Source organism: Cyprinus carpio, chromosome B25 (genome assembly GCF_018340385.1).
Source record: "Cyprinus carpio isolate SPL01 chromosome B25, ASM1834038v1, whole genome shotgun sequence".
In the NCBI taxonomy this organism is placed as follows: Eukaryota; Metazoa; Chordata; class Actinopteri; order Cypriniformes; family Cyprinidae; genus Cyprinus; species Cyprinus carpio.
This window is the reverse complement of record NC_056621.1, coordinates 3,443,990-3,718,989: the sequence shown is the minus strand read 5'-3', so window position 1 is coordinate 3,718,989 and position 275,000 is coordinate 3,443,990. Positions and strand designations below refer to the sequence as shown.

Genomic DNA, 275,000 nt, shown 5'->3' with positions numbered 1-275,000 from the left:
TCTGAAATAAACTGATGCAATAGTGTTAGTATTTGCTGACTGTGTTCTCGTTTATTTTATAAACTGCTGCATTGCCATCCACGCATCCAAAATCCATATCAGGCAAATGAGTTTGTGTCTCTGGGGTTCACAGTAAAATATATACATTTGGAAGCTGAAAAAAAAAAACTGTCATGCTCTACTTGTAATTACATATTGACAAAATAGTTGTTTAAAGTGTATCCTAACATAAAAATAAAAATAAATAAAAAATAAAAACACTTGATCACCAACAACAATATACATACCTCCCGCCAAATAAAGATATCACCACCCTTCATCACAACATCCACTCAAGGTGACGTTCCGATTACGTCAGTGATGCTCGGTGAGCCTCTGATTGGTTCCTTTGGTTCGCTTTAGCTGATTCCCTAAAGCCAACAAACACTGTTTTAAGCGTTAAACAGTGACAAAAGCATGCATTTGGGAGCTCAGTTAAATCAATTTTTGTATTTAGTAACATAAATGATCTCTTTGTTTAATTTTATCTCCGAGATTTGATTTGAATACTTACTATCGGTTGGCGTCAGGACAGAGTGGAGCGGCTAACTGAGAGACTTCCCCTCAGCCAACATCCCAGAAGGGTGACACAACTCAACTTCACCACATACACACTCTCTGTCGTGTCGTCTGCGATTATCATCTGTCAGGTTAGTGATCATCGTCGAAGAGTGTCTCCATTATATTATCTTGAAGATAAAGTGATTGTCCTGTTTATTGCTGTGTAAACTGGTGGTTTATTGGCTGTGTGGCTAGCTCGTGTTAGCTCATTGATTTCACTCAAACGTGTTACTTACTAACCAGAAATTTCATTTAAGCTACAATACCATTTTGCACGAGGGTAATCACGGTCAGATGTGTGATTTTATTCGTCGCGTTGATTTAAAGCCCCAATCATGAGCAGAAATGGGCTGTTAGCACTAGCCTGCTACTGATGTTATTGTGTTATGAATTTAAGTTGCATAATAATCAGCTTTCAGTGTAATGAACCTGTCAAACAGAGATGATATATATGGAGAGAGAGATCTGTGATTATGCACTGCTTACTCTAGTGTTATAAATAGATAAGCATTGATTTCAGTGGTAAATATAAAGTCTACTTCCTGTGACATGTTCACAGAGCCCAAAACAACATCGTTTTTTTAATTTAAAAAAAGCTTTGTTATACCATGATACAAATCCAGAAACGTAGTCTTACCAAGATACATGTTCAAAAGCATGGTATTACTATTGTATAATGGAAATTTCATGTTTTATGGTCATGTAACATGGTAAAATCATGTTTTTTCAACATGTATCATGGTAATGTGTCTTTGGACATGCACCATGGTAATACCATGTTTTTCGACACCTAACATATGCATGTCCAAAAACATATTACCATGATACATGTTGAAAAAACATGATTTTAGCATGTAACATGTCCATAAAACATGGTTTTACCATGATGCATGTTTAAAAATTTGATTTAACATGATTCATGTTCAAAAACATGGGTTTACAATGTTAAATGTCCAAAAAACATGATTTTAGGATGTTACTTGTCCACAAAAACATGGTTTTACCATGATGCATGTTATAAAACGTGTTTACCATGTTACATGTCCAAAAACATGGTTTTAGGATGTTACATGTCCAAAAAACATGGTTTTAGGATGTTACATGTCCACAAAAACATGGTTTTGGGATGTTACATGTCCACAAAAACATGGTTTTGTCATGTAACATGTACATAAAACATGGTTTTACCATGATGCATGTTTAAAAAATTTTTTTACCATGATGCATGTTAAAAACATGGGTTTACCATGTTACATGTCCGAAAAAGCATGGATTTACCATGATACATATTCAAAAAACATATGTTCATCATGGTACATGTCCAAAAAACATTGTATTGCAATGTTACATGCAAAAAAAATGGAATAACCGTGTAACATGTCCAAAAAACATGGTTTTGCCAAGATACATGGTACATTACCAAAAAAGCCATTAAATAAAGGCCCCAGTCAGAGCCCACGATGAAAGAGTGTGTGTGTGTTCACAGGGCGCGTGTGTGTCGAGGTCATGTGGAGGAAGGCCGTGCTGGTGGCGCTGTTGGCGTTGGGGATGGGGTATCTGTACCACACTGACCCGGAGCTGCCGGCCCGCGTGCTGAACTACGTCAGCGAATCCCTGCCGCAGATGGAGCAGAGCGGCAGCTCCGAGCCCCGCCCCCCGGTGCTGGAGGAGGCCATCGCACGCGCCTGGGAGACCCTCATCACGGCTCCGGCCCGACGCTGGGCGAGAGTGGCAGTGGGGTGAGTTTCTCTGACAGAGCACACATTGTTCAGTTGATCAGTCCTTTCCCTTCCTTTTGAATATTTGTTCATTATTATTTTTAATCATCGATTTTTTTTCTTTTCCCCCCCATTCATTCTTTAGTTCCACTGTTGTTTGCGTCCTTTTGTTCAAGTGTTTACAGATTTCAAGATTTAAGATTTTTTTGTGTCATGCGCAGTTATATATAACAGTATTGCAGTAAAATCTCACTCCTGGTCACGTACTTAGATTGTACATAATCAAAATAAATAAAAAGTAAGAATGTAGTTATACCATTTTTATATATAAAATGAGTATTATAGTACTGTATGTTAGAATATTATGTAATATTTACATATATGTACATATTTATATGTACTTTATTTTGGGCATTTTATTTTACTTTTCTTCTTTTCCTTTTTTATTCAAACCTTTTTGTTAATTGTTATTTAAATATTATATATATACTATTATAGCACTTATTAGTATTTTGAATAAGCTTTTATATATTTCTATATTTTAAGTTGTCATGTTTAATCTTAAAGTTTTCATGATTTTGTATGTAGGTATGTATCCTTTTAGGTTTTTTTTTCACTTTGAGTAATTTCATGTCAAGGCAACATTTAATAGTTTTTGTTTACTATTATTTACTGTTTTTAATATTCTTATATTATTTTCTGTTTTATTTCATATTCAGTAGTTTTAGCGCCCTGGATAAGCGGAAGAAGATGGATGGATGGATAGTTTTACTTAATGATAACTTGTGGCTGATTCATTACGATTTGTGGCAAAGTTACTTTTATTTTCAATTCCTCTTTAATCAGTTAAACAAACAAATAAACCATGTTTCTGCTTGTTTATTCATTCATTAATTTATTTCCTCATTAATAAATTTTTTGATGCTTTCGTTAATTCATTCATCTAATCAGTGTTTTGTTCACATTTGGGGCCACATTAGCTCTCACATGCAGCAGGTCTGAACACGTGCAGGTGTGTTTGTTCTAGAGCCCTTCCCATCATGCCTTTGTTTGCTCTTTCAGGGTGAACGCCTGTGTAGATGTGGTGGTGTCCGGGGTGGGGCTGCTGCAGGCGCTCGCTCTCGAACCCGGATCTGGCAGAGACCACGGGGTGCTACACAGCAAAGAGGACCTGAAAGAGGCCTTCATCCACTACATGGGGAAGGGAGCTGCCGCAGAGCGCTTCTTCTCTGATAAGGAGGTTTTTCAAAGGATCGCACGGGCGGCTGCAGAATATCCCGGCGCTCAGGTGCGAGATAAAGCCTTTTATGACAGTAGGAGGGGGTTCTGTGGTCTGTCCCAGATTGTTTTCCCTCAGGGCACGAATAGAAAGTGATTGGACAGAGATTAGCTGGTCTCTGACCACACTAAAACCTGTCCAACAGGTTAGACTGCTCTGAGTCAGGCCTTAGTGTGGTGGAATCCAGTTTTAATTTAATCTCTCCATTCAGACATCCATAGAGCACTGATTCTGCATATGTCCTATAATATCTAGTTTAATTTTGGCATGTGGTGTAAATGGATCTGGCTCTTGAGATCCAACAGTTTAATTTATAATGCACGAGAGGGTCCGGAGGGGAATTGAGTTTCTGTGTCAAATTTAATTTGGCATAATCGACAGTAATTAAAAGGCACAGTGGCTGGACCACGAGTCTTATGACAGGCTATTTTCACGACACATTATATGCATTATATTACATGCAAATTTTCATGAAAATTATATGCAATAATGTAAAACTATTTTTTCTAATAACATTTTAGAAAATCTGGCAATTTTATAAGTTCTTTCAGTCGTAATTCGATAGAAAATCAGAAATTGACTTTTTTAAAAAGATCATGAGTCACATAACAGAAACATTTGCTCCAAAATACACTTGTAATCGATCCTGCACATTTTAATTTGAATAAAAAATGCTTTTTTCTTGTCTCTTGCAGCTTTATGTGGGTGGAAACGCTGCTCTTATTGGCCAGAAACTAGCGTCTAACCCAGAGCTTGTAGTAAGTATCTGTTACAAGCTTACACCTTGTCTTCACTAGACGCTTAAAGGAACAGTTCAGCCCAGTGAAAATTAAAGTGTGCTGAACATGTACTCACCCTAAGGCCGTCCCAAGTTGTAGGCGAGTTTGTTTCTTCTTCAAATTTGTAGAAATGTAGTATTCCATCACTTGCTCAGTAATGGATCCTCTGCAGTGAATGGGTGCCGTCAGAATGAGAGTCTGAAACAGCTGATAAAAACACCACAAGTAATCCATACGACTCCAGACCATCAATTAATGGAGTGTGTGTGTGTGTTTGTAAGAAACAAATCCATCATTAAGGTGTTTTAACCTTAAACATCACCAAACCGTTGGCCATTTGGCCAAAATATGAGTCAACAATCCATAATAACGCTTCCTCCAGTGAGAAATTCCATCCCCTGTTGTCTTCTCACATCAAAATCCACTCGCAGATTTGTTTAGAGCTGTTTTGACATGCAAACAGTGTTTGATCAGTGCATATTTCACTCCGACCAGACGACTTTTTCAGTGAAGAAAGCAATATTATGGATAGAGGACTCATATTTTAGCAGGAAGCAATGGTTTGAAGTAAAAAAAATTCTTAAAGATGGATTTGTTTCTTACAAACTTTTCTCTTCTTAAGTCATTAACTGATGGACTGGAGTGTTGTGGATTATTGTGGTGTTTTTATCAGCTGTTTAGACTCTCATTCTGATGGCACCCATTCACTTCCATTGGTGAGCGAGTGATGGAATTTCTCCAAATCTGATGAAGAAACAAACTCATCTACATCCTAGATCAGGGATGGGCAATTTCGGTCCTGGAGGGCCACTGTCCTGCAGAGTTTAGCTAAAAACTCACCTGCCTGTAGCTTTCTGGTGATCTTAAAGACATTGATTAGCTTGTTCAGGTGTGTTTGATTAGGGTTGGATGGCCAAGTTCTTTAATGATGAAAGTGAGTTATAGTTTTATGTCAAAATGTCCTAAAATTCCTTCATATAAATAACTATGATCATTCTTAAGAGTGGAAAAGCAGCACATTCATACCTGATTATAGTTTTCTAAAGTGTGCTGTTTTCTCTCAGGTCCTCTTATGTGGTCCGGTGGGGCCAAAGCTTCATGATATGCTGGATGAACAGATCATAGTCCCACCAGAATCTCTGCAGGAGATGGATGAGTTCCACCTGATCCTGGAGTACAAGTCAGGTGAGAGCGACCCACTCAAAAACCACATTCACATATCATTACATTTCTGACACATTTGAAACTTTGAATATTATTAGATGTACTCCAGTTGTGTTCTGACACATTGGTACCATTGGGTTTTTGTGCCTGAGCGTTTCCTCACTGATGCCCCCTGCAGGTGAACAGTGGGGTTCCTCGAGAGCTCCTCAGGCTAACCGCTTTATCCTGTCCCATGACGTGTCCAACGGTGAAATGAGCACGCTGGAGACATTTGTGGCCAGTCTGGAGGAGTTCCAGCCGGATCTGGTGGTTCTGTCCGGACTGCATATGATGGAAGGAATGGGCCGGGATCTTTGGGAGGAACGACTGAAAGAGGTCTGAGACCAGAAAACCCTTAATCCAGAGTTGCTCAATGCCCATCTGAGTCAGTGTAATTACATATTAATAAAATGGATGGTTCTGAAACATTTGACAGGTAGTATTATGCTGTTCTCACAGAGTAAAGGAGATATTTTGAGGTTTGTTGGACACTTCACTGCTGCCGCTGTCAAGCACTGTGTTCTGACTTCCTGCAGGCGGTGGTTGCCATCTCAGACGTGAGGAACGAGGTGCCCATCCACCTTGAGCTGGCCAGTATGACAGACAGAGACTACATGAACCGGATCCTGCAGGAGGTAAATGTGTAGGTTTAATGAAGGAAGGATTGTTGTTGGCAAATGTTACTTATAAAAGTAGCACCATATAGTTTTCCATTGCTACAATGTTATTTTATTTAAATGCTACTTTTGCGTACCAATGTTCTTCTTTTGTGACACTCTTATCAAAGTAGTATTTTTTTTTAAACAATTACAATTTTCCTTTAGCGATTTGCAGACCTGGAAATATTATAGAAATTATTACATTCTTAAATAAATAAATAGTATTTATTTAATATAATCATTCTAGTTATTATATGTTAGTCCAGTCAGAAGTTTGGGGTCAGTAAGATTTTTTTTTTTTTTTTTTAATCAATACTTTTATTCATAAAACATTAATAAATAAAATCAAAACTGACATCAAATCATCAAATAATCCTACAAAAGATTTCTATTTCAAATAAATGCTGTTCTTTCAAACTTATTATTCATCAAAGAATCCTTAAAAATAAAATGTATTGCGGTTCCCACAAAAATATGAAACCGTTTTCAACACTGATAATAATCAGAAATGTTTCTTGAGCAGTGAATCAGTATCTCAGAATGATTTCTGAAGATCATGTGACACTGAAGACTGGAGTAATGATGCTGGAAATACAGCTTTGCATCACAGGAATAAATTACATTTTACAATGTATTGAAATAGAAAACAGTTATTTTAAATCGTAATATTATTTCACAATATTGCTGTTTTTACTATATTTCTTAATAATAAATGCAGCTTTTGTGAGCAGAATAGACTTATTTCAAAAACATTTTAAAAATCTTACAGACTCCAAATCCTTATCACAAACTCCTGGAAAATTGCTCAAATCCTATGAGGAAGCCTTTGTATATATCAGTCATTTAAAGAAAGGAAGCTCCAGTATTCTAGTGCAAATCAAAGCAGAACGACAAGGTTTTCCTCTACAGCATTCAGGTTTCTCTGCGCTCCTCTGTTAGCAGGTCTTGCCCATCGTGAACTCCATCGGTCTGAATGAACAGGAGCTGCTGTTTTTAACTCAGTCCGGAGGTGGACCTCACGCTGACCTCGCTTCCTGGGACGGGATACCCGACGTGGGCCGCGTCAGCGACATCCTGCTCTGGGTCCTGGAGCAGCACGGCCGGGCGGACCCAGAATCCGAAGCTGACCTGACCCGGATCCACTTCCACACGCTAGCGTACCACATCCTAGCTACGGTGGACGGCCACTGGGGAAACCAGGAGGCGGCGGTGGCCGCGGGCGCCCGTGTGGCCAGCAGTCAAGCCTGCGGTCTGCAAGCGGTGGATGTTACGAAGGTGGTCCTCAGGGCACCGCTGAACTTCTACAGCTCCTTCTCAGAGCCGAGGAAGAGCCTAACGGTGGACCCGACCCGACCGGTCACCGTGTGGCGCAGAGGAAACGTCTCGTTCCATCTCACACCCGTCCTGGTGTGCAAACAGCCTCTGAGGACTGTGGGATTGGGCGACGCCATTTCCGCCGAAGGACTTCTGTTTACAGAGGTCACGCCTCAGCCTGAGCTCTAAGAGACGCCTCTCGTCCATCCTTTTGAAGATACGTCCTCGTCATTAGATGCTAAAGCTGGGGAAACAGACTCACAGGGCATCAAACGACAGGATGTTTTTCAGCGCAAAACCATTTCGAGATGCAGAGCACTGTCCTTTTGTTGTTGCTACTTTTGTCTAAAATCACATTGTGAAAGACGGCACTGAACGTAACGACGTGAGCCAGCCTCCACCATTTTTTTTAGAGGTTAATTTAACCAAAAATGAACGTTCGGTCATCATTCGCGCACCTTTAAACCTAAACGACTTTCTTTATTACATAAGAAATTGTCCAGAAGTCAAAGTCAGATAGTTTTTGGTGAGTAAATGATGACACAATTTTTATTTTTGGAAGAACTACTAACTTTTTTTTTTTTTTTTAACTATAATAAGAGGAGATCATACTCTGGTTAACAGGTGTACAAGACCTGCGGCTGCTACTGGGACGAATGAAAGTGAACAAGAGAATGATTTTATAGTCTTAAATGTCCCAAATCTCCATTGTATTCCCAAACGCTCCTTTATTTGGTTTATGAACGTTTATAAGTAGCAGAACCAGAAGGCCGTCAGGTTTACCAGGTTTATCCAGTGATGTGCTTTTTTTCCTTAATCTGAGTAACGTTAAGTTCTTATGGAAGCATGTTTCTACCACTGAATAAAAAATCTCTGTATTCTCTCTGAATTGCAATATATAAAGTCAGAATTGTGTGATATAAACTCGCAGTTGCGAGATAAAATGTCGCAATTACCTTTTTCTATTTTTATTCAGTGGCAGAAACAGGCTTCCATAAGTTCTCTTAACATAATGAAGCATAAGTGATTAAAACAATGATCCTAGGGTCAATCTGAAGTCTTAATAATTCCTAAATATTAGTTTATAGTTAATAGTTTAGATCACCAGCTTACCTGCCGGGATTGTGGCCATCATTTAGTGCACACATTATTAAACACCATTCATTATTCTTGTCTTAATCTTAATGTTCTTTAAGGTGGGAACCTAGCTGTAGGTTTTTGTAAATTGGAGCCAGCATCAGTTGTATATAATAAGAGAAATCGTAAATATTTTCCTTTCATTCTGGTTTGGCCAGCCGGTTATCTGTATGTACTGTAGGTGGCGTTAATGACGACTGTTGTGATTTATGATGCTTCCTGTTTTTAAAGGTTACACATAATGAATCTGTCATTTATTCTTTTAAGTCATGAAGTTACCATGTACCTTCCAAACACCTCTGATGTATGATTTTTAATTTGGGACGTACTAATTAATATCGATGTGTGAAATTTCATCTGTCTTAAACCAGCCTTAAACCCATTTTGAGGCTTTTTAACGAATGCAGTTTTAGAAACATTGAGTAGTGTTTGTGTTTCATGAATGAGGCAAGACGTTCGAGAAATGCCTCGGATCATGAACCTCATGGATTCCATCTTTTGTACTGTATTTCTGTAACACTCCATACTGCTGCTGTTAGTTTCTCAAACCAACAAAAGAGGTGACTTTTAACATCAAAACCTTGAATTTTACAACATCTTTCAGGCAAAATATGTTTCCATCACTGTATTTAGAATTGAAATCAGAGTTAGCATGATTTAAATTGGCAATATCACAACTAGAGTCAAAGGTTTTAGTCTTGTCACATGAACTGGTTACTAATGGAGTGAATGGAACTTCATCAATTCATGCAGCAATACTTAAAGATGATTTTGTTGTTCAGATGCTGCAAATGTTGAGTGTTGGTGTGAGAAACTAACAGAAAGTTCACATTCATGAAACTTATCTTGACTATATCAAATGTTTTAGGGTTCTAGTTTGCACACGTGATTATGCAACAAAGTCTTTAAGAGTTACTGGGCAAAACGTCCTTCAATCATAAACGTTGAGACTAGAAATATTAGCTCTGTTAACTTGAGTATGGAATATTTTTATATGAATAAAACACTTCTGTACCGGGTATAAAATGACTCTGTTTCTTTGATTTATTCAGCCCTGCATCTTAAAAATAAATCCTAATATTACCTATTTTAATTATGCTAAATAAATAAAAAACTGTATATATATGAATATATATATATATATATATTATTGTTTTAATTTACTTATTAAAAAGAATCAAGCCAAATTTTTTAAATTCTATATTTAATTTACTTATTAAAAAGAATCAAGCCAAAAGTTTTAATATATATATATATGTATAGATATAGATATGTGATCTGGCTCATACAAACACATAAAAATCAGGAAGAATTGTAAAATAATGAGTTCAGAATCATTCATACATGTAAAAAAAAAAGGGCTGAGAATTGAACAAACAGTTGTGATCTGGCTCAGATGAAGACAGGAATCATGTATTTGTGGCAGTTTTTCTGCTGATTATGATATGATACAAGAATTCTTCACCTTACAAATGGTTGTCAAAAGCCAGAATGCTATTAAATGCATCATATTTTGTGAGAAAATGTGACATGCTTGGCACTATTTCTGGAATCAGCAACTCAAAATGAGCAAAAAATGAGTATTGGATTTCATTCAGCAAATACGATGCAGGTGGTGTAATCATGCGCTTGTGTTACAAAACCAAAATAATGACATGCTTTTTATGCAACACTTCCTTATGCAATTACAATTTTTCTAAAGGTGGAAAGACACAAATGAACCACCTACATTAATATAATGCACCATTCAAACAGACATCTAAAGATCTGCGATTGTAACTCTGCACTTTAATTCAACTATATATAAACGCTGTACACTGGTAAGTTCTAATAAACCTCTTCAGCTTTGGATATAGATATAGTTTGAGCTCTATTCAGCCGCTGCTTTGGGTTTACTCTTCTTCTCTTTGAGTTTGGCCAGTTCGGCCGTCTCCTCTACCTCATCCTCGTCCTCAGGCTCTCCGGGATCGACTGTAGGGGGAGACGGGGCGCTGCTCACATCCGCCTCGGGCTCTGGAGGGATAGACGGAGCGTTAGGGTGCACTGATCTGTGTAAATGACATGAAGTTGATGGGCTGAGCGGTTCAGCACCTGCAGTGATCTGCATGCTCTTGCTGTAGCCTGCGGCTGAAGACATGGCCTGACCGAGGGCCTGGTTGGTGCCCAGGGGCTGCTGGGAGCTGCTGGGTTTGCTGGAGGACGACCGCTGGCTGCTCTTGCTGTCTTTGCCCGGTTTGCTCCAGTACAGGTTCTCACCCGCCTGCACAACTTCTACCAACTTCTTAACAAATACAACCACCTTTATTAGAAAGAGACGAAATCTCATAATAAACTTGGAAATGTGTGTGTGAATCATCATTAGTAAAAATCAGTTTTAATAATTACCAGACTGATATAATGAGGAAGAACAGATGAATGAATGAATTAAAAAATATAAATAAAAAGAATATATATATACAGGTCCTTCTCAAAAAATTAGCATATTGTGAAAAAGTTCGTTATTTTCCATAATGTAATGATAAAAATTAAACTTTCATATATTTTAGATTCATTGCACACCAACTGAAATATTTCCAGGTCTTTTATTGTTTTAATACTGATGATTTTGGCATACAGCTCATGAAAACCCAAATTCCTATCTCAAAAAATTTAGCATATCATGAAAAGGTTCTCTAAACGAGCTATTAACCTAATCATCTGAATCAACTAATTAACTCTAAACACCTGCAAAAGATTCCTGAGGCTTTTAAAAACTCCCAGCCTGGTTCATTACTCAAAACCGCAATCATGGGTAAGACTGCCGACCTGACTGCTGTCCAGAAGGCCATCATTGACACCCTCAAGCGAGAGGGTAAGACACAGAAAGAAATTTCTGAACGAATAGGCTGTTCCCAGAGTGCTGTATCAAGGCACCTCAGTGGGAAGTCTGTGGGAAGGAAAAAGTGTGGCAAAAAATACAGCACAACGAGAAGAGGTGACCGGACCCTGAGGAAGATTGTGGAGAAGGACCGATTCCAGACCTTGGGGGACCTGCGGAAGCAGTGGACTGAGATCCAGAGCCACCGTGCACAGGCATGTGCAGGAAAATGGCTACAGAGAAGCAGCACTAAAGTATGAAAGCAAATTTTGCATGTCATTCGGGAATCAAGGTGCCAGAGTCTGGAGGAAGACTGGGGAGAAGGAAATGCCAAAATGCCTGAAGTCCAGTGTCAAGTACCCACAGTCAGTGATGGTCTGGGGTGCCATGTCATGCTGGTGTTGGTCCACTGTGTTTTATCAAGGGCAGGGTCAATGCAGCTAGCTATCAGGAGATTTTGGAGACACTTCATGCTTCCATCTGCTGAAAAGCTTTATGGAGATGAAGATTTCGTTTTTCAGCACGACCTGGCACCTGCTCACAGTGCCAAAACCACTGGTAAATGGTTTACTGACCATGGTATTACTGTGCTCAATTGGCCTGCCAACTCTCCTGACCTGAACCCCATAGAGAATCTGTGGGATATTGTGAAGAGAAAGTTGAGAGACGCAAGACCCAACACTCTGGATGAGCTTAAGGCCGCTATCGAAGCATCCTGGGCCTCCATAACACCTCAGCAGTGCCACAGGCTGATTGTCTCCATGCCACGCCGCATTGAAGCAGTCATTTCTGCAAAAGGATTCCCGACCAAGTATTGAGTGCATAACTGAACATAATTATTTGAAGGTTGACTTTTTTTGTATTAAAAACACATTTCTTTTATTGGTCGGATGAAATATGCTAATTTTTTGAGATAGGAATTTTGGGTTTTCATGAGCTGTATGCCAAAATCATCAGTATTAAAACAATAAAAGACCTGAAATATTTCAGTTGGTGTGCAATGAATCTAAAATATATGAAAGTTTAATTTTTATCATTACCTTATGGAAAATAATGAACTTTTTCATAATATGCTAATTTTTTGAGAAGGACCTGTATATATATTTTTTTAATTGTTGGATTTAATAAAGTTTGTGGGGATTATCAGCCTTAAAAATCTTATCAAAATAACAAAACCAGTTAAGTCAAAAGTTTCATTTAAAAGTTTTCATTTAGTTGTAATACGCCTGTTTTCTCACAAAGTATAGGATTATTGCAAAAATAATTGTATATATATATATATATATATATATATCATTTTTTTTAATTATAATTTTTTTAATCATGGCACTATACTGTTTTTAATTAAAAAACAATAATAAATACAAAAAAATAAGTTTTTTCCAGTCATTGTTTCCATTTTATTTGTCACTGTAATGAGCAGAACAATTGTTTTGTAATATTAGGTGTTAGTTGATGGGCTCTTAATGTCTAAATGTCAGAATAAGACTAGGGTTCAGTACCTCTGGGTCAAACTCAGTGTTAATGTTACTGTCGACCTGAGTGTTGACTTTTCTCTCCATCTCTTGAAACTGCAGCAGGGCGGCCTTCTTATCGCCCTGATTATACAGGAACACTGCAAAGTTCAGGTTCACCAGCAGGTTTGATTCCAGACGAAATACAGTCACTTTAACTCAACTAGTCCTGAACATTATAGCTCTACCAGCACAGATCAGGGTGTGAAGTACATACTCATCCAGCTGAACCGCCTGCTCGTAAGACCTGCGGGCGTTATCTGCGTCGTCCAGATTGGTCAGAGCAACTGATGAGGGTCACAGCACAAATAATCAAATTCAATTCAACTGGACAAAGATTCTCACATTTACACTGTTCTTTAAAGGAACTGTTCTTTTAAAAATGTTTTATTTATTAAAAATCAAAGTGCATTATTGCATTATCATTTTTTATGTAAAGTAAATAGCAAAAGTACAACACGTTACCTGTTTAAAAAAATAATTCAAACAGCAGCAATTGTTATTAGATTATTATTTTTAAAGTAACATCATTTATTTTTAATATTAATTTTAAAATAGATTTAATATCATATTGTTTTTTTATTTTTTATGTGAAGTAACAAAATATTTATTTTTAAATTAAGCATGCAAATTTGCTCATACGTGGATGATTTTCATATTTAATATCTTGTGTAAAATATATTATCAATATAATATAGCTTTATTGTCTTTCTTAATACGCATTTCTTTAATTAAAAAAAAAAACAATTAAAATATCATAATACATTATTATTTTTATGTAAAGTCACACATTTATTATTTTTTAAATTAGTTAAAAAGCTACTATTGTATTTAAATATGAGCTTTTTTATTAAGTGTAAAAAAAAAAAACATTTATAAATGTAATAATGTATTTTTAAGATAAAGTAAGAAGTCATTTATTTTATATTTAGTTAAATAAAAAGCAAAAGTAACACATACTACCTTATTACTTTATTACTGTCTTTTTTTAGTAAGGGTTTTTTTAATTGTTTTTATTTTTAAAATGTATTTTTTATGTAAAGTGACATTCATTTTTTATTTTTTTATGTAATAAAAAGAAAAGCAGCACGTTGCATGTTGATAAAACTATGTCAGACTCCTTCAGCAGTAGTGTTTGATATATTTACCGGCCAGTAGCATGTAGAGTTCACTCATGCGCGGCCGCAGGTTGATGGCGGCGCTCAGGAAGTGAAAAGCTGATGCGTACTGCTGCATGGTGAGATGAACCAAACCCAGATTATACAGGATCTTCCAATCAAACGGAGACAGATAGTTTGCCCTCTTCAGACAGCTGATGGCCTGCAGGAGAGAGGCAGGGGGAGAAAGGTAAAACAGGTCAAAGGAAAGCACTAAATGTTCTCGTGACAGTCTGTAACTCACAGCCACGTATTTCTTTTTGCCGAAGAAGCACATCCCGATGTTATTCCAGAGCGGAGGGCTCTCAGGGACGGAGTACGCCGCCACACGGTACTTATTCATGGCCACGTCATAATCTCCATGAGTCTGCATCATACTGCCGGCCGCAAGGATGGCCTGAACACACACACACACACACACACACACACACACACACACACACACACACACAAACACACACACACACACACACACACACACACACACACACACACACACTCAATGTTAATGGCACTTTAATGACAGTTAGTAAAAGTTCAAAAGAACGAAACTTCTTGAAACTATCCCACCTTGAAGTTATTGGGGTCGTATGTCAGAGCATTTCCGAGGTGCTCAAAGGCTTTCTGGTATTTCCCAAGCTAATGAGAAGACAACACAAGACAGAAGTAAACAAACACACTAACAACAGATCAGTTTGTTTAAAATGAATTAATTGCTAACTTTTCATCAGTTTACAAACTCAAGTATAGGAAACCCTGCTATAACACATAAATAATAATAATAATAAAAAACTTTCAAAAATAGTTAATAAAAATTGTATATCTCATTTTCATTAACACAATGCTATATATATATATATATATATGTACAGCAATAGAACATTATTATTATTGTTTTTTTGTTTTGTTTTTTAATATGTACGGTTATGGGTTTGTTCAAAACTGAATTTGATTGTAAGGAGTACTTGTGAAAATCCCACAAATCTGCATTTTGCATTCTAAAACTGCATGTATGAGCGTATAGATGGATATTGTGACGGACACGTCCCTCACCTGCATGTACAGCAGTCCCAGTGTAGTCAACAGCTCTGTGTTCTCTGGAGAGAATCTGAGACGGACACAGATAGAGATAACAGTGAATATTTCAACCCAAAATCAAAAGGATAAAGGACATGTTAAGCATGTTTTTAAGACCATTAGGATTTTTTCACACTATGACATTATTCTCCTGACAGGTAAGCACATTTGGCTCCAGCTGTCATTACTGTAACACAAGGATTCCCAAACATCAGATTTGAAACTTTAGTACTTTAAAAGGATGACAGAATGTTGATTGTTGGATGAACTATTCCTTTAAGTTTCCATTCAAAGTATCACACTTCAATCGACCAATCAGATTTTAGGGGCTTTAGATTTTTCAGATCTCAGCTTACTATAAGCTGATTTTAGGGGTAGTTAAATGCACGATTATAAAGCATATTGACTCAGATTCAGACTGTGGCAGGAGACATGAGAATGATGAAAGCAGAGAAAGCTCTTCCATCACGTGTGTGTTTGAGGAGCTCATGCCAGCAGCGGGCTGTTATTAATTCATGCTGACTGTGAGGCACATCTTCCCGCTATCGCGAGGTGAAGCGGGTGGAAAAGTGTGAGCTCTGAAAGCTCCTCTCATTACGGCGCGTCCCACTGCTGCACGTTACTAATTCATCAGCTCGATGGGAGGGCTGCGATAATGAGGAGATCTTAAACACACACACACACGCCGGCTTAAAGCTCCCCGCGGTTCTCTGATATCTGCGCTAGACTCACAGACAGTGTGTGTGTGTGTGTGTGTGTGTGTGTGTGTGTGTGTGTGTGTGTGTGTGTGTGGACAAGGGGAGGAGAGTCATCTCCATTTCTGCTCTCCGGGAAGAGAGGAGAGTCAACAACAGTAATCAAGAGTCATCAAATTGTTGGATTCACGCTGAGAAAAGCAGATTAGTGATTCCTTTTGCACTTTCATTTGTTGAACGTAAAAAAAGGTGTTTTTACAGAAGTAGCTGACCCCAAAAAAACGAAAAAGAAAAAAAAAGCTCCAGAAAATAAAGACCTAAGAAATATGCTTTTAGACATTGAAGAGCTTTATTGATTGCTTTTGCATTCAGACAGTATTCTTACTCATAGAATTAAGCATTCTTATTATTTTCACCAAACTCTTATTAACAAAATGTAAAAAATCTAATTTTCTCATTATCATAATAAATATAATAATAATAATTATTATTATTAATATAATTTAAATATATATTGTCATAAACTTATTGAAACTGTAAACTATTTATAGATAATCTACACAGATTTTTGACAATATATTTGAACAATAATGATTATATATTGACAAAACATTATCATCAAACTGTAATCTATTTCCACATAATGTACAGATTTAAAAAAATATTATTCATAATATATATATTCAACTTAATAATAAATGTGTACTTATATATATATATATATATAATATATATATATATATATGATATATATATATATATATATAATATATATAAATAACTGTTAATAATTGTAAAGATACAATATTTAATTATAAGAAATTATTGTTATTGTAATTATTATTATAAGTATACACTGCCAAATATACATTGCATTTATTGTTCTGAATTTATAGTTAATTTACAAATAAATTCTATTTATAACTCACTTTTGAATAAAATACATTAATTCATGAGTTGATTTATAAATAAATATAATCTATTTAAAGATTAATTCAAAATGAAATTAATTAATAAAAATAAAAAAATAATTTAAATAATTTGTCATCAACTACCCAGCATTGACCTACTTCAGTTTTTATCCATTACACACACAGGCTATGATTTGACAGAGATTGAAAGTTATCTCGACTACTGTTATGATCTTTTGTGGAGCTGTTGACAGCACTATTTGCTGTATGTAAAAGAGCAGCGAGAAGATTCAGCCTACTTTTGTTTCGCACTGAAGAAAGAAAGTCTTATGGGTTTGCATCAACATGAGGGTGAGTAAATAATGACAGTTTTTGGGTGAACTGTCCCTTTAAGGAGAAATACAGACTCCTTCAGCAAGTCCTCAGGGGTTTTTTCTGAGAGCCTTTAAAAGACAAATAGAAAAGAAAAAACAGACAAGGTAGAAAGAGAGAAAAAGAAAAGAGAGAGGTTCGAGCGGTCACAGTGAGACGGTAAATGTGATTAATTACAGCTACGAGTGCCTCACTGATCCCAGCATGCTTTGCTGCCTTGGGCGTCTTATCTGCGCTGCGGCAGAGCGACACGCTGAGAGCATCTCCAGGCGTCTGAAGTTGCTTTCTGGCAACAAAACTGTCTCGTACATCTTTACTCACGTTGTGCGAAACATGACCGAAAATAAAAAGAGGCGCTCCCTCTGTTGAAATGCATTCTGGGTAAGTCAGCACAAACACAACACTTCAGACACTTCAAGAGAAAGTGTGCTTGACTCTTTAAGTCAAATGTGACTGATGACAAAACATACAATAAAACATGTCTGGAGGTCCCAGCAGTTTCAGATCCGAACGCTCACATGACTCGCAATAAAGAGATTTTACCAAGACGCTCGGTAGCAAGAAAACATAAAGTCTGCGTATTAAACATAAAACACACTTTTGAGCGAAAACAAATGCAGTTTCACCAAACTTTACTGTCTCTGGATGCTCTAAATGAATGTAAAGTACCCTGTTGAAAAAACAGCATATGCTGGTGAGGTATGTTTTGAAGCATGGCTGCTGCTTTTAACTGGTTCTAACCTGGTCATGTGCTGGTCCCGAGCAGGAGCTAGTTACTTAGGACCAGCTTAAACCAGCTCAAACCAGCAGTCATGCTTCAAAACATACCAAACCAGCATAGTATACAGTATAAAACATGTGTGCTTAAAAGTGAGGTTGTGTATTGAGACGTACTCCACAGCGCTCTTGTAGACGTCAATGGCTTTCTCTGTGTCGCCCTGCAGTAAGTGGATTTTTCCCAGCATCATGTAGGTCAGATCATGTTTATTCAGCTGCAATGCCAAGTTTAACTGTTCTTCTGCCTGAAGACAGAGAGAGAACATGTTTAGCACAACATCAGATGAGGACATGTGAAATAAGATTATCTCAAATAAATGAAGAATATCCTCTGCCAAATCTGGAATCTTTCATACAGCCAATAAAAGAAAAGGAAGTGTGTTAAAAAAATGTACAGTATATACTGCAGTAACATGGCAAATATAAAAAAAAAACATGACTAGCTGCACTTACACTCCTGAAGTCTTTGGTGTAGATGTAACAAACGCCCAGATTATGGCTGATTTCCTGCAGGTAAAAATAATCACACTTTTATGTAATATTTCACAGGCATCCCATTTGTTTATTGTCAAACTAAAGTACAGGTGATTACAGGTAAAGTTCTCTCTCTCTCTCTCACACACACACACACACACACACACACACACACACATATCCATATCACACCAGATCTGTGGAATTAAAAACCTGCAATCTAAAGAATATACTAATTTCCGTATAATAAAAGTGAATGGAAACCAGCTGTTTAAATTTAAATATATATAATAAAAATAGTAAATCAAAACAACTAAATAAAACACACACAAAAATATATAAAAAATAAACCCTAACCCCTAACCTAACAATTTAAATAAATAAATACTAAATACACAAAAATATAAAATCTAAGCCCTAACTCAGAATTTAACTATAAATAAATTATAACTATTAAATAAATAATAATTAAATACTAAATAAATAAACAAACCAATAAATCAATACAATAAAAAAGACACATTCATAAACACAACTCATATAATATTAAATAAAGTAAATAAGTAATAATAGAATAGAATAACTAATAATAAATAACTAAACAAGTACGTAAAAAAAGATTTAAAAAAATAAAAAAAATTCAACCCTAACTGCTAACTTGACAAATTTAAATAAATAAACAAAATATAAACTATAAGCCCTAACCCCTACTATTAAAATAAATAAATAAATAAATAAATAAATAAAAACACTAACTTAACCAATAATTAAATAAATAAATAAAAACCCTGATCCTAACTTAACCATTTAAATTTAAAAAAAAAAAAAAAATACCTAGTGATGTCATTGCGATTAATCGCATCCAAAATAAAAGTTTTTGTTTATGTAATATAAGTGTGTACTGTGTATATTTATTCTGTATACCTGAATATAAATACACACACATACAGTATATTCTTTGAAAATATTTACATGTATTTACATGTATATATTTATATTATATAAAAATATTTAATAATAAATAATATTATTCATATTAAATTAAATATATGCATGCATGTGTGTGTGTTTATATATACATAATAAATATACACAATACAAACAAATATGTTACATAAACAAAAACTTTTATTTTGGATGCGATTAATCATTTGACAGCACTGAAAAAAAAAAAAAAAACCTCTGATCCTAACTTAACCATTTAAACAAATATCTAAAAAAACATATATATATACTGTGATTGTATGTAAAAGAGCTGTGTGAAGACATTTGCACATACGGGTCTGGAAGTGTGTAAATAATTCAAGTTAAATCATTCTTTTAAAATACACACTCATCAGACAGCACTCAGGACAGAGGAAGTGTACTTACCCAGTCTTTCTGATTGAGACGTGCTGCTTCATTATAAACCTCGATAGCGGCTTTGTGCTTCCCTAACAGGAAACTAAACACAGAGTAAACAGTTCATAAAATAACACATATCTTAATTCTCTATTCAGTTTACACAGATCCAGAACATGTCAAATAGACACACCACAAAAATACAGAGAGAGGTGTTTTTGTGATTTTAAACAATGGTCGTGTGTGTTTGGGCTACTGCTTACAGGGATCGTGCCACTTGCTTGAGGTTGTCTGAGCTTTTGGGGTTGAGGATGGCACAACTCTGGAACAACTCCAGAGACTGCTGGATCTTCCCCTCTAAGCGCACAAGTGAGTAGAATAAACTTTTTATTCGATAAGAAAAAAATGTGCATAAACTATGATGGTGGAAAAGAGCACTAGTGTACTGCTCACTGCCCAGTATACTGTGTCCCACATGCTACTGTTTAAATCTACAGTAGTATGTGAAACAGTAGCTATGTTTCCATCCACCTATTTTTCTGCGCATTGTGGATGATCGCAAAAAAATAAAACACTGGATGGAAACGTCAAGATGCCACTGAAAAAGAAACATCACAACTCATGAGTAGAATAAACTTTTTATTCGATAAGAAAAAAATGTGCATAAACTGCGATGGAAACACATTTACCGAATAAATTCCACCATGCGCACTGAAAAAGTCATGTGACTTTGCACAATGAAACAGCATAACTTGACTAACCAGCGGACCGATCTCGTTCACAGCATCTATATGTGACCCTGGAGCACAGAAGCAGTCTGAAGTCTCTGGGGTATATTTGTAGCAATAGCCAGCAATACACTGTATGGGTCAGAATTATTGATTTTTTTTATGGCAAAAATCATTAGGATATTAAAGTAAAGATCATGTTCCATGAAGATATTTTGTAAATTTCCTACTGTAAATATATCAAAACGTAATTTTTGATTTATTAATTTAATTTAATTTAATTTAATTTAATTTAATTTAATTTTTATATTTTTTATTTTTTAGATTTTTTTTGCACCCTCAGATTCCAGATTTTTAAATAGTTGTATCTCAGATAAATATTGTCCTCCTAACAAACCACACATCAATGGAAAGATTATTTATTCAGCTTTCAGATGATGTATAAATCTCAATTTTGAAAAATTGACACTTTGTAGTCCAGGGTCACATATGTTGTTTTGGTGGTTCTGAAATGCCTAGGGAAATCTTTCATCAAAGTATTTCTGTATAATTACTGTCTTACATGACTGTGTTCCCAAACAGCAGCATCGTCCGAAAGCAATGACCGCATTTATTATGTTACATCTGCTCTCTCTGAAGCGCAAGTCATTTATTACTTATGAAAATTATAATATTCAGTGGCTTCTCCTAGTTTTCTTAGTGATATTTAGTGCCAGTTAATCAGGAAGTGATGATTTTATTGTCTTTGACTCGTTGGATGGAAACGGTGCTTTATTCGCAAATGTTTTATGTTATATTCCAGTTTTGCGCACAAGTTAAATTTGCATCTTTGGATGGAAACATAGCTAGTGCTGAGTATCATTGACAAACTATTACAGTTTTTTTAAAGAATTATTTTTGGTACTTTATGCCTTTATTTAGATAGGACAGTAAGGAAGCAAAGTGGGGGAAAGAGAGGGGGGACGTGATCGGAAAAGATCCACGAGTCGGGACTCGAACTCAGGACGCCCGAAAAGCAAAAAAAAAAAAAAAAAAAAAAAAGAAATTAACCTTAATATTAAAGTTGTAGTTTTTTTTTTTTAATTGTTACTTTTTTATCATTTTATTCTGCTTTTTATTAATTTTTTAATATTTATATTTTTTACGAAGTCTTTAATTTTTATTTATTAGTTTCAGTTCATTCACTTTTAGTTTTTTTAGTACTTCATTTTAAACTAAATGAAAATGAGAAATGGTGCCTTGGCAACTCGCTGAAAATTAACGATAATTCTATTTCAAGCAATATATATATATATATATATATATATATATAATGTTTTAGTTGCAGTTAACTTTAATACCCCTGATGTAAAACAGTGACTTCTATACTAGAATGTCACATGACTTCATTAAGTTGCATGTTCAGTGACTGGTGTCCAATTATCACACATATTATAATATGTTTAGTATCTTGGCCATTTTTGCAATTGTACTAAGTAATTTTGGGTAATTCAAAAACTATGTAGATGCAGCATTGGATTATGCCCTTTGCACATCTGAGACTGACTCAGTCTGACCACTTTAGAGTAATTTAATACATGAACACTTTTAAGAGTCTGTTTACTGTGTAGTCTACACTGACCTTGCACATACACAGCATATTCACACATGCCTTGAGTTTCATGCAGCTGTTCTTTAATAATGGCCTGAAACAGAAGAAACACAAATCAATTAACATTATTAAGAGTATTCTACAGCAGTTAAACTCTCTCTGTAGGTCTTCTGGTTTTACCTTGCAGGTCTCATAATCTTTGCGGATATAATGCAGATGTATAAGCCAGTTCCTCCTCTCCAGGATCGGAAGCTCAGGAGCTGCAGACAGAAGAAAAACATAAAGAGATGAATGTATACACGTATGGAACAATAATTAGTGGTGCACATAAGAGCCTTGACATGCCTGAATGTCATTGCAAACGCTGCAAGATGTTATAATGTTCATAAATCTAATAAATGTGTTTGAATCAGCTGGTTTTAACATTTCAAACCTGACAAACATCTTTCTGTCAAATGTTTTGCTTGTACAGTTTGATTGTGCAACATTCTTTACAATAAAAGACACTTGCTTTGATATTTCGTATGTAACGCAAGGTCATTCAAACATTTTAAAGTTTGACTCAACTGTTCAGAAACTTTTTTAGGCCAGAGATTAAAGAGATGAGATTTATTCCGGCTGTTTCATCTTGTGTAGGACACTAACTGGTCTAATCACGAAAATGCAAATATCAAAGGCGGCATAGAAAATCTGCAGAAAACTGCTTCTATTTTGGATATAGAGGGCAGACAGGCTTGCTGTGAGCCGCAGCGGACTCTTCTCGCAGTGGGGGGCCGCACAAGACTCCTCGTCCCGAATCCAGTGGGCCCCAGAACAAAAGGAGCCAAACATCTTTCTCCTCTTGCTCACAAGCCCTCCGGCAAAATCTGATCTCAATCCGTTCTATTCCTGGAAAGACTTTTCGCTCTGAGCCATAATCCTCTTCACTGAAAAACTGGGCCGAAGGGGAAAATAAAGGCAAACAGCGCCACCCACGGGATGAGCGGATAAAGCGACGTGTACTGTGACAATGCTTGTTTGGTTTTGCAGTACTTTATAATTCAAAACTGAATTTTTCGATTATTTATATCATTAATACACATAGACTCCGGAGATTCTGACCTTTCTTTGGACGAGGTTTCTTCAGGTCTGTGGCCGCAGGCAGCTGCACATCCTACACAAAGAAAAACTGTAATATATTAATCAAATTCTGTGTGCTACAATGAACATTAGCCCATTTTTATATTTATATTTACATATTCATATACTTTTCTCTCTTTAATTCATCCTTTTACATCAATTCTCTTTCTGTTTATTTTATTTATTTATTTAGGAGCAGAAATAACCTTACTGTTGTGCATTTGATAAATAAATGCTGACTGCTGACTAATATTATGCATTTTAATATTTAATATTATGCAATAAGAAATCATAAGAAACTAATTATCTTAAGAAACTATCATAAGAAACTAATTATAAACTAATATAAGTTTTTTTTATTAAAAGCAGAATTAACACATTTTTGCGACCATGATTAATAAATAATTTACATTACATCAATTTACTTTTATTACAGTGATGACGATATATGTGACGTAATATATGGTTAACTGTCATGAAACAAAAATATGCCAGAACGCAAAGTATCTTAATGGTCCTAATATAAACTTGATTTTCTTTATGTAAAGCTCATTTTAAATCTTTATTTGACAGGCTCTGCTGTTCAAGATTAAACGAAATACGAATAAAATATACCCGTGTTATTTAAACCGTCGATCTGTCAGATTGTTTACTCTTTGCAGATATATTTAATCTGACGAGCAACTAAATAACACGATAACGAAGAACAGCGGTTCCAGACTATCATAAGCCATCATGAAGAAGATCTCTGTTCATATCAGAGGTATTAAATATCACGAGTTTTTGTGTTTTAATGAAAATAGACATAATTTCTCACCGTTTTCATCGCGTCGTCCGCCATCGCGCTCCGTTCCTCCTCACTTCCGGCGGACGCTTCTGTCACTATGGCAACACCCGCGACGTTCGTCACCGCGGCGCGTACAGCATAGAAATTATTTCCAGTGCTAAAGGCTCACGTGACAAAATATAAAAATACCGTTATAAAGTACATTATGGCCACTATACAGTAGATAAACTGAGAATTCTGGTCGATTACTTTATTAGAATCATCAATGGTGAAGAACTGTAGGTAAATCTGCATGCACATAAAAAACATACATTACATAATAATATATGTGTGTGTACTGTGTATATTATGTATATATATAAATACAAACACATGCATGTATATATTTAAGAAAAAATATGTTGTTTATATATTAAATATATTCATTTATAATATAAATTATATGAATATAAACACAGACATGTAAATATTTTCAAAATATATACCGTATTTGTGTGTATTTATATATATATATACATATATACATAATAAATAGACACAGAACACACACATATATTATGCAAATGAAAACTTTTATTTTGTATGTGATTAATCGTTTGCCAGCACTAATTTAAACACAAAAACACAAGAAAGGTGCCTGGTTAAAGTCTTGCTTGGTTCCTTTATAAATGTTGATGGATTGTAATCACGAACTCTAATGACAATATATGTAACTTTTCAAGGATTTTAAAAGCATTTTTTGGATTAATGCACTTGTATAATGGATAAACACACTCTGAAAGTGAAAGCGTGAAAGCAGACTATATAGTAATTTGACACTGAATTTATAAACCAGGATGTAGGATTTAGTTGATGTATCGTACATAATACACACAAACTATCACAGGATATGTTATTGACCCAGGAACACCTTATATAACCATGTGTGTGTAAATTGATCCCAGACATGTAGTTTTTCCTCTGAGTGACGGTAGGTTCCCCGATCAGCACTCTTTATTTGAGCAGCGTCTGGAACAGTGAGGTAAATGTTGACAGTGTCACTGAAGAGCGAATCAGAGCAGGTTTTTCAGCAGGAGGGGTTTGGCCATCTCCAGGATGTCCAGGTTGGGATCCAGGGATCTTCCCAAACCCTCCAGGACCATGATGGCAAACACCATAGACGCAAAATTACTCTCCAACTTCACCTGCAACAGAAAGAGCAACACATCTCTCACTTAAACACACAATAGCATTAAAATACAGCGTAAAATCACTGCATCACAATGCATTTTCATGCATTATGTCACATGAACTATTTGTGCATGCAAGATTTTTAACATTAAAATTTCTGCTTTGTATGTTAGCATTTATTTTGCATGCAGTTCCCGTCTATGCATTATTTAAATATGTTTACAAAATTTTATTTCAGTTATGTTATGCTGCCTCACATTAAAACAGAAATGCTTCGCTTTTCAGTACTACTTCCAGTTTATACATTTAAAGGCTGCTTTTTGAGTTATTGAAAGGTAGATGTTTCATTAAGACATTACGCATTATTTTACAGACATTCTATGACGTACAAACTTGTGCTAAGACCAGCTGCTCTCACCTTGTGATGAATCAGTAAACCAAAGACTCGAGACAACAGCTCGGACACCTGAATCTAGAAAACATCACAAGTCAGTTCATGCTGCTTAATATTTTTTTATGGAAACTATAACAAGTTTTTGCAGGATCTCCTAGAACAGAAAGTTCAATGAACAGCATTTAGTTGAAACAGAAATCTTTTGTAACATTCTAAATGTCTTAACGGTCACTTTTGATCAATTTAACACATTCTTGATGAATAGAAGTATTAATTTCTTTCTTTTTTCTAGTGTATCACTGTTTCCAGAAGAATACAAAGCAACTGTTTTTAACATTAAGAAATGTTTCTTGAGCAGCATATCAGAATGATTTCTGAAGATCACATGACACTGAAGACTGGAGTAATGATGCTGAAAATTCAGCTTTCCGTCACAAAAAATAAATTACATTTCACAGTATATTACAATATAAAATAGTTATTTTAAATTGTAATAACATTTAGAAATATAACCATTTTTATTGTATTCCTAAACAAATAAATGCAGCCTTGGTGAAAAACTTGACTTGAAGTTAATAATGAGTAAATCAATAACAATCCCAGACATTAACTAATTATGGAAGTGATGAAGGTAGTGATGCGTAACTCCGTACCTTTCCCAGAGAAAGTGTGTCACTGAGTGCATGATCCACAAGTTCAGCCATTTCCTTCTTGAAACGCGTCACATCCTGGCAATCATTGGCGCGGGCGTGATGAAGGATTAGCTCTGCAACTCGCTCACCCTGGCAACACAAGCACATGTTTGAACTCTCATTCTGACGGCACCCATTCACATCCACTGGTGAGCAAGTGATGTAATGCTACATTTCTGCAGATCTGATGAAGAAACAAACTCATCTACATCTTGGATGACCTGAAGGTAAATAATACTAAAATAACACTGATGCGGATTTCAACAAACAAGTCTCAAACATTTCTATTCACTTGAAATTTGCATTCATAAATGTGAATAAAATCCCCATAGAGTATGTTTTTCACCTGTTTGAGAACGACAGCGGTGAACACGGCTCTGAAGTTGCGCTGATCCGCCTCGCTGAGCTGTGCCACGATCCCTGCGTCCAGCAGCACCAGCTGTAGCGGCGGAGGAGTCTGCCTCATGCTGACCACCACAGTGTCGCACATGTCCGTCAGAGTCGCCCTGTCCTGGGGTCCCTCTCCTCGCCCACCCTGCACCAGGATGTTCCCGGGATGGAGGTCACCGTGGACGAAATTATCCACAAACACCTGCCAGAGATAACCAGAGGTTAGATTAATGAAACACATACAATTAATCTTACCATTGTTTAAAGGAATAGTTTACACAAAATGAATATTTGCTGGAAATGTACTCAGCCTCAGGCCATCCAAGATGTGGATGAGTTTGTTTCTTCATCAGATTTGGAGAAATGTAGCACTGCATCACTTGCTCACTAATGGAAGTCAACAGAATCAGACACAAAAAAACTCAAAAAAACATAAAAATAATCCACAAACCAAAACCACCACTCCAGTCCATCAGTTAACATCTTGAGAAGAGAAAAGATGTGTGTTTGTAAGAAACAGATCCTTCATTAAGATGTTTTTAACTTTAAACCATTGTTACGGCTAAATTATATGTGTCCTCTATCCATAATATTGTTTTCTCCAGTTAAAAAGTAATCTCGTCTGAACCAGAAGAGAAAAATGTACAGATAAAGCACAATGTACAAATTTCCTAAACAGATATGTGAGTGGATTTTGACGAGAGAAGATAACAAGGGACGGATGTTTTCACTGGAGGAAGCGTTATTATGGATTATGGTTATTATGGTATTTTGGCCAGAAGCAACAGTTTGAAGTTAAAAATGTCTTGATGGATTTGGTTCTTACAAACAGTTTTTCACTTCAAAGGATGTTAACTGATAGACTGGAGTGGTGTGGATTACTGTGATGTTTTTATCAGCTGTTTGGACTCTCATTCTGACGGCACCCATTCACTTCCATTGGTGATCAAGTGATGTACTGCTACATTTCTCCAAATCTGTTCTTATGAAGTAACAAACTCCTCTACATCTTGGCTGGCCTGAGGTTGAGTACATTTTCAGCCACATTTCCTCCTAGGTGAACGATTCCTGTAACTAACCATTTTCAAAAGAAGATCGACACCCATCCGTGCGATTCTCTGCTTGATTCCTTCTGGAACGTCGGAGCTCAGGTACGTTGAGATGGGTTCACTTTCCTACAAGAGCATAAATAAATGTTAGTTCTTCTCAGTGGAATGAAGTCGGATAAACAATATTAAAATGATCGAGAGCACAGCCGTTTTGACCTCGTATGTTTCCACCATCACAGTCCTTGTGACAAACGGTCTGAGGGGCGTCGGAAACTTCACATACTGCAGATCTTTAAAGTTCTTTTGGAACTTTTCGATGTTCTGCGCTTCAAACCGAAGATCGATCTGCATCAAAGAGATATTAAAACAAATATATCAACTCAGCATGAAGTAGTGTTATTCATTGACATACTATTTTAGTTTTTAGTTTCCTTATTTTAGATATTATTTTATTTTATATATATATATATATATATATATATATATATATATATATATTATATATATATATATATATATATATATATATATTTTTCAAATATTATATTTGTTTTTATTTTTACATTTTAATGTTTATTAGCTATTGTTTTTTTTAAATATGTCTATATAGATGTCTATATATGTATTTTTAAACGTTTACATTTATTGTTTTTTATTATTATTGTTTCAGTTAGTTTTTTATTTTTATTTCAAGTAGCAAAGACCTTTTTATGGTTTTAGTTGACTATAATGACCCTGCATGAAGGAAGGTGTCTGCACCTGTCTGGTCATGAGCTTCTCAAACTCATCTACAATCTCAGGCAGGCTGAGCCACTTGATGCCGGGCAAACAGTTGAGGAATAAACTCCCAGCTTTCATCAGGATCAGATCGATCTGCACCTGCTGCCTGATTCCTGGATGAAGAACCTGGTTGAAGGAAAAAGATTCTCGAGAATAACGATGATAATAAACACCTAATAACAACAACAACAACAGAGAAACCCAATTTTAGTCCAGCACCTTGATGGTTAAGATGGTTTTTGGAACATTATAGCATTTATTTTTTACATCCCAAACCAGTTACCCAGCTAAACAAGAGTGACCACCTTTACATTCCTCCACTATTCAGGTAATTTGTGACCTGAAACAATTTGAGTTCAAGTCTGTTTTTGTAGAGTCTATGGTTCAAGCCCTAAAACTGCATCTTGCATCATTTGACTAGTTTAAGTTGGTTTGATCTGGTCTTTTCAATCCAGGGTAAAAACAGGCAAAAAAACTGAGAAGAGTAGAAATAAATATCTTGAAAAACATGACGTCTCATTTAAATTGCAATTCTACCATAATGTTATGTATTTCTGTGAGAAAATAAAGTGTTTTTAATTAACGAAAAACAACAAAGATTAAATAAAAACGATCAAGATAAAATCAAATAGAATTTTCTTGTTATTTATGAAAATTAATGGTGTAATTTAGTGATTATAAAATACTAAAAGAAATTCATGAATGTAATATTTTATTTCAAAGAAAGTGATATTTATATTTTCGGGAAAAAAGTTGGTGAAATCTTCATCTTCCAGGATATTTCTACTTAATAGAGTATACTATATATATATATATATATATATATATATATATATATATATATATATATATATATATATATATATATATATAGTATAGCATTTAATATACATAAGATAAAATAAGCTAATTTGATTTCATATGAAAATATATGAGGTAACTGAGTACTTTACTAGTAAATGAATACAAAATGAAATGCATACTCATAATGTTTTTATTTTATTAAAGAAAAAATAATTAAAAAAAATAAATTTTTCAGGAGGGAAAAAAGAAGAGGTGCAATCAGTTAGACCCAGAACACAACATAGTTTTTTTGGGATGAAGCTGCTTTGATCTGGATTTTTTTTAACAGGGTTGGACAAAAATGTTGACTTAAACTTCAAGAACAGACTCAAAGGAACTAATAAACAGAAAAATACATGAAAACGTCATTTAAAAAATGATTTTACCTTGATAATCCGACATGTGATAAGCATATGATAAGAGAAAAACATGATAGGATCATTTAAAAAAAAAAAATTAACAAAAATATGCACATTACTCAAGATGGTTGGAAGGGATGGGTTTAAAAAGTAAGAAGAAAGTAAATAGTATCTTTACCTTAATTGCCACAGGAATCAGACGCTCTTCCTCCAGGTGCTGGTCTGGACCAGGTCTCTCTCGGAAACCCCTCGTCCTGGTGTCCGCCGTCTCTTCCTCGTCTTCATACGTCTCCCAGAAGTCACTCAGAGCTCCTCCCAGACCAGGGATCTCCCAGGCCTCCAGGAGATTGTTCTTCTCGAGCTCCTCCACCAGCTTCTGGAAGGCCAGATCTTCGACGCTCTTCACCCTGGCTTTGGCGCGGTACACCTGTGCCACACATCCCGAGCCCACAGGCTCCTTCCCGTCAAACACAAACATCTGCCTCCATCCTTCCCCAAACGCCCTCCTCAGACAGAGCTTGGTGTGGGACCAGGGATGGGGCTTCACCCGCACATGAAGCCTTGAGAAGCGATCGCAGAAGTCCCGGGAGAAGATGTCCCGTCTAGTGCTGGCCCACTGGCCAAGCTTGATAAAAGTAGGTCCAGATGTTTCCGTGACCCAAAGGAGGGCATCCAACCAATGGGACGCCCAACGTTGTGATAGTAAAGTCAGGGGGTACAGAATCAGAAGTGGGCTGAATTTGAGAAGAAGCACCAAGGCGCGGATTCCCAAACGCAAGACGAATATGAACCTGTGGATCTGCACTCGGGCGACTGACTTCCTCTCTGTGGTCCTCTGCTGATGGATGGCTTCCTGTCCAGCGCGTAAGTGATGCCACATGCAGTCCAGCAGAAAAGTCCCACTTTAGGGGCCTGAGATATAACATGAGTACCTTTAAAAAGAAACACTCTACGTGATGGGATTCTTATCGAGACCCTGTGCACCATGTACCTGAAGCTCCGGAGCAGGGGTTTTGCACAGAAAGCAGACATTTTTGATACGGTTTTTAATTATTTAGACATTAAAAAAGTTGTTTAAGGACAAATGTAGTGCAGTTGCAATTTATAATATGAGTTTTGAAATCAGATGCATGAAAACAATAAGATCATGCATGCAGTAACGTTATGTAGTAGAATGATTCATACACATTCACATGCTAATGGGAAATTATGGAGCGTTTTGCTGCAAAAATCTACGTGCAAGTTGTGCGTGTGTTATGCATACATCCGCAGCAATGTTAAATCATTACGTCTATGATGTTTAATTTAATATCATCCGCAGAAAGATTCAAAAGACAGCCGCTCCTGCTACAACGCGTAATCATATACATCCTTATTCTTTTTATCTAGCACTTTTTCGCTGCCAGATGTCCACAGTCGTGCTGTTTAGCGTCATCTCACATTGTATCTCCACATCTTGACGCGAACCCTCCTCCATTCATTCAAATTAATCCTTCCGTGTGAATCTCAACACTACTTCCCCGCCTAATAATCACTCCGAATCAACACCAAAATTATTTAACTCCTACCATACTGACATATAACAAGCGAGACACTTATCGAGTAATTGATGCGCTGATACCGCATTTAAAAAGCAATACATCATCAGCTCAGCTCAGCAGTAATAAACATAAGAAATGTAAGCTGTGATTGAGTATGTACTCCGTATGCGATACCAGTTTGATTAGAAAAGACTATTAAATTAAGAAAATACTAATTAAAGACATAACCAAAACAGAATGCGTAAACCATCCCAGTTGCTCAAAAAACTTTCATTCTTTATTAATATTAATATATACATATACTTAAACATAAATAAGAATATAAACATGAACATACACACACATACAAACATGTGTGTAGGCTATATACTGTGTGTATGTGTGTGTGTGTGTGTGTGTGTGTGTGTGTGTGTGTGTGTGTGTGTGTGTGTGTGTGTGAAGTAAATGATGATCCTGAAGCACAAAACCAATCAGAAGTAGCACAAGTATATTTGTAGCAATAGCCAACAATGAATTATATTGTAAGGGTCTAAATTATAAATTTTTATTTATGCCAAAAATCATTAGGATATCAAGTAAAGATCATGTTCCATGAAGATATTTTGTAAATTTCCTACCATAAATATTTCAAAAATAATTTTTATTAGTAATATGCATTGTTAAGAATTCATTTGGACAACTTTAAAGATGATTTTCTCAATATTTAGATTTTTTTTGCACCCTCAGATTCCAGATTTTCAAATAGTTGTATCTCAGACAAATATTGTTCTCCTAACAAACCATACATCAATGGAAAGATCATTTATTAAAAAAAGAAAGAAAAAAAAAGTAAGAAAAAGAAAATTACCCTTATGACTGGTTTTGAGAATCATTCAGTGCAATAGAAACACATAATAAAAGAATAACAATAGAACAAGTAAATAGGAAATAACAAATTAACAATTGTATGTACAGGTATATTATGTGCAAAATCGAAATGTAAACAAAGTATGTGTTAGATTCATTTCGCTTCATTTCTATCTGTTTTTAAGGCAAGATCATCTCAAGTTTAAATCCATAATCCTCATAAATACTCCACCTCTGTTCTCTCTAACATAATGAACTGAATTATACTATAATATTCCTCTAGAATTCTCTGTTAACAATGTTTCAGATAAAGCAAAAGTAGAAAACTGATGTTTAAGTAAAAATTAATAATGAATGAGAGAAATCCCAGAGAGACTTCTTATGTTCAATTGAAAAGTAGAAAAAAACTTTAGAAAGCAGAGATCTACATAAATCATGAAACTGAGTTTTAACAAACATACACTCGATTTTTTTTCTGTGTTTCTCCTCACAGTCCTGTAGGTGTCGCTGTGATGACTGTGTGCTTCATTATGTGCCAATCTGCCTCTCTCTCTCACGCATAAAAGAAACACACAAAGACAGACCTGTTAATCAATGTCTTTCATTCTCTTTTGCATATTGAAATGCTGTGTGCGGTGTTTATTTATTTAGAAATATCATATTTGATTATACATGCATGTGTTTTTTGTGCATTTCTCATTCATGTGATGCAAAACTTTGAAATCCCTTGTAGTCAACTTATTCTTGGGTTTTCAAAATGACTTTTACAGAGTTAATCGAGCACAAAAGCTTTACAACAGCAACAAAAGACACTGCTTCCATCAAATCTGTGCGTAACTCGATCCCTCGAGTCCATCTCCTCCACCTCTCTTGAAGTCCAGCCAAGACTGTCCTTCTCATGGGATCTTTAGACACTCCCTCTCCCAGAGACCCTCAGACCCAAAACACATCGCTCCAGGGGGCTCAACTCTAAACCCTGCTGTAAACAAGTGACTTCAGATCATGCTTGTGCATGCCAGTGTAAAGAAAACAATCTGATTTTAATAAGCTCTTACAAAACATACTTAATATTTATCTGAAGTGAGTCCGTTTGATCATATTTCCGGGAGTCTTGGATAACAAGGTTTGTTATCTAATGCTTCAGCTGCATTTATTTGATCAAAAATAGAAGTATTATTAATTGGAAATGAACCCTCATCAAGTGACCAATTATTGATTGAGTCAAACCTTAGACATTTCTCCTAACATTTCTCAGGAGAAATAAAAATAGGCAAGTGCATACTTATCATACAGTAAGAGTATAGTGCTGTATGTTTGAGTTCATATTAAGATCCTTGACTTTTCATTTTAGTCTTGATAGTTTGAGACTTGATCTAAAACTCTGGAGGAGACACATATACCAGGATCTTTTCTAAACAGAAAAAGCAAGCATACGTTTCCATTTGATTTCTATTTAATCTCATGCGAGCGATCAAAGAGATCTTCTCTGGTGATTTTTTCTTACAGGTCAATTTTTAAAAGCATCTGAGGTATCCAAATACTTGATTCCAGCGTTTATGCGGATGGATGGAATTTGTTCTGTGCTCTGTTTGGCTCCAGTCAACTTTTAAAGCAGGACACTCCGTCTCCACGGCAACCAGGCGTCCAATCACTCGTCCAGCTGCAGATTAGTTCAGCAGTGGGGGGTTTGGAGGAGGAGAAACACTCTGATGGGAAAGAGGAGAGGGAGGGGGGTCCTGCTTCAGGAGGGAGGGGTGGGAAAAGAGAATGAGAGCAGAGGAAGGCAGAAACACTGGAGAGAGATAAAGTTTGAGTCTATCTGAGCGACTGCTGCTTCTCTTCTGCTTGCAGGCTGTTTGCAGGATACACGGGGATCGGCTGGGAAAAAGAGGATTTAATCAGCCAAAGCGTGTGCTGGAGAAGGAAAAGAGAGGAAAGGGAGGAGAAGAAGGGAATAGCTGCTCAGATCATGAGAGTGGATGCCGTCTTTCCTGGGGTCAGATTTCACAAAATGAGAGACCACTGCACTACTGTAGGGCGCAAGCAACAGAGCAAGGTATTTGTGTGTGTGTGTGTGTGTGTGTGTTTGTGTGTGCGCGCGTGTGTGTGTGTATGTGTGTTGTGTTGTGTGTTTGTTGTGTGTGTGTGTGTGTGTGTGTGTGTGGTTGTGTGCGTGTGTTTGTGTATGTGTGTGTGTTTGTGTGTGTGCGCGTGCGTGCGTGCGTGTGCGTGTGTGTGTGTGTGTGTGTGTGTGTGTGTGTGGGTTGTTTACTTAGCTATACTTTGAGGGCAAAACCAAAATTACATTTGACAAAACCTCCCTCAGTGGTAAAAACGATTCAAAAAATAGTAAATAGAGTAAATAATGTTGTTTTTTAATTCTAAAAATAAAATTGATAAAATAAATACAATAAAAATACAAGAATAGTTTGTAAAAATATTATATATATATATATATATATATATATATATATAATATATATATATAAACCTTTTTAGGGGTGGTCTGTAGTTATTGTGTGACAAAACCAAAATTATGTTTGACAAAACCTCCTTCAATGGTAAAAATAATTCCAAAATAGAGTATTTTTTTTTGTTCTAAAAATAAAAAAGATAAATAAAACAAATACATTAAACATACATGAATACATAAAATAAATAAATAAATAAATAAATAAATAAAAAGAAAAAAAATATAAAATATAAAATGGGGGGAAATACTTTTTAGGGGTGGTCTGTAGTTATTGTGTGACAAAACCAAAATTATGTTTGACAAAACCTCATTCAATGGTAAAAATGATGAAACAATAGAGGTAATAGTGTTTTTTTTATTTTAAAAATAAAAAAGATAAATAAAGCAAATACAACAAAATACATTGTTTTTAATATTATAAAATTAAAACAATTAAAAAACTTTTTAGGCATAATCTGTAGTTATTGTCTGACAAAACCAAAATTATATTTTTACAAAACCTCCTTTAATGATAAAATTGATTCAAAAATAAGTACAGTAAGTAATGTAAATTTTATTCTAAAAATAAAAATATTAATAAATGTGTTAAAAATACTTATTATAACAACTAAAACTCATTTTCTCTTAGAAGTAGTCTTTATCAATTTTCAATTATTTAAAAAATATATCTAAAAGTTTATTTTATTGTCTTTTAAATAGCTAAATAAACTTGTGTATTGTGTGTTCAGTGTGCATTGTTTGCACTGGTCTGATATATGAAGTTTAAAGTAGTGCACAGTAGTTTTGTAGTGATTGTAGTTTGTTGTTTCTTCTAAGACTGAAAGTTAAACTATAGTAGTGAGAAACGTGTGTTCATTGGTGCATTCCTGACTAAGAAGCAAGAGAGCTGATAGATAGAGCGTAATTGAATAAGTGCTGCAAGTAATTTCAGCCAAGAGAACAATAGCTCTGCTTCTCTGGATGGCTGAAAGTAGAGGGATATAAACAAAAGCAATTCAGCCAAGCTGTATAAGAAATATCCAGCAACAATACCAGTCAGAGTGAGAGTTTCGGCATGACTTCATAATTCATATACTATGTCAACGCCAAAAGAACTGAGAGTGTTGTATCTCTGGATCAATTTTAAAAGTCATTTTATGTCTATATTTGGTATTTCTTAGCAGAGGACACATTGTGAGTGGGATATTCCCATCTCTGTTGGCTCATGTAGTGACTCACCCTCATGCTTTTATTTGTAACTGCTGTTTAGGACTAAAATGTTTTTGTTTTCGCATCAAGGGATAAGAAATACCCATAATCCCATAGTCTTTCCAATATGACACATCAGAAGCAAACTTCTGTTCCAGTTAAGCTGTCAGACAGCAGACGTATAAGACACAGGCCTAAACAGAATCATCTTACTTTTTAAACAGGGTTTTTGGGCCGATTTTGATTAAATTTAAACGTGATTAGATGTACTACTCTTCTTATAGCTGAAAACTTAGTCAAAATAGTCAATGTAATAAACAATCCCAAAGTAGGCCTAATTCACACAAATAAATAAATAAATAAAAAATAATTTCTGTGTAATTCATCAAACATTTTTATGTACATTTTCAGATGCAGTTTACATAAAAAATTGTTATTTTATGAATGAAGCCCAATTTGTGATGATGAGTTTTTTTGAGTGATTTCCAGAGCAGAGAGTGTGTGTAGCAAAGGATTCTGGGTAAGGAGCCTTTGAATGCAGGCCGGTTTGATGGGGGGATTGTTTGGCTCTGGTCTGTGACTAATGGCTCACTCTAAATGACTCTAATAAATAGTCACAAGGTCAAAGGATGAGTTCAGGAAAGAAAGACTGCGATTGAGTGAGCCGACAGGAGGAAATTTTTCCATCTACTTTGTTTATTGGAAACCTTTGGAACTGAATGGAGAACTTGGTTTTTGGTGGTGCTTACCTGTAGAAAACACTTCTGTAGTTGTTTTTAGCATGTGGCTAGGGTGTTTTGGGTGGTTGCTAGGCTGCTGCTATGGGGTTGCTATTCGGGTTCTGGTGGTCGTTTAAAACTGGCCTAAGTGAAAAGTGTCCATTCTCAAGTGGTTTTTTACCTGTAGAAAACACTTCTGGGGTTGTTTTTTAGCATGTTGCTAGGGTGTTTTGGGTGGTTTGCTAGGCTGTTGCTATGGGGTTGCTAGGGTGTTTTGGTGGGGTGGACGTTTAATGGCCTAAGTGAAAAGTGTCCATTCTCAAGTGGTTTTTACCTGTAGAAAACACTTCTGGGGTTGTTTTTAGCATGTGGCTAGGGTGTTTTGGGTGGTTGCTAGGCTGCTGCTATGGGGTTGCTAGGGTGTTCTGGTGGTCGTTTAATGGCCTAAGTGAAAAGTGTCCATTCTCAAGTGGTTTAACCTGTAGAAAAAACGTCTGGAGTTGTTTTTAACATATTGGTAGGGTGTTTTGGGTGGTTGCTAGGCTGTTGCTATGGGGTTGCTAGGGTGTTCTGGTGGACGTTTAATGGCCTAAGTGAAAAGTGTCCATTCTCAAGTGGTTTTTACCTGTAGAAAACACTTCTGGGGTTGTTTTTAGCATGTTGCTAGGGTGTTTTGGGTGGTTGCTAGGCTGTTGCTATGGGGTTGCTAGGGTGTGTTCTGGTGGTCGTTTAATGGCCTAAGTGAAAAGTGTCCATTCTCAAGTGGTTTATACCTGTAGAAAACACTTCTGGGGTTGTTTTTAGCATGTTGCTAGGGTATTTTGGGTGGTTGCTAGGCTGTTGCTATGAGGTTGCTAGGGTGTTCTTGTGTTTATTTAATGGCCTAAGTGAAAAGTGTCCATTCTCAAGTGGTTTTTAGCATGTTGTAGTAGGGGCCTATGAAATCCTTTTTATTTTTTTTCCAAATTCAGTTTTTTCTGTTTAAATTTTTCTAGACTCTGTTTTAATAGTTAAATTCAATTTTAATAATCAAAAAGCATGTCTAATTAATTGAAATCATGAAACTTAAAATATTAAACGGCAGTTTATTAAAGTTTAACAAAAATTGAATTTTTAAGGCCCTATGAAATGTTTTTTTTTTTCAAATTCAGTTCTATTTCCACCATTTTTTTTTTTTTACTAAATATTAATAATCAAAAGCAAAATAATTTTTCTGGTAAATATTCTTTAAAATAATTTTTTTTAATAATTTTATTAGTAGTAGTATAATTACTTAGTATATTACAATAGTAGTATTAGTAGTATAATCAATAAATGACATGTAATCCATAAAAAAGTCTGATTATGGGTATTTTGACGTAATCTAATGGCAAGTTTTTAATTTTTGGAATCTGATTACATAATCCAGATTACATGCTATCAATTACTACCTAGCTCTGTTTACAGTGCAACGTTCAGGAAGGTTTCCTTACTGCTGTAATGACCTGAGCTCTTTTGAACTGCCGCTGACTGTCTCCACAGCAACAGCTGTAGAATGCTCCATGCGGTGCTTGTGAGGGAATTCTGGCTGCTCAGGATTCCGTGAGCTCGTGGGCTTTGTGTTGGAGTTTAAGGGAACGGACCACAGATGCTGTGATTACTGACCTCCACCCCTTCTCCTCCTTCCCGTCTTTCTCCTCTGTAACCCTCCTTCTTTTATAACTCTCGAGATTCCAGCCCCCACTCCTTAAGGAGCCGTGCCTGCAAGCTGTCGCTCCGATGCGTCTGTCAAGGTTTAGTGGTTTTTGTAGCACAAGAAGAGAAGAGAAAGACAGAGCAGACTTCAAGGTTGTAACAGCCAATGAAGGCTTTCAGGAGCTTTAGGTTTCAGGAGAAGGGAATAAAGTGTTTAGCTAAATGCACCACCAGTTTGAAGGTAGAGTTCACCTAAAACAGGAATTTGTGTCGTTGTTTACTCATACTACCATTCCAATTTTTTAAGAATTTTACAGTAACCAGAGTCTGCCAAGCTCCAAAATGACAAAGATAGTCCTCTGCATTCCAAGCCTTCTGAAGCTGTACACTAACTTTTTGTACGAAAAAGTCCAAAGTTTAAGTTGTTATCCATCGGCGGTCTCAAATCTCACTTGTACTTCCTTATTATTAAACCTAATTTTCCGTAATTCCATGTGAGAAGCAACCACCAATGGCATTGAAATCTGGTGCAACACTTGAAAAACACATGAAAAATATTTAAATGTAAGTTGGCTATAAAACCTCGGTCTGTTCCTCACAGAAAGTTATGAAATGACTTCAGAAGGCTTGGATATATAGTGCACAATTTGCATGGACTTTTATGGTGTTTTTTTGTCTTTTTTTTAGAGGTTGACTGGCCATGGTCACGGTGCATTTAATATAACATCCTAGTAAACATTCTGTACAGTATCCCCTTTCGGGGTGGACTGAGTTTGTTCAGAATACAATCATAAAAAGAGGAAATTTAATCAAATGTTGCGCTTCATTTCATCCATCAACCATTAAAAAGATCAATCTGCATTCCTCAAGAAACTTTCTGTTTATATCTTAATGGCCAACCAACATTTTAGGACATGTGATTTGTTCAAAGATAAGGTATCATGTGATGTGGAAGTGTCATGGCGTTTGTGAAGATGACAGGAAGGAACAAGAAGGAAATAAAAAAGAGAATGTGGGTGAGTCTGAGTAAAACAATCCATTCTTCCCCATCTGGAACGTGGGATGTTTCTTCTTCCTCTCCTAGCATGGGTGGTTTAAAATACCTCTTTACCTTCTAAAACACTTTAATACAGCGTTCTTTCCCTCTCTCGCTCACTCATTCGCCACTTTAAACACATCGAATCTGCAACCAATTACAGTGCTTTGGAACCAGCAAACCATCCAAGATGTGCAGCCTAAAGGTACTTTTATATGACTTGCGTCAATCTCTCAGAGCAAAGCGTCAGGCTCCTTGTTACTGCATTTCTTACTGGTCAAGCATTGTCATGCAACACTCAAGTCTTTCAACTTTGCACAATGTTTGCTTATCAGCTTTTAAAAAAGGGAGGAAAAAGCACTTTGTTGATCATTTGGTAGAATCTAGTCAAATTTGGCAGATGCCAACATGGACAGGTTTGTGTAACATGCCTTCATTCTTAAAACCAATGAACAAGCTACTCAAAGTACAAAAAAAATAATACCCAGACTTATGGATCTTGATGTCTAATGTAAAATGTGGTTCCTAATGGAACACCAGTTGAGATCATGTTATGTTGAGAGACAAATAGACATAATGAAACTAATGGCTTATAATGTGAGTATGTAAAGACCTCAATCCAAACTGTTTAGCACACCAGACCTGGCATGTTCACTCTTAAATGGAAGTGTATCATTAAGTCATTAATTTTACATTCAGCAAGACTGACAGGTTCATGTTTATCCTTCACTCACTGCCTGAGCATCAAAGCTAAGCTCTTTTTACCTGTCAGAGATGTTTCAGGTAATGTGAGTTACACATTTTGTTCGTCTGTGCAGGTGGAGACACACCTGATGGAGATTTTGCACAATGCTTTAGTTGTTACAGTCGCCCTCAAACACACTGCCTGGTATGTACATGAACAGCCTTAATAACTAATCCTGTATCAGGTTCTCACTTCAGGAGAATACCCTTTCTGCATTATTATTATTATTATTATTATTATTATTTTTATTATTATTATTATTATTATTATTTTTATTTTTTTTTTTTGTTGTTTGAGTCCTTAGAATAACAGGGTCATGTCTAGATGGTGCCTTTGTTGTATAGAAAGTCTTGGGAGATTCTCATGCAAATTCTTATATTGTTTTTATGTGGAGACCTGCAGCAACCCTGACTCTGACTATAAACTTTGTTGCAGAAAAAAAAATTAATCTCAAGAGTTTCACAGCAAGGTTTACCTTCTAGACACTACTAATTTCAGGACCTTGAAGAGGGTAAGATGTTTGTGTTGGGAATGTTGCAGCGGAACATTAGCAAATTGTAACTTAAGGGAAAGTTGCGGAATAAAATTGGCAGGAGTGGTTTGGATAACTGATCTCATACTAACCAACTTGGCTCTCAAAGAGCATTCTATGAAATGTGCATAAGCCCTTTTTGAATATTAATGCCTATCTTCTATGCCAGGGAACAATCCAACCCTGACAATCATGGAAATATCTGTGCTCTAACACCCGGTGATGCATTAAAGCTCAGGTTTGCAGAGGAACATGCAGTTTCCCAGTTTCTGGATCTTCTGGAGTTCTTGTATTACAAGGGAAAACCACAGAATTTCCAAAGACTGTTCTTTTTCTGGGAGTCATGTGGCCGAGCTTCTGTTTTTGTCCCTGTCAGTTGAAAAACTTGTATCTTTGAACTTGGAAAATTTCATAGGAAGGATGATATCATTGAGAGGTCACCGTGTTTGGTCTGATCATGATGAGATGATGCATTTGAACAAAATGTCTTTCTCTCACAGAGCTGTGAAAGTATCCTGAGGATGCAGAATGAAGAAAGAGAGGACTTTTGGAGGCTGTGGTTTTTGGAAGATTTTGAAACTTTACCCTGAATCCACTTGAAATGGATATCCTTAGTGGTAAAATACAGTAGAAGTGTTCCATTTCTGACTGATTTGAGTGCAGTTGTCTTGGTCTCCTGTAGGAAATACAATACTATTCTTTGATCAAGGTGGTAGTCCTCGATCAGTGCAACTCATGGTAGTCCTCATGCTCACATACTTTTTCACAAACTTTTTCTCCGCTCTTGGCTTGACTTGAAGCCAGATCTCCAGTTACACTTCCTGTTTTCCCTCACGCTTCTGTGGTTCCGCCTGACCATTCCCACCAGCCCTACGCGCCTCAGCGCAGACAGATTCCTACAATTCCCTGCGCTATTCCCATCGGAGCACTGCGTGGCGAGAGCTTGGGAAAGTCCTCTTCCGGAGTCAACGATCCACCAAGCAACAGAGCCTCTTGTTTCTCTCTCCTCCTCTCTCTTTCCCTTCTTTTTTGCCCTCAGCTCGCTCTCAAAATCAACATTTCCAGAGTGAATGTAAACCAAACCGCCAGAGTGATGGAGTCTAAATGAAGGTCTGAAAGTTTTCACGACCTTCAGTAACATTTGGAATCCAAGGAAACGCATACATTGGTTTTCCTCTTCAGATCAAAATCAGATGGGCTCCTCCATGATTTGAGCCATGGATATTTATTGAGACGTCTTTAATAGATGATGTTTCTTCTTCTAGATAGGTATACGATGACATGAAGCAACAATGGAGACTTTTGTTGACTTTCTGCCTCCTCTGGTTTTTAGAGTCTCAAACTCTTCTCAGCTTTGCCAAAATACTAAAACACTGAAGCATAGCATAACTCAAATCCTCTGGTCTTAAGTCATATCGAGATCTCTCATACTGCATTGCAGGCTTCTTGGCAGTCCTGACCACAGTATGAGACGTGGAGATCTCTCTTGAGGAGACACGTGTGAGATTATTGGGATCTTTTCTAAGAGAAACAGAAAAGTAAAAGTCTCCAGGTGCACTTTGCTGACTAGGAAAAACAGTTGAGATCAAGATCTCATTGGTGATTTTTCTTTCCTGGGGGAATATGATAAAACCAACTCACTTAAATTAGATCAAGATTTGAGTGCAGAATAGAATAACTTGGCAAATCCGAGCACATTGTGAGACATTGTCGAGATCTGTTTTAAAACCCCAGAGGAGACACATGTGAGCTTACTGGGGTCTCGTTCTCAACAGATTTCACTTCCTGTTATCTCCCTTCCTGTGTGACTATCTGTCCATGATGTCGCCCCTTAGCTAACGCTTGCATAAACAAGAAAACAACAGTTTGTCATGCCGTTTTCTCCCTTGAGGTCTCCAGGGCCTAAAGTGTCACGCGGTTGGTTTTGTGGTTCTATCCTAAAACCATAATTACAACTTCCACGCTTTCACTGTGCTCGTTTGACCCAAGCAAATGTAAACAATCATCATCACCCTCCATGTCCTGGAACAGTGTCATTAACAATAAGTTATTTGATGTTATTGTAATGTTTTACAATCCCAACACCGCAACAGCAGGGAACATAGTTGCGATTCCAACGCACAAAAATTCACAGTAAGATTATATTTGGAAGGCACTGGTAGGGGGCACAAACATACATGAAGGATCGTTTACTGCATCCTCTTCACATCCTGTCTCAATCTGTGGTTGGCTTAGAATTGATCCTGTCTGAAGCTTGTCCTCTCCCACAGAGGATAACAATGGCAAAGCAGTAAATGTAGCATGTAGTGCCCTTGTCTTGTGTGTGTGTGTTTATAGACATATATACAGTGGCCCAGTAGTGCATAACACAATGAAATCTCCACAACACAATGGAAACAAGCCTCAACACAATGAAATTAGCACAACACAGCGGAAACAAATCACAACACAACTGAATTAGCACAGCACAATGGAAACAAGTTGCAACACAACACAACAAAATCAGCACAAGACAAAGGAAACAAGTCACAACACAACAAAATCAGCACAACACAATGTAAACATACCCCAACACAACAAAATTAGCACAGCACAACAGAAACAAATCACAACACAACAAAATTAGCACAACACAATGGAAACAAACCCCAATATAACACAATGGAAGCAAGCCACAACACAACATAAACAACTTGCAAAACAATTAAATTAGTCCTGTGCATTGTGTTGTGTAGATCTTGTTGTGTTATGCACTACTGGACCTCCATATTTATGGGTGGTTCCCTTACCAAAAAGTAGTATACTCCAAGTTTATTTTATTAAGTATACTTAAGTAAAGTTCAAGTATATTTAGACTTTTTGTAAGTACTGTATAAGTCAAGTACTTAAATGTCATTTTAAGTATATTTCTGAGGAGTACATAAAGCCCATTTCTGAGAAGTACATAAAAAGTAAACTAAAAGCATACTTTCCTATTTTTAGTTTAAAAGAAGTATACTAATAGCACACTTGAATAAACTTCTTTTTCGTAAGGGTTGCCAAGGCATTGCTATTGATTATTAAAAATTGGGAAAAAGTTGATAATTTTCCTCAGAAAACATCACTGCCATGATACAAAAAATTAGGGATGGTTACCACTGTGTTGCTGTGTGTTTAAGGTTTTCAGTACAATGCGGTATGGTTACTAGTTTGTTTTTTTAGTGGTTGCTATGTGCTTGCCAGGGTGCTGTTAAGGTTTAATGCTGGGGTGTTGCTGGTGGTTGTTATGGTGTTGCTAATGTTTTCAATGCAATGCTATGTAGTTGATTTGGATGGTTGCTATGCTGTTACTAGGTGGTTGCTAGTGTGTAATGAGTGGTTGCCAGGGTGTTGTTTGAGTTTAATGCTGGGGGTTGTTATGGTGTTGCTAAGATTTTTAGTGCAAATACTATGTGGTTTCTAGGGTGTTTGGGATGGTTGCTGTGATGTTGCTAGGTGGTTGCTAGTGTGTAATGAGTGGTTGCCTGGGTGTTGTTAGGGTTTAATGTGCTGTTACCATGGTATTGCTGTGGTGTTATGGGTGACCACTAGGTTGTTGCTAAGTGGCTGTTAATGTTTTCAGCATATTGCTATGCAGTTATTAAGGTGTTTTGGATGGTTGTTGTGTTGCTGCTGATTGGTTGCCAGACTGTTGTTAGGTTTTAATGGGTTGTTTCCATGGTGTTGCTAGGGTGTTGTGAGTGGTTGCTATAGGGTGTCTTAGATAGTTGTTATGCTGTTACTATATGGTTTGCTCATAGTTGGTTATGCAGAAGGTGTTATGTGCATAATTCTATGTGGTTTTCAGGGTGTTTTTGGGGGGTTGCCATCATGTTGCTAGGGTGTTAATGTTGGTTGTCAGAGTGTTGCTATGAGGTTGTTAGGGTTCTTTGTGGTTGCTATGAAATCTCACAGGAATCTGAGATTTTCCTCAGAATTCTGCATGTTTTTACCCCAAAATCACTGCACAGAATGCATACAGTGTTGCAGTTTCATGCTCATTCTGTTTCATTAAGTTCCCAAAGGTAGGTTACTTTTTTGCTTCCTTAATTAGCAATCACCTGAGTTATTTGGCAGATTTCCTGAGTCTGTTCCGCTATGTGTAAGCAGAATCTAAACCTACAAACAAAAAAAAAAGACAGAATGAAGTGTAAACGTGTTTGTGCTTTGGCTTCAGACTCTCAATATCATTGACGGCCAAGCTGTCCTCTCTCTGTGGAAATCACACATCTATCTCTCGGTTTCTGAGAAGTGAAGGGAGCATGATGTCATCGGTTTGAGGGCCCTCAGGGCCACAGCCGAGCGAAGGCTTTATGAGAACCAGCTGTGAGGAGGAGGAGAAATCCAGAGTTAAGCTGGCTCTCAGGTCACTGGAGTGCTGAACACCAGCGTTCGTGACACATCACAGACTGAAAAACATTCCATTAAGAGCCATTTCATCACTGCAGTACATTCAAAACATAAAACCATAAAAATTAGTCATTATTTATTCACCGTCATGTTGGTCCAAATGACTGACTTTCTTCTGTGGAACGCAAAATAGTCAACTTTAATAATGCACTCTTTAACATTCAATAAAGGTATACTGAAGCTCTCAAGCTTTCAAAAGGAAGTGTTTTATTTACCTCAGGCAAGTCATCAGTGTCCACAGCGTGTTAGTTCAGTAGAGAGAAGAAAGTCTAGAGAAGAGCATTTCCCGAAATATTATACTATATATTCATTGTATTGTACTTTACCTGTTAGTGATGTCTTAATTAATGCACGTTTAATTAAATCTGTTATGAAACAAGTTATGACAACCACTGTGTAAATGAATATATTGCAACAACAAATAGATGTTTTATAATTTAACTTAAAAACTGCATTGTGTGCAATTTAAATGTTTGTATGCAGTTTTTTAAGTTGAGAGTTGACTATTAAATTGAAAAATAATTAGTAATTGAATTTAAGTTGTTAATTGTAACCGTAAAGTAATGTAAAAGGGCTACCTATAGATTTTTATCCCTAAGAAAATTGTAATTATAATTGAATTTATTTAAAGAAAGAGCAATTTTTTTAGTAAACCACTGCTTAATGTAAAAAAGAAGCAATTTTATGCTTATTGTTCCCCATACTGACCTGTGACATCAAAACTGAGGTACATAGTGAACCGTCCAGTGTACCATTACACCCCTAACGTTTATTATGCTTTTTTTGTCTGCTGTAGCTTTATAAATCACCATCCACTCATGAAAAACAGCTTCTCAAACATTCACCCTAACATTTCCTTTTGTGAATGAAGACAAAAGTGTATTTTTGAACACCATCCCTTTCATTGAGCACTCAGACCTGTGTTTGTAAGTCACCATGCAAGATTCTGGAACACTCCCACTGACGTCATGTAGGAAAACTGTGGATTTTGACCTGCCCTTTGTGAATCTGACCCTTTGTTTGCATGTGTGTGTTCATGAATACGTGCTGCATGTCCCATATGAAACCGTCCTACAGTCCGGCTCCGCTGCAGGGTTTGGCTCACTAGTCTTGATCAGAGCAAGAGAGAAAAAAAAAGATATGATTTATAGCTAATCGCAGATGGTCTTCGATTTCCACTAGGTCGCCTCACACACACTCACATTTTTACACATCGTTCCACTAATATAATGCTGATATGTACAATAAATGAAGCGGATCTGGATTCTGGGAGCTGCTCCACACACAAACACTTATACTTATGTCGACTACCCATTAGCTTCTATAGTTCTGAATTCAAGGTACTGTTAGTGCTTTAAAAAATTACGTATTTCTTTTTGCTATTAACAAAATTTCCAGCTTTGCAGTCTTTTGCAGCATTTTATTTGTTGCAGCTAAATGCATCATCATTTTGAGTCCATACTGACACATTTCAGAATGCACTGATGCACAAAAATGTTTACATACAATTTTATTATTATTATTAATTATTATAATTAAATGTAAATAAAATGTAAATTACTTTTATATCATTTATTTTATTTGTGCATTTTAATTATTAATTTTAAATTACAATTACTATTTATTTAATTTTATAATATTTATCTTACAAATTTTTACATTTTAATTATTTCTTTTAAATTAAATATTTTTTATTTAATTTTTTACATTTAATTTAATTTGTGTATTTAATTTCATTTGTATATTTATAAACACTTTAGTTGGTTTGAGAGTTTGTGAGTATAACAAAATAAGCACTCAACCCATCTGTAACTGACATGTTTACTCTGCAGCAGTTATCGCACATACTAAAAGCTTTTCTGGTCTGCCGGAAGGAACCTTTTTCTGCATTCTTAGAGTTAATAAGCACAGATTGTGTCCACTCTTCCTCTGTATCTGCTCTGTGTGGCTCTGGAATGATAAAGATCTGCTGTTCAGGGCACCGTCCTTCACTCATAAGATCTAATAATAGCATTGTATACTAAGGATCTAAGTGCATTAAGGAATCTTGGGCTTCAGGAATCTTGCATGTGTCTCCTCTAGTTTGAGTCTATCCTCTTTCTGTTCAGAACAATGAATTTCTTGTCATCCAATCAGCTGATAGCCATCAGGTCAGGGGGCGGGACAGGTAAAGGTCCTCTGGGTCATATGGAGTTTTTTATTGGCCGGAACAGATGGCTCACTTTCTTCATGTCACGCTTTATCTCACAGAGGTCACTTTAACAATAGTGAAGAGAACAAAGACACTGAAAAGACCCTAAAATTTATGGTTGTAAACACAGCTACTGCTAGATTTACTGTTTGTGGCTGTCAGGATGAGTTGGTTGTTAGTGGCGCTTACTAAGGTTTTGTTTGCTCATACTTAAGGTCAGTGATCTGAACCAACTCTTAACACTATGTATGAATCTATTCAAATCATACATGTACAGCTAGTTCAGATGTAAAATGATGTCTAAATGCTATTTAACCCCTGCTCTTGTCCTGCTTTAGATTATTGCTCTACATTTTGTCATGCTAAAACTTTGGCTCTTCACTCTTTTTTCTTTGCATTTTCAGAAAGAGAGGGGGAGGGAGGACAGGGGAATGCAAAAACATGTGACTTGAAACACACACACACACACACACACACACACACACACACACACACACACACACACACACACACACACACACACACACACACAGCTGAAAATCATTTAGGATTGCAGGTCTGCCGAGAGGGAGAAAAGATAGAAAGAAGGAAATAAAGAGAGCTAAAGAATAAAGAAAGATAGAAACAAAACAAAGATAGATGGACGGATGAATAGATAATATCTTTTTGATCTTGTTTGGGAATAATTTACATGATAATAACATTACGCGTTAAAAGTTTTAATTTAAATAATTCAATTTAAATAAGAATAATGAAAGTAATCTTACATAAAAGTTTACATAACAATTTACATTTTTAATAGTTTATTTATTTGTTTTTATTTAATTTACAATTTCATCCAGTTATTTTATCCTATGTGGGAAATTTAGACACGTGCCATGTGTAAATTATTATTATTATTTTTTATTTTTCCTCTGGCAGTCAGGTCTTCTGAAGTTTAGAACCAGCAGTTTTGGATGGTTTACATTAATTGCTAATCAAAATAAGAGGGCTCACCACACCAAAGTGTGAAACTCCACAGCACAACAACGCTCTCATTATTGCTCTTGGCCGACGCTCAGAAAAACAGACGATAATGCCAAGGAATACTCGTCCACAGATAGATCAACACATTGAGTACCACTGGTGCCCAATGACACACCAGAGACCTACTCGCCGAAGCGAGGCAACGTGGAAGTCTTGAAATTGCACAATTTGGTAACCTTTACGTCATCTGAGCCAGAGAGGAAGGTTTTTACGGCCAGCTCCAGTGGTGGCAGAATGCTGGGAATGTGGGTTAATCGTTGAGCTCTTGCACATGTGGAATGGCACTCGCCGAACATGGAAACAGATGGGGATCGTTTATGTTGCACCCCCGCTTGTGTCCCATGGACATTGTCATACTTCTGTTTGGCAGAATAAAAGGAACAAACGCACACATACACGCTTAACAGTACTCTCCAAATGTTCTGGTTAAGTGGTAAAACCTGTGGCGAGGGGCCATGATCCCTTGAAAACAGACCTGACTGCTAAGCATGTTCTTTATTGGGTGGCTGATAATTACTGGCTCATTTAAAACACAGAGCAGAGAAATAAGAAGTCACAGGTCACATCAAGTCAAGAATCCTTGTTTTTTTCCCCATTTTTCTTGTCTGTTTGGTCTCCTTCTTTTGATATTTTGAACATTCTCCCATTAGTTCAGATCACTAAATTGAGCAACAGTAATAGTGATGATTTCCTAAATGAAGCACAACATTTGCTTCCGATGTATATTTTTTGTAACTTCAGTAACAAGTCTGGTGTAACTCTCCGACTATAGTCCCTCCAGGACTGAGTCCACTCCTGTATCATGAGGATTTTGCTGTTTGATAAATAGATGACTGTTGTAAATGTACAACATTTTTTAACCACAAGGAGTGTGAAAAGTATAAGATGCTAATACCATGCTGCTTAGATATTTACTATGGTGTTTAGTGAATGCCATATTCAGATAGCATAATATGTGCATGGTAAAACCATATCATATATCCATTAAACCATGATATAACCACAATAATTGTCTAAAAAACATATACCTATATTTATGTCTGTTTGTGTGTAGGATGCCGTCTGCTAGCACCATGACTGGCGGGAGAGCACTACTGCTCTGTACAAACACAGAGGACTGCATCTACCAATCAGCAAACGGGTATGTACAACCATGTGACTACTTCATTGAGTCTCCTTCAATTTCATGCTAATTTGTTGTTTTACACAGTAATTTCTAGTGTTTCAACAAATGACGAGGTGTATGTCTAACCATAGGTGGCATTACCTAATATAGGTCTAATATAGATGGTATTCCAGCAATTTCCATACCGTTTCCTTAGGATGACTTGTAGCATTTCTGTTTGTAAGCTGCTTTGAATAAAGCTGTCTGCTAAATTAATAGCCTAGATGTTATTGTAAGTTCATAAGAACTTTTAGTCCATGCTTAAGAAGTTTCCCAGCAAACAGACATGTCCAGTAACGTTAACACTGATAGACTTTATAAACATCCCCAGGTGGGATATTAAGGGTGGTTTTGGGACAAGCCTAACTGTGAAAGTTATTTTTACTGAGAACTAATTAAACTCCTTTGGCACTACCAACCCATGGTGGTTTGGAGTGCCACAGTGTGTTAGTACAAGCTTTAAAACCTGCAGAAAAATGAAGCCTTGTCGGTAAAGTGAGTATCTTCAGCCAGATCCTGAGCAAACATGGTCAAAATAGAGAAAACTCTGCTATTATCAAATGCTATTTCCTCTGGCTTACAATGTCCCCATCCACAACCCCGTTAGATCATCTTGATGAGGAGACTCTGGCTTCTATCCTGGGTGATGATGGATGATGTACTATCCAAGAGTTTGAGCAGGCCTATTCCTGAAAGCGACAATCACATATTTTGTCCTACACACTCCTTATTTTCCTCTTTCTAGTCTCACCCCTGTCTCTCCCTCTTCCCTCTTTTTCTTGCTTCTTTTCTTCGGGGTTTTGGAGCTTGACCTACTTTTTCCTCTTGGCTGCCTTGAGAGTCATGAAATGAGATACATTAGCCAGAAAGAAAAAAAATAAATAAATAACATGCCAAAAGAAAGTTGTTAAAAGTTTATTTGAATTTTCTGAGAGCCAACACTTTGTATTTGAAAAGAGGAATCACTGTTTGGAGTAATACTGGAAAAGATGTTCTCCTCTGAAATTCTGTGAAGTTTAGCATACACACAAAGTTTGTAGATTCACATTTCCTCTATTTGTTTGTTGGAGCAGTGTCATTGGATGGAATCCAAGGATGTGTTTATGAGCCAGTTAAAGAAAGAGAAAGATGCATGACTGTCCCTTGAACTTTGCCCTATTGGTGGAAGCTTGTTTGGTCAAACGTTCAAAGAGGAGTTTTGTTTTCAGATGGACTTGAGGCAAAACCATAACCTTCAATTTGATGTGCTCATGGTGATAAATTTTTGTAGTGAAAGGTTTGTGTTTTATCAAGTCCATCTGCATCACATTTGAACATTTTACAGTTTTTTTTATGAATTAATTGTACCATTAAAAGTCTAGACAATGCAATTAATGCCAAAGTGGAAACTTTGAACACTTTTAGTTCATGCTGAATACTGTATAAATAAGTAGACTGGTTTGCATATAATTTGGTGGTTGAGAGAGATTTTGGTAATTGGTAATTCTGAAAATGTAATTTTGAATGAATGATGCTTTGAAACGTGACCTTTAAATGCACGGACTCTATAATTGCTATCTAATCACTTAATGACTGTCAGACACTCTTGATGTCTTAAGCATTTTTCCTGTGGTCTCTTCAGGCTCCACTGCTGTGGATTGAAGCTTGACCAGACCCAATCTGTGGTGCTTCAGCGGCCAGACCTGTGTGGGGTCGGGAACAGTGTCTCGTCTCTGAGCAACATCAACCGAAGCCCAGGAGACACCATCATGCTCGCCCACAAGAGTCCCTCCAATCCTCGGTCCATTGAAAATGGTCTGGATGGTTGCAGCAAGACTCCCAAGACTCCCTTAGGACTTAAAAGCACTGCCAGCATTCAGGACAAGATATCCCGATGGGAAGGTAAAACAGAGACCACCGGGACAAACACCCAACCGGTGGGACTGAAGGAGCCTGAAGTTGGAAAGAAGAAGGTACAACCGGAAGTACAAAGGAAAGACAGTAAGCGACTTTCCAACTGGGAGAGACAGAACTGTGGCAAAGAGAATGGGAGTAAGTTCAGAGATCCTTTGCACACTTCTGAGGGACCTGTGAAGGAAAAGGAATGGATTTTAGACAAAGCCCCATTGGGGAAAACAACAGAAACTGGTCAGGACAAAAAGTTGGTGTTGACGCACATTAAAAAACTTGAGCAAGTAATGAAGGAGACTCCTTCCAAATCGTCGTTGTCTATGCCAGGCAATTATTTCTGCCCAGCTTCCAAAGAGGAGCAGGAAGAAGCAGAGAAGAGGCCCACAGAGCCAATCTTTGGGACTCTGGATGTTGTGAGATCCAGCAGCCGAATTCGACGTCGGGACTCTGAGAACGTCTACAGTGAACCTGGAGCTCCTTCCATTAACCCTTTGCCAAAACCCCAAAGAACCTTTCAACACCACACACAGACAAACAACCCTGTGGTCAACCACTGTTTCATCAAAGGTAAACGAAATCTCCCCCCTTTACCTTCCATACCTCCCCCACCCCTTCCATCCTGTCCTCCACCTCAAGGGATCTGTAGAAGACTATCCGGACGAGCTCGAGACACTAATAACAGGTAAGAAGACTGATATTTGTTGCCAGTGTCACTTTAAGAATGAGCTGAAGTATTGGATTGCACCTGGTGCATTTGTACCTCAGTTGTGTATCTAACCAATAACAAAGTCCTTTTAGTATGCAAGCCAATTTACTTGGTGGCCATCTTTGTGTTGTCTCTGGGCGTCTACTTCCAATCTTGCACAACTTGTGCTACTCCTATCTATTTTAAATGGAATGACTGACTACTCCAAAAGTGTTGGCCAAGTCACCAATACAATCTGACTAAAATTGTATCATAAATATAGATTCTTTAGCTCAAAGTTAAATCAATCATGTGCATAAAGACCAGGCAATGTTTTTTTTCAAGAAGCTTGTCTACTCATAATATCTCAGCCTAATGTGAGGGCTAATTTTAAGACTGTTCAATGAATCATCAGTAGCGCCTTTCTTCAATCCACCTTTCCTGATGTATTACTTTGAAAGCTTAATAGATCCATAAAGTGAATTTGTTAAGATTTAAAAATCCATAATTCCTCATCTCATATTGCTGCTTGTAGTGCGACTATTCCATACGTAGACATGCTGGCTGGAAAAACAGCACGTGGGCTGAAAAAAACTCACAAAATTAGTAGCCTGCTGTCTGATTTTTATGTCACACTAATAAATCTTTTGAAACCAAGACTCCCCTAAAGGATTACCATCCTCAGTCTTTATGGGGATTCTGTTTTAATGGTAGCATTTATCAGTCTAGTCCATCTATGAAAAAACGTTTTTACCTTTTGGTATTGTGATGCAATCTTAATCTTGAGGCCTGGGGGTTGAGGGGGTCTGTTTTTAATCCAAGATTATGCCAAAATCCAATCATTTAAGTCTTGTTGTTCCAGCGGACCTTCAGTTCTTCAATTTCCAGTTGACTTAATTGGTTCCTTCTTGATCTTTCTCATTATCTTAATGAAGTTTTATTTGTATTTGTTGAACCTGCAGGAAGTCCTACGAGTTTGAAGATCTTCTACAGTCGACAGCAGAAGGTTGTCGAGCAGATCTCTACGAGCTGTCTAAGATAGGGCTCACTCGCACTTTATCAGAGGAGAATGTCTATGAGGATATCCTAGGTAACACAATGCATTGCACCACAATGTTACCAGGTAACTTGGCTGACTGCACCTGACAGAGTAATTACCCAGAAGCATAGTGGTTTGAAACGTTAATCAGGACCAAACTGAGACAATGCCATTGCAAACATTGGTGTTCCTTTACTCAACCTCACCAGTGGTCCTTCATGTTTGGGTTACCCCACATTAGTCTTCTCCACAGCAATGTGCGGTCTTATCTGTGCCTAGGAAAAATAGAGATTGATTGGATGCAGGGCCTTGACATCAACAACAAAAAATTTGGGAAGACTTTTTCTTGACTTTCCAAAGCCAGTTTGATTTATTGTCCTAACTATGTTTGGTTAGTTTAATAGCATTTTATTAGCATCTTAATTAGCATAGCTCTCTCCCTGACCTCTGCAATCCTATCAGCCTTGCAACCTTTTTTTTGGTCATCATAACCCAAAAAGATGGAAAACCACAAATCTGGAAAGTATAGCTTTATTATTGAACTTTGATCATCTGTGATTATATAAATCTCTAGTCTTACTTGCCAGACCAAGGTAAATTTGTCTGTGCAATTATCCTTCTTACTTGTAATGATTAATGTTGTGTCTAATTATATTATAGTACTTTCCAACAATGGAAGGTTCACTATTGATCTTCCATTTCTCTGGCCAGTAGCAGTTATTTTAATGGCTTTGAACGTGGAGCCTAGCATATGTTCTCTTATGTTCTAGAACTGGATGTCCCAACATCATAAACTGTCTTTCCACCAGACGCATCTGGTGGATGAATCGACATGACAGAGGCTTTTAGCATCTGTAAAAAAACACCCTTCTTCCGCTCAAACATTTTTCTCATCCCCATCTCTTTCTCTATGGTTAATTCGCTCTTTGCATAAACCAAGACAGAATTCACTAGGAGTTTGTCTTCTTATTAGTACCGCTGGTGATGCCACACGCAGCTAATGAGGTTTTCATGGATTCCCAGAAAAAATTTCAAACATCTGGAAAGGAATACAAAAGCAAGCAAACACATGACGTCAGTTCGAAATCTCTTAGCAGAAAAGCAGGACTAAATCAGGCGATGTTGACAAGGGGAAATTAACAAAAATATGCCCACGTTAGCTAGCACCACTGACTGTCAACTAACATGATTTATGACTTGTCATTATGGAAGAAATAAAATGTGTTTTTTTATTTTTTTTTAAATCTAAATCGTTTTGTTTGGTTGAGAAACAGCAACTTTGTTATATCTGTCTATCTATCTATCCAAGCCTAGCAACTAGCCTAAAGCCCCTTTCACACTGCGATTAAAATACACGGGTAATGTGTCTTGGCAATTGTTCCCGGGTCGCTAGATTTTGCCCCTTTCACACTGCCAGTGATCTCCCAGAATCTGTGCATGCGTTCACAACAACCCGTAAAGGTCCCGTAATGACACGTGACATCAGGATGTGAAGTGTAATGTACGAGTCGAAAATGCTAGGCACGTTAACTTTCCCTTAAGCTGGCGAACGATCTCAGCTAAAGCGCGGATAGTGAGGAACTACCTGATCTCTGCTTTATTACAGTTTGCACATATTTTTTCATTGCAAACATTGATCTGCCTTCAAAACACCAGGTAAAAGAGGCGCACGATTACTTGCGTCATCACTACGACACGTCATTGGTTCTGGCTTTTGTTCACACGGAGCTCGTTTTGGGACTGAACCCGGCAATGTTACTAGGTCCCCAACCCGGGATCGATCCCGGAACCAATCCCGGGACATGACTGCGTTCACACAGAAGGCGATCCAGGAATTTTCCGTCAATTTTCCGGGACCAATGTGCAGTGTGAATGGGGCTTATGACATGCTATCAATGTACTAATTCATGCTAGCATTATATTTTAATTAAATTAAAACATCCTAGCAAAGTTAAATCATGCTAACAATATGCTAGAAACATGATAATCATGTTAGAAACATGCTATTAACATGCTTATCATGCTAACAACATGCTAGTAACATGTGAATCATTTTAAAAACATGCTAGCAGCATGCTAATCATGTTAGAAAAATGTTAACGACATGTTAATCACCTACATGTGAGCAACATGCTAATCATGTCAAAAACATGTTAACAAGATATTATGCTACCAACATACTAGCAACATGTTAACCATGTTAAAAACATGTCATCAACATGCTAACAGCATGCTACTCATGCTAGCAACATGCTAAAACAGATTAGCAATGTGCTGACAACGGTAATCATGCTAGAAACATGCTCGCAACAATGCTAATTGTGTTAAAAACATTAACAACATGCTAATCGTGTTAAAAAACATGCTAATGACTTCTTAAATCATGTTAGCCATGTGCTATATCATGCTAGCAACAAGCTATTAACATCTATCTAATCTATCTAAACTTACAAACTTCAAGCTTTTACAATTCTTTCAAACTTTCAGGCAACACCCTCTCAAGCCAACCTAAAGCTAGTCTTGACAGTGGTTGCTAGGGTGGTCTGAGTAGTAGCTAGGGGGCTTCTTATTGTCTTAAGTTGTTTTTTAATCACTCAGTATGGTTAAGACCCATTTTTAATGTAAATCAGAGATTTTCTTTCCTTCTTGTTTTATTGTCCGCCAGGTATAAGTCATCTCTCCTTAACAAGGCATTGAATTGAGGCTTAATTGAAACAAAATACTAAAATGCTAATCAAAATCTAGCATTAGGGTTTTAAAAAATGGCTAAGCAAGCACAGCTAATAATCTTGTATGTATTTTCCCTCCCAGACCCTCCATCAAAGGAAAACCCATATGAAGATATAGAGTTGGAAAGTCACTGTCTTAGGAGCAAGTATCCCATTTCTTCTTCCCCTTCCTCTCCTATTCCTGACACCCCATCCAAGGTATTCATACTGCATTCCTGATTAATTGTTTTCACTCTAAAGCGAGTTCTCCATACATATCGGCATTCAGTACTGACATTTAGAGCTTTTTTTAATCCCAAAAATTCAATATGTCACACACCTGTACTTAAGGTCTGTTTACACCAAGGACGATAACTGTTGATAGGTATAAAGATTTAATAATCAATCAAATTCTGTGTGAATAATGAAGTCTGACGTCCACAACTATAATGATAACAACACAGAGGAATGATATCATTGGAATCAGTTTCAGAAATATATATTTTTTTAGATGATGGATGATAAAAACATTGACAAGTCAATCAGAATCCATACTGCTTTAAAGAGCTTGTGCATTTAAAGCGGCAGATGACAAAGCTGTAACACACATTTATAATAAACAACATTATCATGCGTTGATGTGGATGCTTATATAGTTATCATTATAACTGTATATCGTTCTTGGTGTGAATGAGCCTTTATAAGTGAAAAAAAAATGTGGAAGCCTGTTTCCACCACTTAATAAAAAATTTAAAAAAGGTAATTGTGACTTTTTGTCTCGCAATTCTTACTTTTTTTCTTGCAATTGCGCGTTATAAAGTCAGAATTGCTTTATATAAAGTCAGAATTGCGTGATATAAGTCAGAATTGCTTGATATAAAGTCAGAATTGCGTGATATAAACATGCAACTGCGAGTTATAAAGTTAAGTTTTTTTTCTCAGATATGCGAGTTTATATCTCACATTTCTGACTTTATAACTCACAATTTCAAATTTATACAATGCAATTCTGAGAAAAAATTTAAGAACTGCAAGTTTATATCCCACAATGCTGACATTATATTAGGCAATGCTGAGAAAAAAAAGTCAGAACTGTGAGATAAAAAGTCGCAATTACCTTTTTTACATTTTTTATTCAGTGAAGGAAACAGGCTTCAATATTGAAAAGAGCAGCTAGTACATTCTGCAAAACATCTGCTTTTGTATCCCATAGAAGATAAAAGTCTTAAGTTTGGAATGACATGATGGCAACGTACAGTAGCCTGATAAATCAAATTAGCAATTGACTCTGAATTCCATTCTTTCATTGACAGCTCTCCTCCAAGTCTGGTTTCTTCAGGCACAATTCAGAGCGACGTAGTTTCAAGCTATTGGAACTGCGAAAGACCGGCAGAGATGGCGGCATTGCGTCCCCGTCGCGGGTCAGCCCTCCATCAACACCCAGCAGCCCGGATGACACCCCGTGCCTGTCGGGGGATCCTTACAACCGACGGCGGCGGAAAATTCCAAAGGTACCGTCCAAAAAAGGGCCCAGTCAGTGTAATCCTTAACTTATCAGTGATTTATGGTTCTGGTCCACCGCTGACTGAGATGCTGGCCCTTCGACATCCTTCCATTGCTAATAAAAATGTGACAGGAGGATGAGACACCTAAGAATAATCTGAAAAATGGAGGAAAAAGTAATTTCCTTCAGAACTCCTTTGCTAAAGACTTAGAAGGCCTGTATCTGATAAAACAACAGCCATAACTGTTTTCTTTTTCAACAGATGGTGCAGAAAATCAATGGCATCTTTGAGGCCCGTAGGGGAAAGAAGAAGATGAAGAGGGTCTCGCAGTCAACCGAATCCAGTTCAGGAAGAGGTTTGTGAGGGCAACATTATATGTTAGCTAAATATAGACCTACTTTTTCCTGTTTAAAGGAATAGTGTATCCTTTTTGCTCACCCTTGTCATTTTCGTTTTCATTTAATTGATTTTAAATATATATATATATATATATATATATATATATATATATATATATATATATATATATATATATATATATATATATCCTATATAATCCTTTTCATTGCGCAACCCAGACAATTATGTTATGCTATTTTTTCCCCCTTTGTTTCTGTTATTCAAATCATACTTTACTTTTTATCCTATAACAGAAAATCTAATTTTATTATTTTATTTTTTATTTATTTTTTATATTTATTTTTATTTATTTATTTTTATTTTATTATTTATTATTTATTCTTTAAAAAAATTATATATGTTTTTATATCAGATTGTAAGAATGATAGTCATTGCATGACCCTTGAATAATAGTGTGATGACAATATTTGTTGCACCTAGAGAGCTACAGCCTAATCCACATGTATTGCATTGTGGGACAATCTGGGCCCCAGCCACATGTGCGTCCACTTAGCTTTATGGACACGTTTACAGTTTTGGGTCAGTTGTGTTTGACCCATTTTTCCAGAGATGATAGAATTATGTTACGTTATAGGATACACATGTGCATCCAAGCATGAAATATGTCTCTGCGAATACCTGAATACTGATTTTCTAGTGACCTTAGACCTCTCTCTTCTCTGGTATAGTGACGGATGAAAACAGCGAGTCTGAAAGTGACACAGAGGAGAAACTTAAAGGTATGAGGTCCTACAGACCTACTATATGTCTTCATGTCAATTAAGAATTTCAAGTTTACATTAAAGGAGTAATTCAACCAAAAATGAAAATGTAGATGTGTTTGCTTCTTCATCAGATTTGGAGAAATGTAGCATTACATCACTTGCTCACCAGTGGATGCTCTGCAGTGAAGGGGTGCCGTCAGAATGAGAGTCCAAACAGCTGATAAAAACATCACAATAATCCACAAGTAATTCCAACAGTAAATGCATCTCCATGTGGATGGCCCTTATTCTGACGGCACCCATTCACTGCAGAGGATCCATTGGTGAGCAAGTGATGCAATGCTACATTTCTCCAAATCTGATGAAGAAACAAACTCATCTACATCTTGGATGGTCTGAGGTTGAGCACATTTTCAACAAATTTTAAATTTTGGGTGAACTATTCATTTAATGTACTTTTAATTCTGTGGGGAAAAACATCATTCTTTTCTGTTTATCCTTCCTCTTCCTCTTCTGTTTTAGCTCACAGTCAGAGATTAGTGTTGGTCCAGTCTATGTTGAGGCAAACCGGTCGATATCGGACTCTGGAGCGAGACTTTATGGACCTTCAGGAGCGGAAGTTGTTTGAGTACTTTCTGGTTGTGGCTCTTCATAAGACCAAAGCAGGCGTGCCGTATTTACCAGAAGTCACTCAGCAATTCCCTCTCAAGGTATAAACATTTTCCTTCATGTAGGGTACAACGGGGCTAAAGGTGACGTTGATATTATTTTGCTCTAAACCACTAGATGGCACAAAAAATGTGGCGTAGCACTTTCCAAAAAAACGCTTTTCAAGATGCACATGCAAATTTGTCTGATCCTTGATGCAATCGCACTCAGCAGTGCAAAGTTGATTCTGTGCTCACTTGATCTATTATTTTTTGTTTTTTAAAATGTTGTAGATTTAAGTAGCAAATGAGAATCGCTAACATCAATGTCCATATTTTGAGACAAAGGTCTTCTTTACGATTTTCAGTTTTGCTTAAGATAATTAAAGCAACAGTTTTTAAATAATGAAAGAATATGTAAAAGTATTGTATTTGGTGTAAAAAGCACCCTGGCTGTTGGGGCTAAAGGCACACTAATTAACATGATAATTAGGCTAATAGATGGCTGACTTTTTTCAGTTTTTGTTGACATGACATGGTTAGATTCAGATGGTAGATATCATATATTATGTTGGGTGTCCATATCAGAGATAATCACCATGTTTAGAATGAAACTATCATATTTAAAAACATGATATTAATCATATTATATAATAAAATATAATTTGTTGTTACTACTGTAAATCTATATTAAATTATTATGGGATCTCCTTCGATGCTTTCAGAATCTTTACTTATTAAAATGATTTTGTTTCTGTATTTTAAAATATGTGACCATGGAGCACAAAACCAGTCATAAAGGTCATTTTTGAGATTTATGTATCATCTGAAAGCTGAATAAATAAGCTTTCCATTGATGTATGATTATGTTAGGATAGGATAATATTTGGATGAGATACAACTATTTGAAAATCTGGAATCTGAGGGTGCCAAAAAATCTAAATATTGAGAAAATCACCTTTAAAGTTGTCCAAATGAAGTTCTTAGCAATGCATATTATTAATCAAAAATGAAGTTTTGATATTTAGGGTAGGAAATTTACAAAATATCTTCATGGAACATGATCTTTACTTAATGTACTAATGTGTTTTACATAAAAGGAAAACAAAATTTTGGCTATTGCTACAAATATACTTGTGCTACTTATGACTGGTTTTGTGATCCAGGGTCGCAAATTTATTTTTATATTAACATATTTTAATGACAGTATATTTATTGAACAAAAACTAATTCTTTTATTTTTCTGCAATTATACATTGCAATGTGAAAAGCATTTTTTTTTGTGTGCCTTTAGCCCTGTTGTACCCTAGAACTAATATGATCTATTTGGGCTTTAAAGATCAGCAGGAGACGTTCATACATCTGTGTTCCTGATTTTTTTTTTATCCTCATTAGTTTGAACGAAGCTTCAAGTTTATGCGAGAGGCTGAAGACCAGCTGAAAGTCATTCCTCTGTTCTGTTTCCCTGACGCTAAAGACTGGGCACCTGTGGACAATTTCCCCAGGTATCGAATCCACATGGTTTACAGCCTTACAAAAGCAACCTCGATCATTATTAGAAGCACATTTGTTGTTATTTGCTGAAATATATGCTTTTTTTGTGCTGTTTGGAAATCATTTGCTCATTGGAATTAAATCTGTTCTTTACAGTGAAACGTTCTCGTTTGTCTTAACCGGAGAAAATGGAAGCCGAAGATTTGGTTACTGTCGACGTTTACTGGTGAACTGCTCTTTATTTTTCATTTGTAGGAAAACATTAAGTAAGGAATAATTGAAGACGGGCCGTTGAATTATTAGAAAAAAATGCACACCCGAGGTGGTGATGAGTTACACCTCGGATTCCCATTATTTTTCTAACAATGTAACGGCCCGGAGTCAATTATTCCGCTTATATTACGGTTACCACACCTCAAGACATCGAACGGATGATATATTTAAAGGGATTTGTTCGGTTTTTTTGTACTTACTTAAATCTTCCGCATCTCATCCAACGCCTCTTTTGCCGGTCTCACAATGTCATTTTAAAGCTGGTAATGGATGCTTGAGCCGTCGATTGCATTCTAATGCAGTTATTAATGAAGTTAGGGGTGCACGATAAATATCGGATGATAATTAATGTTGTTAAATTACAACATCCACAAATCCAAAAAAATAACTAACGTGGATTTGCGCAGCTTGTCAGTTAACAACGGCTCTGTGTTGTAACAGCTGCTCTGTGTGAAATCACGCACCTGATGGAAATTACCGCTGATTAGAGAACCGGCTTTACTGACGAGATGCGCATTAATTATCGGCTGATATTTATCGTGCACCCCTAAATGAAGTTATTAGAAAGAGAGAGAGACAGAGACACAGAGAAAGAAAGAGAGAGAGAGAGAGAGAGAGAGAGAGAGAGAGAGACAGAGGGCTTGTGTGAATTAGGCTGCAGCAGCGTCTCTAAACAGCGCGGTTATTACCTTGCTAGTGAGAAATGTCATGTGTACTTTTTTTCGGAAAATCGTCTGTCGTGTTGTTTCTTTTGTTAGTCCTGTAATTTCCGTTATTACAGCTTTAATATGCGAAGTGATATGGAACTGTAATGCGGTCAAGAGAGCTGCCTGAAACTACGTTCGCCGTGCGTTTCCCAGAAAATAATTGCACACCTCAGAGCATTGATCAGCCAATCAGATTCAAGCATTCAACAGCCCCGTAGAATAATTCTAAATAATGTAGAGTACATTTAGCACAGGCTAGACATTTATTACAAAACATGAATGAGGTGTTAATGGGCTTCAAAATTAAATAACTTTTTACTCAATACTGCACAATATATGCTGCCTATTGTTTTTTAAAAATGACACATTGTCATATGTGACCTCAGTTAGCAGTTAGAAATAAATGTTGTTTTGTATTTTAAATTCATTTTTTGGGCGTCTCATTAGTCGTTTGTGTGTTTGTGTTTATAGCCCAGCGGTAAAGGGAGGCGTCTACCTGAAGTGTACTGCATTGTGAGCAGACTGGGCTGTTTTGATCTGTTCTCGAAGGTATTTTATTTGACCTTTAGCATTTAATCAAGTTCAGTGTGCCATCTGTTATCTTGTGCTTCTCTTTGTTGGTGCTTTTATTTTATTATTATTATTATTATTATTATTATTATTATTATTATTATATAAACCATAGGTGTTCACCCTAAAGACATCCTTATGTATTTTTATTTTATTTATTTTTATTTGTGTATAAATAACAAATAAATTAAAAATAAAACAAAAACAAACTAAAAATAAAACAAAAACAAACTAAAACCCAATTGAATAAACAAAACATGTATTTAGGGTGAGATGTCTGTGGCTAAAATAAATACATAATAAGCATGTATTTGTAACGCCTATGGCTTATTAAAAAAAAAATATATATATATATATATTTATATATATATATTTTATCACCCTAAATACATGTTTTGTTTATTCAATTGGGTTTTAGTTTGTTTTTGTTTTATTTTTAATTTATTTGTTTTTTTTATTACAATGATAAAAGATGTTTTATTATTATTATTATTATTTAATTTTATTATTATTTAATTTATTTAGAATCATGTTGAATAATGTATGAGTGGTGTGCAAAAATTTTATTTAAAATATTTTTAATACAATAATAAACTGACAATAATTACTGTTATTGTCATTGGTATCATATTTATTTGTTTAAACTTATAGGTAGGGGGCACTGTAGATTCATGACCTCAAAATCGTGGTGACATTAAACAGATCATACATGACGTGTATGCTGATGTCTGTCTGATGCAGATCCTGGATGAGGTAGAGAAGCGACGAGCCATTTCCCCCGCGCTGGTCCAGCCGTTCATGAGAGGAATTATGGAGGCTCCGTTCCCAGCGCCGGGCAGAACCATCAGCATTAAGAACTTTCTGCCGGGTTCAGGAACAGAGGTCAGTATATAAAAGGCCTTTGAAGGGCCTGAAAACAACTTCTGGAATTCTACTGTGAACGTTTTAACTTGACAAACGAGTTTAAGTCTCAAAGCTAGTTCCACTTCTCTCTCTTTCTCTTTCCGTAGGTGATAGAATTATGTCGGCCTTCAGATTCCCGTCTAGAGCATGTGGATTTCGAGTGTTTGTTTTCCTCTCTGAGCTTGCGTCTGCTTCTGCGGGTGTTTGCTTCTCTCCTGCTGGAGCGGAGGGTCATCTTCACCGCAGATAAACTCAGGTACGACCCATACACACCTGCCCAAGACTGTCTGAGGTATCTCATCCAGCAACACAGCCAAGTTTAAACCCTGGTTTTAATGCAGAGGTTGATTGACAGGTGAGTAGGCGGTGCTTGTTCTGGATGTTCACTTGTGTAAATGGTGTCTTTCAGCATTCATATGGTAAAAGTATACATGATGAATGCATGGATCACTGACTGTAGTGTGTCAAGGGTTTGTTCGCATTAAGAACGGCACACGTGTGTTTGTGCGTGAAACCAAAGGAGGACAAGGGAAGAATGAAAAGATATGGCATGGCAAGAAGGGAAAAAGTGCGGCTTGTGGAACTGTTTTTCACAGCTCAAGAAAGATATGGAAAAAATGCTGTTGTGTTATATAGTCGCCTTGGGAACAAACGTCAACCCCAATGTTATTTTCTACGGAAAAAGAGAGAGACTAGTGCTCACATGACATTCTGGGTCTGTAATGAGAGCCGGGTCCCTTCTTAGGGATCATCAAACCAGCATCCTCCCTAAAAAGATGATTTGTGACAGTGTTGAGCAAGATAAGCTGGCCAAATAAATCTGGATGGACACAGGAAGAGATCACCGACACAAGGATTGTGTTATGTGTGTGTCGTCTCGCAAATAAGAGAAGAAATCTGCATCATAATGAGTAAAGACTGAGTTTTTAGTAGATGAAACGGCTCTTCTAGAGAACAAAAAAGGTTCAGAAAATAAGAAATTCAGTAAAAACAAGTGAAAATGTTTATTAATCACATCGCACTAAAAATATATATGTCATTTTATACTTAATATATTTTTATTACACTGATAAACTGATAATAATGATTGATTTGTCCTTGCTACTAATATTTATTTTGAACAATTTTGAATAATATTGCATTATTTTTTATTTTATATTTATTTGAATAAAAATATATTTTATAAAACAACGATATACTGATAATAACGGTTGTTGATTGTTGTTGTTGTTGTTATTTCCAATCTGCTAATTGAAAAATAGAAAAATACATTTATATTTATAATGGGTGAGTCATATTTCACACCAAAATCAAAAGAGAAAAATAAGAAATATTTTCTTATTAATTTTGCCAACGTTTGCCAATATCCTCTCAATTTCCGATTAAATATTGTCTTATTATAATGATAACTTCATAGTTATAAAAACATTTCAATATAATTATTATTGGTATTATTATTTATTTTATAAAAATATTCTCTTTTTCCCTTTTTTTGCAGTATGGTAATGAAAATTTGGAGAGAAAATGTGCTCAATGAAATGTCACAATGCAAAAATTGTACAAAATATATACAAAATATCGTTATTTCTTGCATTATTAAATTTTTACAGTATTTACAGGGTATTGAAAGGATGAGCAACAGTAATACTGATGCCTGCTTTAGCAAACAGCACTGATTGATTCCTCTCTGCTGCCATCTGCAGGTGTACATGTGTCAGCACAGTCATGTTGAGCTGTCTCTTTCTCTTTAGCACCCTCTCTAAATGTTGCCATGCCATGGTGGCTCTGCTGTACCCCTTCACCTGGCAGCACACGTACATCCCGGTTCTGCCACCATCCATGATGGACATCGTCTGTACGCCGACCCCCTTCATAGTCGGGCTGCTCTCCAGCTCTCTGGCCCGTCTCAAAGAGCTGCCGCTGGAGGAGGTCAGACACCACGGATGTATACAATTATACACAGTTTCTGCAGTATGTCAGTATGTGGGTCAAAGACGTTAAGATGTCCTCATCAAAAGCAAATTTACAAAACTGATTTTATGTCCATAGAAAGCACATTAAATGTAAGTAAAGTGTCTGCTTTTATGGTTTCAAATACTGTAAGTTTTTGTAGAATAAAATGTCAAAATTTGGTTGAAATAATGTTCAGTTGTCATTCAGTGTAACAATATTTATGTAAAAATTCAAACAACATGCTTATTCTGACGAGTACATATTAAAACATAAAATAACAAAATTAAATTTTATTGTGTTTTAAATTAGTAAAAAAATCTTACTGACAAATGGGCAAAACCTAGGATAGTGGCAAATTTTAAAAATTACAACTAATTAGTATTTGGGGTGAAAGTAATTAGTCTTTTAATATGTCATAAATTGATTTTTGTTGCAAATACGCCTGACAAGATTGTTACACTGAATGACATTTTAGTGGGTCTCTTCTGTAAATCAGGGGAAAATGTATGATATTTATTTCTTGCTCTGCAAAACAAAAAAAAAAAAATTGCAATTCAATTAAACAGAAAATGTTTGAAACTTTTTGGGGGAAAACTACAACAATTTAAAGCAGGATTACACTTATTGTTTTTATGCTTAAACCCTTTTTCGTCTTTGACCCATGTAAGAGTGATATGTAAAATTTTCATATATATTGCAAAATGTACTTTCTGTGCAGTATGTACTGTATACTGCATTCTTTTTTTAATAGTGTGACAGTATGCAGCAAGGCTGTAATACTTAAAAATTTTTATATGTAGTATTTTATTTCCATTTTCTTTTTTTAAATTGGTCTCTCTAGTTTAGTTTTAATTTTGTTGGTCAGTTCTTGTTTAGTTTGCATTTCATAGCAGTTTTTTGCTTTTAGTTTTTTGTACAGTATTGCTTATTTGATTTTTCTTTTTATATTAAGGGATAAATAGAGAATTGAGAACATGTCCCCATTTCTATTTCGATGTAAGAAAACCCCACAAACACTTCAGTGCGTGAGCGAACTGTCTGAATGAATGAATCATATTGAAAACACCTGATTTAATTAATTTTTTTTTATTCGTTATAATGAAATAAATTAGTCGTTTATTTTTTATTTATATATTTTTATAGTGAGTTTCAGAGTCATAACAATGTATTTTATTTTAGTTTAAATTAAAAAAAAAAAATCTGTTTATTTTTTTATTATTATTATTTTGTTAGGTTTTTGTCCTCGTTTTAATTTACAGTGATAACTTTGGTATGCAGTATGCAATAATAAGCATTTCGCTTACGTTGTACATTTAAAGAAAATAAATACCAGAAATGTCTATTTAGCATTCTTTAACAGTTTGTTTTTAACAGATTGGAATTGCGTTGCATTGTGGGAGAGAGTATTCAGTGCAGTTCTCTGGTTGTATGCTGCACATTTTGGCAGATGCACAGGCTGCACACTGCATACTGCTAAAGTAAAGCAGTGGATATGGTAGGAACATAGCCAGAGGATATCTCCAAAGTTATTTTCAGCTGTTTGACCTGTGACCTCTTGAATGTTACACCTCATTATGACTAATGTGGGAAGGAAACGAGGCCAATAAAGCCTAGGATGTGGTGTTAATATTCTATATATACATTTATGGATGGACAAAAGAACCGGATTGGGCTCTTCTCAGAGAAGATCAGAGGCCGGACACATTTCTGATATTTCTCTCTGAGCACTTCCTGTTCGGGTGGGTGGCCCTGACCTCTGACCTCTTCACAATAGCTGCTATAGGGGAAAAGGCTGAGGTCGCCAATGCATGAGGAAATTACATCACTGTGTCCTCTGCTCTCTTTCAGGTCCTGGTGGTCGACCTTGGCAACAGTCGTTTCCTGCGACAGGTACGGTACTCGAGTAGTTTTGGTCTTTTATTTAGGCTGGTTTTGCATTTCGATGATGAAGCGAAACAAATCTGTGTTTGTGTTTCCTGTTTCAGATGGATGATGAGGATTCGATTCTGCCTCATAAACTCCAGGCCGCTCTTGAACACGTTCTAGAACGGAGAAAGGAGTTGGCGTGTGACGTGGCAGATAATCCTAGCGGTAAATTACTGTCCGATCTCTTATATTCAGGGGTTAGGAAGATAACAGCCCTGCATCTTGGAAAAAATATCTGCTGATTTGCAAAAAAGGTCTAATGTTAGCTCATCTGATGATGCTGAGGTCAATATGTCAACAAAATGAAACAAGAATTTTGAACCTGGCTTCATCCAGTGTTTAGATTTTTGTTCTAGAAATGTATGCAAATTAGCACCTATTTAATTAGATAACACATCATTTGAATATATCAACAGATTTTTTTTTTTTTTGTAATTCTTAATGTAAACAATCAACTGTGTGTCTCGCCTTAATGTAATGTAAACCTATCTTCAAATATTATGATGAATTTTAATTTTGGTTACAGTTACAATGTACATTATGAATACCTTTATAACACATAAAGGTTATAAGTAAAGTTTTTTTAAATTATATACATGTATCAGGTTTAATGCACTTCACAACAGCATTATTTAAGTATCGTTTAGATACCATTATAGTTTGAATCAGTATTAATTCAAACTATATTCAGTATGAATGCGTTTTTTTTTCAAACTTTCTTTTTCAAACTTTAACTTTTCAAAATAAATTTTTTTGATTTTCCTTTTTTCTTTCTTTTTTTTAATTGTAAATTTTAGTAATTGTGTTGTGGGTTTTTTTAATTTTTAGTAGTTCTGTATATGTCTATATAGTTTATATATATATATATATATATATATATATATATATATATATATATATATATATATATATATATATATACATACAGGTCCTTCTAAAAAAAAATTAGCATATTGTGAAAAAGTTCATTATTTTCCATAATGTAATGATAAAAATTAAACTTTCATATATTTTAGATTCATTGCACACCAACTGAAATATTTCAGGTCTTTTATTGTTTTAATACTGATGATTTTGGCATACAGCTCATGAAAACCCAAAATTCCTATCTCAAAAAATTAGCATATTTCATCCGACCAATAAAAGAAAAGTGTTTTTTAATACAAAAAAAGTCAACCTTCAAATAATTATGTTCAGTTATGCACTCAATACTTGGTCGGGAATCCTTTTGCAGAAATGACTGCTTCAATGCGGCGTGGGCATGGAGGCAATCAGCCTGTGGCACTGCTGAGGTGTTATGGAGGCCCAGGATGCTTCGATAGCGGCCTTAAGCTCATCCAGAGTGTTGGGTCTTTGCGTCTCTCAACTTTCTCTTCACAATATCCCACAGATTCTCTATGGGGTTCAGGTCAGGAGAGTTGGCACGCCAACTGAGCACAGTAATACCATGGTCAGTAAACCATTTACCAGTGGTTTTGGCACTGTGAGCAGGTGCCAGGTCGTGCTGAAAAACGAAATCTTCATCTCCATAAATCTTTTCAGCAGATGGAAGCATGAAGTGCTCCAAAATCTCCTGATAGCTAGCTGCATTGACCCTGCCCTTGATAAGACACAGTGGACCAACACCCAGCAGCTGACATGGCACCCCAGACCATCACTGACTGTGGGTACTTGACACTGGACTTCAGGCATTTTGGCATTTCCTTCTCCCCAGTCTTCCTCCAGACTCTGGCACCTTGATTTCCGAATGACATGCAAAATTTGCTTTCATCCGAAAAAAGTACTTTGGACCACTGAGCAACAGTCCAGTGCTGCTTCTCTGTAGCCCACGTCAGGCGCTTCTGCCGCTGTTTCTGGTTCAAAAGCACACGCCTGTGCACGGTGGCTCTGGATGTTTCTACTCCAGACTCAGTCCACTGCTTTCCCAGGTCCCCCAAGGTCTGGAATCGGTCCTTCTCCACAATCTTCCTCAGGGTCCGGTCACCTCTTCTCGTTGTGCAGCGTTTTTTGCCACACTTTTTCCTTCCCACAGACTTCCGAATGAGGTGCCTTGATACAGCACTCTGGGAACAGCCTATTCGTTCAGAAATTTCTTTCTGTGTCTTACCCTCTCGCGCTTGAGGGTGTCAATGATGGCCTTCTGGACAGCAGTCAGGTCGGCAGTCTTACCCATGATTGCGGTTTTTGAGTAATGAACCAGGCTGGGAGTTTTTAAAAGCCTCAGGAATCTTTTGCAGGTGTTTAGAGTTAATTAGTTGATTCAGATGATTAGGTTAATAGCTCGTTTAGAGAACCTTTTCATGATATGCTAATTTTTTGAGATAGGAATTTTGGGTTTTCATGAGCTGTATGCCAAAATCATCAGTATTAAAACAATAAAAGACCTGAAATATTTCAGTTGGTGTGCAATGAATCTAAAAATATATGAAAGTTTAATTTTTATCATTACATTATGGAAAATAATGAACTTTTTCACAATATGCTAATTTTTTGAGAAGGACCTGTATATATGTATGTATATATATGTATGTATGTATATATATATATATATATATATATATATATATATATATATATATATATATATATATATATATAGATATAAACTTAGAAATATTGTCTTAGCATCTAGGTGAAATAAGAAGATGATTTTGTTTGATTTCAATTATTTCATTTCAGTTAACTTTATTTTTTACATTTTTTTTGGTTGTAGTTTTAGTTTCAATTGTAGTTTAGATAACCATAATGCTCAAAACAACAAAAGCAGTCAAACGTAATAAAAATTTTTTTTCAGTATTTCTTTTAACACATTAGTCCATTTTTGGACAAATCATCAACCATCCTAATTTTTATTTTATTTTTCCTCATTAGAGCCCAGTTCTCTGAGCTGTGTGGTGTCAGAGGTGTTTGTGCGGTTCTTCGTGGAGATCGTTGGTCATTACTCACTCTTTATGGGCGGCAGCGACCGTGATGAAGAATCCTCCGCCTCGTCTTCCTCCTCTCCGACTCCCTCGTCCTTCCAGCGCGAGGCGTTCCGTAAGGCTGTGTCCTCCAAGAGCCTGCGGAGATTCCTGGAGGTCTTCATGGAGACGCAGATGTTTGCGGGGTTCGTGCAGGAAAGAGAGTTTCGGAGGCAGGGCCTGAAAGGTTTGAATGGTTATGAATCTTGGGAAATGTGATTAATATGTAAGAATTGATTTTGTTTTGAAACTGTATTGTCTCTAAAGTATAGTGCTGTGTTTTTGAACAGGTTTGTTTGAGATGAGGGCTCAGGATTACCTCGACTCTCTGCCAGGCAGTGAGAACAGAGGCGTCAACAAGTTCCTCAAAGGTTTAGGTAATGTTTCACCTGCAGATCTAATTAAAGAATCAAATCAAAGAATAAGGGCATGTTTGGAATGACATGGTGTTTCTGCTGTATATACATATCTTCTGTATATATAGAATATCCTGATCAGTCCGGCTAGGAATTAACATAATTCTTAAAAATCGTATATTTTAAGTATAATTATATTAATAAAAATGTATATTAAGTATATTTTATTATTGGAAAATACAATATTTTGATTATATAATAGTGTATGGTAAATGAATAAATATATATTTTGTATAATTATTATATATCATTTAATGTGTTTTTTATTGCGTTGTATTTTGGGATACAGTATTCCATACATTGCTCTATGCAAAATATATTAAAATAAACATATATATGGAGAGCCAAAAGGAGTCAAAATTAAATAATTAAATAAATATCGAAATATATAAATAAATTGGTTAAATACTTAATTAAATAATTAAAAACAAATAATGCATGAATAAAAATGTCATATTCATTAATTTCCTCCACATTTCATTTTCAGGGTTACGGAACATGTTGTAAGCAAGCAAGCAAACAAACAAATAAATATTTATGCATGTATTTAATTATTTATGTTTAAAGCACAATTAAAAACAACCCAAAGGTTGACCAAAGTGCTGTACAGAACATTAGAAACAATACATACAATTTAGAATTACAATCAGCAAAGTAAAATACACAGTAAAAATTCATTCGTTGTTAAACGCCATAGATAAAAAAAAAAAAGATTTAAGCTTAGATTTAAAAATAGAAAGAGATGATACTGTTCGAATAGTTTAGGGCCTACCTCTCTGTTTTACCTTAATGCTGCACACAGAGAGTAATCCAAGATCCCCAGACCTAAGTGACCTAGTTGGGTTATGAGGGAGTACCATGACAGGAAGAGAAATGTTTTAACTTTTGCGAGGTGGCGTAAATGGGGAAAAAGAATGATTTGATGACAGAATGAATCTGTTTATCGAACCGAAGTCCTGAGTCAAATAAAACCCAAAGGTTTTTCACGCACAGAGTAACATGAGAACTTAAAAAACCTGGATCCAGATCACCACCGTCATAAAAATCACTTGGTCCAAACAATACAGCTTCAGTTTTTTTTTTTCTCATTTAAGGACAAAAACATTTTGTGAAAGCCATGATTTTTAGATCCCGTTAGCATGCTAGCAAAACCTCATTAGAACATGAATCTTTACGTTTAAGTGGGAGGTACAACTGGGTGTCATCAGCATATAAATGAAACCATGTTTGGAAAACAAGGATTTCAGTGGCAGCATGTGTAAAGAGAAAAGTATTGGAGCAAGGACTGATCCCTGTGGAACACCACAGGAAAGGTGTGCTACCCAAGTATGTTTTCCAATACATACAGAGAACTTCCTATTGGTTAAATATGACCAAAACCATTATAAATAGGTACCCTGAATGCCTACATACTTTTCCAATCGAGAAATTAAAATTTTATGATCGACCATATCAAATGCTGAACTGAGATCTAAAAGGACCAACGCAATGCGTTCCCATTATCAGTAGACAACATAATATCATTATTAACTTTCAATAAAGCAGATTCAGTACTGTGTAATTTTCTATAACCTGACTGAAAAGTTTTCGTATAAATTTCTATGTTTACCACAATGCAAAACTGTATACAGTATACACTTTGCAGTAAGCTGCTATTCCATTCTGAACAGACTTAGTCTGATGAACCAGTATTTGTGAAGGAAAGAAAGATTTGTGTTTGAGTGGGATTTTGAGCATTTCTCTTTCCTCTCTCTTTTCTCTTAGGACACAAGATGAAATTCCTGTCCAAAAAATGAAAACTAGCCATGTAGCACGTGTATGTTAGACTAGCTCTCACCAGATCGTCTGACCCAAAACAGACCTGAGGACCAAAGGCGATGGAAAACACTGTACAGTCCATTCTAGTTCCCCAAACCACACGGACCCTAAAGGACTTTATTGAAACCCATAACAGAAGCGGCCATGTACAGTTCTTTCTCTCGTTTTCTACATTTTTAAGAGATGGAGTACAACTTCTTCTGAAACAGGAGGCTATAAATTAATTTATATTCTTTCTAGAAGATAATAAAACCTTTATGACTTCCTCTGTAAAACTTTATATGTTTCCCTTAAAGTCAAAATTATGTTGTTAGTTTGTCATAGTCTATTTATCGTAGTACGTTACCGACTCGAGATCGTCATCTGCTTCGGGTTTCCGCGAAAACACCGCCACTGTGATTGAATGAGGTTTTGTTCTGTGTTTAAAAACGGGGGAAAATCTTGGAACTGCAGGATCGGAACTGTTCTATAATTATTATTACAGAAGAGGTTCTCGACCGAAGCCAGAACTAAGTTGGAGTTTGTTCTCTGTCTTACGTGCATTACAGGAACACCACTAGAGTTACTTTGAACTTGATTTTTTAATAAAGTGTTTAATAAGATTTTATCTGGATTGTTTTCTTCTGAGTTGCCAGATCACCTGAATTCATGTGTTGCATTAGAGCTCAATTCTAGAGTCTTGGACGTGGCGTCATCGCCATCATGTACTTTGTTTGCTGGATGTTACAGGCATCTTTCTGCACAAGATGAACATGGGATTCAGATGTTTCTCCAAGCCTCCTAACCTTTGGACTTTAGATGTAGGTTTGTTTATGGCCTGTAGAGGGCTCCAAAATCTGTTGGGCACAAAACATGTCTGATCTGAGAAATTTGGTTGTGGAAAACAAAAAAGGTGGAAATATGAACACTTTCCAAACAAAAACAGTTTTTTTTTTATTTTTTATTTTTATTATTACAAGGAGCAGCGTGTAAATATCTTAATAAATGGATTTGCCATTAATTGACTACCACAGTATATATCAAAATACTATCTGATATCATGAGTGTACTTTTCTGCAATTCTCTAAATGAGTGTTTACCCCTAAAAAGACAAGTAGTGTTAGTAGTAATTAGTAGTAAAGCAATTCTACTTGTATTAGTATCTATATGGTACTTCAAAGTAGAACGAGTAACGTTATAAACAAGTGACTATATATAAATATATCACATTTAATTAACATAATAAATTCGTTCAAATGAAGGAAAACACAACACACTAGTACTTACCGGACCATATAGGCTAATATATACATTTCAACACACACACACACACCTTTTTTTTAACACATTAAGTAGATATAAATACCTTTTAATATATGTGAAACGTCATTATATTATTATTTTAGGTAGTACTTAATACAAAGAAAGTGTGAGGGGTCTTTTCACTGTTTCAGGATTCTTTTCCAGGGCTTTTAGGACACAGCTGTCTCTCATACTGACCAGAACAATGTGAATCCCTCTGGATCCGGTCTTATTTCCTTTTCTCTCCACACCAAGACTGCTCCTTTTTCCTTTTCAAACCCGGGACCTCCCCTCACACCTCCCTCCCTCCCTCCCTCCCTCCTGTCTGCTCCTCACATTATACTGCAGCCAATTCCTGAAATTCCAGCCTTCCTCGCGCGCTTCCAGTCACTCAGGCAGATTTTACCCCCAAAACACTTCTTTTTCCCTACTGTTCCTTCTGACAGGTAAGAATTGTATTTATTTACATATTTCATAGTGCCATTTGTTTATACAGTGATTTAAAAATCTAAATCGTTATGTAGAGTAGCTACAAGAACTTGTAGAGCTGTTACAGATCTTCTCCTCACATAGGGATATTTCAGAACAGCCGCGAAACGAGCTCATTGAAGTGGCTATTCTGACACGTGATGACGAAATGTGATGTAATAATGGAATATTTGGAATTGTTGGAATTTTTCCCGATTTCCCGCGTTCTTTTTTTCTCGCTCCACCGGAGCGACTTCCTCCGTAACGGCCGGAAACTTTCTGTGGAACTTCACTCGCGTCAGAGGCGCTCGGTGCTCGCCGCGAGCGCGTGTGTCGCGTCTCAGTTCGTTAATTATTGCGCAAATTATCGCGATTAGAAACTTAATCTTTAGGTTGATCCTGTAAATTGTGACACATGTCTGCAGGTGTTTTCCTTCATGTAAACCAATTTAAAACGTTTGAAAAATGTATATAATATAAAAATATAATAATAAAGTGTTTACTTAATAATTGTGGAAACTATTATCGCTATTATTGATTGTCTTGTTGTTTTGTTTTAAGATAAAACTAACAATATATATAAAATAATATTTTTGAATTATTGTAATCCAGTGTTCATTTAGCCTATGTATTTCTTAAGCAAGACCATTGCTATTAAATATCACTGTTTTTAATTTCAAAATTACAAATTATTTTCTTATTTTAATGCGTAGGTTTGCTTTGAGTTTTACAGACTATTTGTTTGTTTGTTTGTTTACACTACAAGTCAAAGGTTTGCACACACTTTTTTTATTCTGACTATTTTTCACATGGTTGAATAATAGTAAAGTGATAAAAACTATATATGTTTGATATCTAGACATTCAGCTAAGTAGTTCATCATGGGATGCATTTAAACACTACTGAAGGAGTTCATAGTTAATGTAGTATTTCCTTTATTCAAATGTTGGTTTTGTCAAGAAATTCCTATGCACAATTTGCATTTATAAACATATGTAATGTTTAATAATATAAATCTTTAAAGCTCTCAAATTAATTAATTAATTAATTAATTTACCTTCCACACTTTTCCAAGGTTCTCAGAAGCTCAAGTCGTCATTGTTGGTTTAATGTCTATAGTGGTGAACGCAAATGACAACAAATATAATTTCTTTGCATTTTTTAATTTGCTTCGATAACAAAACAAAATATTTAAATTTCACAAACAATTATGTAACACTTTGAATAAAACGTAGGATATATAAAATATTTTCGTGTGAAATATACACCAATATTTATGACTTTGAAAAACTATTTTTTGCAGTGTAGATTTATGTTGTTAATAACGGTGTAAACGTGTCATCACTGTCTGTGAAAAAGGGTTAATTAGTTGACCAGTGAATGATCCAAAGTCAGTCTAAACAGATCAAAATGACAATTTGAAGCACAGAGGTCCGCTCTGTGTCAGCTGGCCTCATGGGTAAATATTTCGGGTGTTGGGGTGAGGAGTCAGTGCCCTGCGTGTTCTGCGTCTCGGGGGACCGAATATTTTACAGGAACAACAGGTGGAATGGGGACGGTGCCCACCTGCTTTCTGCGGCGCGGGAGGAAAGGAGGGGGAAGGGATATTGTGTTATTTTAATAAAAAGCATCAGGGAAACGTTATTAAATGCTGCATCTTTGTGAAAATTTCATTAGAGCTCTTTAAAGTGGTGTTTAGTTGGAGCGTCTTCACACTTGGGCTCTGTCTGCGTCTGTTTTCTTCCGTAGAGTTCAGTTTGCTGCCTGTTTTTACCTTGATTATTGAGTAACAAAGGTTTTACCTTCTAACGTCACGGGACAAAAAAGGTTCTTTTTCTGAGTTTATATATCACAATTTTGACTTTTTTTATTACAATTCATTAAAAAAATCGGAATCATGAGATCCAACCTTGAAATTTAAACTTGAAAATTTTAAACTTGAAATTTAAACCCAGATTTGCAAGATACTGACTCTGAATTTTGAGATATAAACCCAAATTTTGAGATAAAAGGCCAGAATTGAAAGATACAAACGCAGAATTTCAAGATAAAAACAAAATTAAGATACAAACCAAAAATTGAGATATAAACACAGTTACAAAATATATACCCACAGTTGTGAGATACAAACTCAGAATTGCAAGATACAAAACAAAAAATTTTTAAATATAAACTCAGAATTCTATGATAAAACCTAAAGTTATGAGATATAAACTCAGAATTGAGAGAAACCCAAAATTACAAGAAACTCGGAATTTCACATTACAAGATATAAAAGCAAAATGGCAAAATACGCCCAGAATTTTGCATTATACATTCAGAATTATGAGATATAAACCCCAAATTATGAGATATAAACTTAGAATTGTAAGATATAAACTAATTTTGCACAAAACAATTGTGATATAATCTCAGAATTCTGAGATAAAACCCCCAATTTACGAGATATTCACAATACTCAAAATTTCACAATACAAAGAATTGCAAGATATAAACTCTGAATTGCAAAATAAACTCATAATTATGATGTATAAATGCAGAACTGCACAATATAAACCTAATATCACAAGATATAGACTTTTTGTGATAAATAAACTCATAATTTCCAGATTTTTGTTTTTGAGGAATTCTTAGTTTACATCTACTCACTTTTTGACATTGACAAACTTGTTTTCATGTGAATTTATTTTGATTCAATGGCAGAAACATGCTTCTATATTGTATTGTGTTGTGATCAGTATTTGTGTTTTTCTCAGTTAAAGCAAATGGGGAACATCTGAAGAGTTTATTTGGAAAAACAGATAACTCAGTTTTTTTAAATGTTCAAAAATCATGTTTTTTATTGTTTTATTGTGTTAGTTAGCTGTCATTTTTAGTTTTTTTTTTAACCTAATCAAAATAACTCAACTGCAGTTGGATTGAGATTAATTGGAATGCACAATGAAAAATTATTTCTGAAAATGGTTAAAAACGGAGTTAGCTGTTTTTGCAAATGAAATCTTCATTTGATTGTATGATGTTGCAATAGAAGGCTCTATATTTGATCTGACAGTATGTTATGTGCCTGACTGAAATCACTGTGTCTTATTCAAAAACCAACACGCACAGCAGGCTGTCTGCATGTGTGTGTGAGTGTGTATGTGTGTGTGTGTGTGTGAATGTCTGCGTTCATGTGTGTATTGTGTTACTGAGATTAGGAATTATGCCTGAGTTAAACACACACAGCAGCTTTTCAAAGTTAATCCTGGATTTCAGCAGCTCATATACAACAAACATATAAAAGAGACTTTTTGTCATTTGTGTATTATGTACACAGAGCTGATTGATAATAAATATTAAGGAAAACCAACAAGAAGTACTGTGTTACTAACTTTTTGCGGGACCATGGTACAGCAATGGTAATACTTTAATATATGCCATGGTACTACCACGGTACATGTCTGAGAAACTATGGTAGCACCATTGTACATTTGTTTAGTGCAGTAAATCTGTAACATATCTGCATTTTTACCATTAAAATAATGTTGTATTTACATTGCTGCAGCGTAAGCCACATTTAAGCTTAAAGACAGTTGTGTTGTTTTAGTGCTATTATCACGTTAACAGTGTTATTAGAGACGCTCTTAACGAGACACTCGCTGTGTGTCAGGAACTCTTGATCAGAGCCGACCAGCCCCTGCGGCTACAACACCACTGTTAAACAATATGAGCTTTAAATTAATGTACGGCCCATAGCTAATATCCCGTGTGTGTGTGTGTGTGTGTGTGTAGGTTCACAGCGACTCTCAGCTTTACATTCCTGCTCTGATTAAAGGGGATATTGTTGTGTGTCTATGTGTGTTTATGTTTGTTTATATGGTGTGTGTTTGATTTGTGAGTTACACACACATGTGAATGTACTGTATATCTATGTGTGAGTGTACAACTAGAAAGGTTTTATGTAGTCCTTTACTCAGCCTCGTGTTTTTACCAAGCCTGTATGACTTTCTTTCTTCTGCGGAACACAAAGAAGATATTTTAAAGAACACTGGGAACCAAAAAACATTGAACCCCTATTGGCTTTCATTGAATGGACGAAAAACAAACAAACAAACAAAAAAAAAAACACTGAGACATTTCTCAAAATGTATTTTTTGTTCTTCTGCTCTCCACAGATGAAAGACAATCATTCAGGTTTGGAACAACATGAGGATGAATAACTAATGTCATAATTTTCATTTTTGGATAAACTATCCTTTTAATTTTCCATTGTGTCCATATATAATGCAAGACATATAAACACGTGATAAACTACAGCAATAACCCACCAAGGGTTTTGTGATTTTGTCACAGTTAAGGGTTTTCTTAAGCCACAATATAAAAAACCTAAAAGGTATTTTAAACATGGAAAAATCACTTTAATGCATGGTGCATAAAATGGCAACAACAGCACAATGTTAAAAAATGCAAAAAAAATAAATAAAATAATAATAATAATTCAAAGTGCCGGTATTGTTAGTTTTGACTAAAACTATTAAAAATTCATGTTAGGTAATTAAAATAAATCTGAATGAATAAAAAAAAAATAAAAAAATAACATGAAATACCTAAACATCAATGAAAATTAGAAATGTTGCCTTGGCAAACTAACTTAAATAAAATTAATGTTTTTAAAATAATTTTTTTTAACTTAATAGAAATTAGAAAAAAAAATAATGTCAAAAGCATATAACAAAATTATTAAAACTGAAAACTTGTATGAAAACTGAAAATATAAAAATAAAAGCTTATTCAAGATATTAATAAATAGTATAATAATAAAACAAAAATAACACTGACTCTTTGGTCTGCACATGTTGATTTCTTCTCCATTTTGGCTTTACATATGCCTGCTTACACTGACATCCAAACCAGAGAAAATAAACTTCTCATGTAAATACAGTCGAGTTTGCTGTTGTTGTTTTTTTGTAGTTATTACCGTTTTATTGCAGGTTATAAATGCATGCAGTGACTTCTCTAAAAAGTGTGTAAACATGTGAAATGGTGCAATAATTAGTTTTTGGACTCATTATTTTCATTAAGAAACTCGAGGGCGTTTGGTCTGATCTGTGACTTTTGTACAGGAAGTCAAGCTCAGAGGAAAACGGGGTGATTGAGTCAGACACGAGCATGACGCACTGTTGTTCCGTGGCTCTAATCTTCCTGTACACACTCTCACAAACACCACAATTCCCAGCATTCCAGCAGAAAACATACTTTTGTGTGTTATACTAATCATTTACATTGATCTCTCCTCAAGCTGTGTTCTTATGAACTCATAAAGTCTGAAGTTTGAATAGCAAAGAGGCACTCCTGATCAGGTCGGTTTGATGTGGACCTCTTAAAATAGCCCTCTCTGGCTGCAGGCCGCTTCTCATTGCGGTTACATGTCTGCAGATGCGGTGTCACTCTGTGTCTCCTCCTAATGTGATTTCGGAACCAAGGCGCTTTTTCCAAGTAGGATTATGGAGTCTGGGGAGCGTTGTGATGACTGAGGGTCGTCTCACTCACGCCGTGATGATACCCGTCTGGAACCCTGCCGACAACATCGTTGTGCTACAACTCAAAATAACAACATCTGCAATAGCAGTGGCTAATCTGGATGATGTAATAGCAAATAGTGTGTTTTATTTCCATTGAATGGTCCGCCCAGGAATAGTTAACCCAAAAATTTATATTTGCTTACTTACTCACCCTCAGGCCATCCAAGATGTAGATGAGTTTGTTTATTCATCAGATTTGGAGAAATGTAGCATTACTGTACATCACTTGCTCACCAATGGAAGTGAATGGGTGCTGTCAGAATGAGAGTCCAAACAGCTGATAAAAACATCACAATAATCCACACCACTCCAGTCCATCAATTAAAGTCCTGTGAAGCGAAAACCTGTGAGTTTGTAAGAAACAAATCCATCATTAAAGTATTTTAACTTCATAATATTCTTTCTCCAGTGAAAAAGAAGTCTTATCTGAATCAAGAGAGAAATATGCACAAATCAAGCACGATTTACAAGTGAGAACAGTCCTAAACTTTTCTACATTTGGGTTGATTTTAATGTGAGAGAGCAACAGGAGATGTTTTTTTTTTTACTCAAGGTATCGTTATCACAAGCAACTTTGTTAAGGTTTATTGGGAAAATGATAAATCTTCAGATCACGTATCACAAAATTTACTGAGCAAAAATTTTACATTCAACACAAGTTTACCAATAAATCTTAATAAACTTTAAAATTCTTGCGAAGACATCAAACAGGAAGTCAAGAATTATCTTGGCAATGCTTTCATGTATTAACACAAATCTTTTTATGCATCCCCAGTATATGGCCATGAGAGTATCACGAAAATCAGTGCCACCTACTGATCTGTCCATTAATTTTAGTTATATTTTAACCACTGTGAGTGCGAAGAACAAATCAAATTGCTCAGCCTTCCAGTGCACGTAATTGCTTATTGCAGCTATATATTCATTGTATTTTACTGCGTTTCCGTATCATCTGAGCCATTTAATCCAACGCAACTCCAACTAAGCTTACTCTCTTCCATAGGATTGAGCACCTGCCCTGTTTCAGACCTGGAAAAGCCCATCATTTACCCACCAGGGCTGTTTCCAGAGCCTCAGCCGGCCCATCAGTATCTGCTTAGGGTGTTTTGCTCTCCACCACCACCCTGTCGTCCGAGTGGGTATCAGCGTCCTCTCCGGGGGGCGCTAGCGAGGAGCTGAGCGAGGGATTGGATAAGCCTCTGGAGAACGATGCGGAGGGCGTGTGGAGTCCGGACATTGAGCAGAGCTTTCAGGAGGCACTGGCCATCTATCCACCCTGCGGCCGACGCAAGATCATTCTCTCCGATGAGGGCAAGATGTACGGTATGCCTCTTCCCTTCTGCCTCTATGCATTTGTTTTTGCAGCTAATGAGTGATTCAGCACCAGTGGAAGAGTAAAAATATTCATGTGGTTTCCCAAACATCTGTTACTCACACAAAACTATTTCATGACTTAATGCTGACTATCCATTATTATAACATCGCTATTATCTATCTAACCATCTATGCATCTGTCACTCCATACACCATTAAGGCAAATCAAAAAACAAGTTTTCACATCTTTGCAAATGTATTAAAAATAAAAAAACTTAAATGATTCCATTGCATAAGTATTAGGGATATGCCGGTATCAAATTTTTCTGTTGCGATTAATTGATAATGTTTTGTCACGGTATGCGGTATTATCACGGTATTGAAATTAAGTTTCAAAAAAGTGGTCATAATACAGTAAAACAGGTTATAACAAAAATAACTGAACATTTAAATACAATAAAGCAATACAAAAAATATATTTAAAGTTAAGTTTTACACCGATTAAAGTACAAAAGAACTTTAAAGACCCATAGGTATCACTTTACAATAAGACCTCATTAGTTAACCTTAGATAATGCATCAACATTCACAATGAGCAAGAGCTACATTTGCTACAGAAGTTACTAATCTTTGTTAAAAAATTCAAGTCTTAGCTCATGTTAGCTCATTAAATAAAGTTGCAACTTTCAATTTTTACAATGTGTTATTAAATATTGGAATACCTAAGATTAATGAATGTTCAGAAGAATTTTTCATTGGCAGTTTGTTAACTAATGAAGCCCTAATGTAAAGTGTTAATGAACAATAAACAATCAAAACACTTTCAAACAATATCTAGGGCATGTTGTAGTCCAGATTAAAGTGGAAAAACTTTATGGAAATATATAAATATTAAATTATTTTTAATTAAATGTTTAGAAAGTAGCAGCTGCTTTTATTTATGGGGTTTTCCAGGGTAAGGGCTGCATTTTCTGCAGTTTAGCGCCATCTGCTGTCAGAGAGTAAATGTGCTTTCATTCAGTGCGTCTCTCACATGTTTCCCCCATGTGCTTCTCATGCGTGCTTGTTTACATCAGAGCGCACACCGTCTTTAAAGCAGCATACAGCGGTGTTGTGCATTTTGACCAGTTGATGGAATAGTATTCTTAAAATGGATTCCAAATTCTGAATAATTTGTAATATATAATTATTCTCGGTATTTAGAAGTGCCCACGATAACAATATCGTGCATATTCATTATCGCGATATATCGCATTACCGAATATCGGCACATGTCTAATAAGTATTATAACCTTACATGGGACAGTTGACATTTCACTCAGGAGCTTTCATATACACTTGTAGATGTCACTACACTTAGAGTGAAGTTAACCTGTGGCAAATTCAACTGAATGGGTATGATTTGGAAAGGCACACGTCTTAATAAAAGGTCTAACAGCTGAAAATGCATATCAGAGCAAAAACCAAGCCCTGAGGTCGAAAGAACTGCCTGTAGAGCTCAGAAACAGGATTTCTTTTCAGAAAAATTTCTGCATCATTGAAGGTTCACAGAAGCGTGTAGTCTCTGTTACCCTTAATGGAAGAAGTTTGAAACAACCAGGACTCTTCCTAGAGCTGGCCTCCTGGCCAAACTGACCAACAGATGGAGAAAGGCCTTAGTTATACTGGTGACCAAGAAGCTGATGGTCACTCTAATTGAGCTTCATGATTATATATGCAGATGGGAGAAACCTACAGAAGGACAAACATCACTGCAACACTCCACCGATCTGGGCTTTATGGCGTTGTGGCCAAACTCAATCCTCAAAACTCAAACTCAATCCCAAACAAGATTCTCTGGTCTGATGTACCTCAATTCCAAGCATAATGTTTGAAGGAAACCAGCTCTGCTCATCACCTGCAGAGTACCATCCCAAATGTAAAGTGTGCTGGCTGTTTTTGAGCGGCAGGGACTGAGGGACTCGTCAGAGCAGAAGAAAAGCTCAATGTACCAAAATATAGAGATAGCCCTAATGAAAACCCAGTCCAGAGCATTCAGAACCTCAGACTGGGCAGAAGGTTCATCTTCCAACATGGCAATGAACCTAAACACAGCAAGAGTGGCTTACAGACAACTCTGTGAATGTCCTTGAGTGGCCCAGCCACGGCCTGGGATTGAACCCAATCAAATATTTCTGGAGAAACCTGAAAATGTGCATCTGCCCTCATCCAACCTGACAGAGCTTGAGAGGTGAAGAAGAAGCGTGGCAGATAATTGCCAAAAGCTGATGTGCAAAGCTTTTCTCATCATACCCAAAAATACTGAGTTAAGGGTATAAATACTTATGCAATATACTTATTTCAGTTTTATTATTTTTTTTTATTTTGAATAAATTTATGGAGTTGTGACGATTGTGCCTTTGCTTTGTCATTATCAAGTGTAGATTAATAAAAAAAAAGGTAATTTAAAAAAGGAAAAAGTTAATTTAAAGCAGTTTAACATAAGGCAGCAACATAAAATGTGAAAAAAATTACTTTTGAAAGGCACTATATATATATATATATATATATATATATATATATATATATATATATATATATATAATTGCTAATAACATATTTATATTTAATTTATAAATTTGTCTATAATGGACAGCACAAGTCAAATTGACACCTTAAATAATAATAATAATAATAATAATAATAATAATAATAATAATAATAATAATAATAATAATAATAATAATAATAATAATATATTCAGGACTCAAAATTAATATTTATTCATATAACATTATTTATGTATTTGCAATTTTACTGTGTAAATGCATTTATGGAACTTCTTATCTTCATGAAACAGTTCTTAATGGCACTTTGGATGCAGCTTAATGTTTCCTCTACAGTGGAAAGACAGAGTTTGTTGTATCACAAATATGCTGATTAAAGATGACTTGCAACCCATCTAATACCATAGATATCTTTACAGTCAGACAGACTTTAAGCGAATCTTTTGGACAACACAATTTGGTCAGTGGTCACAATCAATCATATTACGAAAGGCATACAACAGAAACAGCAGCTCTTGATGCAAACAGTGCTTTTTGTTGCATCGATTATGATTTATTTCAATTTGTTTTGCAACTCTAGCTTGTTTATTAATCTCTATAAATAGCCCAGCCAATGTGTGTTTTTACTCTAAATGTCCATCTGTCTGATCCAGAACTGTTGATGGTAAGAAATGACCTGATGATGGGCCGGGTGCTGGGAGAGAAGGAAAGCGGGAGGATGTGCGTGGCTGTCATCTTCCGATAAGCTGTGAAACTTTATAAAGCTTCTTAAAGCCGTGTCAATATCGCAGCAGAGGGTTAAGGCAGGTGGCGAGGGAGGGTCGTAGGGGGCAGAAGGGGGCATCTGGGGTGGATCTATCAGCCCCGAGGGTTGGGGCCGGTAGTTTGGGAGCGGCAAAGCGCGTCCGGAATGGCACGCCATGGGTGTTCAGAGCCCCGAGTTCAAGGCAGAGAGGGTGTAACCCGACACGAGAATGGACGTTTACCCTTTGAGTATGTGCAACAGAGAGGGACAAATAAACACAAAGGGGGGGGTGACAGAGCGGTGCGGTTTGCACCTGTTTCTGCGGCCCCCGCTCTCGACCCCGAAGTGTTTGTGTTGCCTTTCAGTTCACCTCCAGCTGCCTCTCCTCAAACACACAGACACGACTGGATTTACAGCACACGAAGAGAGAGAGAGACAGACAGACAGAGAGAGAGAGAGAGAGAGAGAGAGAGAGAGAGAGCGAGGCCTCCCTCCTGATGGTGTTAACACTGGGATTACATCGAACTCAGTATCAGCTCAGACAGATCACTCATCACACTTATCCATCAATACTCATCACCTCTCTCAACCAGTCAAGCTGTTAAAGGAACACATCACAAGAAAATGAAAATTGGCATTTATTTCCTCACTCTCATATCATTCAAAACATTTAAATTTGGGACTCACAAGAAAGCTATTATAAGACTTCAGATGATGTGCGCCTAAGTCATAGTTACTGCATTGATGGTTTCACTTTTTATTTATTTTTTTTTTTTTATTAGTAATTTAATAAATTATTTATTACAATTATTTCATTATTATTAAATTAATTGATTAATTAATTTAGTAATAAATATATAAATCATATATTAATAAATATATAAATTAATAAATATAAATATATAATGAAATTAATTTAAAGTTTTATTTCACACACAGATTTTATGGTAATATTTTTAAATAATATTTTAATTTATTTTAAAATATTTACTAAAATTATTATTTTTTAATCCCACAAAGCCATCTTTTGAATAAATAAAGCTTTTTATATTTATGTTATATATATATTGTATATATTTCAAGAGTGTTCATTGTGTTTTTGTCCTATTGGCTCGCATTACTATAAAAAGTGCTTTTATGGAGGATTGGCAGTGAAAGTTCATAGTTCAGTTTAATACTTCAGTTTATTAATTCTAAAATTCAAAAATAATTAAATAAACTTTTCAACAAATATTTATTTTTTGTTTAACCGTGTTTTAACCAATTTTTTTTTAAAATGTAGTTAACAAAATAAATTAAGAAATCATTTTGGTCACACTATTTTAAGGTCCAATTTTTTGCATTAACAAACCATTTACTATGACTTTTGCCTCAATAAACTCATAATTTTCTGCTTATTAACAGTAACGTAGTTGTTAAGTTTAGGTATATGGTCATGCAGAATATGTGCTTTATAAGCATTAATAATGGGCGTGCTAATAAGTAACTGGTTAATAGTGAGAATTGGTCCCTATTCTAAAGTGTTACCATCCTTTTAAACTGAAAAATAAACATGGGCATATTTAAAACTATTTATTAAAATTAAAAATTCTAAAAAAAACATGGGCATATTTAAAACTATTTATTATTATTATTATTTTTAAATATTAGTATCGGTATGTTTATGGAAATGAAATATTCTTCAAAAATCTTTCCATGAAAGAAAGTGCAGGTTTGGATCAACCAAATTTTTATGACCTAATCATTTATTAACTATTTGTTTAATTGAACCAGTCTGAACCAATCGTCTTGCTGTGAATATTTAATGAGGTGAGCACTGATGCAGTTTTTGATTGGTTGTCTGTCGCTAAACAATTTACTGTAACATTTTACTGTAAGAAGAAAGTCATATACACCTAGGATGCCTTAAGGGTGAGTAAAACATGGGCTAATTTTTCTAATTTTTATTTTTGGGTGAACTAACCCTTTGAGGTCAGTGCAAAAGGTTTGAATGATTCTAGATTCACTGAAAGCTTTAAAAATTAGTTCTTTAACACTAAAGATACATTTCTGTGCTTCTATCCATTTTTGCTGTGTTCCTGAGGTCAGCTTTATAAATCTTGAGCTCAGAGAAACCTCAAGCCAACAGATAGAGCTTCATTCATACCCCAGCAATTTCAGACAATCACGCAAATAGCAACAATCTACAGTGCAGAGCGCTTAAAGAATGACGAGAATTCCCACAATGCACTCGTGACCCTTTTCCAGAGGTTCCACCGACATCTTCTACTGGTATCTGTGGTGTGTTTGTGTGGAAACTCACTGGCTGTTACGTGTGTGAGTTATTACCCAGCTAAGCGCTTAGATTGTTTGGTTTTTGGTGCGCTGGGTGAAAATTCAACAGGCTTTGCCAAAGAAAACATTTCTTGGCTTTGGTCGTCACTGTACCGTAATGCATTCACTCTCCCGACCCGTAAAATTACACACAGCCGCTGAAAGGAAACACATTTGCCATGGTTTAATGGCTCCCCAGCATCCCGTCGCAAGATAAGTACCCACATAATGGAGCGCTTCTCCACCTGTTCAGAAGTTGTTGAAAAAAACAGCACTTGTCGTTAAAGGCACATTTTTCCGTGGTTGTGGAGGAATATGGGACGGATGCTGAAAGATGAAAAACCCCAGCTGTGTGAGGCTGAGAAATCACATTTCAGACTGCATGACAGATAATATTTTTGCATTTTGGCTTACAAGTTGTGGGTCCGTGAGGATGCAAAAGTCAGCTTGTTTTATTTGTTAGGCTGAAAATGCTCACTCTGATAAAGACTAAAAACTTTTATTATAACAAACTAAACTTTTTGAAAGTCTCTTCTGCTCACCAAAGCTGCATTTATTCCACCAAAAATACAGGAAAATTACTAATATTGTAAATTATTATTACAATTTAAAGTAAGTATTTTCTATGTGAATATATTGTTAAATGTAATTGATTGCTGTGATCAAAGCTGAGAGAAATTGGTTTTGTGTATAAAATATCTTAACATTTGGCAGTCCCATGAAATAACTGAGCAAGAAGGAAAATCATTGTCAGTGTTACTTCAGATTTATTTAAGTCAATTGCATTGCATTGTTTGCATCTTTCCATACAGTGTTTAATGCACATTTTGGCAGATGTAGTTGGCTTTTCAGAAGGTACATCTTTGCACCTTATATACCCGGAAAAGATGCTTATTAATGTGTACATATTAGTTCCTAAATGGTATATTTTACATTCATTTTAAAAGATGGACACAGAAAATTCATGTTGTGTGCAGTAAACAGAAGACATACTGCAGAAACAGCTATTCCAGACACACAGGAGTGTATTGAGATGCACTGATGCAGACGTTCATTAGCTGCCACATGTCAAACAGATGGAAAAAGCCACCCGTCCCTCACATAGGCTTGATTTTTCACAGGCCCGTTAGAGGTTCGTTTATGTCTGAGCTCTCTAATGAGTCAGTGTGTTTTGCTCATTCTCTCTCTTTGTTTTTCTGAGGTCGCGGTGGGGCCCTTCAGAGGTCACGAGTGCAACTCGGCTTTCACTCTGTGTGATTTGAGTCGGACACTTCAAGGAAGAATATGAGAGTTACTACTTAGTCTTAAAGGTCTTGCATGTCTGTCTGTCTTTCACCATTTACTCACCCTCATGTCTTTCCAAACCCATATTATGTTCCTGTTTGTTATATGAGCAGCTCTTTTCCATGAGATCACAACGTGTGTTATTTTGATTGCTTTATGTGAACAGATACACATTAAACATGTGCCGTTATTGACTAAACATATTTAGTCTCATTTGAAATCAGTTTAATTTAAATATTCACTAAAAAGAATAGCTCATAAATCTTTTGTTCTTGAATCACTTGTCGAGTTGTAGCCTATGTTTTTGATTCACTAAAAAAAACCTGACTCATGAGAGTCATACGTTTAAAAATCAAATTGGTCACACTGTATGTTTGATTCACTAAAAAGAACCGGGTTAAAAGAGTCATCCAGATCTCCTTTGTACTATTTTTTTTTTTAACCAGTGTGACGAATTGTCTAACATTATTGAAATTTAATTTAATTTAATTTTTAAATTTACATTTGGAGTGAACAATATCAGAATATCAGATTAGTAGTTTAAATTGTTATCCATTCTTTTATACTTGTACTATTTTGGTACTATAAAAATATTTTATACACAAGCACACAGTCTGCAGTGAAATCTCGCTCTGACTACACATTCACCAATCCTAAATGTGCCCTTTGTTGACATGCGTCCCGACCCTCAGGAGACCATCTGCTGCACAGATGTGCCCTCTCTCTCTATCTGTCTGTCTCTCTGTCAGTCTCTTTCCCAGATGTTTGAGAACCTGACAGTGCAGAATGAGGCAATGAGAGTCATTTTCTCAGCAGAAACATCTAAAAAGCAGAAAACTTAATCAAAAGTCTCCATTTGCTCTCTGTATAGTCTTGGAGAAACAATTGATATATATGATTTTTGATATTCTTTCCTATAGGCCTGTCGTGCAATGTGTGCAAGCCTTGTAATGTGTGTGTCTGTGTGTGTGTGTGTGTGTGTGTGTTAGTTGTTTATTGAGCAGATGCTGAAGGACTCACAGATCAGGAATGACTGGAATGTGAAGAGGAGGAGAAAGAGAGAGAGAGCGAGAGAGGCTGAGTGGGAGGTTATGGATTTATGAGGTCGTTGTGGGAGCTGCTGTACTTTTGCGTGACACAAGCTTTGTTTCGGCCCCTTGTGGACCCTCAGGGTGGACAATGTGTGTGTGTGTGTGTGAGGGTTTCAGGTGACCGTGGCTCAGTTTTCACTTTTGAGGCATTGATATGAATGACCCCTCTGTAGCCCCGCCCCATGAACACAATGACCCCTAACAGGGGCCTAATACATAAGTCTGTTTTTGATTTTAGTGTGCCGTAATTTCTTTGACTTAAACTGTTCATGAAGCACAATAAAACAAAAACAGCATTTTGTACACTCTTCTGATTTAGTAGGCTAATATTGCTTTATTTATTACCAAAAAAAACAAACAAAAAAAAACAAAAACTGACTGATAAGTCTACATTGACATCTAACTGCATTGGCTGTATGTTTTTGATTCACAAATCAGACTACAGTTGCCTATAGTGATAGTCAATGTAAAATGAGCAAATGGGAGAAGCAGATGAACACAAAACAGTATATAAAGTTAAAGAAGGTAAACTGAGCATGTTTTAAACCTTATATGTTCCTGCTCCACACATGTATTAAATGTACATGAAGCAAGTGGCGTATTTGAGTTATTTCAGCACATAAAATGGAGCAATAACACATTTTTGTGTTTGCTGAAGTGTTGTTTGCTTGTTGCAGGCCATCGCCAGGTTGTTTTCATATTGTTGCGATGGCTCTGTGTGGTTTAAGTGCATTGCTATGCAGTTAGTAGAGTGGTTAATGCTTTTTAGTACAAAGCTATGCGTTGCTAGGGTACTCTACGTAGTTTTAGGGCGTTGCTATGTGTCATCTTCAAGATGACATTAGAAGATATATTTGTTGAAAATCTCCACACATACACACACATGTAGCTCAAAGTGAGATCTCACACGATGCCTTTGAGAAGCTCTTGAAGCTAAAAACATGCCAGGCATCATCGTCGACTTTTAACAGAAATGCTTGTCTATTCTTTAAGAAGAGATCTCAACAATGTCTCAGCAAATAATCTCACAATCATTTTAGAGCTTTATACTCTTACTGGATGACTAGTGACTCTGTTTTTATTTCTCCAAAGGAATTTTAGGAGAAACATCTGAGAGGAGAAAGTCTCCTAAAGAGCAACGTCTGACCCTCTCATGCATCACAAGGTCATTTTCTCCATAAAACAGCCACAAACAGGTGTTTTTCGTTGGGTAAGAGGGCATTTAGGGGTTCTGTACTAGTGTGTACTAGTAACCGGAGTCTGGCTGGATGAACGAGCCCAGTGATTTATGGGAAGCGTAAAGGCATATTCTATAAACATTGACACACAGACCAGCTGCTGCTCCTCTCTACGCCAGGCCATCAGTAGTGCGCTGGGTGTCGACTGTGTTGTGTCGGTACCCTTTCATTCCCTTCACCTTTTCATCCAGTGTGACCCGTCTGTCAGCAAAAGCATCGCTGCAAAAAAGATGAACACTCATGTAGGGGAGGGCGGTATGATTTTCATCACTGTGCCCAATCGAAAACCCTGAAAGATAAGATCTCCCAGCCTTGCTTTCACATTTACAAATGCAGTTACGTCAAGCACAGGATCCCGTTGGATAAATTCCCCAGCGCACAGCATGTGAATGACTTGCTCCGTCGTGCCACTGCAGCCGATGAAGACATGTGTTTGTGTCGGTGAACGTTCTTACTTTAGCTATGTACAGTACTTACTCAAACTCACTGTCAACACACTTCATACCTCAGTCCACCATGTGCTCAACAACATCAGTCCTGCAACAAACACAGGTCATGTGTGATCTGCTTATCACATGAGATGAGTTGCAGGATCAAGGTTAGCGAAACAGAGTACAAAAATGTTTTTTTTTTATTTTTTTATAAAGTTTATTAAATATATAAAACACAGACACACACACACACACACACACACACACACACACAGTGGTGGTCAAAATGATTAGAACACTTTTTCAGCAGCTAAAAAATGGTTTTGAGTCAGTTATTTCTATCTTTTGCTGTAGTGTGTCAGTAGGAAATATCAGTTTACATTAGTTGTAATAATCCAGTCAGATTTTTGTCTGACAGCAGCCAGTGCTCCACACAGAGATCTGATCTGATCATCATCAGTCTGTCTGAGATTACATGAAGAAACAGAACAAACTGAGACAGAATCAATCCAGAAAAACTGTGTCAACGTCTTCAAGATGCTTCAAGAGACCTAGCTGCAAAGCTCCCTGAAAAACTATGAGCAAGTGCACCGAGGGCAAAGGGATGCTTACACCAAATGTTGATTTAATTTAGTTAATAGAAGTTAATTGATAAAGAAAATCTATTTATGACATTAATTTTGACACCATCCTCATTTTACAGCGTTTTTACACAAGTGCCTAAAACTTCTAACAGTATTGTAGTTTTACAGGCAGGTTTCTTGAAGCGTCTTGGAGACCTAACCTATTTTGTAAATTTTTAAAACTTAGTTTATGTAATTTATTTGTTTTATTTTGGTTTATTATACGTATGTTTGTGTGTGTGTGTCCATTACTGATTACAGATTACATGATGAAAACTGTAGTTAGTTACATAATCTAAGTTACTTGTTTTAGGTAATGTATTCTGACTACTTTTAGGATACTTTTAGATAACTTTTTTAAATCTAACTTGTTTTAAATTTAAACTTAGCTAAATGTACCATTTTGATATAAAAAAAGCAAAGGGAAAGAAAATATATTACGCACACACACACACACACACACACACACACACACACACACACACACACACACACACACACACATATATATATATATATATATATATATATATATATATATATATATTCCAGTGGGTTAGTGAGTTCAAAAAGCTAATAATTAAGTCATAAAAATGTAAAATAAATAAACACTCATACACAAAAAATATAAATATTTAATCTGTTTACCTGAATGCCCGTGTGACCATTAAGCAACATCAAACTATAAATATGCAAATGTGTTGTTGTATATATACACACACACACACACTATGTATTTTATTATTTTACTTGCACTTGCTTATTGTATAGAAAAATGTCTTCATGTCTTCTTGTCTTCATTATTTTTTTTTTTATCAAAAAGCAATTGGCTCAATCCATCTATTCTGTAACTTTTCAATATTAATCAATAATGATTTAATCAACATTAAACCAAGTCCTGCCCTACAGTTTTGTCCTCTATAAATATCCCGTTCCTGTTGGAAGTACATCAGTTACACAAGTAAAATTCCACGTTGACTGTAAACCTTCTCTGTTTTCTTTTTTCAGGACGGAATGAGCTGATTGCGCGATACATCAAGCTTCGAACGGGAAAGACACGGACCAGGAAACAGGTAGAGAAATCAAATTTGAGAATATTTAGATAATAAAGTACATTAAGTACATCTTTTTTCCTGTAAAAAAATCTAAAACTAAATCTAAAAAGAAAAAAATCTAAATTTAGTTGATAAGCAAAATTGTTTAAGATATTACTTGTCATCAGAGCGTATATATCCTGATTTATTTTTCGTATTCCAGTGGCAAAGTATTTCTCCTTTTTTTGAGCATAAACCTTGTGTTTAAAACAAGAAAAAAAAGAGAAAATGTATCTTAAATCAATATATATATTTTTAAACATTCTCTGAATTGCACTTTCAACATCAAGATCATAGGTTTGATTCACTGATAAAACAAATAAAAATGTAATGTGCACTGTAAGTCACTTTAAATAAAAATGTACGTTAAAAAAATTAATTGCATGTTGATTTCCAAGTGAATTTATCTTGTTTTTTTTTTAAGTTAATATATTTTTATTGGAAAACAAGACAAAAATTATGATTAGGAAATTACATTTGCATTTGTATACACATCTTTGAATGCAACTCTAAAATAGCAGCTACAGTTCAACTATGTGGATTAAATTGGCTGATTACTTTTATTTGACCTCTGTGTCACACATTAACAGCAACAGGAAGTACAGCAAATGTCAGACTGGGACTTAGAGGTGGGCTTGTCCTGTTAAACTCCCAAACAGACTTTCACTGAGTGTAAATGTTTGGCCCCTGAGGGCCTCCATGCTGAAATACATTTCAGCGGTGTGATTTATCGAGCACGGATCGGATATCGGTGTGTGTCTTCAGCACCTCTCTCAGTCCCGCTAGTTAGACCCACGAACAACTGCTCCCTCCCGGTGGATTCGGGGCACATCACACACTGCTGGGGTGGGGATTTGGAATCCGATAGCGTTCCCGCCGGCATTCGATATCGCATGATGTCACTCCGGCCTTGTCACATACTGAGTCTTAAGCCCTCGGAGAGAGTCGAGGTGCACTGGGGGACCGAGAGGTAAAATAATAACTAAACACAAGAAGGGAAACTAGAATCGCACCTGGTAAGTGAACAAATGAAGGTCAAAGCAATCGCTGGTTAGGTAAAGTTTTCCATGCGATCTTTGTGATTTCAATTGTGTACGAATTTATAATTGTGTGTTTGTCTCGCACAACCTTGGTTAAAAATTACAGAGCAAAGTTATTTGTTTTAAGTTTTAAGAAACCAAGACATTTATTTAAGTTGTTCCAAAATTCTTTCTTCTGTTGAACATTTTGAAGAATGTTGGCATTCAAACAGATTCTGGTTCCCATTGACTTCCATAGTATTTTTTTTTCTCTATACTATAGTCAATGGGGACCAGCAACTGGAATATTTCACCTGAAAATGAAAATTTGCTAAAAAATTGCACTCACCCTCAAGCCACACAAGATGTAGATGTGTTTGTTTCTTCATCAGATTTGGAGAAATGTAGCATTGCATCACTTCCTCACCAATGGATGCTCTGCAGTGAATGGGTGCCGTCAGAATGAGAGTCCAAACAGCTGATAAAAACATCACAATAATCCACATGTAATCCACACCATCCTAGTCCATCAGTTAACATCTCGTGAAGTGAAAAACTGTGTGTCTGTAGGATAACAAATCCATCAAGCCGTTTTAACTTGAAATTGTCGCTTCCGGCTAAATATGAGTCCATGATCCTTAATATTGGTTTCTCCAGTTAAAAAGTCATGTGGTCTGAATCAGGTGAGAAATCTGCACACATCAAGCACCGTTTACAAGCCAAAACAGTCCAAAACCTATCTAAACAAATATGCTGGTGGATTTTGATTTGGGGGGACAACAGAAGATGGACTTTTTTCACTGGAGGAAGCGTTATTATGGATTATGGACTCATGTGTTGTCCAGATGCAACGGTTTAAAGTTAAATCGCCTTAATAATGGATTTGTTTCTTACAAACACACAGCTTTTCTCTTCTCAACTTGTTAACTGATGGACTGGAGTGGTGAGAATTATTTGTGGATTTTTGTGATGTTTTTATCAGCTGTTTGGACTCTCATTTTGACGGCACCCATTCACATACATTGGTGAGCGAGTGATGCAATGCTGCATTTCTCCAAATCTGGTGAAGAAACAAACTCATCTGCATCTCGGATGGCCTGAGGGTGAGTGCATTTTAGGCTAAATTTCATTTTTGGGTGAACTACTCCTTTAAGAAATAAGTGATTTTTAATTTATTTTTAAACGATAAGATAACCTGGGCTCAAATCTTGTGTGTTTCCCGCAGGTCTCCAGTCACATTCAGGTGCTGGCGCGACGGAAAGCTCGGGAAATCCAGGTGAAACTCAAGGTAGCTAATGAACTCTGCTAAGGCTGATCACCTGTTTGCAAATTAGCACCATTATCGCTTTACAGCCAAAGCATCTGTTAATGATGCAAAGAGAGGCTCAGATTCTGGACAATTGCATTAATGTGATTCAGTGATTCAGATACAAATATAATTGCTAGCAATATCACACACTACACTATAAATCAGTTTCAGCACGTCGCTAATTTTCGGAAAACGCCTGACCTCTGGCTGTATAAGGGCTAAGCAGACGGCTCGGTGATATCGAGTCTTCTCCTTGCGTGCTCCTGTCTTTCATCATATGGCATAGTTCACCCGTTGGCTGTCGGCCATCTTGGCCCAGCTGTCTGAGTGTGGTACTGGTCACACGGCTAACACTGACAGCCCTTTTAAATACGTTTCTGTAACTGAGAACTGCGACGGACACACACATGCCCATATTTCAGCCTGCAGTGTTTGCCAGATCAGGGCTGAAGAATGCATCGGCTGGTCATGCTTCAAGGACACAGCAGTTGCTTGGGCTAGTCGCGGATGACTGACTTCTCCGTGCGCACTCGCACGATGCAACTTTGCTGTAAATTCGCTAAAGTTATAGCAAAATATATCCGACAGGTGTTGAGGAGTAAGTGACTAAATGTAGATGAGTGAACTGAATCATACTTTTCTTTCTAAAATGTTTCTATATGAAGCATTAAAAAGAAAGATTAATTTTAGTGTATGAGTGTGCTTGTTGCATTTTTGCATTTTTTTATTTTATAGAAATAAATTTTTTTTTTAATAAATCATATATTAAGTATATTGTTCATTATATTTAGATATGCTTTTAATATATATACTTTCCAAACGTAGGCAGTAATGCACTAAGCTGAATTGTTCTGTTGTTCTCATATGAAGCTTTTCGTTTTTATTATATTAATTTTTGTGAAACAAGATTATTCCAGCACTGATTCCAGTCACTGCCCAGAAGTTGCATATTACATTTTTTATAGCAATATATTTAAAGTATATTTATTGTATATAGATGTATTTATTTTAAAGAGATGTACTTTTTTTCTGAGGCAATAATTAAGCTATACTCGGCTAAAATGTCCTGATTTTCTTTTGGTAAATCAGAAAGACTGATTTATTTTTGGGAATTGGTTTATTTTATCAAACAAGCTCAAAAAGAAACAATTCTCCAAGATATATATATATATAGTTCACTCATTGTATTCAGCTATTTTTTCTTAGTCGCTACAGTGAAGTTAACTCTTAAAAGACTAGCTTGACAGTAGTTGAATTACTTTTAGTTATGAGTAGCTTGTAGCTATTAACTTCCTCAACACTGAATGCAATTTGCAAATGCATTGATTGCATGATGGATTTGACTTCTACTTGGTTCTGGGCATCTCACATTCAGCAGATCCCAGGCGTTTGTAGTTCTCAGACTGTAGTTGATTTTCAGCTCATCCCAGTCTCAGTAAACATGGGTTGGAGCAGCAGGTAAAGGGGAGCTGTGGCTCCACATGCATGGTCTCCTGTTTCATAATGTCGGAGCTCCAAGTTCTTCATTTGACCTCTAGGAGAAGGAGTCAACCTGTCAACACCACTCAAACACTGCCAGAGCCATAAACCACCTTCAGCCTCCCTCCCCACACACATTTACCTAGCTATCTATATGGAGAACTTCCCATGTTTTCAATGCATGTATATGTGAAAATATGTATATTCAGTGTATGTAAAGCTTCATTTTACCATGCCAGTAAAGCTTCTTGAATATAAATTTACATAATGTAAATCTTGCTGGTGCAAATGAAATCAGCAGATCAAATCAAAGACATAAAATATTTTACCACAGAAGGTAAAAGATTATACTTCCTTGTCTAGGAAGTTTTTTCCCCAGTAGCATCTCATTTTTGGTTGATCATCAATATGAGATTTTCAGTACGTAGACAAAACTATCGTTATTAATAAAAATAACTCGACCTACAGTTGAATGGGGTGTACATTTATGATGTTCCTCATGTTGTTGTCTTATAAAAGGACCAGGTGGCCAAAGACAAAGCCATGCAGAGTATGTCCAGCATGTCGTCGGCTCAGATCATCTCAGCCACAGCCTTTCAGAACAAGATGGCTCTGCAGGGCCTCTCGAGGCCGGCCTACCCGACCGCTGCTGGGGTGAGCGCCTCACACGTAACATCACTGATGACAGGCCTTTCACCCGAACGCCTTAGCTCTGGAAACAAGGCTAATCGTCATTTCATGCCTTTGTTTTTGTAGTTTTGGCATGGAGCTCTCGCAGGACAAACCACAGGTCCTGAAGAGTAAGTTCATGTTTTGTGTGAGTTTTAAGATCTTAGTGATTAGGTCTGATCATTTTACAAGGGTTTGCACATCCAACTCAGTTTTAAGTATGACTAGCGGTCACAGAGGACACAGAGGTTACAGAGAAGCCAAACCGAACTTGACAAACAGAAAATTTACTTGATTTGATAAAAGATGTGTGACTTTACACAATTTGATAGATGTAGAAATTATATGTACTGTATGTAAAATATATTTTAAAAAATTACATATATTTTTTGAAATATAATATTTGATAAAATGTTCTTACGTTTTATATGGTTTAAATTATAATATATATATATTCTCTAATTTTTTTAAGCAAAAAATATTATTCAATAAAGGGAATTAATTTTATATTTCATATATTTTCATATTTTTTATTTTTATATTAAATAATTTTAAATGTACATATGTACTTTTCATAAAAAAATTGCTTAATTAAAAAACATTACACACATATATATATATACACACACACACACACACACACATATATAATTTTAGCTTAATTTTTAAGCTGAATTTACATATTAAATGAAAGAAATAGATTGTATATTACATAATTTATATATTTATTTATTATTTATTTCAATATATTTATGTTTTGTTATATATATGTGTACAAATATATTAAGTTAAAATGTACATATTCAATAAAAGTTTTTATATTACAATATTTATGTATAATATATTTTTATATTATTTAACTTTTAAAATGCAATCTTTTATAAAGTTGCATGTCATATTATTCATATATATATATATAAATAAATGTGTATGTGTGTGTGTATGTGTGTGTGTGTATATATATATATATATATTCTAAATATATATATATATATATATATATATATATATATATATATATGCATATATATATCTGTACCATTAATGCTGCTCCCATCATAAAAGCTGGCATATAATCATCTTTTCCAAACAGCATCAAGCCGTTTTCTCAACAGAACTTCGTCATGCAGGCCACCGGTCCTCCATCTATAACAGGTCTGTACCATTAATGCTGCTCCTGATTTGAATGACCTACAGTTTAATGGTCAGCATCGGTCATGATGGCTTCCTCAGGTTATGACAGCACTATGGGTCTGTCGATGTCCTCAGGCGCGCCGCCCTGGCAGGGCCGGAGCATCGCCAGCTCCAGACTGCGCATGCTGGAGTTCTCCGCTTTCCTGGAGCAACCTCAGGATCCAGAGACCGTGAGTCCTTCACGGATATATTACTGATGCTCATGTTGATCAAACTGGCTCAAACTGGCTCTGTTTTACAGGTCAACAAGCACCTGTTTGTACACATCGGTCAGTCCAACCCCACGTACAGCGATCCGTACCTCGAGGCCGTGGATGTACGGCAAATTTATGACAAATTCCCAGAGAAGAAAGGAGGACTGAAGGAGCTGTTTGAGAAAGGACCAGCTAACGCTTTCTTCCTCGTGAAGTTTTGGGTAAGAACCCGTGAGTGAAGCTCTCTGTTAGGAACATCCGGCAAAGAGCTAGTCATCTGATCATATAACATCTGGAAGTGACGCTCTGCCTTTTATTTCTTTTGCTTTCTAACTAATTTGCATTTGGAAGAGACACAAATGTGCAAATATATATTCTCCCAGTTAATCGTTACAGTGGCTTGTAACAGTAGTTGTTTACATGTACTATATTCACAAGGTCTTATTTCTTGAATAAGACATTTGAAGTTTTAAATAAGTAGGGACAGTAGATGAACATGCAGACTGTTTACTGGCTGCTGTAAATCAGTATTGTGGGACAGTGATGCTGTGGAGAAGGGTTTGAGTTTGGGAGTGACAGGCTCTGCTCTTTCATTAGAGAAATCTGAGCTTGGGCACCTGTCACTCGCTCCAAACCACACGCAGCCCGCTATTTATAGAGCCCCCAGCCTCCTGAGATAAACATAACCATTTTGTGTTCGTGAGATTATAATGGGACTGTCTAGACTCATTGTTTGTATTGTGGGTCTATCTATCTATCTATCTATCTATCTATCTATCATATAATATAATATACAATTTAATCTATCTATCTATATACCTATCTATAATCTATCTACATCTATCTATCTATCTATCTATCTATTATCTCTATCTATCTAATTCTATCTATCGTTCTATCTATCGTTCTATCTATCTATCTATCTATTATCTATTATCGATCTATTATCTATCTATCTATCTATTATCTAACTCCTATATCTATCTATAATATATATATATATACAATTTAATATACAATATATATTTATATATTTTATATAATATTTAGATAATATTATATATTCCTATATATATATATATATATATATATATCATTTTCATTTTATATAAAAGATTAATATTAAAATTAATATGCATTTATATAATGTATGTTTATTTTCATTATTAATATTTTAATCATTATTTTTGTAAATATTACATTTTTTTTAAATTTTTTAAATTTCTTTCACTCTATATATACGTTATATTTGTATGAATATAAAAATATATTTTATATCATATTATTTATATCATGCATATATATATATATATATTCTAAAAAATTATATATATATATATATATATATATATATATATATATATATATATATATATATATATATATATATAATTTTTAATATATTTCAACTTTTTTATACATGATATATACACAAGTGTTATTTAATGTTGTTTTGTCCTTTTTATACAGTTGCAGACATTTTATTCCATTGCATTAATTGCCCTTCAGGGACGAATAAAGTGAAGATTTGATATTAGTTTTTGCTCCGGCATTGAGAATCCTGCATTTTCACTGGTATCAGTATCATCTACTGAAATGCTGGCATCATGACACCCAACAAAACAGGAATTGTTCATTAAAGAGCATCTGAGACCTTTATCAGAGCCCGGGGCCCTTCAGGTGTCCGTGAAGAAACATTAGATATATTAAGTCCATTAAGAATCCGGCTATAAAAAGCGTCATCAGCATGGCCAGGCTGCCGTTTCCTGCGCTCATAAGTATAGGTCATGACTGGGGCGTCCTCGGGCACAGCTAGTCATGGAGACGCTGACAGGCCTGCTAGCTTGTTCTCCGAAGCTATGGCATTCTAGATTAGATTTCACGCCGGCTGTGGCCATCATCTCACAGCGCGCCTCGCGGCCCTGTCCTAACGGATCGGCCCGTGCTTTTGAAGTGCGCTCGCAATCCGATTTGAGCCGGCCGTGCTAAATTGTTACACACGCAGCCGGACGCGCCAATAATACTATTAGCATCACGGCTAGTAGATTATAATAATATGAATAACCCCCCGCGCAGAGAGAGAGAGAGGCAAGAGGGCGAGTGAGAAATGAAGATAAACGAGGGAATAAAGCGGAGAGAGGGGGACGGGGACGGTGTTGTGCTCTTAATGGGACGTTATGAGGTTTGGGCGCGGGGGGAAAAGGTGAAGCTGCTTTACCTCTGCGCTGCTGTGAATTGTGGGATGCGATGATGGCTTTTCAGCTGGCCTTTCGGCTCTCGCTGACCCGTCTGTTCATCAAACAGATCCTGAGCTGATATCAGAACACCAGAGGCTTTTTTTAGGAAACACACGCACTCTTAGATTTCAGACTGAATCACTCCAGACCTTTTGTAGATGTTTCAAAGTTTTCTAAAGAAAATGTGATTGATTAGTGTTTTTGATTACTTTGGTTTGTTGGACCTCTGAACCGGCCAGAGAAAGAGCTGGGCTTTTACTGTCTTATATTAGTCATATTTGACCCCAAAGTCAAAGTCAATTATATTTCACATTCAGTTTTTTAAATACATTTTTAATGTATTATTTTTATGACATTAAACTAATTTAACTACACTTTACCCCCCCCCCAAATATATATAGTATATATATGAAGATATTAGAAATTAATATTTATATGGATTATTATATGCATTTTTTATGAATACATAATACACAATACATAAAAACTTAGTGTTATTAAAATAGGCTTCATATTTGCTTTATGATCATGGGAAGTTAAATGAAAATGTGCTTAATTATAATTACAAGTGTGTGTGTGTATGTATATATATATATATATATATATATATTCTGTATTAATTTTTTTATTACCTTTAGGACTTTTTAAGTAAGGAACAGTGTTCAATAGCATATATATTTGATATGATTTTTTATTTTAAGTATTTATAATAATATAATATAATATAATATTTAATAATATGATAATAAAACAATTTTACAAATATATTATATATAAAGCATTATATGATTTTTATCTTATTAAATTTTTTGCATTATGACATTAATGTTCATTGAAAATGTCACAATACATAACATCTTAGAGTTATTAAAATAGGCTTCTTATTGTTGATGCAAAATATAATGTTATATTTAATATCTTTTTGATTACGGGATGAAATGCAACCCAAACATGTTTTTTAACAGGTTTCGCAAAACTCACCCAAATTTGTTTTAAATGCATTTTCCTCTCAAAAAATAAAATGCATTGAAAAAAACCACAGTAACACAGTAAGTTTTTGGGACACTATCCTGATAGTATTCTCTGAAGTATGATTGTAGTGCATGAATATAGTATTTATTCATTACTATGGTACATATAACAATATTCAATTCATATGATGCCATCAGTAAACCGTCACAGTATTTTTCTTGTAGTTTTACGGTTATTATCGAGTTCCACGTGTGTGTGTATGTGTGTGTGTGTGTGTTCATTCTGTTTGGGTGTGTGTTGTGTTCTGCAGGCGGATCTGAGCATCAACCTCCAGGACGACAGCAGCTTCTTCTACGGTGTATCCAGTCAGTATGAGAGCTCGGAAAACATGATCATCACCTCCTCCACTAAAGTCTGCTCGTTTGGGAAACAGGTGGTGGAGAAGGTGGAGGTAGGAATAAATGTGACCTGTCACAACGCATTTACAATCAAAATCATCTTACGGCCAGCACAGGTCCATCTAATTGTTTTAAAGGCCGTGAGAAATAACATTAGTGGTCAGATCAGGAGAAAGATCCCCTCCATATGCAAATAGATCACCAGATTACGTCATCATAATTGTGTTATGTGGCATGTGTGTGTGAGTTGTGTTCAGTTTGAGAAACAGTAATCACCTGTGTGTCGTTCAGACGGAGTACGCGCGCTTTGAGAACGGCAGATACGTCTTCAGGATCCATCGATCGCCGCTGTGTGAATACATGATCAACTTCATCCACAAACTCAAGCATCTACCAGAGAAATACATGATGAACAGCGTACTTGAAAACTTCACCATTCTGCAGGTAACATCAAACATTTACCACGAGAACAGAGATTCTGACACACTACTACCACTACACTGACCTAGTTACCAGTTACTAGTTATAAACTGAATACAAATAATGTTGATATAAAATGTAGACATAGTAAATTTTAGTTTCCAGTGAATCAATTCAAAAAGTAGTATTATTTGATTATTTTATATAGTAATATTTCTACGTTATTCTCGTCATTTTTAATTTTATTCCCAAAATATTTTGACTTTATTATCATAATTTCAACTTTATTTTCTAAATATTTTGAGTTTATTCTTGTATTGATATGACTTTTTTTCTTAAAATATTCCTACTTTAATCTTATAATTTTGTAAATATATTAATATATATATATATATTAATATATATATATATATATATACAGTATATATATATATATATATATATATATATATATATATATGATGACATACTATTGATCAGTTTGTTAGAAAAGTATTCAGAATCATTCAAATAATTCAAAATTATTCAAATTAATTAAACAAAAAAATTTTTTTTACTAAAATAAAACTTGGTATTATCAATCACTGTCATCCAAAAATATATTAAATGGAAAAATGCACTAAAAAATGCGGTAACTGTAGTATTTAGACCGCAATTATGATCAATTTAGTTTAGAGTAAAACTAAAACTCAAAACTGATTTCTAGCTTAAATATCTCTGAGAGAGCCAGACAAAGCAGTGTTTTTCGATCACATATTTGTCCTCATTGTGAAGTGATTCCTGCAGCTCAGCAGTAAGTGTGAGTTAATTCAGTTTAACATCAGCCTTCATTACAGACTCAAGATGAAAAATGAAAAATGAGGCTGTAGCCACGGCAACAGTGTGTTGGTAACAACAGCTCCAGTGTGCTGGACCCGAAACAATGGGCCTCTCACCCGACACAACGGGACCTCACACACACACAAACACACACACACACACACACACACACACACACACACACACACACACACACACACACACACACACACACACACACACACACACACACACACACACACACTCACTCAATGACCCGATTGAGTCCATATTACTGACAGTGACGCACACAGACCAAAACACCACTTTACATATATCCATATTCATGTAGTTCACATTAAAATCACATATTGTATATAGGCTATAATAAATAATATATGAATAGTACATGTAAATATGTGAATAAAATCAATATTATGTACAAATAAAATGTATGTATATGATTATGTTTAAAGTGAGCCAACATTTCTCATACACTGTAATGCATAATAATACAATAGATATACAGAAATATACAGTTTAAGTAAAGGTGTAAATAAAACAAACAATGTAAAATAAAATGTGTGTGTGTGTGTGTGCGTTTGTATATATATATATATATATATATAATATTTATACAGTTTATAATAATAATATATATTTTATTATTATAGTATATGTAATATTCTATTTGATTATGGATTTTTTTTATTAACATTTTATTATTATATTACAACAAATTGCAACAAATGCATTGCTAATATTTTAAACATTTTATATAAAATTTATTTTCATTCATATTTATTATCATTATACTACAAAATAGGTTTCTGTAGTGTGTGTGTATATATATATATATATATATATATATATATATATATATATATATATATATATATATATATATACATACACATATATATATACACACATACACACATATATACATATATAGGTACATTTCAAAAAATTAGAATATCGTGAAAAAGTAACACTTTTTTTGTAACGTTTAAAAAAGTGAAACTATATAATATATATATATATATATATATATATACATATACATATATATACACATGCATACATACACACACACACACACACACATACATATGTGTGTGTGTGTGTAAGTGTGTGTGCTTAAAGTGAGGCAACATTTGTCATGTTTCTTGAATGATTCAAAACTAAGATATTAATCATTAATAATTAATATTAGTAAAATATCTGACCCTTGGTCAGGTATGCTTCATAAACCACATTTGCTGTCAAAGGTTTTATAGGAACCAAATTGTTTTGTGAATCATGTTAAATCAAATTCAGCTCAGTTTTAAACACATTCTTGTGTTTTATTTGAACAGTTCATAGATTAATCCATTCAAAGATATTGCTAAGAAAATAACTAATACATTGTTTGTCTTCATAATGCTGCATCAAAATGAAAAGCTCCCTCTGATTGGAGACACTTAAGTTTCCACCATCCAGTCAACTCCCAGAGGATCAAATCAAGTGGGTCCTGTGAGCGTAGCATGAAGTGCTGTTCATTGACTAAACGTTGTGTCTGTGTTGTAGGTGGTGACCAACAGAGACACTCTAGAGACCTTGCTATGCATCGCGTACGTGTTTGAAGTGTCCACCAGCGAGCATGGAGCCCAGCATCACATCTACAGACTAGTCAAAGACTGATAGCGAGCGTCTGCAGCTCACTGATCTACAGACGCCGCAGCGCCCCCTCCTGGACGCAGCCCAGACTCCTGAAGGGGTCCCGAGGACACTCCGGGCACAGGACTCTCAGAGGCACAAGCAGAGAATCTGCCGGAATGGCAAATCTGAAGGTCACGATATTTGAATTTCTTCTTTTGTATAATGAGAAAGAAATGCATGAGAAAGTTCTTTGGTTTTTCTTCATTTCATCTCATTTTAGCCCCTAAGTGTTTGTATTAGTGTTTGTTACTCTGGGGGTGATGGTCACCTATGTTTTTTTTTTTACAAACCAAAAGTGGACAAACAGTAGTTTTTCTGCATATATCAGGATAAACGTGAACGGCAAATGCCAGAATGTTTAAGTGATGTGTTTTTTCGTAGATTTGCTACATTGTATTTATCAGATGTATTCTTGAATGTGGAAAACTTAAACTCTGTACTGATCTGAGGAAGCTGGACGATTCTGGGGGTTTTTCTCCACAACAAGGGCTTGTAAAAACAGAGATGTAACTGTGTATTTTACCTGACAGCAGAACCAGGCAGTCTGAAACAGTTTGATATTTGGAATAAAGAGCGTGTGTTATCCCTTTAAACTGATTATTTTGTTCTTCTGGGTCTCATATAAAGTTGCTTTCATTTCTAGTTCTATTAGGAAAAAAGTTAGTTGTAGTCCTTAAAGTTTAAAGTCCTAAGATTTAAGTTCATTAACAGCCATATAGCCATGCTTTTAAATGAAGCAACAAATGCATTTCTAATATTTTATTTTATTATAGATTTATTTTTGTTAATATTTTATTATTATATTACAAAGTAAGTTTTTTTTTGATTAAGCAACAAATGCACTGTTAACATTTTATAATTTAATTATATATTTATTTTTGATTATTTATTTATTATTATTATTCTACAAAATAAGCTTTATATGAAGCAACAAATGCATTGCCAATATTTTATTATTATTTTATAATATATTTTACTATATATTTATTATTTCATTTAGATTTTATTTATAATTACACTACATGTTGTGTCATTAATCAATTATTTTTGCAGGTCCGAACTGTAGGCTATCTGTACTTTGAGGTGTAGCTCGTCATTTTAATGTAGTGTTTCACTAGTTACCAGTAAACCTGTTATGGAAATGGAAATATGGATATTTCATATGTAAACATACCTTTTCAACTTATTTCAGTTAATGTCATTAAACTAGCGAGCTAAGCCAGTAGTACTAACAGTGTCATGTAAACATGGCTAAGGACATGAAAAGCGGATGAACAGCCAAACCCAATCAATTTACCCTGGAACTGCTCCAATTGATTCAAACTCGTGAATTCGATCGTTCAGTTGAAGCAATTCACTATCAAAAACCAGATCAAGAGGCATTCATTTTCAAATTTTTGACATCGTTTGTAATGATTTTAAAAAGCACGAATAGTGAAGGGTGCAACGGAGGTTTTCGAAACTCAGAATCAGTTTGCGTGACAAAAAACGTTGCTTTGAAACGTTTCATTCAGATCGCGTATCGCGAATCGTTTTATTCAGAAACTGCATATTGCAAATTATTTTATGCATAACGTGAATCATTTGATTTAGATCGGAACTTCGGAATCATTTCGCGAATTTTCTGATCTGAAACGATGGTTCACTAATCATTATCGGGAGTGCGGACTGCGGAACATTTGATTTAGATCAAATTTTCGGAGCATGTATCGCCAATCATTATATATATATTAAAACCTAAAAGTGTTTGTTAATCAATCAATAAACAAAAAGAAAAAAAAAAAAAAAAGAAAACGATATCGGGACTTCGGAGCGGGTTCGCAAATCTTTTACTCAGATGGCGACTGATTTTTTTTTTTAAACTTTTTTATTAAACAGTACAAAACGTCAAACCATCAAGGCAGTACAGTCAGAAAAAAGAAAGAAAAAGAAAGAAAGAAAAAAGAATCTACAAATACGAATCCCTTAAAGGTGCAGTGTGTAAATTTTTGCATCTAGCGGTGAGGTTGCAAATTGCACATAGAAAAGCTATGGAGGACAACAAATGACGAAAATGTTGTCTTCTAAAACAATGGTTTCTTTACAAAGGTAAATTAAGCAATTATATTTACTTAATTATTTAGTAAACCGATATGTTATTGTGAATATTATTGTTACTTTTTCATCGTGTCAGTGTTTTATTCGCTAGAACAACATAGTGACGAAACACTCTGTAGTGCAGTTTTTCTGTTTAGGGCTACTGTAGAAACATGGCAGTGCAAAATAGCGACTTACATGTAGGGGACCCGCGGGGTATGTTGATAGAAATTGCTCATTCTAAAGTAAAAAAACAAACAAACATAATGGTTCATTATGTAAGGTCTTTATACACCTATGAAAACATATTTGTGTATATTGCAGAGCTAGAGCATACTGAGCATTGGTGGTTCAAAAGTATATAAATATTATTTTTCTGTAAAAGAGGAATTGTTTCGCTATATAAGGCTTTTATTCCTCTGCTGGGATCGTGTAGAGCCCTTTGAAGCTGCACAGAAAACTGCATTTTGACCTTCAAATCCTTGGCCACCTTTGAAGTCCACTATATGGAGAAAAGTCCTGGAATGTGTTCCTCAAAAAACCTTGATTTTTTTGTGACTGAAGAAAGAAAAACATGGGGGTGAGTAAATTATCAGGAAATTTTTATTCTGGAAGTGAACTTATCCTTTAAGAAGACACATAGGATGAATACAGTAGAGATGCAGTTTTCACTGCTTTTGGATTAACAGCGCTTTGGATAGTTTCCATGTACATGTCTAGAACAACTTTGAATGAAGAAAAGAGAGGTTTAGAGCCAGATTATTATTATTATTATGATTTTAAACAAGTGAATGACTCTTCCTCAGAAGAGTGACAAAAACAGCAACTCACTTCAATGTCTGACTTATAATAATAACGTTTATAAGATTATTTGTGTTAAGTCATTAATCTGTTGCTTGACCTCTTCATATTTAAGGAGAGAACTATAGTTTACAAATAGACATGGCATAAACATGTCTCTACCAATATCCAGCGACTACTAATTGTCTCTAGCAATAATTTTGACCAAACAATTAAGGGTCTGTTGTCTGCCGTTATGTCTCCACCAATGCCAAAATCAAACCCACACCCTTGTTTTTACTGCAAGGACTACATCTTTTTCCAATTTAGATGATCAAATAAATGATTCTATGGAAGACAACTAAATAATATTTCCACAAAAAAAATATTAATGATTAACCTAATGATTTCTATCCTACATAAATAAAGTTGGTGTTTTTGTAATGCTCAAAAATCAAGAACAGTACACATAAAATAATACAAAAAAGATAAACAATAATAACGAAAAATAAAGTAGAAACAAATAAAAAAATAAGAAAAAATGGGGTGTTTAACACATTATAAACAGAAAAAAGTTTTTAAAGCTGGAGTTTGAATGTTTTCATCTGTGGATATGAAATTTAGCAAGAAGCAAAATCAGATTTACTGTTCACAAGTTTCCTTTTAGATTGTTCATACTCATGAAACCCAATACCATGTCCTTCCAAACCAGAATGCATTCATTATAAATGTTACTCCTAGTGAAACTTGCCAAAATCTCTTTGTAAATGGACCAAAAGAGATGAACAACAGTTTCAAGAGTCATGACAAAAAGAGCAACTGGAGGAATTTTTTTTCATGTAATGCTTTGCAGGATAGAACTAATAAATTATTTTATAGGAAATCTTCTTTACTTTGTTAGTTAGTAAATAAGTATGAGGAAGCATCCACACTTTTTTTTTTTTTCCAGCAGATGCATTATTCCAATAAGCAGTCACAGCTGGCAGAGTAATATTCTGCTGAAATAATGAACAAACTATCCTATTATTATTTTTGTATGACTACATGAATAAAGTAATATTTATTTGTCCTGTCAGGTTTAGGAGCCATCAGCCAATCAGCGTGAGTTTGAAGAGGCTCCTGCGTCATCTAGTGGTGGAAACATGTCACTTCATCGGCTTGTTACACATGATCACAGCCTAAACATGAAATATAATCATACTGTTCATTGACATATATTACTGTACTGACACTGTGAAAATATTAGCATTCTGACACTTAACGATAATGATAACTCCAGGCTCCTGACTGGATTCTAACCTAATGCACATGAAGAAGCCAAAATAAACGTGTCGGCATTCTTAACAATGGCAAGAATTGATATGCTGAAGCCCTTTTAGTATACACAGCCAATGTTTCTGTCAAACTACGCCATTGCCCTTAAAATTCACCCGCTCCCTTGGGTTGGATTAGGCCTTCTCAGTGTGAAATGCTTGGCCTGACCTGGCAAACTCCAACGCTGATCCCAGCGCAACAACTGCACCTTGGCTCTGAGCGTTCATTCTCCAGCCAGTGTTTGCAGGATTCATAGATCTGCTGTATTTTGGAAAATGGAGTGTGAAAGCTACTCGGCTACCTGATCCAAGTCTCTTTTGGCAAACTTGCGGCTGTAACACACACAAACCGACGGGGAACATTGTATCAGCTCCTGTGATTCAGTTAGAATAATCCTCTCTGATTTCTCCAGAATGAATCAAACACTTCTCGTCTGAGGAACAAAGAGCCATTGGTGCTCCACGGGGCAACTATTGAGCAAATCTGGAGGTTATGTAAAATTTTTATGAAAACATGTATTGGGAAATATAAAATAATTGTTTGATTTATAGCTAGAGTGACTTTCAGGGGTGGTCAGCTTTTTAAAAAGAGGTTTGACCTTCAGGACAAAACACTCACATTCTTTGTGATCTCAGCTAACAGAGAACGTCCTTGGAACTTTGGATAATGTTCAGGGCTCTGTGTTCAGGTTCTGTTTTAGTGTATAAATACACTAAATATATAAATATATTTATTTATAATATAAATTATATGAATATAATTTTAGACATGGAAATACATGTATATATTTTCAATATATTGTATGTGTGTGTATTTATATAATAAATATATGCAGAACACACAAATATATTATGCAAACAAAAGCTTTTTTATGGTATATGAGTCATTTATCAAAACGTGGCCCATTTTGAATATCCTCTGTGCATCGAACAACTCTCTTTAGTGGTGGCTTTACAATAAAGCAAGACCTATTAAAACCCATTACTTCATTAAACTGATAAATAATTTTATTTTGTCGATATATCATCCAAAAATATTCATTCAAGGCCCAGAAAGGTATCAAGAATTTTGACAAAATAGTCCATGTGACATCAGGGGTTCAATTGTAATTTTATGAAGCTATGAGAATACTTTTTGTGCACAAAAAACAAAAACAACTTGTTCAACAATTCTTCTCTGCGCAACCCTTTGAAAAGTATCACAACTAGGGTTGGGAACCGAGAACCGGTTCTGTTTTTTGAAAAGAACCAGAACCATGAGCAATTTGCCATGATCACGTGTCGCACCAGACTTAAACTACTTCAGTCTGTGTGCACTGAATTTATTTAATACTTGAGTTGAATTACTGAAATAAATGAACTTTTCCACAACATTCTAATTTATTGAGATGCACCTGTACATACTGACTTCAACTTGGACCACTAAATAAATAGACTGCTATTGTTATGCAAGTATGAGGGTCAGATTATTTAGTGTAAAGGTCATTTCAAGAGTGATAAACAAAGTGATAGAAAATATTTATTTTCATGCATTTTAAATGTTTAAAAATGTGGGAACCACTCATTGCATCACACCATCTCCTGACTGCATTATTATTTGTAAAATAGGGGCTTTATGGACTGTGTGTATACATGGTTATAAGTATAACAGTTTATAATTCATTAATTTAGGGAAATGAACAAGTGTATTAGCCCTTAAGGGACTATTTGGCCGACCAGCTTATTCCTGCTTGAAAAGCAAAATGTTATTGATAGTGTAAAAAAAAATCAACTTTGAAGCATATGTTGATTGATGGACTAGCATTACTCAACATTCCTTACTACCTTCCAGCAACACTACATTCACTGAAGGTAAAATAGTAAAAAAAACATAATAATAGTTCATTTAAATGGAACCGGAATCAGGACAGGAAAATTTGTATACCGTAATATATGTTGAATTTTGACATTGCCAACCTTTAAATTAAGTTGACAGTAAGTAATAAACAGTATTGAGCATTGAGTAGTTGAGTATTGTGCATTTTTCTTTACCACTATTTTATTTATAGTTGTTTAATGATTTTAATGGAACCAGAATCGGAAAATTTCTAACAATTCCCATCCCTAATCACAACTCATGCACAGCTTTCCGCTAAACGTAAACAAAGCGCAAAGCAGGCATGTTCTATGTCAACAGCATGCATTGTTTACATACTCTTCAAGATGGTGGTAGGGTGACACAGAGGAGAAGAATTGTTGTTATTTTTGTTTTCTTTGCTTCCAAAAATATTCTCATAGCCTCATAAAATTATGATTGAACCACTGATTACATATGGACTGTTTTAACTTTGTTCTTGCTACTTTTCTGGACAATAAATGTAGAAGGACCCTTGCTTGTCTATGGAGAGCTCAGGTCAGAGAGCTCTCGGATTTCATCACAAATATCTTAATTTGTGTTCCGAAAATGAATGTAAGTCTTAAAGGGTTTGGAGCGACATGAGGGTGAGTAATTTATGACAGAATTTTCATTTTTGGGTGAACTATACCTTTAATATTTAATAGAACTAAATTATTGCATATGTTTATACAAAAAAATAATAATTTAATTTGCATAGCATTGCAAATGCAGTTTGTAGTTATATTGTGAAAAGAACAAAATGAACGGCAAATAAATGTGTTCGGGTTATTTATTTATTTATTTGTGAACGAATAAATGAATGAAGTTGAAGGACGGAATAAAGGATGTGCTCTCGCTCGCCTCAAGCGCGTTCATCATCAACACACACCTGTTACCTGCGCAGGTTCCGCTCACCTGCGCCAGAAACAACACGAGCGCTTCAAAACAACATGACTTGACTTTCCAGCCTCGCGGACAGGACGAACGACTCGCGCCATGACCGTCCCATGGAGTTTGCTGTGGATTCTGGGTTTGATCTGCTCTTCGGACTCCAGCTGCTCTCCGACATCTTACTATAAGAGCTGCTGGATCCGCAGATATCCAGGACTGTATGTGGACATAGAGGAGTCTCAGCGCAGAGGAGCCCACATCCTGAAGCTTTATCACGAGGAGTCTGCGGTAAAATGCAGCAGAGCCTGCTGCCTTACGCGAAACTGTGAGTCTATGCTTTAAAATGAAGAACTGACTACCTAAAGTAACACCTAAAACTAAAAAATGTCTGAATGTCACTGCGTTAGATAAGAAAACATCAAGCCAAGTGCCATTTATTTGAAAGAAAGACATGCACACTTTACAAGCAAAATATTTCACAAAAAAACTTTGATTTTACACATCATAAAACAATGCATAATTGTGGTAAACATGAAGAAACTAGTGTTTGTTTGTGGTTTGTTCGGTTGAACATGTTGATTGTTAATGTTATTCTCTACACTTGTGTGAACCTGAGGAGAACTGACTTAATATATCCACTAAAATCACCTAAACACCAGCTGATTCCCACACACTGAGATCAAAAAATGAAGAAAAGTGATGGTTGTAAATAGAAAACATCAATTTGCAATCACGTTCAAGTGTGTCAGAAATGCATTTTGTCTTCAGTTTGAACATCACGTCTATTGTTTTACTGTTTAGAACCACACAATGTATTTTTGTGAAATGTTTAGCTTGAGAAAATATAAAAGAATACAGATAGTCTAATTTTTACATTTATTAAGATGCTTTTAGCAACTTCCAAATGAGGAACAACACAAGCATCATAGGAGCCAACAATATTCATAGTTTAAAGCATAAGTTGTAGAGGTAAAATGCTTTATATAGTTATTATTGTAATGGAAAATAATTCTATCATAGCTTTATTGACATTTTGAGTAATTTGTTTCTAAACTAAATTATTGATTAAATATATGCATGTATGTTATAATTACTTATTATCATTTTGACTTAAAAATAAAAACGTGAACAACTGTTTATTAATTAAAGTGATTGCACAAATCTATATTTTTAAGTATAATTCACAATCTTCAACCAGGAAGATTTTGTTAATGGACTTTACCTTACGAATTGCATGTACAGTCTCCTGCAACCTGGCTGTGTTTCATTTCAACACCACTCAGGACAGCGTGAACTGCTTTCATCTTCAATGTCCGAACCTTGAGAGCTGCATTCCTCGCCACAGAGGAAATGTCATCCTCTATAATGTCACTAAAGGTGAGAAACTGCACACCAAAATCTACTTTGGTTTGAGGAAATATAAAACCATGATGATCTTTCCTTTTTCTTTTAATGATAATTGCATGCCTACATTAAAAGCTTTTAACATAAAAAGACCAAAATTTATTTTCTATGCAAGACATTTATACATAAATTGAAGCCAGAACAGAATTACTGAGTGTATTTAAATATTTTGAACATTCCCTCAGTCTACAAATTTATTTGATTAGGATAAAGCTAGTTTATAAATGATCTGATTGAGATATTTGTTGCTGGATGTGTCGCAGGTGTGGATCCTGACCTGTTGGTTTTCGGGAAGTACTTCACCACCAACGTGCGTGTGCTGCCTCACATGTCCTCCTCACGGCTCAATGTATCAGAGCCGCTGACCTCTGACAAGCGTCAGTTCAACTATCCACCCAACCCACCCGTCCGTTCCATCAGTCCTGCATCCACTAGCACGAAAAAACCCACAACCCCACAACAAACCACTTACGCTGTTCCTACTAAGCATCAAGTACAACATACCCTCCCTCGATGTACAACAATACAGGCTACAACTGCTCAAAGCACGTTAGAACACGTTATATCAACTACGTCAGAGCCTAAAATGGACTCTACACTCAATCCCCAACTGACAACAACTACGTCTCAGTGGGCATCAATAAACCTGCGTCATACGACCACCTCTCCGACGGGTGAACCTGATACAACAACTGATACTTTAAACCAAAGAATTCCAACCCCCCCACCTGTTTATATAACCACAGCCCACCCAAGCTCTACAACTGACTACTTTGACTCTACTATGACCTCTGTCCCAATCAACAAAGCTCTAAGTTCCTCAACTACCCAGCAGACTTTGGAACTAAAAACTACAGCTATACAGACTCCAGACTCTTTGGCAATGGCTTCTCAAAAGTCTATGCAATCTCCAGGTTCCTCAACTACTTTGAGACTAAAAACTACAGCTTCACAGAATACAAACTCTTTGGCGATGGGTTCCCAAGACACTATGCAATCTTCAAGTTCCTCAACTACCCAAAAGTCTTTGGAACTAAAAACTTCAGCTCTACAGAATACAAACACTTTGGTGACGGCTTCCCAAGATGCAATGCAATCTTCAAGTTCCTCAACTACCCAACAGTCTTTGAGACTAAAAACTACATCTCTACAGAATACAAACTCTTTGGCGACAGCTTCTCAAGACACTAGGCAATCTTCAAGTTCCTCAACTATCCAACAGCATTTGGGATTACAAACTTCAACTCTACAGACTACAAACTCTTTGGCTTCTCAAAAGTCTATGAAATCTTTTACCAAGGTCTTGACAAGTACCCAACAACCCTTAAACCAAACTATGGAAGAGTATCCAAAAACTACAGTGCAAACAACTGTTATTGAGACAGTTACCGCCCAGACTTATGCACCTTTCCAATCTGAAGCATCAACTACCACGAAACCCTTTATTTCTGCCAACGTTCCCTTACAAACATTGACCCAAATTACAGCTGCATATGGGACAATACAAGCTAAAACTGCTCAAAGCACATCAGAGACTAAAATGGGCTCTACACCCAATCCCCAACAGACAACTACTACATCAAAGTGGACAACAATAGACCCTTTAACTTCTACAGATGTTCCCTTACAAACCTCAACACAAACTACCCCTGCATATGAGACTTCTAAATGGCCTTTACAAACCCCAACACAAACTACTACTCTATCCCAACCAACACAGACAACTAGAAGTGACACAAGAACCACCACGAATCCTACAGTCACCACTGATGGTTCTACAGCCCCCAGATACCTGTCCCTAAGTTTCACACACTCTCGACTGAGCAACTCCCCAACCACCAGTAGTTTGAGTTCTTCTCTAACTGCCCCAACTAGCAGCATGGTGGACAGTCAACCGTACCCCAACGACACGAAGGGTTACATCAGCCGGAACATCACTACGGGTGATGCACCTCAACCTGGTGGGGATGGAAACTTGATGTCAGTGTGGCATTTGGCGGCCAACACTGTACTGGTGGCTTTAGCGACCTGCGCTACCATCACATTCTGCTGCTGTTGTTCGGTGTTTGTGGCTCTGAGCTGGAGAGGCCGTAGGCGTCGGAAGGGCAGGTACAGGACAAATCTGAGGTGCAAGAGAGGATCAATGAGACTCATCAAGTACGTTATCGTAAGAGAGAGTTCGTAAAGCGTGGTTCTTCACATCTGGCACTGGGTAGGGTTGCACCAGCCGTTCATAAGTTCTTACTTACATTGGAACATAAAGTCCACACTAGAGGCTTAGCTACTAGCTAGTTAGTAACTCTATTCGGTTGCACGATTTGTTCTTAAGGCAGTATGTATCTAGTAGGTCGTAAGCTCTTCGTAAAGTAATGCACAGTTGTATAATATGACATTTACCTTCAGTGATCCAGTAGCAGCTGTTAAATTATGTGAGCAGAAGTCGTTGAAATGCCAGTTTATCCTAACTACTTTTGTCACATGGAAATAACAGTAATCATGAACAACAAAGGTATTTTTAAATATAATTTAACATAATGTCAAATGTCAATGGCAATATTTTTATATGTCTAAGGGATTGAAGTCTGTCAGGTTATACATGAGTTCATTGATGCAATTCAGTCAATCTGTCATTGTATTCTAACCGATACTCCTAGTCAGAGGCTTCTGTAAATATTTAGGGTAAATTTACACAACAAGGATGTACAACAAAACATAAAAGTTTGTCATGTGTTTTTGAAACGTTTTGTGTACAGACGACAATGTTGTCCAAACGACACACGGATCCACAAAAAATGACTAAAAAGCTGTATTATGCATGCATGGCCAGTAGTTGGCGATGTCGCTTTGTAAAGAAACTCACGTGTGCCAATAGACTGAGCACATAATATGCATGCGCATGACTTCACCGTTTTCACAAATTTGTGTTTTTATAGTTTATAGGGTGACAATAACGTTATCATTTTGAAAAACTTGCAGTTTTACACAATTTTTTTTAAAAAAGTTTGTCTTTTCAAACCCCCAAAATACATTGTTGTGTAAATGAACAGCCAAATCGCATAAAGTTTTTTTAGATTTATGTAAATGCCCCTGTAGTTTATATGTAAAATTGCACTTCAACTAAGTTTAATGTTGCAACGCAAAAAATATTTAGCAGTGCGTAACTTGTAACTTTAGTGAACCTTTATGTCAAAACTAGGCTAAGTTGTAACTTATGCACAGCTGGTGCAATCGGCCCCTGGAGGCCAAAAGTCCTGCAGAGTTTAGCTCCAACCCTAATCAAACATACCTGAACAAGCTAATCTTTGGGATTACTAGAAAATTGCAAGATGTTGAGTTTTATAGAGGTTGGAGAGTACAGTGGCACTCCAGGCCCAGATTTGGAGAACCCAGGCTGAATCAGTTGATCAGATGATCATGTTTTGTAGATGCTGCTAACATTTAATATGGTTTAATTCAAACTGAAGGTTGATGTGCTAAAAAGTCACTTTCAAAACCACCTGATGTGGTTGTTCACTTTTTATGATTCGTTGTATATAATCAAACCTAAACATATTTCCCTAAGCTTCCCATTCAGTGCCATCCATGGACTATATATATATATATATATATATATATATATATATATATATATATATATATATATATAAAACTTTAGTATTTCGTGAGAATTTGAGGATTCACCAGAAGACTTCAAAACGTCACCATGAGCATTTCTGTAAAATATCAAAGTTAAACAATTCTGAAGATTGATTTTAGTGTTTCAAAACCTAGTAAACTGCCTAAATTTTTGCCTTCTAAGACAGCATGGAAGATGGAACCTCATAAGTGATTGATCTGGAATGCTCTACACTGGCAGAATCTCGCAATTGATTCTAATAGACATTTGTGTTGTTTGCTGAGCTAATGCTCTAAAACTATGGGGTAAACAGTCCATTTAAGTTGAATTTAACTAGATTTCAAACAATATATTTGCTATTAAATTAATTAAAAGTAATGTAAAAATAAGTGATTTTTTTTGTTTGTTTGTTTTCACTGAGTTTGTTGCAATGCATTCTGGAAATTTGCATTTGCAAAAAATACATGCTGCTTTAAAAGTTGGCCAAAACAAGGCATCATAGAAGTCTGCACTATGATGCATTTAAATGCTGCATGTGAAGACTAGGTTTTGGCTCAGATTTTGTGAATTTTCAACCAAGATCTTGTTATATAAAGTGAATGCATGATGAAAGCATGTATTTTATGGAAGTGTTAGTGAAGAACTGTCTTTCTAGGGACAGTTTTGTGCATGTAAAGCCTTTAGGATTTTATTAAACAGATTTATATTTATATACAAGTTTATATTTTAATTACACCTTTAAAGTCTTATTTTCGGATACAGTTGAGTGAAAACTGACTCTGCAAACACTCGTCCAGTCAAGAACACCTGACAGTTTTGTTCCAAAAAGGCAGTTGGTTGCTGAGTGCTTTAAGATGCGCAAGACCGCCGCCACTTTCCATGTCCAAATGGAAACGGCCGGAAGCTCTCGCGGTGGAGTTCGGTTTCTGCTTTCCCAGAAGTGACAGCTCAGAGCAGGAGCTAATGGAGTGCTGGGGTATTTTTACTAGATGTTGGCTCAAAGCGTCCTTTCAGTGGGGTGCTGTAATGGCACCTGATGCACCATCGAGGGAATGTTTTGTGTAGGGAGATGGTGTTTAATGTTCTATGGGTAATTTTTCGAGATATGAAACGAGCTGACCCCGTTTATATACAGTAAACTACACATTTACTGTGTCTGATATTTAGTAGATCATATTTTGTCATGTACTCATCCGAGTCTCATTCAAACCTGCATTATTTTATTTTTTTCATGAAATAAAAGAGAACTTAATCCATTTTCATTTGCAGTCTCTCTCTTTTTTTAATGTTCATGTGAAATGCAAACCAAAGCAACAGGTTTCCCCCTACAGAAGTTTTGTTCCATAATTTAATCTATTAACTATGAAAGCCTGATTCTGCAACTGAATGAAAAAAAGTTTTTATCATCCCCTCAAAATTCTGTAAAATAAATAATTCTGACTTTTTTCTCACAATTTAAGTTTACATCTCAGAATTGAATTTTTTTCTTTTCTTTTTTTTTCTTTCCGCCACAAAAAGGTAATTTTGACCTTTTATCTCACAATTCAGACTTCATATTTCACAAATCTGACCTTTCTTAAATTCTGACTTTTTGGAATTTTTCTCAGAACTGCAAGTTATAAATTCGCAATTGCAAAAAAAAAAAAAAAAAAAAAGAATCCAGAATTGACCTGCGGGGAATAAAAGTCTGAATTGTGAGATTTAAAAGTATTTTGTCCTGAGGCAGAAACAGGCTCTTACTTATTTGATAGCATTTTCGATAGACCTATTTTTATTGTACTTTTAGAAGACAGAAGCTTGAATATTCGTGGGTAAAACAAAAACTAAGCAGAAATTGGTTAACGTGACTCATTTATTGTCATTAATTAATTTTTCGTGAATATAGCAGACTTTTGCATTTAATTTGAAGACAACAACAAAAACATCAAAATGATAAAAACAATGCATGGCTCACTGGTGAAAAAAAAAGCCACCTTACTGCTTTTAGTTTTCCCCAACACATTTTTAATATGAAATTCTACATGTATATTCTCTATAACGCAGCTCAGATATTAAAGAGCTTCTTCACAGCCTCTTTATACTTCTGTAGATTTTCCTCGGTCTCTCCCTCGTTCTTCAGCCTGAGCATGGTGTCTCTGTACTCCTGCACCGCCGGCTGCCCCAGCAGCTCCTCCCTGGTTCCCTCCTCCACCTCATCCTTCGCTCCAAGCGCTCGCATGCGCAGGAGAGTGTCCAGAACCTTCTTTTGGGACGGACTGTCTTCCCACTCGTACTCCTCCATATCCGCACGCGTCTTTTCCTGCTCCCACGCCTCAGTTTTCTGTAAAACAGTGACATGACAAAAACAGTTTTAAAAGAGTGATAGTGAAAATGATTTATTGATCAAGTGGAAGATAACAGCAAAATATTTGGGGTGCACTCTCAGATGTGTTGTACCAAATGCAGTGGTGAAAAATAATGAATGTACGATTATGATTGCTGCAATCTTCAGATTAATGAAATTAGGTAAAAGCAAAGGCCCACTGTGCAATATTTTACACCTGTGACTGTATGGTATTACATTTAACATAGAAAAACATTAAGTGTCCACTGTATGGGAAAACAATATATATTTTCATATATATTTTGAAATATATAAAAAAAAAGGCAAACATTGATGAAATTTATTTAAAAATATATTTATATAATGTTTTTGAATATAAATGTACTAAATATACTTATATTGTTCAAAAATTTTGTTTACATACACAAAAGGCCAAAAATGTATATATATATATATATATTAGAATATATATGTATATAAAAATATATTTTTGAATATATAGTTTAAATTTCCTCAATTTTAAACTCAAAATAATTCACTTAAAATGATTTGCTCCAAAAGTGTACATATACAAAAAAATACCTATATATATATATATAAATAAAATGTTTATTACATTTTCAGTTTAAATATATTTATATAGTTTTACATTTTGCATTTACCCAAAAGTGTATTTTAAGATTAGAAATGTAATTTCTTGCACTTTTTGAAATATATTTTAGTATTGGATAGTTTAAACAAAATATATATTTCCTTAAGCTGCATTGTTTACAACATTTTTTTTAAACCAAAAATGTATAGTTAATATAGATTTTAAAATACTAAAAAAAAATTATTCTATTAATTTGTATTATTATTTTTTTTTTATATAAATTGGTCAGATTTTGCATCTCATATTGTCGTACAAATGAAAAAGTGTTTTAAACTCAGTTCCTGGAGGGCCACAGCTCACAGAGTTTAGCTCCAGCCCCTCCAGGAATTGAGTCTGAGACCACGGGTCTAAAGTGTTTAACAATGCATATTCATTGTTATGAAAATAATGTTCAAAGAATGCAAAATAAGCAGATATTTATGTTGCACATCATATAGAAAAGCTAGTTTCTTGCAATTGCAATGTTGACTATCCTCACAGAAGCATCAACTGCAGAACTTTGACCAAAAATCTCACTGTTAGAACTTCACTGAAGGCTGAGATTCATCTTAAAAGCAATGAATCGAGAGCATGCTGTGACACTGAATGATCCAAGACTTAAAATATTATGATTTGATGATAAAATGTCAAAAAGCACATTTAAACCCAACTTAGACGACGATCGTTTAAGCACTGAAAACAAACTATACTTTTTGACCGGCTGAGGAATTCTGGCACGATAAAAATGCCAAGCTGATTTGGAAAGGAACTGCTGTAATAAACACAGCTACTTAAACTCGACGAGCGGCTCTGATTTCACTGAAAACATGAAGAGACGCCGCTCAACATTTGCTTAAGTGCCACAAACTTTTAAAGACAGCTTGAGTTTGATAAGAACCCTTGGAGTCCCTCCTTTGCTTGAGACTAAATTTTCCCAATACTTGCCATCCTCAGTGACAAAAGCGTCTTTGTGTGTATGAAGGCCTCAGGTGCAGGTGCTCCAGACTAATGACCATCAATACAGGTCATGCACACACAAACCAGTCCCTCGTCCTCCATTCCTCTGCTCAAATCACCCGGCCGCAGGGCACCACTTAGGGAGCCACTGATGGATTCGGTGGTTTCTATGGAGATGAAGGTGGTTTGGCCAGATCGGGAGGATTTGATTAGGACTGTTGACCCAAATGATTCAATTTAGCCGAAGAGGCAAATCAAATGGTTTGTGACTAATTGATGAGATTGGCCTTTCACTGGAGAGAATAGAAGTGTAATCGAGGACCTGACTGAAGACAAGACGCTCGTGTTTGAGTCGAGCCGATCAGTTAACCGCTCTGATGCTCGGGAAAGAAAAATATGGGTTCTTGGAGAGCTCTTCTGTTTCGATTGTGAAATCAATATAGACCCCATTTTTGGAAATGACTTTAATCTTTCAATCCAAAAACAATACAAAAAACCCTAAATATCAAAATCAAATAAAAAAAAAAAAATATATTTTTAAACAAGAAAAAAAAATAAAGTATAAAAAAAAAATTAATAATAATATAAATATGTTAATGTTAGCATTATTATATTAAAAACTATATCTCTATATCTAAATCTAGTTATATTATTCAAAATGTATTTAAAAAATACTTTTTGTATTTAGCCAAAATATATTTTATTATCAGAAATTAATTTTTTTGCCACATTTGTAATATATTTAAGCATTTGAAGGTTTAAACTAAATGTTTTACATTTGAAAAATATATTTCCATAAACTGCATTGATTAAAACCAATATTTAGCAGCACATATTTCTGGTCAAGAAATATATTGCTAATATAAATACATTTAAATACATAAATAAACTTTTAAATTATTTATATTTCCAACATTTACCCAAAATATATTTTAGGATTTGAAACACATCTTATTGTACATTATATAATATATTTTAGCATTTTAAGTATTTAAAAAAAAAAAAAAAAACTGAAAAATACATATTCTTAAGTTGCATTGTTTATAAGGCATACATTTGAAACTTATTTTTGGTCAGCAGGGAAAAAAATGCTAATATAGTTTTTAAAGTATTTTGATATGCTTTAGTTTACTATATTTATTATATTTACCCAAAATGTATTTTAAGATTGGAAACTTTTTTTTTTGGACATTTTGTAATATATTTTAGCATTTGAAGGTTTAAATTAAATTAAAAAACAATAATAATAATAAAAAAACTATTTCTATTAATTAAAAAAAGTACCTTTATTGCTATTTAAATATAAAGCTAATATAGATATGCATAAATATATTTTGATAAGTTTTAGTTACTTATATTTCAATTAAATTGTAAATTATATGTAAAATACGCATTATGCATTTTAAAAAGTATTTATGTGGACATTTTTTTAAATATATTTTAGCATTTTATTTAAATGGAATATATTTTAAATTAGGAAAATGTATCCCACAAATATCCTAATATATTTCCATGAAGTAGAGTTATATATTTACTTTGCTGTTTGGCCACGCTACATTTCAGAAGTACACCGCATTGCAATCACGTGTTGTGATGACTTCACGACGCATTAAAAACCAAATGAAATGGAAAAAAGGGGTGATATCTAACCTCTGGAAAAACATCCAGGCCACATTTGTTCCAAAACCTCTTCCAGTCAATGTGAACACAGTTTGAATGGATTATCCTGTAGCCGTATTGGCAGCTAAATCAGGTCTTGGAGATACAATCACCCTCGTGGTCTCAAACAATCGGCTGCTTTGTGGCGAACCGCCCCCCTCCCGTTCCCACCCGACGTCACTCTACCCCGTCCTGAGCGCTCCGAGCCACCACTGTGCTAGCCATTGTGCTAGCGAAAGGCCAGCGGACACCGTTACACTTCCCAACCAGGATGGCAAACAAAGCTGGAGCGTGGCTTTCAGCCAGGCTTCTTAGTGAAGCTCAGAACATAGTTACACAACACCAAAGCCAGCTAGTCTCCAGTGACAAGAGCATGATGGGAAAATGCACACATCTTGAGCATTTGTTGCATTTTATTGACACCCGATCCGTTTTTATTTTTTTTGGTGGTCGACCTCGTCTGAATCTAAAAGGTCACGTTCTTTACTCCTCAAAGATGCTTTAAGAAGATCATCTGCGTAGGAAGCCCTCAGTTTGCCGACTTTGAGAAGTTCAAGTGTATAAATTACACCGCTCTTGTCCGTAATCTGTGTTTTATCAAAAAGCACCTGCTAATTCATCCTCTGTTGTGCTAATGAGGTGAATCATGCGACACTCAGAGGTCACTAATCGCTTTTTCGAGTCTCACTTAATTCACAAAGGAAACTGTCACATTACATCTGTTGTCAATTAAACAGCCGCTCTCAACTTTGATCGTGAACTCAGCGTAAGCGGAGACGGCTCTTCTGCGCAGATATGACGTGAATTATTGATGACGCGTTTCATCGTGCTGTTAATGAGAATCTTCTGAGCTGCCGCCAACTGCTTTTTCCAATGGAATCTCCCTGTCAGCCAATCAGATGCTTCCATTCAGCCGCCGTTTCCACTCTCGGGTTGCTCATTGGGCGAGACAGCTGTCAATCATCTAATCAGGTGGAAAATCAGGTGGATAATCATGACACTAATTGAGTGATGGTTTGCAGCAGGTTTCACCACTAAACATGGATCAAGCTCAAGGTAAGAATTAAAACTACACTAAAAATGGAAAACAAATGACCTTTTTTGTAGTTGTTTTCACACCAATTTAACATTTAAAAACAAGCCCCCTCATAAAAAAAAAAATCAGATTTTTTTTTTTTTTTTACATATAATTGCTAATATATTGTAAAATATATTTACAAACATACATTTTAGTTGCTATTTTTTCTTACTTTATTTTTTTTAATTAAATATATTTATATTGTTCGAAATATATTTTTAAAAAAATCTGCATTTTGCACTTACCAAAAATGTATTTTAAGATTAAAAATCTATTTTCTTGCACATTTTGTAGTACATTTTAGCATTTTGAAGGCTTTGAAATATATTTTCAATATGAAAAATGAATTGCCTTAAGCTGCACGGTTTACAACATATTTAGCATATACCTCAAACATATTTTGGTCATAAAAAAGATTTTGTTTGTTAAAATAAAATAAAAATAAAATTTTGGTCAGAGAAAAAAAAAAGAAATATATAAATGATATTTCCATTTCCACTTTTCAGGCCTGAAAATAAATAAATGAATAAATACATCCCAGGTTTAATTCCAAACTAATGGAAGGGGATGTAAATGCACCGTCACTGCTGTGGATTCCCAACCTTTATTCATGCCCCCCTCATCCTATCGTTTAATGTCGCCCCACAGGGGGTCTCCGTCATGGAAATCCACCCCGCTGCCAGCAGGACCCCACTGAAACTTTCATAAGAGTTCAGGTACAATAGAGATATGAAATATTCATGTGTTCAGACATCAGAGACACTGTCCTGTGATTCAAACACACGAGCACGGAGAACACATCAGCCTCCATCAGACAGAAGTCAATGTACTAATACAAGCATCACTATTATTATTGCTCATGCTTAAAGAAATGGTTCACTTAAAAACTAGAATTTTGTCATAATTTACTCCCTTTATGCCACTAGAAAGTGTGAACAAAAGTGAACTGACACTTGAAACATATGATATTATTGCTAATATTATACCACTTTACTACCTTAAGAAACATTATGTATATTATTATATAAAAAAGTATATAATTGTATAATAATTTATTTTTATTATTATTAGATTTAGTTTTGTATCAATACATCGTGTGTGTGTGTGTGTGTGTGTGTGTGTATATATATTATATAAAATCTAGAATTAATATACATATATTCTGTACATATACAAACATGTATTACTGTATAGTACTTTTGACAAAAAAAATCTAATCAAATGGTGACTGATATTGATACTGATATAGATACTATACATCTCAATTATTGTTGATGTCTGAAGACTATTTTAACATCTACAGGGTTAATTTTCTTCATGCAAAATGTTTTATTACATGCAAATTTTGACCTGCATATTTCTTGACAGTTTTCATGAAATCCACCCTGTAGCATGTAAACCCTGCCCTACTATGTAGAATTAGGGCTGTCAAAATGGGTGAAAATCGAAATTTTCTGTACTAAGATATTATCAATATTCGAATTATATTCAAATTTTAAAAGGCATAATAAAGGCATTTTAAAAGGCTTCTCTCCTGAGGCCACAAGAGGGCGCATCGAGCAAAATATTACTAATGCACGTTTCTGCAAAGCATTCAAATAACACGACAATCTTTGAAAAAAAGTGTATAATGTTTAAAATAATGTTTATTAACCATATATAATCAAAACAATTAGAATCAAAACAGCATAACGTATGTAACGTTTTTGCATTCGAATGTGGATTTTTATTTTAAATTCAACGAATATTTGAAATTCAAATTTTTTTTTTGACAGCCCTAGTAGATATGATCTGAAACACTGACCCTATCCAGACTTGTACATGACAGCTAATAAAGCACAAAACTTCATCTCATTTCAGCTTGCTGGAAAAAGTTGAAATCGCATACAAATGTCCGTGTATCTGAAGTAACGTGGAGGGTTGCAGACTCACCCAGGACTCGTGGTAAAGCACGGTGAGGAGGTACATGGCATAATCAAAAACACACACACACAACTATAAACTACAATCACACACACACAAAGATCATTATAATGTAAGAGAAATGAGGAATAAAACAACAACACAGAATATGTATCCGTATCGCGCACCTGTCTGTGGTGATGGTGAGCGTGTCGGTGTCTTTGCAGTATCGCTCTTCACTGAGTTTGATCATCTTCTTTCTGGCGTGATCATCCAGATTCAAGCTGGAGAGCTTCACCTGCAAGGGCCAGAAACACATTTGAACTGCCTTTTTTAATTAAGCAAAATGTTTAAATAGTTAAAAATGCATCATTTTTGAGAGTACACGAGGAATAAAGTACAGTCAGATATTAAACACTGATCGGATGATCAGGACCCAGCTGCTTATTATCTCCGGATGTACTAAAATAACTAAAACTGAAATAAAATGAATGAAATATGACAAAAACACATGAAATCACTAATCTAAAAAAACTGAAATGAAACCAGAAAATTAAAATAAACTTCAATATTTATCAAATAGTTTTATAAAAGGTATAAAAATATTTTATTAAAAACAATAATAAAACTATAATAGTATCTTCATACTAAAATAACATGCATAGAAAATAAAAATGACAAAAACACAACAAAATCATAAAATAAACAGAAAACAAATCTAAGCTTATACATTTGTAAAAAATTTATAATAAATTAAAACACAAAAACACAAAAGCACTAAAACTTTAACAAAAAAAATAAAATATAACTGACAACTGAAGTTTTTATTATAATATTTTCTATTCATTTAAAATTGTGTTAAAGTTTATTTATATTTATTTCCCAGTCTTGAAAGTTCATCAAAGGACAAGGAGTCACTTAATCCAAATCTTCAGCATTTCTCCAGCAATCATTTTCACTTGGCGTCCCTCCGGTCATCTTGAACATATACTTTCTATTAAATCTTATTCTTCCAAACAATAAACCCTCAAAAGGCACTAACTATCATGCACACCTCTGCTCTTTAAACAGCCCAGTGTCTTCACTAAGCTCTCTCTCTCTCAAAGAACAAAACAATGGTGCACAATGCAATATCACTTGACTTCTCTGGGTTTTCTGGCTGTTTCAGTTCAGAAAGGATGGGGAGGGGGAGACCCTCATCCCGTAAATCTGCCCTTTGATCCCCTTCACATCCAGCCCTAATCCAACGGGATTAACGTCAGATGGCGATTCCCGGTTTTTCAGGCAGATGGTGAGAGATTTATGATAAATCACACATTTCAGATTATAAATAAAGAGAGAATATACTGCCAAATCAATGAGGCCATCACACATGCAACAGCATTTGATTGACGAGTATTTATCCATTTACTGACAACAGTCAGTGTTTACTCAAGCAAAAATGACTTATTAATTATCTGGAATGTTTATGCTCATTTAATTCTCCTGTATTTTTTGTAATGTGCTACTAAGAGGAGTCAGTATGGGCAGAAAAACAGTCCACATCATGCTTCATTTTTTTTTTAAGCAGCCTGACTTTTGACAGTAAATGTCTAGTCCATTTCACAGCATATTCTGTCCAAAAACACCCATTTAGACAGAAAGAGATGTGTAAAGTGACTAACTGCAGTTTACTCTAAATACGTGACGGACTGCTGTGGGAAAAACTGTGAAAGGTTAAATGTGTAGGATTTCTGCCCATTCAAACAGACGTACCTTCAGTGTCACTATCCTCGCGTCTGGGTTCCGCAGCGACAATCCAGCGGATACGAATTCCTTACTCTGCACCTGGATTGGGAAATGCTTCATGCACTTCTCATCCGAGTCCAGGGCAGACGGCCACTCCGTACAGAACTCTGGAAAACATTCATGAATCTTTCTCTCTCACATAACATTTGCTGCTGGCCATTACTGAAAACCTTATTAATGAAAAAACTCACGCTTCAGGGCCTCACAGTGCTTCTTAATAGCTACAGGGGTTAAGTGTAAAAAGTTTGGGATCTGAAAGACATTAAAGCATGTGATTAAAAAAGTGTTTTAATGTTTATGCAACAAAAGACGAGCTGAATAAGTCCAGTTAGCATTATTTAAAGCTCACAATCTACATAGACCGGTTTCCATTTTTGCAGAAAAAAATATGTTCCAAATTCTAAAAAAATTCTGTTTAAAGAGACTGACCTTATATATATGCTCATAATGCACACACAGGGTTTCTGCAGTTTTTATGAAGGTATATTTAAGACTTTTTAAGACCAAGTGACCATGGCTTTATGAATTTAAGACTTTCTGCTGCAATTTAAGACCTTTTTATGCCTTAATGTGTGGAATGGTGAATTAATACTTGAAGACCAATAGAAACCCCCCAAAATAAATACTTTTTAATAGATGTAGTTGAAAAGACTTTATCACCTTTATCAGTTCCAGGTTGCCCTTCTTGGCAGGCGGCACGCCTCTCTTCACGGGATATCCCATGCGCACCGGCAGAGGAACGGCGGACGGTTTGAAGGACGCTGCAGTGGGATAAACAGCGGTCCAGTCCTGATCCACAGTCATCCGCTCGGTCCTGGGCTCCCCAGCCTGTGTGACGCAATCAAACGTGTTTCATTATCAATAATATCATTTACCTGATTCATAAAGACAGATCAGAGCACAGACCAACTGCATTATGATTATGAGGAGGAACGTGTAATAATAACCTGTCTCTTTGACCTCCGTTGACCCCGAACACCTCGGCCTGCGGCTTCTGTAATCAGACATTTGATGAGTGCAGAAATTAAGCGCACATTCAGTAAGTAACTTTATTTTTAAAGTCATACTGAGGTAATATTAGGCCATAAAAACAATTTAGTTAAATACAACATGCCAGATGAGCAATTAACCCTAAATTTGATGGTACAATGACGTTATCAACTTATAATACCATGGTACGTCAATGTACGCTAGGTACTGAACGATTATCGTATTAATTTATAACTGTATTTACTTAGTAATCAAAGAATACCATGGTAGTACTATGGTACATGTCCAAAAACATGGTAATATCATGCCAGTTTTGTTAGTTAAATATAATATTTAATTTTAGTAATGTAATGGCATATTTTCTCTATAATAATAATAATAATAGTCGTAATACTTTTGTAGCTCTCCGTAATACTGTAAATAGATTAAATAACAGATAATACGAGTTTTACCGGTTTCTGTGGTCACAGCGCTTGTTGAGAGGACAGAAGTGATTGAAATCCTCCTGCTGAATGAAGTTAAGCTGTATATTCCATTAATATTAGAGTTTATTTTGCATAAGGAGGACAGCGCAGGGCGAGTGACGGACGCAGCCATGATGGAAAAACCTGCAGCGTGCCTACGGCGGCCCGGATGACGCAAAAAAAGCGAAGCTAAAACCGCGCGAGACGAGCACGAGCGTGTTCATTCGATATCAAACCACACAAACGAACCAAACGGTCTGCTTTTTATTCAAAACAACATTTAAGTGTGACATTTTGAGAGTGAAACATAAACTTTAACGCCTTTTTTGCGTTCTACATGGAGAATAACTAGATGGAAAACGGATGAATTGAACAGAAAGTCTTGAGATGCGTTTTTAAAAGATTATTTTAACTGATTATCGATTTGAATTCCTATTTTTTAAACCGACAAGCACGTTCGCGATACGTTACAAGTGTATTAATAACATAGCTAAAATAACTTTTGCTTGTAAATAACGTATTTGTTAAACAAATAACTTTAATTTGATATTATATAATTATATATATATATATATATATATATATATATATATATATATATATATATATATATATATATATATATATATATATATATATATATAATTAATATTATTATTATTATTATTATTAGCGAAATCAGTATTTTATCCCCAGAGGATATGGCGTAATACTCTTTACATATTATGTCAGAGGCGAAAACGTTTGAATTTGTAGTTGTTTATGAAATATTTCTAAAGCTCCCCCCGTGAACGCGCCTTGACGGACGCGATGACGCTCGCAGCATCTCTGCCGCATCTCTCCACAAGTGTTCCACTCACAGCATCACAGACAGCTGGAGCGCATCCTCATCACTGCTTCAGATGATGATGATGATGATGATGATGAACTGACAGACACAGGAGCCCTGCTCGAGAGGTAGAGTTGATTTTAAAAGTTCATTTCTTTTGTTTTATAAAGTGATGTTGTCCATCGATGAAAGATTAAAAATGACTGTTTATAGTCTAGACGTGTGTAGAAAAAATAAAAGGGGTCTTTTTGATATCTCACAGTTAAAATGTCTATGAAGATAAACATAGCTAGCTAAATATTTCAAGACAGTGTATGTATGTGCATATTGTGGCTAGAAATATAGATGAAAAGGCATAGGCAAAAGGCAAAATATGCATAGAGCTTAGTTTACAGTAAGTTTGTGCTCGTTAACAGTCACCGCACATGAAAGAACAAGAAACTTATTAGCATTTGATCACTTTTAGCACTTTATCTTGTCTTGTTATTTTTTACATTAAGACATTTTCAACATCAAAAGTTGTAGAATGGAAAATGAACAATTGTATATTTATGAAACTGTCAAGGTGAATAAATGCAGCAAAACTAATATTGTTATTTATGATGCCTAATGTGTCAACTAATATTACTGTAAACTATAATAATGTAACTATAATAATGATTTGAAATTATTTAAATGCATAAATAAATTCCTGCATAAATAATACAAAAATTAATAATTTGACATGCAATATAAATATACAACATATCATTATACTGTATGTATATATATATATATATATATATATATATATATATATATATATATATATATATATATATATATATATAAGCTTTTTAGAACATATATTTACGTAAATAAAATACCTTTTATAAAAATACAAAATATAAAAAATTTAGTTTTTCATTCGTGTGTGTGTGTGTATAAAATCTGGCTACATAAAATAATTAATTTCTAAGGTTACAATAATTTTTGTAGAGATCTATTTAATCCCAGTTGTTTTGTTTTGATAACTTGAAGAGTGACTGGTTTCATTCATTTGCTGCCTTTGTGCTTCATGCACACATGAATGAGCGTGAGTGTGTTTATCTCTCTGTCCACTGAATCCTCTCGACACGCTCTGACTGTGAGTGCTTTCTATCTCTTTGACACTGTGATCTGCAGCTTAAAGCGGTGGTATCTGTGGTAACTATATCTGTGAGCGGCCGGCGCTGTAGCCGCGCTTCTGTCAGCGGCTCTGACACTGACACTGAGAGGAGGGCAGGGTCCTGTTTCGATATGTCTCCACTCACAAAGCTTTTTCCAGTGGCTTTGTGTGTCCATCCACTGGTCATCTCATGATGGATTGGCGATCTTGTGATTTGTCTTGAGGGGAAAGTCTGACCTCATTAATGAGGGAATTATACTCCTCTTCCTCACTGCTTTGTGACCCGTCTGAGGAAGACTTCAGTGAAATCACAATCAAGCTGGAGCGCTGACACTCATTCAGCACATGCTTAGTAGATTTTTGTTTTGTGATAGTTCCATTTCAAGAGACAATTTAGCAAAAAAATGTGCATTTGATCAAAAAAATAAAGAAAAAATAAAGAAAACGGTAATATTGTGAAATATATTTTGAAATATATTTACATTTTAAAATAAGTTTTCTGTGTGAATATATACTAAAATGTAATTTATTTCTAATTTGAATTTTCAGCATCATTACTGCAGTCTTCAGTGTCACATGATCCTTCAGAAATCATTCTTATATGCTGATTTGCTGCTCAAGAAACATTTCTGATTGTTATAAATGTTGAAATTTGTTTTTTGAAACCGTAATACTTTTTTTTCAGTATTCTCTGATGAATAGAAAGTTTAAAAGAACAGAATTAAGTTACAAAAGTTTTTTTTTTAAATTATTCAAATTACAAATGTCTTTAATGTTACAATATAAAAACCTAATATAGAATACAAGAAGCATTGAAGAAGCTTTATTTCTTTTCTAAAGTGAGTGACTTCAACATGATCTCATGGTGCATTTGACTGTCAGAGGAGGGTTTAGGATGTGTCTGGTGATCTTCAGTGCATTCTCATGCAATTTTAACCTGTCTGAGCTGCGAGCTGCTCCTTATTTAAACCCGCAGACCTGGAGCACGTCATGACACCTCATGAGTTAATGTGTGCTGTGACTTCCCAACAGCTGGTGATCAGTCAAACGCAACCAAATACTCCAGATCACCAAGACTGTAAATGATCTTAAAAGGTGAAAAACCGATTAAAGGAACAGTTCCCCCCAAAAAACACAATGTGCTGAAATGTACTCACCCTTGGGCCATCCAAAATGTAGATGAGTTTGTTTATCATCAGATTTGGAGAAATGTAGCATTCCATCACTTGCTCACCAATGGATGTGAATGGGTGCCGTCGGAATGAGAGTCCAAACAGCTGATAAAAACACAACAATAATCCACACCACTCCAGTCCATCACTTAACATCTTGAGAAGTGAAAATCTGTGTTTTTGCAAGAAACAAATCCATCATCAAGACGTTTTTCAAACCCTTGCTACGGCTAAAATATATGCGTCCTCCATCTATAATATTGCTTTCTTTAGTAAAAAAAAGTAATCTTGTCTGAATCAGGAGAGAAATCTGCTCAGATCAAACATTGTTTACAAGCCAAAACAGCGCAAAACAGCTCTAAACAAATATGTTGGTGGAATTTGATGTGAGAGACAACAGGAGATGGACTTTTTCACTGGAGGAAGCGTTATTATGGATTATGGACTCATATTTGAGCAGACATGATGGTTTAAGCCCCGTTCCCACCGAGAACGATAACTATAAAGATAACTACATAGATAAAAATATTCTCCTAAAAGCACACTCTTTTTCCCCTCTAAAAACTCTAGATCACAAAAAAACAATATATACTCATATTCTCTCAAAACACAACATCTAAAAAAAAAATCATTAAAAAAATTACAACAACAATATCGTTTCTCACTGCCTTTATTGTTATAGTTGTAGTGTGCAGTCTGCTGTTCTTTAATATTGAGAATGATTTTTAGAACTATATCTTCTTTATCGTTCTCTTTATAGTTGATCGTCCTTGGTATGAACGGACCTTTAAAGTTAATGTCTTGATGGATTTGTGCAGCTTTTTACTTCACAAGATGTTAACTGATGGACTGGAGTGGTGTGGATTATTGTGATGTTTTTATCAGCTGTTTGGACTCTCATTCTGATGGCACCCATTCACTTCCATTGGAGAGTAAGTGACGTTATGCTACATTTCTCCAAATCTGATGAAGAAACAAACTCATCTACAACTTGGATGACCTGAGGGTGAGGACCATCTCAGCAAATTAAAAATCTGTTCTCCCTTTACAGGTTTAGTGCCATGTCAGACTAATCGCTTTGGAGCAGCCCCACTGAAACGTATCTCCACCATGGGGGACAGGCTGGGCCGCCCGACCCCTCTGTTATCCCGTGGACGTACGTTTGGATGGTCCACCTCCTGCAGCAGCATCAAACTAAAGAACTGCGGCAACAACGACCATGACTTCCTGCATAGCCTGGAGGAGGCAGCAGTGCCCAGCGTGTCCCTCTCCGCGCCACACTCTCCTGTTTCACTGGAACTGGAGCCCATGGTGAATAATGGATCAAGCGCGCCCGTCGCTCCAGGTGGCCACACAAAGGAGCCACCGGCGCACAGCCAGCGCTGCCAGCCCCTCTCCATCTCCACCGTCCCGCTTTCCTCCGCCGCCCGCTTCCCGCACAGCCCTTACCACGCCAAGACTAGCATGCAGGGCGATGTGTACAACTTCCTAGAGAGACCTGCCGGCCTGAGGTGCTTCCTGTATCACTTCCTCGTGTGAGTAGACCTTTCCTGTTCACTTCTACTCACCTGCATGTAGCATTTGTGCTTATAAAGCTTGTGATTGGCTAATAGGGGTTTAATTAGATTTTTGTCATTCTAAACATCATTTAGTAGGGATGTAACTATATCAAAATCTCAATATGACGTCCATCATACGATATTTATTGCGATATTTAAAAAAACAAAACATTTTGCACATTTTAAAGTTAAATTATTCTATCTAGTGCACTTTGAGAGTTCAAAATTAAAAGGCTCCAACCCATGTTCTTAAGTCAGGAAAAAGTTTCAGCATACAGCATTTTACTAATCAGCATTTGTAAATATGAAGCTTGCGATGGTTAATAGGATTTTTTTTAATAGTGTAAATATTATTTGTTTAAGGCATATGATTTATTTAATCACTTTAAAATGAGGATAAATATTTATGTTTATCTGAGCCTATACAATGTATTTTTATATACATTGTTGATTTTTTATATTTGGGTCGTTTACATGAAATAATTTTAGGAAGTTGACGTATGAACAGGCAGTATTAACAGGCATTTTATTTAATGTCTATTTGAGAAATATGATTCATTTAGGTAGAAAATTTTATTACATTTTTATGTATACTATTATAGAAGTTAGAATGCTTTGTGAAATGGCATTTAGAACAATTTTTTAAAGCATTTTACTAATTGTTTTGTAATTACTACACATGCAGATTTATGAGTACTTATTAATTGAGCAACAACATAGAATATTTGTACAATTAGAAATTATTTTTAATTTCGTTATTGTAGAATCAATAAAGGCAAAAATAGTGATGCTTTACAGGACCTGTTGTATACAATTGACAATTTTTACCTGTAATGTGTCTATGGACACTTAATCCATATTATTTAGTGTGCTTTTAAACTTCTATATTAAAAACCCAATTTTATTTGATTTAACTGAACTGCTTCTTTAATAATGTTTGTGTCTGACTGAAAGTCAAAAATTATTAAATGCCCATGAGAAGGATGCAATGCTAATGCAATACTAGAATTTGCAAAGTTAAGGACAGCAAAAATGCTCATTGGGTCAGCACATTCAGAAAAAACAGTCGGAGAAGAAAAGACACGTTAACTGCAAAAGAATTAAGAATTAAGGTGAAGAATTTGGTGTGAAACCATCAGGAACCGTCCCCAGAAGTGCAGTGCATCAGATTCTCAGAGACATTGCTTGGGTAATAAATCCTAAAAATTGACTGTCACTTAATACGAATACCATGCTGAAGTGTTGTCAAATACATGAAGACTGATTTTTTTAATAGACTTTATAGACAGATACATTGAGAATGACAGTTGAAGGACCAGGACTACATCCTCTTGTACCACTGTTTTAAGAATTTATCTTCCAGACTCTGGCAGCAAGTTTTAGCAAATCATTTTGAGTCAATCTCTGCAAGACAGACTTTTCAGAATAGGAGATGGACTAGAAATCATTGTTTTGGTAGTGACATAAACAAAATTTTAGTGAAGTTATGCAATTTTTTTATTTTATTTTTATATTTTAATATGTTATAGTAGTGTTTTAGTATGTGAAGTATGATATTATACAAATTTGCATACATACACATTTTTTTTTTCAAGACGATTCCAACTCTGATTTTGGACCAATTCTGTAGACTGGCCCATATATATATACACACACACAATTTTTAAAGGAATTTTATGTGCTTTTGTCATAATTTGTGTTTAGAATTTGTTATAATAGTATTACTGTTTAGGTTTAATTTAATTTCAGTATTATTTTTAATTTAAATTTCATTTGTTATTCATTTCTATAAATATTAATATTTTTAGTTTTTAATTTAGTTAACAATAATAACCCTGCTCAGAGTCAGTCCCCATCCACTTGCATTGCATTGAAAAAAGCAGCATGGACATCTGGCTAAATATCTCCTTATTTGTGTGTTAGATTTAAGAAAGTAAGTCACTGGAGCAACAAGACAGTGAGTAAATAATGCCAGATTTGTATTTTTTAGGTGAACTATCTCTTTAAGAACATGCTGATAACTCTCTGACCCACTTTTTTCAGTGAATGAATTCCAAATTGAGGAGAATAATGAATGTTCAGATGTGGCGCTCTGCCTGGAGCTTTTGGCACGTATTAGTACTTTTCTTGAACTTATCAGACAAGCATGTCATGACAGCGTTGGAAACTCTCTGGCTGCATGCCTCGCTTCAGTGCTGATGCTTTGGTGGTCTGATAACCTCTCTCTCTGTGTAACTGAGTATCTAGAGTTGCAGTCGCAGCAGTAAACCTGATCTCAGCCTCTTACAAAATTAAACCCCACTGACTGATATTCTGTGCCGCTCCTTTAACTAACTCTTACTTGCCGATGGTTATCGATGCCAGGTTGTTCTCCGGCTGCTCTGCCAGCGCTGAAGTGGACACATAAAGAACGAATGCATCCATCCTGACAGACTAATGACCTGTCTGGCTCTTCAAGTGACCATGAAGGACATTGTTTTCAAAAATCCTGTCTGGGTTTAGAAATGAGACTTAACAGTACAATGACTAGAGGAACAAATACCTTTATTGCTCTTTTAAATTATTTAAATATATATATATATATATATATATATATATATATATATATATATATATATATATATATATATATATATATATATACACACACACACACACAGACACACACACACACACACACACACACACACACAAAGATTAAGGCTTACAGTCTTTAATAAATCCACACAGGTTAATCCAGAAAGGGAAGGCAGGTGATACATACACATCAATGTTAACTTAAGACCCGACAAACTCAAACTGCACTCAAATAAGATACAGCTGAACTTAATGACAAAATCAATAACCATGACGACGGGAAAAGCAAATTGAGAGTCCAAACTAACAGACCTGTGACATATATATATATAAAAGCTGAAAATATAAAGAGAGAAGCTCAAAAAACTTGAGAATGAAAATTAGAAACTAACTGAAATGAAGTTTAAATGAAATACTGTTACATTATTATAATCACTTTATAATTAAAGGGAAATATAAATATCTAAAATTTAATAAAAACTAACAAAAATGGTCCAAAAACTAATAAAAATGACAAAATTACTAAAATTTAAACAATTACAATAAAAACAAAATCTAATTCAGAATACGAAATAACAGTGATTCTAGCTTTAACAATATTATGCTCAATAATCATTCACAACAAGACCAAAAACCTGCATTTATAAAGCATATAGGGAAAAAAAAGATGTTATTTAAGTATTGCTAGTGTACGGAAGTATTTAAAACCCTTGGGAGAAATAAAAGCTAGACTTTTTTTGTAGAACTTTTGAACTATAAAATTCTAAATGAGCCGCTCGCATCATCTGTGAAGTCTTCATGTGGTCTCTGTTTAATCTCGCTGTCTCAGAGAAAAAAGTGAGGTTTTATATAATGATTCTCTTGCAGGCTGCATCTTTACTTGGATTTCGCATTCCCAAATGTGTGCCTTTTTTGCCAAAGGCTACAATTTGGAAAAAGTGCGGAAGATAAAACAGACATCACTGTTGCATTATGGGAGATTTCCTACAGCTATGCACATGGCCAGGTGCCTCTGAATCTTACGCAATGATCTACATGCCAGTGCACCGTTTCACTCTGCATTCCCCGCGCTGCAGCTGCACAACTGCAGATGTCTGGATATTTTATGTAATGCAGGGATGCAGCGACTGCATCTGTGAAATTCACTTCCTTCTGCACTCTTAAAAATAAAGGTGCTTAAAAGGTTCTTCACAGCGATTCTATAGAAGAACCATTTTTGGTTCGACAAAGAACCATTCAGTCAAAGGTTCTTTAAAGAACCATCTGTTTCTTACCTTTTTATAATCTGAAGAACATCCTTTCACCCCAAAGAACCTTTTGTGAAACAGAAATAATCAAAACATGCAAAAACATCTATAAAGAACCATAAAATCAAAAAAAGGTTCTTAACCAAAGTCTGACTTAACCAATGGGGTGAGATTGGCCAGCTATCCAGTGCTTTGTGATTGGCCGAATGCCTCCAGCGTGTGACGGAAATGTTACACCCCTTGCCATACTGTGGTGCCGTGTCCCTTGGACTGTTCTGAAACAGTGTTGTAAATGCAGCTTAACCACTGATTTGTAGTTGTGTCCTCTTTTGGAAGGCCAAACAAAGTAGTTTAGCTTTCACAAAGAAAAACACAGCCTCTCCACGACATGATAGCGGCGCCAACAATACTACAGAGAGAATAAAAGTTACTCCTTCTTTCCTTGCGTGAACATTTGAGTTATGCAAATCTTCCCACATAGTGAAGTAGAGATGTGGGGCCGTGTTAGAACGAGCCATTTTAGGGGGGTGTGGTTGACTCTTAACATTGAGACTTTAGTCTTTGCAACTTTACAGATCTTCTTTTTGCACCAAGAGCTTGAAACACTCCAAAGAGAAAGGAAAAATTATAAATCGCATTATATGACCCCTTTAAAAATTCAACAATGCAATTTTGACCAGATTCGACTTATTTTCCAGATAATACAGTATTTATTTCCCCTGTTTGGGGGCCATAATTTTCACATTTAAGAATATACTTAATTGAGCCATGAGAATAATCAGTTCATCCCAAATAAGATCATAACTCATTGGCGATTTAATCCACTCCGGACAGCTGGATGGATATAGGAGTCATTTTGAACCGTTTCCAACTTGAAATCCCATTAGACATCAAATATATGATTGCTTTGGATGTTTTTGTTTGGCTCTATGAAGCAAGTCCACACTTGGCTGGGTGGGCTGGTAGTTTTGCTAGCTGTAACGGTCTCTGATTATTTGCACTAAGAGCAGTCTGTACTTACCGAACTGCAGCGTACGGAGACCAGTGTACCATTTCGTGCTTAAGTTGAACTGTCGACTGGATTACATTCATGTTCTCTTGTTTCCCTGTCAGGATCCTAAAACTGCCTGCCATCAATAAGTAATCTCAGGCCAGAGCCAGGTCAGGTGGTGTTCATCATGAGCCGCTGTACTTCACAGCTCTGCTTTTACAGTCACACTTTTTATGTCTCAACGGTTTGTTTGTGCTGCTTCGGGTTGCACTATGCAAATGGAGACATTCACAGGTTATTATCCTCACTGCTTTAGTGTATTTCTCAATTGGAAGGTGTATTTCCTACAAACCCATACATTCTCAGAAAAACGGTGCAATGCTGCGACTGGAGCAGTACTCAAGAGGTACCAGATCTAAAAGGTACATATTAGTGCTTTAATATCACATATTAGTGCCTTAAGGGTATACATTAGTGCTTTAATAGTGCATGTTAGTACCTAAATGTATATATTCATACCTTAAAGTTACAAATTACTGTCTTAAAGATAGACATTATTACCTAAATGGTGCATATTAGCACTTTAAATGCACATATTAGTGCTTAGAAATAGCATATTAGTACCTTAAATGCACATATTAGTGCTTAGAAATAGCATATTAGTACCTTAAATGCACATATTAGTGCTTTATATGTACATATTAGTGCCTAAATGGCACATTTTAGTGTTTTAAAAGTACATGAAGAGTTTATTTGCAAAAAAGATTTTTTGTTTGGTTTTTTTTTTTTTTTTTTTTTTTAGAAATCATGTTTTTTTTTCGCATTCCAAGTAACATCAATCAAACTGCAGTTGGGTTGTTTTGATTAAGTAATAATAACTTAAACAAATACAGGTGATTTACAAAATTAAAGTTCATTGAAAGTATGTTTTTTTACATATTGTTTTATGGCAAAAGCAGATAACTCTCTAAAGTTTTTAAAACACACTTGTTAATGTTTGTAATCTCCTCAGATGACAATGTAGAAGCCTGACAAACGTTGTTGTTGTGATCATAAACTGTATGGACGTGATTACACGTAATACACTGAGCTTTTCCCTCACCGTTGTAACGCGCTGCTTTTGCAGGATTCTGTGAAAACGTTTCAGATTTAATTTTCCTTTTTCGCCTCGAAGAAGATACCACAGGTTCATCAAGTTCGTCGAAATTATCCATCCACGATCACTTTTAGTCAGCTTGGACGAAACTCCTCTCAGCTAGCACGTCATTTCAAAGTGAAAGTAGCCTTGTCACCTGACCTGAATACAGCGTGCTGATTCGCTAAAATAGATTTATCGGCTTCTGTTCAAAAACAACAAAGGTGCTTGTCGGCTTCTGCAGTAAAACATGAACTTGCGATGCCTTGAAAGTGGACAAAAGGTGTTTTAGGGTTCAGATCGCGCTATATGTGGAGAATAATTCACTTTTTTTATGTGCCGTTCATCGTTTTTTGCAATTGAACTCTTCACATCTTATTAACTTAAAGGTTCATATTAATGCTTTAAAATTACATAATTCAAAAAAAATAAAAAATAAAAATACATACTCAATAGTACGATCTACTTTAATACATTTTAGTGCTTTAAAAGTGCCTATTAGTACCTTAATTGTACATATTAGTGCTTTAAAATTACATGGTGCGTATTAGTATTTTAAAAGTACATATTAGTATCTTAAAGGTACTTATTAATGCTTTAAAGGTATTGGTACCTAAATGGTACATTTTAGTGTTTTAATGCATATTAGTGCCTTAAAAGTGCTTATTGGTACTAGGGGTTGACCGATGTGTGTTTTTCAAGGTTGATGCCGATACCGATTATTACAGATCAAGTAGACCAATTACTGATAATTTGAACTGATATATACTGTATGTCTGGTGTAAAGATGAAAATTTATTTTGAAATTAAGAATAACAAGGGCTCTGACAAAACTTTCTTTAAATACTTTTATATTATATTTACATATTAGTACCTAAATGGTACATTTTAGTGCTTTAAAGGTACATATTAATGCTTTAAAAGTGCATATTAGTACCTTAATGCTTTAAAGATACAAATTAGTACCTGTCCTAAATGGTGCATATTAGTGCTTTAAAATTGCATATTATTACCTTAATGTTTTAAAGATACAAATTAGTACCTGTCCTAAATGGTGCATATTAGTGCTTTAAAATTGCATATTAGTACCTTAAAGGTATATATTAGTGTTTTAAAAGTACATATTAGGACCTTAATGGTGCATATAAATGTACAAGTTCTTTAAAGGTGCTTTAAAAGTACATACCGGTATTTGTGCTTAAATGGTATATATTAATACCTTAAAGGTATATACTGTATTAATGCTTTAAAAGTGTGTATTGTTACCTAAAGTGGATGTATTAGTACCTTTTGAAAGCGTTTTGTACCTTTTTCCTGAGAATGTATGAGAGGGAAAAAAAAGTGTGTTCAGTTGCTGAAGTGAATATTCATCACAGTTTTTTGCAGTATGCCTAATGTGCAGTATATGATAGCATAATCCTCTGCATCACCCTGCTAATGAGTGTTAATATCTTTGCTAAGCTGATGGATGACTCCGATATGAGGGGCATGACTCTGGGAAACAGCCATCACCGGCTTTTCCTGGATGACCGGAAATCTGTAATCGCTGTCAGAGAGGTCAGCAGTGATCTGTCCTCTGCAACCTTGAAAAATACTTTTGTTCAGAACTTTTTCCAAAATGTATCACGCTGTTCAAAAGTTTGATGTTGGTAAGATTTTTAGAATAAGTCTCTTCTGCACACCAAAGCCGCATTTATTTGGTCATACATACAGTAAAAACAGTAATATTGTGAAATTTTATTACAATTTAATATAACTGTTTTCTGATTGAATATATTTTAAAATGTAATTTATTTCTGTGATGCGCAGCTGTATTTTCAGCATCATTACTGCAGTCTTCAGTGTCACATGATCTTCAGAAATCATTCTAATATGCTGATTTGCTGCTCAAGAAACATTTATGATTATTATCAATGTTGAAAACAGTTATGCTGCTTCATATTTTTGTGGAAACCATGCTACATTTTGTTTTCAGAATTTGTTTGATGAATAAAAAGTTCAAAAGAAAAGCATTTATCTGAAATAGAAATATTTTGTAACATATAAGTGTCTTTACTGTCACTTTTAATCAATTTAATGCATCCGTGCTGAATAAAAGTGTTAATTTCTTTCAAAAATTCGTACTGATCCCAAACTTTTCAATTATATTTATTTATAATACCATATTTGAGTCAGTTTTCATCTCTCTGTGAAACATCACATACAGTGATTTTGCTAATCATATTTTCTTTTTAAAGGCTTATTGTGATAAATATTCCACATGTGTGTCCCAAAATTCAGGTCTGAAAAAAAAAAAAAAAAAAAAAAAGACCTTGGCAAATTTTTCATGCAAGTGTTAGTATAAATTGATATAATAAAAGCTGATATGGAAAATAAACAGTTGTCTTTTGTCTTTTTAAATGGGTTGTCACATTAGTGAGGGTCAGATTAGTTTTCTTGTGTTGATTAAAACATGTATTATGTTTCCTTTCTTAATAAAGTTACTGGCCAACTAGCAAGCAGCTTTTATTTACCTGCCAAAGCAATTATTATGTTCATTTGACACTTTTTTTGAGCTTGGTGTTTTGTCATGCAAAAAAGACCCACAAAATGTAATAATGGACATTTGATTTAGGCTAAATACCTATATATTATTTATGACATTGTAGTTTGTTTGTTGTGCACTGATTGTCTCTTTATATGTACTTCTACTTCTAGATTATTATATATTATCAGTTTTAATGGACATGATGAATGCCAGTCGTCAGTCTGATTTTGGGATCTAGCTTAGTAATGCACCAGATGTTTTGTTTTAATCAGGTCTAGAGTTTGTCCTTCATTTTTTAAATTATTTTTAACCAGTTACCGGGTTTGTCCCAAGCTCGTGATGTTATTAGTTGCCGGTGTGCCGTGTCTTCTTAACGCAATGGGAGGTTGATTGAAAATGGCTTGTCTAAGGCAGGATTCGGATGAAACTGTTATTGTTTTTTGGGCTAGGAATCTGGTTTGGATTTGGAATTTAATTTGGCTAAAGGCAAGAGCCCTGGATGTGTCTGCAGGGGTCCATGGGATTGACGGGAACATACTGTTGGGTAGAGACTCACATCTACACAAAGAGACAGTGTTCCTGCCGTGAGAAATGACTCATGGGGCGTATAGGGTCATGAGGTCAAAGGTCAAACACATCAAGACCTTCCAGAAGATGCACAGTTATAGACTAGATGGCTATTGGTTTAAAGCTGTAGTTTTTGTTAATTTGGCTGTAGTGATTTAAAATATCTATATTTGTAAATTATTAAATTGTTTAATTTACAATTTATATTCTAATTTATTTAAATATTTAAAGTAAATATATATATATATTTTATATTAATTATTTATATATTAATTATAAATATATTAATTATTTATATTTAGTACCATTTACAATTTGTGATATTTTTAGATAGATTTAATTACATAAAATATTTTAATATATTTCAATATAAATATAAATAATAAATTAAATATTATTTAGTAATTAAAAAGTTTTTATGTAAATAAATAAAATAGAAATTTAATAGAAATACAAATTATAAATGAAATAGTATTTATTAAAATAAAGTGTATATGTGTGTATATGAATTTACTTTATTTAAATTGAAGTATTGAAGTAAATTATTGTTTAAATTCTAAATAAAATACAATTTAATAACTAAAGTGTGTGATATTGCTTTATTTAAATTATTTTGAATAAATATAAAGGGAGTGTGTGTTTGTGTGTGTGTGTGTGTGTGTGTATATAAATAAATAAACACTTAGTAAATATAAAGTTAAGTATAAAGTAAATAATTCAATATTTTCTCAATCACTTCAAACATCAAAATAAATTAATGACTTATATACTGTATTTATGTGTGTGTGTATATATATATATATTAAAATACAGTATATAACAGTCATTAATTTATTTTTAAATATAAAATCAATTAAAGTCAGTTTGGTTATTCACAGATGGTACCTGAACTGTTTATAGTAACAATTCCCTGCTATTGAACCTTAAGACAGATTTAAAGGGATATTCAACTTATGAAACATTATTACTCTTTCATCTATTGACCTGGCTCTTAATCCAAATTCGAGAAAAACAGGGAGGCCATATTTGTTCCATTTACGAGTGTCACGTCCTGCATCTCTGTTAATCCTGCCGTTGATGGTGTGATATCACAACATCTGGTCATTTCTGAACTGGATTAGAGGAGCATTTCTTTTTCCATACAGCGCAGTCATTTAGCTGAGATCGCTTATATGTTCCTGTTTAGGATTTTTACATAAGCCCAATATGTTCTGGATCGCCATACAGTATGCACTTGTTTTCTGAACATAATCGCCTTGCTTGAATAGCATTGAGAGTTTTAGTGACAGAACTTTAAGAATTTTAGTCATAATCTGTTTTGGCCTTCTGATTATGGGCTCCAAACAGAGTGAATGTTTTAAAGCCACTGCTTTTAGTAATGTACGGCATCATTATCCTTTGATTCCTTTTAGAGCAGAAACCTGATCGTGTGGAACCTTATTAAGAGCAGAACCTTACTCAACCTTAGGCCACAAGATGTAGATGAGTTTGTTTCTTCAATAGAACTGTAAAGAAGATTCATAAAATGCAAGCTGGCTGCTATTGTCACTTTGAGAGTCATAAAAAGCATCTCAAGGAACAAAATTAACACCCGTGGCTCCTGACAATACAGTACATTGAGATCTTATTAAACAAAATTATCAGTCTGTGCAAGAAACTGAACGTTATTTACAACATTATTACCTGTAATCTAGATCCTTAGGCAAGCTTGTGATAGTTTTCCATTGTTTTCTCCATTGTTTTTAATTTGATTGTCATTTGCAGTGCTTCACGGGATTGTAGTTCTTTCACTCTCTAAAGTCATTAAGTACACAGTCTTGTACCTATGTTTTTTTGCCTGATTTCAAAAACTTTTTTTGTTTCAAATCAAAGTTTGTAATGTTGTGATTCACTGGTTGGTTTTGTTCATGGTTTAGAGTGCTTTAACAAAGACTTTTTAAATCCCTATGGGAAAAATGAATGGACAAAATACTGAACCAGCACCACTGAAAAGGGGGACAGGCAATGTTGCCTTCTACAGGCCCTGTTTTAACGATCTAAGAGCATGGTCTAAAGCGCATGGCGCAGGTGCACTCAGGGTGTGTCTGAATCCACTTTTTCTAGTTTAACGACAGGAAAACAGTCAGCGCGCCCAGGCGCATGGTCTGAACAGGTTGTCCCTATTCTCTTAATGAGAAATGGGTGTTTTTTGGGTGTAACGTGCAATAAACCAATCAGAGTCTCATCTCCAATTCCCTTTAAAAGCCAGTTGTGCTCGCGCCATGGTGAGTTAGCTATTTACATGGCAGAATGTAATTTTTCATTTTAAAAAATGTTTGTGTGCTGCTGCGCATCCCCGTGTGTGTAATAAGCAAAGTATACGCGTGTTGTTCACCCGCCTATAGCCACATATTATTAACGTGCTCTTTAAATAACAAAGAAAAAATATTGCGCCAGACTTTAGACCAGATTTGAGTTGGTCTATGGCGCAGTCTATTTTCAGTTCCTCAAAATAGCAACGCGCCAACAATGCATTTGCTATTTAAACAACGTGGCGCAGGAGGGGAAAATTAGGACTGCGTCGGGCTGAAGCTAGCAAAAACACTTGCGCTGTGCCTTGTGTCGCATTGCGCCGAGTGTATGATAGGGCCCTTTAATAGTAGTGCTGCCCTCAACTAAAGATTTTTCTCTCCGGTCAGGAGCTGTCAGTATTCGAGGATGTTGCTCACATGACATGACTGTGGTTTGAAATGGTCACATGCAGCACGTCAGTCACAACAGACTGGAGCTGCTCGAACACTTGAGGTCAGCGTACATCTGGACGTGACGTAACTCCAGAACGCCTTTGCTGCTTTATCATTTGAAATACACAAGTGACTTTCTGATCTCTGACTGCTGTGTCAGTCACATTGTGTGTTTGTCTTTTTAAGTTGGACGGAGAATGTGTGTGTTTGAAGGAAAAGCGTGTGTGCGTGTGTTTCTGCAAGTGTGTAATCTCTCATGTGGTTAAACTCTCTCCCATCTGTCCTCTGTGTGTGGGAATCCTTACACACACTAACATGCCCGTTTAAGAAACGCTTTTCAAAACCATCACTAGTCTGTGGCTTTTCTAAATGACTAGTAGGTTAAGGACTTCCTATGTAATTAGGCTGGCTGTGTTTTGCTGATGTGCTTTTAATTCATTTTAGCTTAGTTTTTAACATGTATTTGAATGTGGCAGGATGGAATTAAAGACAAATCAGTGCAAGTCAAATGTATTTATATTGCATTTCACAATCTCTCTTCATGATGGTAAGCATTTCACAAGATGATAAATTGTTTTCTGTTTAAAAAGTTGTATTGTAATTTCATTTCATTTCATTTTTACTCCAGCAAAAAATACCAAGTGCTTGTTGTCTATACTTATTAACCAGCCAATACATCTACTGTTACTATTTTATTTTATTTTATTTTATTTTATTTTATTTTATTTTATTTTATTTTATTTTATTTTATTTTATTTTATTTTGTCTGTACTTGTTACCCAGCTAAAACATCTAATATTTAATTTAATTTAATTTAATTTAATTTAATTTAATTTAATTTTATTTTATTTTATTTTATTTTATTTTATTTTATTTTATTTTATTTTATTTTATTTTGCCTCAGCAGAAAATGCCAAGTACTGTACTTGTTGTCTATACTTATTACTAGGGCTGATCCGAATACCATTTTTTGAGCTTCCAAGCTTCGATAGTAATCAACACCGAATATTCAAAGCTTCGCAGGGAGGGGCTGAACCAGTTTTGAAGAATGCAAGAGAGTTTTTGAATGTGTAAACTTAAAATTTATACTGAATATTAAAGCAATAAATTTATTTATTTGCTCATACAAACAGTATGTGACAAAGTGTTGAGTAATATTGCATATCAAGGTAACTGCTGTATTGACCCATAACTAGTTTGTGAATTGAAATGATTTGTCATCAGAGCCATAACGCTAGAGTTGCCTGCAGAAACCAGTTCAATGGAAAATAACTGAAATCTTGATCAGGCTCTGAGGAAATGACCTTAAGCGGTTTTGAAGGGAACAGATAATTATGTGGTTTTGAATCATTCGATGAAATCATTAAATGGAAAGAGATACACCTGTGTGTAATGGCAGATCTTACCTTCTTTATGTCCGCAGGTTCCTCATGGTCCTAGTCTGCCTGATATTCAGTGTCCTGTCCACCATTGAGCAGTATGCAGACTTCGCAACAGGATCTCTCTTCTGGATGGTAAACTTTTCACAGGATATCAGTTATTTTTTAATACATTTTATTAATTTTTTTTTATTCCCATTTATTTATTTATTTATTTTTACCTCAACAGAAAACACCAAGTGTTTGTTGTTTATATTTATTCCCAGCTAAGACAGATGCTTTTATTTTTTATTTATTTTAAATTTTGTTTAATTTTTATTTTATTATGTTTATATATATATATATATATATATATATATATATATATATATATATATATATATATATATATATATATATGCAGTACTGTATTCTCTCACTGGATGGCAGTGTCATATCTCAGTTGAGCTGATGTTGAGTTCATGGACAGGGCTTGAAGGCTTGTATTCTTATGAGCACATTAAATATTACTGATTGAGTAGTTTAGTATTTCTGACAGTACACCATCACCTGGAGACACCTATGAGGTGATCCCAGAGAAACCCAGAGGCTTTGAACAGCGTTTGTGTCTATTTATACTATGTAAGAGATAATACACAGAGATCTCTTTAAAACTGAGAGTTTTAGACTCAACAATGTCTACAATCGAAAGTCAGAGATCTCAGTATGAACATTTCTCAAAAAATGGTCAAATATAAATCTCTTTCTGGAAAAAGCTCTTTACAGGATAACAACTATTGACTTATTTGTGTCTGGTTTTATTACTTTGAAAAGATAACTTTTTTTTTTTATCCTCTGAAAAGTACAATCAATTAAAAACCTAAGATCACAAAAGGCACACTTGAAATTCTAGATTACAAATAAAAATTCCAAATGGATTTTTTTTTGTATAAAAATAAAATCAAAGTTCCAAATCAAAGTTGATCTCTAAATGAAACATTCTGAAACTGGGAACTCAATCATGTCTCCAGCTAAGAGACTTCCTTTAATTTAGTTTAATTATTTTATTTTATTATTACCCAGCCAAGACATCTACTGTTTTATATATTTTTTAATTTAATTTAATTTAATTTAATTTAATTTAATTTAATTTAATTTAATTTAATTTAATTTAATTTAATTTAATTTAATTTAATTTTTTTTTCTTTTTATTGTATTAATAGTGACTCATTTCACATCAAAGGATCTGAGATGTTTCACATTTATGTATAAAACTCCAAACTCTAACTGGACAACAACTAGTCACTCATTAGTGGAAATAAGTTGAAATAAGTTTAAGATTTCTTTTTAAAATTTCAGTTAATATTTATTTTATTTTATTTCTCATCAAGTGATCTGAGCTGCTCCAATTTATTGAGCCCTGAAATTTCCCTCTGGATATTGTTGTGAATAGGCTTGCACACAGTTTGTATGTTTCTGCTAGTAGACTATATTTATTGTTAGCTCTTTTTTGACTTGTGTAAGCAAACTGCAGTCAGGCCACCCGTATCACCCCAGAGACCCCTGAGCGGCTCAGGGTCAAATTATCATGAGAGGTCAGAGAGGAGCTGCAGATCAGTGTGTACTGTCCGACTCCTCCACATGTGCCACTGATTCAGACCAAGCCAGATCCGCTGGGATAGTGTTTAGAAACACATATATGCATACAAAGATTCACCTGTTTCTTTCTGCTTTACAGGAGATCGTGCTGGTGGTGTTTTTTGGGACGGAGTACGTGGTCCGGCTGTGGTCAGCTGGCTGTCGGAGCAAATATGTGGGTATTAAAGGCCGTCTGAGGTTCATCAGGAAACCCATCTCCATTATAGGTATCTACTTGAATGAACTGTATAACTTCAGGTTCATTCCTCACACTGAAAAGTATCTTAATTTCAATATTAATTTTTATTTTATTTTATTTTATTTTATTTTATTTTATTTTATTTTATTTTATTTTATTTTATTTTTAAAGAATGGTTATCTGATTGTCTCCAGTATTATTTTACTATAAATGAGAAGTTTTTATTATAATAGTTAATTTATAGAATTAGTTTATGTGTTTAATTTTCATTAGAATTTCTCTTAAAGTTTTAGTAATTTTGTTGTGTGTTTTTGTCATTTTTATTTATTTTTCCAGTTTAAATATATGTTTATATAGATTTATATATGTTTGTAGTTTTTGTAGCTGAAATAAAATAAAATCAGGATTTTTTTTTCAGTTACCATCACAAAAACGTTTTTTTTTAGTTTAGTAAATATATTATACTAAATATACCAAAAATGTTTCCTTTTCCTTTGTAATTTCTTAATTAATATGCCACATAAACTGCATGAAAATTTACAAAACTTAAAAATAAAAATATTTAATAAATGAAACAAAATAATTACTGCAAGAATGAAGTAAATAAACAAATTAATAAAAATAAAATAATAAACATTAACACAAACAAACCAGTAAACAAACAAACAAACGAACAACCAAAGAGTCTTTCACCTTAATGTCATTATTTTCACTTCCCTGAAACATTTGTCATATTTACAGACTGAAGTATAGAACTGTGTGTGAATGAGTTTGATCTCTTCTTTGACTGGTGACACAGATCTGATAGTGGTCGTCGCCTCTGTCGTGGTTCTGAGCGTTGGGTCTAATGGGCAAGTGTTCGCCACGTCCGCAATCAGGTACAGATATGACCAACAGAAGCATCATCATCCACATGTTTGATCAGTAGAACAACCAGTGATGATCATATTACCCTGATGTTTATTGTACTATATTGCTCTGTGAACTAAAGAAGCTCTGATGTCATTGATCAGAGGGATCCGTTTCCTCCAGATCTTGCGAATGTTGCATGTGGATCGTCAGGGTGGAACGTGGAGGCTTCTGGGATCAGTGGTTTTTATTCATCGGCAGGTGCGCTTGATTTAGGCCATCAGGCCTTGACCGTAATATTCACCTTAATACTTTACAGTACAATGAAACCCACTGATTTCATCAAACAGAGCTAATCAGTGCACGTCTGGCACAACCAACCTCAGATTTCTCTCCAAATATGGCCTCATGATTTCACTTTACGATAATCTAAGCGGAGAGCTCCCGTTTCAGTGATCTAAGGCTTTATGCATTAAATCCAATCACTTTACGCACACATTTTCTCAATCGCTTCAGCGTTGACACACGTCTTATGAAAGGGCTGAAGTTCTCAGTGGATCAGGCGTGATTGGGCTGATTCATTCAGTGCCCCGTGAGCCTTCACATGCACTCTTGGGCTTAGGGAAGGTTTGCCTTATAAGGTGCTTTTATACTCCATGGTTTTCACCACATAAACTATGTTCATTTCAACCAGTTTAAAAATGCCATATTTACTTGGATTTTCATCTTAGTCTTGAGTTTGTATATTGCACCAAAGATATTGTACCAAAAAATGCAACAAAGTACTAGATGTACAATGTACCAAATGTACAAATTAGAAAAATAAATTAAATAAATTCCCGTTTTAATTTAGATTTCCATGCATGTCATGAATTTATATATTGCACCAAAACTGTACCAAAAAATGCATACAAATTTTGTCATCAGGTTTTTATTTCTTTGGACTTACTCAAATAAATAAATATTTTATTTATTTATAGATAATAAATAAAACATTTTTTTTTTGAGTGAATTTATATATTGCACCAAAAATGTACCAAAAAATGTATATAAATTTTGTCATCAGATTTGTATTCCTTTGAACTTACTCAAATAAATATTTATTTATTTATAGATAATAAATAAATGTTTATTCATTAATTTGAGTGAATTTATATATTGCACTTGTTTATTTGAGGGAATTTATATATTGTGCCAAACATGTACCAAAAAATTTATAAAAATTTTTTCATCAGTTTTTTATTCCTTTGGACTTACTCAAATAAATAAACAAATATTTATTTATTATCTATTAATAAATAAATAAATAAATAAAAGATATGTGTAATATGATATATGTAAGATATGTATAAGAAAAATGAGTCAGAACACTGAAATAATGAAGACCCTTGAAATAATCAGGAACTCAAGAGAAAATGAAGACTTTTTTAAGAGATAAAAAACATCCTATATGTTGTACTTATCTTTATTTAATTATTTATTTACACACGGAGTCATTTTTTGCAGTTTTCATTTATTTATCCATTTTATTCATTCTTATTTTTCTTTTATTTGTGAATGGTTTATTGATTTATTTATTTTGCATTTCTAAAAAATAATATTTAATTTTAATTTTATTCATTCGGAGATTACATGGAATATTCTTACTTAAAAAAATTCATTTGTCGCACCACAGGACCGTTTAAGTGAATTAGCGATAGCAAAAAGATAAATGGTGACCAGGTACATCTAAGATCTTAGGACATTGCTAAAATGTTCACCTAATGCCAAATACACATCTTATTTATTAATGTTTATATACAGTTCAATCTAAAGTCTTGGAATTGGGTTCATCTTTGTTGATTATTAACGAACTATTTTCCCCTGGTTCAGGAGCTGATCACCACGCTGTACATCGGGTTCCTGGGTCTGATCTTCTCGTCGTATTTTGTGTATCTGGCAGAGAAAGACGCAGTAGACGAGGAGGGGAAGACGGGTTTTTCTAGCTATGCCGATGCTCTGTGGTGGGGTGTGGTGAGTTAAGTCTTCTTCTTTGTAAACTTGAGTTATTGGAGTTGACAAGCAGAGAAACACCTTGTTCACAAGACCAGGTTAGACTAGTTTCCATCTGATGATTGACTGAGGAAGCTGGTTAAGCTAGCTGGTCTGTTCAACGACCTTGGAGAACTGCTTTTCACATCAGTCATGGTCTATCTTAAATCATTCGAGTTGTTCAATGTAAGGTGTGTTTGTGGTTTTAACATAATTAAAATATATCTAGAAATCCTCTTGCCCTCTGGGGATCTGGTGTGACCTCATGCACATACAATCAACAGTTAATTTCATCATGAAGTTTCTTGTCTGTAGAGAACTTTCAAGTTTGAATGTATATCAAGTATGTTTATACCATATGCCCGCGTTCTCCACCACATTTCATGATGCATTGTGGGATTGCATTCTCCATGAAGGACACTGGTAATGATGCCTCAGAATTTGGCCAGTATTAGATACCTTATATGGTATTCTCATGCTGCTTTTACAGTATGTCAGTCATGTACCTTAATATGCTGCCAACTTAGAGAGCTCAGCAGGTTTCGGAAAAGGGCCTCAGTGTGGATGGTTCATGGGTGCTGCATATCAAAGTTAGTTGAACAGTAATGTATTTTGTGTCTCAAATAGCTTATATTTGACATCAGGGCTGGTCTGGTGAGTTTCGTGGTCGTTCTTTGGGATGGTGGGAATGTTTATATCCACACAACAGAAACTTTAATTGAGGCTCTAAAATGCTTTTAAATGTCCAGTGATTTTCTTTGTTCTGTTGCATTGCAAACCACACGAGAAAAGAGGGTCATAAAACATCCAGCTACCCACTCGAAAGGCTGTTGGAATCGGTCCTGGATGAAGTTTCCAGGGCAGTTAATTAAAAAGCTGAATTTAGTGTGAACCGTAATGAGAAACCAATCGTACGGCTGTACGGGGAATCTGAGAGCCACAAAAGCTTGGCCAATGTCCCTTTCACCTCTCGCTCAAAGAGCTTTCTTCTCTGTGCCGTAAAGTGTCGGATCCGTTAATTAAACCTTTAATTGCAGAGGCTCTACCTCTCTGTGAAGAGGGTCAGAAAGCGTATGGCCACCCGTCGGCTCTCAAATCCCAGACAAAAGCAGTTGTTTGTATGGAGGAGGTGGCTTTGAGAAACCCTTGATGGGGGTCGTCTCGCTTTTGTCTCTGTGAAGTCCATAAAATGTAAGACTGAAGGGAGGAATTATAGATTGAATCGACTTGAACTTGGAAAGGAAAAAAATTGGACAGGGAATTATATCTGAGGACTGCTTTATTGCGGATTTAATGGTGACCCCGACATGCTTTATTTACAAATTCGCTTTTGTCTCAGACTTTTCTTCTTAAAGAAAGCAAAACCAGACACGACTGAGTCAATAATTGTCATACGGTAAGAGTATAGTGGTATCATACTGAGATCATATTGAGCACTGTTTGAGGCATTGAGATCTCCTTATGAAACTCTTCAGTTTACACATGTGAGATTTCCGTTTTTTTCTCAGAAGAAATGTAAGCAGATGTTTCTCTTACTCTTCTCATTGTTTCAGTGAAACAATCGAGACTTTAAAGAGATCTCATTTTGATGGGGATCGTCTCACTTTGTCTTTGTGAAGTCTGTAAAACATAGATTGAAGGGACGCATTACAATTGGAATCGACTTGAATTTGGAAATGAAAAATTGAGCAGTAAGAGTATAAGTGGTATAGTGGTATAAATTTAATGTGGATTTTGACATTTTCATCAACGAATAAAAATGAGACGAAAATGTTAGGGAGGGACGATTTGGGAAGAGATTCATTCAGAACGAAATCGGTTGCGTCGTTCGGAGGTTAGATGCATGCATATGAACCGGTGGGACATAAGCTAACATACACTTGCTGCACGTTGCATAAAACGTTCAAAAATGTTAATATGTGGGAGTAAGAGAAGAGCAGACATATAGATAAATCTGACGACGCAAGAGAGAACTCAATTCGTTCCGGTTTTCAGAGCGCAGACACTGAAGCATACACACACAGAGAGTACATCTCACAGCACGCGAGTACTCTTTTGCATTGCATGAATGGAGCATTACACACAAAATGATATTGAATTGTCCGTTTTGATGAGTATTCATGTAAACACAGGTGATTACGTCTTAAGTGAACGTAAACAGTAGGGAGAACGTGTATCACTACATCGCATCCATTGCAGCTGTGCAGTCGTTTTAAAGAGACAGCAGCCTAATTTAGTTGGTATTGTCCGAGTCACTGATGCTAATCAAGCTACAAAAGAAAGACAGAAAATCAAGCACTGCTCTTGACTGAAAAACTTTAGTAGTAGTAGAAGATTAATCTAAATTTATTTACAGAAATAAATATGTCTGCTTGAAAGAATGAAGAATATGGCAAGCGAATTGCTATAAAGAATGCATAATTAGCCTGTATAACCATTGGAATTTCATTAAAAAGAAGAATGTTCTTTATGAGAAGTGGTTGTATTTAATTTTAACAAATGCATGTTGTGTGTCACTGCAGTTAAATCGGTGTCTATCATGATAAAACCTTAATATCAAACCTATATAATGAGTTTGGAAATTTTAGAGAAATGCACTGTAACTAAATGCACTGTAACTAAACCCATTAGGTTTTAGCTGACTAAATTTACTGTAGTCTCAGGAAAAACATCTGCAAAGCATCAGATGTAAGCAGACATCTCTTGTTCTCCATCTCATAGTTTTAGAGAAACAATCGAGACATTAAAGAGATCTCATTTGTATTTTTTTCTTCTTTCTTTTGGGACCGGGTGAGCGTGGGGGAACCGTTTGGTTTCTGGTCTGTGTTTTTCTTTTCTGGAGTTGCAGGTGCAGACCACAGCTGGCAGAGCCGCATGATGAAACGACATGAATCATAACCGCTCTCCCTAGAAGTGCAGCTCCTCGCTAACTTAACAAAGCTGCTGCTGTTTCCTCTGGTCTCTTGTTTTCTTTTAAGAAGGGAGATTAATGTTTTTTTGTGCATAATAAAAGTAAAAAATAAAAACTTTGTAGAAGTTTAAATGATTTCTTAAAGAACTGTAGTGGTCAACAGTTCGGACACACTTAGCTGAAACTAATCCTACTTTAATAGCATTAAGTCTATTAAGTCATTAATAGAATAAACAGTGAAGTAAATCTATCCAAACATTTGCCTGCTAGCATATTTACGATTATTAAACAGATAGATCTTGTGTTAGATGCTAATTGATTAATACAGCATTCCACTCATGCAAAAATATACACAATATTCTAGTAGCTATATTTCTCCAGTCGCTCTTAAACATGTCAGAAAGCATAAATCTTGATTGAAAAAGAAGAAGAGCAGTGAGCAGATATATTTAGTAAGATTAAAGACAAGACAGGAAAAAAACTAGTGTTGTAATTGCAGCCCACACGCTTCGAATACCACACACACGCAAACACACACACACACACACACACTGAAATGTTAGCTTTGGTTTTGCCACACACGTAGAGCATCGACTGAACTCTGTGACTCAATAACTCAACATGAATCACTTGGATGGAGAATATTAGGGGTCGAAGTCTCACACACGCACACACACAGTCTGGGGCGCCACCCATGGCACTTGAATCCCGGTGACTGTGGACTCCCTCTTGTCGCGGCCTTTGTGGTCTTTTGGATGTTCAGTGGTGGGATTAAAGCCTCTTGCCACCCAAAGCACTTGTTTGATGCCTCGTCCTACTTTAGCTCTTTTTGTCCATCTTGAATGGGAAGAACACAAACACACCTCATCAGCAGAAAGCCCTCTCGAATGGACTACGCTTTCACACGCCACTACAGGCCTGTTTGTTATCCTCTGTGTTAGCTGAAACCCCACGTTTTGTGCTGGATTAGGGGAAAAATGAACCGAGGATGAACTTCAACAGATTTCTTAGAAGACATACTCGGAAATCCTTAAGTATGACATGTCTGCCATTTCTATAGATACGTTTTTGATTTGATGTGCATTTGTTGCTTCCAAAATTAAAATAAATGTTGTGTAGATGTAATGTCTATTCTGGTTTGGCCAAATTGGACGTAAAAAACTAGAATTTTACAGTTTTGGGTAAAAAAACAAAAACAAATGGTGTTTGCCCAAGCAAAACTAGCCACCAAGGTCTTATAGGTTGCCAGAGCATTGCTATTTGGTTGCCAGTAGAGATAAACCAATTTATCAATTTTGCCGATTAATCGGCACCGATATTTGGTTGTTGAAACTATCAGTTATTGGCAAAAATCCATCCAGGTTGTGTTTTGCTTTTGCTCTTTTTTTTAAAACCAAACTTCAAACTCATCTATGCTACTTTGTTCATTTTTGAAGTAAACCTTTGCCCGTTTGCTGATTAAATCAACTGTTTTAGACTCCCACTTGAATTTAATGTGATGCGTCTGCTGTGTGATACCTGTGATTTGTCCTAGACACAATGTCAGCTTTTGCCTGGTGTGTGAATATCATATTTTGTTATTTTGATTAGATAATCATCAAGTGTTCTAAAATAGAAGCAAATAAAGTGTGAGAGTACACATACAATATCTATACATAATAGCTATGGCTTTTGTGTAGATATTTAAAGATAGCCATCTTTAGCATGACTGTTGAAATGAAATGGTAACACTTTACAAGAGTCCATTTGTTACATTAAGATAAATGAAAGCTGTATAAGTATTGTTCATTATCAGAGTGTTAATTTCAAAATTTGCTATCGCTAATACATTTTTACATTTTAAAGTTAACATTAGTTATTAAACTATAAACTAACTTTAATGATCAGTATAATAATTAATATTAAAAAAAGTATTAATTTACAAAAGTACGGTTACATCTTTGCAAACACTACTAAAAATGATAAATGTGAACCCCAAACTCTGTTTTTCTCTTAGGTTACGGTGACTACGATAGGCTATGGAGACAAAGTCCCTCAGACGTGGATTGGGAAGGCCATCGCCTCCTGCTTTAGCGTGTTTGCAATCTCCTTTTTCGCTCTGCCTGCGGTAAACACACTGACTCCTGTCTTTCTCTTTGCACACACACAAAAACACACACACACACACTTTCTCTGAGCTTGTCTGGAACCCCAGGGCAGTGTTTTCCTATAGAGGCCCTCTAGTAATGGGGTCCAGGGTTAATGTGGTCCATTTAAGAGTGATAGGGCCTCCAGGGGCCTCAGGGGCCCGCGGTCCTCATGTTACACATTATATAACATGCATCTGCAACATAAGGCTTAAGCACAATTCTAACAAATCAAAACTACTGCAGTTCATAAAATTCTTTATTTAAAATTAATATATATCATGGTTTATGATTTATAGCAATGATATAATGTATAATTATTATTCATTCTAAATTATATCATTTAAAATAATAAAGTATATTGTTCATTTTAATATTATATTATTTAATATAGAAATATTATTGAAATATCATAGTAATATATATACTACACACGCACATAAACACAATTATAAACAATTGTAATTAGTAATATATACTTAAATTAATATATACAACTTTAAAATATATAAAAATACATATTTAGAATATACATAATTTTAAATATAATTTACAATTCATATAAGTAAATTTATATTTGAATTTATACAGAGATTTTATATAAGTTACAATTATATATAAGATAATATATAATTGTTTTAAATTCTAAATTATATAGTTTTAAATGAATGTGTAATAAATTTATATAAGGTAAATAATGTTTAATATAAATATAATGTAAAATCATTTATATAAATATATTTGTTTTATTGTGCTTTTTATTTGGCCTATATGATTCATTCATATTTTGTATAGCAGTACTGAAGTAATTTTAATAATAAAACAATACAATGCATGCTATAAGTGTGAGTTTTTCCATGTAGTTAATTTATTTTGTGGGAGCTGAACATTTGAACTGTCTTCCTCTGTGTGCAGGGCATTCTGGGATCTGGTTTTGCTCTTAAAGTCCAGCAGAAACAGAGGCAGAAACATTTTAACCGGCAGATTCCAGCCGCAGCCTCTTTAATACAGGTGACAAGAGACAGCTAAAGCTAGGGCCACGACACAATGAACATTTCTTCCTTAACATACCATAAATAACTCTGTCCCACGTTCAGACGCTGTGGAGATGCTACGCCTGCGAGAAGTCCGATAGCTGTACGGCCACGTGGAAGATGTACGTGCTGACGGGCGACTACATCCCCATCATAAACTCTGAAAACTCCAGCCCGGGCAACTTCAGACGGCTGGTGAGGAGCTCCCTCCCCCGCCTGCAAACGGATATTTCTCTGTCTTTCTTTCAAGTCCTTTGTGTTGTGTTTTTGGTCATTGTCATGCTCCTTCCTGTCAATTGTCCCGATTGAGCCTCCGTAGTGGGCCACTGTGACGCGCAGACACTAAAAGCATGTTTCTAGAGGGGTTATTGTTTGTTAAGTCCTCCTTTCTATAGGCTCCCAGAACACATGCAAAGGTCTCTGAGGGTAAACAGTAGAGGGTGTGAGGGGTGTTTTAAATGAATTTAGATTAATGTTGGGAAGTAAACATAGCAAGACTATAACCGTACTATTTTTTTTTTTTAGTAGCATGACATTAGCTTTTCCACATGGCTACCTTTGCTGGGGTTTTTTTTGTGCCATTTTTCACAATTTTTATTGTAAAGTGTTGGAGAAATAGTTCATTCGGATGATTCTGAACTGTGTCAAACTACAGAAGTAAAATGAGTTGTGATGCTTCATTTTGACTTCAACTGCATGTTTAGTAGTGTGTCACAAGCTCGGCTGTTTTTAGAGCTTTCCCAGCTTTTACAAAGATCTTTTTCCAACAAAGTAGTGGCGTAGCATGACATAATCAAACATGCTATTCTAGAATGTAGTGACTTTTGAGTCATTTCCTGTGCAGAAGTTCATATCTTCTTTATTACAGCAAAATATTTATTTAAAAGCTGCTTTTAGTCACTATATTTTTGTCTTTTGGGTATTTTTGAGTTTGCATTCATTTATTTATGAAACAAATTCAGCATTGATGCATTCACTTGTTAAAAAGTGACAGTAAAGACATTTATAATGTCTTTGTAACATTTATAATGTAACAATAAATATTTCTATAAAAAAAGAATTCTGAACCAAAAATATTAAGCTGCACTTAATATTCTTTTAACATTATTAATAATAGGAAATTGACCAATGCCTGCTGAAAATTCAGCTTTGCCATCACAAGAATAAATTATATTTTGAAATATATCCAAATAGAAAACCGGTATTTTAAATTCTAAAAATATGTCACAATATTACTGTTTTCACTGAATTTTTAAAATAAATAAATACGTTTTAAAAATGCATTCTTGGTGAGCATAAGACACTTCTTTTAAAAACATAAAAAAATTGACTGACCCCAGACTTTTGAATGGTAATGTATATAAGGGTGTTTGTAGTTGTATTAGTTGTATTTAGTGTAAATGTATCCATTTAAGTTTAGAGTAAACTTGAAATTACAACAACTCATTTTACTTTCATAATGACACATTTACAGTCAATGTGATATTCAACATGAAAATGTAGGATGAGACTTGATATTATTAATTGGAAATCAATTGTATGATAATTGTAAAGTGTCTCTATGACAGACATTATTAAATATGAGGAAGTGAAAACATAAATGTAAACATTTCTTCAGGTTGATCATATATTAAGCATGGTGCATTTCTATTAGTAGCCTGTAGTGTAACTTAATTTTCTCTCTTCACCAAACAGAAGCTTGCTTGTCATTTAACAAGTTCAGATGATGATAAACTTCCCCAAGACAGCTTCGATTGACTTCCATTCACGGCGAGTGTGTGTGTTTGACATGGATCCAGGAGGTTTTTGCCATTCAACATTTTAATTAACGCCGCTGTGTGCGGTGGATTTCACAGGGCTTTTCTGAAGAGAACCCAGGTCAGGTTTAGGTGTGAGAAGCGCGGCGAGGGATGTCATGGGACGGAGTCATTTCTCTCCGCTCGCTCCCTCTTTGTCTGCAGCGCACAAAGACGCAGTCAAATGCGATGATGTCACCGCAGCCGCTCTCCTGGGAGCAAAACCTTTGTGTAGAGCAACAACAACAAAAAAATCTTTGTGTAGCTCTGACTCCAAACATATTGGGCCCGTGTGACTGCTCTCCTTCATAAACCTTTCATTCAGGACTGCCGGATTTATTCCCCCCCCGCAGCAGTTATTCAGGCCAGCGGGAAGCCGTGCTGTGACGTGACTAATATTTCACTCACTTGTGTAGGTTGCGCAGTCACCGCAGAATTCATTAATTCACAAAATGCATATTCTCCAAAAAAGGGCAAATTTGAATTTCATATCTGCAGGATTTTGACGTGCACAGACGTGTCGTTTTTCCGTAAGCCTTATCAGCGTTTCTTGGGAAGAAACAAAGAGTTTCTTGGAGCTGCTGTTTATCAGATTACATTTGAGATTAAATGTGGCTTTGTTTTGGGATTTAGGACTCGTACGTCACAACTTGAGGAATTCTGAATTTCTCTTTGTGAAATTATTTGAATGAGCTTCCAGTAACGCATAATGGAGAGTAAATCGTCATTTATTCACTGTCATGTCGTTCCAAACTTGTATGGTTTTTCAGTAAAACACTTCTGATGAGTGTTTGCCATTGTTTTTCATATGAAAATTACATTCACTACCAGTTAAAAGTTTAAAATAATTGAGTTTTTTTATGTAAAGTCTTTTCTGCTCATCAAGGCTGCATTTATTTGATTAAAAATGCAGTAAAAAATTGCATCGTCAGCATCATTACTGCAGTCTTCAGTGTCACATGATCTTCTGAAATCATTCTAATATGCTGATTTGCTGCTCAAGAAACATTTTTGATTATTATCAATGTTGAAAACAGTTGTGCTGCTTCATATTTATTTTGAAATTTAAAATTAAATTGTAACATTATAAATCTTTACTGTCACTTGATCAACTTAATGTGTCTTTACTGAATAGCATTTTTAATTTCTTTCCATTTTTTTATATTACTCACCCCAAACTTTTGAATGGTAGTGTATCATTGTTTCCACAGAAGGAAGTATGAAGCAGCATAACTACAGTATTTTCAACATTGTTGATAATCAGAAATGTTTCTTAAGCATCAAATCAGCATTAGAATGATTTCTGAAGATCACGTGACACTGAAGACTGGAGTAATGATGCTAAAAATTAATAAATTACCACAGGAATAAATTACATTTCAAACTATATTCAAATAGAAAACAGTTATTTTGAATTGTAATGATATTTCACATTATTTTCATCAAATGTATTTTTGATCAAATCAGTGCAGTCTTGGTGAGCAGAAGAAAATCTCAATTATTCACAAATTATTGTTTCTTTATGAAGTCCATGTAATGTTGTCACTCTTGTCTTCTCAGAGTAAGAGGTACAAACGGAAGCCGAAGGTCACACGTGATAACGGTTCTCTGGGTCCCGGAGGAGAACGAACCCTCTCCATCCCACAAATCACCTACGACCACATCGATGATAAAGACGGAGTCTTTTCTGAGGAGTCCACTGGTATGACTGATTTTTTTATGTTTACTCAGTTGTATAATGCACAGCTGTGAGTGCTTAGTGTTTCATCAGTCTGGCTTCCATCAGTGTATTTCCTGTGTATGTAAAAAATGATTAAATAAGTATTTTGAGCAATGAAAACAGAACCAGTCAGCTCGCAGATGGATCACAACAAGTGTTATTTTTTACTATTATTTATATACTATTATAGTATTTATTAATATTTTGAATTAGCTTTTAGTTTTATATTTTCACACTTTAAGTTTTTGTAACTTATTTGTGATTTTGTGATTTTTTAAATTTTTTCATTTATCTTGAATTTATTTTATTCAGTTTTAGTTTTAGAAATGTTAGTTACTTCATGTTATTGTTACTTCATCTTCAGCTTATTTATATCAGTTACTTGCTAAGGCAACATTTCTATCAAGGCATAATCTTATTTTTGGTTCATTTTTAAGTTTGTTTTTCCATCTAATATTTATATTTTATTTAATTTTTATTCTGATATTTATTTTATTCATAGTTATTTAGCTTTATTTTAAATAACTGAATGATTTTGAATGAATTAACGATAACATGAATCACAACATTTGAGAAAGTATTCAGATTCTAATCGAATCAATTGAGATGTTTACATGACAGCTCTTCAGTCCAATTGAGTCCTCACAATATATATATATATAAATATATATATATATATATATATTATTATTATTATTTTCAGGTTTTATTTGAATTTTAGTTTAGGTTTAATAATTTTATTATTTTTTTATTTTTATTTATTTATTTATTTTCATATTTTCATTTGGCTGCATTTTATTTTATTTTATTTTACTTTATTTAATTTTACTTTACTTTATTTTAGTTGTATCTGATTGAGGAAGTTTTCAAATGCAAAGGTTTATTTAAATATACTGAGGCATTTACATGAAGGCTTTTCAATCCGATTGAGTATACACAATATTGCCATAATAATTGTAATAAATTTGAATTGTATAATTTTTTTTTTTTTTTAATTAAGTAGTTTTTGTTTTTCATATAGCTTTTTTTTATTTTTTTTTTTTTTTTACCTTATTTTATTTTTTAATCTTATTGAGAAAGTGTTTGGATTCATAGGTTATTGTTGTTAATCGGGTCGATTGAGGTGTTTATATAAAGGCTTTTCAGTCTGATTGAGTCATCAGTGTGATTAACGGATTATTCATTTGCATGTAAACACAGCCAGTGGTGACACACTGTTAAGAAGAGAAGCTTGTTCCCGATGTTTCTTTTTAACTGTGTCACATGAAAAGTGTATCCGTTAAATGAATTAGACAGCTGCAAATCTGAGCTTGATTCTATTAAAGACTAGCATATGATGTCTGACTCATATCAGCCAAATTCAACAGATACAGCTAATCTGGCTACCAAAAAAAAAAAAAAAAAAAACTGGAAATGCATGTGTAGCACAAAAATATGGTTTCAGTGCTGGAGCAAAGTTTCTTCTTCAATGGAGCGTTCGATGCAATTCATCAACCAGAAAACAAGACACAAAAGAGGCTCTTGTCATTTATTTTCTCCATTCTTGTACCCCATAATTTGAGCGGAAGCGTTACGCTGAGTGATAAAGAGGACGGAAAGATGAAAAGCCGCCGTTTTGACCTGACCCATTTTTCTATATTGAATAGATGTCATTTTCCACATGTGAGTGGAACGCATCCGGTCCCCTGCTAAACCGGTCTGTTAATAAGTTTGTTTTTATGGGTTTTCCTGCCGAATGGCTTCATCATAAAAGCAAACACATTAACACAGACGGTCCCCAGCAGAGAAGCCTCTTCTGAAGCTTCATTACGACTGAGATCGCAGGCCTTTGAACTCTGGGAAAACGGAAAGATAAAAACATGTTCAGCGGTTTGGCTCATCAAAGAGTCGGTTACATAGTCTGTAAGATATTTGAGCAAAAGTCTGTTTTTGTCATAAGCATGTCAGTAAACTGTTGTTCAAGCAAGTTTTAGGAAAAAGAAAGTGGCAGCCCATAATGTGTCTTATTTCAGAGTGAAAATTGTCTGTGGGAATCGATTGAATTGTGAAACGGTCGATCAAATGTTACATGTTTTTCCCTTTACACAGGCATCACAAAACTTTTCCGATCATCAGGTGAGAGCTTTCTATCCGTGCCGCTGTGGTTTACTGCTTGCTGCTGCTTCTGCTTTTTTGCAAGTGCATGTTGTGTTATTGTGGCATCATGTCGCTTGCTACATAAAGGCAAAAAATGCATTTATTTGAGCAAAATGTGAACGTTCAAAGGCAGAAATTTGCTTAAATGTAACAAAGTGTGTCAAAGCAGCAAGTCATTTCCATTAAAACATATTAAAAATGAATAGATAAAAAGAAAATGAAACAAGCTCCATTTCTAAAGTCTAAATGATCACGTGTTACACAGATTACATGATTACATGTGTAACACGTCTAGTACATGGTTTCTGTCGTTGATTGATAGTTTTAATGTTTTTAGAAAGTAAAAGGCCTTTTAGTATAATTACAAATGTACAGAATTTCATCTTCTTACTTCTTGGCCTCATAAATAACATCTGCAAAATATCTACAAAATTGCATATTTTTGCTCAGTTTGGGCCTCTGAATAAAAATAGGCAAACTCCTTTTTTTTTTTTTTTGGTAATAATTTTTTGTCGATGGAGGATTGAATCTTGTATGCTGTGTTGTTTTAGTATGATTGAGATGCTTTTATAGTTTTTTTTTTTTTAATATTTAGATTTTTTTTTTTTTTGATTTTCCGCTTTCATTTTAATTTTATTTAATGTTTTAGTAACTTTGTTGTGCATTTTTTGTTGTTTTTATTAGTTATTGTTTTTCTATATGTGTATATATAGTTTTTATTTATTTTAATTTCAGTTTTAGCTATTTAAGTTAAACTACATGAAAATGAAACATGATTTGGCAACTAGTTGAAATAAATGTATTTTATTAAATGTAAAAACAGTTTTGTGGTGTTAATTTATTTAACTATAATAACACTGGTTATAAGACAGCGTCACTGGAGTCTTGAGGCATTTTGAGGGCCATCAGTGACAGAAATAAATCTAAATGAAGTGCCAAAGGTCACCCGAATGCCAAATCAACTTATATTGATAAAATATACATTCTAAAGCCACCTCAGACGGTTTTGTTCATGTTGCAGTGTTCTCTTGACATTTTAACTTTCACGTTGATCATGTTCTGCCTCTGCTGCTCTTTCTTGTCTTGTTTTTGTCGTAAAGCATGATCTTTTGCGCTTTCTCTTTGTCTGCATGTCAACAGACCGCCAGCGCTCGTGGTCTGCTTTCGCTCTCATCTGTCCTTCTTCTCCAGGTATCCGTCTTTTGCAAAGGCTCTCCTGCATTCTCAGTCTCTTTTCTGGAGTTTTCTCCAAAATGCAACCATTTTCTGACTTATATCTGTGTGTTTATTTTCATTCTAGCACATCTAAATACTTACTTTTATTTTTTTGTGTCATGTGAGTTTGTGGTTGAATTGGACGTATTGTAATTTTCTCTACAGTTAAGAAAAAACTGGACGGCCCTGATATCTCACGCAACAACAGCCTGGTGGATGAGCTGGACTTCACGGCTGAAGACATCCCTCTTCCTGTGGTTACAGACGCTTCACGGTGAGTTGCTCTGGTTTTTATCCATCCGTTGAATGCTTTCTTCGCTCAAAATGGCATTAAATGTTTGCGTTTGCTCCATCCATTGTCTCTTCTGTGATTGCGCACTCGTGTGTGAACTGCAGTCTGATGTTGTTCAGTTTATTAGGAGTAGCATTTGTGTCTATGGTGTAAACATCAGATGCATTTGTATTTTCTACTTTTTCCCCATTATTTCATTTTTCTTTTAAAGCACTCTCACTTTTCATCCTTTTTCATCTGAAACATCTCAAGATCTGCCTCTCCCTCAGCTGTGAGATGAAGGAAAGCGCCTCTTTCTGTCTTTCAGTCTGTTGAGAAGCCCATTTGTGGCAAAGGAGGAAGAATCAGTCTCTTCTCAGCACCTGAACACAAGCAGGTACTGTTTCCTGTCTGTTTCCTGTCCTGATCCGCCATGATGGGGAGATGTTCTCTCACTTTTTTTCTCTCAGCTGTGGTGATTTTGAACTTTTTACTTTGAACTATGTGTTTTTTACAGAAAGTTCTGTAATTTAGTATTCCGACTCAATTCAGAGAAGAATTCAATTTCATTGAATCTTTATGTAATGAATTTTTCCAAAACATCTAGGCTGCTGTGATGCAGTCATGTTCACAAGAAGCAGATCTTGTTTCAATGAGTCAGTGAGTTGTTCATTTGACTGATTTAGTCTGATTTGTGAATGAATCATTCAGATTCCCACAGTTTTAGAAAGTGTGGTTTTCAAGACTAGGAATAGTCATAGAAATTAATAAAACATCTTAAGATTTTGGTATAATCATAGCAATATCCATAGACAAGTTTTTTTTGTTTTTTTTTTACTTAAAATGAATCTTTGAGAGTACAATATCCACAGTGATTATTTTTCCTTAGAGAATATATATATATATATATATATATATATATTATATATATATAATATATCTATATATATATATCATATATATATATATACAGTACAGGTCAAAAGTTGGGAAACATTACTATTTTTAATGTTTTTGAAAGAAGTCTCTTCTGCTCATCAATCCTGCATTTATTTGATCAAAAATACAGAAAAAACAGTAATATTGTGAAATATTATTACAACCTAAAATAATAGTTTTCTATTTGAATATACTTAAAAAAAATAAATTATTCCTGTGATGCAAAGCTGAATTTTCAGCATCATTACTCCAGCCTTCAGTGTCACATGTAACATCCAGTCTATCACATGATCATTTAGAAAATCATTCTAATATTCTGATTTATTATGAGTGTTGGAAACAGTTCTGCTGTCTAATATATTTGATGAATAAAAGGTTAAAAAGAACTGCATTTATTCAAAATAAAAATAAAAATAAATATATCTAATAATATATATTCTAATAATATATTTTCTTTACTATCACTTTTTATCAATTTAACACATCCTTGCTGAATAAAAGTATTGATTTTATTTAAAAAAAAGAAAGAAAAAAAATTTACTGACCCCAAATTACTGACCAGTAGTGTATATTGTTATTACAAAATATTTATATTTTAAAAAACATAGCTTCTTTTTTTTTTTTTTTTTTTTTTACTTTTTATTCATCAAAGTATCCTAAAAAAGTATCACATGTTCTGAAAAAAATATTAAGCAGCAGAACTGTTTCCAACTTTGATAATGAATCATCATATTAGAATGATTTCTAAAGGATCATGTGATAATGATCCTAAAAATTCAGCTTTGCATCACAGAAATAAATGATAATTTAAAGTATAATAAATTTAAAAAAAATTATTTTAAATTGTTATAATATATCACAATATTAAATTTTTTTTCTGTATTTTTGATCAAATAAATGCAGGCTTGATGAGCAGAAGAAACTTCTTTCAAAAACATTAAAAATAGTAATGTTTCCAAACTTTTGACCTGTACTGTATATATATATATATATTTCCATAGGCATTATTATTATTTTAAGATATGATGAATACTAAATCATATTATCATATAATCATATCAATAAGTTGTGGAAATTCATTTGTCAGAAAATGTGAGAACCTTTACTCAGTTCAGCTGATTGACTGAAAAGATGATTGAATGATTCTTTCACAAATTCACACAGACGATTTTTTTGATGACTGAAATGAGCTTTGCCCAAACTCATTCTGGCAACCATGAAATGTGAAATGACTCAGTAGATTAGTGTTTGGCTGGGTCTGTTTCCGAGCCACACCTGTGAAAGCATCTCATGTGACTTCCAGCACGTCCTCTATGTTCTTCTGACACTGGATGCTTTCTGCTCTCTTGTTGCCCCTGATGAGTTGTGTTAGCGTGGGCCTGTCCAGGGAAATGAAAGGATATCACTCTCATTAGAGCCTGTGAGAAGCCCTGAATGGGAGAAATAAAGAACAGGAAGGGCGTGAGAGAGGAAGTGGGCGGCCCGGGGTGCAAAGGGATGCTGGGTGTATATTTCACATTTACGACATTTATAGGAATAGTTCACCCAAAAATGACAATTTTCTAAAATTTCACTCACACATGCCATCCAAGATTAGAATGAGTTTGTTTCTTCATCAGATTTGGAGAAATGTAGCATTACATCACTTGCTCAGCAATAGATGTGAATGGGTGCCGTCAGAATGAGAGTCTAAACATCTGATAAAAACACCACAATAATCCACACCACTCCAGTCCATCAGTTAACATCTTGAGAAGACAAAAGCTGTGTGTTTGTAAGAAACAAATCCATCATTAAGATGTTTTTAACTTCAAACCATCATTTCCAGCTAAAAAAGTGGTCTCGTCTGAAGCAAGAGAGAAATCTGCACAGATTAAGCACCGTTTACAAGCCAAAACAACTCTAAACAAATATGTGGGTGGGTTTTAGTGTGAGACGACAACAGAAGATGGACTTTTCTTCCTCATTGAAGGAAGCTTTATTATGGATTATGGACTCGTATTTAATGTTATAGTTAAAACGTCTTAAGGATGGAATTGTTTCTTTCAAACACGCAGGGTTTCGCTTCTCAAGACATTAATTGATGGATTGGAGTGCTGTGGATTACTTGTGGATTATTGTGATGCTTTTATCAGCGGTTTGGACTCTCATTCTGACGGCACCCATTCACTTCCATTGGTGAGCAAGTGATGCAATGCTACATTTCTCCAAATCTGATGAGGTAACAAACTTACCCTTGATGGCCTGAGAGTGAATACATTTTTAGCAATTTTTCATTTTCAGGTGGACTTTTCCTGTAAATCAGAGATTGAGCCAAAAGTTCTGTTTAGTAATTGTTTGTTATTTTACAATCCATTTGTTTTATGAATAGCATCTTTGTGGCTCAGATTGGCCTGTAAGTGTGTGTGTTTTTCTGTTTAGCCTTCTCCCTGATAAATACAACATCAACCCAGACACACTTTTCAGGTCTGTCTGGATTAGGTTGATGTGCTGTTTAGTTCGTTTGACCTTTGACCCCATCTGTGAATGCATGCTGCTACAATAAATGGTTTCATGTCAGACTAATCCTGAAATCTCCATCATTATGGACTTAAACCGAGACTTAAAATGTGAATTAACTTTTGTGAAATATTCCACTGCGGTTATTTCGTCTGATTAGCAAACAGTCCACAAAAGCGTGTTGTTCTTTTAGATATTCAGTCTAGTCTCGCCAAGAATGAACAGAGTGGGAACACGCATCGTATTGACACAAAACAACTCTGTCTGAGAAGACGTATGATGAGAGGATGAGGTGGAGGAGGAGGAGAGAGATGGAATCATCTCTGACTCACGTGCTTACTGCGATCATTCATACTGTGAATAACTTCAGTCACAGACAGCTTCTGATAATACAGAATGAAATCTAAAAATCTGAGAGCTCAGAATCTCAATTAAGGGTGTAGCAGCAACTTCCTCTCTTTCTTTTTAGTTTGTTTGGCATGCTGTGCTTCTCATACTATTTTCACAGTATGCTAATTCAAAATGTGTAGTATACATTCAGAGCACACTGTGTAGGACACTGGATCCCACAATGCAATGCACTCGACTTGACCTTTCATTTCTAATGCGATGAATGGAAAAACGTTAATAGCGTTACCATAAATTGTAAAAAAATGCAGAATAACCATTTTAAATATTTACTGTTTTTTAAATAAATTTGCATGATGCATGCATTATATGCAGTATGCATGAATAGTATAATATATGCTAGAGATCTTGCAATTATATATTCAGATACAATTTTTTTATATATATTTATATTGAGTTTTTATTTTATTTGACCATATTTTAATAGTAACAGTATTTTAAATACTATTTTTAAAAATCATTTTAGCTATATAAAATACTTGTATATATTATCTAGTGTAATTTATAAAGTGTGTTATACCATTTTGATAAAAATATATATTTAAAATATATAGTTAACAAAATCAACTAAAAAATTAAAAAATTGAAACATAAAAAAAAAAAAAAAAAACCACCTGAAAAATAAAGAAATAAGTTACATTTATTTTATTTTAGCTAGTTGCCAAATACATAATTTCACATTTTCAGGTTAATATGATGTATCAAATAACTAAAACTTAGTTAAAAATGAATAAAAACTATAAAGACATTTTAAAAAGTAATAAAAAATGATTAAAAACATGATATAATTACTAAAATTATAAAAGTAAAAATAAAATGAAAACAGAAATTATTTCAAAATATTAACAAAGATATAATAAAATATCAGTGACATTAAAATAACTGTTTATATATATATATATTATATATATAATATATATATATATCATATATATATTATATATATATATATATATTTAATATCATTGGTGATTTACTTTTTTCAGATCTAAGGTAATTTTTGTCTCAATTAATCAATTAATTATTTTTTTTCCCTAATTTTTGATTCTATATTTATCTGTGTTTATATTGCAGTTGTTTGGTCACATCTGTTGTTGTTTTGAATTGTGCTCTATAAACAAACAGATAGTGATGTTGCTTTATGCACTAAAGTACAAAGAAAGGCCTCTTTCTAATAATACATTTATGTTTGTTTGGAATATATATTTATGTTGGATGTGTATTAGTGTATAAATACCAGTAAGTGAGTCAAAATGATGCATCATTCGTAAGTCGCCTTGCATAAAATCATCTTCTAAATGAATAAATGTAAATGTGGAGCAGGTCACATATGTCATTTTATATGCATTTTTCTACATTACACAGCACAAAATAATAGACTGTGCATGTTTTCCAAACACAAGCCCGTCTGTCTCTTTTTCTCTCTCCTCCACCCATCTTTGTCCTGCACAATCCCAGAATTCCTCAGTGATATCATTGCTGGAGCATGTGTGTTTGTTCATCAGCGCTGTAAGTGTGAGTCAGGTGAATGTCTTTCTCCAGCCTCAGAAGCTGAACTCAGATCAGATCTGAGATGGTTTGGTCAGCCAGACTCAAAGAAAGCTCTTTTCATGAAGGCTGAAATGAAAGCGCAGGATTTGTAGAGGCTTGTGTCACATTATTGAATTGCTGTGGGGTGGTGAGAAGATCTTTTACTCTGCTCTGGCTGGAATGTTTGGAAATGAGCTGAGCACTTAAACCGTTTGCACCGCCGGCTCCTGGTCAAATATCATTCAGGATTTCCTCGAGATTTATTGCTTGTGTAACAAGGGCACTTGGCTTCCAGTCTTGTGTAGCCAGACGTTTGACTATCGGCATAAAGACACACACACACACACACACACACACACACACACACACACACACACACACACACACACACATATTACCTAAATTAAATATAGAAATAAAATTTCACTAAAAATAAAATTAACATTCAGTTTATTTTAGAAAAACAATATGATATCTATTTCTATTTTACTTAAAATCTATTATATATATATATATATTCATATATATATATATATATATATATATATATATGATATTATTGTTATAATTGTACATGCACACACACACACACACATATATATTAATACACACACACACACACACACACACACACACACATATATATAAATGTTAAATAAATTGACAATAAATTCATAGTAAATACATAGAATCAAAATTAAACATTTTTATTATTATTTTTTTAAATTAAATAATAAAGTAAATATATATATTAAATTAAATATATATATTATTTTTATATAATATTTTATATATGACTGTCAGCTACGACTGTATCAAAACTTGATCTGTGTCAGACTGTGTGTGACAGCCAGTCTGCCCATTTTCTTTTTTCTGTCTTTTTTTCTTCTCCAGGACTGTCCTCTATGCCACAACAAACCTTTCAGAAATGTAAAAAAAAAAAAAGATGGGAAAGAAAAATAAACACAGGAAATTGCTGTTTTTGCAGCGTCGCTCCATTCAGGGAGTCAGATGCCACGCTCTCCATCTTTTGTTTTTAAGCAGGGTCACGTTGAACGACATACCGGCGTGTTTATTTTGTTTGAGCTTGACCTCTGACCCCCCATCATTCCCATCAAGCCCTTATTAGTGAACATTAAAATGTTTGGGTTTTGATTTTGTTGTAATTGCACGTCAAATCATTTCACTCTTCTGCATCATTGGCCCAGCGTTAGTGTTTTTACTTGGGTTTGACATTTGTTTTGATGAGCTATTGTTATTTTGATTGGGTTTTTTAGTATGCAATACTGTGAAATTGGTGTAATGTGGAGGTAATTGTAGGTTAATGGGAGGGAATGAATAAATAAATGCAAATATTAGTATAAACACTGAGAACAGATGGAATTACTGTTATCTTAAATGAACTCTATGTTTACTTGGCCAGCGGTTCTCGACTGCTGAGTTACAGCATTGAAATGGTGAACAAATCTATGTGTAAACATGGTTTGTTTGACTATAATGTGTTTTTGGGCTATGAATTATTCATAGTAAAAAAGCCAAAAATATTGGGCAGTTCATGGTAATAATAGTAATCATAATCATCATTATCATCATCATCATTTATTGTATTGATTTAATTTTTTAGGTTATTTTATTTTTGTATAATTTTGTATACTATTGTGTGTGTATATATATAATATATATATATATAATATATATATATATAGCATATATATATGTATAAAAAATATGTGTAAATGTATAATATATAAAATACAAAAATGCACAAAATAAGAAGAATATGTTGAAATTGTTTGAACTACTTCATTCGCATATATATATTCCTATATATTATATTATAATATATTAATAGATAATTAATTAGAATTTTATATATCTATATATATTATATAAATAATATTATATATATATAATAGAATAATAGAGAGAGAGAGAGTTAATAATAAAAATTGCTGATAAAATGAAATGAAGCATATTAGCTTTACACAGGGATGAAGAGGCTTGTGTGTGGTTTTTAAAGCTGACTCGCTGCTGACGGTAAGACGGTCAGAAATGTTTTAATAAATAACTTCAGGTTTCTCTCTCAGCGTCCCGCAGAACTAAATGTCCTGGTGTCTCCTCAGAGGTTTTTCTCTCTCTCGTGCACCTGTACAAATATCTGCTCATCTTTCTGCTGGCTTCAGTTTGTAATGAAAACACCTGAGCGCTGTGTTTATCTGCTCTGGCTCTGGCCTTCTCTGATGTGGTTTTGTTTTTGGGTGGGACGGGAGAAAGAGAGCGTCAGTGTTTTAGTGGGATGTGAGTGTTGATGTAATTGGATTATGAATGTATGACGTCTGCTGAGATTTAAACACAGACGCTCAGTTTGTCTCTGTGTCACTCTTTATCGGTCTTCTAACATTTGCAAAAACACGCACTGGCTTTCTGTTTTTCTTTCCTCAACCACACATTCTTTGATGAACTACTGCTGGTTGTTGAGCAGGACACACCTGTGCGATGAAGCTGTCTTTGTGCTTTCAGTGGAATGTTACATGTCAGTCTTTACAGGAGGACACTTAGATATTTTATACTTTTAATGGAGGCGGAGCTTAAGTGTGTTTATGCTGATTTTCATAATAGCATACTGGTTACTGCATGCCTTTTTTTTCTTTTTTTTTTTTACCTGTACAATATTTAGATATTTTATATTTTTAATTTGTGTTTAAGAATAAAAATTATGTTATGTTAGTTTTTATCACTACTAAAATACAGTGAGTCGTATGGAAGAATGCCACCCTTAAACCAGCCAGCTTGAAGCACAGCTCTAATCACATCTATTATCTCCTTGATCACCACATCCTACAACAAACCCAAACCAGAATCTCAAACACCACCCTAAAACACCAACGAGAGGCTTAACGTCTTGTTTATGTGGCATTTTGAGCCTGCGAGATGTTTTTTGTGCTTCAGAGCCTCCATATTTATTGCAGATGTGGCGGTAATGTTGTTTCCGAGCAGAGTTTACGGTTGTGTTCAGGGGAATTGATGCTTCATTACACTAAGTGTTTGCAGTCGGTTGCTGTGTTCGTCAGGAGTCCAGGACATCTGAGGCCTTATGAGGAACTCCAAATGATAGAAAAAGAGTTAGTTAATCCGATTAGCAATAAGCTACTCAAGGTTTTTGCGGGTGTGTTTAAAAGAGACCAGGATCACCTGAATAAAAACACTAAAATTAAAAAAAGAGTGTGTTTAAAAGAGACCAGGATCACCTGAATAAAAATCCTATTTTTTAAAAGTGTATTTTCCTGCATGAAAATGATTAGAAGAACACTGGTATCTTCAGCAGCTGAAACTGGTTCTAATATTATTTATTTACTGAAATGGCCTGAAAATAATATATTGCTAATTTATGTTGTAAAATGTATTTAACATTAAAATATATAAATAATTCATAAATATTTGAACTGATAAGTATCCCTACTATATTTTAGAATTTTCATTTTGCATTTAAAAAAAAAATGTTAAGATAAAAAAATCACATTAAAATAAAAAACATCTAACAGTAAAAATATAAAAAAAAAATATTATTAAATAAAAAAAATGCTCTTTATATCTTATTATATTATATATAAAAAAATTAAAGAAATCACAAATAAAACAATAAAATAAAAAACCTATAATTAATGTTAAATTATATTGTTTATATTTATATTGTTATATTGTCAATTGAAATAGATAAATATTGCATAAACATTTAAAAGGATAAATGTCCATAATTCTTTTTAATAATTGTTGTTTTGCATTTTAAATATATTTTGAAAAAAAAATTACAAATATATTCTATTGTAAGTAACTATTTCCCAGGAAAAATGATACCAAATAGTTTCAGCAAAAATCAAGATATGTGTCAATCTTGAAATAGTTTTTAAAAATAAATTATTTTTTAAACGATTGTTCTTAAAAAATTATTAAAATAATTATTATAATTATTATTTAAAAATGTATTATTATTATTATTATTACGATTAATTATTTTTTTATTGTTATGTGTGTGTGTGTGTACATTTCAAATATATTTCAGCCAGGAAAATTACTTTCACTTTTGCATCAACTGTTGTGTTGTTTTTGCTTGAAGTTATCATGGATGTTATTTATTATGATACCCCACACTATTTCTACTTTGAGTTTTCTCTAGCAGTGGTGTCTTAAAACTGTCTGTGACTGAAGAAAGACAGGCGTCTGGAGGCGTGTGGATGGTTCGGTCTCTGCTTTAGTGTTTTTGCTACTCATAACCAGAGCCATACAGCCCTCATTAAGTCTTTCCCAGGGGTCTCGGCTCTAAGTGCCACTAATAATTCTTCCAATAAGTCTGGCTGGGTGATGAAAAGTCGGCCCTTTCTCACCACCAGGTGTATACGAGCAGCAGCACAGGCCGAGGTGCTGTTGGGAGGTTAAAGCAGTCTTCTGGAGAGAAAGAAGTGTTTCAGTGCTGTAATGTGTGAAATGGGATGGGATGTTACCAGAGAGGCTTTGATCTCTGCGTTTATGAATCAGAAATGCAAGCTGTTTCACTTTCATCTTTTCTCTTTCCAGCTCTTGTTTTCTTAGATCTCCTAATAAACAGCGTGGTTTCCATAGAGTTTTCCAGATCGACAGTTAGTCCTGCAAGGGTTGATGCAGCTCTCATCATTGTGCCTTTCTGGTGCTTTCTGATTTACAGTGACAAACCAACGGGCAACCTATAATGCACTGACTTTGTGACCAACAGAGACCATTGACTTTGCAAAATTAACTTAATTATTTTTTTCTTTTGATTATAATAAAATTAAGTCTATTTGTTTTTGTTTGTTTATTTATTTATTAAAAAAAATAAATAAAAACAAAAAAACTAATTACAAAAAAAAAATAATATACAATAACATAATATTCAAATATTTATTTATTTAAAACATTTTTTTTACTTAAAATCATAAAACATAAAATCAGAAAATATTTTTTCTTTTGATTATTATAAAAATAATATCTATTTATTTATTTTATTTGTTTTTTCATAATTCATTTTACTCATTATAAAATAATCATATATTTATTATAAACATAAGTCATGCATTTACTATAAATACTAATTTATATCTTGATTATAATAAAACTAATAGTCTATTTGTTTTTGTTTGTTTATTTATTATTATAATTAATTTTACTCATTACAAAACAATCATTTATTTATTATAACATAATAGTCATTTATTTATTATGTGAATATTTATTTAAAAAAAAACATTTATTTTATTAACAAACATATTTTTTCTTTTCTATTAATAAAAAAATAAAAATAACAATCTATTTTTTTATTTATTTTATTTGTTTTTTTTCATAATTCATTTTGCTCATTATAAAATAATCATATATTTATTATAAACATAAGTCATGCATTTACTATAAATACTAATTTATATATTTTTAAAAGTCATTTATTTATTACGAGAACAAGCCATTTAATTTTTTTAATAAAAGGGGTAGCTTGTTTATATGTATATTATGGATTTATTATAATATTTATATATACATAGTTTGTTTTATTGCAATTGTAAAAAATAAAGCTTAACCCATGAGCTCCACTGTCCCATTCGTCCAGTTCATAATATGCAAAATAATACATTTGATTTATAGGTCGGTAGAGGACACAAAGCTACATCCAGTTCCCCATATTCAACAATAAGCAACAATAACCAGTGCATCCGTGCCCATACCCACTTTAGAGGACACAAAGCTACAGGATGGCCCTAAAGTCTGGCCCCTTTGCAAAAAATATCCACTTAACAGATTCTGAATGTGATGCGCAGGAGGTGACCAGTGCATCCGTGCCCTTCCTGTGTGCCTTTGATCACACAGAGACGAGACACAACAAACTGATAGAGCAGCAGCCTCTCTGATGTTCACCAAACACACACACACACACACACACACACACACACACACACACACACACACACACACACACACACGCACGCACGGGAATTCAGCTCAGCTCAGTGTTATCATACACGATTATCACAGCCAGTGTCCTGTAAGAAAAGACAAAACAAAGATAAGAACCAAATCCTGCCGACGATATCTGCTCCAACAATAAAGCCACTGATTTATTGCGCATAACAACAGATAAGGAAATAACTTTTTAATCGAGTTTATATTAAATAATGTTATTTTCCCTCATCAGGACCTGGGGATGTAGAGGCCTAACATTTTAATTATGCAGAAAAACATGGACGGAATTCAGAGAGAATTTACAGTACAATTTGGAATTTGAGATTCGGAATTTTGGACGAATACATCAAAAGTAGCTCTGCATAATTAATCAGACTGCTATATGGACTAGTGTCTGTGAATATTCACAGCAACCCACCAGAATAAAAGTTTGGTTTATTTTGCAGGAATTGTGGCTGTAATATTACTATTGTACAGTAGAATGCACTTCTCAAAAATAAATAAATAAAAAATAAAAATAAATATTATTGTTATTAACTTTTAAATAAACTTTTTAAAAATAATACACCAGTTTTCTTCCATGTTTTAATCTTAGCAGTAAAACCATCGTGCAGCACTTTGTTTGCAAGAAAATAAAATAATTTGTTAAATTTTAAAATTATTATATTTTAAAAGAACTTTACATTAATTATTGTTAAATTGTGTAAGGTACACGTTTTCAATTAAATCGACTGATTACTAAAATGTAATTTAAATGAAAAAATTAAAACTGAAACAACATAATCCAGACAAATCAATTCAGACAAGATTTGGGAAAAAAATAAAGTAGTAAAATATAAAACTGATTTCATGGGGTTAGGGTATGCAGGAAAATAAACAGATGATTTAGCTGTTAATTAACAACACAGACTTACAGTCAATACGATAAATTCTTTCTCCAAACCAAAGTTAAGGTTGCGTGACTCTGAGTCTATGTGAACTTTAAAACACGCAACTCAAGTCTAGCATGTTTTAGCGAAGTCATTAACGAACGAGAAAATCCAGCCCAGAGAGTCTCTTGAGTCATCAATGAGGAGAATGAGAAAAACAAAAGATCAGAAGGATGGTGTTTGTTTTTGTCTAGTGACGTTTAATGCATGTTCAGTACTCAGTTTCTCGTGTGAGGCCTCACATAAACATGACTAGCTGTTAACCCTAAAAAGCCTTTCATATGAAATAATATATTCATTATACAAATATATATTTTAAATGTAACAGTTTTTTGAACCTTTAGACAAAACATAAAAAAAGTTTATTTGTTTAAATGTCATTGGTTAGTAGTAGTAGTAGTAATAATAATAATAATAAATATTTTACAAAATCTAATATCAGCATAACAGTTTGAGTGTGTGTGTGTATTTTAAAAAAATCTAATTTTTATTTAGTTGGTTATTGGGATATTAATAATAATAATAATAATGAGAAGAAGAAGAAGAATAACAATATTTGTATTATTTTTTATCAAAAAAAAAAAAATATTTCAAAATAAAAAAATATATAAAATTAATAAAAAATATTAACAAAAACTTTTTTATTTCATTGGTTTATAATAGTAATCATATTTATTTTACAAATTCTAATATCAGCATAACAGTTTGTGTGTGTGTGTGTGTGTGTGATATTTTATATTTTAGACAATTTCCAAATTTAATTGTTAATAATATTAATAATAATAATAATAATAATATTTTTTTTGTCTATTCTTTTTTTAAATGGAAAATTAATAAAAACATTTATTTTACAAATTCTAATATCAACATAACAGTTTGTGTGTGCATGCGTTTGTGTGTATAGACAAAATATTTTAGACATTTCTATGCGTCTTTGTGTGTTTGTGTGGTATTTTAGACAAAATATTTCTTAGACATTTTTTTTTTTTTTTTTTTTTTTTTCCCCCCCTTAAAAAAAGTCTAGTTTTTATTTAATTGGTTATCAGGTTAATAATAATAATAATCTATTATTATAATCTACAAATGTAAAAAAAATATATATTTAATTGCTTATCAGAATTTTTTTTTTTAAATGTTTTACAATTTATCTGACAATAAATGACTTATTTTCCTAATAAATAAATAAATGATTATTATATACATGACTTGACTCATAGAAATGAAAGGACATGAGTCCGGCGTGCCGTCCTGTGGCAGATCTGTGTGTTTTCTCTGTTACATACAATCGTCAACCATTTGCAGGTCTAAAATAACAGCTCTTCAACTGCAATCAGCTAAGCGCTCCAACCTCGGCGTTTAAACGAAGGGTCATAAACCTAGTTCCACGTGTCTAGAGGTTCCCTGTTGACCTTTTTAACCCCGTGATTGGCCAGCATGTGTAGCGGTCCTGTGACCTGCTGGACTGCGTTCTGGCGGGACATAGAGAGGTTTTGTGTTGGTCAGGTGTGTTTGTGTTAGTCAGCCACTCAGACGGCTGCCTTTAGCTGAATGTAGGCTGTTTAGTGCAAAACAAAAACAAACCAGATGCCCTTTAACTCTGACTTTGCTGTGTTTGTGGATCTTATTCAGATTAGAAGCAGTTTTTCCTTGAAAATGAGGCCTGCTCAGTATGCTGTCTAATTTTTAATAACATTTATTTTCTGTAGTTTTTTTTACTTGTAAAGACCCCAAAATACACACATACACACTTAATATTATTATCTGCATCTTCCAGTAGGTTGTGCTGTGGCTTTACTGCATCTCAGGGCTGATACCTTAGTATTTACACACACACACACACACACACACACACACACACACACACACACACACACACACACACACACCATACCACACACACACAATACATCCACACACACACCCACACACACACACACACACACTATTAGTTAAAACCTAAAATACACACACACACACTATTAGTTAAACTAATATAAGTTTTATATACAGGTAATTGTAAAGGCTCCAGACCAACCCTACACCTAAAATAAAGTTTTTATGCTTTTTATTACTATGAAAAGCAATACTTTTTTCTTTAATCATTTTTTACCTTTTGTCAGATTTTGCTCACTTCTGGTGACTTCTGAGTACACCTATACACAAATTTTCCTAACTATCTACTGTAGTATAAAAAAAAAAAATTTAATTAATAAAAATTCAGTCAAAAGCTTTAAAGTAATTTTTCTCAGTTCCAGCGATGGTGTAGTAGGTTTTTTTTTTTTTTTTTTTTTTTTTTTGAGATTCCATTTGGAAATTGCCATTTAAATGTAGAAAAAACTGAATAAAAAAAAATCACTTATTACATGATTGTTGGATTATATAGTTTAAATAAATTGTGCATGTTTTCATATTTTGTTTGTCTTTTTTAATGACTTTAGCACTATCAGTATTATTTTGGTATGACTGAGATACTATTATAGTTTTTATTCATATTTTGGAGTAGTTAATACTTTCAGTTTTCATTTTAATTTTACATGAAGTTTTAGTAAGATTGTTGTGTGTGTTTTGTAATTTGAATGGTTTTATTGCTGTATAATTTTTATTAATTTTATTTGTTCTAGTTATTTTAGTACATCAAGTTAAATTAATATATATGTGTGTGTGTGTGTGTGTGTGTGTGGTGTGTTTGTGTGGAGTTATGTGTATGTGTGTGTGTGTGTGTGTGTGTGTGTGTGTGTGTGTGTGTGTGTGGGAAGAAATATATTTATATCATAAAAAGTAAAATAATATATATATATTAATGAATTGCTACACACACACACACACACACACACACACACACACACACACACACACACACACACACATATATAGTATTTTTAAGGACATTTCCACTCAAAGGGTGGTTTAGTCAGATTTAGGCAATGCCTGGGGAAAATACACTCTTATAATACAGCCAAACACACACACACACACACACACACAAACACGATTACTTCATTCCATTTAGAGCCACAAATATTTCATACTTTCCACCCTGCTGCACGGGAAGCACCTCAGAGAAAGTGGAAATGTAACTGTCACTGTGTTTTCCCCGGGCCTGCACAGTGAGTTTTTGGCCATGTCCATGTCTCTGTGTGTCCCTCCACCCCTCCCCCCCCCCCCCCCACTCTCCATGTCTCTGGCACACGGAATTCATTACTCCTCTATTTGCAAGTTATTCCACTCGGATGGGAATCGCTGTAGTAGCCCATCCCCTCGTACAAGAGAATTGCATGAAATTGCACAACGAACTCAGGGATTGGAAACATTTCACTTTTTTTTTCTTTTTCAGTTTTATTGAGTGGATTTTGTTGTGTCAGGAATTGTTCTCTCTCTCTCTCTTTGTAACTGTAATCAGAAACAGTTTCTTGTTGTAGGCCTTTTTCAAACAATGCACATATAAAAGCAACAATCCACAAGAGGTTATGATGCATAAGTTAAATACACCAGTGTGCAATACTGTAATTGTATAAATTGGCTCTATAAAATGATCTTGGTTGGAATAAAACCCTGTTGTTTTTAAACTGGAAAATTCTAAGTTCTAAAAGGCTGGAATGTGGCGGAATCCCTAATTTTTGTCTTTGAGAAAGCATGCTAAAGTCTTCCAGAATGTCCCCCTGTGTTGAACTCTTCCCGTTTTATAGCATTTCCACAGCCTCACAGGTGCTGGGGTGACAGTGGAGCGCTGGATCAGGGTTTGTTGTTTCTGGAGCGTGGCTGGGCTCCTCGCAGCTGTCACTTTCAGGAAACGCTCCTTCAGGGCTGGAAGAGAGTCGGAGAGCACTCCAGCCGCTGGACGATGCTGATTTCTTGTAGAGTTACAGATCGAAACAATCTCTATCGCTTGCTCTTTCATTTTCTGCCAAGCTGCACATTTCACAATCATTATTTTGAACTGCTCAAATGAGCCACTTTAATCAAGTGAATTAAAATTTTGATCCGGTTCACTAAAAGAATCATTTTGCGTAAATGAATCACTATTGTGAACTGTTTGATTCAATTTTGTCCATATCATTTGCTCAAATGAATTGCCAATCATCCAAATAAACCTTTTTTTTAATGACTCATTTATTATTCTCAAAGAACAATTTGCTCAGCTGAACTGGTTGATTAAATCGAATAATCTGAACATAGCAATTTGCTCACATGAACCAGGGTTTGAACTGTTTGATTAAATTGAACTGTCCAAATGGAGCAAATGAACCATCTTATTTACTCAGCTGAATTAGTATTTTGAACTGATTCAGTTAATTTAACAGTGCAAACAAACCTATATATAGTGTATTAGTATTTTGTCACATTTTTGAAACATTTACTTCATTTCAATTTTCTGAACTTCATTTGAGCAAATGAGAAATGTTTTGATCTGTTTGATTGAACTGTCCATACAAAGCAATTTGATCATATGAATCAATATTTTGAACCAATTCTCAAACAATTTGCTCAAATGAATCAATATTCTGAACTGGTTCTTTAAACTGAATTGTATGAATGAAACAATTCGCTCATATGAATCACTGTTTTAACTGGTTGGTTGATTTAAATTAAGCATCTGAACCATCATATTTGCTCAGTTTGAACATATTTATGAAACTGATTCATCCAAACCAAATGATTTGCAACATCTGAATGAACCAATTTGCTCAAATGATTTTTATTTGATTAAATTGTCCAATTTGCATATGAAACGGTGTCTTGAACCTTTTGAGTTAAATTGGCCCTACAAACCATCACATTTGTTCAACTGAATTAGTATTTAAATCTGATATATTAAACCAAACCTTCGGTTTTAACCTATTTGCATGAATTAATCAATATTTTGAACCAGATCACCAAGTTGAACTGAGAAGAACCACTAAAAGAATCAGTAGAGAGCACTATTTTGAACAGTTTGATTCAACCAACCTGTTTTAACAAAGCAAGTTGCTTACAGAATCAGTGAGTTGAACTGGTTGCTTTCAAAGAACCATATGAACAGACTCACTTGCTTAATTAAATCAGTGTTTTGAACTAGCTGCTTAACCAACCAAATAAACCTGTTTGTTCAAATGAATCATTCATCCCAGCACTATTATTTAGTTACAGCTTAGACAGTTGAGCTGCTCCTCCTGCATGGCTGTCAACACCATCTTATCAGCTCACTTTAACCGTTCCTACTCCTGCTCGCCCTCATTTTTTTCCAGATGTCACTCTTTAAAGCCATCTGTCATCCTCTCCATATATTTCTCAGTGTTTATGGACTGAAATCTGACAGGAGTGAAAATGCAGATGTGAACGTGGTGTGTGACCAAACTCAGACTGTTCCTTGGCCCACAAACACTCATTTAGCAGAGGTTTGCTCAAACAGAGAGTTGGATGGAAATCTCGGCTGCCGTGACCAGACAAAACGATCATTTAGAAGATTCACCTAGAGCGTTGAGCTCTGTTTGCATAGCTGCTCTCTCTTTATGTCTCTTTATTTACAATTACCTGTATATAAAACTTATATTAGTTTAACTAATAGTGTGTGTGTGTGTGTGTGTGTGTGTGTGTGTGTGTGTGTGTGTGTGTGTGTTTTGGTGTGTTGTGTGTGTGTGTATGGATGTCTTGACTTAAAATGATAGTTTGTGAAGGCCTTTCCTGAGTAATTATTGCACCGTTTGTGGATGAATTTCCGTATGAATACCTCTCAGAATCCCAAGTTGCTTCCGATTTGCTTAAGTAAATTATCCATAACTGCTTACATATCAGCACTTCAAAACACACTAAAAAACAATAAATTCAGTACTTCAAACCACAGTAAAAGAATAAAATGTCTACACAAAGCTATCATTCACTCACATACAAAAATATTCCATTACAAACCTAAAAAACAACCCAAATTCAAACTTTGAAACACAAGCCAAAGTCAAATGTTAGCTTCCAGTGTATACAAAAATATTTTCTTAGTTATTTAATTTAGTCAGTTAGTAAGTTGGTTGGTTTGGTTGATTATTTTTGTTTTTGTTTTTATTATAATTTATTTTAATTTTTTTAACTTTTATTACATTATATTATATTATTTTATTTTTTGCTTTTTATACTTTCAGCACTTTAACTTATCAATCCTAAAACATACAGAAATTCAGCATGTGTTAATATTTCCCAGATTGTGCATACAGTATTTATTTATTTATTTTTTCAGCAGTTTTACTTATTTATTTAGCTTTTTGACTGGTTCTTGATTCCCAGCATACAGTATTCTAAAATTTCACAAATACAACAATCCAATAATTACCATATTCCACATTCCAATTAAATATTTTATTTTATTTTATTTTTTAATAGTAAATTTGTTTACATATATTTGTTAATTTTGAGAAATGTTTTGAAATCACATTAAATTGTATTATATTATTATTTGCCATTATAATTTCATAATTGTCCTCATACAGCCACTTAAAGGAGTGGATTAATGTGACAGAAAACTGAATTAACATTACAGAAAAAAAATTCACATTTCCCTTATATAAACAAGACTTCACTCAACTTAACAAACACCTGTATCAAAACCACATAAACAACATGCCAAAAAAATGATTTGTGTGCACACGACTGTATTTAGCTGTCCAAACACCTGTATCACAGTCAGATACACACCAGGCCACTCAATCTCGCCTGGCCACAAACAGCCCAGCAGCCTCATTCAGAATGAATGGCACGTTCCTAATCAGCAGAGTCTGTGGCTGTTCCACGAGCTGTGTCCAACATGTGCGGAGGAGGAGCGTCAGAAATCGAATTAGAGGCGGACAAAGCCTCTTTCTGCACACAGGTGTACGGTGAGTGAAGTGTTCAAGAGATCTCTTATGCGGGACGCCCCCCTCTCCGAGTGGCCGCTTGAGTGAGACTCTTTGTGCTGATGCAGCGTTTGCGACGTCTGGCACTTGTTCTGTTTGTTTACGTCTGGATCCTAATTGAAAAGGCCATTTAGGCTGTTCAATCGATTCGCACACAGAATGTGCCGCACTATTTGTGCTTTGAAAATTTGTCACAAATGTGCTTTTCCAAATGGAAAAGTAGGGACACACACCCTTTTATATGAAGAATTGTTACTTATACTCAGTCAGGCCTTTATTTTGAAAACATTTTACTACCATAGTATAATGTGTATGTGATTTGTATATGCGAGAAAAACTATTTATTAATAATTTACAATAGTAAATACATTTTCTGAAGACTATGAATACTCATGGTGTTCATGGTGGTTGTAGGTGGTTTCTAGGGTGTTCTGGATAGTTGTAGGTGTTTCTAGGGTGGTTGTAGGTGGTTTCTAAGGTGTTCTGGGTGGTTTTGAGGCATTTTAGGGAGTTGCTAGGGTGCTCTAAGGTAATTCAAATTCATTTTTATGCTATGTTGCTATTTGGTATTTGTATTAGGTGGTGGCTAAGGTGCTCTGTGCTCTGGTGGTTTTAATATGTACTTTGGTTTATTTGGTGTTCTGGGTGGTTTTAGGTGTTACTAGGTGGTTTCTATGGTGTTCTGTGTGATTGTAGGTGGTTTTATTTGTTCTTCTAGGTGGTTTCTATGGTGTTCTGTTACTATTTTATGTTCTATCTAGTTCTTTGCTATTGTATATGGTTTGTAGGTGTTTCTAGGGTGGTTGTATGTGGTTTTTTTATGGTACTCTGGTGACTGTGCTGCTAGGTGGTTTCTAGGGTGTTTTATTGGTGGTTGTATTCAAATCTAGTCCTTTTCTATGGTATTTGGTTTTATGTAGTTTTTAACAAGTTTCTATGGTGTTCTGGTTTGTTGTAGTTGTTACTAAGTGGTTTTTAGGATGTTGGTTCTATTTCAATCTAATTGCTATTATGTTTTCTATAGCATTCTAAGTTGATATATTCTTTTCTATGTAATTTTTAATATGTCATTTGTGGTTGTAAGTGTTACTAGGTAATTTCTAGGGTGTTTTGGATAGTTGTAAGTGTTGCTAGGTGTTTCTAGGGTGGTTGTAGGTGGTTTCTATGGTGTTCTGGTTGACTTTAGGTGTTGCTAGGTGGTTTCTAGGTTGTTCTTGGTGGTTGTAGGTGTTGCTAGGCTGTTTCTATGGTGTTCTGGTTGGTTGTAGTTGTTTAATAAGTTGACTAATAGGTATTTTATGATTATTTTGTAAGTTTTTATAGGTTGTTTCTAGGTGGTTTTCAGGTGTTGCTGTAAGTGTTCCAAAGTGTTCCTAGGTGGTTTCTAGGGTGTTTTGGATGAATATAGGTGCTACTAGGTGGTTTTTAGGGTGTTTTGGATGAACGTAGGTGTTACTAGGTGGTACCTAGGGTGTTCTGGTTGTAGGTGTTGCTAGATGGTTTCTAAGGACTGCTTGTTGATTTTGAAGCATTTTAGGTAGTTGCTATGGTGCTCCTAGTGGTTTTAATGCATTTTCAGTTGGTTGCTAGGGGTGTTCTGTGGTTTTATGGTATTTTAGGTGGTTTCTAGGAGGTTGTGGATGATTTTAGGACATTGCTAGGTGGTTGCTAGGCTGTCATGGTGGTTTTAGGTGGTTTCTATGGGGTTCTAGGTGATTGTAGGTGTAACTAGGGGGTTTCTGTTGTGTTTTGCATGATTTTCGGTGTTTCTAGGTGGCTCCTGGGCTGTCCTGGTAGCTCTAGGTGTTATTAGGCAGTTTTTATGGTATTCTGGGTGGTTGTAGTTGTTACTACAGTATGTGGTGTCTAGGGTGTCCTGGGTAATTGTAGGTGTTGCTAGGTGATTTCAAGGCTGTGTGGATAAATATAGGTGTTACTGTGTGGTTTTTAGGGTGTTTTGGGTGAATGTAGGTGTTACTAGGTGGTATCTGGGGAGTTCTGGTTGTAGGTGTTGCTAGATGGTTACTTGGGGGTTTAGGTCATTGCTAGGGTGTTCTGGACACTTTCTAGCTGGTTTCTTACTATCTAGTGTGAAAAGAGTCTCTGTGATCTTCTGGACTGTAGATGTGGCTCGGGAGTGTTCTTCAGTGTCTATCTGTGGGATTGTTTCACCTGTTTTATGGTCCGCCAGGATAAAATAGTTAGTCTGATCTGGTCTAGATCTGATACCAGCACACTCTCCTCAGCAACACGCATGATTTGAGGAATCACTCTGGGATGAGTTATGTGCTTGAGTGACTAAATCCCAGTCCCTGAGCAGCAGTACTAGTACTATTGATGCACCACTAACTACACCAGTAACCCCCACCTCCGTCCCCCGGCTTCTTAGCGACCCTGATTTTATCACGGTGGGGGCCCTAATTGTTTGGATTCACAGTCTTTAGTCTGCGTGGAACTAATTCTGTCTGGGCATGCAGCTTAATGCTTCACACTGGCCTAAAGCTACTTCTCAAGCCCTTCACCCCCAACAGCACAGAGACTCCTGATCCTGCTGTACTTAGTGTCTGGGACACTGAGGGGCTGTGCAGTGACTCTTTTTTTTCCAGAATCCATACGCCATTCTTCTGAGGTTTAGACGTTCTGGCGCTGAGAGCAGCTCTGGCAGTCGGGGCACGTGTCAGCAAATCAGCAGAAATCAGCTCACCACATCATGAAGCGACCTAAATGTTGATGTCTTAGACAGGTGACCCTCACAGGAAAAAAAAAAGAGTGCTACTATACAGATGTTATTATTATTATTATTATTATTATTATTATTATTATTTTGTAAGAGTTTGGAGTTTTTAATAGTGTTATTTTAGTATTATTTAAATCTTTTTATGGTATTTTTTTCATATTTTTAATCAGTCTTTATTTTGATATTTTCTTTTTTTATTTGATCTTTTTTATTACTTTTTTAATATGTAAAAATATTTTTAATACATATTTTTAAGTATTTTATTAATTGATTCTATACATTAATTGACAATATTTATATCACAAATATTATTATTAAATAAACATTAAAAATGTTAATTAACAAATATTTTATTAATATTTTGAATATAGGCTTTTGTTTGGATATTTTATTACTTTTAGTTTTATTAGAATATTATTTAGCTTTATTTTAATTCAGTTTTAATCATTTAAGTACTTAAACTTATTTTCAGTTAGTTGCCAGAGCTAAATTTAAAATGCTTTAAGTTTAAACTTTTCATCTAATATTTATGTTTAATTTTATTTTAGCTTTATTTCACTCTATGACATTTTTTTGGTTATTTATATAGTTTATATTAATATATGTTTTTAAAAGTAAAAAGTGAATAACACTTAGTTGGTAATATCATGTTATGATTTTAAAAATGTACTTGATATGTTAGTTATGGCCATGTTATTTTAGTTACTTTATATTAGATTAGCATGGTAATACCATCCTTTCTTTGTATGAGGAAATGAGAAAGTGAGGGTATGAGAGTTTGATGATGGCTGATGTGTTGTGGAGGTTGTGAGGTGGCAGCTCATGCTGAAATCTGTTCTGAATTTTGTTTGAAAAACAAGCGATTGAGTTTCTCCAGCCCTCGCAGCACTACAGTCTTGGCTTGTTGCTGTTTAGCGGCTTGTCTTGATTAGCATTGTGAAAATAAGACACGGAAAAACACCTGATCCGGCCGTCCTGTGTCGTCATATAGCGTGCGGTCGCAGTCATACTTCAGTACCAGCAGCGAAAAACACAGTAACATTAATCACAGTAACACACAGTAGAAGCCATTTGATCACACAAACTCATTCAAACTTGATTATAGAAGTCTAAAATCATCATACCTTCTTACTTCTTTCCTCAGTCCAGCTCTGTTTCCTCCTGTTTCACTTCTACCAATAACAAGCTCACTGATTCACACTGAATCCTAGTGGTGTTCCAGTGTTTGAGACTAAATAAACCAGTTACTCTGACATCAGCCGGGGTTGTTGTTATAATTTTGAAAAATAATTTTTATTTCATCTAGCACTGATTTTCAATGTCGGGTCAGTTTTAGTATTTATTCATTTATTTACATTATTTAAATAATACCATTCATTATTTAATTGTAAAAAATTAAATGAGACTAAATAAGACCATTTAATTATAAAAAAATATTTTAAATTATTATTAATATTAAATATTATAATTGAAAACATTCATATCCCAAAAAATATTATTGATATTAAATAAAAAGTAAAAAGAAAAAAAAATGAATTTTGTTATTTTATTTAGTTTATTTTATTCATATAAAAGTTTTTTTCTTTCTTTCTTTTTTTTCAATCATTTTTGCAATGATTATATCTTTTGATTTCTAGTTTTTGTCTTGAACTGTCCAATATCAGTTGAAAATATTAATATTTTAGAAATATAAACATTTAAAAAAATAAGAAAAATTGTCATTTTATTTAGTTTTTTTATAATACTTTTGCACATTTTTAAAATTATTTTGCAAGCTCCAGTTTTTATGTTTATTTTTATTGAGTATAACTTTTAATTCAATTGTTTTTCTTTGACCATCCAACATCAATTAAAAAATTTAACAAGAAATATTATTAATATTAGATAAATATTAGTATTAGTATTACATTTTCATTTATAGTTTTTTATGTTTGTCTTTTTTTAATCACGTTTTAGTTCACAATTATAGTTTCAGCTCCAGTTTTTTTTCTTTATATCCATTAATGACTATAACTTTTATAGCTAGTTTGTGTTGCTGGTTTGATTCCTGAACTCAAAAGTGAGCCAGATGAGTGCAGCGCGTCTGTCTGTTGTTTGCTCCACTCACAGGGAGTTTGGCCTTCCTTATTTTCATCTCACTTTTATTGTTGTTTTTTTAAAAGCACAACTGACACAATTTTTCCATCTCTGCGGTCAGATGTGTTAACAAGACACTTCTTTAACTGGGTTAAACCTGAAGAGACTCAGACAGGAGCTTTTTTTAAATGCCCACACAACTGAATGACAGACAGACACGGGCATTATTTGTAGCTTCACATGCATACTTTCCATGCATGCACTCTTTCACTTTTTGCACTCTTTTTGCAATGTGCATCAAGGGTTCATGTTAGTTGGGAGCAATCGCACGTTTTACATGGAGAAATCATGATGTGTCACTTTTGCATGTTAAAACAAGCTGGTTGTCATTCATGTGTGTGTGTGGTGCTATTGTAACCTAGATATTATTTTTAGCTTGTGTGTGCACCCATGTGTGAGTCAGAAATGAAGTGTGTGTGTGTGTGTGTGTGTGTGTGTGTGTGTGTGTGTGTGTGTGTGTGTGTGTGTGTGTGTGTGTAAAATGTTCTCACACAGGAACAAGTGTGATGTCTGTACAGCATCAGAGCAATTACACCAGAAAATAACCACATCTCTCACACGCAACAACTCACTAAACATCTGCTTGTTCTGCTTTTCATTCTCTGTCCCCTCTTTCTGCTTCACTGCCCCTCTTTCTACTTAATAGGGCAGACCCTGTAGAAAGGCTATATTATTAATTTTCTTTTTATTTGGGATAATTAGTGGCATAATTGGAAATCAGATACGTGGAAAAGACCAAGTATAAAATCTGTTAAATCAGATTTGTGGTATAAGTGGCTATCAAGTAAGTATTCATTTAATTTTTATATATATATAAAAGGAACGTATATTAAAATGTATATGGCATACTACCATGATATTAAGTAATAAATGCTACCGTGATAAATATTTTACAATTTAAATAACATATTTTTCCACATTGATATTAAATTAATGAGATTATTGTCAATTTTCATTACTGTAATACAGTCATTTTTATTTGCATGAAGTATTTAATAACATTTAATAAGACTTACTTTTTAACATATTAATTTTTGTTTTAAATAGTATATGAAATACTACCTTATGTAAATATTCTCCACAAGAATATTTAATGAGATTATTGCATCAGTTCTCATTACTGTTTTTTATTTACATGAAATATTTCATAGTATTTCATCATACTTACGTATTTACACAGTTTTTCCCTCAATTATGTCAAATGAACGAGTTTATTATTGCAATGAAATCTGCAGGTTTATTTCCCATGAAAATAATCTCAGAATGGAAAAAGTTTAATTGGATTAATTTTGTGGGTTTAAAGAAATAAAAATGTTGATTTCCGGGTGAAATGTGACAAGTTTTTGACCAGTTGACCTAAAACATCAGACACACCCGTCTCCGACAGACCCTTTCTGTTCATCTCCAGTCATTATCTTTCATCTCGCGCGCGTTTCCAGGGCTGCGTCGTTGTTATTTTAGCTGCGAGTCGTTTAATGTGAAATATTAATCAGGCTTTCCATTCATGAAATCACAGCAGCTGTCTGGTTCTGCTCGCATCCACGTTACGCTTTCATTAGGTCTGGAAAAATATGCAGAATAAAATATCAACGCTAAGTGCTGCAAAACTTTCCTAATCAAACAAAGCTGCATTAAAGAGCGGGGGCTTGCAGCGGGAACGCTTTGAGAAATATTAACTTTGGCCTCTGTCCAGATTCTCCTGTCAAAGGAAGACTCTTTGAGGCCTGCAGATCCTCTGGAGGGTTGGGAGATGTATCTGGAGTCTGTAATGTATTCAGACGTGCTGCAGCTGACGCAGGTGCTTGCTGGAGATGTTTTCCACATTTGAAGGTGCTGGCAGACGCCTGTCTTTCACGCTTTGACGCTTTGGGAGTGTCCTAGTGAGCCGTGTTTAAGTTAAAACATGAAGTCCAGCCTTCGGTGGAGTGTTTGTGTGGTTGGGTTCCTCTGGGTGTGAATTACACAGAGGCCTGACTCCCTAATTTCTGCCTTTAACTCTCTCTTGGGAAGGTTTGGGGCACAGGAGGGTCTCAGAATATACATGAACTAACACATGTCGCACAAGGACTGGGTGATTTCAGGCTTATTGTGAACTAGAAACTATTAAAAAATATGTATATTTTGTTGCTTGAAATAAAATTAATGGTAATTTTTTTTTTTTATGTTATGCATTAAAATGTATTATATTACATAATATTATATTACCTATTTTATTTGACCTGGTTGCCAACATTTCTTAATTTTGTTTAGTTTAACTTGCTAAAACACACAAAACCAAAACTCATAAATGTAAATGAATATTAGAAAAATAATAAAAGTAAAAAACTAATACATATTAAAGACTATTTAAATGTCAAAACACAACAAAATGACTTTAACTAAAATTAAAGTGGAAATAGAAAATGTTAAATATTATTATTATTATTGTTATCATTGTGAATATTATTGCTATTGTTATGATAAAATATTATATAATAATTATAAGTAATATAAGAAATATTTCTAAATAAGAAATACCTTTCAATAATAATAATAATAATAATAATAAGATTTTTTTATGCTAATGTAATGTTTAAATGAACATTTAAAATGTATTATTAAGTATTATTATTATTATCATGATTATTATTTTCTGTTGGTATTTACTTTTATTTTCAAAACTAATGACACAATTAGAACAAATATTACTACCTTGATTATTTTAATCACATTTTAATTCTTGCATTTAACAAAAAACACTATTTCAGCCATTTAAGACTAAATACATAAATCATAAAAAGGGTGAAAAATATAGAAATTCCCCCCTGTCCTAATAAAGAGCATTTCGATAGCATTTTTAGTGTTTCTTCCATACATTGAAAAGCCTGCTCTCAGCAAATAACCTTAAACCTTAAAGACTTTGCAGGGTGTTTTTTTAAGTGCATTCATGTGTTTTCACATTTACAAACACAAACTGTGACATGCTGTTATCAGAAACATGAATAAAAAGCATAGAAACATGCATAAAACAGACTTTAGCAATGCTTTAATAAGACAGCAGTGAGTTTAGCACAGGCAAACACTACTAAGGATTGAAGCAGGTTTTCTGAGCTCTGTGTGTCAGTGTAGTGTTTCTCTCACACATAGGCAGTGTTGTTTACTGACTTGCTATTGTGCACGTCTCCGTGTCTCTCTCTGTTTTATTTGAATATGAATGGCCCGGGGCCCGGCAAAGAGCAAGATATACAAATTACCATCATTGATGTAAAGTAGGTGGTTAAACGCTGAAAATGGAGTCACTGGCCCCTGTTTCTGCGTGCATTGTTTCACACAAAGGCTAGTTTTGGCTGGCGGAGCCACGATTGGCCGAGATAGGCTTAATTTGCTTATGCTCAGATTGATGAATTGCTGCGGATTTAAAATAATATCTCTCAGGCTCCATCTGTTGTGAATTCAATCAAATGACATCCGCGTAGCCTTTCAGACGGTTATTTTTACGTTTCGCCATAGTTCCCACTATAGCGTTCTTCCCACGGCTGCCGAGTGCCACATTACTGTTCCGTCCGTCGCCCGAACGCCCCGTGTTTAACGCTCTCTATTTGTCAAAGCCCTGAGAGCTGAATGGCGTGGAGTTAAACAAATGGAGAGACTCCTCACCTCTTCTGTCTCCCTGAGCAAACACGAGCCGATCGGGCCGGACCAGCGCAAACAGCGCTCGCACAAAAGAGCTCTGGAGACAGACGCGGCTGTCAGAGAGCCTAGTTTATGACGCCGCTGGGGCTGCTCTGAGGTCAGCTGTTTATCTGCTGATGGTTAATGTAAGACGTTAGCGCGGTAAACGGGCTGAGAACCACAGGAACGAGCTGTTGTGTGGAAACTGTTGATGAGATGTACGCGTTTGTTATTTCACTGCCAAAAGTGGTGATTAGCCAAACCAGGTCAAATTGGAATTAGTTCTGAACTTTCATTCAAGATGCATCACACATCTTTGCTGTATTTTTAATGTTAACATGTATAAGATGTATGTTTGTCCACACCATGTGTCTCTTTTTGTAAAGATTATATTATATTATATTATATTATATTATTATGATATTATATTATATTATATTATATTATATTATATTATATTAATTATATTATATTATATTAATGCATAATATATTTAATAATACATTAGTCAATAAAATATTAAGATGAATTTAAATATATTGATATCATTATTATTTATTACATCTGTACTTATTTTTATATTGATTTTTAATTATTATAATTTTACTGTTTTTTAGTCTTGCATATAAATGATGATGATTATTATTATTATTATTGTTATAAAATGCATTTGATATTTGTAAAAACATTTTTATAATTATAATTAGTATTTAAATATTCATATTCATATAAATATTGTAAATAAGTGTATTCATATAAATATTGTAAATAAGTGTTTCATAATGTGAATTATATATTTTTAGATATACATTTAAATAAATAAATTATTTATTTATTATTAGTATTACTTTCTAAAGTATTTTTAGAATAATATTATTCAAATATTAAAATATTTATATCATACATTTATATTATCATTAATATGTTGACATTAAGAAATTATAATATATTAATAATTAATATTGTTATTATTTATTATATTATTTTCCTGTTTAAAGTCTTTTGCTACTTCAAGGGTTTTGTTTATATATTGTTGTGTAATGTGTAATGTGTGTGTATATATATATATTGTGGTGGGAGGAGCCAACGACAGACACAATGGGTGTGGCGTCAGGCCTCAAAGATGCTTTTATTAACAGAAAATAACATAAAGTGTCCAGAAAGGGAATGAAGTATCCAAAATAAACAGATCTGGTCTCCTCATCATGCTGTGGGGTTCGTGAAGGTGGAACAGTGTTCGGGAAGGAAGGGTCCAGGTAAGGGGCGGAGCCCAGTGGCTGCACGTGCTCCCCTCTCAGTCCTGGGAACGAGGGGCGGCGGCTACTTCTGAGTGGCTTCGTCCTCCTTGGCCCACAGCACTTCCTGGGGATAAAAGGCCTGGCATCCTGGCACGTCAGCTGTATAATGGGTGTGGTTCCCACAGCTCTGGCGGTGTGGGAGTCCCTCTACGCACCCTTCCTAGACCCACGAGAACACCAGTGTGCATGCACAGGGAAGAGACCGGTGATAAGGCTCCATTCGCTTCAGGTGTGCCTCATCACACACCGCCAGACCTGAATGATTCTACGCCCCTCCTCTCTCTCATGTACTCACTCCTGTCAGGAGCCTGGAGAAGGGTGGCGATTAAGGGATGGGGTGATGATGATAATTAGGGGGTTGGCAGCTGACTTGCCACAATATATATATGACAGGGGTGGAAAATGTTGGTCCTGGAGAGCTGCAGAGTTTTGCATTAGGGGTGGAACGGTACACAGATGTCATGGTTAGGTACGTACCTCGGTTTGGGGGTCTCAGTTCAATACAATTTCGGTACAACAGGTTAAAAACTAAAATAAATTTAATTTAGTTTACAGATAAACAAGAGAAAAAAATTTAACAGCCTTAAATACACTGAGTTTCCGCCCATTTCACTTTGACAGGCTTAATTTGTTCACAGAAAGGAAACTTAAATGGCAGAAAGCGACATCCTATTTGTTTTCTTTATTTTACAAAAGCACAATGGTTTGTTTTCATTGTGAGTGTACACAAATAAAAGCAGACCTTTATAAAGTGATGCATTATTAATAATACAATATGTGTTTAAAGTTGATTCTGCTGGTATAAGGAAACAGTTGAAGTGAAAACACAAACAAAACACATCAGTTCAAGCACTGCTAACCTGACAGCACAGTTGTTAATGTTACTTTATGAATATTTGGAATATTTGGATTTGTGCCGAATGAGAGAGGTAAGATGCACGAGCACAAAGCTCCATTTCGCAAACAGTTGAGTGCACAAGCATTTAAAGTATAGACACATTCAGAATCAGCACATGGTCACTGTCTAGTGGGTTTTGTCAACCCTCTATGGACACCTTGACAATTGAATCGCCATTGGCTAGGTAATTTTTTTTAGTTTACTCGCCAGACTGATATAACTGTATATATAGTACATGTTTGTAAAATGGCAGAGTTTTTTAAATAACTGAAAGTACATTTTATTAACATCAGTCCATCAAGCATTATAATATGATAATCAAGTATTATTAAATGATAGAACTTTAATAAACTTTAATAGTAATTAGAATTAAAACTTGATAACCATGTTTGAATGCATATTAGTCATTTTAACTGAACATTTTAACTGGACTGGTGGTGGTGCTTTTTTGGTCATTCAGTGTTTATGTAAAAAAAAAAAGTGTGAAAAAAATAACAAAAATACTCATAAGATAATAATACGAATACGCTCGAACTGATTTGCTGAAATTAATACAGGGACAATAATAGGTGAGCGCCAGCCAATGAGATTGGCGTTTGTGCATATGCTCCGCCCACTACTGGAAAACCCGGAAGTTCTTAAAAGCTGAAGAATTCCAAAGGAACGGCATTATTTTGATGGGAAAATACAACAAAAAATATAGTTTACATGTAGCGCATCAATTCTCTCTCTCTCTCTCTCTCTCTCTCTCTCTCTGCGTGTGTGTGAGACAAAGTGACGGCGCTTCTTCTGCTGGCGGCCGGTTATCAAACAGTGTTGCACTGCTCCGGGCGCCTCCTTCTGGATTGGGGGTGAATTGCCTGTATTCGCTGTAAGGCCTCATGCACCGAACCGAGATTTCCGTACCGTGGCGGTTCGGTACGAATACATGTATCGTTCCACCCCTTAATATATATATGTATGTATGTATGTAATATGGTATTTGTATGTATGTAATATGATAATATAATATCTTTTATTTTGATATTTTTGCTTTGTCATAGTTCCTGTCTAGTCATGTGATTCCCTTACCCTCATGTTATCCTGATATTGGTTTTGTGGTTCATGTGTCATGTTCTCATTGGTTGTTTTAAGCCCAGAACACACTAAGTCGACAGTCAGCCGTCGGGCAGTTTTTGTTCTTCAGCCGACAGAGTTTTCTCAGTGTGTTCCGCACCGTCGGCTGAAGTTGGTCCTTGACTACTTTTTTGGCCGATTTGACATGTTTCGGCCAATTCGATGCTGTTGGCTGTCGTGTTGAGCATTGGCTTGGTGTATCAGGGCAACTTTGGACCCAGACACTGCTGACGTGAGCCGACCCCGCCACTAGTTCGTCACCGTCGGCCTGGTGTGTTCCAGGCTTTAGTCATGTGTCCTGTCTCTCATTGGTTGGTTCTTGTCATTGTCTTTCATTGGTTGGTTCCTGTATTGTTTGATATAAATAGCCCTCATGTTGCCATAGTCTCCTGTCGAGTATTGATCCGTGTAACCTGCTGTTGGTGAGTTTGTCAAGTCTGTTCATGCCAAGTCAAGTCAGATATAGGTACAGACAGATGTGTTTGCTCAGCCGTCACCTTCTTCTTCATGCTGTGTTGATGTCGCAGCATTGCTTCAGGCTGAACGCCGTCCACACATCGACCCGACAGCATTTATGCTCTGTGTTTCACTGCCACCATCTGCTCAGCAGGATCCAGCCCATTCATTCCCAGCATAGGTTAAAACGCGCCTCCGAACACCTCTGCGAGACCACTTCTTTATCCGCCGCGGAGGCCCTATTGTTTGCCAGTAGGGAAAAGAGAGGTTAACTCTTGGCGATGAAGGGCCTCTGCCCCCCGCCATGACTGAATGAGGGAGTGAATGAATGAATAGAGAAGGAGGGATGTAACACTAGCTTTCACCCTGCACTCTATGTATATTAGCTGGGCTTGAAGGACCCATAGACAGACACCGTCAATTGGCACATCCAGTCCTGGTCACCATATGGCCGGTGGCCTATAGAAAGAGCTCTGTTCAGCCTCCCAGCACTCACATGTGTGCAAGAAGCCATTATACATGCGGCCCGTGGTCTGGTACTGATAGGTACAGAGCTTCCCTTGACAGAGGGGCTTTATTTCAGGGGCAGGATTGAGTTGCTTATGGAGACAGAGAGAGAGAGAGAGAGAGAGTTGGGGTAGTTTAGAGCAGATTTTGGCAGTAAAGCGGTAAATTAGGGCTTTTAGTTTTACAGAGAATTAATTAGCATTAAAGTCATAATGAATAATATTTAATATTTATTAATGAGATTTAGCATTGTATTTAATATTTGCTTTGCGCTTAAGTCTGCTATGTTTGTATTTACAATAGTAAAGGATTTTATACTTAAACATTTATTATTATTATTGTTATTATTATTATTATTATTATATGTAATAGATTTATCATTTAATATTATATTTATTAATTAATTTGAATTGAAGTCAGCTGGATTTTTCATAACTGTAAAAAAGTTTTTATTTTACTATTATTATTATTATTATTATTATTATTATTATTATTATTATTATTATTATTACTATTATTATTACTATTATTATTACTATTATTAGCACTAAACCTGCTGGATAGTTTGTTCAAGAATAGTTATATTATTTTTATATGAAAAAATAATAATATTTAATATTTAGAGCATATTTAAATATTTTATATTCAAAATGTATTAATAATATTTAACATTAAATGCATATTAAATATATATATATACGAGATGTAACGGTATGAACATTTCTTATCACGATTTTGATGACCAAAATTATCACGGTATTCTTAAAATGTTCATGAAATGTTTAAAAATACTGACACATAAATAGTTTCACCAAGTTTTGTATTTAAATCAACAAACAATAAATACAAATTACTTTTTGTTTGCATAAATACTAAAACAATAACATTACCATGATGTCTGGATTTTAAATGACAACATGACTGACACAATTTATCTAATAGCATGTGTGAAATTATCAAATAAAGCTTTGAAAAAGTTTCATAAAATATTTAATGCTTAATTATTTTGAATGTTTATTTTAGCACCAAAGTTCGCTGGATATAATAATAATAATTATATAATATATTTATATTATACCTAAAGTTTAATCATTATTGTAGGCTTTTGTTAAAAACAATTTTTCCCCCTGTGGGTCAACAATTAGAATTATTTTTTTGTTTTGTTTTGTTTGCACTACTTTTTTCCATGCAACACGAGTTTGACAAGCAAGTGAGAAAAACATTCATGAAAACACAGTATAAAGATATTGAGCTTATGGAGCTCATGAAATCACACAAACACGTCTTTATTTGACGTACTGTAGCACCATCGTTTTCCCGCCTCGTCGTCAAGCTCACATGTGTTGTCCATATCTGCGCTGGCAGAAGTAGCTGGAAAGCCCTGGTCCGCAGATGGTTTTCACACGTTTAGAGGTATTTCCCAGCACTAACTCAACCAGAAAACTTCCGTTCACATGCTGTTCAAGCTAAACAAAGGCTGCCGGATTAAACCAGCCGCTGACCCGGACCCTGTTGACTCGGGACCCTACAGCTTTAGCAACAAAACCAGAGTGGACCAGAGCGCTAGGCCAGAGATGTATCAGACGTTCTTAGCATTGCTGTACTTCCATATAGCATGAAATCTAGCATGAAGATGCATTGAATTCAACCCTCTCCAGGTCATGACCTGAGCACTTTTCCATCGGATCGCATCCATACGGATCAGATCACACAGCAGGTGGATGTGGTCTTCCTCTGTGGGTGGTTTTATGGGACGCTGCCATGGAGTGTTGTTTCAGTCAAATCTCTTATCAAAACAAGTCTATGGTGATTGTATCTGCAACACGCCAACGTGTGTGTGTGTGTGTGTGTGTGTGTGAGGGAAACTTCCCACAGTCAGTATTCATGTGTGTGTGTGTGTGTGTGTGTGTGTGTGTGTGTGTATGTGTATATATTTTTTTTTTTTTGTAAATTGCCATTATTTACTTTTGTATATATTATATTAGTGCTGTCAAATGATTAATTGCATTCAAAATAAACAACAAAATGTTTACATAATATATGTTTGTGTACTGTGTATTTATATATATAAATATATATATATATATATATATATATATATATATATATAATTTAAATACAAACACATGCATGTATATATATATATATATATATATATATATATATATATTATATATATATATATATATTTAAATACAAACACATGCATGTATATATTTAATAAAAATATGTAATGTTTATATATTAAATATATATTTTATATAATATAAAATATAAGAATATAAATGTATATACATGTAAATATTTTCAAAATATATTATGTGTGTGTATTTATATATATATACACACACATAATAAATACACACAGTACACACACATATATTATGTAAACAAAACTTGTATTTTGGATGCAATTAATCGTTTGACAACACTAATATATATTTATTGTCATTATTTACTCACCCTAATTCTTACTTTATTTATTTATTACTTGCTTATTTACTTACAGTTGCAATCAAAATTATTCAACCCACGAGAGACTGCAGTACTTTACAAATACAAGCTTTTCTGGAGATCCAGGACTTTATGAAGTTTTCATCTATAGTGCTTTACTGCCATAATGTAATACTCTTGAGTTATGAGATTTTTAAATAATACATCTATGTCATAATTATTCAACCCGTATTCAACATTGCTGTTTTAAGTCACTTATTTATATGGTGGGAAACATAATTGTCTTAAAACACAATTAAACCTTTAGAAACTCTATTAGAAAACAGAATTAGCTTGAGCCATTACGCATACATACAGCTATGTGCTGAAGTTGAGTTACAAGTATGACAAGACAACAGAGCTCCCACAAAACTTACAGAGAAGCTATAGTGAAGAAAAAGGTTTATTACTTTAGAAATTCCACATGAAGATTTCCAAGTCATTAAAAATGCCTAGAGACACAGCTGGCAGCCGTATTTCTTAGATTAAAACACGTTCTACCAGAAAACCTTTGAGGGTGTTGAAGAAAAAGCACCATATTAAAAAAAAAAAACCTGTGGAAAAACCTGCAATGTACTGCCACTTGAAAGATGACCTGATGAAAAGAGGGAAAACCTTTCAATGCAGAGTTTAAGAAGAACACAAGGCAAGTATGGACTTCATGTTGAGGCAGTTGCTGAATGCCACTCTTGACCAAGAAGAGCATAAAAAAAATAATAATAATTTGGATACACCTGTGGAGCTCAGGAAGAAAGTTTTATGGAACCAAACTACAAAACTATAACTTCCTGTCTAAAAAACGAAAAAATAAAAAGCATAAAGAACACAATCACAACCAACCAAACAATCAAAAAAACATGTCTAACATTACTTGTTTACTGGTGCAAGAAGTGGAAATCATGACTGTATGAAGGACATCATGGATTCTTTGAAGTATCAAGCCACTTTGGCAAGAATTCTGATGGCTTTGGTGCAAAGACTGAAGATGATGATCAATGGATCATCCAAATCTGATTAAGCTGGGTTCAGGGATCAGCCGTAGAATGTTCTTCAGTGGCCTGCTAAGTCTCCAGATTTAATTCTCATTGAAAACATTTGGTTGAATTTGAAGAAAGCAGTGGCAACGTGAAAGCCACAGATTATCAGTGATCCAATTTTTTATTGGTGTTTTTAAACAACATGCACCAATTTTGACTTTTGGGAGTTGAATATTTTTGCACATGAATGTTTAGGGACGATTAGATTTTTTTCACTATTCATCAACTAAATTCTTAGAATTACCCAAATGTGTATTAATACACTTTCTCTTGTTGAATTATTTTCATAAAATTTTGTTCTCTGCAGCAAAATGTCTTGAATAATTTTGATTGCAACTGTTCTTAGAATGAGGGCGAGTAAATATCTATTTACTTTAAAATAAAAGATACTTTTTTCTTTTTCTTTTTTTAAATTCTGCCATTGTTTACTCACCATCATAAATAAAATATATGTGTGTGTGTGTATGAATGTATTTATTTAGAATGATTTTAACTAACTATTTACTTTAAATATATAGATTTTGTTTTTGTTACTTATTATATGTAAATTCTACCATTATTTATTTATTGGTTTATGTATTTATTTATTAAGAATGAGTGTAAGTAAATACCAGTTACAATAAATAAATACATAAATATTTCTGATGACAGAATTGACAATAAATAAATATTTATTGTTAATTGTGTAATTAAAATAAAGTGTTTTTAATTTATAAATTTATAATTATTAATAAATAAGTTATTAAGAATGAGGGCGAGTTAATTATAATTACAATAAATAAATTAGTTTATTTTTTCATTATTATGTAACTTATATAGATACAAAAACTTTAAAATACCTTCACATAATGACGTATGTATATTTTGTCATTCATTTTTAAAACATTCTTGTTTTATATTTTATTTTGTTCCTTTTTTATCATCACTGAAAAAATCAAAAAGAGAAAATATAATAAGCATGATATTATATATATAATATTATATTTATAATCTAAAATATGTAACAAAATATTTTGATGAATTTATTATTATATTTTACTTTTTACACTCTGTTCCTCACACAGATCTATGATGAGATTTCAGAAGACTTGGACTATATTGCATGGATCATAATGACTATTGTAATGATGATTTTATAAAGTAGATATTAGTTTGTCCTTTAGTGTTGATAAAATGCTGATCTTGCTAGTGAAGAGGGAAGTGTTTCTCCTCCGCTTGTTGGTTTGGTGCGGCTCAGAGATGTTTTGACAGGCTTTTTTTGGATTCATGGCTCAGTGAATTAGAACTGAAACATTGTATTGTTATTCTATCAGGCGTTTTAACTCAGACAGGAAGCTCTCAGGCCTGCTTGTGAGCCGTGGATGTGTTTGCAGCAGATTTTTCTCCATCAGCATCAGTAAGGTAATGCGGGTCCGACGGCAGCATGACGCCAGAAAACGCCGTTTTATCTTTGATTTGGAGCCGTGGATCTTTTTGATCCGGCGAACAGCGTGCTTATCGAGCAGCACACATGGCTTACATTTAAACATTAAAGCTGATGATTATGAGATTAAATCTGCGCTCTCGTTGCGTCCAAAGGTCAAAGATAGACTTAAAAGCTTCTGGAGTGAAGCTCGTCTCTTCTTGTACGGCCTGATTACAGGTTTGACGGCAGTTGAACTGGAATGAACCACCGCTTATTTGCGCAATAGCTGCGAAACCACTGCTTTGGCTTTACTTTCTCATTTACTGGAGCTTATAAAGTTTCCAATCGAGACAAAGACGAACCAAATGCTTTGTGAATAATGAGCAGGTACTGTGAATGCAGTGCATTATGGGTTGGGAGAGCACAGTGATAAACACAGGCTGTTAAAATCTTTTATGGTGTGGTGAATATTGCTATACTTGCAATAAAATGAGAAATGAGGGACCTGGGAAAGGAAAGCAGGCTTGTTGTACGCCGCAGGGGTTTGTTGACTGCGGTCAGTCATTTTCATATGATGTTATGTAAATTGTGTTTGCATTATATAATTACACTACCGTTTAAAAGTTTGGGGGTAGTATGATTTTTTTTTTTTCGTGTTGTTGAAAGAATTATCAAAGAAATCTTCAAACAATCACCAATTCTTCAGATCATAAAAAACAAAAAAAAACAAAAAAATTTAAAAAAATTAAAAAGATATTAAAACACAAAACACCGGTTTTCTTTTGTAATATATATTAAAATGTAATTTATTGCTGTGATCAAAGCTGATTTTTTCTGGAAGAAGTAAGTTTACTACTTTTAGGATGCATTAAATTGATCAAAAGTGACAGCAGAGACATTAAATGTGAGCATTAAATCTTATCAGTGCAGGTTATTCTGAAGAAAATATGTTTGCATTAAAAATCTTAAAATCTTAACCTTTGACCTCTATTTTTGTATTGTTGAATATCCTGTTTTGTTCAGAAATGTGTCTGATTATAAGTAAAATGTGTTGTAAATGCTGTTTCATGTTGAGTTTTATCTGTAGACATTCTTTTTGGAACATGTTCATAAATATCAAAACGGTGATTGTTATAAGTTGGCAGTGTTTTTGTTTGCCTTAATCCTTCTAGAAATCTGTTGTGTCTGTGAGAGGTGACTATGACTCCGCTCTTATTAAACAGACTTTTTTCTCAAGGAATGATTATAAATAACTTTGTGTGAAGCAGAAACATCACCTCCCTCCTTAATAATCATATAAAACTCTTGAGTGTGATTCTTTCTCAGTGAGTATAAAGATTAATCTAGCGGATGGTTCTGGAAACGACGGCACCTGGCAGCTTCCAGGAACAAGCAGACCGAGTTTAATCATTTATGGGAAGATTCATTTGATGTGAGTGCGTCTTGGCTGAGCTCTCCAGGAGTGTGTGTATGTGTGTGTGTGTGTGTGTGTGTGTGTGTGTGTGTGTGTGTGTTTGTACACGTAAGATTGTTAAAATGTTTCCGCCACTCAGATAAATGTGTAACAAACAGAAGCTCACAAGAATCTGGACACGTTCAAAATACCACAGCCCTTCATTCTAGAGCATTTAGAACACTGCATTTCATTATAGAACTCTATCAAAATAATTCATCTGTTCTAGAATTTTAAAATTAGCCTCTTAAAGGGGTCATCGGATGCCCATTTTCCCCAAGTTGGTATCATTCTTTTGAGTCTTTTAACGAAAAGTCTATAGCATATGTTGGTTATAATTTCTCAATGGTAGTGTAAAACAACACTGTTTTTACCCTGTCAAAAACAGCTCTGTTTTCAGCGACCCATTTTTGTGCATGTTCCTTTAAATGCAAATGAGCTCTGCTGGCCTCTCCTCCGTTGGGTGACGAGCAAGCGGCAACCTTCCGGTCTTTCTCGTGAAACCAACACGAAAGTGACTAAAACTGCAATTCATCGACTGGCCACTAGAGGCTGACTCCAAAAGGGATTTCACATAGAACTACTGGTTTTCTCCCAATAAGTTCATATACAGCCTATTAAAATAATGCTGTAAAAAAGAGACTGAAAAGAAAGACACTTCAAATAAATATTTTAACGCGTGTGAATAAATCCAACCACCCCTATAGATTTAAGTTTCACTTTCTATAGTCTGTGACCGACAGAGAAGCATCTTGGTGGCAGGGATTTAAAACTTTAATAAGACTCAGATTAAACACAGACAGAGTGAAAGACTGGATTTTTTTCGATCAGGTAGGGTACAATAATTTCAAAACATTTCAGCCTGTTTATATATATATCAAGTATATATTATTTATCTCGTATAAGCTGCATTTGGTTGAGTTACGCTGCAGTAAAGCGCTTCGTTGTAGTACTACGGTGATTATCTCTTCAGCGTGCAGTGCGTGCAGGACAAACAACAATCCAGAATATGAATAACTATGACTGGGACTGTCATATACATAACAATATAATAAGAAAACTATTATGATAAAACGCTGTACATTTTTTAAGTTTAGTTACTGTGTTTCTACACATTGTTGCGTGAAGAACGTGTCCACAAAAGGAGTTCATTCAGAGCCGCGCAGACACGTTCATGCATTCGGGGAATTTTGTGCAGATAGCCTGTAAGTCCTAATATTAACGTTATGTTGTATATATAGCGAAGCGTATTCTATATGAGATAAATGATGAGTTACATCCCATTGATTAAAATCCTGCTGCTTCATTCTACTGGTCATCTTCAGCGCACGCAGCTCAAAACAGAGATGCAGAACATTAATAACGAATTTCATATACATAACGTTATAATGAGAGTACTATTGTAAGAAATATTGTGAATTGTTAGGGTTTCGCTGACGTTTAATGTTAACTATCTTTTAATCAAAACATAAAACATTATTTACCTTGTTTGTATCTGCGAGGCATCCGTTACACATTTTCTCTGTGTGTAAACGTCAGTAATCATGAATGTTGAATGTCTGACTTGACTCAATGTATTTTGCCCTGCCCCCAAAACTATGATTCGACTATTAGTCGAATATCGCCACTTTCAGTCTACTTTTATGTAACTATCAAAAACCTTATTCATGTACACCCCAAAAATATAATATATATTACATAAATATATAATAATTATATATATATATATATATATATATATATATATATATATATATATATATGTATATATATATATATAAAATTTATTTGTCTTGTTGCATTTCCCCTTATTTTCTCACCCAATTTTTTTTTATTTTGTTTCCACATTTTTTAATTCACATCAGTGTTAGAGATTATGTTATAAATATTTTGAATTAGTTACTATTTTTATATTCTGTTTTAATTAAAAAAAAAATAAGGATTGGAGTCCTGAACGTTTTGTTCTAGAATCCTTTCCTACTTTCTTGTAGCTCTCAAATTCAGTCCAGGTCCCCGAATTCTGTTTCAGATCTCTGACAGCTGGTGTTTTATCTTAGAATCTTTGAGCAGTTTTCATTCTAGAACTGATTGTGTCACATCAGCACGTTGTAAAACACATTCAGATTCAGTTTTTGGCACAGTTACAGTAAATGTTAAGATGAATTTTCATACCTTGAGCCCTGCGTTGTTAACATGCTTGTGTGTGTAGTACTGCCCTGCTCAGCTGTGTGTGTGTGTGTGTGTGTGTGTGTGTGTGTGTGTGTGTGTGTATGTGTGTGTGTGTGTGTGTGTGTGTGTGTGTGTGTGTGTGTAAATGTGCTGTGGACTCTTCATTAAGTCTGCACACGTGTCGAGGGAGAAACTCTGTTCACGTAACTATCTGTCTCTCTCTTCTCTTTTTTTTAGGGCTTTTGAATTTAATTGAGAATACCTTTTAAATTCCTATTGATTTTCCAAAATTTCAATATTCAGTTTGAAGTAGTGAACATGATGTGGAATTGTAGTATAGTATTTTAGGAGTCACACTCCTCCACTCCCCTTCTCTGTCCTGTGAGAGCGCTATTCTCTGTCCTCCTCCTCCTCCTCTCTCATCCATCCATCAGCTCTTGTCGTCTGCTTGAGTAGTTTAATGACTCTGTTAGAGCTCTCTCTCTCTCTCTCTCTCTCTCTCTCTCTCTCTCTCTGCTGGTTTATGTCCGTTCCTCCTTCACACAACCCTCAATCAACTCATTAACACAGAACCAGAACTCTAATTTAATTACACTCTTGTTTTCTTCTGATGATTATTTTTTCACCTATTTTTCATTCTGTTTCTACAATATTCAATTCACACCAGTGTTGTGATATTTTGATATTTTCTGTTTTTATTTTCATTTTAGTTAGTTTTAGTTTAGTCCATTTAGTTGAAGATGTTTTGAAACATAGTTTAATTTTAAATACTATTAAAGTTGTACATTTTTTAATTAGTTTTTATTTTTATATTTTCTGTTTTAATTTTAGTAAAAAAATATCTTTTTTAGCTTTTGTTTTTTTATGTCTAGTTATTATTTTTTGTTTCAGTTTTATTTTTAGCTATTTTAGTGCATCAAGTTAAATAGTGTAAATGAAAGTGAGAAATGTTGCCTTGAAGCTGGTTGAAATAAAATTGTAATACATTTTATTTTTCAGTTATTTATATGTCATTTCTACTTTTAAGTTTACACTTTGTGTATTGACAGTCGTGTTTGAATCAGGTTTTGTGTCTCAGATGAGAGTTCGTATCAGTCCGAGAGACTCCATCATTTCAAGATAACGAGAAGAGATGATGCTCTCCCTTTATCTGTTTTTGCTTGGAAGAAGTGCAGGATTTACGTTCACACACACTTGGGGTCGTGGAGGATCCTAAAGAGACCATTTGCTCAAATTTATTCGTGTTGCCCGTGAAAAACACAGAGATCATCTTTCTCTTTTTTTCCCCCTCTCTGCTTTCGGCCGTGAACTCTCTCTGCCCAGTCACCCGATCTGTAAAAACAAAACATAAGTGAATAATAACCATGAGCTCTTACTGAACGCTATATCATCGCGGCCTGGTAAACGCAGTGACCTCAGTTTTCAGAAATATTACCCTGCGAATGCTTCTGTGGCTCTGGAACAGCTGTGCCCAGATCAGCTTAAAATATCCCAACAACACACACTCACAAGGAAAGCATGCTGAAGAGATGAACCCGCAGCTTCATTCCAGAACCTGAGTTCCATTATAGGTCACCAAGTTTAAGTTGAGAATTATGTTTATGAAAATTCTACATTTAAATCTGGAGTTCTGACATTCAATCTAGAAGTAATTTTATTTAAAACATCGATATTGTATATTATTTGCTAAGAGACATGGCTTGTTTTAAATGGTTGGTTTTGTGTTATTACATAGAGTTCTGTACAAAAGCTTGATTAACTTCAGACAAATGGAAAATTAACTACGCATTACGTTTTTTCATCGTATTGTGTGATAGTGTGTTGCACTTAATTATTTTTATAAGAAATACATTATTTTATTCACCAAAGATGCAATAAATTGATCAGAAGTGTAAGTAAAGACATTATTAATAATATTTTTATTAATTCTAAATTTAATTCTGGAACTCTCACATTCAATTCTAGAAGTTGTTTTATTTAAAAATGGAATTTTAGAACTTGATTTTTTTTTGTTAAAATTTTAATAGATGTGATTAGTTTCAAATAAATGCAGTTCTTTTGAACTTTCTATTAATCAAAGAATCTTGAAAAATAAAAAAATATCACAGACAAATATATGAAGCAGGAACTGCGCAACTGTTTTCAACATTGATAATAATCAGAAATGTTTCTTGAGCACCAAATCAGCATATTAGAATGATTTCTGAAGATCATGTGACACTGAAGACTGGAGTAATGATGCTGAAAATTCAGCTGCGCATCACAGGAATATATTACATCTTAAAATATATTCAAATAGTAAACAGTTGCTTTCAGTTGTAATATCATTTCAGAATTTTACTGTATTTTTACTTGATCAAATAAATGCAGCCATGGTAAGCAGAAACCAAACTTTTGAATGCTAGTGTGTGTCATTTATACATAGCTGTATTCTTCAAAACACATAACCCAATTTTGAATATAGAATTGCTAATATATAGAAAGAAACCTCCACAGAGATGATTTTGGCTGTGCATTAATAAACATGCCAACAGTAATGTTTTCACTGTGAGATTGTGTCGATCCTAACACACAATTCAACCTTCGAATCCCATCCAAAAGCTCATTATGATGTGAGTTTTGGAGTGTGAATCAGCAGCTGATGGTTTTCTCCATCTTGCAGGGTCGTGTTGTTTCAACAGTCGCTGACCGTCACACCTCCACTAATATCATGTTTTATGACAAATGACCTCGCACACCCAGCTTTTCTACTGCCTGCATTGTTTTCAGACGTGAGCATGTGTGTTGTTTGTTGTGTGTGATGAACTTTAACGGTCAAATATACTGTATGTGGGCTGTTGAGTGAAACTGGAACGCTTTGTGTTCACCGACCACATTATAACCTCTAATACACTCTGAGTTCAGTAAGAGGGTTCATGTACAAGTCAAAATTCTTGCTAAGCGCTTAGATACCCCTGATACTGAGCGAGTGTCGTCCAGAGGCGGACAGAAACTAGATGCGAGAGATGCAAGACTGTTAGTGACGTCACAAACAGCTTTAATGGAGATCACTAATGATGTGAGGCACGGTATTTAAAGGGATAGATGACCTAAAAAGGAAAATCACCCCATGATTTACTCACCTTAAAGCCATCCTAGGTGTATATGACTTTCTTCTTTAAGACCAATGCAATAAAAGTTTTATTTAAAAAAGTCCTGGCTCGTCCGAGCTTTATAGTGTTGAAATTTTGAAGTCCAATAAAGTGCGTCCATCCATCATAAAAAGTGCTCCATGTGGTTCCGGGGGGTGAATAAAGGCCTTCTGAAGAGATTCGATGCGTTTGTGTAAGAAAAAGCTCCATTTATAAGGATGGCTTTAGGGTGAGTAAATCATAGGGTAAATTTCCTTTTTGGGTGAACTAAGGGAACATTTAAGAACATTTTAATTACTTTTTAATTATGTCTATTTAAAAGTAATTAAAATGTATATATATATATATATGTATGGGTTTTTTTTGTGTGTGTGTGTGTGTGTGTGTTTTTTTTTTTCAAGTGTGTGCGCGTGTGTTTGCATTTTATTTAATGAGTAAGCTTTTAGTTTATGGCACATGGTGGAGTATATATAACTCAATAATCCATCATTGTAATTTTACATTTGATTTTATTGTTTTTATAAAGATTTTTTATGGACATTTTGTGGGGCTTATGGCACAGTTAAAACCCTTTTGAAAGTATTAGTTAACATATTGGGGGGGAAACAGGCATAATTAGTTAATAATGCAGTTATTTTGTTTTAGCATGTATAATTCCTCTTCCTCTCATTCCACTGCAAACCAATTCAGTTCAGATTCACACTCATGAATTAAAGTGGAGCCAGTTCTTGAATCTTATTCAGTCCTCACACAAACCTTGTGACGTGTGTGTGTGTGTGTGTGTGAGAGAGAGAGCCCCTCACACCTTCACCTTCTGAGGGAGGTGAAGCTCTCTGTCAACACTTCTACTTCTCTTTCTCTTTCCTTGCCTCGTTTTTCTCCTCTCCCGTTGCCAAAAGCGATCCGCGCCAGGCCGTCCTCCCGTTCTCTGTTTCCTCTGGCTTTTCCTCGTGTCTCACACACACTGGAAACACATCAGTCTTCCAGTAACAAGCACACACACACTGTTCTCAGGTGTCTTGCATTCCCTGACCGCCTGTCCTTGAAACACACTGTTGGTTTCTCTTCAGGGAGTCAGTCGGGGGAGACCGGCCTTTAACCGAACAAAAGCTGCGACCGCAAGAGAAAGAAGTAATTAGGAGGAGGAGGCCCCCGTGTAGCACAGTGTGGCTAGTTTACAAGGACAAAAAGCTGAAAGAATAAGTTCTTAGAGAGGGGGAAGTAGTTTTATAATCTGCAGGTCTGAATGGAGAGACTGTAGTTTGAGGTCAAGGTGCCACAGCGGGGGCCGAATCAAAGAGCTAAAGCAGGCTGAACTGGGCTCCACCGTCCCATCCCTCGGCCCACGGCGCTCTGATATGCTGTTATTAACTCTGAGTATGAATCAGAAGATAGTTTAAAGGGATAGTTCACCTAAAATGAATGCTTACGTACCCTCATCTATTTCTAAACCTGCATTTCTTCTTGTTTAGTAAAAGAATGTTTGCAGTGCTGTTTACCATACAGTAGCAATGCAAAAAAAAAAAAAAAAAAAAAAAAAACAAACAAACAGAAAAACAGAATAAAGCACCATAAAACAACCCATACATCTTGTGGGTTATGTTTTCTGGAGCCATATGATAATTATTTAATTTTCAAATTGAATATAATAATAATAATAATAATAATAATAATAATAATATAACATATAACATATAACATATAAAATATAATAGCATAATAGCAAAAATATAATGAAATAATTAATCAAATTTGATTGTCAGTTAAATTAATTAAAATCTATGCATTTAAGAAGTTATTTATAAAATATATATAAAATATAAGCATGTGTGTGTGTGTGTGTGTGTGTGTGTGTGTATATATATATATATATATTATATTATTGTTTATTTTTAATAAAAAATACTTATATTTATTATTTTTATAATATATATATATACACACACAGTTTGTTAAATGTAATAAAATTTAATTAATTTATTAATTTTATGTTTATATACATATATTACATATATTTTTTATTATATAGTTATTTGTAGTTCATCATTATTTTTAGTTAACTTATTACTCCATATTAGAATGATAAATTATTTTTATTTCTAAAGATATAATTTAAGTAACTAATAAACACACACCCACACACACAAACATATTAAAAATAAATTATATTAAATAATTTAACTTATTAATAGCAGATTAGTCAATTATTAATTTATATATATATATATATATAATTTTTCTTTCTTGATCCATATGATGACTTTATGTATGGAATAGACCAAAGCAGATCTGAGAGCTAATTTGGGTCTTTTTCTCACATAAATCTATCAAATGAAATCAGAAGACCCGGAATATAGAGAAATAATGACATGAGCCATTTTTATTACACTTTTATGATACTTTTTGACCTTGACAGTTCCTGCTCACAGTATGCTATCATAGACTATTATACTAAACATCTCCTTTACTTTTTTTCGAAAGAAAGAACTCATAAGTAAACATGGGTAAATGGTGACACATTTTATTTTTAGGTGAAGTAAGCCCACAATAGGGCACAATAACAATAACACGTCTAATCCAGCTAAACAGGCCGCAGTCGTATCAGAACATGAGAAACCTGCACCCATTTCTTTGTATGCCAGAAGTAACTTTATCTGCACTTTTTCTCCCTTGTTTCTTTTTTTCTCCATCTGTGTGAACTGGGCCAGCGTTTCATTCTTAATAACTGACTGTCATCCGAGCTGGAGGTGACACACCGTGTATATAGTCACAGTTTATATTGACTGTCAGCCGGTCAGATTGCATGTTATTGCATAACTTGGCTTCTGTTACTGTGTGTGTAATGCAGTAACCACTTTCGAGGTTTAAACCCCGACGGCTGTCTTTGAAATGCTTTCTTGCTGATTGCGTGATTATTTATGCCTCACAGGGGCTACAGCCACTTCCTCTTCCTGTCAGAGAGAACGGACACTTGCTAAAATCACCGCTCGGTAATTCATTAATGATCCAGCTGCCCTACAGTACATCTTTTCTGCTTCTATCTTATTTCTGGAGACAGATCCAAACAAATCCAGTGAAATAAATAAAGCTTGTCACTGTATACATGTTCCTGCCATACAGTCACTGCTGTGGAGCTGTAACTAAAACTTATGCTCAGCAAGACTGCATTTATTGGGTCATAAATACAGTAAAACCAGTAATATTGTGAAATATTATTACAATTCGAAATAAATATTTACTATTTGAATATATTTTAAGATGTAATTTATTCTTGTGATCAAAGCTGAATTTTCAGCATCATTACTACAGTCTTTAATGTCACATGATCTTCAGAAATCATTCTAATATGCTCATTTGCTGTTTAAGAAACATGTCTGATTATTATCAGTGTTGAAAACAGTTGTGCTGCTTCGTATTTTTGTTGAAACTGTGATGCATTTTATTTTTCAGGGTTCTGTGATGAATAGAAAGTTCAAAAGAACAACATTTATTTAAAACAGAAATAATTTGTAACATTATGTCTTTACTGTCACTTTTGATTAATGCATCTTTCATTTCTTTCAATTTTTTTTGTATTTTATTTAATTTCAACAAGATAATTTTTTTTAATGATTTTAATTGTAGTTCTATTTACTAAAGTAACCCTGATTTAAGTACAGAAAGTTCAATTAAAAATGTTGCTAAAATAAAACAGTTTTATGTTTTTTATATTTTATTTCTTTTTTTATATAAAATGTTGTTTTGTTTATTTATTTTTTTTGTTTGTTTTTTAGAATTACTTAACTTACTTAAAAATAGACTGACACTTCTAAACTCTAAACTAAATTTTTCAGTCTTCATTAAGAGCAAGAAAATCAAGGCCAATCAGAACATACTAATATGCAGCATTGTGGACCAATGAGATTTTACTGTGGGCGGGGATTAGTGCTGGGCGGTTTGAACAAAAATTTATATCACGGTTTTTTTCTAAATTATGTCGGTTTCCTGGTTTATGACGTTTTTTTTTTTTTTTCTCATGCATAATCAGGTGTACAATGCATTTTCTGCTGGTTGATATTCCAAGACGTGCTTTTAGCCCGACAGCACTTGCATAAAATGGTTGTTTGGTCGACGTCGGATTTTTGGAAACCAAAACCCTCCAAACAACAGACCAGGCACTTTTTGGCACAAGTTCTTCTGTCATGTTCTACTAGTTCTGCAGCATCCATCTTCCCTGTAACGCCTGTTTCACACATACTCCGTCTGCAGTGCATGTGCAGTCCGCATCACGGACTCATTGTGCTTTCACACAGGACACGTTTGCAGTCCGCTACTGATCCGCGTCTGTTTAATCCACAAACACAACATTTGTTCATTGTTTTGATTTCATATCATGTAAAAAAACATATATATATATATATATTTTTCAGCATTGTGAGTCTTTTATCACAGAACAGTAACAATCTTTCATAGTTATAGACATTAGTTTAAACTCAATAAATATAAACAACGCATTATTCATGCATTTAACTTCTAGGTTTGTATAATAAGCTGCTCAAGCAAGCGGCAAAACATTTAAACACAATAATTAGCCTACTTTTCTTGTTAAAATATTTCAAATTAAAACACCACAGACAGAAACAGTCTCGTGCCTTTTTGCATTTAAATCTTTATCACAAGCAATCCCACAGGTCTTAATGAACTTTGTTTTTCTGCCTCCATAAAAGTGAATATATATATTGTTTTCCTTGTTTATCTAAAAGTGCACTTTTTCTTGTTTTAAACCTAACCAAAAACCCATGTGTTGCATGTGAAACAGCTTTAATTAGTATACATTTGTTGTGAAAATTACTGCATTGCCGTGTCAATCCATGTTCATTTTTCCCGCGAACAATGCGCTGTCACTTTAATTCAGCGCCTGCAGCACAGAAAAAATAGACCCGGTACGTAAACGATCGCTGCACTGCTGCAGACGCACTGCTCCTGGAACGCACTGATGGACCGCAACCTCGTGCAGTATGAACGCTGGAATCCGTTAACATGGGTGCGTAAAAAAAATACGCAACGCAAACGCACTGCAGACGGAGTATGCGTGAAACAGGCAACACCAGAGCACTACTGTGTTTACCCTCACCATGCCTCGCAGTCGCTGCTTAGAAGTGCAACATTGTAAAGGGTCCCGCGGCCGCTGCACAGCATAACGTTCCGAACGTCGAGTAATTAAATACATCGGTATGGCGGTATATTAAAAATTAATATCGTAATGAAAATATACACCGGTTTTCGGTGTGAACCGGTATACCGCCCAGCACTAGCGGGGATAAATGCTTTTGGGTCCAAAAAAAGGTTCCATGACAATAGATGCATGCATTTTTTTTTTTAAATAATGAATAATTACGGGGAAGTCGTGGCCTAATGGTTAGAGAGTCGGACTCCCAATCGAAGGGTTGTGAGTTCGAGTCTCGGGCCGGCAGGAATTGTGGGTGGGGGGAGTGCATGTACAGTTCTCTCTCCACCTTCAATACCACGACTTAGGTGCCCTTGAGCAAGGCATCGAACCCCCCAACTGCTCCCCGGGCGCCGCAGCATAAAATGGCTGCCCACTGCTCCGGGTGTGTGTTCACAGAGTGTGTGTGTGTGTTCACTGCTCTGTGTGTGTGCACTTCGGATGGGTTAAATGCAGAGCACTAATTCTGAGTATGGGTCACCATACTTGGCTGAATGTCACGTCACTTTAACTTTCACTTTCATATACATCTTTGCTGTAAAATATTTCATAGGCTAAATTTTGCTGTCACGTATAATAAAACTTGTTGGAAACCCATAGTTATAAAAAAAGGAAAGGTTTTGGAAACTTTGGAGAACATGTTTTAAGCACAAATGCTGCAGGACGAGTTTGAGGTTTGAGCTAGTAATCTTAACGCTTGCCAATAGTGAGTTGTGTTGTTCAGTAATCTTGTGAAATCTTCTGCATGTGTAGAATTGAATGTGAACATGTGCGAGGCGTGTGTTATCCTGCATGTGTCCGTGTGCCACTATAATGCGAGGAGGCAGTTTTGTGATTAAACAGCATGTGTTTCATGTTTTGAGGGCATGTGTTTTCTTTCCCAATCATGTTAGGATCTGAGACACACACACACACACACACACACACACACACACACATGCATGGATGTTTGCATATTGTTCACATGCATTTCCTGCAAGAGGACAGGATGGTGGGTGTTTGAAGGGGCTTTGATCTGTGTGCTTTACGGTGTGTGTCAGCGCTGGGACTGCTGGGAGCTTTTGTCCGGCTGTCCCCACCTCTAATTAAGACGTCGTCTGTGTTTGCGGACAGGGACGGAGCGCCAGAGGCCACAGCAGAGGGAAGTGATTTGTGTTTTGTAGATCAGTGACAGCAAAGAGAGTTTTATCATGACAGACTCAAGCTGAGAGGAATCAACACGAGACTCACGGAATGGCTTTACAGATGTCACAGTATGTGTGTGACGGGCCCAAGTCCTTTCAAGAAAGACATAAAAGTCTAATTATATATATGTAAACAAACAAAAAAAAGTATACTGTATATACTGTATGTATATATATATATATATATATATATATATTTAAGCAACAGTAATTTATTGAAAATTATTTGTAATTTATATTATTCCTATTTTCATATATATATATATATATATATATATATATATATATACACACACACTAACACACATAGTTATGAATATTATTATTGTTCAATTATTTATTTATGTATCTTATTTATTATATTATTTATCTTATTATGTACATATTTAGCTTTTTGCAATGTGGGTGTGTGTGTGTGTGTGTGTGTGTGTGTGTGTGTGTGTGTGTATATATATATATATATATATATATATATATATATATTTTATATATATATATATCTTATATATAAAAATAATATAATATATCTCAATATAAATATATACATTTATGTATGTACATATTTAGCTTTTTGTAATGTATATACATAAATATATATACTGTATATTTAATTAGTGACGTGTGTGTGTGTGTGTGTGTCTGTGTGTGTGTATATATTTAGCTATTTTTAATGTTTATCATATACTACTATGTAATTTTTAACATTTCTATTTTCATATTACGTGCAGCTCTATAAACAAATATATAAATAAATATATTTATTTATTCATCGGGAGGAAGTGACACCCTCTTTATATATGTAATATAATTATAGAATTATATATGTGATAATATATACTCTCTCTCTCTCTCTCTCTCTCTCTCTCTCTCTCTCTCTCTCTCTCTCTCTATATATATATATATATATATATATATATATATATATATATATATATATATTAAAAAAATAGCAACTTGTAATATTTATAAGACATACTATTGTGTATTTACTTGTATTTTTATTTATTTTTGATTCTTTTACTCTTCCTGTTTTCCTATTATATACAATAGGGCTACAGTACATGTGCGCATCACATGTAGGTATATGTCACATCACAGAAGTCGGAGGGGTTTGGAATGACATCTCATGACATGTTTGTGACGCATGTCTTTGTTTGGTTGTTAACTGGAGGAAGTGACACCTTCTTTTGAACATTTTCTCCACTCACGAGTGCCGTGTGTGTTTGTCCTGTAGTGTAGTCAGTTCTCTGTCTGAAGTATGTGTGCTGGAATGTAAAGCAATTTAAGTGACCAACAACCATCGACCATGACCCACATACACACGCCACACTCAGAATCACTTTACACACATCCTTAAAGAGACAGTACACCCCAAAATAAATGCTGTCATCATTTCCTCAGCTCAAACCCGTATGACTTTCTTCTGTGTGTGAATCCAAAATATATAGATGCTTATACGATGAAAACAAAACTCTGGTCTGGAACGACATAAATGTGTGAGTGAATAATGTCAGAATTTCTCTCTACGTATGAGCTGTTCCTTTAAGATGCTCTCGTTAGACTGTGTTGTGGATTTACTAGGGCTTTGATGTCAAAGGTCATCGTCGGGGTCACTGATAACAGGCCAGACGCGTTCTTTAGCTGAGCTGATTCGACTCCAGACGTGTTTTTGAGATGCTTGTCTGCACAAGGTCAAGGTTTTTATCTAGTCTTGAGTGGCAGAAATGAGCTTTGTTTTTCCACTAGGGCCTGTTTACAGTGAACACAGCCTGACATGACTGCTGCTGCATGGATTTCTGTGTAGAAACTTTGGCAAGGCTGCATAAGGAAATAACAGGGTGTTTGAGCCAAAAAACCCCAAGTGCCCTCCCTTAGAGAGAGAGGGAGAAAGAGAGAGAGTGTGTGTGTGTGTGTGTGTGTGTGTGTGTGTGTGTGTGTGTGTGTGTGTGTGTGTGTGTGTTGTGATGTGCGTCTGTTGTTATTGTCACCAGGTTTTACTGCCACGTACACACACAGACACACACACACACATACAGCAGGCCTGCTCTGTGTTTTCTGACGCTGTGTGTTTGTTTATTTTGTTCTCCGCAGACTTTCCCACGCACACAAATCTGCCATCAAGGTCATCAGAAGGATGCAGTACTTTGTGGCTCGACGGAAATTTCAGGTACTTTTATTTTGTTTTTGTATGTCAGAATCATGAGATCAAGTGCAGATCCATATATATATATATATATATATATATATATATATATATATATATATATATATATATACTGTATATACTTTATACTGTATATGTGTGTGTGTGTAATTTCTTTTTTCTAGATAAAAATTAATGTTACTAATATTACTTTTAATATATAATAATAATCATCATATTTTGTGTAATATATTATTGTTTTATATGTATTTTGTGTGTTTTTAATTTTTCAATTTTAATTAAATTTTTACTATTCCTATTACCCTGTTTTTATTATATTATTTTCACCACACCACACACACATATATGAAACTTTTCATATTTTAGTGCATATTTATAAAAATTCAATAAAAAAAAGTGAAAATTACTTTAGTTTTCATACTTTCAATAAGCTTCATTCATGAAACACAAGCAGATCAAGTTTGTTTGAATGCTCATAAAACCAAATAACCACTTAAAATTTTAATAATTTTTTGAATAATAATTTACACAAAAATTTGTTCTTGTGAACAACCCAATTAGTCAGGAAGCTACTAAAACAATTTATTATTACATTAACATTTATGCGTTAAGCAGACGCTTTTATCCAAAGCAACTTACAAAAGAGAAACCAAAGCAATTTAAAAACAGTGATCTAAACCGAAGTGAATAAATATGCTCAAGTAAACTTTCAGTCAAAACTGAGACAAGTTGCATACCTTTGCTATTATTGTTATCAAGTTAAATTGAGCTATTATAACAAAGCGTGGAAGTTCAAGGCCCGAGGGAGCTGTGATGACAATGGTTCTCATGGATACCGTCTCTGTCCCGCAGCAAGCGAGGAAACCATACGACGTGCGGGACGTGATCGAGCAGTATTCGCAGGGCCACCTGAACATGATGGTCCGCATCAAAGAGCTGCAGAGAAGGTGAGACTCTGTGTGACGTCACCTCAGAGTTTATTCCCGTTCCTTCCCACAAAACCAGTGGCGTAGGCGGGATTTCCAAACAATCGCTGTGTATTTCACAGTTTCCTGCTGTTTTTCCTCTCGCAGGTTGGATCACACATTGGGAAAACCTGGAATGTTCCTGCCAGGTAAAGAAAAACTGAGTTTTCAAATGTTCCCACATCAAATACACTTTCAAAATGCATGAAGAAAAGCACAAAGAATAAAGCACAAAATCGTAATGCTTCCGTGATCTATTATACTTGCTTTTATGTACTAGCTAACAATGAACCCAGATTGTTAATTGAAACTAAACTGCAAACATGGAAACACAGGCAAGTGCAGAAAATATTTTTATTATAACATTGCATGCAACTCATTAACATGTAACAATAATAATTCAATATACGGCAACTTTAACCACTCTAAACGGATGTTAGCCAATCAGAAGTCATTTACAAGTTAAATGACCTCTGATTGGCTAATAGCATACATACATGCAAATACAGACATCACATCCATCTCATTAACTTACAGCCTCCCATAATAGAACTTGAATAGACCAAAGTGAATAGAGGAGGGAGATGTAATGCAAAATAAACACCTTTCGTAAAAAAATTTCGGAAACTTTTTACAAACCCGATTCCAAAAAAGTTGGGACACTGTACAAATTGTGAGTAATAACAGAATGCAATTATGTGGAAGTTTCAAATTTCAATATTTTATTCAGAATACAACAAAGATGACATATCAAATGTTTAAACTGAGAAAATGTATCATTTTAAGGGAAAAATAAGTTGATTTTAAATTTCATGGCATCAACACATCTCAAAAAAGTTGGGACAAGGCCATGTTTACCACTGTGTGGTATCCCCTCTTCTTTTTATAACAGTCTGCAAACCTCTGGGGACTGAGGAGACAAGTTTAGGAATAGGAATGTTGTCCCATTCTTGTCTGATACAGGCTTCTAGTTGCTCAACTGTCTTAGGTCTTCTTTGTCGCATCTTACTCTTTATGATGCGCCAAATGTTTTCTATGGGTGAAAGATCTGGACTGCAGGCTGGCCATTTCAGTACCCGGATCCTTCTACGCAGCCATGATGTTGTAATTGATGCAGTATGTGGTCTGGCATTGTCATGTTGGAAAAATGCAAGGTCTTCCCTGAAAGAGATGACGTCTGGATGGGAGCATATGCTGTTCTAGAACTTGGATATACCTTTCAGCATTGATGGTGCCTTTCCAGATGTGTAAGCTGCCCATGCCACACGCACTCATGCAACTCCATACCATCAGAGATGCAGGCTTCTGAACTGAGCGCTGATAACAACTTGGGTTGTCCTTGTCCTCTTTAGTCCGGATGACATGGCGTCCCAGTTTTCCAAAAAGAACTTCAAATTTTGATTCGTCTGACCACAGAACAGTTTCCCACTTTGTCACAGTCCATTTTAAATGACCCTTGGCCCAGAGAAAACGCCTGCGCTTCTGGATCATGTTTAGATATGGCTTCTTTTCTGACCTATAGAGTTTTAGCCGGCAACGGCGAATGGCACAGTGGATTGTGTTCACGACAATGTTTTCTGGAAGTATTCCTGAGCCCATGTTGTGATTTCCATTACAGTAGCATTCCTGTATGTGATGCAGTGCCGTCTAAGGGCCCGAAGATCACGGGCATCCAGTATGGTTTTCCGACCTTGACCCTTGGATGATATTATGCCCTGTAGATGATAGTGAAAGTGAAAGTGAAAGTGACGTGACATTCAGCCAAGTATGGTGACCCATACTCAGAATTAGTGCTCTGCATTTAACCCATCCGAAGTGCACACACACAGAGCAGTGAACACACACACACACTGTGAACACACACCCGGAGCAGTGGGCAGCCATTTTATGCTGCGGCGCCCGGGGGGAGCAGTTGGGGGTTCGATGCCTTGCTCAAGGGCACCTAAGTCGTGGTATTGAAGGTGGAGAGAGAACTGTACATGCACTCCCCCCACCCACAATTCCTGCCGGCCCGAGACTCGAACTCACAACCCTTCGATTGGGAGTCCGACTCTCTAACCATTAGGCCACGACTCCCCCACAAACGATGATGATAACTTCAAACTCTTTGCAATTTTTCTCTGAGAAACTCCTTTCTGATATTGCTCCACTATTTTTCGCCGCAGCATTGGGGGAATTGGTGATCCTCTGCCCATCTTGATTTCGGAGAGACACTGCCACTCTGAGAGGCTCTTTTTATACCCAATCATGTTGCCAATTGACCTAATAAGTTGCAAATTGGTCCTCCAGCTGTTCCTTATATGTACGTTTAACTTTTCCGGCCTCTTATTGCTACCTGTCCCAACTTTTTTGGAATGTGTAGCTCTCATGAAATCCAAAATGAGCCAATATTTGGCATGACATTTCAAAATGTCTCACTTTCAACATTTGATATGTTATCTATATTCTAGTGTGAATAAAATATAAGTTTATGAGATTTGTAAATTATTCCATTCCTTTTTTACTCACAATTTGTACAGTGTCCCAACTTTTTTGGAATAGGGTTTGTAGCTCAGAGTAGGTCATTAGGATGAGTTTTTGATACTTCAGAACAAAGCTCCTGCTCTTTGACAAAACGTGATTTTTTAAAATGTTACAATAATGAATTTATAATGTATAAATATAAATCCAAATTGGCAAACGAGCCACTGAGTCATCCATTATAGCTGTCTACTGGATATGATGGTAATGGTAAATTTAGTTTTAAAAGTGTTTTTTTTTCCACCAGATGCCAGAAATCTCCCACCTAAAAATATTTTCCATGAATTATCTCAAGGAATAAAAATGACTAAATGCAGATCTTGAATTTAACATACAGATAATGTTCCCATTTTATATAATATATACACAAAAAAAAAATAATTGCGGGCCAAATAAATAATAATAAAAATCCCTCCCAAACTGCGTAATTAAAAAGTGAGCATTATTACATGTTTTAAAAGACACTTTTTTTCACCCCTGATGAGTTTACAACCTTCCAAGCACAAGCTAATTACAGCAGCAAGAACTGTCTGTTTAAATATAAGGGTGGAAAATAGATTGGAAAAGCCATTTGTGATAGAAAAAGACTGCAAAATGTACAAACCTGACATTTTGAAACTGATATACAAGTTATATATAGAAGTTTTGCCTCGTATAAAGTGTACTGCTCTGGTTTTCAGCCACTTTGTAGTGAAACACGTGAAGAAAACTAAAGAAGGCTTTTATATGAGCAGGGTGGTTTAATAAAACACTATTAATATCAGCTTTTGGCTGTTACATACAGAAAATAATTACTTCTGACTGTCTTGTTATTTCTCTTTATGGTGTTTTCAGAGAAAGGTGTGGATAAGGAATATTATACAGTGGGAGCCCGGCTCATCCGACTGGAAGATAAGGTACAATAGAGACTTTTTATACTGAATTTGTCTCCATTAGTTCCTGTCCACTCATTCTATTGACCAAGTGATCTCAGAGAGTGCTGAAATTTCACATTTCATAAACAATAAGCCTGAGTTAACTCTTTCTCTCACTGATGGTCTCTGAATCCTCTGGCTGTTGCGATCTGCTCGACCTGCTCAGACAGAGAACACGCATACTTCCCTTCAGTCTGTTGTGTTTGTAGAGGAAGCCAGACTGTGATTGAGATTTTAGGATTTTCAGAGATAATGTGATGCAAATCTGTCAAATGAAATCTCGGCAGATGCTCTGGAGCTTGGGTGTCTTTTCCAGCGAATGCGTAGCTGATGAGAGTCTCACTGGCAGATCAATCTATTTTCTGTTTTCCATCCTCATATTTAAACAGGCTTAATAATGACTAATAGTTATAAAATTAATGTATTATATATATATATATATATATATATATATATATATATATATATATATATAATATATACACACACATTAGTGCTTTAATATTAATTAATATTTTGGATTAATTTTGCATGCAAAATAAACATTTTTGTTTACATAATATATGTGTGTATACTGTGTATATTTGTTATGTACATATAAACATGCATGTATATATTTAAGAAAAAAAATATGTTTAATATATTTATATATAATATAAAATATAAGAATATAAATATATAAATGTATATACTTACAAATATTTTCAAAATATATACTGTATGTGTGTGTATTTATATATACGTAATATATATACACAGTACACATATAATGTAAACAAAAACTTTTATTTTGGATATGATTAATCGTGATTAATCGTTTGACAGCACTAATAATAATGTGTAATAAAAAATTATATATACTTTATAAAAAGTTAATTTTGTATACGTACTATATAGAATGACTAAAAGTCATTATGTAAATTATATAGAAGGCATAAAATTGATTATGTAATTATATTTATTATATATTTATACACGAATAAAATAGTTTTAATTATATATTTAATTATATTTCTATTTTATATTTATATAATTATTTAATTATATATTTATATACATACAGTATATTTTTTTTACGTATAAATAATTATATACTTATTATATTCATTGTTTTATTAATTATTTATTTATATAATAGCTGGGTAAGCATGAAAAGTTTGTATTATATCAGTAGAAAATTAATGTGTTAAAAATAGGGCCATGAGCACAGAAAGGCACTAATGTGTGTGTGTGTGTGTGTGTTGTTGTTGTTGTTGTTACTGAGGCACAGTAACACTGAGGACAAACATTATTTAGAGTGAATCACGGTGCTGTTACTAGGTGGGTCTGTGCTTCCTGTCTGCCTCTTCATTAGAGCTCTTGTGATGAATCTCAATCTCTGTGTACAGCCATAGGCACAATAACATATGACAGCCATTAAGCGTATTTTTATCATTTCAGTCTGATCTGGAGCAGTCTGAGTGACACATTTCAGCTGTTATTGAAGGATGAAGCAGTTCGAAACTGGACTAGACAGTGTGTGTGTGCATGCTGCAAAACACTGCAGTTACTTTCACATTTAAACAGACATTTATACATACGTCTTAAAGTGACAGCAGCAAAAATGGCTTGTTTCATTCTAAACAAGCGTAATATGAGTTTGTACTTGAGTTTGGTGAAGCTGTAAGTGTTGAGCGCCGTTCTGATGTTTTGACTACAGAGGAAGCAAAACGAGAGCGTTAGGGAGCGAGAGAGAGACTTGTCGTGACAAGGCGATGGTGGTTTTTGGTCGATTGACGCCTGAGGGCAACAGGTGAATGAACTGAGTGACCCGCACACATCTGGATCATACGCGCCTCTCACTGGAGCAATAAACACAAGATACTGCAACAAGCGTAGTGTCTCTCATTTAACGTCACGTTCACTCAAGATGACAACTTCTAAATCATTTGTGTCAGTTTTTTATTTCTCCTCATAATTTTTTATTATTATATTATATTATATTATATTATATTATATTATATTATATTAAATTATATTATATTATATTATATTATTATATTATATTATATTATATTATATTATATTATATTATATTAAGAAATGTTCCTCTTATTTTGATAATCTTTCCAAATATTATAATTTATAAATAATTCAGTACTATTTATTTATTTATTTATTTATTACGTCTGATAAAATGTTCCTTTTATTCCTTGAGATATTTTGAAAACCTCATGGTGATATTCTCTCAATATTTAAGAGAATATTTATTTATATTTCTAAATATATGTATTTATATAATTATATAATTTATATATTTGTGATTATATTTGTTAATTTTATATTAATTTTATGTTTTTTAAAGAATTTAATACTATTTATATTATGTAAATATATATATACTGTACATTTATTTATTTATTTTTATATTTATTTATTTATATCTCAGTTCAGTTAAAGATTTTGAAGACATCATGTCTTAAAATCTCTCCAGTAATTATTATTATTATTATATTTAAAATGTATATATTTTCATTTATTTATATATGTCCAAATATTTTTTATATTTTTTAAATAAATAAAAACCATGTAATAATAATAATAATAATAATAATAAATATAAGTAGTTGAATATTAAAACAAATACATAATTATAATTTGATGTATAATAATATATATTTTATATATAATTCTATATAATTGTAATATATATTATATGATTATATAATTTTATATATAATTATATTTATTTTATTCACAGTTTAATATATAATTATGTATAATTTTTATATATTTATTTGGATGTGTCTACATAAATCTCACAACTCTTTCCTGTGAAATATCTGAAGGTATCACGTCTTGATAATCTCTCAATCAGTGACAGATGATGAATATTAACACGTCTGAACAGCTATAAATCTCACTCTCTTCTGGCGCTGTCATTAGCATGGAAACATTGCTCTTCCCCTGTGGCGAGTGTGTTGAGGTGTGTTGTCTGACTGGCAGCTCGGTGAGTAAGTTGTGGTTAATGTGTCAGAGCTTTGCACGGGCCGACATTGATTTATACCCCTCGACAAAGACACACATGGCACCAAGCGGTGTCTCGTCCCTCACGCTGTCTGTGTGACACTTCGCTCACTGAGCGCTGCAGTGCTCATGAAGATGGATGAGCAGCCGTGACATCCTATGTTATCTCGCTGTCTGCCGCCCCACTGAAAAATGTCTCAAGAATAACAAGTCTGAGTTTGGCTTTGACGCCTCCAGAGGGGCTGGAAATGACTTTTCAATGAGCTTAAGAAAGTACGTATGGCCTCCACTGAATATTGAACAGCCTTGTGTTTTCATCAGCCGCAGAAGACGCTCTTTTAGAACTTAGACTTCCATTTTTTTTATAAATAATAAGTAAAAATATCTCAACATCCTTAAAACATGATCAGTTTTACTCAAAGGTATTTTTATTTATTTATTTAATTGTATTTGTATAGCGCATCAAGACATGTTTTCGGACAGAATGTCTTTATTATTTTCCTATTGATTATTTGTCTTTTGTTGTCATTGTTTTAGACTAATCTCACTTAAATGTAGTAAATTTTATGTATAGAAAAAAAAATTCCAAACTTGAGCTATATTATATGTATATATCTATATCTATAGATGTTTTATGTGAAATATATATATATTACTGGAAAGTGAAATTAATTAATTAAATTGTTAATTATTAGTTAATTTGCTGAAAAAAAAAAACAAGATTAAAAAAACTTTTTGGGATATATGTTGAATTATTTAATTTTTTTAAATTTTTTTTTAAAAAAAAAAATTATATATCAGAGAAACTTTTGATCAGACTTGTAATATATTACATATATAATTAATATATAATTATAATGATATTAATATATAATTATAAATATTTATATATTCAGATAATATTATTAATAATAATGTAGTATTGAATAATTTATAAAAAAAATATATAATACATTATTTAAAAAATGTTTGTTATAAAATACAGTATTTGGAGAGTTATATTTAATAATAATAATACATTTTGTAATTATTTATTCTTTTAAACTATTTATAAAATATTTTAAGAGATTACATGACAAGTTGTAAAAAAAAAAAATCAGAATTGTTTGATGGATAAAAAAATCAAAAGAACAGTATTTAGCTGAAATAGAAAGCTTTTGTAATATTAAACAGACCGTTCAAAAGTTTGGGGTCAGTAAGTTTTTTTTTTTTTTTTTTTTTTTTTTTTTTTTTAAGATATTAAAGAAATTAATACTTTTATTCAGCAAAGATGCATTAAATTGATATATATATATATATATATATATATATATATTATATATATATATATTATATATATATATATATATATATATATATATATATATATATATATAGATCTATGTATATACTGTATATATACAGGTGCATCTCAATAAATTAGAATGTCGTGGAAAAGTTCATTTATTTCAGTAATTCAGCTCAAATTGTGAAACTCGTGTATTAAATAAATTCAGTGCACACAGACTAAAGTAGTTTAAGTCTTTGGTTCTTTTAATTGTGATGATTTTGGCTCACATTTAATCTCAACAAATTAGAATATGGTGACATGCCGATCAGCTAATCAACTCAAAACACCTGCAAAGGTTTCCTGAGCCTTCAACATGGTCTCTCAGTTTGGTTCACTAGGCTACACAATCATGGGGAAAGACTGCTGATCTGACAGTTGTCCAGAAGACAATCATTGACACCCTTCACAAGGAGGGTAAGCCACAAACATTCATTAACAAAGAAGCTGGCTGTTCACAGAGTGCTGTATCCAAGCATGTTAACAGAAAGTTGAGTGGAAGGAAAAAGTGTGGAAGAAAAAGATGCACAACCAACCGAGAGAACCACAGCCTTATGAGGATTGTCAAGCAAAATCAATTCAAGAATTTGAGTGAACTTCACAAGGAATGAACTGAGGCTGGGGTCAAGGCACCAAGAGCCACCACACACAGACGTGTCAAGGAATTTGGCTGCAGTTGTCATATTCCTCTTGTTAAGCCACTCCTGAACCACAGACAACGTCAGAGGCATCTTACCTGGGCTAAGGAGAAGAAGAAATGGACTGTTCTCTTTTCAGATGAGAGCAAGTTTTGTAACCAAGGTCCTAGAGTCTGGAGGAAGGGTGGAGAAGCTCATAGCCCAAGATGCTTGAAGTCCAGTGTTAAGTTTCCACAGTCTGTGATGATTTGGGGTGCAATGTCATCTGCTGGTGTTGGTTCATTGTGTTTTTTGAAAACCAAAGTCACTGCACCCGTTTACCAAGAAATTTTGGAGCATGCTTCCTTCTGCTGAACAGCTTTTTGAAGATGCTGATTTCATTTTCCAGCAGGATTTGGCACCTGCCCACACTGCCAAAAGCACCAAAAGTTGGTTAAATGACCATGGTGTTGGTGTGCTTGACTGGCCAGCAAACTCACCAGACCTGAACCCCAGAGAGAATCTATGGAGTATTGTCAATAGGAAAATGAGAAAACAAGAGACCAAAACAATGCAGATGAGCTGAAGGCCACTGTCAAAGAAACCTGGGCTTCCATACCACCTCAGCAGTGCCACAAACTGATCTCCTCCATGCCACGCCGAACTGAGGCAGTAATTAAAGCAAAAGGAGCCCCTACCAAGTATATGAGTACATGTACAATAAATGAACACACTTTCCAGAAGGCCAACAATTCACTAAAAATGTTTTTTTTATTGGTCTTATGAAGTATTCTAATTTGTTGAGATAGTGAATTGGTGGGTTTTTGTTAAATGTGAGCCAAAATCATCACAATTAAAAGGAGAAACATCTGAGAAACAGGAGATTTAGCAAAAGCAGGTGTTACTTAGACATTTGAGAGATCTTATTCATTAAAACTGATGACCTCCACGTTTCGACGGTTTGTGTGGTTTTTCTGGCAAATCAAGACGTGTCAAACCAGCCGTTTGATTTCCCATAAAGCGGAAGCAATCACTAAAACCAGTTGAGAACTTGCAAAACCTGGAAAATCAGCCTAATTGAGTTTGCTGTGACTTTTCAGAATGTTGTTTGTGAAAACTTCATCTGAAAGGCATTAGCGAGTGCTTTACAATTACTGATGTAAACTGCAGGAGCACAGAGCTGTGTTTAGGCTACAGTCAGAGCGAGATCAACACTGCGTAAACACATGTGTACCTTTACACATGTCTTTGCATGTTTACACACTGGCATTTATACATTTGATGGCTCTCACACACATTAACAAACTCAAACACAGCGTTCTGCGACGCACAAGGCTTCTGCTCGTGGTTTCAGCTTGCTATCTATCTGTCTCTGTTTGTCTGTCTGTCTGTCTGTCTGTGTGTGTGTGTGTCTGTGTATGTGTGTCTGTGTCTGTGTGTGTGTGTGTGTCTCTGTCTGTCTGTCTGTCTGTCTGTGTCTGTGTGTGTGTGTGTGTGTGTGTGGGTGTGGGTGTGTGTCTGTGTCTGTGTGTGTGTGTGTGTGTCTGTGTGTGTGGTGTGTGTCTGTGTGTCTCTGTCTGTCTGTCTGTCTGTCTATCTGTCTGTGTGTGTGTGTCTGTCAATAAAATTTCAGGAATTGAATTGGAATTGAATTTCTATTTGTGTATGTTGGATAATCAGTCTATCAGACAAATTCGGGAGTATTCATTAATCAATCTGAAGTTATTGTTCATGCCTTTACAAACAAACGTTCATTCCTACCTGTTAGTTCCAGTCCTTTAATTTAATTGGGTAAGTTGCATTCCAGAAGAATAGTTCACTGTTTGAATCACAGCGCTCGTCTGTTTTTAGAACTATTTTCATTGGCTGAGAAAAAATAAACAAAATTGCCACCCATTGTGTCAGAAATGTCAGTTGGATAACATGAAGGCCTAGTGTGCATTCAGTTGGTCATTATTGTTAAATAAACCAAGACAGGATGATCCAGACGGCGACGTGGAGTCTTTAGAGCAGCTGGTTTGATATAAACGGCCGTAAGATGTCCTAAATGTGTCCGCAGACGGGTGTGGTTTAATTTGCCGTCTAACTACAGGGCAGGGGTTGTTGTCTCTGGGGTGAGGGTGCGGTCCAGCTCGCCTCCAGACCGTGACGCTCAGGTAAGTCCATGACTGAGAGGATACGCCCAGAGGTAATTGGACACGTCACATCAAAACAAACCATCCTTCATTCAGTCTCCGTTCGGCCCAGTGTGCTTAAGTGCCCGTCATACAACACAATGCCAGGAAGTGTGGATAAAAAGCCGTAGACTCGGTAAGGACACTCATGTTTGGAGGACAGTTTCACACTAGAGCTTTTGACTCTGACCAGAATGATTTTGGCTTGTGCAAAGCAGAGTTGTGTACAGTCCTGAATTGAATTAAAAATGTCCAGTTTGGTTTGTTGGCCTTAGCTGCCTAGGTTGGGCTACACTAGTCAGTCTCATCTTTTTAAGTTACATTTTATCCTCTTATTGCATGTTATTTCCTTTTTTATTATTTGATTTGATTTGATTTTTTATCATTTATTTTTGTATTGCATTTCATTTTATTTTTAGCTATTTCATTCTTTCATTGTATTTCATTGTATTTTTTATTTTTTCAGATTATTTTATTTTTCTTTTCTTATTTCCTTTAACTATTTTTATTGCATTTTAATTTTCCTTCATGCAGTCTTCTTACCTTTTCTGTTTCTCCATTTTCATTTCATCTTTTTTTATTGTTTTATTCTCTTGTTGCATTTTATTTCCCATTTTTTTATATTTTATTTTCATATTGCATTCTATTTCCTTATTTTCATTTTATGCTCATCATGCATTTTATAAAAAAATTTTAAGTATTTTATTTTTGTATTGCATTGTCTTTTTTGCTACTTCACTGTTATTTAATTTTATTTTCTTATATTTTTTGTATTTTTTTCTTATTGCACGTTATTTCCTCATTTAATTATTTGATTTAATTTTTATATTGCAGTTTTATTTTCTAAATTTAAATATTTCATTCTCTTATTGAATTTTAGTTTTTTTTGTTTTTGTTTTTTTTGTATTGCATTGTCTTTTTGTTACTTCACTCTTTTTGTTATTGCATTTTATTTTCTTGTATTTTTATTATTTCTTTCTTATTGCATGTAGGATTTATTTTCTCATTTTTAAATTTTTTTATTCTCTTATTGCATTTTATTTCTGTATTTAAATTATTTTTATATTGCATTTAATTTTCTTATTTTTTAAATTGTTTTAATTTTTGCATTGCATTGTAATTTCTTAATTAGTTATTTCATTCTCTTATTGCATTTTCTTTTGTTTTTGTTTTTCATTTTATTTTAACGTTGAGTTTATTTTCTCTCTTTTTTTATTTCATTCTCTTAATGCATTTCATTTTCTCCATTAGTTTCTACATTTGCATCTTGTTTTCTTATTTTATTTTCTTATTGTATTTTATTCTGCTTCCTGCACTCTGCTGAGTGGCTCCTTTCAGCCCGGCATTTTTAAGTGCCCGCTATATAACACAATGGTAGGAAGTGTTAATAAAAAGCCATATGGTTTGAGCAAACTCGGTAAAGACACTCATGTGGGCTCCCCGCCATGCTCAGAGCTCTGTGTCTTGGCACGTTGTGTGTCCATTCACTATCTACGCCACTCCACTTTGATTCATGTGTCTGGCTGCAGATCCATTCTGCTGGACTGGACAAAGAAAGGAAACTGGGCTGACATTAGGCAACCCGCTACACATCCTTCTGAGGCTTTTGGGACGCTAGCATGTCTTGCCTTGCCCAGACTGTGGGTCTTTAAATCTGAATCAAAGGTTATCGGCCTGGCAGAGTACAGTAAACGCCTGTGCCTTTCTATTCCGGTAATTACCTCAGCAGGAGTCTACCACAATGTATGTGAGAGCTGTTTCAATACTGAGACTTTCTCTATGTGTTTCTCGCCTTTCATTGTTTTGCAATCTCCTTCTGAAAGCTTTGAGAGGTCAGCTAAAGCACAAAGGTTTAAAACAAAGTATTTGAAGGACAATTTCACACAGAGCTTTGGTTGTGTTTGGTGCCAAATTTTAGCTTGGGCAAAGCAGGGTTGTGTGCCGCCCAGATTTAAGATAAAAAAATGCCCAGTTTGGTTTATTGGTCTTAGCTGCCTAGGTTAGGCCACACTGGTCAGGCTGATCTCTCATTGTATTTTATTTTTCTTATTCTTTGTTATATTTTATTATCTTTTTGTCTGTTACATTTATTGTCTTATTTTTAAGTTTTATTTTATTCTCTTCATGCATTTTATTTTTGTATGCTTTGCTGTTTTATTATTTTATATATTAAACGTATATATTTTAAATTGTATATATTTTTTCTTATTGATTTTTTTTCTTATTTTTCTAAATATTTTTTTCATGTTTTATTTTATTTTCTGATTTTTATTCTTATTGTTATATTTTATTATTTTCTTACATTTTATTGTCTTTTATTTAAGGTATATATATTTTTTCTCTTATTGCATTTTCTTTTTATTATTTTCTATTTTACATTTTCTGTTTTTTTTTTCTCTTGGGTTTTGTAAAGATATTTTATTATGTATTTTATATTTTTAGCTATTTTATTTTCTATTTTTTTTCTTATTTTGTCAGTACATTTTTTGTAATGCATTTTATGTTCTTATTTTTTTGTTATATTTATTATTTTATTACATTTTATATTCTCATTATTCTCAGCACTTTTCGAAACACACTTTTAAAAAGTGCTATAGAAATGAAGCTTTACTTATTGGGAAAGCAGGTAGCCAAACCTAAGGTTGGTTTAATGCAGTCTTTTAGCAGTGTAATGCTTCTAATTCTCAATTTTTGGCAGTCAGTATGTTCATATTAACACGTGGCTCTCTCTGGCTCCTCTGTTCATTGTCCCATTGAGGTGAGGTGAACATATTTTTAAGGGTTACTAACGGGTCAATGCATTTGAAATGAAATAAGTAACCAAGTTTATTAGTCCCAATATATTTCTCTGGCTATATGTGGAGCTGTAAGCAGCCTTGGGTCCATTAAGTGCGTCTGCTGTATAGCGCAGAAACATAAACCTGACAAAAGCAAAACCCCTCTATCACTGCAACTAGATGGAGCATGTAAATGTCAACGTTCACAAAAACAACAACAACAAAAAAACAATAACATTTCATAGGGCCCTATTATTGGGGAAAAAAATATTTGAAAACATTCATGATTATATATATATATATATATATATATATATATTTGAGGAAAAATAAAACATATTTTATAGGCACATAAAAATTTATTTTTTTTGTTGAATTATTGTTGTTAAATTGTATAAGTTTCATGATTTCAGTTAATCAGACATGCTTTTTGACTACTAAAATTTAATTTAACCATTAAAATGAAGTCACGAAAAAAATTTAAGAAAAAATGTAAAGATTGAAAACAGAAAAATAGATGAAATATAGAATTTAAAAAAAAAGACATTTGTGAAAAGATAAAACAGATTTCATAGGGCATGATGGAGCTTGAGTCAACAGGCCATTTCATGCGCTGTTTATATGATTTGTATGTTTTCTAATTTATAGTCATTTAGAAACCAGAACAAAACAGAAGGAAGACTCAGGGCCCCAGAAGACTTTCCAAAACACTACGATTCTTTCCAAAACAGCCTTTTTTTTTTCTTTTTTTTTTCTTTTCATTTCACAAAGTTCACACACTGATACATGAAAGTGTCTCACACGCCGCTGTCTCTCTGAGTTTGTGTGTGTGTGTGTTAGCTTGCTGTGGTTTACCACTCCTTGTGTTACACTGCATTGCTTTGCTTCAACAATACTTTCAAGGCCAGGCCTCCTTTCTCTCTTTAGACCCATCACAAAACACTGAGCGAGTCGAAGGGAAACCTGATCCCGACTCCACCCTCGAAATTATAGTCTACCAGCCACGACAACAATAACAGCCAGTGTGTTTTTCTGTCTTTAACGAGATCTGCGCGTCAGACCTGTGGCCGCCACATTTAAGCGGAGGGCAGTGTTTGTGTTTTTGTGTGTTCAAGTCACATGAATGGACTGTTTACTTGGCGTCTTTCACAAAAGAGGAATCGGTGGTTATTTAGGTTGAATGAAGACTAAAAATTAAAATTCTGTCATTTTCTATTTTATTGTCATTTATGCTTGTAGATTACCAGTGAATAATGACTTAACCAATGACTTGAGCTCTGAATTCATACTGAGGCAGCAAACAAAAAATGTAAATATAAGAATTTGAATTTAAATGAACTGAAATTTAAAGGAAATCAGAGAAGCAAAGTTTTTAGACAGTCTTTACACGATGACATGACAAAGAATTTTTGCTGATTGAAAGTTTTGAAAATAGTTTTAAATAGACAAAGAAGAAACGATAGATTTGTATGTATATATTTCAATAGTTGTTTAGTTAATTATTTAGACAGACAGAGAGACAGAGATAGACAGAGACAGATAAACAGACATATAGACAAACAGAGACAGAGAGACAGATAGATAGACAGACAGAAACAGACAGACAGACAGAAAGACAGACAGAGACAGACAGACAGATAGATAGACAGACAGAAACAGACAGACAGACAGAAAGTGACAGATAGACAGACAGAGGGACAGACAGATTCAGATAGACAGACAAAGACAAAGAGACAGACAGACAGATGGACAGATTGACAGACAGAGACAGATAGACAGACAGACAGAGACAAAGAGACAGACAGAGACAGATAGGCAGACAGAGACAGACAGAGACAGTTAGACAGATAGATCAGAGTCAGATAGACAGACAAAGAGACAGAGAGAGACAGATAGACAGACAGACAGACAGAGCAGATAGATAGACAGACAGACAGAATCAGACAGACAGACAGACAGACAGACAGACAGACAGAGACAAAGAGACAGACAGAGACAGACAAACAGACAGAGACAGATAGACAGACAGACAGACAGACAGACAGACAGACAGACAGACAGACAGAGACAGATAGACAGACAGAGACAAAGAGACAGATAGATCAGAGTCAGATAGACAGACAAAGAGACAGAGAGACAGACAGACAGACAGACAGACAGACAGACAGAAAGAGACAGATAGACAGATAGACAGACAGACAGAGACAGATAGATAGACAGACAGACAGATTCAGACAGACAGACAGACAGACAAACAGACAGACAGAGACAGACAGACAGACAGAGACAGATAGACAGACAGAGACAAAGAGACAGATAGATCAGAGTCAGATAGACAGACAAAGACAAAGAGACAGACAGACTGACTGACAGAGACAGATAGATAGACAGACAGAGTCAGATAGACAGACAAAGAGAGAGAAACAGACAGACAGATAGACAGACAGAGACAGATAGATAGACAGACAGACAGATTCAGACAGACAGACAGACAGACAGAGACAAAGAGACAGACATACAGAGACAGACTGATAGACAGACAGAGATAGATAGATAGATAGATAGATAGATAGATAGATAGATAGATAGATAGATAGATAGATAGATAGATAGATAGATAGATAGATAGATAGATAGATAGATAGATAGATAGATAGATAGATTACTAGAATTACTTCTCATTTGTAAATTGTTTTGAATGAATGTGTCTGTTATATGCATAATTATAATTGTACAGTTCAGTATAGATGCCTTTTCTATCTTTCCCATTCCAACTGCAGTTCAGCTTCCTGTTTGTTTGTGGCCAGATTCAGTTCAAATTCACTCTCCTGAACTTCTTCAACACTGCCTGCAATATCAAAGCTTGTTTCGGCCAATCAGAACAAAGTACAGCTGATGACATGTATTTTGGGATGTTGTATGAGAGAATGTGATGATGTGGTAAAAAGCTTCAGACTTTATGATCCAGGCGAGTTCACCGAGAGAAGCCCTAATGGCAGGGTACATGCAGGGGGCTGCGGTGTGTGTGTGTATGTGCGCACGTGTGTGTGTGCGTGTGGAGGGGGTTGATGAGCCACTCTGGAGAAGTGAAATCACTGTAATAAGAGGGTAGTGGTTTGGCACAGATCTCTCACACACACAAGTGCTAGATGAGGCAGGATCTTTGCCCTCTTCTCTGTTTAATTCTCACTATAGTCTTCTGACTAATTTTGGAGAGTGTTTCTGGAGTCAGGCCTGAGATCATCAACTTGCAAACACTAGCTGATGAGCTTTAGCCAAAAGGAAGATTTTAATTTTTTCGCTAAAACTCTTCATAAACATGTCCTGTATAGCGTTTGTGCTGAGTGTTTAGAAGACGTGCTTTTATTTGAGCGAGATCAGCAGCGTGAGTGTTGGCTTCAGGTGTTGTTGTTGCTGTCTGCAGGTTAATGGACTTGTGCTGTCTGAGAGTATTAAGGAAACCCCAGGACTCACTGTCTATTATATACTCAGACAGTTACGCGCCAGGCAGAAAGTGCTTGCCAAATGGACGGCTTCACATATTGTTTGCGCTTGTTGGCTTGTAAAGGAGTTTTGTTCCCTAATTGTACAGCGAGGGGTAAAATGCAGCGGTGCCTGTGCGCTTAATTCATCCTCGCATTGTCAGGCTGTGCTGTTAATTTGGCTGAACTGGCACGCGCCCAAAGTTCACCAGGTTCACAGACACTCGAGGCAGGAGAGGGAAGCAGCACTCTCAAAAGCCTCCTAAAGTTTTCCTGTTTGCTGATTCAGCACAATGAAAAGTGAAGCAGTGCTCTGAAAGCTCTCTAAATGTTGTTTAGACATCAATACAGGAACCCAGATGTAATCAGTACAGTTCTTCAGCTGGAGGGAGAAAGTCTGAGGAAGCATGTGTTTATGAAAAGAGTTGGTGAGAGCTGCATAAGTCATGGTAACATACTAGTTTGATTCATTTTTAATATTAATATTAGTAATATAAACAGAAACATGTGACGATTGTTTCACATATTTTGCATTTTATATGAGATTATTTATTACTATTAATTTTCACATTAACTTAACATGTTGACCAAGCATTAACATTACCTTATATAATTAATTAATTACTATATATATATATATATATATATATATATATATATACAAACACACACACACACACACACACATATATGTATATAGAGAGAAAGAAAGTTAGACAGAAATAAATGCAATATTTACATATACTATTATAGACATTCATATTGATTAAATTATATTTAGTTACATATTTGGTCTTAATTGTCGAAATATTTATGTTAGCTCTCTATATATGCAATTACCAAAATTTTACACTTATTAAAAATCTTTAATGATTTAAATATGAATCTTATTTAAAAAGTAATTTGAGATATAAATGTATAATATACATATTTCGATAATTAAGACAATTATATATTTATATATATATATATATATATATATATATATATATATATATATATATGCAATGAAAAATTAAATTATGTAATACAATGTATATGTTTGTATAACTGTCTGAATTTAATGATATATTGTATAATTATATTTAAAAAGTTTTTAATAAGAGTAATATTTAGGTGATTATAGATCTAGGAATCAAATAATTTTTTTTAGAAAATTAAGATTGTTATTGTACTCTTAAAATTAAGAAATATATAATAATGTGTAGTATTATATTTGCACAATATTGCATATAATATTTTTAATATTACATAATTCTCACATTATTATACAAATTGATAATTGTTGTATGGATGAACATGTATAATGTCATGTATCTCTCTTTATCTTTTTGTGATAAATGCCTATTTTTGGATAATGTTAATAAGCATAATGTGCACTTCATATGTCAAATGAATTATAATCCCTCTCTTCAAGAGCTTTAAATACCCTGATGATTAGATCATCCTTTAAATTGTTCGTGATCTGTCATTATACGTGTCAATAGCTAATGCGTTTAAAGCTCCAGTCAGCCCTTTCTTGGGATGGGAAGCTCATTTCGGGTCATCAGGAATGGATGGAATTGTATCTTTTCCGCCAGAGCCCTGGAGATTTAACTACGTACGGCATGTAATGCCAATGATTTCTTATTCCCCTGATTTTCCAATTTAAAAAGCGTTCGATCATCTCATCCTCATATGTTTCTGTTGAATGCGAAGTAATGAGCATTAACATTGATGTTAATTCCCAGGTTTGAGTGCATTGTCTGGGAGAATGTTCTTGGAAATAATGTTCCCGTTGTGGTTTTGTCCTGGTCCCAATGTAGATAATGACATGCAGGTATACATATTATAATAGCCGAAGTCTTGACACAACAGGCACAATAGGTTCGTTTGTCCGAGTTCCTCGGTGGCACGCAAAAACAGCACATTACTGCACGCTGGTGGAAACACTAATGCAGCCTGTAAACCAGACACTTAAACGACTCCACAGTAAAAGGTAATTGTAGAACATAATGGCCTAATGGCTGTTTCGCTTCCACAGGGCCAAATGATTGAATCCACCTTTCGTCATGCTTAACCAACACACACCTGATCCTTTGTTAGTTGGGATTTTTGACTAAGATGAGCCAAGACAGACTTGTTTGTTGTAGTGTGTGTTTGTATTATATGCAACATACAAAGTAGTTTTTGCGATCTAATTCACCAGGGACTGTTGTTAGTTAATAATTGAATAACTGGCCCATTAAATTAACTTTAATGTTCTATTAAAGGAGTAGTTCAACCAAAAATGACAATTTGCTGAAAACTTACTCGCCCTCAGGCCAGCCAATATGTAGATGAGTTTGTTTCTTCATCAGGTTTGGAGAAATGTAGCATTGCGTCACTTGCTCACCAATGGATCCTCTGCAGTGAATGGGTGCCGTCAGAATGAGAGTCCTAACAGCTGATAAAAACATCACAATAATCCACAAGTAATCCACACCACTCCAGTCCATCAGTTAACATCTCATGAAGTGAAAAACTTAAAATTAAATATAGATGAATCCTAAAAGCTATAAAAGTTTTTTTTTTCTTCTTTGTCCTCTGATTAATAGACATCACAGCAGCTGGTTATGTTGTTGTTTTGGCCGCTATTTCTTTAAGAGCTGCCGCTGCTGAACGTGACACGGATCTGACACGCCTCATATTTTCTTTCAACTATTTGTACCTTTTCTGACCAACTTCAGGTCTGAAGCTTTAATCACCTTTTGGTAACTTCATGACTTAATTGACCACGACATTGCATGCATGTAGTTTATTTCGTGCTTTGATATGAAAGGATACAGACTACAGCGCTTGGCGATGCCTTTGTTCATGCAGTTGAAGAGCATGTGATGCGAGCACAGTACCGTTTCCGCACCTACACAGTACTTGCTTGACTTGCGCCTAGCGCTGAAGAGAAGTGGAGCACGCGTCTGAAACATCTCCCATTCTCAGTCGTTCTGCGACTGAATAAATGCACTTCTTGTCAAGAGAAAAAGTGACAGAAGCAGCAGTTGTGAGTGAGGTGGCCAACGCTAGGCCCTCCCCCGCGTTAACACGCTAATTTTGACACCACTAATATATATATATATATATGAATAACTTTATTTGTTTATTCTTTTTTGTTGCAGTACTATAGTTTGTCAGCTTTTGCAGTTTAAATGTAAAACTGTGTTGAATAGTGTCCTGTGATCTCATCCCCACTTTTCCCACAGCTCACAATCCTGAAATAGTCTTGTCTGAGACTCACTCTGTCTCTTTGTCTCTCTCTTTCTTTCTCCGCTGAATTACCATCACCTTGTTTTACGTCCTTTGTCAAATTGCCCTCGTCCCCTAATTGTCTTAATTAATGTGGTGCATTTTACATGGCTGCGCAGTTTTCCCATCCCGCGGTTGTTTTTTCAGTCGCATTCCTTCGTCAGTTTGTGGCAAACAGACAAAGAGGAGCTTGTTGGGGAAGTTCTCAATCTATGGCCCATGGCCGCTATTAGTTATGAGGGTCCGTGAGAAAGGGACACTCACCAAACCTGCTTTGTCCAGAAACATGCCCTATGCAAGTATGTGGATCCAAATGCAACCACATTGCCACAAGAGGCACTATAGCAAACTTTTCTTCAACAGATTTCTTTTTCAGAGCAACAAATGTCATAAACATCTGAATAGGTTAGTTAATGTTAGTTTAGCTGTAAGTTTGTTTATAGCAGCTACCTGATTAATTAAGCACAGAAATTTGTAACAAATTTTCGGCACCTTAATTATGTATTACTTTTATCGCTAAAGCAATGCAAGAATGTGTGTCAGGTATGTTTAACAGTGCACTTGCAATGCATTGGCTAAGTATTCAGGACATACTTTGGTGAATCATCGCTATAAAAAAAATATTGTAATTTCAATGGCAAAATTCTGTAAAAATGCTGTTATCTGGTTAACGGTAAGTTCCCTTAATAGAGTGAAGAACCTAACAGATCTAATGGGACATTTCAAGTAATTTTTGCAGTAAATTTATTCTTAAATTTATACTGTTAAATGTACAGTTTTTCGAAGTGAAAAATAACAAGTTTAGTTTTATAATTAACAATTTAAAAAATGTAAATTGACAATCACCGAAATTCTTTGTGACATCTCACATTTGATGTGTTTTTCACTGAAATAATAATTTCTTCTTAGTGCATATTTAAATGTTATATTTAATGTTGTATTATGTAATGGAATATGCACTAATTTGCATAAATTTCCAAAACATAAATCTGAACATTGCATAAAGCCATATTCAAATTCTTGCTTAATTTTGATGACAAATTAGTTAAATATTTTTATAATGGGGATTTTTGGTATCTCATTATCACTTCAGAAATCTGAAAATACTGTCAACTGACAGAAAAAAAAAATCACAGTTATAAAAAGTTGCATAAAACCAGGCAAATGATATATGGACAATTCCCTCTTTAAAATCCTTCAGCATATAAATATTAATAAAACTGTAAATTTTGGTGTATCTAAGTGCTGCTAAAGTGGAGAAACAAACTTATTTTGCGAAAACGGCCTTTAAAGATATGTATTGTAATTAAAATCTACAGATGTAAAGACCAGAGGAATGATATATGGACAAACACTTCTGTAAAAAAACATTCAGAATATAAATATCAAAAAAATTAAATTTTGGTGTATGTAAGTGCTGCTGAAGTGGAGAAACAAACTCATTTTGAGAAAACGGCCTTTAAAGTTGTGTATTATAATTAAAATCAACAGACATAAATAGATAGAGTGCAATAAAATAAAAAATCAGGTGAATGATATATGAACAAACCATACTATACAAATATTCAGAATAAATATATATAAAAAAAAATCTAAAAAATGGTGTATGTAAATGCCAAGTGCTGAAATGAAATAAAAAAAAAACTTGTTTTGATAAAACAGCCTTTAAAGAGATGTATTGTGTCTTTAAATCTACAGACGTAAATACATAAAGTGCTATAAAATAAACACTTAAAACAAACAACAAAAAAAATCAAAACAAAATAACAAAAAATTATAAAAAAAAATAATTTATAAATAAAAATTTTAACTAAAAATTTTACGTTTAATCTGTAAACCTTAAAATGTTGCTTCTGTACTATTTTTATTTATTTATTTAGCTTTATTTTTATTTTTATTTAAAGTACATTTCTGGTAAGTACAGCTACTGTTTTTTATCTGTAAATTTCACAGATTTTTTTTTTTCAGTGTTGTTTCAGACATTATTGATGCAGATGCGCTTTGCATCAGGCGGCGAAGCGTTTGTCCCGGTTTCTGTCAACACAAAGCCTAAAAGCAATCTGATTGTAAGAGAAAGCGAAACCTAAGGCATACCTGAAATGCAAGCTGCATAAAAACATTTCTCAAGCGATTGTGTGTGCATGTGAGAACGAGTGTCCATGGCCCCTCCACAGGGGAAAGCCTGCTAATATCGGCCCTAAGCGCAGGTTATTATCCGACCAAACACGGGCCGGCTGGCGTCTTATCTCCTCAGCTGAGTGAGTCCAGTGCCGGCGCTCCAGCAGCTGACAGCTGGACCCTGCATCGCGCATCAGATAAGCGCTAACTGATCGCAGAGCGCCCATTTCTGCATGCTAATGTCAGCTGTGGAAACTGGATTCCTCTCTGCAGCACAATGCTATCATGCGCCGCACCGTAGCGCCGGGGGCTGCTGGAGGTCCTCATGCTGTCCGGGCCTCTGAGATGGCCGGGGTCACGTTTCTCCGTGGCACGCCGCAGGCACTCTATCTCTATCCCATCAAGCACTGGGGCACAGGAGCTGTCAGTGGGCCCCTGTGGCGAGCGCACTAAGTAGTGCCGGATAGTGTTACAGCAGTATGTCTGTCAAAGCCGTTTCCCTCCAATTTGGCCTCACTGTTTTGGTGCACTTTCACTCTAACTGTTTTTAAGCAAGTGATACAGTTGTATTTTATTAGAGAAACAATTATAGCTCTGCTCACTCTGAAATTTATGAGGTGCATCCTGGGATGCTTTTAAGAATTACTAAAGGAGGATTGTGTGTGATGAACACTTGATGGTGCTTTTCCTTCACTTTTCATGTAGGCACAAACTTTTCATGGTCAGTGTACAAATTTATATGTTAAATACAGTGGAGAGATTTGTATGCTATTGTTTCTATACTGATATGATTTGTTATTTAACTTTTACTCTGTAAAGTACCTGGAGAAGCTGCCTTTAACTGTGCTTTATAATAAAAACAAAAAATATATAATAATATATATATATATATATTATATATATATATATATATATATATATATATAATATATATATATATATATATATGTATATCTTTCGGTGCTGTGTTTTCTGAGTTATCAAGTTTTGTTATCTGAGTTTTCAAAATATGACATTAGAGATTAAAATTAATCATTTATTTTTAGGAAAGTCTGAGTTTTCACAGGATTTTACTTTCTCTCTTTCGCTTCCTCATGTTAGTATAGTGGTACTTGTCATACTGGTTTTGAATGTATTTAAACCAGTTTCACCATTAACGGTGAGAATATGTACATTTGACTTTCAGTTTAGCGCAGGTTTTGTGCAAATTTCCTTGTTGCTTTAAACACACTCAAGCAAAAACGTAGAATATACAAAGCAACTAATCATTACAGCCGTTACTTGAGATCTCATGGTCTGTGTGCTTTTAATTACAGTTAATGAAGCCATTGTTCATCCCAAATGAATCTCCACCTCACCTTTGTCACTGATCCAACCGGTTATTATTATTGTATGTCCCAACGACTGAACGACAATTCAACGGCATCACATACCTGTCACATGCTACGATTTACAACAGCTTGATTTGTCTGTTTCAGCAATGGAGGAATGTTTTCAAACCAGACTGGCAACCGCATAGCAACACCTTGACAACCACAAATTAAAAGTTTAATTCTTTTTAAACACTACTTGATTGTCAGTGAGAAATTTATGATCATTCTTCAGTTCTGTTCCTTACAAAATGCTAGGATGTTCTGGGTGGTTGCTAGGGCATTCAGGGTAAGACTCCTAACCCTAAGGTTGTGGGTTTGAGTCTCGGGCCAGCAATACCATGACTGAGGTGCCCTTGAGTAAGGCACCGAACCCCCAACTGCAGCATAAATGGCTGCCCACTGCTCCGGGTGTGTGTTCACGGGGTCTGTGTTTACTGCTGTGTGTGTGCACTTTGGATGGATTAAATGCAGAGCACGAATTCTGAGTATGGGTCACCATACTTGGCTGTATGTCACGTCACTAGGTAGTTTTTAGGGTGTTGGGTGGTTGCTAGCATTTTTTCTGTGGCTGTTAGGGTGTTCTAGGTGGTTGTTAGGGTGTTTGGGGTAATTGTTAGGTTTTTTGTGTGATTGTTAGGGTGTTGTGGGTTGTTGCTAGGGTGTACTTGGTAGTTGTTAGGGTGTAGGGTGGTTTCTAGGGAGTTTAGCAGCCAGTTTCTAGTGAGTTTGGTTGGCTTCTAGAGTGTTGTGGGGGGTTGTTAGGGTGTTCTAAGTGCTTGTGAGTGTGTTTTGGGAAGTTGCAATGGTTTTGGGTGGTTTTATGGTGATGCTGTGGTTGCTAGGTGTTTTGGGTAGTTGCTAAGTAGTATGGGTGGTTGTTACGGTGTTCCATGTAGTTGCTATGGTGTTCTGGGTGGTTGCTAAGGAGTTTGGGTGGTTGTTAGGGTTTTCTAGGTGGTGTCTAGGGTGTTATATGTGGTTTTTAGGGCTGTTTGGGTGGTTGCTGGGGTGTTCTGTTGGCTGTTAGGGTTTTGGGTGGTTGCTAGGGTGTTCTGGGCACTTGATAGGGTGATGGGTGGTTGCTAGGGAGTTTAGGTGGCTGTTAGGGTTTTGGATAGTTGTTAGGGTGCTCTAGGTGCTTGCTAGGGTTTGTGGGTGGTTGATATGGTGATGCTGTGGTCGTTAGGTTTTTTGGTTAGTTTTTAGGGTGTTGGGTGGTTACTAGGGATTATGAGTAGTTGATAGGGTGTTCTGGGGGGTTGCTAAGGAGTTTGGGTGGTTGTTAGGGTTTTCTAGTTGGTTGCTAGGGTGTTCTGGGTAGTTGCTAGGTGGTTGCTAGTTAAAAGACCCAACTCTACCAATTATTGTTCACCGGCTATGTTCAAATCCCCAGCTCTAAGCATAAGTTATGATAACTGTAAGGACCAGCTGCACTGCAGTATGCTTGAATTGTGTTCAGATTTACGGTGACAGCGGTCCAGTGTGGGAGGCTTCGGTCCGGACCCACAACCGTCTGTCAGATAACGGTCTGAAGGTGGTCCTGACTCCCCCCCAACCATCCCATTTGTGCTGTATTTTCAACAGTTTGCTCTTTTGTTTAAAAAGCAGCTTGACGCTTATCGCTATGAAAACAAACCTGCTTCATATACGTCAACAGGCCCTCGCTCCCCTTCCTGCTCTCCCTCCTCGTAGATTTGACCTTCGCTACCATTTAATTTGACAAAACCATCTCCGAGTTCATCCATGAACTAGAAGTGTGCATTATCAACAAAGAAAGGTATCTCTCTCTCTCTCTCTCTCTCTCTCTCTCTCTCTCTCTCTCTCTCTCTCTCTATCTATATATATATATCTATATATATATATATATATATATATATATATATATATATATATATATATATATATATATATATATATAGTGATAATGATAATTAAGTGATCTTTTGCTGAGTGTGTTTTCATGCTGGTACATTAGCTGATTTAGGCCGGTCATTGATAAATAAATTACACTAAAACTGCCAATAGGTGGTGTCAAGTTTTTATCTTAATGAGTGAGTCACGAAATCATTAATTCAAAAACAGATTAAATCAGGAATTAAACACTGCAGTGCTGCTCTGAAACGCACAAATGTCCTGCTTTGGCTTTGTTTGGATCTGTTTTCATAAAAACAGACAATATTGTCTAAAATGAAACTCACTCAATATTACCAGTAGGTGGCAACAAGTGTCTGTCTTAATGAGTTATTAATTCAATCATTTATTCAAACTATTTGTTCAAAACAGCTGATTCATTTAGAAACAAATCAAGTAACTGTCTTAATGAATAATTGAATCATTGACTCAAGTGATTCATTCAAAATCAGATTAATTCTGACAGCAGTATTGCTCTGTGATGCGCAAATGTTCTGCTATGGCTTTGTTTGGATCTATTTTCGTTGGTGAAATAGAAAAAAAAAACAGACAATATTTTTTCTAAAATGTAATGCTTTCAATGTTAACTTGTTTGCTGAATTGTTGTATATAATACAACATTTGCGATCATGCTATTGCGCCGATATTCGGGAAAACAGCACTCTTGCTTGTGTGATACTGTATATTACTTAAATATAGCATTTCTCATAAATAATACAGAGATTTTTTTGGCTTTCATAACTTGAAATATATGGACTTCATAACACAGTGAATGCAAGATGTGTTATTGGTGTTATTTTTTGCAATGTGAGTGACCTTCTCCATAATCTCAGCTCACACATTATTGTTAAAACAACAATTACTTTATTAATCGTAGACGATAAATATCGCACACCCCTACCACGAACATGAGCAAAACTCCCACAGAAACCCAAAGGCCGTTTTGTGGCACTGGAAGCGGCGAGGCACGTGCCTCTGGAGGCAGCTGTTGCTTTTGGACACCCTCTGTGTCGGAGCCTGGCTGGGGCGGGATCGAATGGATCTGGAGCCGGCAGGAATGGTGCTGCTGTTTTCCTGGTGAAGGTTTGCACAGCTGTGGGAAGCGATCCCTCCCCGGTGAGCCTGGCGGTCTCGTTGGCCCTCAGAAGCTGGCTCCAAACATCACAGAAGAAGAGCGAGTCACTACCACTGTCCGTCCGTCCCGATGCCCTGAGAAAACAGACTTGAAAGCCAGGCCTTCTGACGTGCCATATTTATTTCGTTCAGCTCATAGAGATGTTATTTATGTCTCTCTGAAGCGGGTGGAGGGTCTATGCAGCTCCTGTTGTAGCGCTGGCCTCCTCTGCAGCACATGTGCAGGTTTTCTCTCAGAGAGGCAGCTGGGGATGGTCTGGCTTCGTGTTGTTTGCCAAAATGAGAACTAACCAGCCATCAGCAGACATCCATCATGCTGTTTGTACAAATCCCCTCTGGTTTACGATATTCCCAAACTGGAGTTTGCACTCTTTCTGAGGAAAACATGAGTGCAAAACTCACTGCCAACGTCACACAGGGGGTGGTAGTTAGAGCATTATGTGGTTAAGTTTAAGTCTGAGTTTTAAATTTGAAAAACTAAAATAAAACAAATTAAAAAAAAAATATATAATTATTTTTAACTTGTCTTATTTTTAATTAATTATTATTCATTTTTTTTGATTATTAAATAATTATTTGTAAACATATGTAAATAAATAGAATAAAAATTACATTTTATATTATAATTATTTTAATTATTATTTCAATTATTGTTAATTATTATTTTAGTTTATTTTTTATTTTATTTTAAATCATTAAAATAATTTTAAATAATTTAATAATTATTACTTTTATTAATTTTAAATTATTTTAAATTATTATAATTATATATATAAATATTTATAAATACATGAAATAGTTACGTTCAAATATTATTATATTTTTGTTTTAGTTTATTTAGTTAATTAGTAAGTTAGTTAGTCCAGTAGGTTGTCTAATGTCAATCATATGCACTATGTGGTTGTATTGTAGTTGTACTGTGTATAGTATAAATTAAACTTAAAATTACACTCTAAATTAAACAAAAATGTCGTGTAGTCATTAGTGCATTTCTGAACCGTACTGACTTGTAAAACTATGTAATGCAACTAAATAAAACTTGAATTTAAGGTACTATATGTGTGCGTGTGTTCTATCTTTTATTATGTCCACATTATTTTACATAATATAATTTTCTAAATAATCAAATGATATATATACAGTATATATAAATATATATAGTATAAACATACACACTTTATATGGTACTATTTAACATTTCCAGGCTGTTTTGAATGTACTATAAACTGGTTTTCGTGCTTCCAAACAGTGCAGCATCTGTGAAATGGATTATCAGTGAGTGAAACCAATGGGAAGTGGGCAACTCTCGCGCTCTCTCTTCCTTCTCTTCTTTTCGAGCTCGTTATTGTCTGCCAGCGCTCACCAGATGTGCAAGTCCACTTTATTTTGCCGCTTAAGATGCATACTTAGCATTTTGCAAGCGCCACTGATGACTTTGCAAGCTGTGAACGCCTGGAAAAAGGAAAGTGGTTCTGTCTATGGGTTCCCCAGGTGTGCGGTTCCTCAGGGACTCGACAGACCTGTATGATTTCAGCAGACTTCATCTCAGATGTTCTTGTCATTTGTCTTTTGTCTTTATAGAGTTATTCTGACACTATTCTTAGCCAGAGTTCTGACTTACAGCGTAAATCCTGGTCCACATTGCAGCTTATTATGAAGCTGTTGATGGCAAAGTCAGACTTTGACGTGGCTCCAGTCTGCCCTGACTCTCTTTAATTAAACCCCTGATGGTAAAGGCTTGTGGAAAACCCCACATGAAAAAACACACTCATAAACTCAGTATTCATATATATACTTCACACAGAGCAGGTGATGCATGCACACATAATAACAAAACAACGCTGTTATCTCCTTCTGTTCATTTCATACAGGCACATGTAAATAACAGAGAAGAGCGGGAGATGAAAATCTGTCTCTTAAAGGAGTGGATCGCCTAAAAATTAAATTGCACAATCATTTATGCCATTTTTATTGCCAGTATGACTTGGTACATACTGTAGCACACAAGTTACGTATGGACTACTTTTGTCATACTTTTATGGTACTTCATGATGGTTTTTGTTTACAATCATATGGGTTTATGAGTGAAACGTGTTTATGTTTATCATTTATAACAGTCATAAATAAAACAGCAGTTAAAAGAGTCATAATTTTTTTTTTTTTAAATACGTTTTTCCCATGTATTTATGAATGGAGCATTTTATGGTAGTTTATGATGTTTTTTGTTTAAAATAATATAGGTTTATGACTAAAACATGTTCTTGTTTATCATTTAAAATGGTCATATAGAATAAATAAATAAAATAGAACCTGAAACTGTCATAATTTAGACATAAATGTCCATTTTCATATTTTTTCTATGTATTTATGACTGGACTATCACCTATAATCATACTATGAACTACCTATATGATACATTTATGGTACTTTATGATGGTTTTGTTTACAATATAGATTTATGAGTAAAACATGTCCATGTTTATAATTTAAAACGGTCATAAATAAAACAGCCTTTAAAACAATCATAATTTTGATAAGTTTTTTCCATGTATTTATGACTGGAGCAGCACATGTAGTCATATAAACTACTTTTATGGTTCTTCATAATGGTTTTTGTTTAAAATCATTTTTATTTATGACTGAAACATGCTCTTGTTTATCATTTAAAACAGTCATGTAGAATAAATAAATAAATAAAGCAGCACCTGAAATTGTCACAATTTAGACGTTAATGTCCATTTTCATTTTTTTTCTATGTATTTATGACTGCACTATCACCTATAATCATACTATGAACTATGATACTTTTATTGTACTTTATGATGGTTTTGTTTAAAATATAGCATTTATGAGCGAAACATGTTCATGTTTATCATTTAAAACAGAACAGCACTTAAAACATAATTTTGATGTTAATATCCATTTTCAAGGTTTTTCCTGATATTTATGATTGTACTATCACCTATAATCTTATTAAATGTGATACTTTCATGCTATGTCATGATGATTTTTGTTTAAAAAATGTTCAAATTTAATTGTTCAAAACATGTATCTATGAAGGAACTATTACCTACCTTCTACTTTTATGATACTTTTCTGGTGTTTTTTAATCATATGGATTTAGAACAACATGACAAAGAATGAATGAAATGTCTTTCATTTTTAATGAACTATCCCTTTGAGTAACATCTGTTGAGCACTACCTGTATGAAACTGAGAGCTTGTTCATTCTGGAAGCTCTTTTTGTGCTTGTTTTTTACCAGTCTTGCCCAGGCTGGTTTGACTGATTCTAGATTGTACCGTCCAAGTGTTTCAAATAAAAGACGTGGCAATTATGCGTGTTAATCCATCATAAGGCATTAGATAATGATACATTTATGTAGCTTAATATGCTTGTGCCTTTATATTAAACAGTAAGCATCACTGGCAAGGAAATTCCTCTGTAGATATGCCACTATAAATATCAGATTGCAGCGCTGCCGTGTTGAGATCCGTTCAGTCAGGCTCTGTTTGTTTTTGTGTTTGGATTGCGATCTCTCCGGGCTCATAGTTGTTCTTTCATTTGTTTGCTTGTCTCCATGTGATGCTGTCAGATCTATTTACACAACTCCCTTCTGATTGACTTCTATTCTCAGACCGGAATAAATGTCCATTTTTAGGCACTTCTTGTTTAAATGCTTGAGTATCCTTTTTTGACATTCCAGGACCTCAACTCAAGATGTGAGGTTAAACGGGCAATTATTTTTCATTTTTATGCAGTTTTATTCCATTACATTTCTTAGCTTTTTATCTATTCCATTCCAATTCAGTCCAATCTATATTATGTTCAATTGTGTCTGTTATATTCATTTCCATTCCATTTCAAACTATGCCATTCTCATCAGTTTCATTCCATTATATCTTATTTATTCCAAGCTATGCAAGTTTTAATTGTGTAAAAAAAAGAAGAAGAAAAAAAAACACTGCTGTGCTGTGATTGGACGGAATGTTGCCACATCAATTCCTGGTTCTCATTGATTATTGAGTTTTGATTGGGTGAAAAAGACACTGCTGTGCTGTGATTGGACGGAGTGTTGTCTCACAGACTTGGCTGCTTTGAAACGCCACAAAAGAGAAGTTTGTTTGCACAATAAACCTCAGGAGACATTAGACGGTGCCACCCGTCCATAAACACTCCTGTTGTATATACAATTGGCTCCAAATGTCTGAGACCACATTGAAAATCTGGATTTGTTTTTATTTTCAACTTGAAATTGCAACGTTTTGGAATTTTAATTAATGTCAAACAAAAAAAAGTTGATACAAAATGAATAAGAAATGCTCACTATATCTAAGTGACCAAGCAAATAATAAGACTCTTTGTACATACATTTTTTTAATTTCCTTTTAAGCTCAAGATGCCCTTTGGATCATCTCTAATCATACTGAAGTATGGGTTAATTTCATGTCTACATCACAAATAATGAAAACTGTTGTTTTAAATGAGAAAATAATTCATTTTTAAACATTTTTACTAGTTGTCTCAGAGTTTGGACGCATATATACAGTTGTTGTTGTTTATTATTAATTAAATTAATGCTTTTTAGTTAGCAGTGGTGCATTAAATTGATTAAAAGTGACAGTAAAGACATGTATAACGTTACAAAAGATTTCTATTTCAAATAAATACTGTTCTTTTATACTTTCTGTTCATCAATGAATCCTGAAAAAAAATAAAAAATGTATCAAGGTTTTCACAAAAATACGAAGCACAACAGTTTTTTTTTAAACATTGATAATAATATGGAAATCAGCATATTAGAATGATTTCCAAAGGATCATGTGACACTGAAGACTGGAGTAATGATGCTGAAAATAAAGCTGCGCATTACAGGAATAAATTACATTTAAAAAAATACTACAATAGAAAACAGTTCTTTTAAATTGTAGCATAAGCATAAGTTCAATTTTACTTTATTTTACCCAATAAATAAACAAATAAAAACATAATTGCATAACATAAGAGACTTCTTAAAAAAAAAAAAAAAATTACTGACCCAAACCTGTCTACAGTAGTGTATTACTGTATTTCTACAGTTTCTGTGTCATATTTATTTTATTATTTATTTTCCCACCATGGTTTGTGCACTCAAAACAGTCCTAATTTAGCAGCTAATGACCATTTTACTGATATTTTCCAGGTATTTATATCTAAACCATCTTGATTCACCAAACCCTAACCACACGAACAAGATCCTCATTTTGTGTCTTGTTATTTTATTCTCGATCATGAGATTCCAGCTCGCCCTGGGACGTCCTGTCCGACATACGCCCGTCCCTGAGACCCACCGGAGCGACTCGCTCTTCCACAGCCATCCAAAATAGAAACCTCTGAATTCTCCCTTGAATGCGTTACCTGTATTTATTTCCTTGTGACTCTATTTCTGTCGCACTGAGTCAACAGGCACCGGTGCTAAAAGAGGCCTGTGATTCGCCCCTGACTGTGTTCTTTCAGAGCTGAAGGGGAGGGAAGGTTAGACGGGCGCTGCTCGTGTTTACCCACAATCTAAAAATACCAGGCTGGGCCTAGATTGGAAATGGACAAAGAGGGATGGAAGAAGGGAGTGTCATGCTGAGCAGGAAGGCTTTGTTTGTAGGTTTATTGTCACCTGTGTCGCCCTTTCAGTGTATTCGCTCAGAGAAACGTGACAGAGGTCATGTTGAAGTTTACAATCTTTCAAACTGCCTTAACTTCCGAAATGTAAAGTATTTCCGGAAAAAACAGAAATAAAACGAATATTCAGTAGGACTCGAGTACAGAATCTGCCCACTTGTGCATTATTATGAATCCATTGTCTGTAAATAATTACAGTACCATAAAAAATATGGCAATGCTCAATAGAGAAAACTCTTCTGCTCACCAAGGCTGCATTTATTTGATTAAAAATACAGTAAAATTGTGAAATATTGTTACAATTCAAAATAACTCTTTTCTCTTGCATTATATTTTAAAATGTAATTTATTTCTGTGATGCGCAGCTGTATTTTCAGCATCATTAGTGCAGTCTTAGGGGGCAGCTGTGGCCTAATGGTTAGAGATTTGGACTTTCGAGTCTCGGTGCTGGCAAGAGTGGTAGGTGGGAGGGAGTGAATGAACAGCGCTCTCTTCCACCCTCAATACCCATGGCTGAAGTGCCCTTGAAGCAAGGCACTGGACCCCAGTTGCTCCCCGGGCGCTGGATATAGCTGCCCACTGCTCCGGGTGTGTGTTCACGGTGTGTTCACTTCTCACTGCTGTGTGTGTGCACTTGGATGGGTTAAATGCAGAGCACCAATTTCGAGTATGGGTTACCATACTTGACAAATGTCACGACTTTCACTTTCTTTAGTGTCACATGATCTTCAGAAATCATTCTAATATGATGATTTGCTGCTCAGGAAACATGTCTAAATATTAGAAATATTGAAAACAGTTGTGCTGCTTCATATTTTTGTGGAAACCATGATGCATTTTATTTTTCAGGATTCTTTGGTGAGTAGAAAGTTCAAAAGCGCAGCGTTTATCTTTGCTGGATAAACATATTAATTTCTCAACAAAATAAAAATAAAAAATACTGACCCCAAAAACTACATTTTTTGTTTATGGGTTACAATTATTGCCAGAACAATGTCTTATTTTTTGCATGTATGTTAATAATAATTTTCTTAAAGCAGATTAAAGTTGTGATTAAATCAAAATTAATCCTATTTAATGATTAAATCAAAATTAATCCTATTTTTTATAAATACATGTTAATTGTCTTATTCTGAAAAAAACAATAATAATAATATTTGCTTGCTTCGCAATCTTTAATACAAATTGCTTAATTTGTCCTGCCCTATGTTTTTTTTTACCTGTTTGAGAGCCGATTCACTCTTAAATACATCACAATATGGTGAAAAATTATTTAAGATTTACATGAAACAAATAAACATTATTTGAAATAAAATAAAATATAAAAAAAACTTTAACATATTTTATTTAAGCTTGTTTGCCAAGACAGCACTTCTCATTTTCATTTAACTTACTTAAGTAAAATAACAAAAACATAAATTAAAATGAATAGAAAATTTTGAAGAAAAATAATAATAAAAAATAACAAAACACAACAAAATGACTTAAACTTTAACTTAGATACAAATGAGAGCAGAAAAATACAAAATAAAATTTAAAATATTAACAAAAACAGAATCACACCGAAATAACACTGAGGTGTTTCTAGATTCATTCGTTCAATAGTTATGAACTCGTGTGAATGGCCTCAATGCAGTTCATTGAAAGAAGCTGACAGGAAGGCGTCAGGATGTAAATAAATAAGAAGAAAGGATGAACCCGTGGGAGAAAGCAGCGCTGAAAAAACAAAATCAACTCACCTCACGTCACCATTCATCCACATACATTCCTCTCTCATGCCACACTATCCACGCTTACAGTAAGAACACGTATGGCGGCTCATCTTCATCTTTTCCCACGACATATTTAAATAATCCGCTCCCGAGTGACATCATTTCCCAGCATCACAGAGCCCGACAGAGGCTAGTGGGTCATTTCCACCTGGAGGGATCACAGAGTGAAGTACAGTGTTTCTGGAAGCTGATCATGAATGAATGTAAATGCAGAATTCAGGGGATTGTTTGTGATCTAAAGATGAAATAGTTTCATGTTTCTGACGGTTATCGGCAGGGAAATTCCACACATTCAAAGGAAGGTGACATTAACCGCAGGAATCTGAATTCCAGCTTTGTGGCTTATACATCACGATAGTATCATATAGACATGTTCACCATTATCCTGACCTTTATGGGTTCATTCATGTCATACAAGTTGTGTCCGTTTTTATGCACTTCACATTCTCTTCTGCTCACCATGGCTGCATCTATTTGATCCAAAATACAGTAAAAACAGTAATATTGTGAAATATTATTACAATTTAAAGTAGCCCAAAATAAGCCCATTTCTGACACAGAATAAACAAAATCAAGGTAAATGTGACTTATTTATCATTTTGACTTTTTTTTGCAAGAAATAAACTCAGATTTGCGAAAAAATGATTCAGGATTGTAAGATAAAAAGCCATAATTACTTTTTATTATTATTATTATTATTATTATGTGACAGAGACAAAAAAATTAATTGTGAGATGTAAACTTAAATTCTGAGGGAAAAAAAATCAAAATTTTGAAATATAAACTCAGTTCTGAGGGGGGAAAAGTCATAATTTTGTAATATAAACAGAATTATGAGGAAAAAAATGTAATTTTGTAATATAAACAGAATTCTGAGAAAAAAATTGAATTTTGAAATGTAAAAGTAGAATTCTGAAAAAAAAAATGTTTTAGAATTTTGAAATATAAACCCAGAATTTTGAGGAAAAAAAGTCAAAAAATGTAAAATACACACGCAGTTCTGAGGGGAAAAAAAAATTGAAATTTAAACCCAGAATTCTGGGGGGAAAGGCAAAAATAAACTCAGTTCTGAGGGGGGGGGGGAAATCAGAATTTTTAAATATAAACAGAATTCTGAGGAAAAACAATAATTTTGTAATATAAACAGAATTCTGAGAAAAAATAGAATTTTGAAATATAAACTCAGAATTCTGAGAAAAAAGACAAAAATATCAAATAAAAAATCAGTTCTGAGGGGGAAAAAAAAGGTCAGAATTTTGAAATGTAAAATTAGAATTCTGAAAAAAAAGTTTTAGAATATTGAAATATAAACCCAGAATTCTGAGGAAAAAAGTCAAAAATGTAAAATATAACCTCAGTTCTGAGGGAAACTAGTCAGAATTTTGTAATATAATCAGAATTCTGAGGGGAAAAAAATAATTTTGAAATATAAACCCAGAATTCTGGGGGGAAAGGCAAACATTTAAAATATAAACTCAGTTCTGAGGGGAAAATTTTTTTGAAATGTAAAAGAAGAATTCTGAGAAAATGTTTTAGAATTTTGAAATATAAACCCAGAATTCTAAGAGAAAAAAAATTGCAAGATATAATGTCCAAATTGTTAGATTAAAAAGTCCCAATTTCCTTTTTTTTATTATTATTTTTTAATTCTGCGGCAGAAACAGGCTTCCATACTTCACTATATGAATATTTTAAAACATAATTTATTGCTGTGATCAAAGCTGAATTTTCAGCATCATAACTCCAGTCTTCGGACATCATTCTAATATACTGATTTGCTGCTCAACAAACATTTCTGATTATCAGTGTTGAAAACTTCATATTTTTGTGGAAACGGTGATACATTTTATTTCTCAGGATTCTTTGATGAGCAGAAAGGTCTAAAGAACCCCATTTACTTGAAATAGAAATTGTTTGCAACATTATAAATGTCTCTACTGTCACTTTTGATCTTTGCTGAGCAAAAGTATTAATTTCTTTTAAAAATTGTAATATACAACTTTAAATGATAAGTATTTATTAAAATGAACATTAAGCTGAACAAATGCTATTGTTAGCTGATGTTAGCTACTCAGTTTGTCTTCTTGAGAAATGATCGGCTGAGGTTCACGTTGGTCATGACTGGAATGCTGAAATATCGCATTCATACGTTATTAATTTTCCATTCACATGATGACGGGCACCTTTTCACACGCAGCTCGACTTCTGCCAACCGTTTCTCAGCTGTCAAACACCTGCACAAACAGGGCCCTACAGTAATTCAGTTTCCTTTTGCTCTGTCTGGGCCTTTTAGTTGTTAACTAAAGTAAATGAGTCGGACTGTGGTTTCAGGGCACTGTATTTGATGATCATCACTGCTGCCCTGGACGTATATAGAGGTGCTGTTGGATCTTTGTTGAACAGTTGTGGTAATTAGAGAGTGTTGCTTTAATGAAGACTTCACAGAAGGTTTAATTGAGTAGCTGGGTGGGTGGAAGGCGGAGTCGGGGGTGTGGGTGTGGTTTAACAGCTGTCACTCCATAAAGAAACAAGTGTTCAGTCAACAAGCCCCCACAGGCAAAATACTGCATCTGTCCCCACACACTCACATTTATGTGACACTTGTGCTCCTGCGTGTGTGTGTGTGTGTGTGAGAGAGAGAGAGAGAGAGAGAGAGATGAAGGAAAATGCTTTTTTTTGGCCTTTAGTGAATGAATAATCTCACAAAGCTTCACAAATTAGTACTTCACAAGAAGAAAATATATATATTTATATTTGTATTTCTTTATTTATATTTTATTAAATTATATATATATATATATATATATATATATATATATATATATATATATTATATATATATATATATATATATGAAGAGTAAAAAACAGATAACTCCATTTTAAACAATTTTCAATTACATTCCAATTAATCTCAGTCAAACTGCATTTGGGCTATTTTGATTAAGTAGAAAGTTATCTGAAAAAAAAAGAAAAGAAACGGAGTTATCTGAATAAAATCATGATAACAATAAAAAACCTGATTTTTGAAAATGTAAAAAAAACAGGGTTATCTGTCAAATAAACTCTTCATATATATATATATATATATATATATTATATATCTATATATATATATATATATTATATATATATATATATATATACTATATTATATATTTTTTTTTTTTTTGTCCCTAAAAACAGTTTTCTGATTTTCTTCATGCAAAATACAGTTGTTTTATTTATTTGATGAAATGTGATAGATAGATAGATAGATAGATAGATAGATAGATAGATAGATAGATAGATTTTTTAATGCAAAATAGTTAGATATTTACATTTTCTACATAAAAAATATTCAATATTCAATACAATATTCATTTTCATAAACAATAAATTACCCAGCTTTCCAGTCGAAAGCTCATATGTGCACAATAGTGAGCAGATCTGGCTTCATCTTTATCTAGCCATGTGGACACATTTCAGAGGTGACTGTGTAAATAAAGCAGTGTTTCAGAGGCCAGAAACACACACACACACACACCTTCGCCCCGTACTGAGTGTGTGAAAGGGGGTCTGTGACCACGCCTGCCCTTGGCCTCCATCAGGGACCATTAAAGAGAGACACTCAGCTGTCTGTCTGCACAAATGTTTAAAGGGCCAACTGGCCCCATGTTTACTGGCCCCTTTAAACAGACCCTAAGATCCTTTCAGATGACGTTAATCAACTACAAACTGACATGAATCTAAAGACTGAAATATGTCAACAGAGAAGGAGGATTTACTGGTGAATATTTTATACCAGCAGAAGCAGCTCTGTTTTGTTGCCATCGAAAATCTTTTTTGTGGGACGGAGAGCATGGAGAAACGTTCAGCCAAATGTGACAGAGAATCAGGCCAAGTTCAATTTACTCTCGTCATTTTGAACCATTTTTATTGCAGGTCACGGCTATAAAACTTAAACTGAATATATTCTGCCTGATATAAGCACCTTATTTTAATGCTGCGTTTTTAGGTTCAGTTTGCGGTTAAATATATTCCAGTATTTATTGTGCTTTTTAATGACTTTGTGTTTTTGTTTTATGACTATTGGTGCTTCAATCATAATGAAATAGAAATTTGTTGTTTTTAATGGAACAGTTCATCCAAAATTCATTTCATAGTCGCCCTTATGTCGTTCCAAATCTGCACTATAAAAAATTATTTTCCAATTTGTAAAGTTAAACAAAGCTTATTGAAGTGCCTTTTACAAGGAAATACTTTTTTCATTCTTTCTCCTTCAACATTTTGAAGTTTCTTTATAATTATTTGTGAAATTTATCAGCAATTAAGTTGTAATGCTGTATGACCATCTTGCATCCATGAAACACTAATGAAGATATTTTGCAGAATGTTCATGTTGCTCTTTTCCAAATAAATTAAATGGTGACCAATGGCTGCCAATAAATAAATTAATTAATTAATTAAAATAAAAGGATGATAACCGCCATATATAGGATTCTGTGCTATGATGATTTTTTTTTAATAAAAAAAAACAAACATTTTAAAGTCGTTATTTACAGAAGATCACAGCAAACATTGATTCTTGTGTTTTGTAACCGAATGTGATGCAATTTTGAATATGCCAAAAATGACAATTGTTTTTTTTTTTTTCAATCACCCAAATCAGATTTTTCAGACCTTTATATATCTAATGCTAAAATGTTTTTTGTTTTTGTTTGTTCCATATTGTATTTTTAGTGAAAAGTGAATTAAATTTTAGTCTTTACTTCACATAAATCATATAACCATATATATATTCGGTATATTATATGATATAATATAACGGTCTCTTCTGCTCATCAAGGCTGTATTTATTTGATCAAAAATACGAAAAAAAAAAAAATGAATATTGTGAAATATCATTGCACTTTCTAATATTGGTTTATACATATATGGATTTGGGGGTTTTTGTGTGTGTTTTTAAAGCTTTGTGTTGCACAAATTGTTTTGGAATGATTATTTTTAATTTTTTAGGTGAACTTTTCTGTATTTTGTAGGTCATGAAGTTACCGTCACCTTCCATCTCGTCTGATTGTTTTCACTCTGTCTGTCCTTTGTGGGAATGATAACAGTGTCCCTGTGAAGCGTGGCGTCTGATGTACGGTACAGCGAGCGGACCTGAGCTGTCCTGCAAGTGTGTGAATGAGAGGTGTTTGTTCTGCTGGAGATTGTCACTCCTCATGAGTGAAACGGAGAAACAAAAGCAGCTTTGAGAGATTAGGCTCTGCCGCGGCCCCCTGGAACGCTTCTGGCCTCCGTGTAGCGGCACGTGGCAAAGACCTTGATACTTATCATGTGCGTCAGGTGCTGCTGACACACTTCCTGCTCTAGAAAACAGGCCTCCCTCCTTTCTTCATTCTTTCATTCTTTGACCTTCTTTTGTTCAGGGACAAGGCCAAAAACTTTTATTAGTGGGGGTGTCATGGTGCCCTGATTCTTTCTTTCTTTTTTCAACTCTCTTTTTTTTCTATTCAATTCAATTAAATTTAAATTCAGTTGAATTTTTTTTTACTATAAATTGAATGTTGAGCTAAACGAGTTTGAAGGTTTATAGGTATCTATCTATCTATCTATCTATCTATCCATCCATCTGTCTATCTGTCTATCTATCTATCTATCTATCTATCTATCTATCTATCTATCTATCTATCTGTCCATCTATCTATCTATCTATCTATCTATCTATCTATCTATCTATCTGTCCGTCTATCTATCTATCTATCTATCTATCTATCTATCTATCTATCTATCTATCTATCTATCTATCTATCTGTCTATCTATCTATCTATCTATCTATCTATCTATCTATCTATCTATCTATCTGTCTGTCTCTGTCTATCTATATATCTATCTATCTATCTATATATCTATCTATCTATCTATCCATCCATCCGTCCATCCATCTATCTATCTATCTATCTATCTATCTATCTATCTATCTATCTATCTATCCATCCATCCATCCATCCATCCATCCATCCATCCATCCATCCATCACGAACATTTAGTCATTCTTTGAAAATGACATTTAAATTAATTTCTCTAAATGTTAAATATTTTAAAATCTACTTTCATTCAAATTCAAATTTAAATCCTTTCATATTCAGGAATTGAACTGTAATTTGAACGGAATGCTTGATTCTCAACTCTGAATGATGCACAACCCTGCTGGCCATTACGTGTGTGGCTTGTTTTAAGCTATTCATTAGATTGTTTTGAAAAACACATGAATATGAGTCCAATGACTTGCAGCTCAAAGGACAGATGAAGTGCATGTACGCTGGGGTGTTTAGTGATGTCAGGTGTGTAGTCTGGGGTCCCTGCATGTGTTGGGGACAGCTGTCCTCGTATCACATGTCTTCGCAGCCCTCCATACAAGCAGAAAAACATGTACATGTCTGAGCAGCCGTCAAAAGCTCAAAGTTACACACTTTCAGCACTGAAAATACTTCATCTGAACAGACTTGTAACACTAACTAGTAAAGTTCAGTGTGTGCATCGTCCCGGAGTCTGTCATCATGGTGGAAATTCAGCTTTATAAAAATGTAAAAACAAGAGTTTAGTTGAGCACACAATCTTTCTGCACACATTTATCATCCGTCCAGAACAGGTTGACTCGTGCGAAGTGCTGAATGTGAGTTTTAGTGACCTGAGCGAGTGCACAGAAACGCCCTTTAGCCAAGATGAATGAGTCTGTTTAAGCTTGGCAGATACAATATGTTCTTTGTGTTTGAAAAAAGAAAAAAAAACACAGAAAGATGAGAGAGAGAGAGAGAGAGAGAGAGTAATGTTGTAGGATGGTTGAAGGCAGTGAAAGAAGTGAAAAAAGATAAATGAAACAAGTAAAGCACAGGGATTTGGTTGAATCAACAATGAAAGTGGGTAGAAAAGAAAGAAAGAAAGAAAGAAAGAAAGAAAGAAAGAAAGAAAAAAGATTAGAAAGAAAGAAAGAAAGAAAGAAAGAAAGAAAGAAAGAAAGAAAGAAAAAGAAAGAAGAAAAAGAAAGAAATGAAAGACAGAAGGAATAAATAACTAAGAAACAAATTAATAAAAAAAAAAAAATGAAAGACAGAAGGAATAAATAAAAGAAGTAAAGGCTTTGGTTAAATCAACACCACAAAAACAAATGAATAAAAGAAACAAACAAACCAAAGAATGAAAGAGAATGAATGAAAGTAAAGCAATAATGAATATGAGTAGACAGGAAAAAATCAAGTATAATAAATAAATAACAAATAAGAAAATGAGACAAATGAAGGAAAAAAATAATAGAAAGTACAAGCAGAGGTCAGACTTCACTATATAATAGATAGATAGATAGATTCAAGTATTTGTGATTCTGAGAATGCATGGCGACTAGCACTGTATATATATCAAGGAATGAAAAAGAGACTATCTGCCATGTCATGACATCTGTGGAACTATGGGCCGAAAGGCCATATATTCCTGAAACTTGATAGATAGATAGATAGATAGATAGATAGATAGATAGATAGATAGATAGATAGATAGATAGATAGATAGATAGATAGATAGATAGATAGATAGATAGATAGATAGATAGATAGATAGATAGATAGATAGATAGATAGATAGATTGATTCTGAATTTTGCACGACATTGCAACACATTTTAATGTTTTTTTACCAGCTAAAAATGGACATCAGGTGCAGGATGCCTCATAAATCTTGTCAAGAATGACCTCAGTCCAGGCATATAACAGTGGACATCTGCAGTGTGTTTTTAGGGTCTCGTGAATAAAACAGCTGCTTTAAGACTCCAACCAAAACACAGTTTATCTTGGTCGCTAACAGTTTCTTCAGGCATTTTTGCAATCTAAAGCTCTGGCTACACTCCAGCCTCCAGGCTGACACGTGAAGACGCAGCAGAAACAAGCCTACGCTTCATCAGCGGCTGAAGAACCCCAGAGCTCTTATCAGCACAATGAATGAACGGAGCTCATAAAGATTCAGTTCTTCTTTTTGGGGAGATGATTATTGACTTATCCATGATAGATAGTCTGCTTAAAGAAAGCAAAGTCTGTCTGCTGTTTTGCATTTCATCTTCAGGAGAAGAAGATCCAGCTGGCAAAACTCAGAAATTATTTACTACTATTTAGCTGAGCAAAATGCAAGTATTCAAGGAGCTGCTGTTGCTGATTTCTTTTCTAAGTGTTCGTATTTTTTACATGGTGGACGATAAATTGAGCCATAACAAGAGACAAGCACTGCAAAAATAACGTCTTTTTTTCTGGCTTTTTTGACTTCTGGTACTTTTAAAACATCTGTAAATGAATAGTTCACCCAAAAAATGAAAATTTAATAATCAGCTGTTTTTGAATAATCAGCTGTTTGAACTCTCATTCTGACGGCACCCATTCACTTCCATTGGTGAGCAAGTGATGGAATGCTACATTTCTCCAAATCTGATGAAGAAACAAACTCATACACATCTTGGATGGCCTGTAGGTGAGAACATTTTCAGCAAATTCTCAGTTTTTGGGTGAACTATTCCTTTAATAACTAATTAATAGGTTAAATGATACACTTGACTGCTTTTCTGCACTTGAAATGTCTGTTTTGCTTCAGAAACTCCAAGAAAACAAGTACCTTTGCTGTTCGTTCTTGCTTGCATTGGTGGTGATTTGGGTGTAAAACATCAAACCCACGGCCTGTTCTCAGAGCAGTTTATCACACACTAAAGTTTGCGAGGTGAATTTGCAGTCCAAGCACAATTTCTGTGGCTGTTTTAGAGTTGTTTTTCCTGGGGTCTCCACGGGTCAACGTGCTCCGGCTCCACAGACCAGAGGAATTCCTAATCTGAGCGTAGCGCCTCGCTTGGGAATGCAGATAATGCCGTAGATTATCAATGACATGTTTATGGTTCAGATTTATATTTCCCCTCTAACAGGCAGTGAATGCTCCTTCTCTTTATGAAAATATATTTATGTGGGCTCGCAGTGAAACGGCGCACTGTTGAGCGCAGACCTTCTCGTGGCTTGTGTTGGCGTTTCAGGTTACTGACGGCCTGCTTTTGTTTTGTGTGTGTGCTAGACGGTTAAATGATGACTAGCGAGGGCTCATAAACTGGGTATTTTAAGTAGCTATCTGAAACGAATGACCCATTCTGAAAGAAAAACACACATGCATGAAGGGCTGTTCTGAGAATTTGTGTTAATGTCACAATGTTGTTTGATGTGTGCTGTTCTTGTCACCTATGTTCTGACCTTTTCGCAAAATGCATTTGATTTTGGATTTTCAAGTATTTATTTAAATATACTGAAAGTATCCTGACTGGGTGAATGTTATGAAGCACGTCCAGGTCATATTTCACCCCAAAATGGGTCATATCTCTTAAAGTGAAAGCACTCTTCAAGAGAAAATGCTCTTAAAGCTCTCGTTTGATCTCTGTCCCTTTAAGTTGGTGTTAGATGATTGTCAAAGTCTTTAAAATAGAAAACGAAAAAGAAGAAATAATATGAAAGCATAACTTATTAAAATGAAAGTCAAATGAAATATCTAATATAAGAATGAATGAATAACCAATATGGTGCAAATACAATGAATCTCATAAGAGATTATTTTGCATTAAGACCATTAAAAAAAAAATTGATGCAGGGATATTATAGTTAACTAAAACTATTTAAGACTAAATTTAATAAAAAATGTAAAACTGAAATGTCCTTGATTTGAATGAAATATAATGAAAATAAATTTTTACTGATGTAAAACTTTACTTATTTTATTCCAGCAAGTTACCAGAGCAACATTTCACATTTTCATTTAGTTTAAATTGATGCACTAAAATAACTAAAACTAAAACAAAAATTAATAAAAACAAAATAAACATTATTAAACATATATATATATATATATATATATAATATTATATATATATATAATAATATATATGTATATAATGTATATATATATATATATTTAAAAGAAATAATACAATTATAAAACAACAGCAAAATTATTAAAATTTAAGTAAAATTAAAATGAAAACAGAAAATATTATTTATTTATTTAATGCAAAAAGATATATTATAACGTGTATACATCAATGTAGTAATTGTTGCATGCTAATTTAAATAAATAAAAAAATACAATAATGAAAAAATAATGACAAATGTCAGTGCAAAATTAATTAAATTATTTATTGATTGATTATGGCCATATTTTTTTATTATATTATGTATAGAATTATGACCACAAGATCCTCTTAATATACTTCAAATGGTCTTTTTAATGCTTTTTCATGCAGCAATACGTGCCTTTAGTGTAAACAATAACGTTTTGTTAGAAATAATCTTACCACACATCTCTGAGTGGACTTGATTTTTGATAGGCCTGATTGTCTTTCTCCAAGGGTTAAATAATCTGAGGTTAAGTGCATTACTGGAGCACAATGGTGATTGTTCGTGGATTAACCCCTCGCACAGCCTTTTTAGTCAGTAGCCCGCAACAGCCCACCACACAAAATCCAGCAAAACAGCTTAATTTCTCAGATCAATGTCTCTTTGTTTGTAGGTGCTTCAGATGGATGTGAAGTTGGAGAACGTCCTGAAGATCCTGACGGAGCATTTCCAGCCCAAACCAGAGCTGCTGCAGAAACCCAGCCAGTACAGCTCTCGCGTCACCGTCATGAAGCGGCTGGGCGTCAGCATGGACGACAGCCAGTGACCCGCTCGCCACCAGAACTCACGCTATGCATTGTGGGAAGCGCCGTCCGAGAGGAAGAACTTGCGTTTCCTGTTTCTGTCTAGGAAGTGAACAGGGCGAAGAAGAAGACCTGGATGTCCCTCAGAATCTCCTAAACTGTCCGTCTCTAGTCATTCGATTGGTTTTATGGTCCTCAAGAGATTCGAGCGGTGGTGTTTCGAGTCTGTGGGACCCGTTTCGGATGGTTTTTGCAAACCCAGAACAAAGGTTGAAATCATAAATCACATTTCCAACCACAACACGATCCAGAGCCCGCAGGAACATGAACACGTTGATGTATGGCTGTGGTAGGACTTATCAAAATAGCAAAACACCCATGATAGATCCTAATGAAGTTCAATAATGCGCTGAGATGGCTGTTGGTGTTCAGACGAGAGCCAAGATTCCCAACAGCCGATCTGTCAGGACTCCTATCGCGTTTTTTCCCTTCGTTCGTTTGAGCGAATCTCTGATAATTAAACGTCGAAAGACAGAAAAAGCGGTTCATTTTCAGAAACCACAAAGCCGTTTTGAGGAAGGATCTGGCGTGAATCCGTTCATCCTGGATCTTTTCACCAAACATGTTCGTCTGTTGGCCGTTTGCCTGGTGCTGAATTAACATGGAGGGGGTTTTGTAAAGCAAAAAGCCACTGAGTATGTTACAGTGATGTACAGTAAGGGGTGTTTTTACTCCTAAAACCATGGTAAAATCACTGCAGCTTCAAGTGGCTTATTGCTTTAATGAAATGCCGATGACAGCAAAATGGGGAAAAAAATATGGAAATACTTAATATATAGGTGATAAAGAACAGAATAACCATTTTCATATACACTACAATTCAAAAGCTTGGGGTTTGTAGGATTTTTAAAATGTTTTAAAAGTCTTTTATGCTCAGCAAGGCTGCATTTGTTCCATTGAAAATACAGTAAAAATTGTTAAATATTCTTACAGTTTAAAAGAACTGTTTTAACTGTTTGAATACATTTGTAAATTATATTTACTTCTGTGATCAAAGCTGAATTTTCAGCATCATTACTCCAGTCTTCAGTGTCACCTGATCTTCAGAAATCATTCTAATATGATAATTTGCTGCTCAAGAAATATTTCTGATTATTAACAATGTTAAAAAAAAAAACAGTTAATGTTTTTGTGGAAATCGGATTATATTTTGTTGTTAGATTTCTTTGGTAATTAGAATGTTTAAACGAACAGCATTTATTTGAAATATGCATCATTTGCGACATTAAAAAAAAAAGAGACTTTTAATCAATTTAATACCCCCTTGCAGAATGAAAATATTAATTTCTAAAAAAAAACAATCTTACTGACACAGTTTTTTGAACGGTAGTGTAATTAACATAATATTTATATATTATATAAAACATTTTCACAATTTAAATGTAACATTACTGTTATAAATATTATATATAGTAAGCATTTATACATAATAAAATTCCGTCAACCAAAAAAAAAATATATATAATGCATAATATGCATTCATGGGTGTCTATTTAATTATTGAAATATATTTTAACACTTACCCTTAATTTATCTACACAACAGGAGCTGAAAACCTGAAGAAAATTGGATTTTATGGCTAGATAAGCTTGCATTTTTGTCTTGGAAACTCAAAGACAAGCACTATATCTGAGAAAATGAGTTTAACGCCTGCTGCTGACACGACTGTACAGTTTTATAAAGAAAAAGCCATGTAAATATAGTAGCAATGCCTTATATTTATGTCCACGTAGTGCTGATGGTTTGGATTCATATTCTGCTGGAAAGATAAACTGTGATCTGTTGTAATCATTCGCTCCAGAGAACTGTGGTGTGAATTAAATTGAATTCTGTATCATGTTGCATTCTGGCATCACGCGAGGGTACCTGTCACACGTCAAGTGTTAACGACTCAAGCGTGGTGGAGAAAGTGAAAATGACATGTTTCCATTGGCTTACTTCTCTTCATTTCTCCGCACACACCCCACATTAAAACCAAAAAATAAAACATTCTTACTACCCGCCAAGAACATCACTACTGCTTTTGTCTCCCTGACGGGACCTTGAAAGAGAAGTGGAGTCGTCTACAGGCCCAGCTGTGTACGAGAGAGACACTGTCGGCCTTTCATCTGACAGTCTGTACTCTTTGAGAAGGCCGTTTGATGTCGGAGAGCTGCATCGTCCGCTGTTGGAAAAGCATTAGGGATGCAAACGGCAAGGTTCACTGCTCCAGAGCAAACCGGCGCAAAGCACATGGGCCTGACTGATGATTGATCTTTCAAGGCTAAAAACATACTCCTATTTCCTTCTTTCTCGCTCAGAGGTCTAAGAATATACTGTGATTATTACATTCCTGCGGGCGTTTGGTGTAGGATTTACTTCTTCATTCAGAAATTGCTTGTACATTTCATAAAGAAACAGCAAGCAGCATTGAATTAAATGCAAAATTGTACTGAAATAGTACTTTGTTCAGTGATCTTTATTTATAACTCATTTTTTAAAAGTCTATGAACCAACTTTTAACGATTATAGCTAGAAAATCTGCTAAAAACAACTAGTGTATGTTTGTTTATGAAGCTAAACCAGCAGATTTTTATGTTTCGTTTTCAGTTCGCCTTTATTTCAGGCATCTTTTCTATGATTATTTTTTTTTGACAATATTTAAAACTTTTTTAATAATGTGTTTTTATAAAATATTTAATCCTTTTATTTTTATGTTTTTTGTATATATATATATATATATATATATATATATATACAGTATCGTTTTAGTAAGTTTTGGAAATTTTATTATTTTATCATTTTTATGATTTTCTTTTAAATGTCTCTTATTAATTTCTGTTTCTTTTTAGTTATTTTAGTACTTCAAGTTAAAATTTAATTGATAAATGATGGCTTGCAACTAGCTGAAATAAAGTCACTTTTTATGTTTATTTTATTTCAAGTATCGTTTTAGTATTTTTATACTATATATATATATATATATATATATATATATATATATATCTATATATATATATATATATATATATAAAATTATATATAAATTTATTTATTTATTTATTTAATTTTATTATATGTTTGTGACCCTGGACCACAAAACCATATCATGGGTAAATTTTTTGTATCATCTGATTGCTGAATAAATAATCTTTCCATTGATGTATGGTTTGTTAGGAGGACAATATTTGGCCAAGATACAGCTATTTAAAAATCTGGAATCTGAGGGTGCAAAAAAATCTAAATATTGAGAAAATCACCTTTAAAGTTGTCCAAATAAGGTTCTTAGCAATGCATATTACTAATCAAAAAAATCGCTTTTATATATATATATTATAAAAAATACAAAAAAATATCCACATAAAACAATATCTACACAAAATACCAAAAATATTTTACAAAAAAAAAGAAAAATCTATAATTTTTACCCATACAATGTATTGTTGGCTATTGCTACAAATATACCCCAGAGACTTAAGACTGCTTTTGTGCTCCAGGGTCACATTTTATCTTTTATCTTTTGTTTTAATTTTTGTTTTAGTTTTTGATAATATTTCTGCTGCTATGTCAGGTTTTCCACTCCTGTAGGCTGATTGATAAAACAGAAGTTCGCCAAAAACCCAGCCACCTCCTCCATAACGGGCCCTGTCTGACCTGATGACAGGCCTGAGCCGTGTGCCCATTACTGGGGGGCCACCTGTGGCCCCAGGGCCTGTGAGGAGCTGTGGTGCCGTATGAAAGCAGATATTGGTATGAACAGGTGTGTGGTGGGGGACGCGGGCAGCTGCGCCTCGTGGCTTCTAGAAATAGCAGCGAGCAGCAAACAGTTGCATCGTCGGCTGCTGTGTTTGACCGAGGAGCAGCGGTGACCAGTCCATCAGTCCAGAGTTTACATTTATATTTATTCATTTAACAGATGCTTTTATCTAAAGCAACATACAAATGAGGAATACAACAGATTCATCATAAAGAGGCAAACAAACACAAGAAGTGCTCATAATACAAAGTTTCAGAGTTGCAGTCCCTTTTCTTGAAAGATAAGGTGCGAGTTTTAAATGACTGAATTCAAACCCTGATTTATTCTTAGAACTGAAAATTAATAAAGAAATTATAAATCAATTTTAAAAAGTAAAAGAATTATGCAATTTTATACATCTCTATATAAAAAGATATATTTAATATATAAATTATAAAATTTTATACAAATTGTATATAAATTTAAAATGTAAATGTGTGTGTGTGTGTGTGTGTGTGTGTGTGTGTGTGTGTGTGTGTGTGTGTGTGTGTGTGTGTGTGTGTGTGTGTGTGTGTGTGTGTGTGTGTGCAAAAATATAATTTTCTTCATTTTTCAATTGTCCAGGTTTCCGTCCATGTAATTTCTATGTGAATTTTGGGGTAGGTCTATTGCATATAAAATATGCTGGATGCAAATACATTTTCCACAATGTTCATAAAATATGTACATCCTCATTTTAGGTGGAGTAATGTTCATTCATTTATTTTTGCAAGAATATAAATAAGCTGAAAGTCTGTTGTTTTTAAATGTGCTATATAAATAAATAGACTAGACTACACTAAACATGAAAAGCACATTTATAAAATCCAAGATCCGCGTCAAAAAAAGTCATGTGACTGATGATTGGCATAAAGATCAGGCTCATTTTTTTTATTTTTTATTTTTTTATTTTATTATATATGACTACAACTTCCATTTACATTTCTGTTTGCACCAAATTTCTCTGAAGTTTTCTTGACATGCTAAAAATTTGCATATTTTCTGCATTAGTAAGAATGGCCTAAAATATCGTAGCAGCGAGGACCAGTCCGAGCGACTGTCTGCTGTCTGCTGACCGTATCTGTCCTCATGCCAGATCTGCTGTAGCTCTACCAGCTGCGGGAATGAGGATTGAAGCACATTATGTTGTTACTGAGCAAACATCTGGGCTCGGGGCATGCACACACACACACACACACACACACACACACACACACCAGAGCGTGCATGTGCATGTCCAGCTGCTGCTGTTAAAGCCCTTTAAATCTCAATGAGAAGGCCGATCATCAGCTTCTGAAGGACATGATATAGTCCTAAACATCACAGATCAGAGCTGCTAAAAAGTCAAATAGGGATTACATTAGGGATGGGAATCAACAACTGGTTGGTATTATTGCTGTTTTTACTGCTTTTGAAAGTCATGAAAACAATAAATAAATCTATATATGGTTTATTTGTTATATAAATATTCATTTATTTATTGAAATTAATATATTTTATGTATTGTATGATATATTTATCATACATATTATAAATATATGTTACATTTTTACAGTATATATTAACCCATATAATATAAATATATCTAATATAATAATACATTTTATATATATATATATATATAATATATATATATATATATATATATATATATATATTATATAATGTTTAAAAAATAGTCATTTAAAAACTATATTAATAAAAATGGTAATAGTAAAATATGTAGTATTTATTATAAATAGTTTAATCGGTAAATAACTATTGATTAATAATAAATATGTAATTACAAATTGTATAAATAAATTTACTTCTGATTAAGTTTATTAAATTATTTTTATTAATTAATTATTGGATTTAAATGTCATCACAGTCTGTGAAAAGCATCCAATAAATTTATTAAAAATATATAGAATATAGCATTAAACACTAGATAGTCATTTTATACATATTAAATGATAATATGGCTACTTATAGTAGCCTAACCTTAATTAAATATGTGTCCATGTGTAAACTTTTATTTAATTATTTTTGCGAAAATGCGTCAGAAGTTTTATAAAATGTCAATCATGCTAGATGTTGTATGCACTGTCTGAACCAAACTCATCTGAGTGGCATTAATATTTTCTTTGGAATGTCCAATGAAAAGTCTTCATTAACATGTCATCTGGGCGTAATGAGGTTTTGAAGGTATCCGCAGCCTCACGCATAGCTGAGCAGATTAGCGCAGGACGGATAATGAAGGTCGTTCAGAGCCGGGTTTGGGCCTGCACGCTTCAGGAACGTGAGCTGATAAAAGCCTTTGACTAGCTGCAGGTGCTCGTCTAATGAACGCTGCCACATCTGTGGCCCGGTGCCACTGCTATCTGATGAGATGAGATATGGTGTGATTACTTAGCGCTTGATTCTGTTTTAGTTGATACGTATGTTATAACTTCTACAGGAAGCTAAACACAGTTTTAGCCACTAAAAGCCTTAAATGGTTTTTACAAAACAAAAAATTATTGAAAAACAATACAAAACAAAATATTGTTTGTATGCAGCCAGTGATCGATATTCTCTGTCAAATATAGCAAACTGTCATACTTTCTACTTCCTGCCTTCTAAGGATCCGTTTACACAAAACACAATTGTGATACTTTTCTTTTGTTTTTCTAAAATGCACTATGAGTCTTTATTGTGCTTGCATCGTTTGTAGCATATGACCGTTTAATCCACTGCCTCGTGTTTTAAATGCAAAAAACGTGTTCTACACTGTTTTTCATCGTTTTTCTGTGTAAACATGCGCTAGATGGACGCCTTTGCACTTGTGTTTTGCTTCTTTTGTAGGGTCTCGCGCCTGTGCACCAGAACGCAGTGTCAAGCTGAAAAATAGTTCAGCCTTTAAAAAACGTGTCTAGACTTTTTTGTTTGTTTTTTGTTTTGTTTTTTTTCTTTCTGCTGCCATGCATCTCGCATTTCTAAATGCAAAATCATGTTCTGTCTTACCAACCTGATCTCAGGCAATTCATACATATTTTATGAGGTGGCTAATTCCTAAGAATCGGCATGACCTCACTCGTACGAATTAGCATGTTTTATTGCTAAATTGTACATATTTTACGAGTTCCCCAATTCGTATGAATTCGTACAAATGACCTACCCATCACTGTGGTCTAGACAAATTGTACAAAATCAAATGAGTGAGGTCGTGCAAATTAATTCGAATTTGCCATTTGGTAAAATGCATACAAATTGTTCATGAGAAAGCGTATCCTATTTATCCTACTCTCACGTCTTTTTCAGCGTCTCATGCATGAGCGCCATGTTTTTGAAACACCTTATCAAGCAAAAAGTAGTTACACTTTTTAAAAAACATGTCTCTAGACTTTTTGGGCAGTGGAATAAAAAAAATTGCATCATTTCCTTTTTCCTTTTTTCTGCATAAACTTAGATGGATGTATTTTACCGTTGAGTTTGCATCCCGCGTTTCAGCATTTTAAAAAACATGACGCTCATGTTAAAAGTGGTTCAGCTTTTTAAAATCGTGTCTCTAAACCTTGCATTATTTAAATTTGCATACCTCCACGCACCCGCTTCACGCAGACATGATACGTCATCATTGCGTTCACTATGCTATTTGCAGACTGAGCGAGAATGAAGGGCATTATTATTTTGTAATAATATGCGCTTTGTACTGTAATGTTTTCTCACAAATTTGCATTCAACCCTCCCCCAATGCCATCGTCATCGTGTCGCTGGCTTCTGGTCAGCCTGTGCATGCTTTGGAGAGTGATTTGCAGGAAGGGTGGGATCTTATGCTTTCAAAGCTAGCTTGCTATTGCTACCCTCTCCGAAATCACCTACCCTACTTTTAATATTTTGTATTTGATTTTTTCTAATAACTAACTTCCTTCACTAACTACATTAAACTAAATTAAAATTGGCAACTAGCTAACTAGCTATCTGTCTATATCTGTCTGTCTGTCTGTCTATCTACCTGTCTATCTATATAAATTTAATGTTTAAGTGATGAAAATGTTTTTCGTGGTTTTAGTAATAACAATGGTCTTGTGTTATTAATCGCAAAATTGTGTTCTGTCCTGCAATGCTTTCCCATTGTTTCTTTTAAATAGGTGGAGCTCCTGTTAAACATAGTTCATCTTATGATACCTTTTTTTCCTCATTCCACTGCCTATGTCTCATGTTTTTTTTTTTTTTTTTTTAGCATAAAAGCACATTCTATCTGTGAATGGCCCCTAAATCAGTATGCTAAGATATATTCACTTAGCATACTGTCTTCTAAGTGACTTCCTATGGCACAAAGTTGTTGCCTATGTAGAGCAAAGTGCAGTGGAGGCTTGACCCACTATTAATTTCAATGAAGTTTAATGCAACATGCTGTTGAGCATTAAAATGCACACAAACTTATTTTTCAATGCAAAAACTTGGATGCATTTTTTGAGCTTGTAGTGCATACTCGGATTATATTATTCTACATTTACTTGTCTTTTTAATGAATGATTTTCTTTGTGCAGTTACAGTACGTGTCTGGTCCTGTAATAGTGCTTTTGATGTGGACTTGTCATCTTGTGGCCTTTACTTGTGCAGGTCGCGTCCTTACGAGCGCCACCTGTAGGGCTGTGGTGCCTCCTCGATGTGGCCGTAATTCACACCAAACTGCAATCCATCAGTCTTCACTGAGTTACTTCCTCAAGTGCAACCTGTGAGACTCGAGGGCGGCATGTGTGATAGGACCTACGTCAATTCTTTAACCGAAATCGAGGTGTAACAGCAGAGCCGCTGCATCGCTTTGGCCTGAGTCCTCTTCACGACTGCCCGTCTCTATAGTTCGCCAGCCGTCTGAGGTCACACGCAAGTCATTTATTGAGAATTTCATCTAATGACGTACATTGCGGTCGTGGGAGGAAACCAAACGGGGAAGCTCAGAGATTTCAATGAACTGCGCAAGCCCTTGTTTACAGGAAAGGATATGAGACCTGTGGTTTGCATGAATATGAAGCATTTTTAGTCAGAAAAAAATCTAGTTATGAGTGTATTTTTCTCTTTAAATCTCAAAGGGTTTGATTAGACTGTATTTGCTGTAGTCTGAATGCTACATATAGGATGTATATAAACTATGAAAACTATTTTCATTCATTGCCAAAGGGCCTGACGGTGGAATAAACTGAGACTAGGTTAAGGTTTAGTGTTTCCTGTCCTTAAACTGAAATGCAGAGGGCTTTAATAGGAAATCAGATAATATACCCGAGTATTTCCTGTAGTTTGTGTGGATGGACCTGAAAGCTTGTTCACCTGCATGAATTAAAGGAAAAACTTATTATTCTCAGAGTTCTTGAGCAGAAGTGCTGTAAAATGTCACTGAAAGATGCTTTTATTAGGTACAAACACTGAGAGCTTAAATGCATCTTATAAGGTCATGTAAATATTTAAATGATGTTTTCTTTTATATTTTAAACAAATAGTCAAATCTACATAATGTTTTTTTTTAATCCTTTTATCCAACTTTGTGAGCTGTTTTGAAAGTACAGTTAGATTATCATAATCTTAAATTGTTTTAGTTATCTCATGTTTGCTACACAGTCACATTTATAACATGGTAACAGGTCATTTTAGGGAAGTTGAACAATAGATTTAAAGACCTGTTTAGGTTCAAGCGAAGCTGTCATTGAGGTTAAATATGGAAGTACATTTCTAGCACGCAGGTAAAACTAAAATTATTTAGTAATTCCTAACTTTGACATAAAATCTCAATGTTGATATAGTAAGCCATTGTTATGAGATAAAATGTAGAAATTATGACACAAGTTAGACTTTGGAGAGCAAACTTATGAGATATAGTCATAATTATGACATAAAAAAGTCACAATTTATAAAAAAAAGTAGACTTTTCTTTTCAGTTAGGACATAACAAAACCTGAATTTTTATGCATAACCAATTAAGAAAAAATATGAAATAAAATGTCAAACATTTTTAGTCATTATTAGTCATTATTATAAAATAAAATGTATGAAGTCATAATTATAGGATTTAAAAAGTAAAAATTATGACACAAGTTGAGATAAAGTCATTATAAAAAAATCATGTCATAACAGACATCAAAAGTTACATTTTTGTTATGCACAACCACATATGGAAAAAAAATCATTTGGTAATTCATAACATAAAATGTTGATATTTTGAGGTAGTAAGTCATAATTATGAGATAAAAAGTAGAACTTATGACAAGTTGGACTTTGGAGAGAAACTTATGAGATAAAGCCATTATGGCATGAAAAGTCATAATTATAACAAAATTTTTATCTTATATAATAATAATAATAAATATCAAAAGTTAAACTTTTATTGAGCACAACCACATAAGAAAAATGCTTTGGTAATTCTTAACTATTACATAAAATGTTTATATTTTGAAAGAGTAAGCCATTATTATGAGATAAAATGTGTCATATTTTTGAGAAAAGTGGACTTGAGAGAAACTTGTGAGACAAAGTCATCATTATGTAATAAAAAGGCTTAATTTGTCATAATTGACATCAAAAGTTGAAATTTTGAAGCACAAAAAAAGGCTATGACGTTGACATTTTGAGATTGTAAATCATTAATATGAGATAAAATGTAAAAATTATGACAAATCAAAGTGGACTTAGAGAAATGTATGGACAAAGTCGTAATTATAACAACTATTTTGACTTTTGATGTGTTATGATGTCATAATTGTGACATCAAAAGTTGATTTTTTTGTAATAATTTCTTTTTCATGTCATAGTTATCTTGCTTTATCTCATAATTTTGATTAGGCCATAATTATGATTTACTAATGTATTATTTTTTTTTTTTTTTTGTTATGTGGCATAGTTAATAGTTGGTAATTCAACTAAGATGGAACCAAATGAGATCAGAACTGCAATTATGCTTGATTTACTAATGATGAGTTTATTCTAGAGTCATTTTGCATAAAGATGAGATCTTCAGAGATTGATACTGAATGTTAAATATTATTTAAATTACCGAATGAACAAAGCATCACACAAAATATAATGATGCATTTTTGTTATTTTTGGAGCTTGCATTTGCTGTAAGACCTCCTCAGAAATTGTGAAAACATATATCAAAACATAGTTTCATAGAAGAAATGAGGAACAACATGAGGGTGAGTAAATGATGATGAATTTAATTTTAAATGAAGTTTCATTTTAACTTGGAAGTTACGATGTTTCAAATGAAGAAATAATGTAATATAATATATAATCATATAAATATATATATAGACTCACTGGCCACTTTTTTAGGTATACCTTGCTAGTACCGGGTTGGACCCCTTTTCACTTTCAGAACTGCCTTAATTCTTGGTGGCATAGATTCAACAAGGTGTTGGAAACATTCCTCAGAGATATTGGTCCTTATTGACATGACATCATCACACAGTTGCTGCAGATTTGTCAGATTTGTCAATGATGCGAATCTCCCGTTCCACCACATCCCAAAGCTGCTCTATTGCATTGAGATCTGGTGACTGTGGAGGCCATTTGTGGTGCATTATCCTGCTGTAAGTATCTATCAGAAGATTGGTACACTGTAGTCATAAAGGGATGGACATGGTCAGCAACAATACTCAGGTAGGCTGTGGCGTTTAAACGATGCTCAGTTGGTACTAAGGGGCCCAAAGTGTGCCAAAGAAATATCCCCCACAGCTTTACACCACCAGCACTAGCCTGAACCATTGAGACAAGACAGGATGGATCTATGCTTTCATGTTCTTTACGCCAAATGCTGACTCTACCATCTGAATGTTACAGCAGAAATTGAGACTCAACAGACCAGGCAACGTTTTTCCAATCTTCTATTGTCCAATTTTGGTGAGCCTGTGTGAATTGTAGCCTCCGTTTCCTGTTCTTAGCTGACAGGAGCGGCACATGGTGTGGTCTTCTGCACCTGTAGCCCATCTGCTTCAGGGTTCGATGTGTCGTGCGTTCAGAGATGGTATTCTGCATACCTTTGTTGTAACGAGTGGTTATTTGAGTTACTGTTGCCTTTCTATCATCTCTAACCAGTCTGCCCATTCTTCTCTGACCTTTGACATCAACAAGGCATTTTCGTCCACAAAACTGCTGCTCACTGGATATTTTCTCTTTTTCGGACCATTCTCTGTAAACCCTAGAGATGGTTGTGTGGGAAAATCCAAGTAGATCAGCAGTTTTTAAAATACTCAGACCAGCCCGTCTGGCACCAACAACCATTCATCATTCAAAGTCACTTAAATCCCCTTTCTTCCCCATTCTGACCCTCGGTGTGAACTTCAGCAAGTCGTCTTCACCACATCTAGATGCCTAAATGCATTGAATTACTGACATGTGATTGGCTGATTAGAAATTTGTGTCACTAAGCAACTGAACAGGTGTACCTAATAAAGTGGCCGGTGAGTATATATATACATACATACATATATATATATATATATATATATATATATATATATGTATATACATATATACACACAGTGCCCTCCATAAGTAATGGAACAATAAAGACTAAATTACTCTGTTTGCTGTGGAGTCAAGGAATCTGTAAATATGTTTAAAAGATGAAAATGAGACGAAACTACAAATTGTCACATTTTATTATTCGGTGCTTCAACACAGATGTTTTCCCGGCTAAGAAGATCCGCACTTTTAGAGTTTCTTCCCACTATCTGATCTGAGCATAAGTATTGGGATAGTTGGCTGTCATAAATATTTCATAAAAGCAGGGAATGTGTCATACCAGTTATATCCATTGCTTCTGCATTCTAAGTCTTGCATCTGATGACGACACACGCAAACCAGGATGAGGACGAGGGAGCTGACTTCAAGAAAAAAGCAAGTAATTTGGATGCTAAAAGAAAAGAGAAGTCAATTAGAGCTATAGCAAAAACAAAGGGAATGAAGAAATCAAGAGTTTGGAAACCACCGGCGACATCAACCAACAATGACTTGATCGGCTGAGAAAAACAACAGCAGTTGATGACAGACAAATCATAGAAGCTGTGAAAATGAACGCTAAAATACACATCTCTAAAATCACCACAACCTCCAGAAAGCTGGGGTGATGCTCTGTCAATCTACAGTCCACAGGAAACTTTGACAAAGAATTACAGAGGCTACAGCAAGATACAAACCTCTGACCAGCACCAAAAATAGAAAGGCAAGATTAGAGTTTGCAAAAAAGCACAAAGGTTAGCTAGTAGATATTTGGAACAGAGTTTTATGGACAGATGAGACAAAAATGAACCTTTATCTAAGTTATAGGAAAGTAAAAAGGGAACTGCAACTGATCCTAAGCATACAGCCTCATCTGTAAAGCATGGAGGAGGTGGTGTCATGGCATGTGCATGTATGGCTGTCTCAGCTTTAAATAATGGCTTCATGTATGATGGCAGCAGCAGAATGAATGCAGCAGAAACATCTTGGCTACCAATGTTCAAGAAAATGCCACCAGACTCATCAGAAAGCACTTCAT

The 275,000-nt window shown here is 34.7% G+C and overlaps 8 protein-coding genes across 12 annotated transcripts; 5 read left to right on the top strand and 3 right to left on the bottom strand.

Moving 5' to 3' along the window:
• Positions 1-504: 504 nt before the first annotated feature.
• On the top strand, positions 505-9,710 carry adpgk (ADP-dependent glucokinase). Of its 2 annotated transcripts, none has more exons than XM_042752835.1 (8): positions 505-689; positions 2,087-2,339; positions 3,381-3,606; positions 4,293-4,355; positions 5,441-5,561; positions 5,719-5,915; positions 6,116-6,214; positions 7,178-9,710. In XM_042752835.1, the coding sequence occupies exons 2-8, from the start codon at positions 2,107-2,109 to the stop codon at positions 7,739-7,741; spliced, it is 1,503 nt and encodes a 500-aa protein (XP_042608769.1). In that variant the 5' UTR covers positions 505-689; positions 2,087-2,106; the 3' UTR covers positions 7,742-9,710. The 2 variants fall into 2 exon arrangements, with proteins under 2 accessions (XP_042608769.1, XP_042608770.1); XM_042752836.1 differs by having other exon boundaries at positions 507-689; positions 7,181-9,710.
• Positions 9,711-10,081: 371 nt separating this feature from the next.
• bbs4 (Bardet-Biedl syndrome 4) lies at positions 10,082-24,258 on the bottom strand. The gene is made up of 16 exons (XM_042753150.1): positions 24,120-24,258; positions 23,285-23,336; positions 22,364-22,443; positions 22,210-22,277; positions 20,128-20,247; positions 19,895-19,967; positions 18,503-18,556; positions 18,167-18,294; positions 15,271-15,325; positions 14,788-14,856; positions 14,462-14,614; positions 14,209-14,380; positions 13,280-13,347; positions 13,049-13,195; positions 10,781-10,988; positions 10,082-10,702 (listed from the first exon to the last, which is right to left on the bottom strand). Exons 1-16 carry the CDS (start codon positions 24,141-24,143, stop codon positions 10,560-10,562), a joined length of 1,614 nt encoding a protein of 537 aa, XP_042609084.1. The 5' UTR covers positions 24,144-24,258; the 3' UTR covers positions 10,082-10,559.
• Positions 24,259-24,650: 392 nt separating this feature from the next.
• adck2 (aarF domain containing kinase 2) lies at positions 24,651-31,247 on the bottom strand. Its single transcript, XM_042753151.1, is given in 9 exon segments — positions 24,651-25,273; positions 25,678-25,731; positions 26,307-26,435; positions 26,692-26,937; positions 27,815-27,910; positions 28,001-28,129; positions 28,544-28,690; positions 29,945-30,630; positions 30,633-31,247. Coding segments are annotated over 9 exon segments (1,785 nt in total). The 5' UTR covers positions 30,799-31,247; the 3' UTR covers positions 24,651-25,141.
• A 2,680-nt stretch (positions 31,248-33,927) lies between these two features.
• si:dkey-82f1.1 (DENN domain-containing protein 2A) lies at positions 33,928-72,550 on the top strand. Of its 2 annotated transcripts, none has more exons than XM_042753553.1 (20): positions 33,928-34,209; positions 49,220-49,306; positions 50,952-51,902; positions 52,868-52,995; positions 55,756-55,871; positions 56,966-57,163; positions 57,419-57,512; positions 58,246-58,296; positions 58,804-58,991; positions 60,324-60,433; positions 60,579-60,648; positions 61,874-61,951; positions 62,714-62,854; positions 62,983-63,131; positions 64,627-64,804; positions 66,677-66,718; positions 66,814-66,919; positions 69,626-69,901; positions 70,005-70,091; positions 71,895-72,550. In XM_042753553.1, exons 2-20 carry the CDS (start codon positions 49,221-49,223, stop codon positions 71,924-71,926), a joined length of 3,081 nt encoding a protein of 1,026 aa, XP_042609487.1. In that variant the 5' UTR covers positions 33,928-34,209; position 49,220; the 3' UTR covers positions 71,927-72,550. The 2 variants fall into 2 exon arrangements, with proteins under 2 accessions (XP_042609487.1, XP_042609486.1); XM_042753552.1 differs by lacking the exon at positions 33,928-34,209 and adding an exon at positions 37,838-40,132.
• A 976-nt stretch (positions 72,551-73,526) lies between these two features.
• LOC109070018 (transcriptional enhancer factor TEF-3-like) lies at positions 73,527-104,920 on the top strand. Of its 3 annotated transcripts, none has more exons than XM_042753555.1 (12): positions 73,527-73,675; positions 80,262-80,581; positions 91,852-91,916; positions 94,182-94,244; positions 96,264-96,398; positions 96,501-96,544; positions 97,507-97,568; positions 97,683-97,777; positions 97,849-98,022; positions 101,321-101,461; positions 101,700-101,852; positions 104,196-104,920. In XM_042753555.1, the coding sequence occupies exons 2-12, from the start codon at positions 80,575-80,577 to the stop codon at positions 104,307-104,309; spliced, it is 1,053 nt and encodes a 350-aa protein (XP_042609489.1). In that variant the 5' UTR covers positions 73,527-73,675; positions 80,262-80,574; the 3' UTR covers positions 104,310-104,920. The 3 variants fall into 3 exon arrangements, with proteins under 3 accessions (XP_042609489.1, XP_042609488.1, XP_042609490.1); XM_042753554.1 differs by having other exon boundaries at positions 97,647-97,777; XM_042753556.1 differs by lacking the exons at positions 73,527-73,675; positions 80,262-80,581; positions 91,852-91,916 and adding an exon at positions 92,372-92,953 and having other exon boundaries at positions 97,647-97,777.
• Positions 104,921-111,260: 6,340 nt separating this feature from the next.
• LOC122142409 (mucin-5AC-like) lies at positions 111,261-115,165 on the top strand. Its single transcript, XM_042752962.1, has 3 exons — positions 111,261-111,588; positions 112,506-112,640; positions 112,931-115,165. The coding sequence occupies exons 1-3, from the start codon at positions 111,369-111,371 to the stop codon at positions 114,850-114,852; spliced, it is 2,277 nt and encodes a 758-aa protein (XP_042608896.1). The 5' UTR covers positions 111,261-111,368; the 3' UTR covers positions 114,853-115,165.
• Positions 115,166-118,117: 2,952 nt separating this feature from the next.
• On the bottom strand, positions 118,118-128,279 carry mrps35 (mitochondrial ribosomal protein S35). Its single transcript, XM_042752963.1, is given in 8 exon segments — positions 118,118-118,603; positions 124,864-124,933; positions 124,998-125,131; positions 126,589-126,728; positions 126,813-126,873; positions 127,282-127,449; positions 127,569-127,615; positions 128,064-128,279. Coding segments are annotated over 8 exon segments (1,041 nt in total). The 5' UTR covers positions 128,209-128,279; the 3' UTR covers positions 118,118-118,327.
• Positions 128,280-128,871: 592 nt separating this feature from the next.
• On the top strand, positions 128,872-262,656 carry kcnq1.2 (potassium voltage-gated channel, KQT-like subfamily, member 1.2). The gene is made up of 20 exons (XM_042753170.1): positions 128,872-129,032; positions 132,275-132,758; positions 145,973-146,063; positions 147,646-147,772; positions 148,544-148,622; positions 148,758-148,854; positions 150,466-150,606; positions 155,532-155,642; positions 156,577-156,672; positions 156,759-156,890; positions 160,052-160,193; positions 162,300-162,326; positions 163,488-163,538; positions 163,728-163,836; positions 164,162-164,230; positions 215,928-216,003; positions 216,853-216,947; positions 217,074-217,114; positions 220,320-220,381; positions 261,561-262,656. The coding sequence occupies exons 2-20, from the start codon at positions 132,334-132,336 to the stop codon at positions 261,711-261,713; spliced, it is 2,124 nt and encodes a 707-aa protein (XP_042609104.1). The 5' UTR covers positions 128,872-129,032; positions 132,275-132,333; the 3' UTR covers positions 261,714-262,656.
• The last annotated feature ends 12,344 nt before the right edge of the window (positions 262,657-275,000 follow it).

Bases quoted from the DNA above. Each gene is read 5' to 3' on its own strand.
- adpgk (XM_042752835.1), top strand. From the start codon at position 2,107: ATGTGGAGGAAGGCCGTGCTGGTGGCGCTGTTGGCGTTGGGGATGGGG. The intron at 4,356-5,440 runs GTAAGTATCTGT...GTTTTCTCTCAG, and splicing joins CGTCTAACCCAGAGCTTGTA to GTCCTCTTATGTGGTCCGGT. The intron at 6,215-7,177 runs GTAAATGTGTAG...CTCCTCTGTTAG, and splicing joins TGAACCGGATCCTGCAGGAG to CAGGTCTTGCCCATCGTGAA.
- bbs4 (XM_042753150.1), bottom strand. From the start codon at position 24,143: ATGGCGGACGACGCGATGAAAACG. The intron at 18,295-18,502 runs GTAAGTGCAGCT...CTCTGTCTTCAG, and splicing joins ACACCAAAGACTTCAGGAGT to GCAGAAGAACAGTTAAACTT. The intron at 13,196-13,279 runs GAGTATGTACTT...GTATTTCGTCTG, and splicing joins AGCAGGCGGTTCAGCTGGAT to GAATCAAACCTGCTGGTGAA.
- si:dkey-82f1.1 (XM_042753552.1), top strand. From the start codon at position 39,891: ATGTTCACTCTTAAATGGAAGTGTATCATTAAGTCATTAATTTTACAT. The intron at 40,133-49,219 runs GTATGTACATGA...GTTTGTGTGTAG, and splicing joins GCCCTCAAACACACTGCCTG to GATGCCGTCTGCTAGCACCA. The intron at 49,307-50,951 runs GTATGTACAACC...TGGTCTCTTCAG, and splicing joins ATCTACCAATCAGCAAACGG to GCTCCACTGCTGTGGATTGA.
- LOC109070018 (XM_042753554.1), top strand. The intron at 97,569-97,646 runs GTCTGTACCATT...TGGCTTCCTCAG, and splicing joins CGGTCCTCCATCTATAACAG to GTTATGACAGCACTATGGGT. The intron at 98,023-101,320 runs GTAAGAACCCGT...TGTGTTCTGCAG, and splicing joins TCTTCCTCGTGAAGTTTTGG to GCGGATCTGAGCATCAACCT.
- LOC122142409 (XM_042752962.1), top strand. From the start codon at position 111,369: ATGACCGTCCCATGGAGTTTGCTGTGGATTCTGGGTTTGATCTGCTCT. The intron at 111,589-112,505 runs GTGAGTCTATGC...TTGCATGTACAG, and splicing joins CTGCTGCCTTACGCGAAACT to TCTCCTGCAACCTGGCTGTG. The intron at 112,641-112,930 runs GTGAGAAACTGC...GATGTGTCGCAG, and splicing joins CCTCTATAATGTCACTAAAG to GTGTGGATCCTGACCTGTTG.
- kcnq1.2 (XM_042753170.1), top strand. From the start codon at position 132,334: ATGGGGGACAGGCTGGGCCGCCCGACCCCTCTGTTATCCCGTGGACGT. The intron at 148,855-150,465 runs GTGCGCTTGATT...CCCCTGGTTCAG, and splicing joins TGGTTTTTATTCATCGGCAG to GAGCTGATCACCACGCTGTA. The intron at 160,194-162,299 runs GTATGACTGATT...CCCTTTACACAG, and splicing joins CTTTTCTGAGGAGTCCACTG to GCATCACAAAACTTTTCCGA.